The following is a 282,317-nucleotide window of genomic DNA, read 5'->3' on the forward strand; positions in this document are numbered from 1 at the left end:
CAAATGTTGTTGTGTAAAATAAAAGTGAGTAGTCCCTTGGTACCTTCGCCCATGGGTAAAGGTTTTAAATATCTGACTGACTAGAGTACATGGCAAAATACGATTTTTTTTTTGATTTCCATCTTTGGATATTTTGGTTTTGATCGTGGGTAGAGGGAGAAATAAAGTAATGATTGGAGAGATTGATAATGAGTAGAGAGAGATAGAGAGAGAAATAAAAGTAATAATTTGAGAAATTGGGTAATGATTGAAGAAATAGGATAATGAGGCCCCGTTCCAGAAACCTTCTTAAAAAATACACAGCTTATTTCACATTTTCAAACTCAAAAATAATATAAATGAAAAATAATTTTTAAAATTTTTTTGCACCGTATTAAACAAGATCCATATTGGTAGGAAAATTATTTACGTAAACGCATTATTTTTGAGCTTGAAATTGCTTTTTTAAAAAATAAATACTTATTTTACGTTCCGGAACGGAGCCTGAAAGTAATAATCGGAGACGGGCCCGATGCCCTGCATTTATGTATGGTCTGCTTTGACAGTATGTGCTTTGGAGCCTCTTAGTGGATGTGTTCCGGTGTCTAGGTTTGGTAGTTTCGGTTCATTTCTGTATTTATTGATGAAATCATTATAGACTTCGGGCTTTTACCTTCGGATATTGTAAAATGAATTGATTGACTTATTAAAAAAGGAGAAAAAAATAGAATAATAATTAAAAAATAAAAACAAAACAAAATTAAACTTGAAAACGAACAAAGCATGTGGGCTTTGTTCGGTTCACCGTTTAGTTTTTGTTTTTGTTTTGTTTTCAATCATGACCCTATTTTCTTCTCCAATCGTTACCCTATTTTTTTAATTATTACTTTCTCATCTCTCTTTATCGCTCTTCAATCATTACCCATATCTTCAATCATTAGTCTATTTTTCTCTCCATCCATTACCAAAACTAAACTAAACTAAATTAAATTTCCAACCAAACCTTACAATTTTGCAAACGGTTCGACTCATTTGAAGTAGAAAATATAAAGGCAAGAAAAGCGGAGTAGGAAACCATTAACTGAGGGAGAAAGAAAAACTATAGGAAAGGAAGCACGTGGATTCGTCGGATCTTTACAAACAGGAAAACAATCAGTATAATATGAATGAATAAAGGAAAGAGAATCAACAATGCTACAATTATATACGAATACTTGCACATACTTACAAAGGAAGTGAGCCTTCCCACCCACACGCTGGACACACCCCAGTGCGTTCCCCCCTTTTATTTGGAACAGAAAGTCTACACACACATACAATTTGTGCATAGATTGTGCCCAGATTTTATTGTGGGGCCCATCACGGGTCCCACACAAATCATCTGAGCCGTTCATTAAATGTAAAACATTTTTTCAAGGGTTCCCGTAAAAAATAATCTCAATCCGAGACTTATAGGTGCTCGATCAAATCATATAACTTTTTATTATCCGAAAATCTGAATGAAAAGTTAGATGGTTGGATGAAGCACCTATAAGTATTGGATTGAGCTTATTTTTTACGGAAACTCTTGAAAAAATGTTTTACATTTAATGAACGACTCGGATGATTTGTATGGGACCCGTGGTGGGCCCCACAACGAAATCTATGCACAATCTGTGCACAGATTGCTGTGTGTGTAGCACAATTCTATTTGGAATCAAGATGAGAATCAATTCTTCCAATTTCAATTGTTCTTTTTTTTTTTGGTAAATTAGCTTGAAATTTTTAAAAAGTTAACCGAATATACAACCTACAAGGTACATTACCCACGAGGAAAAAAAAAAAAGAAGACAGAAAAAATTGCACAACCCTGCATGGAGAGTAAGGTAAAGTAAGCAAAATAACAAACTGCCATGTGTTTTGTTATATTACCCCGTTACACTATCCATTTGTGAGAAAAGATAGTACAATGGGTATGAAACGAAGTGATAGGAGTAGTAATTATAACAAAAAAACTAAGAGCAGAGACAATTCGCAAGGACAACCCGCAGGAATAAACGCGTTTGGCCCCATTTGGATTCCGAAAAAATCTAAAAAAATATCCATAAATTTTTGAATATTATTTTATGGGCCCTGTAAAAAATTAGCTCCAGTAGATATCGGGAAGTATTTAACCTTGTATACTCCCCACCTTTTGTCCCCAAGTAGCATTTTTTTTATTTTATACGGGGCCAATTAGCAAAAGCTGCAAACTTCAGCAATTTACCTCTTACTACTTTCTATGGGTATCTTTACAGTGATGGTTAATGCCTCTTTCCATTTTCCATTTTTTCCTTCTTTATGTGTTGTGAGGAAGTAGAATCTTCCAATACGAATTTCACATCGCTCTATTTAATTCTACCATGTTAATTATGAAGGCAATAAAAGAAGAATGATGCTATGGTGTCCCCGATCATTTTGGGGACATCATAATTTTTGGCATTCATCTGGGTCTTTTTTCAACTGAAAATTGACAAATCTAAGGTTTATTAGTATTCTAGAAGCACATATCAAATTGTAAGACCTACGCAACACAACCAATTTCAATGAACTGGTCACATGTTTGACTATAACTTTTGGTCCACAAAGGAGAGGGAGGGAGGGAGAGAGAGAGAGAGTCTTCAATACTCCATGCCAAAAGCTGATGCATTTATCTCCCTTTCTTCTCACATGATTCCTGCTGTAAGAAGCAACAGAAGGTCTCGTTTTGATCTGTGGTTGTGAACTCCTTGCCGTGATTCATGGCCTAATATATATTCACAGATTTCTGGCTTTTCATTTCACTCCAGATCAAATCCTCTTATTGAAGCCACTGCCAATTTTTTGATCAATTTCCATGGCTTATGGCAATTCAAGATCCGTAAGGTATGACCCTCTGGTTCCTTTACAAGAAAAATATTTGGTAACTTAGCTTATATTGATTGTTTTCTATCAGTTTATAGTTTGATGTAGGAATTTACTGGAATTTTTTTTGCAGATTTCAAGATGATCTTGAACTAGAAGAGTTGCCAATGGTCAATGGGGAGGGTGTGATTAAGGTGAAGTACAAGATTGATGGAACAGAAATATCAAAGCCTAGTAGTTCAATAAGGGCCAATAAGGAGAGTGTTGGGACGGGAAGATCACTGAAGTCAAAAGTACTATCCAGGGTCTTCTCTGAGGACTACGAAAGAGTGAAGAAAAAGATACTGGATCCTCGCGGGCAAACGATTCACAGATGGAACAAGATTTTCTTAGTAGCTTGTTTAGTCTCGTTATTCGTAGACCCTTTGTTCTTCTACTTGCCAGAGGTCCGAAGCAACGTGTGTATAGAGATTGGAATATCACTTGAAGCGGCCCTCACGATCATCAGATCCATCGCGGATGTGTTTTACGCGATTCAGATTTTCGTTAAGTTTCGGACCGCCTATGTTGCGCCTTCTTCTCGTGTATTTGGGAGAGGAGAGCTTGTTATTGACAGTTCCAAGATTGCCTCGAGGTACATAAGGAGAAGCTTTTGGATTGATTTTATTGCTGCCCTTCCCCTGCCTCAGGTCTGTCGGGCAAATCTTCTTAAATTCAGTGCTTATGTTACTATATTAGTAATTAGCAGCATACGATCCTTTTACTATTGCCAAACTTAGCCTTATGTCCCAATCATAGAATGCTGTTGCTATTAACCTACTAAGACCTCAAAATTTTTGGTGTCTTATGCACTTACAGTTTACTTAATTTATTAGGCTTTTATACTTTTGAGTAAGTTTTAGTTTCTGTAACATTTCATGTATTGTTGAATTCACTTTCAAGGGAATGATTCTGAAAGATTTCCCAAGTGTTTTCAGTTTCCGTGTCGTCTGAAACAAAGACACTGCAACTAAATTTTGATCCTAGACTGAGTGTTAAGGGCTCTGCTTGTTGGTGAAATTTTTTCAGGTATTTATTTGGATCATTATCCCCAATCTAGGGGGTTCAACAATGGCAAACACCAAGAATGTCCTTCGATTCTTTCTCATTTTCCAGTACATCCCGAGGCTTTTCCTGATATTTCCGCTCTCATCGCAAATCGTCAAATCCACTGGCGTTGTGACAGCAGCAGCATGGGCTGGTGCTGCTTATAACTTGATGCTGTACATGTTAGCAAGCCATGTAAGTGCAAAAAATCGTCACTGCCCTCAAGTTTTAAGCTCTTGTTCTGCTATAGGTCACTACAATTACAAGAGGGTGCCAATCTTGCCGCTCAGTTGCTAAATTTGTGGTGCCTTCTCTATTTTCTTCCCGCATTTAGTTAGATTCATTTCTCTGTTGTGAAGGCACGTTAAGCTTATTCTTGAGATTTCATATTTTAAATTACATTGATATCTCAACCCCGTCTTTTTGATCGGTTCCTACCAAACGGAGCACAAAGAAATAAAGAATAAAAGAAAAAGAACAATAGGGAAAAAAAAAAGGGGCTTCCTAAGTGATGCCTTGTCAAGCTGTTGGTGTTTGAAAATGGGCTTGAAGAGGGATGGGTAGATTGGATGAAAACTAAGCATTATATTCGTTTTGTTTTTGAAGAGCCAAAAAACTGAGAAACGAACACAAGGAACATGTTTTACAAGACTTAGAATTAATCAACTACACTTTGGTCTGCCCCTACCAACTAGCAATTTATCCGTAACAGAAGTTATCTTCAACTCCTAAAGTTCTCCTCTATTGTTTTGTAATTGCAGGTTTTAGGAGCTTGCTGGTATCTTTTGTCAATTGAGAGACAAGAAGCATGCTGGAGTCATGCCTGCAGTCTTGAGAACCAATCTTGTAAAGCTGACTTCTTTGACTGCCGCAGGGTCAACGATTCTGATAGAAAGAAGTGGTTCCAAGCAAGCAATATCACGAACATTTGTGATCCAAATACCGGCTCTTATCCTTTTGGTATATTCAGTGATGCAGTGACATCTCGTGTTACAGCTTCATCATTCATAAGCAAGTACTTCTACTGTCTGTGGTGGGGTCTGAAGAACTTGAGGTGAGGTGGTTCTTTGACACTCTGTTAACTTCCTGTTTGACTGACATAAATATTCGGCTATTTTGATGAGATACAAAATTGTCTTTTTTCTCATGGTATTTGTGAAAAGGAGTCTTCTCCTCTTTCATTTTGATGTATGCTTTTAGCTCCAGGTGAAGAAAAATTGAAATTTCAAATCTTAACCCTAATTTGCTGAACTCCAGATAGCTGTGGAGTTTCAGATTTTCTTTCTTTTATAGTATTTGTTTCCGAGACCAAACAGATTGTTACATTGTTGGATCAGTAGCTTACTACGTGGGAAGATAGAGGGGAATGTTTATGTCTCATTTCCTCAACCCGAAATGAAAACGAAAAATTCATTTCAAAGGAACATTACCCGTCAATTAATCTGAGCGTGATCATTTGTTTTTTTTCCAATACTTGCAGCTGTCTTGGACAAAATCTTTCCACAACCACTTATGTCGGAGAAATAAGCTTTGCAATCATCATAGCAATTCTGGGATTGGTTCTCTTTGCATTGCTCATTGGAAATATGCAAGTAAGTGCTTTATTACTGGTTGGTTAAGTAATCTATCAAACGCGCAAAGCAGAAGACCGAATGTTTAGGCAATCTGTCACTCACACAAAACCAGATGACCAGATATTTAAGCCTCTAAATGAGTTCTTGAAAAGAAACCATGAACTTCATTGCCTATCGAAATTTACCAAGCACAGTAGTACAAGTACTCCTTTACTACTAGCTAATCTTTAACCTCCTTCCAAGAACTTTAAGGCTGTGTTTGGAACATGAATTTGTGGATTTATGTTTGGAAGGGAAAGGGTAAAAGAGCAACATAGATTATTTTGTTTTAGGTCTCATTTTTCTTCCCTTGACAAATCCATAACCCAAACACAGCCTAAGGCCCAGTAGTGTGAGAATTGGTTTCAAGGACTCCCTGAAGGCATTAAGTTGTATCAGTTGAATAATGAATCTCCTGTTGATGCAAATGTTTGATACTTTTTTCCGCCTGCAGACATATCTCCAATCCACAACCATTCGGTTAGAGGAATGGAGGATCCAAAGAATGGATACAGAACAATGGATGCATCACAGGCAGCTTCCTCCAGAACTAAGGCAGTCCGTGAGGAAATATGATCAGTACAAGTGGGTGGCTACTCGTGGAGTTGACGAAGAAAATCTTCTCAAAGGCCTGCCTATGGATCTCCGGAGAGACATCAAGCACCACCTTTGCTATGATCTAGTTCGCCGAGTAAGTCACAAGATCACATCCTCTTATTCTTGTTCATGACCCTATGTTGATTGTCGGTTCCATAGAAAAAGAAAAATTAGGCAGTGCAGCCCACTAATAGAACACCCCTAGAAAACTAGGGTAACGTTATACAAAACAAAATTTATGTACACAATCTTTCGATGTTAGTTATTCGTGTTGTGACAAATTTGTGACGTAAAAATTGAAAATCTTCCTACAAAGAATTTTAGCACCTAATTTGGTTCCTCTCGAGTCTAAATCCAGGTTCTACCCCTCTCTTATCTTCTTTCTATTTGAACAAACAGGTACCCTTGTTTGATCAAATGGACGAACGGATGCTAGATGCCATATGTGAGAGGCTTAAACCTGCATTGTGCACCCAAGGCACGTCCCTAGTACGCGAGGGTGACCCCGTCAACGAAATGCTCTTCATTATCCGTGGCAACCTCGATTCCTACACCACCAACGGCGGGCGCACTGGTTTCTTCAACTCGTGCCGCATCGGCCCGGGTGACTTCTGCGGCGAGGAACTCCTTACGTGGGCCCTCGATCCGCGTCCTAGTGTCATCCTCCCGTCCTCCACCCGCACCGTGAGGGCCATTTCCGAAGTGGAGGCGTTTGCTCTCAGGGCAGAGGACTTGAAATTCGTGGCGTCACAGTTCAGGAGGCTCCACAGCAAACAACTCAGGCACAAATTTAGATTCTACTCTCACCAGTGGCGGACGTGGGCCGCGTGTTTTGTGCAAGCGGCATGGCGTAGGCATAAAAGGAGGAAACATGCGGCAGAGCTCAGTGCTAAGGAGTACCCTGCCGCTGATGAGTTCGAGCCGTTGGGTGGACCGTTTGGCGCAGACGTGGTACCACCCGGTTCAGGAATCGCAGTTTATACAGCCAGATTGGCGGCGAGCACTAGGAGGGGTGTTGAAAAGTTTTCTGGATCCCATTCCGGTGTGGTTACCTCATATCAGAAGCCGGCGGAACCTGATTTTTCCGTCGACGAGGAATGAATTGACTAGAAAGTGGTTGGATGAATGTTGAGGAGTTGTATGTACAATGTGTTTCTTACATATAAAAGGAGGATTGTCAAATGATTCATTTTTGTTGTGAATATACTGTTGGAAAAAATTCGGCAATAAAAGAAATTCCAGAGGACAATTTCATTGATAACGTTACAATTACGAAATGCATGAACGAAACAGATTACATAGAACAGAGGTACAATCAAATTTACAGTAGATGAACCGAGTTCTGTGTGATACCACGGTGTCATTAAGAAAGATTCGCTGCCTACCGAGTGTGTTATAGGTTGCACTAGCGTCTTCCTCTCAGGGTTGGCTCAGCTAAACCGCAAGCTGTCGGAGCACCGCCGTCGACCGCCTTGGCAAACTGACTAGCATCTGTCTCTCTCTCAAAGAACAATCTGCTGGATGAATGTAGCACTCGAATTTTTCTGATGCTCTCACCCAAAACGTGAGCCTTCTTTTATAGAGTGGTGGTGACAATTGTAACTCTATGAATTGCAGCCATCAAATGCTGAAATCAAATCTGCCATTTGAATGAGGGAGGTTACAAGAATGAATTCACAATCATGGTGGGGTTTTGGCTGTTACAGAATCCACACATCAATACGTCTATTGATTGTGGTGCGTCCAGAAACAATGAGCCCGGAACATACTCGATTGCCTCGGGAGACCCTCTAGTAGCCCCGATTTCATTCATCCGAAATTCTGTAAAATTTCCAACATATACCAGCATTGTTTTAGTATGTATATTATTGGGCACGACATAGAAGAATTTAATCACCAAAAATGTTAAAAGTATTTGTTACATGGCTTATGCCCCACATCTACAAGGATTGGATCTACGCTCTATTTTTATTCTCTAGGTATATCGATGTGTTGTATTAGGTGCATACGTGGGGTTGGATAATTGAGATGAGCATGAGCTGGCCTGAACACCCCGAGTTATAAAAAAGAAGAAGTTGCACGCCTACCAAAATAGGAGTCAGCATCTTAACATCCCCGAGAAACTAATGAACCTTAAACTAATGAACATTAAAATAATAAAAAGTTTAAAAAGTGATCATATTTTCTAGGAAATTGATTTTCGCGTTCCACTTTTATACACAAGCGCTTCAAAAAGTGAAGCGTCAAAATCAGCATCCTATTTTCTAATTAAAGTTGTACTCTAAATTTGATTCCTGGAATCCATTGTTTCTTGAGGTGATAACATCCATTTTTTCTTTCTTTTTTTTCTTTTCTTTTCTTTTTCCTCTTGTGTGTGTCCATGCCTTGTAGTATTATCTTTCTACTTGAGATGGGTATCTGTTTAGTGTAGGTTCATGGACTGCAAACAAGAAGCAAAACTTGAATCTTACTTCACCAAACAGTCTCTCTTGATACATGAAGTCGTCTAGTTTTATGTTTATAATACAATCAAGTGTTTACTGGTGCAGGTTGATGTGTAGTTTGGGGTCTAAACCTCTCTCTCTCTCTCTCTCTCTCTCTCTCAAGTTTTGTTTTTCTACCCGTCCAATATCTAAGGTTTTAACCAAATTTGCTGCTAATCTTCAATTTCGTCGTTAGAACAATAACTCAGATTGAAGAACACCAAAAAAATGAGTCTATTGAAATCCTTATTGACTTTTGGATTTGGAAAATCGCGATTCAACAGGTTTGTTGGTCTTTTGAATTTGCTCGCTTGATTATATTCAATACAAGACATGATGTTGAAATCAATGACTTTTTTTTTTCTCCTGAATTTCTTCACATTGATTTTCAGGATCCAAGATGATTCTGAACTTGAAGCCTCAAGTTCCCGAGGTCAAGATTATGGCGCGGCCAAATTCAGATCACAGGAAAATGCAGAGAAAATAAGAGGAAGAGGAGAAGGGTGCTTCAAAGCCGAACACATGGTCTTTGCAGAAGACTACCATCGGGTAAAAAAGACGATATTGGATCCTCGGGGACCGGTGGTGCGACACTGGAACGAGCTTTTCCTGGCAGTCGCCATGATCTCTCTGTTCATTGACCCTCTCTTCTTGTTCCTGCCTAAGATCAGCCCCAATGTGTGCATTGAAGATTTGAAGTCGCAATTCAAAGTTCTGATCACGTTTCTACGGTCATTGACAGATTTCTTCTATGTGATCAATATGTTGGTCCAGTTTAGAACAGCTTATGTCGCGCCTTCTTCTCGTGTGATTGGAAGGGGGGAGCTCGTTATAGATCCTTGGCAAATAGCTCATAGGTATCTCCGGCGGGGCTTTTGGTTTGATCTCTTGGCTTCACTTCCTTTTCCACAGGTATATCTGACTCTTTGTTTTGAGCCTGGCTAATTTTGTCACTTTTTTGGTTCTTTCCTTGCAATGGTAAATTGATTACAATTTTCATTACATGTGCAATATTCAGTTTTTCAAGAAGTATTTTGAACAACTTTGGTGAACTTGTGTATTGTTATTTTTCGAACTTCAGGTTATGAATTGGATGATCATACCTTATTCAGACGGTTCAGCGACTGTAAACTTTAAAATCGCCCTTAGGTTTATCCCCTTGTCGCAGTTCCTTCTGAGATTCTTTCTTCTATATCCACTCTCATCAAAGATTCTAAAGGACACCGGAAAAATGACCGAAACAGCTTGGGTCGGAGCTGCCTATAACATGTTGCTTTTCTACATCGCGAGCAATGTAAGTCTCTTTATCCACGCATCTACCTTTTCATAAAATCTACCCGCGCAAAATGGAATCATGCACAGAAAATACCCACAAGGCAAAACTGCACCAAATGTTTGATTAAAAACACAGTGCTTTTGTTTTCTTTTCTCATGTGCAAATCCAGGTTTCTGGTGCTTGTTGGTACCTTCTTACTATCGAACGACAAGAAGCGTGCTGGAGAAGCGTGTGTGAAAATTTAGAGAACCAAACTTGTGTCTACGGATTCTTTGATTGCAGCACAGTAAATGACACGGATAGGGTCAACTGGTTTTCAATAACTAATACTTCCACTCTATGCAATCCAACCAATTCATACTACGAATACGGGGTATACGGCCTTGGACTGCAGAATAACGCTCCATCCGAAGTGTTTGTCAAGAAGTACTTCTACTGCTTTTACTGGGCCTTGCAGAGCTTGACGTAATTTCTTTTCCCTTCAAGTTTGTTACTTTGTTATGGTTTCAACAACATAGCTAAATTCACGCGTTTCTGTTTCCTAACATCGCAAAGCTTGCTTTTGTTTTTTGTTCTTGGTGACATGTGCAGCTCTATAGGTAACAATCTGGCCACAACTGATTATCTTGGGGAAAATATTTTTGTCAATCTTGTTGCCATGTTTGGTCTGGTTCTCCTTTCGGCGCTTGTCGGAAATATGCAAGTTAGTACAATCGTAGACATTGTTGTCAATCCCGTTTGTTATTCATGTTGGCTCATTTTTTGATGTGCTTGGATCGTACGTGAAAGAATTTGTGAAGTTATTTTTTCCTGTCTCTTCCCTTAGCCTTTTGTTTTTTTGGCCGGCCGAAAAATCCATGCACAAACCGTGAGTAGGGCTGATAAACGAACGAACTACTTGAGTTTGAGTTCATCATAGGTTCGTTAAAATCTTGTTCAAGATGGTTTTCTTACATTGACAAACCAAGCTAATTGGCTTATTCAGCTTATGATGTGCAAAAAGTTTAAGCTACTCGTGATTAGCTCAATTGAAACTTGTTTGAGATTGTCTCGCCTGATAAATAAGCAGAATTTGAACATATTTTTAAAGTTCATTAAGATTTCACACCAAGCTTTAACAATCCCCTGTTGGGCTTGTTTATCAGCCCTGGTCCATGATCAAAAAGCACAACCATATGCAAAATGGAAAATAACTGAGTTTTGTGCTTCAAATGGCAGAGATACCTCCAATCTACGTCAGTCCGGTTAGAAGAGTGGAGGCAGAAGAGAACAGAAGCAGAACAGTGGATGCATCACAGGCAGATCCCAGCAGAACTAAGGCAGTCAGTGAGAAAATATGAGCAGTACAAGTGGGTGGCTACAAGGGGAGTTGAGGAAAAAACCATTATCAGTTCCCTCCCTAAGGATCTCCAAAGGAAAATCAATCACCACTTATGCTACAATCTAATTAAACAAGTACTGAACTTTCATCTCTCTGGTGTTTTGGCATCGTTTGGCTTCCTGTTTTCTGTTTTTGATCTCCATGGTGTTTTGGCATCGTTTCGCGTTCTGTTTTCTGTTTTGGAGAAGTGTTTTTGCAAAGGGTTTTTTGGGAGAATTCTACTCAACAAACCGACTTCTCATGAATCACCTAAAGAACTTTTTTATTTTTTGGACTTGTTTACACAGAGAAATTTAACCAATATGTGTTCCAGAATTTGTTTCTCAAAAACATGACAAAAAAGACGAAACAATACCAACCAGACTGTTACGCATAGAGAATTTTTCATGACATAACACTCATGCAAAATTTGTAATATCTTCTGGTTCTCATTCAACAGGTTCCCCTATTACGTCAAATGGATGACCACATGCTAGACGGAATATGCGAGAGGCTGAAGCCGGTACTCTTCACCGAGGGCATGTTTCTCGTTCGTGAGGGCGACCCTGTTAAAGAAATGCTCTTCATAATCCGAGGCCGCCTCGACTCCAACACCACAAACGGAGGCCGACAAGGGTTCTTCAACTCGTGCCTTTTAGGCCCCGGTAACTTCTGTGGCGAGGAACTGCTGACGTGGGCACTTGACAGCCCAACCGCGGTCCTACCATCGTCCACGCAGACTGTCAAGGCCATTTCGGAAGTCGAAGCCTTCGCCCTGATATCCGAGGACTTAAAATTCGTGGCGTTGCAATTCAGGTTGCGACATAGCAAACAACTGTTGCACAAGTTCCGGTTTTACTCACACCAGTGGAGGACTTGGGCAGCATGCTACATACAGGCTGCGTGGCGTAGGTACCGAATGCGCAAGGAATTGATCCGATGTAACAGCGGCGATATGGACATATTCGTGCCCCAACCGGGGGCTGGATTGGAAGTATATGCGGCTAGGCTTCTTACGAATATGCGGATGGGTGGAAGGAACAGGTTCGAGTCCAGTTCTGAGCATAATGGTGGGAATGAGAATTGAAAGAAAGGTAGTTTTCTCTGGGGGGTATAGCTCATGTTCTTTTGTATATAGGATACACAGACATTGTGTGCTTGTAAATCTTTTGATGAGGCTTCTACGTTGATCTATGAATGGCCAAAAAGGATTGTGTTTGTTCATGTTCATGTTCATGTGTGTGTTAAAAATCACAGTTTTGGGAACAAAATTACTTGCCAAAATGGCATTAGTATTATCACAAAGCTTCTCAATTTTGTACACTTCAAAAACCATCTTAATATGACACAGATAGCAACAATAAGCAGGGTTATGAAGTGGTTGAAATTCATTGAACCAAAGGTTTCAATTTCCATTTTTAAATGGAAGAACAAATGGACCTAACACAGAAGTCCATGACCCCTCCTTGGAACCTCCCTACCCCACATATATATCAACACAAACTTTCTGAGACAGAAGAATATGATTTAAGGATCTTTTGACACACAAAAGGTTCCAAATTTAAAAACTATTGTAATACTTAACCTTATCCTTGTGTGATCCTCATGTACCGCCAAATAGGACCCATCAGCAGTCTGAGTCATTCATTATACTGATCTAGATGCGTAAATCATCCATACAAAATATTACGAGGATTGAACAACAGTAAATGCTTCATCGGATGAGATTTGCTTTTAGAGCGACCGATGGTTCGTTGTTCATTTTGTTTTCGAAAAGATATGCTTAAACATGTATCAATCACAGATAAGCCTAATTTTCTACATGAATGCCCGGTACATATTTGATACCTACAATGTGAATGATTCAGAACGTCGAATGAGACATCCTATTTGATATCGAACCATGAAGAGTTCCATTTCAGTTAAAATTGTCCCACAAGACTATAGGAGGCGGGCTACATATGGTCAAGTGAGGTCACTTGACCTCACTAACTTCAACTTAACTAAATCAAAATTTATCTATATTTTATGAATTCGACCCCGTAATCCTAATGAAATTTCCTTGAGTATGAAGCAATCCCACCAAAATTATTAAGTTCCTCCTCCTTTTAACACTAGAATTAGTCTAACTATTAGTCAAAAAGCATATGAATAATATTGGCTGAATGCTAAAGAAGTTGGTATTTGCAATTCAAATTTGTAAACTCCTATGCAAGCAGCAACAAATACTTTCAATTATTGCTTTGCAAAATAAGATAAAAGTACTTTTCTACTGCTTCAGATTCCCGATTTTGCCCCCCAAACCAACAAATTGACTTCATTTCTTTAATAGGCTTAAAATCACTTCACTATTCGCTAATGACTTTCCTGCAAGTAAGAAAGCAACTTCCAAAAACTATATAATATATGGAATCCAAATCCAGACCGGCCAAACTCTAGCAACAGTTGACTTGTGAATTAAGGGGCTTAATCCCCCACGCCATCCGAGGATTAAATATTAATCAACCCACGATTAATTTTTTAACAATGAATTTTTAATGGGTTATCAAAGTTGCCAACTGGAAAGGAAAAGCCTCGGATTACTAGTAATCAACTAGTGCAATTTTATTTGTGTTCATAAAAAGAATATATATAATCAATCGACAGTTCATCATAATCCAATAATTAAACAATGACAATTAAAATAATGCCTGTATTTTTTTTGCAAATGAAGGGCCTTAATCCTTAGGATTTCTGAATTCAACGCTTATCATGTTCTGATGGAGTTTTGAGTTCTTCAAGCAACAGGTTGAATCTGCTGCGAAAAGGTCGTCGGCGAATCCTCGATGTCTTGGTGGAATTCAAGAGCCTTAAGGTCTGTCTTGTATCCCGAAGTTTTGTCAAATTTGTCATCCTATACATTTTTTGAAAAACAGAACTTGTTGGTGAATCGTATCGATAAACTGTTTCCGGGTAGTTTTTTGAAAACAAAACATCTTCAAGAAAAACATCAGAAAGCTGTTTTTTGAATTCCCATAAACTTCTTCTGCAGAAAATGGAGAGGATACGAAAATGTTGAGTTTTTTTTTTTTGCAATACCAAACAGTTCCAGGACTAAATTTGAAGTTTTTTTCGTTTCTGTATTGATCCCCCAGAGTCCAAGATGAGATTGAACTCGAAAGACGGGGAGAACCTGACCAAGCGAAAAAAGGGATCAAGCAAGAACCAAAGAATGCGAAAAAGAACTTACTTGAGAGGACCGGGAGCTGCTTCGAGACCAAATCACGGTCCAGAGTTTTTCCAGAGGACCACGAAAGAGCGAAAACATCGATATTAGATCCTCGCGGACCGGTTGCCGGAAAATGGAACATGATTTTCTTCACAGCCGGTCTAGTCTCTCTCTTCGTCGACCCTTTGTTCTTTTTCTTGCCAATCGCTCAACCCGACTTTTGCTTTGATACCGGCCGATCCCTACAGGTAGTACTGACGATTGCTAGAACGCTTTACGATGTCTTCTACGTCGTGCACATCTTTGTCCAGTTTCGGACAGCATACATAGCGCCATCCTCGCGTGTGTTTGGTAGAGGAGAGCTTGTCATAGATCCCTGGAAGATCGCGTACCGGTATCTTGTTAAGGGCTTCTGGGCTGATGTGATGGCTGCAGTTCCCCTTCCACAGGTATCGAAAACGAATGCAGTACTATTGTCAGCTCTACTCAATTTTCTCACGTTCGACTACCATATCCTACAAGATACTGACATTTTTTTCGATTTCAGATTCTAGTTTGGGCAATCCTACCGAATCTAAGCGATTTGGTGACTTCCCATACTCGTATAGTCCTCTGGTTCACCATCTTGTTGCAGTACTTTCTGAGAGTAGCTCTCATATATCCACTCTCCTCCCAAATCGTCAATTCCACCGGGGTCATGACTACCGAAAAAGCCTGGGTCGGGGCCGCCTACAACATGATGCTCTATGTATTGGCCAGCCATGTGAGTGACCAAATAAAACTATGCATACGCGTACTCATTGATTTTTCTACTTTCTTAAGGCAAAATTCCTCACGAATTTTGGGTTTTGGAAAAAGCTTTCAGGGGCGATTTACTATATGTTAACCGTGGAGCGACAAGAGTTGTGCTGGAGAAGCGTGTGCGCTCAAGAAGCGGGATGCGAGTATTCATACTTCAATTGCGGAATGGTTGGGGACCCCGGTAGGAGTGACTGGTTCCAGACAACGAATGTAACAAGCTTGTGTAATGCGGCCACGAGCAATACCTATTATCTGTGGGGTATTTATCAGATTTCGGTGCAAAACGCGGCAACCTCCTCATCTTTCTTGCACAAGTACTTCTTCTGCCTTTGGATCGGAATCCAGGCCCTATGGTAACGTAACAACTTCTCAATGCATAATCTCTGCACGATAGGGACATAATTTTCTTAATTCTAACCGGTTAGGCCTAAGCGTCATACTTTCTAGTGATGTATCTGGAAATGCATGATTTCACCCCAAAATGCTGAGGGTTTTTCTTAACGATTTTGCGCAGCTCCATTGGACAGACTTATACCTCAAGCATTTTCCTTGGAGAGAATATCTATTGCATTGCCAATTCAAGTATTGGGCTCATTCTTCTCGCTCTCCTAATCGGTAATATGCAAGTAAGTCCTATCCATCATTGCAGACTCTCTAAATAGAACAAACTCTGGATGTATTGCGTTTATTAACCTGGCAAAGGAATCTGTTTGGATGGTGAGAAACTTGAGACCGAATGAGAATGTGTTTCTGGCTTTAAACATTGCAACAGTTTATATTAGAACTGATTTCAGATAACATACGCGATTCAGAATCGCATTCTCAAAGTACGTTTAATCTGATCCTTATAATACCCCATGTGATCTCAGCATCGATATCAATCCAGAAAACATAGAACTGCGATCTGGAATGGAATTTCCAAGCTAGATTGTCGATAGGATTGCCTGATAAACTAGATTGTCGGGTATCTAATGATAAGATTAACATCTCCACTTGACAACGATCATCATTTTAAACTGGCGTGTGCTAACCGTGTTTTTTTTTTTTTCCTGGTGGGTACTCCAGAGATACCTTCAATCGATAACAGCGAGACTGGAAGAATGGAGGCAAAAGAAAACAGATACAGAGCAATGGATGCATCACAGGCAGCTACCCCATGAATTAAGGCAGGCTGTGAGGAAGTACGGAGAGTTCAAGTGGGTAGCTACGCAAGGAGTTGATGAAGAAGATCTTCTCAATACCCTTCCTGATGACCTCAGGCGAGAGATCAAACGCCACCTCTGCCTCAATCTTGTTCGACAAGTAAGTTGAGAATTGAGATGTATAGTAACGGAAACGCTTCAGACACAGATGTCCGAAGTCAAATTCAGACACATTATCTAGAATTGTCGGATGTGTGCGGATCTCACGTGCATCGTGTGGGATCTAAGTGCATCGGACGGCTCCAGACACATCTTTTATGTCCAAGTAAGTTGAGAATTGAGATATATCGTAATGGAAACACTTCGGACAAAGATGTCCGGAGTCAAATTCAAACACATTGTATATCCAGAACTGCCTGATGCGTGGAGGTTGTGTGGGATCTAAGTGCATCGAATAGCTCCAGACACATTTTCTGAGTCCAAGTAAGTTGAGAATTGAGATACTATATCGTAATGGAAACGCTTTGGATATGTCGTAATGGAAACGCTTTGGACACAGATGTCCGGAGTCAAATTCAGATACATAATATCCAGAACTGTCTGACGTGTAGGGGTGCATTGAATGGCTCCAGACACATCTGCGTCGGGTATTTTTTTTTTTTCAATCAGACATTCCCTTTACCATTTTGTTCACCTTTTTTTTTTCCTTCCCTTACCACAGAACCCCCTCCTGGACCAGATGGACGCCCGAATGCTGGACGCGATCTGCGAGCGCCTGAAGCCCGCCTTCTGCACCAAATCCACCTTCCTCCTCCTCGAAGGCGACCCCATCGACGAGATGTTCTTCATCATCCGCGGCCACCTTAACTCCACCACCACCAACGGCGGGATCACCGGCTTCTTTAACTCCTCCTCCGTCGGCCCCGGCGACTTCTGCGGCGAGGAGCTCCTCTCTTGGGCCCTCGACCACCGCCACACCGACGTCCTCCCCCTCTCCACCCGCACCGTCGAGGCGGTCTCCGAGGTCGAGGCCTTCAGCCTCACCGCCGAGGACCTCAACTTCGTCGCCTCCCAGTTCCGCCGCCTGCACAGCCGCGAGCTCATCCACAAGTTCAGGTTCTACTCTCACCAGTGGCGCACGTGGGCGGCGTGCTTCATTCAGGCGGCGTGGAGGCGGCACAAGAGGCGGCAGAGGGGGGTTGGGAGCAACGAAAACGGGGGGCCGGTTCGGGTGCGCCGGGCGGGTTGTAGTATTGCGGAGGAGATGAATTTGTTTGTGCCGAAGCCCGGGGCGGGTCTGGAAGTGTATGCGACGAGATTGATGAATAGTATAAGGAGGACCCGGTCAGATGCGGGTGGTGATGGCGGGTCTGGCCCAGTACCGGAAAGGCCCGATCGGTTCGTTACGGATGATGAGGAAATCATAGGAACGACGTCGGTTGAAGGCTTTCTTTTCGAGTGACATGGATAGTTTCAAGTTTCAACTAGTTAATATAACTGGAATGATCTTGCTTGTCGAAAAAAAAAAAGTTTCAGCGAGTTATTTTGGAACGAGTAAATGCTATTTGTAGAAAGTTTTGCACATAATATTTTGTTCGTGTTTATTTAAAACAAGTGAGACTCTCCTTGTTTCGTAAATTCGTGTATTTTGAACGGGTCCAAATACATTTGCATTCGAATTTCCGAACATAAGGTCTACACGTGCAGATTTTTTGATTGGAATTTTTAGAAATTAGTGTTCCTCAATTCCTTTTTGTTAATCATGTCTTCACAGATTTCTAAGCATGTCATTCTTGTTACAAACTACATCAATTAAGGCTGTGTTTTTATAAACTTAACTTAAATTTGAAAATTTTGTCTTTATTTGAATTTTTCTCGCATTTGTTAGTTTTATGCCAAACTTTTGTGGGTTATTAATTACAAAAGAAATTGGAAAAGTAAATTTTTTTTACTTTTACCCAAGTATTTTGAAAAATAACCATTTTTTAGCCAAAAAAATGACTTTTTTTTTGTTTGCTAAAAAGTGTTTATTTCTCAAAATACTTGGATAAAAGTAAAAAAAAAAAAAAAAAGTTTTTCGATTCCTCTCGTCGAGACAAATCAATAACCAACAAAAATTTGGCGCAAAACTAACAAATGCAAAAAAAACTCAAATAAGGACAAAATTCGTTTAAGTTAAGTTCATAAGAACGCGGCCTAAAATACCATTCAGCATAAATAACTTGACTATTGTCATTAGTCTGTAATCCATTTAGTGTAGTGGAAACGTGCCCTAAGGTTTTGTTTGTTTGAGCGTAAAATATTTTAAAAATTATTTTTTGGTAAAATATTTTATTTATTTTCGGGTGTTTGATTGTGTAAAAAATGAAAAAAACATTTTACATGAGAGAGAGAGACTGAGAGAGAGAGTAGGGGAGTGGAACGGACCGTCTGCGTCTGGTTTTACTGGTCTTACTATTGTTTGAAGTTTACCGCCAATAGCCGGTTGCTTCTTTTTTCTTTTTTTTTCCGTTTTGGTTTTCTTGCATTGGTTGGTTTATTTTTTAATTTTATTTTTTTAAATATCTCACTGTTCGGTTCGGTTAATTTATGGCTTTTAAAGAAAAATTCAATCATAATCCATATCTCACGGTTTTTTAATTTTCAAATATGTGTTTGGACCATTTTTTAATTAATTGGATGAAAATGACTTACCCTTAAATCTTTCATAAGTTATTTTTCGAAATGAACCTGTTGCCGTCTACTGCAATTCTCACTGCTCAGTTTCCTTAATCTTGAGTCCTGACCTACGTTCAATTCTAATATTTTCATATCTCTTGACTGTTTAAGCCCCCCTCTCTTTCTATACTATTTTGTCGATTTCTGAAAATATTTTTCAAATTCCATCCAAACACCGAAAAATAACAGTTTGAAATTTATTTTCTGAAAAACATTTTACATGGAAAACATTTTACATTGTAAAACATTTTAGATCGAACCAAACGAAGCGTAAGAGTAAAAAACCTGAAAATTAAAATAAACAAGTTGCATGATTTCTCAAGTTGAATAGTATGCATTATTACTGCTCCTAATAATCTAATGCATAAGTTAACTTTTTACCGCGTTCCTGAACGTGAAATAAATACTTATTTTTTAAGAATGTAATTTCAAGCTAAAAAATGATGAGTTTATTGAAATCTAAAAATATGCAATATGGATCTTGTTTGAAAGATCTCATGAGATCTTTAATACGGTGCAAAAAAAATTAAAAAATTATTTTATATTTATATTATTTTTTAGTTTAAAAATGAGAAATAAGTACTTACTTATTTTTTAAGAATATGTTCTGAAACAGACTTTATTCCAAAGACTTATTCCAATGACGCATCTTCGTGTCCAACCACTTCCATTTCTTGCAAACCACAAATTGATTATTCACAAACCATGTGAGGGTTCTCCTAGTTTTCATTTCCCAATCTCGCAAAGAATCATTTTGACCTCTGAGGGTATTTTTATTAGAGGCAGGATCCTCTGTGTAGAAAATTTCGTGCATCTGTATCGAGGGGTTTTTCGGCCGTTAAATTTAAAATATTAAAAGAAAATCACACAATATTAATTACTACGCTCGATACGGAGGCACAGAAGATTTTTGAGACAGAGGAGATCGGACCCCTTTTTATTGATTCAAATCCCTATGTAACTACGCTCATAAATATTACTCCTACAATATCTACCGATTCAAAAGAAAAAAAAGAAAAGTATTCCTCCACTTAAATTTCTCGGTTTTCCCTCACATTCAGATTTAAGTCTTTTTTTTTTTTTTTTTTGAAAATGTCAATTTCATTTCTTTCATAACAAGCCCGAAAGGCAATACAGATTCCATTAAAAATACAAGAATGAACCAAAACTACTAAGATTTCGACACAAGCACCCCCTGCAGAAGCAAGACCGACGAAACGTCTAGATTAGGAACCAATCTAGGTCCAGGTAGAAGAGAATCCCAAGGGACCCTAACTCAAACTCGAGAAAGCGCAAATGAAATCTGGACACAGAAAAACTCCTGGCGCTACAGAAACCCCAATAGCGCCGAAAGCTGCCGGCACAACCCAGACGCGTAAAGAGGCCCTAATCGCAGCTGAAGACTTCGGCCAAACACCCAAACCCTAACTAAGAGAGATTATTCACCCACCACAACACCCACCGAATCTAGAATCCAGACCGGTACAGACCGCACAGGGAAGACCCGCGGGTAGAAAAACCAGGCCAAAACAGCAGGCAAAGAGGAAACTAAAGGAAAAACCTAAAACCCATCCTCACCTTTATTAACTATCCAACGTCTGCCGCTTGCCGGACCATCATACACCGTCTCCTCAGCTCCGATCTGTACCGAAATTGCCGAACAACACGGACGGAACTCCGTCACTAGAGCCGGACCACCGGATAGGAAAACGGAAACACCAGAAGAACAGACGAGAGGGGAAGTGGAGAAGAAACGGTGGATAGAGATCTAGGAGGAGGGAGAATCGGGGGGGGGGGGGGGGGGGGGCGGAGGGTGAGGAAGGCGGCAGCTCCCCTCCCCCAAATCAGGCTCGAAATTGTTTTTCTAGAGAGAGAGAGCAGGTTAGAGAAACGAGGAATATTGGGTATGTGACATTTTTCAGATTTAAGTCCTTGAACGGACATCTACTGCATCATTTGATGGTGTTAGATCTTGGTTCGAACTGCTAGAGCAATATTGACACACTTAGTAAATACTAGTCTAAGGCCATCCACAGTGGTATAATCAAAAAAGGATAACCAAAAGTTGACACATCAGCTTTTGATTATTCACTTAAGAGGTTGTTAAGCTTAACAATGTTAAGCTTCACTATGGTCACTTCTAGTCCATAATCAAAATATGGGGTCCACTACAATTTCATTCTCTCTCCCTCCTGTTTTCCGTCATTCATTTCCCTCAATTTACGTTTTTTATAAGTTAAAATATATCGATTCCCTTTCTTAATTTTGAAAAAAAAATCGGCGACTTCCTTGCCTCCTATTATGATTTTTTCCTTCTTTTTTTTTTTCGGGAGTGGGTAGTAGAAACAGGAAAGAAGAGTGAAACACCTTAATCCGGCGACGATGGATTGAATTATAGATGATTGAGAGATATGAGTTTCACTTTTGGAGGAAAAGAAAGAGAAATAGTTTGTTGGTGAAGTGAAAAAAATATAGAGTAGCGAAAAAACTTGGCTACATAAAAATTTTATTCTTCAATTTTATTTTTTTAACCAAAAAAAAAAAAGAGTGGGCGAAGAAGGGAAGAAGAAAATACTAGTTGAAACACGTGTGTATACAAATTTTGGAACTAGTTAACTTATGTGGTGTATGATCCACAAATTTTGATTATTGAAAAAGGTTGTTAGTTTTGGTTATCCAAAGCCCAAAATTTAATTATTTCTAAGGATGTTGCTAAGTTTGAGTATACCATTGTGAGTAATCTTTTGCACAACATTGTTAACTTTAAAAACAATTGGCATTTGATTATACCACTGTGGATGGCCTAAGTAAGAGTGCATTTTCGCTAAACGAGATTGACTAAATAGACTAAAGATTATATTTTCACGGATTTTTTTCTTTCTTTCTACTTTTTGACTTATACAAGTGTTCAACCAAGTGTACTTCTTACCAAGGTGAAAGCCAGGTTTAGGTTCTTAGTTCTTACCCTAGTGCTATCGAGTTGAGCTTCTCGATCTCCAGTCCGGTATGTGGATTCAATAGTATGGTGAAGGAGGAGGAAGTAACAAGAAGCAGGGGTTTAAAACTACAATTTTCACTGAGTTAAGCTTAATTAATTAGTTGCGGGGGTGAAGGATACATATGAGAGAGAATGGCAGATCGATGAGAATAAGTGGAGGGATCTACACGGTGTAGTACTGCCAGCACAACGGGCGCGGGGGGGCGCCTTGCAGAACCGAACGGTTGCAGCTGATAGTGTACGTTGGAGCCTGGAGGGTTGCCATTCGGGCTTGAGGCCATTGCCTTGTCTTTAAGGCTGTGACGAAAATAAATGAATGATTCCATCTAAAAGTGAACCCGAGTTTCAAAAATGTCGAGTACACTTTTTACCCACCTAAGAAAAAACTTCATTCTCAAGAACCCTAGCTAAGCGAGAAAAGCTTGCATAAGCAATATCAATGTCGTCGTCCCCTCACCCTCACTGCTCACATCATTGTTATCGTGCGTGCTTTCAACCACCTCCTCTCCAAGCATAAATAGCTGCAAACATGTAACTATGAGCTGGATAATAGTTCAAAGATTCAGTTCCAACAATCACTCAGTTATTTCTCCCTAAAGAAACAAGGTTATCGGTTAGTACAATCTGTTTTTCACCTACGACATACAAGTCTCTTCACCTACCTCAAATTTGAAGAAAACAATGAAATGAATAGCGGTACCTCAATATATGCAAAACATAATCCAACTCGACCCGCAGCAACAACACCCAACGTTTGTATGGGGTCCAATTAGTCAGTTTACAAAGGGAACAAATATTTGAATCTCTCCATTTGAAACTACTATTATGTTGAATCATCATCTGCACAAAAATCAGGGTCTTCCGGCTTTGGCAACAGGCTGAGAGCACCAGCCCCTGGTTGAGGCACCAACATGTCCATTTGTAAGAAATGGCCACCCCCTTGAGCACTCAATAATTCAGCCAATTCCTTGCGCTTTTTGTGTCGCCGCCACGCCGCTTGTATGAAACATGCAGCCCACATGCGCCATTGGTGCGAATGGAACCGTAACTTGTGCCTGATGTTCACCAAGAATGTTCACTTACCATTCTCTTTGTAGTTAAAAGTAAAAATACAAGAAGAGAACTTATGTAATTTAGGAGATCGATGAGTGGCACGCAAGTCACAGACTTGACGTTGTATTCACATCCCTTCATGCAGTTTTGCCGGTCGGACCTAAAGTTTCTAATTGCAAATTTCTATTTAAAGAAGGAATGAAGTAATCAAATAAGTACTCCACACACTGATGGGAGAGTTAAAATCACCTGAGTTGTTTGCTATGTAGCTTGCGGAACTGTGATGCCACAAACTTCAAGTCATCGGCCCCGAGCGCAAATGCCTCAGCATCAGATGTGGCCTTCACGGTGCGTGTGGACGATGGGAGGGTGTCACTTGGACGCGGCTCGAGCGCCCATGTGAGTAGCTCCTCGCCGCAGAAGTCACCCGGTTGAATCTGGCAGGAATTGAAAAACCCAGTTCGGCCACCGTTAGTGGTGTATGAGTCAAGGTGGCCGCGAATTATGAAGAGCATCTCCTCCAGAGGGTCACCCTCGCGCACGATAAACATGCCAGCCGGCCAAAGTGTTGGCTTGAGCCTTTCACATATCGAGTCCAACAGACGATCATCCATCTCGACAAAAAAGGGTACCTGTTTTTTTGGTCCATGTAAAGTATCATTCAGTTGTTACAAACCAGTATTCATTGGGTGAGGAGAAGATCGGTGCAACCAATCTCTTATTGTTTGGGAGATCCATGTTACATAGACAGGCAGTTAGACGGACTCCGAGTCTACCGATTGATCATATTTCTTTGTTATGGGAGTGGTAGTTAATAGGATGTGTTGGACTTACTCGTCGAACAAGATTGAGGCATAACTGGCGCTTGATTTGTCTTCGGAGATGCTTGGGAAGCTCTTTGAGGAGAGATGCTTCGTCAACTCCTTGGGTAGCCACCCACTTGTACTGATCATATCTCCGGACGCCCTGTCTTAATTTTTTTGGTAGTTGCCTGTGATGCATCCATTGCTCTTTAGCTTTTTTCGTAACCCTCCACTCCTCTAACCGTGTTGACGATGATTGGAGGTATCTCTGCCAACAAATATAAGTGATTCATGTCGTTAAGGTCTCACGTGAGATGGTATCTGAATAGGGTCAACATAGCAATACTTTTACTACATATCAATTGTAATACACTGCCAACTTAGCAATACTGTTGCTACATAGCCGTTATGAAGCATAATAGTACGATGGAAAACAAGGAAATGTACACTGGTTGTGTGGTTATATATTTTTATCATTCATTGATATACTTTGTGAGCTATAAAATTTGGTTTTTATGGTGCTTATTTAATACTGGATAGTATAATTAAGTGAAAGAAGACATGCAGAACAAAATAACTCACAATCCAAAGGAGCTGTTACAATTTTGGAGTTGCGAGGATTTTCAGAACCAAATAACTTCCGTATCTCAGAAGTCCGTCAATTGCTGCAGTGAAGATTCGATAGTTTTTTTCCATCAATTTATCTGTTTTCCCTCAGTTTGGGGAGTGCTTCTCAGCATCATTCAAAAGATCAAGCGAAAAGAGAAAGAAATGCGAGTACTCATGGCAGGGCTGGATAACTCAGGGAAGATGAAAATCAACCAAGAGGGCACGAGTGTTATCTGTGCTACATTCGGATTCAACATCAAGACTATCGCTAACAAGAAGTATTAGCCTTAACATATGGGATGTCGGGGGCCGACAATCAGGTCTTACTGGAGAAACTACTTTAAGCAAACTGATGGTTTGGTATGGGCTGTTAAAAATTTCTGATCCAAGAAGGCCAGATGACTGCTATTTCACAATCTTTTGAAGGAAGAGAGGCTATCAGGAGCATCATTACTGATTCTAGTTAATAAACAAGACGTAAAAGGTGCTCTCTTTCGCTGGATGAAATAGCTAAGGTACTCAACCTGGAAGCCTTGGATGAAACCAGACACTGGGAAATTGTAGGCTCTAGCGCATATGTTGGGGGTGGCCTGCTTGAGGGGTTTGATTGGTTGGTTCAAGACATTGCCTCTCAAATCTATATGCTCGAGTGATTCATGTTGAGAGAGTTTTGGAAGCATGTTTATAGCAGGTAAATTTTATTTATACAAAATGTCGTGAAGTCACATCCATAATATATTGTGGGCTCAAGATATTATCACATGTAGGGGTAATAGTAGAATTCTTGAATCCATCGGGGGAATGGCTGATGGAAAAACAGCTCTGTCCCCGTGGATATATATGTCTAGATAATGTTCCATTTTTTCTGATTGTTCAGTTTTAAGCAAATGAAAGAACTAAACATGAGTCCAACGAGATGGTGATGTGAAATTAACGGACGCTGCTGCAGGTACAGCAGCGGCTGCTGTGCAGCCGCGCACAGACCAGTTTCGCGCCCGTCTCGGGTCCTGCAAAGATGATCGGAGCCGCTCAATTTGTTCAAAATGCTTCGTTTAGGGTCCCTGTAAAAAATCATCTCAATCCGATATCGGAAAGGGTGTTTACAAATCATCCAACTTTGCTTCAAAATTTAGGCTTCTTTGCGGGACCCGAGACGGGCACAAAACTGGTCTGTGCGCGGCTGCTGTGCAGCCGCTGCTGTACCTTTAGCATTTCTGATATGAATATACTTTGGACAAACATGTCTTCCTATATCTGTACAGTATACATGCACACACACTTTCATTCATTCAACTTCAAAAAGTTTGAAGTTACCTGCATATTTCCCACCAGCAATGCTAAGTTAAGCAGGCCGACCAACACAATGACAGTGGCAAAGATATTCTCTCCTACAAATATGCTTGTGACGAAATTCTGTCCTAAAGTGCTGCACAAAGGAACATTTGTGAATTCAATACATTTCAAAGTTCAGATTTAGAACACCCTCTTAAGATGCTGATACGGAACTCTTTGACTAATAAGAGTAGAAATTACAAAGTGGCAGACTGGACATGAACCAGGATAGGAAATAAGGTTGGCCTGACCCGTGCCTTCATTGGTTACGAGCTATATGTGCTCTCATTGGTCTGGACTGTGTTGCTCAAGCCTTTTGGGCCTTCCAAAAGCAGTTATAATAACCGTGTCCATTCACATTCGAGGTTAAAGGGTGTAGATTGTCAATAAAGCAAATAAGATTGGTATGATAGCTACACGATTTCAACATATTCACTTCATATTCTACCTTTAAAATCATTAACTTATTTCGTCTGTTTATTTATGGATAAATCATATGCTTACGAATTACGATCATGGATGATCTAAGGAAATAAGCCTAGAGGGTGAAAATTGATCATCAAAGTTGTCTCCAGAGAAGAAAAAGGTCAAATGACAACTTATAGTTGGAACGTGGACTGGAGACAATCTGCTCCCCTTTCTAAAGATTAGAAATACTGCATTTCATTTCTTTTACCTTACACTCTTCAGGCCGGACCAAAGAGAGTAGAAGTATCTTTGCAAGAACGTTCCTGTGGTCACACCACTCGCCAGTCCAGGACCGTATATGCCAAATGGGTAATTCCCACTTGGACTACAGAGATTTGAGATATTGCTCGACTGAATCCACTGATTCCTTATGGGGCTCCCTATTGAACTGCAATCAAAGAAACTTTCATTACACGTTGAATTATCTTGACTGCACACACTTCTCCAGCAAGCTGCTTTTCGTTGTACCGTTAAAAGGTACATACAACTTCCCATAACCTGTGTCAAAAGTAGCAAATATTTTTTGGTCAAGTTACGAACTATTACCCCGTCTGACATTATCATTTACTATTTTCTTTATGCTCCCCTAGCATATGGCTATACTTTCTTCGTGGAAGTGGTAGCATTTGAACAAAGAATCTTTGCGTGCTCTGATACCACATAAAAAGGAACATAAAATGGTAATGCAATGGTGTTTAAATTCTGATGAGGTTGGATTAGCTTTTCCTTGTGTTGTGTTTGGAGTGAGATGCTCTCACACACCAACAAAGTTTTTGGCCATCTGAGCTTCTCATTCCAAACCTAAACAAGGACTATTGAGCATATAATTTACAAATATCATCTGTGAAACATTCTGATTGAGTTTTCTGCACGGAAATTTTGCTTGTATGTTAGTCTGCTAGACATGCCTTACTTGTCATTGAAGTGGGGGTGATGACTTACATGGCTTGACAGCAAGTACAACGTCAGGTTATAAGCAGCTCCAATCCAAGATGCTTGAATGATGACCCCTGTGGCCTTGGCTATTTCCATGGTTAGAGGAGATGCTATGATGAGCCTCTGGAGGTATTGTATCATCATGAGGAACACAAGCGATATTCTCACGTCTGAAATCTTGGAAGCTCCCAGATGTGGTATGATGCCCATAATCAACACCTGAAAGGTATTGCTAAATCACTTACTTAGAAACACACACACACACACACACTTATGAACTTGAAAGTTCTAATATCAGCCCAATAAATGGGTTTTTTTCCTATGAGTTCATGGAGGATGTGCAATCAAGTGGTTCCGGGAAGGGCCCACAATGGGTCAACAAGAAAAGGGAGAAACCAGTTTTCAGAAGTAGTTAAACACATTATGGTAGAAGGAAGAGATAATGAAGAGTTGAATGCCTGTGGAATGGGTATGGCTGCCGCGATATCGAACCAGAAGCCCTTTGTGGTGATGTACCGCAGTGCAATCTTCCATGGATCCACAACAAGTTCTCCTGCTCCGAAAACACAAGACGACGGGGACACATAGGCAGTTCTAAAGCGGACCAAAACTTTTGCCACAAAAAACAGATCAGTCATCGATCTTATACTAGTCAGGAATCTTCCTAGGTTTACCGAATTTTCCAGGCACAGCCGATCAGCAGGTTGTACCATTGGCATGTACAAGAAAAGTGGGTCCACGAACATGGAAACCAAGCACGCTGCTAGGAAAATCCTGCTCCAGCAATTAACAAAGCGGCTGCGGGGATCGATTGGCATTTTCAGCTGCTTCACTTTTTTGAAGTCCTCCGCGAAAAACTTCGACAGGACTTCGGATTTCACGAGGATTCCGTTGCACCTGAATTGGATTGTGTCATCCTGCTTGGTCGGAGTTTCGGGTTCGGAAGCAGAGTAATGGAGTCTGGAAATACATGCGACCATGATATCGAAATTTTGAGCAAGGGAAGAAACAATGCAAGAAAAATGATACTAGTATTGTATTATTCTGCTAGAAAGGAATCAGAAGGGTTTGATTACCAATGAAAAGTTTAAATCTCTGTCATAGCATGTTAAAGAAATAGTTTTTACATTAAAAATTTCAGAAAAAAAAACAGTTCTCAAAAACAGTTTGCCAAACAGCGTTTGAGAGTTTTAAACTATTTTCTTTTTTCTCGGATGGAGGACAAACCTCTTGTAACTCTTCGCGGTCCGAAGAGCCATGGGGACGTAAGGAAGATTCCGGCAAAGAAGACGACTCCTTCAATGGGAGGAAGATTTCAATTGAAGTGCCTGGAGTTGAAAGGAAGAGAATTTAGAACATTTAGGAACAAATTGGAAGCCTCCTTCGTTATCATTGGAAGAAGACTCAAATCTTATTTTTATGCTCCTACATTTTATGTTGCTTCTGATGAGTTATCATTATTTTCCTAAGAATAAGAATAACCGCCTGTGTGAGACCTCAGTTCAGTCGGTTTAACTGCCGCCGGTCGCCTTTCCCTCCCATGCCCGGCCTTGGTACGGGTAGCAGCCACCACCAGAGATTGGTATTGTTGGGATCTACTCCTTTATACTTGATCCAGTACTTGTGTAAAAATGCAATCTCGATGGACAACCTGCAGAGACTGTACTGGTCAACTCCTAATGCGTTCGTTGGATCCAGATTTGTTCGGATCTATTCCCTCATACTCGATCCAAATGCGTCTCGATGGGCAACGATCACGATGTTATACATGATCTCACCGACTTATACGAAACCTGAAAATGCGTTAGACCCAGTATGTATTCTTTATCCGCCCTGGCAAGGGCTTCCCCTGGTACGCATTGTGTCTTAACAGCTATAGCATGTGAAAGGAAAACCTGTGAGGGGTTTGGTCAATTTTTATACTACCATTTGATGAGTCTGCTGGTGAAGAAGGATCCAGGGGTAGTGACCATCTGTGAATTGAAAAACGTTCTTTTTAAAATCAGAGCTTTGGTGAATTCTTAAACCAAACTCAAAGCAATTCTTTATGTAGTGCGAGACTGTGAGTTTTTTTAGGCTCCGTTTCAAAAAATTTCTTAAAAAATAAGCAATTTATTCCACATTTTTAAACTCAAAAATAATGTAAATAAAAAATATTTTTTAAATTTTTTTGCATCATATAAAAGATCTTGATAAGATTTTTCAAATAAGATCCATATTGCATATTTTTAAATTTCAATAAGCCCATAATTTTTAAGCTTGAAATTGCTTTCTTAAAAAATAAAGACTTTTTCTTCGTTCTGGTACGGAGCCAACTCAAAGGCCTAGCGAATTTTGTACAAGTTTATGTAGACTGCGGTTGCAACTTGCGTGGTTCCCTGGGCAGGAGGATTATGATCAAGACTCCAACAAGCCCATCCGAGTTCCGTATCGAGCTCGAGATATTTCGACCAAGAGAAGAAATTCTTTCACGGGGCATCCCGTAAATCGTAAAGAAGATTTACTGCGGCGCTAAATCGCCCGCGTCCATAAGGTTGTTTTCTTCTTCCTTTTCATTTTCGGAGTTATAAATGTAAACAATCTTTTCTTTATAAATGTAAGCAACATTTTCTTTGCATTCAAAGAAAAGGTTGTTTTCTTCTTCCTCTTCCTTCTTTTTACCTTTATAGGTTCATAAAATATAAAGGAAAAAAAACTGAAATAGTCCATATAGTTAAGTATTTGTGTTAATTTGGTCCATGTAATTTTAATTGGCTCGATTTACACATTCTGTACTTTTCATTTTGTTTCAATTTGGTCAAATTGCTAACTTCGGTTAGTCCGCCATTAGTCCTTTAAACAATAAAATCATATGGCCCTCTTTCTTGGGGTTAAAATAGACTCGTTCGGCTTTTTTTTTATTTATCTTTATTGAATTTTTTTTCGTATTTGTTAGTTTTTCGTCAATTTTTTTGGGGTTATTGCATCATTATGATGAGAGGAATCTAAAAAGTAAAAAATTATGATCGAAATCCAATTTTTTTTAATAAAGACGAAAAAATTGGCTTATTTTTGTCTTTATTCAAAAAAATTGGATTTCGATCGTAATTTTTTACTTTTTAGATTCCTCTTGTTATGACGATGCAATAATTTCCAAAAAAATGACGAAAAACTAACAAATACAAAAAAAAAATTTGAATAAGGACAAAAAAAAAGTCAGTTGGCTTATTTAGCTGAATAGGGTTACTCATTCTCCTCTTGCCCTAATATACATCTGAACCAAACACAGCTCATTCTTCTTCCATCCTCCATTGATAAGGAGGCACTTGTGAATAAATTTGGTTATAATTTTCTACAAAAAGTTGTCATCGAATTCAGCATTTTCATGATCAGCCATAAGGCATCATAACCACTGATATTGTCTACATGTTTAACTTGTGGACAAATACTGAAATGCCTTATTTTTCTGCATAGTACCGAAAATACATATAGAACCATGTCCAAAAATCACAATATGATATAGATCCAAAAGTCACAACATGATAAATAACCATGTCCAAAAGTCAGAATATTATATAAACTCAGTTTCAAATTTACCATGTCATAACCTAATACATAGACATAACAAACCACTCAACTAGGTTACAATAAACCTAACTTAACAACCCAAGTGGTTACAAAAAATAGTGCCCTGTCATTCCATTTATTTTCCTACACTTGGCCCATGCACTGATTCCTGACTAGGAATGTTGAAAAATAAACCTAAGCCAATTTTTTCGTCTTTATTCAAAAAAAATTGAATTTCTATAATAATTTTTTACTTTTTAGATTCTTCTCGTCATGACGATGCAATAACTCCCAAAAATTGACAAAAAACAAACAAATACGAAAAAAAATTGAATAAGGACAAAAAATAAGAAAGTTAGCTTATTTAGCTGAACGGGTCTGTTTTAACCCCAAAAAAGGGGGCCATATGATTTTGCTATAATGGCGGACTAATGGAAATTAGTAATTGGACCGAATTGAAACAAAATGAAAAGTACAAAGTGTAAATCGAGCCAATTATAACTACAAGGACCAAATTGACACGAACATTTAACTACAAGGACTATTACAATTTTTTTTCCAAATATAAATGTTTTGTTCGTTTTCCATTTTAACTTTGTTTTGGTTTTGTTTTCTAATCATTACCATATTTTTCTCTTCAATCTTTATCTTATTTCTCCAATTATTACTTTCATTTCTCTATATTTCTCTCTACTCGTTACCCATCTGTCCAATCATAAAATTATTTCTCTCTCCACCTACTATCAAAACTAAAATACCTAAAAATGAAAACCAAACAAAACTCGCACTAGGTCTCCTCTTATTAATGAAACACTGAAACCTTATGAAAGTGCCTAAAATCATAAATTTTGAAAGTACCTAACCCCTAGGGCACTCTATGAAAATACCTAAATCCTATGACACCTTATAAAAATGCCTAAACCTCTAGAGCACCTTATGAAAGTGCCTAAACCGTTAAAATCCTATAATAGAAAAGTGCACCCTAAAACTCCTATGAAAATGTCTAAAACTAAATCCCAAGCTCTATGAAAACGACTAAAACCTAAATCTTATGGTACCCTGAACCCTAGGGGTATCCTAAACCCTAAAACCCTAGGCTACCATAAAATTTTAGGGTACCCACCAAAATACCATAAAACCCTAGAATATCCTAAAATCTTAGGGTAACACTTCCATTAATGGTAAATATATTTTTGTAAAAGTGGACCTAGTGGTAATTAAGTATTTCGTCTTTTTTTTTTATTTATCAGAATTAAGTATTTCATCTTTCCTTAATGGAAATTAAGTTTCATTTTTTTGTACTTAGAGGTAAAAATCGAGTGCAATTTTGTTAACATTACCCTCCCACTTATTTGTTGAAATGGTGTAGATCCCACCCGTACAATACACTTTTTGGTAAGCATGACATCACTTTGTAGTTGAATCCACATCATTTCAACCAATAAGAAGGAGGATAAGAGTGAACAAAACTCAACTCGGTAAAAATCTCCTTAAATAACCGGGCGGCATTTGTCCTCAAAATGATTTTGGCACGGCTCCTTTTTCAGAATTTAAATACGTCGCCAGTGGACCTGCCTTGTTCTCTTCCATTCTCAAAAAGAATTTTTCAAAAAATTCCCCCTAGATTCCTCCTACTTCCAATATTTCTCTCTCTATCTCTCTCCATTTTTTACCCCTACTATTTTTCAAAAAAGATTTCAAAACACAATCAAACAGTCAGAAGTACAAGTATAGTGCTTACTACATTACAACTACTCTGAAATTCATATATACCTTTATACCGAGAAAATTTTAACCGTTCGATCGGACAAAAATTTTATAAAAAAAATTATCTCAAACAATCTAACGACCCAAAATACATGGGTATGTGGATACAGTAGTTTCTCGATTCAGAGGATTTCTTGTTACCATATATGATGGTCTCTCGTTGCGCCAAAAATAGCCTTCACCGGTGGTAATAAAAGCATCGATAAAGGGTGCTACTACCGTCGGTAATGATAAATCGGCGCAAAAGTTAATTATTGATAGTTGTTATTAACAGTGGGAGTAAAACCGCCAGTAAATGTAACTATTAACAACATTAACGAGAAACTGTTGATAAAAGTGACTGTTTAATACCGATAAACCAAAAAGAGCTTGTAATAATTGTGATTTATAACATAAATATTATTATTTTCTTAGGAAAACTTTTTTTTTTTTTGGTAGCTGCGTAGTTAAGTACTTGGTAGTATTCATAAGGTTGCAGGTTCAAATTTCAACACTTTTAAAAAAATATTAGGAAAAAACCTTTAGCAGCCGTTGTAAGACCACCATTAATAGTTTGAAACTTTTACCGGCGATCATTTACCGCCGTTTTAAGTTTTCCTTTAAATTGATAGAGACTAATTTTTCTTATTCACTTCCTTTTTTTATAGGGATGGCAATTTGAACAAAACCGATAACCGAAATTATCCCCGAACCATAACCGAAATTTTTCCTGTGGGTACAGGTATGGTTCGCACACAGGATAACTGAATGGGTTTCGGTTCGATTCTGGTTCAGCTGATACCCGAACCAATACCCGAACTGAACCAAACTAGTAAATTACAAAATTACCCCACCCCATATAAACACCCATACGTGACTTACTGAGTTAGGGTTTTCTGAGATTATGTTATACACGGACCCTCCGTGCAAACATACTTAAACGGCCAACCAATGAACAATGGACACATAAGCCAAATTGGCTCTCTCTCTCTCCCTCTCTCAACTGTCTCTCTCACCTCCAAACCCAGTTTGCCCTTGGTTCGGTTTGGTGGACTCCTATTGATGATTTTTTTTTATGATCTTGTGGGACCCATTTCGGATCTCAAAAAAATTATGCAAACAATAAGCTATTCTTAAATAAATTTTTATGAGTTCTTAAAAAATGTTAGCTCAATCCGATATTCGTAAGGGCTTTTTCAGCATTGAAACCTTTTGAAAATTTAAATTTTATTTTTATTTTTTCCTGGCCCATTATGAGTCCTACAAAGATGATCAAAATTGCAAGTTATTCTTAAAATACTTTTTATGGGTTTTTGAAAAAAAATTAGCTCAATCCGATATCGGTAAAAGTTGTTTCAGAGTTGATAGGTTGTTTTAGAATTTGTAAGGTAGACCCCATAATGGACTTCGAAAAATAAAAAATCAAATTTTCAGAAGGTTTCAAACAGGGCCCTTCACTCCTATTCATCATTTTTTTTTTATGATTTTGTGGCGCCCATTTCAGGTCTCCAAAAAATAATTCATACCGCAAGTTATTCTTCAAATATTTTTATGGGTTCCTGAAAAAATTAATTTAATCCGATATCTTATAATAAAATGGAAAAATGACGGCTCATGATATATTTTGATAATTAATACTCGCCAAGGATAAACTAAGAATATTTGTTAATACTGAAAATGTCTTTGGCGGATATTAATTATCAAAACACGTCATTGACCATCATTTTCCCTTATAAAATCTGTACGGCCCATATGAATGCTGAAAAAGCCCTTACGAACATCGGATTGAGCTAACATTTTTTAAGAACTCATAAAAAATTATTTAAGAATAATTTGTTGTTTGCATAATTTTTTTTTGAATCCGAAATGGGCCTTACAAGATCATAAAAAAAAAATCATCAATAGGAGTCCACCAAACCGGACAAGGGCAAATTGGGTTTGGGGGTGAGAGAGACAAGTTGCGAGAGAGCCAGTTTGGCTTCTGTGTCCATTGTTCATTCGTGGCCGTTTAAGTATGTTTGCGAGGGTTCGTGTATAACAATAATCTCTCCTATTTTCACTTCTCACTTCTCACTTCCCAGCGAGGGAGAGGCGGCGATTTTTAGATCTGAGGTCTCTCTCTCTCACAGTACTCTGGAGCTATTCATCCCATAAGTGGTAGCTATCTTCGATCCAGCAAGTGCCCTTCCAACATTCCAGAATCCATTCTCTCTCTCAGAAGGTGAACAGTAAGTCATTTACTGCCCAATCTCTAGCTCTCTCTTTCAATTTATTGAGTTTATATCTGTATAACTGTATTTAAAAAAAAAAGAAATACAAGAAAAAAAACCCACAATAATTGGTGGGTATTCCGGGGTTTCTTGAACCAGATCTAAACTGGGTTTCTTTCACCATGGTTAGGTTTATCCCCCCGAAAGCCCTCATGTTCTTTCTCGTAAAATTTCTTCAAACCAGATGATGTAGTTGTCCAAGAAACTGGTAAAATAGGCATCGTTGTGATGCTAAATCCGAGTTCTTAAATATGTTTGAGCAAGCTAGCCTTGAGCCTTGAGCTAGATCTAATATGGTTTTTTTTTTTTTTTCTGTCTTTCTAATATTGTTTTACTCTATGAATCTGGTTCTGTTACAGTTTTGGTCTTTGAGTAAACTAGGTCGAGATTGCCCTATTTTTTTTCTCCTCTAGTTTATCTGATTATCCAAGCCATATGCATAAAAATTAGAGGACATTTTGGACAGTAGAAGTCAACTAAGTGTTTTTCTTTATTTGCTCGACAATACAAAGCGTTGACAGTGTTGTATAAGGAGCATAGATAGATTGACCGACAGATAGATGCACATAATTAATTTGTTTTTATGTTGTATCATCTGTATGTTGAATCATCTGGTGTTTTCTTAGGATTAAATATGTCTGAATCACCTGTCGGTTCGGGTGCTCAGTCAACAAATCCAGTTGATGCTTCTGGTCCTTCTGGACCATCACAACCAACTGGTAGCTCCTTATAATCATCATCCCCTCTCAACAACCATACAAGTGAAAATGCGGGTGAAGAAGTCGAGGTTTTCATGTTCGCCTAATCGAGGCTTCAAGGATGAACAATATGATAATCAAACATGCAAACCATTCACATTGTTTATTGGTAAATGAGAGAGGGATACTGCCTTCACACGAAAATGACAATCTTGAGTTTGTCATTGTTTCCTGGTTAATCAAACTTGGGTTTATTTACATGCACAAACACAAAAGCTGCTACATACATATATTATATAACTTAACATCTTTTTGTGAACAACTTTGACGCTGGCACACATTTTGCTTCTTCCAAGAATACGCACGGATTTGTTACCAACAAAAAAGAATATGCGCGAATTTCAATTTCCTAGAACACAGCTTCTCTGAATGGCGAAGGGCATACAGGTAATTGAATATGGTAATTAGCAACATTTTGCAACCAAATTCCGAGTAAAACCCCTTTAAAGTCACTTCATGACGTAGGAGCTAAGCCTTGGTAGCCATGTGGATGGCGGATGACAAAGGGTTATCTTAATAAGTTCAAAGTATCTATATAGTTTCTACTCAAAGTGTCTGTCAAGTTTCTAGTCAATGACTTTTAGTTTTTGGTCTAAGTATTTATTGTGTCCACTGTTGGGAAACGATTTCCAGAACCCAGTAATGACGCATACAAATTAGACAACAAAAAAACCGCAAAACACTACAAGGCGGAATTAGGGTTTTACCACAACTCCCGCGTAACGAACGCTGGTTGAACTAGTTACAACACACCTTGCTGTATGCCACGAATACTGCTCGACCGCACCTTATGATCTTCTATCATATTCTCTGCACGTCTAGAACACGAACCGAGTGTGACTCCATCGTGATCTGTTTGCTCTCTCTAGGTCTCTCACTATTTCGTGAATAATAGAAAAATCAAGTAACTGTCCTAGAGAGCATAACTAGTATATATAGGGCTACGATAGGGACCTAAGGAGTAATAAGGTTGGGCTCCCAGTGTAAATAAGAAAACCTAATCCCACCAGGATTCTATTTTTTATTTCACTAATTATAATTCACCCCACTACAGAATTATAATTGCACTCCTTTCCTTATCTCAATTATATTACAAGCTCCATGATATTAAATACTTATTAATCTCCCCACGTAAGATTATAAGTACCCGTTGATTAAAATAAATTACTAACAATCTCCCACTTAATCAACATCTTACATGGAGACTATCCGCTTAACTTATTCGACATATTGGATACAAAATCCACCTGCAGGGTTTGACATATTCGAAACTTATAAGCTTATTCAAGGGGGTATCATCAATCCCTACTGAGACGTGGATTCCATCAATAATTAATAGTTGTCATATATATAATGTTGCAACCGAACTCACCGAGACTATTGACCATATAAAGATTCTCACTCTTTAATGAATCAAAGTCAATCACATTAAATATATACCTCTAATAATTATCTTTGGATTAAGAGTACAAGCATTCATAATAACCATGAGGTTCCAATTGTCTTATAAAGTTAGTACAAAGACAATTATCTCAATGCGGTCCCGTTCAATACACACAAAGTGTTCTAGCACAATGAGTTGGAACTAGACCGTTCCCTGTAGTCAAGACAGGCCTACTAAACATTGTACTACAGTCCTATCGATGGTGTGTCCAGTTCCATCTAAGACTGTGAACCATATCTTATATTTCACAAGAACCGATGATCTGATCTTCTGTGCGCATGCCGAACTCTACACACCAGATCATCTACTTTGTAAAATAAAAGATACACATGCACAACATAAAATAATATTAACTATCTAGTAAGTTGTGTCTTTGTTTTAATAGTGGTCTAGGTGTTTGGAAGGTCTTGTTGGAAATTGTTTAGACTTTATTAAATCTTGGAAGTGTAATCTTTGTAATGCCTATAAATAGCTAATCTAATGAAATGAGAAGAGAGTGTTTTTGAAAATATTGTGCAAGTGTGTCTTGCTTGGAGTTGAGGACGACTCCTACAATCAAGCGTGTGGCTTGGTCGCATGGAGTGGCATCTGCAATTAGTAGCGTTGAGTGGCATTCACTACCCCCGGTTGAGTGGCATCTCGAGATTATCCTAATCTCACGGGTTTTAGCCTGCATCACTTCAATCCTTGACTCATATCATATCGGGTTCTACCCAAATTTTTAACCACATCAAGGGAGACTCAAACTTTTTACTAATTTGAAGGCTTGTTTTGCTCTTCACAATTTACCATTGATAAAGCTTTTACCAAATTTGTGCTTCGATTTGAGTTTGTAGACAGATTCATACCAAATGAAACTCTTACTCAAATTTGAGTCAGGGCTGGAGATGCTCTAATAAAAAAAGCTCACGACCATGGCATCTACGCTTTTTCTTCTTCTGATCTCCTCAACAGAAGACCATGCATCTATGATCTATCACTAATAAATGGTTGTTTCATCGCGGTTTTCTCATCACTTGCACATACATCGCCTGTGCCAAATGCTAGTACCAACATAAGCATGCAGCTTACTCCTAATCAGATGGTCCAGAACACGATAAGTATCTCCAATTTTCGAGTGTTTCATGCTTTATATGACCTAGTAGTAACCTACTTTAGCTGAGTGTGGTCAACCGTCAACTATGAAGCACGGGTACTTCAGAAATGTCGCCGTACCCGTACCGGGTACGGGTACGGGTACGGCATGAGTACGGCAAAATTTGATCGGGTACTTTTGATAATTTTGGGTACGGCATGGGTACGGCAAGGGTACGGCATGGGTACGGCATGGGTACGTTTTAGCCCAAAATGATTTTTTTTCCAAAATTTCAGGGATTTTTTTGTAAATAATTATAAAATATGGGCTTATTGTGTAATTTTTTTGTCTTTTATATACACATACACGTTTACTGAGTCACTGAAAGAGGCAGCGGTCTAGGGCTCCAAATCGGAACAGAAGACGTAAGTTCTCTCTCTTTTATAGACACATACACGTTTACACTGAGTCAATGTTTGTAAGTACTGTTGGTATGTAAGGAACAAGGAACTCGTCTAGCTTTGATCTAGGCACGTTGAACTTGATGTATGAACTTCGAACTTTTATCTATCTTACATTTTGTTGGTAAAATGGGTTTATATTTCATTTAAAGCAATAAAAAATAGAAAAAAATTATATATCTATTTGCCGTACCCCCGCCGTACCCGTACCCTACTTTTTTGGGGTTTTGCCGTTTTCCGTACCCGTACCCGTACCCGTACCCGTACCGCGTACCGGTACCCGTGCTCCATAGACCGTCAATAATAGAACACAGTGGTTGATGTTGTCTGGTGTGGTTGTACTGGGAGCGATTTAGATAGGGCCGGGCCTGGGCAGAAGCCTAGAAAGCCACGGCTTCAAGCCACCAGAAAATGCTAAAAACTAGGGTTACTAAAATGTATAAAATGTCTACACAGGAGTTGAATCTTGAATGGATCCACTCTTGGCTTGTGGATCGGACATCCGTTGTTTTTAGTAGACCCCATACATTAATCTCAAATCTCCTGTTACAAAAAACAAAGGCAACAACAAATCGAGAGAGTGAGGGAGAGAGAGAGACCGTACTTGTTCAGTTTAAGATTTCGGGCTGATTCTCTGATTCTGATCGAACAGAAATTCAGGCGTAAAACCAAAAGTATGTCTTTCAACAATTACATTAACAGAGAGTGTCTTTTTCTCGTAGACGTGAACATGCTGTTCACGGAGATGTTCGCGTGTCCATATTTCAGTTTTGGACGATCCAGATTTTACTGAAATTTTTCCTAGAAAAAGTTAATCACAATCAATTATTACCGGTCATAATTGGTTTCAATTCGGATCGTCCAAAAACACTTTGGATGGTCGCGATTGAGCTCTGTAACTTCTTATTTACGGAACAGCCGTAAAGAAGATTTTCTCACATTAACAATCCTAGAACTTGATCCATGTCTCGAATTACTCCCCGTACTTGTACATTTTTTCGGTTTTAACTCTAATACCTCTATTTTTTTTTTTTTTTGTGACATTATTGTTGCTATGATTAAAGTAGTACCATCATATTTCTATGTCTTATTTTTTTACATCAAATTAAAATATTCAATGAGTACTTTAATGTGGTGTAAAAAAATTAAAAAATAAAAAATAAAAAAATATATATTTTGGATTTGAAAATGCAGGAATTTCAGTAAGACATTTAATAAGAGACGGAGGGAGTATAAATCAGAAACTGAATAAGAATCACATATTTCTCAACCGAATTCCATTTAGGTGCACAATTTGCTTAGAGGAATTGGCGGACCTTTCCCAAACCTAAATGGAATTCATTACCTTATCAGAGTGAAACTCGACTCGCCCTATATAACTCATTTTTTGAAACAAAAGAATGACAGAGTCAGAGACCATAAATAGCTACTTTGTTACTTTCTCGGTTGGACCGAGCGAGCTTCCGATCAACTGAGATTTTCGGCCGGTTCCCCTTTCCTTTGTAAGCAAGTTAAGGAGGACCACAGAGGAAAAGAGAGGAATTTCTAGTGCAAAGTGGATTCTCAGTTGCACCTGCTCCTGCTGACTCCAGCCTATTCGTGAAGTTCCAAGAAGGTAAACTCCACAGGTTGACATCCGATCCAACCTAGTAGTAAGCAATCCGCCAAAAGCAACCAAAAAATTCGCAGATTGGTCCGACTCGTAATTCACTTTTGACTCCGTGTTCGATAGCCTGACCGTAGTGATGTTAATTGTGGTTACATTCATAAGTAACTTGCCTGTTCACAGCTGTTGAGTTGAATCCCTTATGGCCAACCGTTGACTCCTGTTTACGTTTATCTTCCTTTTAGCTGGATCTAGATCAAGATCTCCATTACGTCGTACAGTATATCGATCCGAAGAACTTCAGAGTACTTTTGACGCAAATGAGAGCAGTAGTTACTCGACGCAAATAGGAGTACTCGACCTATGAGGGGAGACTTCATGCACATCAGATCTAGTCTGGCTTTTTTCGATTGTTCCTGATCCATCGAATAGAGTAGCAATTTCTTTCCCTTCCGCCTTCACTGAGACAAAAGAGTGAAGTCAAGGCTCCTTCCGTAGACTAAAGGGTTAGTACTCTCCTTTCCCTTCCTTACCTGACTGGGAGGTTGTTCCAAGGTTTCCTAAGGTTTAGGATCTCAATCGAACTGCCAGGGCGAATAGCAAACCCCCTGTTCAATCTAATTCAACAAGACGTGATAAGAAAGAAACCTCGTTTCCCTTGTCAACTTCGAACGAATGCTTAGTTAGCTGTGAATGAGAACTCATTTTCCCCCGACCTCGGTTCGGTTGGCTCTTTGAGATAAAAAAACAGGATGCTAGTTTGATGTTTGAGGCCTCGCTTCACTAACGGAAAAAACTCTTGCTAATAAGGCGTAAGAAGGCTTTCCGTTCATCGGTGCTTTTGGTTCTTCAATTAGATCCTGTTTTTGCCGGTGAGCGCTTCGGCTTGTCAGTCTGGTGTCCTTGGGATTCTTTTTGGCATAAAGCCTACCACCCTCACATGTAGGGGATTCGAGAACCCGGTATTCTTCCTCCTCATGGACAAAATCGGATGCTTAAGCCAATAAAATAAGGTTGCCGGTATCTCGACTTCTTTATAGTGCCAAGCCCTCTGTTAGAGCACATAAGGGCCCTTTTGTTTGCTTTTCCTGTTTGCTACCTAATAATTGAAAAAGTTCATGCCACGACGATCTATATGGAAGGGCAGTTTTCTTGATGCATTCCTGTTGAGTAAGCATACAGAATCCTCATATCAGATAAAGAGAGTACGACATTTCAGAGATAGCGATTCAGCCGCTCTACTCTATTTATGCATTTATGCCTGGACGCAGGAAGAATGAAACGGGAGATCAAAGACTGACCTTCGCCTGGCAAATAGAGAATAGGGCCCATGACATACACCTTTATTTTCCACAAAAATCTCTCCTTAAGCATTGAGGGGACAACTGATTCGTGGTCTAAGAGCTGTCCTTTAAGCCCCTATAAAGCTAGTTGCTGGCCAAAAGCTTCCAGCCTTTCCACTTTGTGTTTTTTTAATGATGGGAAAGAAGGCTCACCCTTATTTGGGTAAAATAGCCAAGGTAAGTGGGGAAGAGGGCAAAACATTCAACTAGTCCAGAAGAGGTTCGCCCCAGTCAACAAGAGCAATCTTTCTTTACTTTACGCAGAAAGCATGTTCACGCTAGCTCATAGGCAGCGTATAGGTCAATGAAAATGCTCAAATGGGGCGCTTTTAAGAATTCGTCGCTTTGGAGGTCGGTACAAGAACTTCCTAGCCTACCTTACCGGAATTTGAAGACTTCATTCAGTTAGCTCAATGTCGAGTGTTGTTGGCAATCTATTTTGTTGAGTTAAAGCATAGAAGCCAAATCCATTCTGGGACACCTTGAGTAATTCCACCCTTGGAACTCAGTCCTCGTCGAAGTCTATTCGAAAAGTGGAGAAAAGTAAGAAAACTTAAGTATTCAAGAAGTGACAGAAGGCGGAGTCTCTACCCTGGTAAGGACCAAGTGACTTCATTAGCGTGGAGCTAGGCATGGTAAGCATAAAGTAGTGGTAGCGGTGTGAGACAGATAACAGCACCTTTTTCCCCTCTTCCTTACCGAGAGGGCAATCTTCTCTTATGGTCTTCACCTACTATCCGAGCAGTTTACGCTTTAGTAGCTACCGTTTTACTGGCTTTAGTATTCACTGGCTTTCAAGGCTCAGCAGGCAGTTTTCAATCTAGGGTCTTAGACTCAGCTTGCGCATCAACCACTTGCGTCAGAAAGGTTTCTTTTTTGATTATTTTGCGCAAACAATAGTCTTGTGATTCTTATTTAGTTCTTGATTTATACTCCCTCCGTCTCATATTAAATGTCTGAAATCCCTGCATTTTTAAATCCAATATATATATATTTTTAATTTTTAATTTTTAAATTTTTTACACCATATTAGAGTACTCATTGAATATTTTAATTTGATGTAAAAAAATAAGACATAGAAATATGATGGTACTACTTCTTTAATCACAACAACAATAATGTTACAAAAAATAGAGGTATTAGAGTTAAAACCGAAAAAATGTACAAGTACGGGGAGTAATTCGAGACACGGATCAAGTTCTAGGGTTGTTAATGTGAGGAAATCTTCTTTACGGCTGTTCCGTAAATAAGAAGTTACAGAGCTCAATTGCGACTGTCCAAAGTATTTATTATGTGTCTTAACAAATCCGTGCGTATTCTTGCGAGAAGCAAAATGTGTGCCAGCGTCAAAGTTGTTCACAAAAAGATGTTAAGTTATATAATAGATGTATGTAGCAGTTTTTGTGTTTGTGCATGTAAATAAACCCAAGTTTGATTAACCAGGAAACAATGACATACTCAAGATTGTCATCTTCGTGAAGGCAGTATTCCTCTCTCGTTTACCAATAAACAATGTGAATGGTTTGCATGTTTGATTATCATATTGTTCATCCTTGAAGCCTCGTTCATGAAAACCTCGAGTATATATTACTCCCTCCGTCCCACTCTAAATGTCCTCAACGGGAATCCATGCATTTTCAAACTTTCAAACAAATCATATTGGTGATGTTATTGTTGCTGTGATTAAAAAAGTAGTACCACCATACTTCTATTTTTTTTTATTTTTCTACACCAAATTAAAGTACTCAATTAATCAATTTAATTTGGTGTAAAAGAATAAAAAAATAATTTATATATAAATATATATTTTTTGGGTTTGAAAATGCATGGATTTTAGTAGGAGACATTAATGTGGGATGGAGGAGGGAGTATGAAATCAGGAACTTAATAAGAATCGCATAAACAAAGGAAGTGAATAAGAAAAATTAGTCTCTATCAATTTTGAGGGAGAAGAAGATAGTGTTGTAACTTGTATGAAGTAAATTTTCCCTCTTGAACAATTTTCTGCTCTTTTTGGGTGGAAACAATGAAAGTGTAGAAACTTTCAACCACCGAAAAAAGAGTGTATCCTGTGCACAAAACTTTGCATATCTCAAGTCTAGGGAAGGGTTGATGTACGCTACCTTATCTGCGCAAGTAGAGAGATTGTTTTCGGGAATCAAACCTATAACCTTCGGGCCACAATGGACAGCTTTACTGCTCCGCAAGGTCCGCCTTTCAACTCACAAATAACTCCAAAAATAAATCCTTGCCATTTTGACCTTGAGCAGATGATTCAACATCTGCCAGTTCCAACCCTTAATATGCTGGGGTGAGGTGGTGGAAGAAGAGGAAGGGGCTTAGTTGCGTGAAGCATGAGAGGGTGTAGGTGTAGGAGTAGGTGCAGGAGAGCGAGGATATAGAAGGATCTAAAATTTGGAGCTTCTATAGAAGCGTGTGTGTTTGTGTGTGTTATTATAAATCGTTATTTCGTTGTTAGTTCTAGCATACATGTCAATTTTTTATTTGTGACAACTAGAAAATATTATTTTAGTGAATATAAGCAAATATTTTAAGTACTTGAGCAAATTTAAGTTAATATTTTTAAATATATTATCATTACTTATTTTCTATTGTTTGGTATCTTTTCTTTGGTTCTTTTGGAATTTATATGCTTGGGAGGTTCTACCCTGGTTGGGAGTGGGCTCTGTTCTCATTGGGAGCCAGGTTTCTTGGAGATTCTAACTTGGGAGTGAGGTCCCCTGGATATTTACAGCACAGATTGCAGCTTAAGTACTTTCTAGGAGCCCATTGAAGAGTCTAATAGCTGTGTCATTCTGTTGATGCGGAACCACCATTCATCAAGATCAATTAGAAGAGAACTATATAAGCACCACAGCCAATAAGATGGTAGTTTTTAGATTCTGGGACTTTCAGGCTATTGAGGGAAACAGTTGGGGAGTTGCTAAAGTGCAGCGATTAAAATTTAAAGTAACTTGTTTCCAAATTTATCCTGGAAGCCATAGATTTGTTAAATGAACCATGTATAAATCTAAATGTCCTTTGAATAATTTGTTAAAGTAGAAAACTTGTGCAATATCAGTTAGAGGAAGAAACCAAAATGGGTTCTCCCTTTGTATGTGAATTTGGATGCCATCTGTTTGCATATCCAACAAAAGCTGTGATGAGATATTTTCTTTGATATTTACAGAAATACATTTGGTGGGACAATGAATTTTCTGCTGCGGCCTGCTCAGACTGCTGCAGCAACAGCAGCAGAGCAGCCCTCTGTTTCCTCAAAGTACATGACTGATGCAAACTATGCTTCAAAGGATGGAATGACATTGGGTGGTCTTATGGCTGAAGATACATATCCACAGAATTCCAAAGGTGAAGATCAGGGGAAAGATCCTACTGATGGAATTTGGGGTGAAAATGGAAGCGTTATGGGAGCGAGTTCGAAGAGTGACACTCCCATTGTTGAGAATCACATTGACGTTGCTGAAGATGAAGGATGGATAACTGTTCCATACAGTACGTCCTCATCGTCTCTCTAAGTTATTTCTCTAAATTGTTTAAAAAGGTTCTAGCATATATAGATGTGTCTGCCTTTCAATCTATACTGCCTTGTAAAGCCAAGCTATAAGAAGGTACATATCTTTTCATTATGGCCATGCCTTTCTGTCCACAGCAAGTAGAATATGACTAATTTACGACTTTGTGTAGGGTCGCCATGTAATCCTGTGAATGAAATATCCTTAATAAGTGAGAGTAGGAAAGCACACAACCAGGTCTATTTCTCTACTAAGAACAACCACAAATCTCGAAAATTAAAAAGAAATAAGATATTGATGGATTTGCTTGTTATGCCTTTTTAGACACGTTAGGTCAAACCTTCATTACACGGTAAGAGTTCCATTTGTCTATTTTTCGTAGCCAAGGACACAACTACATTTCGTGCTTCTTGTTATGTACTTTCTACAAAGCATCAGATACTCTTCTACTGATCGAAATGGACAAAAGGGGCAAAGAACAAAAGAACTCCATGATCTATCCATTATTGTATCATTATCTCTATTGAATTGGGTATACATATCAAAGTTGTCAATCCCGTGCCAGCCAGTGTACCGTTTTCTCTACTAGAATGGTACGTATTCGTACCAGTCTGTGTCTCGGTACCGTTCCGGATTTACCGCAATTAATTAATATTAAATATATTCGATATATGTCTACCTAGTTGCAAAATTTTTCCCCAAAGTTGGAATCCTATTGTGATGATTTTAATCGTTTGGGGTAGGGAAAACAAGGCAAAATCACATATAAGCCCATAAATTTCTTTTAATTAGAAAACAACCCCCTTGGGTTCTAGAAACTCTGTCCACAGATCATCATCAGCAGGACGACCGCAGACGTCAAAAAAGACGAGCTTCCCATGGATAAAACTTCTGCTTTTCACCATCGAACGACTTCTTGTCCAGGTACTGCTACTACTTCTTCCATCATCATCAAGAAGAAGACGAAGCCAGAGAACGTCCCTGCCATCCCCATCCCCAATCTGATATAGAATAGAGTCCACGACAGCAAACGCAATCCATCAGCGGCTAGAGGAGGTGTGGGTCGTGATTGGACGGCGCAATCCATAGAACAGAGTCCTCGTCCTCATCGTCTTCAACTACTACTCTCTGAACTTCACCAAATTTCTCTGCCGTTTTCAAATTTCTGTGTCATTTTGTACCGGACGGAAAACCGGAGTATGCCTGGAACAGCCCGGTATTATCCGGTACAGCCGGTATCGCCCAGAACAGCCTAGTATTCCAAGCGGTATGGATCGCCTAGCTTTGTGTTCCGTTTAAGCTCCGGCTGGTACAGAATGGAATTGACAACTTTGATACATATCTTTATGCATGAAATGGAGGTCTTATGGATAGCTATATCGTAATATTGACCATCATATACTCCATATATTAGTAGTTGGGGGCTTGTCTATGGCCCCGTTTCCACTAACCAAAAAGTTGTAGACCACTACTTTTTGGTTTTGTCCTTATTCAAATTTTTTCCGCATTTGTTAGTTTTGCGTTGAACTTTTTATGTATTATTGGTTCGTCTCGACAAGAGGAATTAGAAAAGTAAAAAGTCTGTACTCTTACACAAGTATTTTTGGAAATATGGCTTTTCTTGGATATTTCAAAAAATACTTGTGTAAGAGTTACAATTTTTTACTTTTCTGATTCCTCTCATCGAGATGAACCAATAATACCCAAAACTAACAAATGCAAAAAAAAAAAAAAAATTGATAAAGCACAAAAGTCACAAAACCAAAAAGTTGTGGTCTACAACTTTTTGATTAGCAGAAACGGGGCCTAACTAGACATGCCACAAATTGTATAGAGTCCATGAAACATTGTTTAAAATCCATGACAAACTTTTGATTTATGAATTTCAAGAGATACCAATTTCCAGCATAAGAATAAATACAGTGGATCTTCTTTGAGTAGAACTCTTGTACCGTTAAGACCTTTTCTGGTATATGTTTTCATCGTAATTCATTTTGTATTAGTTATTGGAGTTCCTATAGCTGGTTTTTATTGTTTGATGAAATGCCCGAGACTTCAAATGACGTTTTGGCTACTACATGTCAAAGAAGTGCATGTCAAGTCCTAGAGATAAGTTTCTGCTGCTCTATGTCTTTTACATAATCTCTTGAGTTATATAAGAATAAGCTCCACTAAGGTGTTTAGGATTTATTTTATCTGGATTAAATTTAATGCCTGCTTGTATTTTTGTAGAAGAGCTTCCTGATAACTGGAGTGAAGCATCTGACATTCTTTCATTTCGCTTACTGGACCGCAGCTTTGTTTTTCCTGGTGGGCTTTCCTTCTTGAATTTGGAATTCCTTGCTTTTACTGCTGACATGTAACACGATTTCATATTGGAATATTTTTGTGTGTGTTGCTTGGAGTCTTGGACGGCTCTTTTATTTCAACTGAGATCTGAACTTTTTTCTTATTCTAGGTGAACAAGTCCATATCCTGGCGTGTTTGTCCGCATTTAAGCAGGATACAGAAATAATAACTCCATTTAAAGTTGCAGCAATGATGAGTAAAAATGGTGTTCGAAAAAACACTGAGAAACAAAATGGAAACAGTGAATACAAGACTCATACTATTTGTGAAAATGTGGATTTGAGTCCAGATAGTCATGACATAGTTCAGAATGGTGAAAACCTTTTAGAAGAGAAGATTGACGCACCGAAGGATATTTCTTCTGGTGAATCTCTTCTTAGAATGGAAGATCACAGAAGACAAACTCAGGCATTGTTGCAAAGATTTGAGAATTCCCACTTCTTTGTTCGGATTTCAGAGTCAGATGAGCCACTTTGGTCCAAGAGAAATTCTCCAGAAGAATCTCTTGAATCTTCTGAGATGATCGCTGATAAGGTCTCTGCAGATAGTACAGGAGCCAGGAAAACTACAAAAAGTCGGGGCTCCCAAAGTGTAGTTATTGATAGAGGAAATTTTGATGCTCGCGTATCTGGTGGATTGGCGAGAAATGCTGTCAAGTGTTGCTCCCTTTCAAATGGAGACATAATGGTATGTTTCAAAAAAATTCTATGTTGATTTTTCGTTTGCTGCCTCCATAAAGAGAAGAAGGATGCAAGCATCGATTTTCCTCCTTTTCTATTACCAATGTGAATCCCTGTGTTTGGTACTTAGCGTACTATTGTCTTTGTTTGTCTTTCTCATGTGATAGGGAGCTTATCTGGTCTTCAAAGTTTCAACCGGATTTGTTGGTACCTTACATAGTGGGAGAAACTTTCTATCAGATCTAGGAACAGAAAATGACTGTTTAATTTAGCAGTACAATGTCTGGCTATTACTTCATCCGTTTTAATGGAAATTGGTTCAAATAACTTTTATTTCATCATTGATGCTCAGTTCCTGATGAAGAACATTAGTCAATCTTGTGCCAAAGTAGAATATACATTCTGGTATCTTTGCTAAGAAATTAAAATAACATTTAGAAGAAAATATTGTCAAACGGAATACGAGCATTAACGTGTGGGAAACAGATGAAGCATGTAGTGGATGGTTTCCTTTCCATTTTGGTATTCGGGTGGCATTCCCTTAATTCCTTTCTTCAATCAAATGTTGTTATTTTCTATGAAAAGAATGGTTGCACTTTGGCTCTTCGTTCACTGAGCTCATGTTTCAGTAATAGGACAAAGGATGAAGATCCACTCTGGTTATTTTTGTGCATGGACACACTGGGAAATGTCCTAGTTTATTGTGGGGGACCAAAATGCTTCTTGGTAATTATGTGCCCATAATATTTCTTTTGGGCTTGGTTGAGATTTCTTGTTTGAATCAGAGTAGTTCTCTAAGGCAATGCCTATCATTTTGTTTATATGCTCAATGGTGATCGTATCGGATTAAAAAGTAATATAAGATGCAATGATTACTTCATTCAAACTGTCAAGGATTGCACAAGCAAAGGCATACAGGTTATCGTTGGCAAGTGGCAACAACCACCTTGCTCTTTGAAAGGTTGGTAGAATCTTGCGCGATTGGATTTTGATTGGAGAATTACACTAAAAGTTGATAGTTGACGATCTTTATACCTGAATAATTGTGGGTCCTAATATTACCTTTCAAACACTTGCTTATTGAGTTTTAAGCTATTCTAGTTGTTATTTCCTTTTCCCAGCATCTTGATGTAGATGGGATTGTTTTAGAAAAATTGTGTTTTAAGTACAGAAATAGTTTTCAATATTTTGATTTTCATTATTTAGTTAGGAATTAGGTACTGCAAAGTTCTAGTTCCTGATTTGGGTTAATTTGATTTTCTTTTTTCATATCTGCTTGTCAACAAGAATTAGTAGTTTCCAGAGTTCTCTAGAAGTCAGAACTAGGTCTTGGTCGTATCTTTTTGTTTTTGCTAATTTGTGAAATTCAGTTTCCTATCTTGTATTTTAGGTTTTATTGGCAAGTGTTTGTCTTTTGTTATTGTTTTCCTAGTGTGTTACGGATCTCGTAAGCACTGTAAGCCTTAGGACAACTTGGTTGAGTTTTAATAATAAGAAAAGCAACGAGCTTTATCTATATCGTGTGTTTGTTCCCGTGTTTCAATTGGCCTCCCTGCATCAATCATCCTTTTTGTCCCTTCTCTTTCATTTTCCTCTCCTCAAACCTTTACAGCTTAGAAGCAGACCTTATTCACTCATTCACAATGCTCAAAACCTCCCATCTTCCCTTTCCTAAAAGCCTAAAACTCTGTAATTTTGCTAAGTGCTAGCCCTCACCCACAAGAAACAATGACCCTAAAGACCAACAATGCTGTCCTACATCAAACCACCCTCTTTTTTTAGTCTTCTTTTGCAGCTTTGCTTCGTAGTCCTCTACAAATGCTTCCTCGACCAAGGCAGATCCCCATATGTTTTAGAGTCTTGATCCTAATTTGCATTGGCAATGTAGAATTATACAAGAGGTTAAACTTGTAGTAAGTTGAGAAAACATTTTTAAGCAACCTTCTCTTTATTACACGTGTTTACTGTTTACAATCCTGGTGTGTATTGACTTTTGTGTGTTGAATATATATCTTCCCGTTATGGCAGGATGATATTTTGCCAGAGGGTGTCTCATTCTCATTTTGTGTTCTTTTTTGGAGAAATGCAGGTGCTTTTACAGGTAAATGTTGGCGTTGATTTTGTAAGAGATCCTGTCCTGGAAATATTCCAGTTTGAGAAGTATCTGGCTAGAAGTTTGGCTAATGAGACCGAAAACAACTTACTACGTGCAAATCAGGATCCTTGCGGGGACCTGTTAAAATGGTTGCTCCCATTGGATAATTCTATTCCCCTTCCATCCCGGCCTTTATCTCCTCCTACATTGAGTTCCAATTCATCTATTCGTAGCACATCAACCAGGTCAAACTTTTCTGCTTCATCTGGTTCCCAACTCTTCTCTTTTAGTCATTTTAGAAGTTACTCCATGTCCTCGCTTCCTTCAAATACGGAATCATCTCCTTCTGTCACAACCCCCAGTTCAAGACCAAACACTGATTTGGAAGACTGGGACCAGTTCTCTTCTCAGAAGTCTGTGAAACCTGGGAGTAAAGAGCTTTTATCGTTCCGAGGTGTATCACTAGAGCCCGACAGATTTTCCGTTCGATGCGGATTGGAGGGCATTTACATACCAGGAAGAAGGTGGAGAAGGAAAATTGAAATCATTCAACCTATAGAAATCCATTCTTTTGCAGCTGATTGCAACACAGACGACCTTCTTTGTGTTCAGATAAAGGTGGGGTTTATATGGTATTTTTGTGATCAAGGTGTTTGAAGACGCATTTCTTAGTCTTGTGACACTATATTTACGACTTCTACTTATTTTGTAGAATGTTTCTCCTGCCCATGCACCAGATATTGTGATATATTTGGATACCATAACAGTTGTTTTTGAGGAGGTATCCAAAGGTGGACCACACATTTCGTTACCAATTGCATGTATTGAAGCTGGGAATGGCCACAGCTTGCCAAATCTTGCCCTCAGGTTGTTTTCTGTCTATGGAATCTTTATTTATGATGATTGATTGTTTGAGGACGAGTTGTTACCCCGGATATTCACAACCTGAAAGGTAATATTTGTTATGTGTACATCTTTTGAGCAATGAATAGAATGTTTATTGTCACAATATTACTCTAGGCATTTTGAACTGAGTTTGGTAAAATTGTTTTCAAAGTTGATCAATGACAGATACATGTAAACAGAGACATAATTAGTCAGTTATATGCTTTTTAATGGGATCATTTGTCCTCTATTGCGATAGTAAAATTGGTTGTATTCTGGGATATGTTTGTGTTCTTTGAAATAGCTTCATGCACATCAGGACCGAAGTCACCGAACTTAGCCTTTTTTCTTGAAATTTGCATGCTCTGAGATGATTTTATTTAAAAATTAAAATTTCTAACAGTTGCAGCTAGCAGATCTAAAACACATTTGTTGTAAAGTAATGCAAACTTATAAAAAATGTTTTGAAAACTAGTCAAGATATGATATATCAATCTTATTATTGTAACAGCTGAAATGTTTCAATATCCAAGTTAATATAAATGACCAGTGAAGACTATTGTTGTCAAAGTATTCTGGTGGTGGTGGTGTTATTAGTTGTGATGAAAGATGTGCCATAGTTAGTAGGGTCAACTTTCGTTACAACAGGTCTACCTGTACTAAATGCAATACTTATCAAAGTTACTAGATTTGACAGGGTTAATGGGTCACCTTAAAATCTTCTTCAAGGTCATTGCTACAATAAAGACTGTTATCCTTATTCTTTAACACCTCAGTTGGATTGGATCCAAAAGTTTAATTTGTTTGTTATAGAAGGACAGAGTTTGAGAAGGCCAAATTTGGTCTTGGAAAGGCCTTGCTCATTTTCTAAAAGTGGATAATGGGGCTTGTTTTGTTAGAATCTGTTTTTATTTGATCTGGTATAGGACCAGATGGGTTTATGGACTTTTAAGGGTTCGTCTAAGTAATCATGGGGTTTCTTTAAGAAAAAGCAGGTTCATCCGAAGGTATTCTGAAGTCTAACTTCTTTCGTCAATCATATTTTGGCTGTTTGGGAATAAGTTTTACCTGTCACGAAACTTGATGTAGTAAATATCTATTGAAGTTTCTTTGCTACAGAGAGACAGTAAAATTGTAAATTCTTACTTTACTTATCTTATAATTATTCTCTTTGCTTTGTTGTTTTCCTCTGGGTTTGGTGAAGAGTCCATTTCACGGATTCGACCCTATATATCCCCAAAATGGCAAATTTCTGACCAAAATTGGATTCAGCAATGTTTGGTCTTCATTTTTTCCCCTTGGTACGTTGATACTATTGTCAATTTCAATCATTGTATGTAGTTATATCTGTCCAGAGTACAGATCCCTGTGGTGGCACAAAATCCATCCATCCGTATAATTGTAACAGCAAGCAGAGAAGAGAAGGCTGCTGGGGGTTTATTAACTTTAGTTTGCATTTTACCCTTACAATTAACACATCGTCTTTGAGGGAGGCTTGGCCCCATTTTCTTATTTATACATGGCCATACAACATATTGTTAAAAAGGACACATAAACATTCCTTTCCTTCTTGCTCAAACCAAATAGGTGGAAAGATAGGTTTTTGTCCCCCTTGTTTTTCCCATCCCCATCCTAGCTTGTTCTTCCTTCAAATTTTCCATCCCTGCTACCAAAATAAGCATGAAATTGGAGACAACTTTTACTTATGACTATTTAGTACATAGGTATACTGTATATGTGTGTGTGTGTGTCTGTACATGTACAACCGAGTGATATATGTATCTGCTAGCTGGAAGTTTGGCTTTTTAAGTTAAAAGAGAGGCTCATGTTATTGGGTCCTCAGTTGCTGCTTGTGCTCAATAGTTTATGTTTTATGCAGGAGAGGTGAAGAACACTCTTTTATTCTCAAACCAGCAACATCAATGTGGAAGACTACCAAGGCTCATGTAGAAAGAAATCAGTCATCACATTCACAGATTGGATCAAATTTGAGTCTGCCCGTCACCCATTTGGAAGGAAAACAGAATGCTTCAACTGCTGATCAGTATGCGGTTCTAGTATCGTGTCGGTGCAACTATACTGGTATTTATATTGGCTTTTTGTTGCTCTGTTCTTAGGAATAAAAAATCCGCTGGAGTTAATTGATCTTACTGTAACTGGATGTTTCGTCTGTTTCGTGCATCATGTGTAGAATCAAAATTGTTCTTCAAGCAGCCAACTAGTTGGCGACCACGCATCTCAAGGGATCTTATGATCTCTGTTGCGTCTGAAATGTCAAGACAAAATCCAAGTCCCAATGAAAGAGTCCCTCAGCTTCCCGTTCAGGTTTCTAGTGAGTTTTTGAAGAGTTGTTTTGACTAGCACTTCGGGAAATGTTTCTCCCTAACTTTGTTCAATTTTTCAGGTCTTAACTCTTCAGGCTTCCAACTTAACATCTGAGGATCTAACATTAACAGTGCGTGCTCCGGCCTCGTTTACTTCACCTCCTTCAGTGGTGTCCTTGAATTCTTCTCCCTCAACACCAATGAGCCCATTTGTTGGTCATTCTGAGTTGGCAGGAAAAATGAATGGTGAAAGAGGAAGTTCAGCAACACAGAGGCTCAGCGCAACATCTGTTGCTTTGGAAAATCAGAGACAGAATGGAGACAGTGCCGTACCCATCTCTGATGTCCTTCCAAGTACTGATTTGGGTTGCACGCATTTATGGTTGCAGAGTAGAGTTCCACTTGGGTAAGGAATCACTCTACTCTTGTTCTTTTTCATTTTTGTTTGTATCTATGAGATAGACTGTTGATTAAGTTTATTGTGGTTGTACTAGATGTGTCCCTTCGCAGTCCACGGCAACGATCAAACTTGAGCTTCTCCCGTTGACTGATGGCATTATTACGCTTGATTCGTTACAGGTTGATGTTAAGGAGAAAGGTATTTTTCTGCTTTTGTCTTACACTTCGTCGTTCATGGTAAAAGTCCAGGCTTTTAACTTATTTTCTCAAACTCCAACCACATCCTTGTCTTATTGCACGTAGAGTACTAAACATTAGAAAGATTCAAAAAGAGATTAGCAATATTTCTAGTGTGCTTAATTTGTCAATACTTAAGATAAATCTGAGATATGTTAGCATGACTGCATACAGTTAGTACAGAGGGTTTCAGCTGCAATGTCCAAAGAAATTATGAGGGTGTGAAATGAATTTTCCAAAAGAATTTCCCTGAATGTGGGGAATGGTAGGAGACTAGACCTTTAATGTGGTCATAGACCTTAGGTAGTTATCTGGAACTTTTTCGGTTTTCTAGATCATAGTGCGACTTTAACCACCGGAGCAAATTTTACAAACAATTCTTTTCTGGCTTAACAGGGGTGACATATGTCCCTGAGCACTCGCTGAAGATAAATGCAACGTCCAGCATTGCCGCAGGGATTATGTAAGATGTGGTTGGTCCGGAGTTATCCTTTCCTGGACTTCTCTTCTATATATAGCAGGAAAAACATCCTTAAATTGCTGCTTGCACATTATTCCACCACAGAAATGCTACACTTTTTAGAAAGACAACCGAGGTATACATCTTTTGTTCCTCTTGAGAGCCCGGAAATCTAAGTGTGATTTTTTTAAAGTAGGAAGCCTTGTAGCTAGTTTTGCAACACGTGATCTGGAAATCTTATTTGTTGTATGTCCTTTGACCTGGAAAATCAATCGTGTACCTATTGTTCGATGAACTGTATCCAAATCGTGCTCTACCCTGGTCGGGATCATATCTGAATAAAAGAAGAGAATACATCAAAAGTCATTGAATCTTGCGAGATGGTCTTGCCATGATTAAGTGTGTTTCGAGTCCCAGTTTATTTGAGGTTATAGATATTCAGCAGACATATATGCATGCTTTTATCAGGCCAGTTTTCTGCAATCCATTATTTTTGTTTCCATTTTCTTGTTAGAGCATCCGCATCTGTATGGACCAAATCATTCTTCTTAGAAGTCGCTTTTTTATTTTAGCTAGCCACTCTTTAGAATACTCACTGTATTGGCCTCTCTATTATGCATCTATAGTCTTAATATATTACTCTATTTCTTTCTTCTTTTAATATTCTATTTAATTGTTATTTGTTTTATTATTTTGAAAAGTAGTGGTTTAGGGAGTTAGGGAGAGGACATGTAACAATTTAAGAGGATAGAGTGATCAGTGCATTCTCTCTTTTCAAGAGAATTTTAATGAAGGTAAATTGCTGGAATCCCTCAGGGAGGGTGACAATGGGCTGATTTTAGGATCCCCCCCCCCCCCCCCCCCCCTTCCATTTTTGTTTAAGGAAAAAAAAAAGGTTTGGGGAGTGAAATGTGAATGCTTTTAAAGGCCTGTATTTTTTTCTGCCAAATTTGATTTCTGTTTGTCTTAGATTCCTGGTTATTTTTTTCGATCGTGATCGATAACAATCGCATTGACACAAGAAACTGGTGTCTTTGTTAACGATGTCATCAGAATTCTTCTGACCTACTCAACATCATTTTTAAATTTTGAAATAGTTAGAAAAGATTGACCTTTCTCTGTTTTTTGGTTATCTTTATGTTTGTTGAATGGGAAGTACTTTTACTGGCGGTTATTTAAGGAGCTAAAGCCAACAATTCGGTGTAGTGGTTTTCATGAGGCTGATCTCGAGCCGCCATCCAAGCACAAATACCCCTGTTTAAGAGATTGTTTTTGGTGTAGAAAGTCTCGAATTCAAGATCTTTTGTTGCCTGAATTTCCTAAGAAATGAAGTCATGGGCACGTAGGTTCAGGGTTAGACCGACTACTCCAAGAGCACTCATCCATAAACCGGTTAATGGTACAAATGACATAAAGAAATGTAACCAAAGTTTATTGGAAAAAGCAACCCCAAAGATTTGCGACAAAAGTGGCTGGTGGTGGTTATTGAATAAGTTTCTCCGGCTTGAGATGGGTTAAAACCGTAGAATGCATTTGCACCATCACTATCTTTCTTTTTTTAATCCGCACCATCATCATTTTCAAATAAAGTATTTTTCACGGTAGCACCATGAATAGTGTATTGATCTGGTAGTTCGTAAAAGAAAAATCAGCAGAAAAGAGAGTGATTTTCAAAAAAAAGAAAGAGAAAGTGTGCACTCTCTCTCTCTCTCTCTCTCTCTCTCTCTCTCTCTCCTTGAGTGTACTTTCAATGAGAAATTATTAATTGCTCTTGGAGCGCCACGTGGTACTCCTCCAGGAGCACTGAATAATCATTCGGTTTTCAGCGGAGGTAGGGGAGGGGAACCCAAGGATTGAACGAGGGTGTTGAGTGTGGTGTGCTCTCTTTAACGACATCAATAGCACTCAGGCATTGTCCAGATTGTGCGAGTCCTCAGTCCAAGTCCAACTAAATGTTAATTGATCAATGCTTCAAGCACATCTTTAAAAGTTAAAAACACAACTTTAGACACAACCAGAACTATTTGATACACATGGATCCACATATATATAACGGTTCGAACATAATTGTGTTTGGAATTGTGCTTTAAAAGGTGTCGTCCTAGACTTTTTGATGTTAATTCTCGTTGAAAACATTTGAAGATTTCAGCTGACCAAATATTTGAAGGGGACAAAATGCGAGGTTTAAGGGAATATCAATATATTGTTTTCGAAAGAACTGGTATGTTCATTAGTTTCTTGAGTTCAAGTTAATGACAATAACTTTTTCTAGCAAGCTTCTTGAAAGCGTGATTTTTTTCCCTTAAATTTTGGGCATTTTGCGTCTCGATGGTTTAAGAATTTTAAGATACAGAGAAGAAATAAGATGAGAGAGAAGAGAGAGACGAAAGAGGTTAGATACAAGTAGTCGATGCAAACAGTTTATAGCAATTACAGTAACTGATTTTAAATCATAAAGTGTAAAAAGATCAAGGAAAGCAAACTTGAGGCCCGTGTTTCACATGGTGTCCTCGAGACAAATTTGCCGCCTCACCGGAGGTGCTGGAGGTTGTGTTGGCGTTCGTCTCCCGAAAATTTTTAGTCAAACTCAGTCGCAGAAGTATTGCCTGGACTGTCCGTCTACTAAAGTGTGTTTGTACTCCCTCTCACTAGAACAAAATAAATTTGTAGGAGTGGAAACTCTTTAGAAAGAAGAAGATTGTATTTGCTCGGTGTGTCGGAAACAAAAGACTTGAGTGCCTTTTTTATAGGCCAATGTGGGATAGACAAAGTCTGGCTTGAGGGACCAAATACAGATGAAGTGAAGGAATGCTTGGGCAATTGAGGCTATTATCGTGCACGGGAGTCTCAATTCAATCCAAGTATGGTACACCCCATTTTCAATAACAAGCTTTAGGCCCACCAAGCCTAAGCCCAACCAAAGCCCAAGTTTGTTTTTTTTCAGAGATTTTGGACCCAAAGCCCAAATCAGTTCCATCCCATCCCATCCCATCCCAGACCAGACACTTGGACCAGAGGCTGCAGGCCCACGAATCCTGAGTCCTGGCTCTAGCCTCTTCTAAGTGTTCAATGACGGCGAGCATGCGCACGTCCTCTATTAAATAAACCAGAAATGCTAAGGGTACAGCAGACCCCGTACAGCAGCCGCGCACAGATTCGTTTTGACCCCGTCTCGGGTCTCACAAAGATGATTAGAGCCGCTCATTTTGTTCAATATATATTGTTTAGGGTCCCTGTAAAATTTCATCTCAATTTGATATCGGTAAGAGCGTTTACGAATCATACAACTTTGCTTTAGAATTTGGCCTAAATTTCTGCAGCAAAATTGGATGATACGTAAATACCCTTACCGGTATTGGATTGAGATGAGTTTTTACAGAGACGCTAAACAATATATTAAGAACAAAATGAGCGGCTCCGATCATCTTTGTGAGATCCGAAATGAGCTCAAAATAGATCTGTACACAACTGTTGTACGTGAGTTGCTGTACCTGTAGCACAACTGTAAATAAACTTGGCTTTTGCAATTCCCAAATGAGACAATTGGCATTCATCCTTAAAATGGTTTTCGTTTATATTCAGGCTCAAAAAATATTCAAACAATTCTTCTATTTTCTAACAGTCGACTGTTACTTCTTTTTTTCAGGAACGGTGCTACCCGCCCTTCCCATAGCTCCGCCCCCGGTAAGGGCCCCTATTGAGACTTTAATTTCTTCAAAAAAAGGACCAAAAATCCTCCCTCTTGCAAACAAAAAAATTCAGTCTTTTGGTTCCTTTCCTTCTAGTCAACTTGTCAAAGTGGCAAAATCCCACACATTGATGCATGCGAGTGTACATGCGAGTCTAACTTTACCGGCTATTCCATTACTTTGTCCATAAAGCTTTCCGAGAATAATTTTTTTACACCGCCAGTGTAAATATTTGTTTCCTCCAAATCAATTATATTACGTCGCGTTGCAAAACAGTGGTCCCAATCAATAAAATATGGCGACGTAGCGCAATATAATTAATATGGAGGAAACAAACGTTTACACCGGCGGTGTAAAGAATTTAATCTCAATCTTCCCTGGAATGTGATTCGTGGACTATATTGCAAGGCTTTAAAAATAGCTTTAGCTTGATTTGCTGAGGAAGAAAAGAGCACTCTCACCTGGGTTATTTGTTTTATTAGCAATATTATGAGTATGACCTATTTCTTCTCTCTCTCCTGAACAAATTTATTTTTGATATTTATTTCTATATGCTGGGTTTTCTTGAGCTGAAAGGATTGGTTCTTGGGATTTGGGTTTGACAAATTTTGGTTCTAAAGCAATACTACTATTCCTGTAATTCTGTTAATTAGGATGGACTTTGAGTTTTCTGTAAGACAGAAATTAAATAGGACTCGGAATTCCCAAGATATTCATATTCTGGATGCTTTATTATTATTATTATTATTATGATGATATGAGATCAGTTTTTTTTTTTTTTTTGATATATGAGATCAGTTGACTATTCCTCTAACGCTGTTGCTTTTCGAACATTTTTTTATTTTATTTTATGAATTCTCCATTGATGGTAGAGCCAGAAAATTAACCTGACTGCCAAAAGAAGAGAGAGTAGGAAGTACATATATATTTAAAGAAAATATTTCAGAAAAACAAGATATGTACCCCAGGAAATGATTTTGGCGCTCCAAATATTGATAACCACAATTCAATATTTGTCTTTTAAAACAATTATTAAAGTGTGATTATCAAAAAGTGGAGTGTCAAAATCAATTATCTATACTTTTAGGGGACAAAATGCAATGTTTAAGGGAATATTAAATTATATTGTTCCCGAAGATTTTGTTTCAGAGGGGTCAGATGGAAAACAATACTACAGTACTAATTTGAGAGGGAGAAGACTATGCTACACACCACAAAAAAATTTGGTTACCAAAAAAGTACGTTACTCAAACCCAAAAAAATGCATAAATAATTTGGGGTGCATGGTACACTTCTATTCGTAGCTTCGCCAAAAAAAAAAACACGTAAATGATACCATAAAAATACGTAACATTCTGTGGTGCACCTCGCTTTCTCCATTTGGTAAACTTTCAGGGTATGTCCATTATTTTTTGAGTTCAAGTTAATGAAAATGACTTTTCTTGGCAAGCTTCTTGCTACACTAACAAGTTTCTCTATCCTTCAGCCTAGAGAGTTGGGGAGAGAAAAGACAGAGGAATTGGACGGCAGATTGGGAATAACTTTAAATGAAATCATGGAATCAAAAAGTCAAGGAACAAACCTTTAAAACACAACCGTGTCCGCAACAGTTACATGTAAGTGGATTCATGTGCGTCTAACGGTTCTGAACACGGTTGTGTCCGGAGTTGTGGTTTAAAGGCTTGTTTATAGCATTGCTCGTATATATGGAATAATTACAGACTACAGAGAGAATTCAGCATAAAGAAGTGTCAGAAAACAGACGAGTATCCCACTTTCAAGGCAACAAAGCCGGCTTCCAATCGGTAACGTGAGTGAAGAATTCAGCCTACGAAAAGTGGGGGAACACTTTACGTACGTAGCCAATATGTCTTGTAATTATACGGACGCTAACCCCATGTGCCCTTTGCCGCATTTCCCATGGGGTCCTTCAACATTACGATGATCATTATTTTGCTTGTATAATCGAATTCTACACTCAGGTTCAATGTATGTATGTATATATACTTGACAACTTGACCCAGTTGCTCTTAAAACTAAACTTGAACAGAACCAACCATTTTCATTCTTCAAGGTGGTTTTACATTGCCTTGATGATGGCACCTGAATCTTTGTCTAGTTGATTTGGGTATTGGGTATAGGTGAGCGTTGCAAAGCCCCTGAGTACTGTACCGGCTATAGTGCAGCCGCTGAGATACCGGGTACCATTTCGAATTTATCCCTATTAGTGTTATTTTTTCACATCAAAAATTTTAGAATAACATACACATCTATTTTTGAAAAATACATTTAGAATTAGGGAAATGTCTAAAATCACAAAACTATTTACACCAACAAATGCACAAACATTTACATGAGTGTGTGGGCTCCAGCCTCCACACACTAGTGGTGCAGTGTGTGGAGCCCACACTCATGTGGTGATGTGTTTGTGGAGCCAATGCACTTATGTGAGTGTGTTGTGTATTTGTTTGTGTAAAGTGGTTGTAGTTGTAAAATGATTGGTAAAAATAGTCCAGTACCATCCGGTATAGACCAATACCAAGTGGTACCTAAGTAGTCCAGAAGTGTTTGGTATTGCCTGATATCGGCCCATATCCATCGGTATTTGAGCTGAAAGCCGGAACGAAATTGGAGGTGTAGGATGTTGGATTTGGTCACTACTGGTATGTACCGACTGGTACGGGACGGGATTCAAAACCTTGGAGTGTTGACCTGCAGCTCTTTAGATTTGTCGGGACATTATTCACTAGTCTCGAAACATGACGCTAATATGGTGCTCCCAAACTAGTAAGATCAATAGATATGAGATCGTTGGTCCTGACCTCTGGAGCACCATGCCCCGGTGGTGCTCCCGAGATTACTGGATAATTTTCCAGATTTGTCATGCATGCTTGTAGTTTTTTTTATTGTTGGAACTGGTTGTGGGACTAATTCTGACTGAGAAAACTTTTGTGTTGTTATTCCAATTAATTCTTCAGGGTGGTTTTACATTGCCTTGCTGCAGTACTTGAATCATTGCCTAGCTAGCTGATTTGGGTTGTGTGGGTATTGCCGTATTGGTAAGTGTTGAGCCAACCGTCCTACCCACGTTTTAAGTTTTTATTGCAAGTTTACTAGTTTTTCTCTAAAAATTTTATAAGTTCGCTCGCACCCGACATCGTTTTGAACAACTGAACAGCCCAATCAAGAGTTTGGGCAAAAATAGTGTTATTTTTAGTAATACCGATGGCTTTTTGTACATAGTTTGCCAAACGAGCCGAACTGAGCGTTAAGCGAGCTGCTTGATTCGTTTACGGCCCTAGTCTTGGTGGTGCTCCGAGACTACTGATAATTACCCGGATTTATCATGCATGCTTGTTGGAACTGGTTTTGGGACTAATTCTGACTGACAGCTTGTGTGTTATTACTACCATAAAATTCTTGGTTTTACATTGCTTTGCTGGTACTTGAGTCATTGCCTAGCAGGTTGGCGTTGGATCTCCCAATCTTCATGTAGATTGTTATACTCTAGGCCAACTAGGCTACTACTGATTATCATGACTCCAAACTTTGGAGTTTTTGAACTGGTTTTGGACTAATTCTGACTTCAATTCTTGTGTGTTCTTTCAGGTAAAAAGTACCCACAGCTTGCATTCCTGAAATGGGTCTATCTCGGAATCGGAGCGGGGAAGATTACCTGGAAGGAATGCTCAGTGATCTTGTTGTGGCAAAGGGCAAGCCTAAACCGCAGAAGAAGTCACCGACTCGCTTCGTAACCCTCCTGACTTGTCTCCAGTTCGCCTTTGCAGTTTACGCGACACTCCTCCTCTATTCCATGAGCCCAACGATAGATATCCGAACAAAGCCAGACTTTTCGTGGGCTCAAAGAATCGCGCAGCAAGTGAAACAGTTGATGGTTGTCCCTCCAAACGGAGACAGCCCGTACCAAGAATCTGGAATTTCAGCAGTATCTCATTTCACTACGGCTGATGTTTGTGAGAGTGAGAAAATAGATTTCGAGCAGAAGAAGTCTGACGATGCAAAGATGATCAAGTTGAAGACGGAGCTTTATCAGGAGGTGCTGGACTTCCAGTCCAAGTCATTCGGTACCGAAACGCTTCCTCAGCTCATGGCAATGAAATCCCGGTGGGACCTCAAAAATGGACTAAACAATCCGAACGCCCTTCCGAAAGTCACAGTGATCCTGAACCATTTCAAGAGGAAAACACTTTGTGCACAGCTTGAGTCTTTGCTCAATCAGACCCTTCCTTTCCATCACGTTTGGGTGATAGCATTCGGTAGCCCGAACGAGCTCTCGCTTAAGCGAATAGTAGACAGCTATAACGACACAAGAATCAGTTTCATCAGCTCAACCTATGATTTCAAGTACTATGGAAGGTTCCAAATGGCTTTACAAACGGAGGCCGATCTCGTTTACGTCCTCGATGATGACATGATTCCCGGCAGGAAAATGTTGCAGATTTTGTCGCACGTTGCCGGGACAGAAAAGTACAAGAACTCTGTTCTGGGAAGCATAGGGAGGATTTTGCCTTTTAGGCAGAAGGATTTAACTTTCCCTAGCTACCGGAAGTTCGGGTCGAAAGAAGCAGGTCTTTATCTGCCTGATCCTGCTTATGATATACTGGTGAATAAGATTGTGCAGGTGGATTTTCTTTCGAGCTCGTGGTTTTTGTCTGCGGAGCTTGTCAAGACGCTTTTCATTGAGACGCCGTTCACCTTCATGACCGGCGAAGATCTGCACCTAAGGTACGTCCCTCAAAATCGAAATTCTCTTTGATTTTCGATCGGTTTTTCAATCATGGGTATGAGTTGCATTTGAACTAAGATTGTGCAGTTGCATTTGCTTTACAAAACGGTTTCCATCATAGCTTTCATTCTGATTTTTAGCTTCTTGAATCTACAGTTACCAACTCCAAAAGTACAGAAATGCAGGCTCATTCGTGCTGCCAGTGGACCCAAATGACAAAGAAACATGGGGCGACAGCGAGCACAGACTCGCCTACGTATCCGAAACCACCGTGATCTTCAAAGGCATAGTCCAAGTCCGCGACGACCAGTGGTGGAAAGCCCTCTCTACTGGCTACATCACCCAGTGGGCCGCGATGAACCCTCAAAAGATCGACGCGTTCTTCTACGCCCACTCTCTCGAAGAAGTCAAAGCTCTTGCACCTCTCCTCAACAAGTTCCGGTCCACCTTCGGGAAGAAGGCCTACATCGCCGTCTCAGGGGGCAGTTTCTGCCCTTGTGAGGACGCTGCCGTTGCCCTCAACTGGCCTAAGTCGGTGTGCACGGAGAGGAGGTTCAAGATATTTGACTTGGCAGTGGGGGCGGGTTCGTCCGGAGTTTCGGACTCTGAAGTGCCTGTGGTGCAAGGAGTGTACTCCAGCATGAAAGGGTTGATCAAGATGCATGACCCGAGCGTTCTGATTGCGGTGTCGGATACCGATCCCCATGTGTTGAAAGCTCTGAGGATGGCCTCGGAGACCACGGGAAACGGTTCGACGCTTGTCCTTCTTCCGAGGCCTTCTGTGGAAAAGGTTCTCTGGATGGCTGATCTAAGATCTACAGCACTACCATGTAAGCATGATCATTGATCCCTCAATGTTTTTGAATTTTTTCCAACTCTTTTTTGAGCCCTCCCACAGTTTTGCTCTCTCAAGGCGATTGTAAACTCAAAAAGCAATGATTTTTTTGGACGCAGACTGGAATAAAATGCGGATTTCCATCAACATCATCACCCAAACCCGCGTCAAGTCGTTACTAAGGCTTCTCAAATCTCTAACTGACGCTTATTACGTGGGCGATGAAGTCCCCATCACTTTCAACATGGACAGCAGAGTAGACGAGGACACCATAAAAGCTGTGAACTCGTTCACTTGGCCCCACGGCCCGAAAATCCTCAAGAGAAGAATCATCCAGGGAGGACTAATCCGAGCTGTTAGCGAGAGCTGGTACCCCTCCTCGGATGACGACTACGGCCTGCTACTGGAAGACGACATCGAGGTCTCTCCTTACTACTACTTATGGGTCAAGTACGCCCTCTTGGCATACCACTACGACCCACAAGTCTCTCTCCCCGAGCTCTCTTCGATCTCTCTCTACACGCCTCGTTTGGTAGAAGTGGTGAAAGAGAGACCCAAGTGGAATGCGACAGAGTTCTTCAAGAAAACCCCAAACACACCTTACCTCCACCAGCTACCCTGCAGTTGGGGGGCGGTCTTCTTCCCGAAACACTGGAAAGAGTTCTATGTGTACATGAACATGAGGTTCACTGAGAATGCCAAGGAAAACCCGGTTCAGATCCCGAAGTCGAGAACCAATGGGTGGCAAGCTTCTTGGAAGAAGTTTCTGATTGACATGATGTATCTGAGAGGGTACGTTAGCCTGTACCCGAATTTTCCCAAGCAGGCGAGCTTTTCGACCAATCATATGGAGCCGGGGGCTCATATCGCTGCCAAGGACAATGTCTTGAAGCATGACAAGAGTGATTTTGAGGTGCCACTGTTGAAGGAAGACTTCAGGAATTTCTTGCCCGGTGGAAAGTTGCCGTCGGCCTCGAAATTGCCGTCGTTGAACCTTTTTAACAGGCCGGTTTCGTTGAAGGGACTCAAGGCTGCCGGAGCGAAGTTGAGGCAGGATGTGCTTGAGTGTGAAGCAACGGAGACGGTGATGGTTGATCATAATACGGGGTTGCCTTCGCGTTGCGCGGGATTCTGAGGACTTTTTAGAGAATTGTTTTTAAAAATGGTTTTTTTTTATTGGTCAAAATTAAAAAGCAGATCTCAACTATTGATTGCCGAAATGGACGATCGAGATTGTGCGGAGTCACCGTCGTCAATAAGTTTCTCTCTTTTTTTGTTTAAGTATTTTGTGTTGGTGTAAAATTTGAATTTCACTTAATTTGGGTGGGAAATGGAAGCCAAAACTGGCACTCCTAATTGCCCACCAAAAGATCTCTTTTAATTGTCCCCTTGTTGCAATGTGTTCATGAGTAATGGTAAAAAAAGGCTGAAGTTCTCTTTTAATTGTCCTTTCCGTTCTATTTTATTTGTCCATTTTCATAAAGGGAGATGCTAGGGGCACATCAATTTGTCACACCTCAACCACATATTTCTCACATACACGTGGGTTCCTAACATTTATTATGGAATTCTCACACATGCACGTGAGGGGTGTGGTCGAAGTGTGACACATTGATGTGTTCCTAGCATTTCCCTTTCGTAAATCATGTCTTCCTTTAAACGCCTATATATCTCAATCTATAGTGTTTCTCATAATTGGAAAACTTTGTATTATAGATCTAATCAAGAACTATCAAACAAAACCCATATTGCATATTTTTGGAGATTCATATGTTTTTTTGATAATCAATTTTGGAGATTCATATTGGAAGAATAAACGATTGAAAATTGATACAAGCATCAAAAAAGAACAAATAAAATGGGATGGAGAAAGTAAAAATATTTTACATTTTGGTCCTGATTTGTGGACCTATTAAGTATTACCCGTTCAAATTTTCCCAAACGTGAAAGTTCTTTTTGGGACTGTGTTGACTATTTTTCTCCTTATATTTGTGAGAATTTGCAGTTTTAAAGTGTGAGAATATCACAAAAAATGTGATAATTTTACAAATCCAACTTTTTGTCCTTTGAGCCATGTATTACTCCCTCCGTCCCCTTATTATAGTCCAGTATTTTATTTTGAACTGTCCCTTAATAAGTGTTCATTAGGTAAAGTTAGTGGGTAAAAGTTGGTACATTATCTATTTTGTCCCTGAAAGAAGATTCTATTTTGAAAAGTTAGTGAGTAAAAAGTGTAATGATGATAGGTAAGTAGAGGAAGTTGAAGAAAAAGTTGATGTGAAAGGTATAATGATGATGTTTTTTTAATAAGTTGGAGTTATGAAATATGACATTTAAAAAAGGACAGAGGGAGTAATTGTTTTGCTTCATACTTGTGTGAGAATTTTACTTTGAAAGTTTAAAATGCGTAATATTTTTAATAGTAATAATGTGAGAATTTTGATCATTATAAAAAAAAATTACGTACGTTTATTTGGGTTAGACACCCTGGACTTGCAGGGTTTTTTTAACATTGGAGTAGTCTCTCAAAGATTTAACAGGAAAAGCGAACTATTAAAAATGAGTAGGGCCGTAAATGAACCGAGTAGCTTGCAAGCTCGACTCGGCTCGTTTAGTAAATGAGCCGAACTTGAGTTTTTGATTCATTTAGTCGTGTGGAGCTTGGTTTGTTAAGGAAGGCTTGGCTCGATTGAAGAGACTCATTTAATAAATGACTAAGCTCAACTAGTTAAGGACTCGAGTTGTTAAGGCTCGAATCGGAATTGAGTTCAAATTTTTGGCTCATTTAGCAAACAAGCTCGACAATGCTCTGCTCGGTGCCCAAAAAATGAGAAATTAATAAGAATTTTAGGCAAAATACAGAGTGCAATTTTGTTCACTCTCTTTAAAAGATGGTGAACAATACCCTCTTTTTTATTGGCTGAAATGATGTGGATCCCACCACAACATAGTAAGCATGACATCACTTTGTAGTAGGATCCACGTCATTTCAATCAATAGGAAGGAAGGTAATGTTCACCCTCTTAAGTGGAGGGTGAACAAACTCTTTCTCCAAATCCTTTTTTTGAATTTTCCTGGCTTCCAAACGGGGAGGCCGGCACCCTTTTTTTTTATGGGTACACTAGAAATGAAGGCCGGCAATTTCGTCACCTGACATTAAACATGACTTTCCGAGTAATTATTCAGTGGTCCCGAAACACAGACACGTGTATGTTCATTGGGCAAATTATAGTTACCTCCCTCTAACTATGCCTTGCGTACACTTACCCCCTTATAACTTTTTTTTTGGCACTTAACCCTCTCAAACTAACAGAAATTCAAACGATCATAATTTCAAACGGTCATAACTTTTTCGTCCAAAGTCGAAAATATGCAAATTATATATCGATTTCGAGATCTTGAAGTCAGCTTTCTAATGACATCAAAATCACATTACGATTCAAAGCACACAGAAAGTTATGATCAAAAGAGTAAGGGCTGGTAGACAGAAAGACCGTTTTGATCATAACTTTCTGTGTGCTTTGAATCGTGATGTGATTTTGGTGTCATTAGAAAGCTGACTTCAAGACCTCGAAATCGATATATAATTTGCATATTTTCGATTTTGGATGAAGAAGTTATGACCGTTTGAAGTTATGGCCGTTTGAATTTCCGTTAGTTTGAGGGGGTTAAGTGCCAAAAAAAAAGTTAGAAGGGGGTAAGTGTACGCGAGGCATAGTTAGAGGGGGGTAACTATAATTTGCCCTTGTTCGTTTTGGTATATAAATTTTGAATTTTGGATAATGAGTGGATAGAAAAAAATGAGAGTAACGATTGAAAGAAAATTTATTAAAAATCATGAGCAAAGAGATAATTCAAAATTTCAAATACCAAAACGAACAAGTTCAGTGTTCCTGATTGTTCTGGGACCACATTTATATGAGATTCGTTAACTTAGGTTCCGTTTTCTTTAAAAATTTGTTCCATAATTTAATGGCTTTTGTGAAATTATTTATACTAAACTAAAACATTCAACATAGTTTCTTCCAAACACTCGATACATTTTCCGCAACTTTTAATTCAGTGAAAACAACTTAAATACAACTAGCAACCATAAACCCTGTTCCAGAAACCTTCTTAAAAAATAAGTAACATATTTCACATTTTCAAACTCAAAAATAATGTAAATAAAAAATAAATTTTCATTTTTTTTGCATCGTATAAAAGATCTTATCGAGATCTTTTAAATAAGATCCATATTACATATTTTTAGATTTCAATAAATTTATAATTTTTGTGCTTGAAATTACCTTCTTAAAAAATAAGGACTTATTTTCGTTTGCGGAATGGGCTCTTAAGTTCTCCATGGACTCCTCTTAAGTTCTCCATGGACTCCGAGAAAGTATGTGGCATTGAAGTATCCGGAGCACATGTGTGCCGGGAGCACTGAATAATTAGACCGACCTTCCGGTTTCTGCGCGCACAAAATTCGACTTTTTTTTTTCTGTCTGCTCAGCAACAAAATTCGACTTTGTCACCATCTCCGGGGAAGGGGATCTCTCTCTCTCTCTCTCTCTCTCTCTCTCTCTCTCTCTCTCTCTCTAGCGCGCTTGTAATTGAATCTGTAAGTATCTGACCCTTTTCTGGTGGTTGGTCTCGACGTTTCTATTTCTTGTCGTATTCTTCATGACTTGTGATTCATATCCATAATGTCGTTAATTTTCTTTGACTTAAGTTCTCCGACTGCCGTCCGTATAGTTTAGATCTACGTTACAGTAGAACTAGTCTCGATCGAACGAATCATCGCCGTGTGATTTTCGGAACCAATTTAAATGCTACGCGTTCGTGTCAACCATCATCACTGCAGTTCCTCGACGACCCCAAGCTACAAGTCTCTGGGTCTATTCTTCGAACTCATTTTTACGATGCAGATCAGGGTACTCAAGTTTTTTAGCTTTTGGTTTACTGAGCAAGAAGTGGAGATAGCGTAGTTCCGTACGAATTTTGTTCCAAATGGCGGCATAATATGATTGGGTTTCTAGTTGACAAAGAAGAGAAAACTTATCGTGTGTTTTCTAGGGTTTGAGTTCTTGTCTTGCTTTCCAGCTGTGGTTGTTGGGTTTGTGGAGCCTGATTAGTACCAGAACCCTCACCACGGGTTCGTTTACTCTCGGTACTAATGATATTACGGTAATTCATTGCTGTAAACTCTAGTTGCGCAATTGTGATGCTCGCTACCCTAGGAGATGAGGTTGTAATCTTCTTCATTCGATAATATAGTGAAAATTGGTGTGAGCTGTGCAGGTAGCCAAAATTGGTGAACCACGTATATTTTTGTGCCATGCTTTGTCGTTGTGATTGATTTTTTTCTTCGAGCTATTGTGTGTTTGTGTTTGGTACTTTGGTTCATCGCCTAACAGTGGTTAGATAAGCTGTGCGCAAAGCACATCCAATTAATTTTGGTTTACGGGTTTCTTGATGATTAATCTAGCAATGCACAGTTAATGGGTGCTGATGGACATGTTTAGCAGGAATTATTATCGGCTAAATTGCAGTTGCGTTCTCACAAAGTGTTTGCGGTATATGCTTCAAAAGTTGCTCAAGGATTTGGTTTTTGCGAATTGCATGAACAGTCAAATTTATTGACTTTACCAAGATGGGGACACCTCATCGCAGGTTGTTACTTACATTCTCCCATAGTTACCTAGTTGACAGTTTAGTCCACTAGTGCATTCTTAAAATTTGTTGTTCAATTTGCAGTGGAGCATCTAAAAAATCATCTGGCAGCGGCGGCAGCAGCGGCAGACTTATAATTACCACTGTAATGGGAATGGTCTTTGGATATTTTATTGGAGTTTCTTTTCCCTCAGTTTCTCTTACTAAGGTATGTTGACTCATCCTGTTGTTAACTTCTTGTTGCATGAGACACCTGTCATCCATTTGATTCCTTGGGAAAAATCTTGCAGATGAACTTACCTTCAAGCGTTATATCATCTCTTGATGTGACATGGAACAACGAACATCGCAGATTTATTAGAAACCGCATGCCTGAAACTCGTGTTTCAACCGATACCGCACCACCTAAGGTACCTTTTTTTGGTGATATATTTCTTGCATCTTTCCTTGCATTGCACGTGTCACTCTGGAGTCAACTGCTTCTAAAGGACCAGTGATTCATTAAAATTGTTACTGCCATTAGTTTTTGTTCTTCTAACAGGTAATGAGGTCATTTGACAAGAAAAATGTAAACCATGATTTACTGAGACCTTCGTAAATTGATCACAAAGACCCACTGTTTAATAGAAGAGATTTTCGTATTTAAATTTGTGTCTCGGGTCTCAACTATATTTACCTGCTAGAAGTACATAATGATGTCACATAAATGCTTTTGAGATACGTCCTTGATGATTTTATTAAGTTGCAGGATTCTTGCTCCCGATCTCTTCTCAGTTGATGGAAGAGTACAATTTTTCTCCAGTAAATCTCTAATTGGGCTATAACTTGTTTGTGGTTGGTTTTCCTTCCAGATATATGTTCCAACAAATCCTCGTGGTGCAGAATCATTACCTCCAGGAGTTATAGTCTCAGAGTCCGATTATTATTTGCGAAGGTTATGGGGTGAACCCAATGAGGTATTTAGTTTTCAAAAAATAACTGTGTTGTGGTGCTGGAGCTTACAATTATTTACTAATTTCAGATGGCCAGTTTCAATCTTTGTAGGGGCTTTAGTTTCCAATTAACTTTTTCTATCGGCTATGACATGTGATTTCAAAAGTCCTAGTTGAATAGACATTGCTGTTTAGCCCTAAATACACTCCCATACCTACCATGGCATATTTTTCTAAGTAGTTCTTTCCGACAGTTTTCCCATTGTTTAACTGTTATTGTCAAAGGCTTAAATGTCTCGAGTTCCTTGTCATTGTTAGTATCTGTGCTGTACTTTTCAGATTATGATATTATCATGTGCCATGCCTGGATTTGTTAAGATTGGTAATATAACAACCCACCCTTCACTGGCCCAATAACTTGTTTGAGCCTAGCAACATGGCCCAAAATGCTTAAGCCCAAGTTATTTGGTAGTAAGGGGTGGTCCCTTATATCTCATTGAAACTTCTTCTAAGCCAACAATGTGGGAGAAACATTGGGTTATTACAATATCCCCCACTTTAGTATGCATCGTCCTTGTTGCTACATATGGCCCAGCAACCTTTCCAATAACCAACTCCCACCATGTAGACCGGGGTTGTGCTATGATACCATTTGTAACAACCCACCCTTTACTGACCCAATAACTTGTTGGAGCCTAACAACATGGCCCAAAATGTGTAAGCCCAAGTTATTTGGTAGTAAGGGGTGATCCCTTATATCTCATTAAAACTTCTTCTAAGTCACCAACATGGGACAGACATTAGGGTATTACAGATAAGTGGGGGGTTGGCTGCTTGTGGATTGGTTGGTCGGGGGGGTTTAGCTGTTGTGTTGGACACAAACACTTTTCGTCGGAGCTTGTCTTAATACTCGTATTTTTTAGATCCCAGCATGCCTTGGACTCTAGGGGACACATCTGGCTTACTACGATGTTGCATCGATTTGTTACGTGCATTAGCTCCTTTTGTAACTCCAGTGATCTTATGACAGAATGTTCTGAAAAACTTTCAGGATTTGAAAAAGAAGCCGAAGTACTTGGTAACATTCACGGTTGGTCTCGAACAGTGGAACTATATTGATGCAGCAGTTAAAAAGGTTAAACAAACAGATTATTCATACACATACATTTTGATGATGATACAGTAGTAAATAGTGTTATAATTGATCTTATTCGTTTTTTGTAGTTTTCTGAGGATTTCCAAATTATGCTTTTTCATTATGATGGCCGGACAACTGAATGGGACCAATTTGATTGGTCAAAGAGGGTGGTTCATGTCAGTGTAAGAAAACAAACAAAGTGGTAAGATCATTTGGCTTTTACAAAATTTTAGCATTTCTAACATGATACGGACAAATGATGCCCTTCTGCTAGGAAAGAAAACAGAAAGAAAGACAGAAAAGACAGTCAATTAATATTGGATCCTTCTGTATATTTGAATGCCTTCCAGTTGTGATCCTACTGTGAAAGTTTTGTAGCCTCTTTATATGTCTATTCTTTCTTTTTTGCAGGTGGTATGCAAAGAGGTTTTTGCATCCTGATATTGTAGCAGCATATGAATACATTTTCATTTGGGATGAAGATCTTGGAGTTGAACACTTCAATGGTGATAAGTAAGTTTTCCTCCTTTCATTCTTGCTTTTTTTGGCATTCAAGCAATCATGTTGGTTAGTCAAATCAAACTTACATGTTCCTTTGTGCTATCTTCCAGGTATATTGAACTAGTTAAGAAACATGGTTTGGAGATTTCTCAACCAGGTCTTGAGCCCAATAAGGGACTAACATGGCAGATGACCAAGAGGAGGGGTGACAAAGAAGTTCACAAGTAAGCCTTACCCCCCTCCCTCACACACACAAGAAAGAAAGGAAAAGAGAAAAGGAAGAAAGAAAAACATGTAATATCGGGACATTTGAGGCTACATACCTACCTGCACTTTTCTGGATGCAAACTTTGGTAGTGGCTGAATACATCGGACGGGTCTTGTAGGAGACATGAACCTTTCAAGCATGTCTGATAAGTCTATTTTTAAGTATAATTGCACCTAAAATTTCTTGGAGTATTACTGTTCTGGTAATTCAATTTCTTATGAATGAGTAAATTGCCCATTGTGTAACTGTGCTTACCATTTTGAATATTTTACCACACCTAACATGCCCTCAAAGCCCATTTAACTGGCGGCATTCCTTATGGATGTTGCTGGAACATTTGTTTTAGGCCACTTGCTGTACATAATTGGGTAAGTTTGCATGTCTGGATTGGTGAATAGGAATACAGAAGAGAAGCCAGGCTGGTGCAGTGACCCAAATTTGCCTCCATGTGCTGCGTAAGCTCTCTCTATCAGTTCACAATTCACATACTTGTCTCAGTTCGCCAAGGTTTATGTACTCCTGTCTCCCTGGGAAAATGCATTTATCTAATTTACTCATCTGAATTGTGATGTTATCCAACTCATTTATCGAATGTACTCATTCGAGAGTGCAAAGGTATCTTTCTCGTTGCTTATATTATAACAATCTTCTTTATGATCTATTGGTTGAAAGGAAATCACGCCTCGATTTAAAAATATTTCGATAGTGTTGAGCTATGTGATCTATTTAGCCCATTGGCCCCATCCCTATTGTACTGGATTGTAGATTATTTGGTTATCTACATTCTATTGTTTTCTTCTGCATGTCAAAACAATCTAACTCCAAGAAACATGGGGGTTTGTTTACTTCAATAAATATGAGACTTGAGGCAGCAATTTTACTTTCCATACAAAAGGAAAGCATGCAAATATTAAAAGTCACGTAGATCTGAAGGAACACCAATCAATAATCTAGGTGATGCATCTAATGCATGGATTTCTGGTCAAGAATTTAGTTTCAGTAATTGATTTCTATTATTTGCATCTATTCAGTTTTGTAGAGATTATGGCCCCTGTATTTTCTCGGGAAGCTTGGCGCTGCGTTTGGCATATGATTCAGGTGTTGTTTTATTCTTGTTTTTCGGTATTTGATATGTGTTTTACGTGTCTATGTTTGATACATCATCTCTGGCTGCTTCAGTGCTTCCTGTTTTCTGCTGTTGAAACTAAACATCTCCTATCTGTTGTTTTTAGATTTAGCTATCACTAACCTTTCTATTTGGTATAATATGGTTGTAGAATGATTTGGTGCATGGATGGGGATTGGATTTCGCCCTTAGGAGATGCGTAGAGGTAGTTGTTTCCCTTTCCCCACTTTTCATAGCTGATAATTGCAAATATTTCGGTACATTGTTAGAAGCTCGCATATGCACGTGCACGTCGTGCAGTGTCTTTTTTGGTGGGTCTTTGTATTAACATTCAAAAGATATGCGCTTCCACATGGAAAAAGATATCCGCTATTGCATACTTGGCCAAAGATAATAAGAAGAAATTGTGTCCTGAAAACGCTCGTCTGTCTTGTAATTGGGGTTTATCAAAAAAGAAAGGGAGGGGGTTTGCAAATATTATCGAGCAGAACTAGTTTATTTGGACCATTAGGGTTCACTCTACTTTAGAGCTGCAGCTGGGTAACTACTTCTGTTTTGACTCTGCAGCCTGCACATGAGAAAATCGGCGTTGTTGATTCACAGTGGGTAGTTCACCAAGTAATTCCGACGCTTGGGAACCAGGTAAGTTGTCATTAGATCGACTTTGTTCGACTCTCTCTCTCTCTCTCTCTCTCTCTCTCTCTCTCTCAGGTTCATATGTAGTAATTGGGTATTTATGGCCTAGCTGTGCGCCTTTAGGCTTTACAGGGGTCCTCGCGCACACGTGTAAAGCCTAAACGCCGTTTACTAAGATAGTAATAATAGAAGGTGAAGGGAAAGAGCTTGACCCTTGCTAGGAATTGTAGATTAGATTAGGTGATCATTCGTTATAAAGTAAGATTACAATTCCATTCTTCTTAATAGAACTTCTCAGTACTCCCCTCATCCAGTTGCATAAGATCCAACATGCCTAGCTTTTTAAAAATTAACGAAGCTCCCTACTCTCTCTTTCCCAAACTGATAGTGAATTATCACTAACCTTCTTCAGAATTGACATACTCCGTGAGTCTGTGGTTGTTTGTTCAGCTCATGGTTGTTAAAAGCCTATGATAAAAGCCTACGATACAGGATATGTATCCTACGATTCGTATCGTCTACTTTCAAAAACTTTACATATCCCACCCCGTATCCTTTAAAAATCCTAAGATACGAATGCGTATCCTACAATACATTCGCATATCTCAAATCAGTACGTATCCTACGATTACATATTGAACAAAAATTACTTATCAAAAAAAAGAAAAGAAACCTTAACGAACAAAAACGACTCACGATACGTATCCTGATTTGAAAACACACTTCACTTGTTAAATGATGCATCTCCAAGAAAATATTGCGGGATACTAGCAACAAACATTGCAGCCTGATTTTCATAAAACGTCTGCTAAAAAGTTTAACACTCCTTGTGTTTTCTAGTCCTTTCAAATCTCTGTTACTCCTACCAGAGAAGAGATTCGAAAAAACAGTTTTATTTCTCATGCTGCATGAACTGTAGCTCTCTACTTAGTGTCTGCACTTAATCAAGCTAAAACATTTTGCTTTTTACTCTTTCAACTTCACACCAATTCTAGTGACCCCACATCAAAAGCAGAATTGGCAAATACTAACCGGAAGTCCACAGCTTCAACTGTCTCGAAAGTGCTGCTAGATTAGAGAGCACATCCTTGGTGGGGATTGCAGTCAATCTGGAAGTGTTCAGTTTAGCTATTAAAAGCACATATTTTAGGGGTCTTATCTAGGAAAACCATTTCACTTGTCTGCCATCACTGTGCGTCTTGGCTTTCATGCATGAGGGATTCTTGGGGGTGTACTTCTTTCCCATAAGAGATGGTTGCCCCAAACTCCATTTGTATGTTATTTGTAAGCCTAGATGAAACAGGAATTACTCTATTGAGCAGTATGAGCAGAGGGAAGTAAACAAATCATAGCATCACATGAAGTTGTGCATGCTTTGATCTTGTCCCTAACGTTCTATTTGGTTAGTTACTTAGTATTGTTGGTTTTTTAGTTCTAAGAACTTGTAATGTGGAGGGCTGATATGAAGATAATAAGTTCAGGCTTACATAAAAGTGTTTACGGACATGACCTGCATAGTCGGACATAGTTATTTGGTTAGAGAGGTTATGGGTGTCTCCTGGAAGCTTAAGATTTTAATATTGTTTGCAGAAATGAAATCTCACTCCAACTTGAAAGTTTTAACTGAGAGCCATCATAATTATATGTTTACTTCTAATGAAAGACTCTTACATTGGTAAATGGAGCGTAGACCTTGTTTAATGAACGAAGATAGAGCCATCAATTCAGAAGCACTGCATCCCAAGTGCTTGGGGCCAGGTCAGTCCATACGGGATTTCGCTCTATCTTTAATTGGGCCTCGATAGTGGACGGTGGGATTGGTCCTAGGATTAGTCAAGGCACGCAAGCTGGCCCCAACACCAGAGTTATCAGCGTGTGTGGGAAATAGACATGACATCTTTCTATTTGTAATGTAATTCTTTTGGCTTTATAACCAGTAGTCGTCTGATTGTCACTTTTTAGGTTAATGGCCTGAGGTTTTTGGTACTAATGGGTACCCTCTGATTGGTTGTTATTTTGTAATGTAAAGCTTCTTTCTTTACTCTATTGAGCATTTTCACTCAGAGTAGATGAGATTTTACTCTTTCTTTTTCACTTTGCGTTATTTAACTTTTTGCCGTGCCAAATTTATTGCTCGTGATTAATTTGTTTAACTCCTATGTTCTCAACATCAAAAAGTTATAACTATCGTTCTGCTTGATCTGATTTTTTCTCTTTTAAATTCAGGGTGATGGTATATCTCCATGGAAAGGGGTATGTATATGTCATATGTGCACTAGTTATCATTTACTCGTGCTTGTTTGCATCAATTTACAGCTCTTCTTCTCTTTTCCCCTCTTTCTTCGTTGAAATCCACCCTATTTGATTCTTCTCCTTTAAGACAGAACTTTCGGGGGCAAAAGTATTTCTAATTATTAATGCGTAAAATCTTTGCAAATTATATTATGAAGAACATTCTCACACTAAAGTTTAATCTAATTAGGATGCCCTTGCACTCACAGGTGAGAGATCGGTGCAGAAGCGAGTGGGCTGAGTTCCAGGATCGCCTTGCTGAGGCTGACAAGAAGTACCTTGCCCGTACCAGAACTGGTTAATGTTCATCAGTTTTCAAAAACTCCAAGCTTCCTATGTTGTACATTGCTTTGTTTCTCTCTTTTTTCCTTTTCTCACTCTTCCATTCCTTTCATTGTTGGTGTTCCAAAGCCCATTTATTCTTTTATGCGAAGTTTTTGCTTCTGATAGGGTGTTGTAGCTGCATTTCCTCTCCTCTAGTCATCATACATATCCAAACAGAAACGATAAAATTTGGGCGTTTTTGTGCAGAAATTGGTTAAGCTTTGGTTCACTGCTGTAAACAATGAAACACTTTGTAGCTTCCTTATCGCGTTTTTCTTTGAGCAATGGTGGTCCTGTTCCTTCTGGTTTATTATGGTTTTCGATTCGCTTAATTCAGATTGTGCGCGTGGATTCACGTCTCCATCGTACTTTTCCTTTTTGAATCAATGGAAGCTGTGGAGGATGAATTATGCAAGACCTATGTATGAGGATGAAATTTCTTTCTTTTTTTGGATGAAAACAATGGAAGTTTTTGACTAATTTTTCTACGCAATCCGGATTCAAAGCTGGTTTTACATTTTTGGAACAAATTCGTTTTTGTATGGTTTATTATGGGCTCATGAACTGTGGCTCTATTGTCTCTGTCTATACATATAGATGGACAGAGAAGTGACAAAAATTATACAGTGCACATTTCTGCCATTAATAGTACAACTTTATTGGTTCATTATTGTCGTACGGATACAACATTATGTGGAACCCACCGAGATAAGTGAGGTTTCGGAGCATACGCGTGGAATAGCATTCATTCCCTCTGATACCTGGAATAGCATAATTCATCAATCAGTCACTTTTCTGTCCAAACCAAACAAAACATGCAGACAAGTTTGTGTCAACGGTTGGAAAAATTATTCAATGCCCGTGGGATATTGTCACGTGTCATCCTAGGCTTTTTTTCAACCACACATTTGTGTAGGATTCGAGACCAAATATGAGGATCCCACAATAATGTGCAGTGGGAAGAGGCTTGTGGCATCGCAATGTGACCTCCACGTGGTGCCCTGGCGGTGCCCCAAGCGCACTGAATAATCTTTCCAAGGGTAGAGGTTAAAGGGTCCACATATTGGATTCTTGGTCCACGAATGTATCAAACATACTAGTAATTTTTTATGACATGATTAAAAGCTTGAACGAGTTCTAAAAATAATAATTTAAATGATTGAAGTGGGCTCACAATAGCCTGATTTTCACTCGTCAGTATGTAAATTGGCCATATCTGTTCGTGGAAGAAGGTGGGAAGTAGCCATGTCATAATAAGGATATAGGTAAAGGCTGGAACATTTTGGAGAAAATTCTGTAGTTATGGTTTATATGGCTAGTTTTTTTTTTTTTTTTTGGCCATTTGTTAATCTTACTCTTATCCTCAGGGAATTGGGAGGGGGATGAGTGCTTATGGAAATCGAACGCTGCTCATGTGCACGGGAGTATAAAAGAGGCACAAACTGTACTCCACTCCACTTGCTTGCTAGTTGTTGTTTAGTTGGCTTTTTGTTCTTGTTTTCTGCATAATTTTCAGGGGTATGCCTCTTTGTGTCCTTGTATTCTTGACTCTCATTGGTAACAAAAGTATTCTTTACCAAAAATAAAGTGGGCTTACAAATGAATGCAGGCGCATTCTGATAAAGGAAGAAGACACTGTAAAGCCGCTTTTGTCTCGAAAAAATTCCTCCCTTTTACGATAGCTATCTTATATGCAGCCATGGGGTTATCTCTACACACGGGAAAAAGGAAAAAAAGTTACCTTCCTCCTAAGGAACCGTTTTGTTTCCTTCCTCCTAAGGAACCGTTTTGTTTATATTGCTTACGTTTCTACTCCCGGTGTCCCATTTTGTTTGTTTTTTTTTTTTTTTTTGGAAATTGTGTTGTTGGAGATTAAAAGTAAAACATTGAAGAATGCATGATCTTTTGAAAACGAGTTTCTAAAAAAGTGGAGTACGAATATTGAGTGCATATTTATTTATTTTTTGGGAAAAAAATGGTTCAAAAATCGTTTCCCTTTTTGCTAATTTATTGCTGTTGGAAGGAAATAACCACGCAAAACCAAACTGGGAACAAAGGGAATTGATGGTGTACCAACCAACCTTTCCTCCCGCCCAAAAAATCCAGTGAACGGGGGACCACCATAGCTTCCCAATTACTACATCTCCTCAGCCACTGAACCCTACGGCGGTCTTATTTATTGGATGACCTCCCATCAACTTGTGTTTTGAGCTCCACCTTGCAATAAAATTTTTGGTTGCAAATCAGGTACCACGTGGTATCCGTGCAGCACGAGCCGTCAAAATAATGGAACTGAAAACTCAGAAATAAAAAACTCATTTCCTTTTTTTAAAATCCATTTGGTACCTTTCAATCCGAGCCATCGGTTGCATGATTGGACGACTCGGATATGCTGCATGAGTACCATGTTAGCGGTACCCTATTTGCAACAAAATAAAATCTCCCACCTTACACTCACAACGAAGATTGAGGGCCCTTTGACTTTAACTTTTTTGTGAACGTTTTGGAACGGTTTTTTTTGGTTGATTTTTTTTACTCGTAATTTTTACTGAATTCATGCCTAACTTTTACATAATATCCTTTGTTTTCCATGAAGGAATTGAAAACATTCAAAAATATAGACTAAAGTTGAAAAAAGTCTATATAAAACAACGAAAACTATCGAAAAAAAGCAGTTTTTGCCATATTAAACAGTCTTTTTCACTATTTTTACTTGCGTTCGACACGCATGTTCACGAGCGATATCAATAGTGAAAACATCTTTCGAAAATCTCTCGAACTACAAAAAATTGTGAGAGCAAAAATTGAAAAAGATACTTTATTGGTTTATTAGAAAAAAAATATATTTGTAGAGTATATTTGCATCATTAGTGTAGAACCACGTGATCTAAAAACACAAATTTGGAGGGGTTGTTGTGATGGGGAACGGGATCTACACTCTTAAAAATAGGGCTAAACACCCTAATGTTACGGGAGGAGTATTGTTTATGTTTATGAAGCACAAACTATTTTTTTCATGGTGGGAGGTAAAAGAGCAATGCTAGTTATACAATTTAAGAAGGAACTATTCTTTGTTAATCGCGTTTTGCTCGTTCGATACGCAGAAGCAGAAAAAAAAAATCAATGATAACTTTTTTTTCTGTTGTACTGTACATAATGGAACGTGTGACTCTTGAAATTTACTTATTTTTCTCGCAAAATAATTAAGAAAATTCCACAAACAATAATAACAAGATACAGAATCAAGAAAAAGAAGAGACATGTTTCAAGGAGTATTTGTTATGTTATTAATTGAACTCAGTTTCTTTTTCAAGCAAAATAAAAAATATATTTTATATCCTCAATGACTTGTAGATTAACGAATATAAATAGATGAAAAAATAAGAAAATTTCATGTAGGAGAGAGAGAGTTATGAAGAGAGTTTCGATTTATTCGAGATAAGTACGATCTTATAGTTTATAGTATGGATTTAATGCACTTAAGTGGACCGACGGCTCCAAACACAAATCTTTCAAAAGTTGTGTTCTTTAGAAGCTAAACTCCCAAGTGATTGGTACGTAAGACTCGGCTTTGGTTTGATTTTTTACTAGAACCTAATCTCTTCTTATAAATGGTATGCATATGTATACAATCTCTCCACGCGAGAAGAAAACGCTCAGCCAAGTCAAGTGAAACCATTCCGGGAATAGATTCCGGCGATAGTCTCTCTCTCTCTCTCTCAGTGTGTGTGTGCGTGTGCAAACTGCAAATTCTTCTCGGAACGACAAGGAATTGAAAAGGGCGTCAGGATTTGGCCAGTTGGGGTGAGTCCGCTCACATCAATGCTTTACGTGCCTTCTGATTAATTTGTGGGTTATAGTGTTTGATTTTATTTTTCTTGGTACCTTGCCCACCTCTTCAGATCTATCGATCAATTGGGATTTTTCCTTTTCGGTAATAGTAATTGTGTTATTCGGTAAATTTCTATTTTTTCTCAGCAACCAAATCTTATCTTCTTCGGGGTTTTTTCGATTCTTTGCTTTCCATTTTACATATAGTGGATGGATGAGAGGAAATAGTTATATCAGGAAAAAAATTGACTGCTTTACGAAGTTTTGTACAGCAGGGAACCTATTCCAATTGCTATTTCTGACCAAACAATGCCGGTGCAATCCCCATATCTTGATGAGTTAGAAATAGCAATCCAGAGTCTAATTTTCTTTTGCTTTATGGCGAATTCAGAGTCCTTTATTGACTGATTCTCATACAGTTATTAAGATTTGAGAGAGAGAGAGAGAGAGAGAGAGAGAGAGAGAGAGAGAGAGAGAGAGAGAGAGAGAGAGAGAGAGAGAGAGAGAGAGAATCTTGTATTAAAAAAAAAAATTGTATGCGTAATAATCCGGTCAAGTAGAAAACACCCTTTGATCACAACAATGATAGGATTCGTATCACCTTAAACACTGCGATATCACGGGTAGTAATCCCGTGTCATAATTAGACAACATTTGCCTTTTCATCTCATGGATAATTTCCCCATTTCAATTTATTATCACCTTAACCACTGCCATATCGTCGATGTTATATTACATTACATATTCCGATTGCTTCATGAAGTCTGCGTGTTTCCTTGTTGTATAATATCAATTGCTTTGTTTTGGTTGCCTTTTTTATTCTCTTTTGCAGATAGTCGGTATGTCTGGCTATGGCATTTTGGATGGAACTAACAATGCGGTTTCTAGTGACCTTTTCATGAGAAACGTGGATTATTTTGACTTCCCCATGGAAAGTTTGGAAGGGGATGACCTCAATGGAGGGTACTGGGATGCGAAACTCCAAAGCCTTGCGCCAATTCTTTCAGAAGTTTTGGCGGGTTCGCCCTTGCCTTCTGGTGGTTATACCGGCAGTGCCGCATCGGTCATGGCGCCTAGTCTCTCTGGTCCTGTGAGTTCATTGTTTCATGCTCCCTTGAAATGTATAGGAGTACCTATTTCTTTCAAAGCGTATGTTAGAGATACTCCTACTGGTATGCGCGGAAGGAGTATTGGACTGGATGCTACTATTTGATGCATGAGTACTGTTGTTGCTGTGGAACTTTTTCATTAGATGGGTTTGGCCCATATTCCCTTGTTCCTATGTATGGAAGTAAAGTAATGGTTTTATGGGGGATGAGTACTGCTGGAAGTAAAGTATTTGATGAATGAGTACTGTTGTTGCTGTGGAACATTATATTAGAGGTGTGATTCCGCGAGGTCTGAAGTTCAAGTCTTATTGTGCACTCTCTTTTTAAGTCTTTTTTTTTGTGAATGCTGGAAGTAAAGTATTTGATGAATGAGTACTGTTGTTGCTGTGGAACATTATATTAGAGGAGTGATTCCGCGAGGTCTGAAGTTCAAGTCTTATTGTGCACTCTCTTTTTAAGTCTTTTTTTTTGTGAATGCAGTTGGGTCATGTTCTAATTCAAACTTTCTTCGTCTAGAGCTACTTATTACTAGAAATTCTGGACGTTGTTTAGAATATTGGTATGGACTGAATTGTTGAAGTGCTAAATACATGGTTGTAAAGTGACCTGGAAACATGACGTGGAGCAGTAGAGCACATTTCTCAACGCTCATATAGAAGTTTTTGTTTTTCCTTATTTGTTGTCAGAAACAGTGGCCTTAGTTTTCCCCTCTTACTCGCTAAGGTTAGTAATTCAAGAAATATCTTGAATGGAAGTTGAGCTACCAAATCAATCAAGGCTCTTTCGTAGTTGTCAAATGCGCACCTGGACTGAGCCTAGGCAAATCAGTCAAGGCGCCTTCAATGAAGCACAGCCAAGGCGAGAAAGGTGTGCCTCTTTCAATTCTAATCACAGCCATAGGATCAAAGCTAGGTTTAACGTATTACTTTCACTCCTTCAGCCTTGACTTTAGTCGATCGTAAATCTCTCCTCTCTCTACCACCGAAAACGAAAAATAGCACATGTATCATCTCGATCATCGGTTGATCTTTTCTCTCCTCTCTCTGCTCCCCTCTCTTGATCGTCCGTCGATATTGCACATATAGTTGACATCTATGTAGCACAAATATAGGTGCGGACATTGACACGAACACAGGATTTATCAAAAAATGGGGGCATGGATCGCGGCAGGGGACACGACAACAATAAATAAATTAATAAATAATATTTATTTTATACTAGTGGAAATATAGTTAGATGTATAGCTTGAAGCTTTAATATATACAAGTAAACATCATCAACCTATAGTATTTGAAATAATACACATTTAAATCCCCCCCCCCCCCCCCCCCCCCCCCCAAAAAAAAAAAAAAAGTAAATAAATAAAATAATTAATAAATTAATTAAATTAAATTAAAAATTATAAAATTATAAAATGTAGGACCGAAACACACACACACACACACACACGATATGCAAGTATCAAAACAGTAAAGAAATCAACACACAGAATATACGTGGTTCTCCAAACCCAGGTACGTCCATGGGAGCGAGAAGTGGCTGCTATTCTTATTATCACAGTATGAAACAAGGTTTACAACATAGAATATTAAATATTTATACTTGCTCTATTCTAACCCTAATCCGGTATTTGGCTTGCATCCCAGAAACACCCCTATACCGCACCGTGGGCGGTGTAGCCACCCGCACCCCCTAACCCTTCCTGCTGGACCTGCGATGGGCCAGTTGCCCTCACTCCGCTCCGCTCGTTGCGCTTCGATCCGCTCCGTTTGGGCAACTGGCTTATTTCTAGAACTCTGTAGTATTTCTCCATACTTAACATATGAGCCACAGTTCTAACAAAAATTTTGCACTTCTACCTCTGTTGATAGTGTTAAAATCCACCTTTAGGTGATGTTTGTATGCCTCTAGTTTGATACTAGAGAGGAACTTCTTGTAACCCCATTGTTTTTAGTAGATGATTGGATGTTGGACAAGTCTTTTGACCCGTGGACGCACATGTCGAACATTGTTCAGATGGTTGCACATTGTTTACTTGAAATTGCAGCCCTAGTTGTTTGCTTGTTGGTTGTTGCGGTTGGCAATAGTTAGCCTATTCTCTATCTACACAATGAGGAAAAATAGTCCAGTTTTTTCCCATCAACATGATTTTTTGTATGTGCAAATACAAAGTGGCTGTTGAATGGTTTTCTTATTGCATTGATTTACGTCACTGTCTATTCAGATCCATATTTCCTTTATTGTTGACTTCAGCATACTGCACACGCTTGACTAGAAGAACTAGTTAAACTACAGTTGAGTGAGGAATCATTGCAAATATGTTGAGACTTTCTCTGCCTCTGATCTGATCTTTTTGTTTGCTTTTTTATCTTGTCCTCAGAGCCAGGAACCTGTGCTAAAATGTGTCCCAAACTCTGATGAAGAAGCCGCTAGAGCAGGCATTTCCCATCAGAATAATTATTCTGATGGCCCAGTTTCTGTCCATGGAAGCCTAAGCTCGTGCTCAAGTGAAAAGAGGTTGCCCACGAGCTCTGAACTTTTCTCTTGCTCCAAGCGTTCACGGTTTTCAACCATCTATACACACCGTTCTGCTGCCCCCAAAGAATTGTCCCTATCTAGTGGATTTTCTGAATCTAATCCCCCGAAGATCAGGACAAACCCCGTCAGAAAACTGAAGAAGAAAAAGAAACTTGCACCGGTATCAGGTGCCACTAAGATAAAGCAAAGATCCGTTGGTAGTAAAAGATGCTTGCATTGTGAGGTGAGAGAAACACCACAATGGAGGGATGGACCAATGGGGCGAAAGTCACTTTGCAATGCATGTGGGGTCCGATACAGTTCAGGCCGTCTCTTTTTAGAATACCGTCCGGCTGCAAGTCCCACATTCGTTCCATCTTTGCACTCAAACTTCCACAAGGAGGTTATTGAGATGAGAGAGAAAGTCCAAGACTTTGTACCAATTCCTTCGGAAGCTTTGGTGGGTTCGTCCTTGGCTTCTGGTGGCAATGCTGCAGCGGTTGTGGTGAGAAGTTCTCTGATCCTGAATTCGTTGTTTTCATCCTCTTTTACTTTACGATATTTTCCCCTATATGGGGTTACACAGCCTTATTAGGGAGTAAGGAAGAAAGTAAACCTTGGAGTGGGAATCTTCCTTGCAGCTCTTACAAGAAGCAATGGGAAGACTGTTTACTTGGAAAAGATAAAATACAATACTTATAGCACTTTCGGCATACTGCATTTGGTTAGCATTATTTCCTTTGGATTCATTTGTGTTACTTATGTACCATACTGCATACATGTGATTAGAGGAACAACTCTCAGTTAAGATGGATTATTAGGCATAAATAAAATCGGATTTCTCTGCTTCTCTTCTCTGATCTTTTCGTTTGACCGTTCATCGATCTTGTCTTCAGGGTGAGGAATCTTCTGAGGTAAAACCAAAGCCAAAGGCTGTCAAAGCCGTCTCCAGGTCAAGCAGTTCCCCTCACAGCAATTACTCTATTGGTGTAGATTCCGGAGTCCTCCAAACACCCAGCCCAGTTTCAGCCCATCAAAGCAGTAGCAGCTCATGCTCAAGTGAGATGCCCATGTCCTCAACCTCCAGAATGGTCACTCGCTCTATGCGTTCACGGCTTTCAACCACCAACCCACACTGTTTTGAAGAATTGTCCCGATCGAAAGGATTTTCTGAATCTAATCTCACGAATACCGACAAAAACCCCGTCAAAAGAAAACTAAAGTTGCCCTTAAAACTACCACAGAAGTCAGGCGTCGCTAAAACTACAAAATGCTCACATTGCGAGACAAGGAAGACCCCACAATGGAGGTACGGACCAATGGGTAAAAATACACTTTGCAATGCATGTGGGGTTCGATACTTGCAAGGCCGTCTCGTTCCAGAATACCGACCGGCAGATAGTCCCTCATTTGTTCCATCTTTGCACTCAAGCTCACACAAGGTGGTCGTTGAGATGAGGAAAAGAACTATTCAGGAAGAGGCTGAGACAGAACTTCCTACGTCGCCACTGCCAGAATCAGGAGCTAGTGAGCAGCACTACGTTGCCACCAACCCACACCGTTTTGAAGAATTGTCCAGATCGAAAGGATTTTCTGAATCTAATCTCACGAATAAACGGGGAAAACGGAAATCAGAGGATGGCTTAGATGCTTTTGAGTTGGGAACCTCTAAGACCCCTGTCGCATTAATGGGAGCAGCAGAAGTAGAGATTGAACCCGTACCACAGAAAAAGCCATTTTTTCTGATTACACCTACATTCCACACTGGCTTCTCATTCTCCATTATCCATCTTCTTTCAGCAGTACGTACGGCAATGATAACTCTGCTTCCAGAAGATTCGTTGGATGCTGGCAAGCATCTTGATGAGAATGATGGAGGGGAGAGAGTCGGGGAGGACCAACATGGAAACCAGGAAGCGACAAATGGGCTTCATTCTCAGGTGAACTTGGAAATCAACAAATCGGAGAATTTTGTGCAACTTAATGTCCCTTCTCTCACTGTTCAGGAAATTGTCAATCGTGTGAGATCAAACCCTGGAGATCCATTTATTCTTGAAACTCAAGAACCACTTCTGGATTTAGTCAGAGGAGTTCTGAAAATATTTTCTTCCAAATCAGCACCTTTGGGAGCAAAAGGATGGAAACCACTTGTCTTCTATGAAAAATCCACCAAAAGCTGGTCCTGGATTGGTCCAGCTTCACATAGTTCATCAGATGATGAAGTCGTTGAGGAGGTGACATCTCCTGAATCTTGGGGTCTTCCTCACAAGATGCTTGTCAAATTGGTTGACGCATTCGCTAATTGGCTCAAAAGTGGACAAGAGACCCTTCAACAAATAGGAAGTCTTCCTTGCCCACCCTTGTCGCTGATGCAGTTTAATTTGGACGAGAAACAACGGTTCAGGGACCTAAGAGCTCAGAAGAGTCTCACCACTATCATTCCGAGCTCTGAAGAAGTAAGAGGGTATTTCCGTGAAGAAGAAGTTCTCAGGTACTCAATTCCTGACAGGGCATTCTCTTATACAACTATTGATGGTAGAAAATCTATTGTTGCTCCCTTGAGAAGGTGTGGTGGTAAGCCAACATCTAAAGCCCGCAACCATTTTTTGCTGAAACGCGATCGGCCACCTCATGTAACCATTCGTTGTCTTGTGAGAGATGCGGCTGCAAGATTGCCTGGAAGTATTGGTACCAGAGCAGATGTTTGTACTTTGCTTAGGGACTCGCAGTATATAGTGGAAGAAGTCTCTGATGCACAAGTCAATCAAGTTGTTAGTAAAGCCTTGGACCGTTTGCATTACGAATGTGATCCATGTGTACAGTTTGACGGGGCAAGGAAATTATGGGTTTATTTACACCGGGAAAGAGAAGAAGAAGATTTTGCGGACGATGGGACTTCATCTACAAAGAAATGGAAGAGGCCAAAGAAAGAAGCCACCGAGCCATTAGAGCAGGGACCTGTGACTGTGGCATATCATGGGTCTGGGGAACAACCTGGGGTTGAGTTGAGCTTTGATCTCGATGCTGAGCCATCATGCGGGGATGAGAATAAGAGAATGGAGTTGACAGATTATGACGGCAAGCATATTACAGAGGACTATGTCTAAACCAGCAATGGATCTGAACAAAGGGACCATGCATCAGGGTCGTCCAATGGATTGGGAGTCTCTTCGGTTGAATTCTATGCGAGAGAACAGATTGCTTTGTCAAGAAAATTCCACCAACGAAGATTTTGATGATGTGATGTTTGGTATAGAACCCGCCGGAGCTTTTAAGCACAAGCTTGTCGTGAGGCTCCAGGTAGTTTTTAGTATTTCCTCGACTTTTGTCGACTGCCTTTGTAGTCTTCTGTTTATTAGTACTTGGAACGAGTATTAATTGTTTGAATATTGTGGAGTTTCCTATGTGGTAATTTCATGACCTGTGAAGAATATGTTTTCGAAACAGGAGGTTACAGAATGACTGGATTGTGGCTAAAGGAGACATATCCGGGCTTCTGGCTCTTAGCTTTAAAAATGCATCTTGTCATGTACTATTTGTTGCATTACTGGTTCAGATTTGTTTAGCTTTCATTTTGGTGGTTTGTAAACCACTTAATTATTCAGGAAGTGAACATGTTCGTGATTGCAATATGCATACGCAAGTGATTAAAAAATAGCCCGAATTATGGCTTCTGAACATGATTTTTTGTCTCTAATGCTATTTGGCTTTGATTTGGGAGCATGATTCTGTAGTAAAACAGTTAGGGGAGTCACTATTTCAATGGTATTTTGAAAGCATCACTTTGTGTATATTGCCAAATATTAGATCTGTCTATAATTTTCCTCCGCCCATACGCTAATAATTGGGGATTGCATGGGTTTTTTCTGTTGTTATAATCTCATGAATATTGATGAAAACCCCGTCAAAATAAAACTGAAGTTACACTTAAAACTGCCGCAGAAGTCAGGCGCCGCTCAAAATACAAAAAATGCTCACACTTGCAATCCTAAATTTTGAAAAGGATTAGAAAAATTAATCAAGCACTTACTGATATTCGATTGAATTATTTTTTATATAGTATCTCAAAAAATTATTCAAAATAAAATAACATTTTGAACTATCTGTGTGAGGATGACGGTTCACTAGTATCAGGGCCAATCCATTGGTACTCATAGTCGGACTCTTAAATACCGTATGTTGGTTGGATGGTGACAAATACTCTCTCCTAAATACACATAATGGGCACAATCAATTTTCATAGAAAAATTAGTAGAAATAGATCATTGAAATCTAGTCCGGATTAAAGATGTTTGTTACCGGATTTATTCAATCCCGTCTGGCGGTACCCTCAAGCCCATTTTCCATCTTCACATTTTGATGATCTTAGACAAAATGTATGAATTCTACCTCAATGTGTATCTAGAAGTTTGGAATATCCGTTTGGGAAAAAAAAAAATTTAAATGCGAAAAAAACCCTAAAAATGAAAGCCAAAAAAAAAAAAAATGTGAATTTTTTTTTGAATTAAAAAAGAAAAAGAAAGAAAGAAAGAAAGAAGAAGAAGCCAACCAAAAGCACCTCCTATTGTTATTTTAAAGAATCTCTCAGTTTCCTCAATTTCCTTGCTCCAACACTACGCAGATCTGAACAACCACCCATATTAGGGTTTCCATATCTACTCGTTCGTCAGTTGTCGAATTCCACAATCCAATTGTACAGATCAATCCAACCACATATGCGGATGCACGCGACGATGTCTGTATTTGTATAAACTCAATTGGAGTCAGGTGGTGGTGGAGGAGGAGGTGGTGGTGGTGAAGAGATGAACGTGAGCCGTCCGTCGGTGCACCCGGTGGAAGCGCCGCCGCCTGCGACGGAGGCCGAGAATGTGGTCCGGAGAGTGAGGATGGAGGACATCCAAGGCATGCCTGGAACAATCGGCGGCCTCGTACTGCGTGCTTGTCAGTTCCTATTCGCAGTCGTGTCCCTCTGTGTTATGGCCACCACCAACGACTTCCCTTCCGTGTCTGCCTTCTGGTATTCGCTGCGTCCGTATCTCTTTCTACTTATCTACGGAAATTTACTCTTTTGTTTCCTTTTATCTCGATCCTGTGCCCTAATTTTATATATAGCCGCATCGGATTCTAATATTAGATTTGATTTGCAAGGGTTGGTGGGTTAAAACTTAAAAGTTAAAATCTAATGGTAAATCAAAATTTCGTGACAACTCTTTGGACTGAGTCCGTATAACTGGAAAACTGGGCGAAGAGGAGTTTCACAGCAAAAAGTCTGAAGTGAAATTCCTTTGATGAATTTTTATGTAGGAGTGAAAGTGATTTGGGTGACAAGGGGATAACATCCAACCAGATTTTCAAATATTGCCAGATATTTGAAATGTTGTCGTCAGTGGCCCTAATCTGACTATGTGCATATGTTGCCAAATATTGGGTCTCCCTCCAGTCCTCCCCTGCCCGCACATCCATCATTGGGGACTACATGGGTATTGTTATTGTTGTTGGTATGATCAGTGTCCCTAATATATTTTGACAGCAATTAGCACAAAAAAAGAGTTTTGCGTGGGGTTTTGAGAGTGAGCTGTTTCTACAGATACAATAGAGAAATTTGTTTTGTCAAGAAATAGATGCATAAGATTCAAGCAATAATATCGATCGGTAATTGGTTCGTAATTGCAATTTGGAGAAAACAGCAGTTGTCAGGGTGAGAGATATATAGCTTTCTCCTTGAGGTTGGAACATATTAAAGGGTATTTCAAAAACCACTGATGCAACTGTGCAAGTCTATATGAAGGGCCGCAATCAAAACCAGTGATTAAAAAGTGTGAGGCGAACTTGAGGCGACAAAGCCCAAAAAAGACGAGGCGATGAGGTGCAAGTCGAGGCGAGCGCCTCATTGAAGCAAGGCGAGCATTTAAAATGAAAGAAAGATATACTACATAAATTAAATGACCAATATTCACTCCTTAACATCATTATATTGCATAAAAACCAACAATCCAACATATGAAATACTAGTAAAAAAATACAAAATACACTCATTCATAAAATATATATTGTGTGTGTGTGTGTTTGTGTGCCCACTGCCCACCAACAGTATGTATGTATATGTGTGTGTGTGTGTGTATATGTATATAGTCATTTTCAAATAAGGAGGTCCTTATTTTAGTTAAAATAAGGACCTTTCCATTCCTCCCACTTCCCGTTCGAATTTCGATGATCTGAGCCGCTCAATGTGTTCAGAACGTGATTTTTAGAGGACTCGCGAGGAATCAGCAAAAAAAATGACCGGGAAGGGCTTCATCCGAGCTGTTTTTATTTGAACCGTTCGATAAAAAACAAACAAAAACTGTTCGGATGAAGCTTTTCCGGTCATTTTTTTTGGCTGATTTCTCACGGGTACCCTTAACTTAATAAAATAAGGACCTCCCTTTCCCGATAGAATTTCGATGATCCAAGCCGCTCAATGTGTTTAGAATGTGATTTTAAGGGTACCCGCGAGAAATCAGCCAAAAAAAATGACCGGAAAGGCTTCATCCGAGCAGTTTTTGTTTGTTTTTTATCGAACGGTTCAAATAAAAACAGCCCGGATGAAGCCCTACTCGGTCATTTTTTTTGCTGATTCCTCGCGAGTACTCTTAAAATCATGTTCTGAACACATTGAGCGGCTCGGATCATCGTAATTCGAACGAAAAACGGAAGAAATAGAGAGGTCCTTATTTTACATCTTCATTTGAAAATGACTATATATATATCGTGTGTGTGTGTGTACTGTGTGCTATGTCGGCCAGTAGACTAGTACCAGACGAAGAGAAGAAAAGAAGAGGGGAGAGAGAGAGAGAGGGGTTTGATCCCAGATACATATTGTGTCGACAGAACCAGAGGGAAAGAAGAGAAGAAAAGAGGAAGAGAGAGAGATGTTCGATCGCAGAGGGGTGAGAGAGAGGGGTTCGATCGTATCTGATAGGAGCAAGAAGTGGATCATCAAAAAGAGAAGAAACAAGCTCTGAAGTCGAACGATTGTTCGATCAATCGACTTAAAAGTAAGCATTTATTTTAATTTTGCCCTAACAAGGCGAGGCGAGATTTTTTGGTGCCTCACGCCTAGTCGAGCCGAATCACGACTAGTCGTTCGCCTCTTTAAACCTCGCCTCGCCTCACACCTCTGAGGTGATACAGGCTCGCCTCATGCTGATCGCCTAGGCGCGATTTTTTAAACATTGATCAAAACCTTATCAATCTGTTTAACTCAAGCACGGTTACACCGTATATTGGTTACCTTTTGTGCATGCTGTGTTTAGCTCTGATTTTAGATTTTTGTCTCGGACTCATTAATGCTTACTAAGGTTAAGAAATATGTTTTAACCCTGGTACTTAAAAGCTCTTTTGATATGTTCTATGCCAGCTACCTTGTTGCTGCTGCTGGCTTGCAGAGCATGTGGAGCCTTGCACTTGCCATAGTTGACGTATATGCTCTTCTCGTGGGCCGTTGCCTGCAGAATCATCGTATTGTTAGTTTCTTTGCCATTGGTGATGGGGTAAGATAACTTCTGGCTACTAGTAATAAACTGCATGATCACAACGATATGCATGTTTTCTTATCCCTTTGAATCTAGAAAATCCAGTAACAAGATTGCCTTCTGTACTGTTTGTGTCATTAGGTGAATATTTTTGTGGAAGTGATCACTGAGTTACCACACTGGCACCTTAGCTATTGAGCCATGCTGCTTTTAGTCTTGATGGGCAAGATAATGGCTCATTGAAATTTGTGGAATATGTTTGTTGGGTTAATCATCTTGGTTGCCGGTAGTCAGGGCTGCAAATGAGCCAAGTTGAGCCAAGCTTCACATTGCTCAAGCTCGGCTCGCCTTATACTGGGCTCGAGCTCGGCTCGCTAAGTTTTGTGGAAGCTTGAGCTCGGCAATCCAATGGACTGAGAATCCTCAGCCAAGAACTTTGACGGGAGGGAGCCTGGGTTATTTTTTATAGAGCATACATGACTGTGAACTCTCTTGAATCCCTGATGTGGGACTGAAGGAAGCAAACAATGTATTTTCTATTTTTCCTTGAGGCGTGACTCGTGAGACTAGTCCCACATCAACAAAATTTGTCAAGAAGCATGAATTCCTCCCTATAAAGCTCAGCCGTGGACCCAACACCCCTTCTATAATATATGCTTATACATATAGGCTCGAGCCAAGCATTCTACAACTCGGGCTCGGCTCGTTAACAAAACGAGCCAAATGTTATGGCTCAAGCTCGTTCATTAGTGTAGCGAACCGAGCTTGAACGAGCTCTTGTCGAGTCGAGCCACAAGCCACTGCTCATGAGCGGCTCAGCTTATTTGCAGCCCTAGCGGTAGTAGTGATCAGTTTTTCATTATTTGTTTCTACAAGCTATGTAGTTGTTCATAGTTTGCTTCTGTTTCTTCAAGCTATGTAGTCTTCATTATTTTTCCACTAGTGAAGCTGGTTCCAGAACCTTGTAATAAAAGCGGGTTCTAGAGAGTACACGCCAAACTTGAACTACTGTAGAACTGTGAACTCCTGACAAACCGCGAGAATATAGAACTCCAATTCATCTTTTTGGCTAGCTTTGGGGTTACTAAGATGCATTCTGTTTTTCCTTTATTTTCTTAACAAGGTCGATACACGTCTATCTGTGATGACTGAAGAATGGTTTTTTTCCTTTTGGTTTAATAGAGTTGTATAACTTGAAACAGGCTTGGTGTTTTTTTGCTCAGTTTTGACTTTACATTGGTAACAATAGGTTTATCATTTGTTTGTGATTTTTTCGGCAGATTTGGTCTTTGATGCTTAAGATTTAGACATTGACCTAGTTTGCCAGTCCTGAGATGCCCTCAAATGATAATCATACATAGTTTTGAAAAGTTTGTTTCATGTAATTTTAAAATTTCCAGCGTGAATATGTAGCTGTTGTATATCAATGATCTTGTGGAATTATCTATACTGGCATGTATCTCCTACACCATAGCTTATTGTCTCTCTTTGCTGCAGATTACATCTACTCTTACATTTGCAGCAGCTTGTGCATCTGCGGGCATCACTGTCCTTATCGGCAATGATCTTGGCATCTGTAATGAGAATCACTGCTTACAGTTTGAGACTTCTACAGCAATGGCTTTCCTTAGCTGGTTCACTGCACTCCCTTCTTTTCTCTTAAACTTCTGGTCACTAGCATCTCGATGAATGGCAACTCAGTTAGCAATTCCATTTCATTTGTGATACTCGTGGTTTGACCTTGTTTGCGTGTTTTTGTATGCTTCCCAAATTGGAACTCAGTTGCTGTATCCAATTCGTGCATATATATTTTTGGCGAATCAGGCAAAAGATATTCCTCAAGTATTAGAATTGTGAATTAAAGAGTCCATTAGACTTCATGTTGTCATATGCTCAGATTTCATTTCGCAGTCATTTTTGTAAATTGACAAAGCTATGAACAGTTATATTCGTACTAGCGGTTGGATGTGTGGATTCTCACTTACCCGTCTGCGGGTCAACTAGCAACCCACACTCTCTGGTTAAATAAACACATGAGAAGTTTATTTTTTGCCATTATCTTGCTAATCATCACCCTGGAAGTATCTCAATTCAACAGTGGAAGCTGCATATTTTCTGGGGGACACGACACTGAACATGAAAGCTGGTAATACAAATAGAGGCCCACTGCTAATCAGGTCCCATCCAATGTAATAAACACACAGACACACACACACACACACAGAATCTCAGCTATGTGAATCCAGAGCATCTCTCCTCTCTGCCCTCTTTGTGCAGAATGGGTAGAGGATGTAGTCCCCAGCAAGTGTGGATGTAGTTGATTTCCAGTTGTCCCGAGGGAATGGTTCCTTTTGGATTGGATAGTCCGCCAATCGTATAGAAAACGTATGAAAGATAAATATTTCATCCTTTTTTCACTCTATAGGCAAATGCAGAAAAATGGCAATAAGCAGTGTTCTCGAAAGAACCCTTTAATCCCAATTCTACTAAGTACTTCTTTGGCAAAGAAAATGCAATCTGGTTTGAGAAGTATTCCCCAGGTCCTCATAACGTTAATGTTGTATACAGAAATTTTGGCTATCTACTTGGGTGTTAGATGGTCAGTGCTAATAACTTTAACGCTTCCTACATCTATTCCACCACAGTTTCTTTTTGCTTGGCGAAAGTCAACATTGTTAGTTAAAGTTAGCGAAGTTTGAATTCCTATCGAGTACGTGGTACTTTGTGAGTTTTTGCTACAGTTGCCCAACCTTTCGTTGGGGCTCTCCCAGTTATCCATATATAACGGAGATTCCTAGTAATACAATGCAACAGGTGGATATCCTAGCTAAACAAGCCCTGGCTGCTTTTATTTAGTGCCCGGTGGCATGAGTTTCTAAGCCATTTTATGACAGCCCTCATGGAGAGGATGAGATTTTACCACATTGCACATAGTTTCCATATTGATGCAGACCTCATAGCCAATCAGTAATTGGACCAGTTTGAGCGAGGGAAATAATGGAGGCGCGGCCTAACATTTTTAGATGCTCATACTTTTTATTAGCACAAAAAATCTAAAGTTTGGTTCTAGCCTTCTAGGTAATAGGTCATTAATTATTATGTCTTGGAAAGATTAGTAGTCTCTAGTATAGTACAAATATGTTTGCAAGCCTTGTGCAAAAGGAGTTGATGAAATAATATTAAGTTTGAAGGGAGTTTCATTTTATCTTTCAAATTCTTTGGTATGCTACGGAATCAACTAAGTGATTGATAATTTCTGTTTGACCAAAAAAAAAACAAAACTAAGTGATTGATGCCTTTATCCTTGGACTATTCTCAGAATCAACGGGTCACGTGTTCATGTGAGAATCAACGGATCTTGAACTCGTGCCAATTTTATGTTTATGTAAGCTTGCACTGCATCACATATCCGAGTTTCAGTTTTCTTAAGCATCCACAATGTAATAATCAAAAGTGAATAATCAAAACTTATCACATTAGATTTTAATTATCCATTTAGAAGTTGTTAAAGTTAGTAATGTCAAGTCCCACATTGTATATTTTTTGCCCATAATCAAAATGAGTTGGCAAAAAATCAAATCTAACAGTTAATTTTTTCTTCTTCTCAATCTAATAGTCTACATTGAATGACATTCTAGTAAAATAAGTGAAAGTGGAGAGCATTATTAAAATCTATAAAGGGATCAATATTGTTAAATGCATAACCACTTGTCAAAGTAGAGAGTGAGTTTCACCTACCAATAAAACATTTGCTTCATGGAGAGTGGGTATCACTTCCCCATGATAGTTGTACTTAATTGAGAAGATGTGGGGTCCAATAAATTCGAAAAGGTTGCTTGTTTTGATTATCCAAATGCCCAAATTAGATGAGTTGCTAAGAGCATCCACAATATAATAATCAAAATTGGATAACCAAAAGTTGTCATATCATCTTTTGATTATCTATTTAGAGGTTGTTAAAGTTAATAATGTCAAGTTCCACATTATTTACTTTTTGCACATAATCAAAATGGGTTGGCAAAAATTTAAATCAATGGTTAGTTTTTTCTTCTCAATCTAATGGTCTACATTGAATGGCATTCTAGTAAAATAAGTGAAAGTGGAGAGCATTTGTTAAGATTTATAAAGTGATCAATATTGTTAAGTGCACAACCACTTGTCAAAGTGAAGAATGAGTTTCACCTACCAATAAAATATTTGCTTTATGGAGAATGAGTTTTACTCTCCCATATTGAATGTGCTTGATTGAGAGATGTGTGGTCCAATAAATTTAAATTTAGTTATTGGCAAAAGATTGCTAGTTTTGATTATCCAAAAGCCAAAATTTAATGAGTTACTGAGAGATTACTAAGTTTGATTATAATGTGAGCATTTTTTTAAGCACGCATTGCTAACTTTAGCAACCTTTTGGTTTTGATTATTACATTGTAGATGCTCTAAGAGCATCAGCAGTGAAATAAGCAAATGTGAATAATCAAAACATACCACATCAGATTTTGATTATTCATTTAAAGGTTGCTAAAGTTAGTAATGTCAAATCTCACATTGGTTATTTTTTGCCCATAATCAAAACCAATGGGCCCTCCAAACTTTTTTCCTTCATTTCACACATATTTTTTGAAAAAACGATTTTATAAGGGGAAAAAACAGTTTATGTTAAAAACAGTTAAAAAAAAAGTTTTTCGAAACAAAAAACAGTTTTGTCAAAAAACACATTTTGTTCATTTAAAAACTGTAAATACAATTTTGAGAAATTTTAAAAGAATTATATTTACTCAAATAGTTTTGAAATTTTAAAAACTATAAATACAGTTTTTTAAAAACAGATTTTGTATAAAAAAAATAGTTTTCTATAAAAGAGTTTTGAAATTTCAAAAACAGATTTTTGAAAAACACACTTTAAAATTACAGTTTTTTAAAATTATTTTTTGAAAACATTGTTGAGAGAGAGAGAGAGAATGGAAGAGAGAAGGTTTTTGTGTAATGTTGATGTACTTGATTGAGAGATAAAATTTGGTTATTGACAAAATATTGCTAGCTTTGATTATTGAAGAGCCAAAATTTGATGAGTTGTTAAGATGTTGCTAGGTTTGGTTATTCCAATATGAGCACTTTTTTAATCTAACATTGCTAACTTTAACAATTTTTTATTTTGCTTATTCCACTGTGGATGCTCTAAGAGGTTGCTAAGTTTAATTATTGGACTGGAGGAGCATGTTGTGCAGCCTCGTGCTGCATAGTGTGCTGTGCACGGCAAATTGCTGTCGCTCCGATCTCGCTTTGATGATCGAAATCATTCACTTCGTAGAGCTCGTCGTGTAGAAAAAGTTTTCAAAAATCAGCTCGATCGGATATCATTAAGTGTCTCATCCGAACATTATTATCTTGAAATTATTAAATGTAGCAAAAAGAACAGTAGATTTTATCTAGTGTTTTGGATCCATTCATTTTAAGATAATAATGTTCGGATGAGGCACTTAATGACATCCGATCGAGCTGATTTTTATTACACTTATTCTATACGACGAGTTCTACAAAATGATCAATTCCGATCATCGGAGCGGTGGTAATTTGCCGTGCACAGCACCTCCTCCGGTCCTTGATTATTACAATGTGAACACTTTTTTTAGCACACATTGCTAACTTTAGCAACCTTTTAGTTTTGATTATTACATTGTAAATACTCTTACCGAATTTTTGTTTCATGAGTCCTGTATTATTATTATAAACTTTTACTACTGAATTTATTGCCTTAAAGCAAACAAACAAAAAACTAAACCTCAGTGACAAAACGTACATTGACAAACCAACACATGAGAGATTGAATTCATTAAATTAACGTAATCCAAACCTCAAGCTGGGATTAAATACTACTACAAAACTTAATCTTTTTCCTCTTCCCCTTTCTCCATTTGCAACTTTTCTATTCTCCTTTCTACTCCGATTTCCCCACATCACTGGAGGGAAGAGGAGGGAGATGGACGAATAAATAACAAGATTCACACAAATGACCAGTTAACGAAAGAGACGTCGAGGCAATGCACAGTACTCTCTTCAGCAGCGAGGACTTTCCAAGCGATGGCTTGTTCATACGAAGAGGAGGAAGCTGGACGAATTAATAACAAGATTCACACAAATGACCAGTTAACGAAAGAGAAGGCGAGGCAATGCACAGTACTCTCTTCAGCAGCGAGGACTTTCCAAGCGATGGCTTGTTCATACGAAACATGGCGGCCCATTGTCGACATGCAGATTCCGGCTGGCATGCAAGCAAAACCCTGCAAGTAGCATATACAAAACATTGAGATACACTATTAGAATGTTTCTTCCCCACACCACTTCAAATGTACAATTGATCATGAAAAAAGCAAGAGTCTTAAGAGGGTGGCTGATAAATGTATGAGGTAACTCGAAGCCCCCGAAACTCCCATTCCCCTCTCGCTTCTATTTCTTTATGTGACAAGCATGAGGATACAAAGGTCTTTTAACTTCAAGACCTCCATTATGATCTTTCACCTCAACCGTAATGATTTATTATTACTTTTTTGCCAAGAAGGACAGCCCCGTAAAAGAAAAGCAAGGAAATCTACATATAGGAAGTACCTGCTGCATTATCTTTGAAAACTCAGAAAATAACACCTTCCGTCCAGATTCATCAAATATTTTATCCAAAGTGATATCTTGTAAAGCCACAAGAGTTGTTTCCAACATGTCAAGCCCTGCTTGATTTGCAAATACGAAGACTGGATGCGCCTGCACCAATAGAAAAGGTTAATGATTACCTCAAGAAAAGGAACTTGATTTACCTCAGACTGACGAATCACAATATAGTTTTCCGAAATCGACAATAAAACCACAAAATAGGCATGTAAAAAAGGATAGTCTTGACCCACTACCTTCAAGGAGCAGCACAATATCGCATCCGGATGATGCCATAGACTTTTCAACACTGAGTCAGCGCCCTCAGAATCAGACCTCGTCAATTCTGTGCCTAAGTGGTAACTGGGGAGAAAAAGAACCAAATAGAAAAACTCAGAAACGGGTAACAATTTAGAACCTATTTCAGAAACAAAAGAGGACAGCAACTTGTGTGCTCCACCAAACTGATACTCCTAAAATTGTGGTTGTACTTTGAAATAACATGTTGATTTCTCTCTTCCTGAATGGAGTTATTTTAAGCACAGATTCAAAAAGCATGACTGAACCCAAATTAACTACACTGCAACATGTTGAACATGAAAAAAACAAAAGCACATCTTACCTATAGCTCTGGCAGATCCAATGAGCCAGAGTTAGGGCTTCTGGAGAGCCAGGAGATAGCTTTGGCCCCACAGTTGGGCTCAATCCTGATGGAGAAATGGCCATTGCAACTCTCTGCACAGAGGAAATCACGCTCCGGACATATTGGCGAGCCATTGCAGCTATACTATCCTGTAGACTAGTCTCAAATGGGAACTGAAATGCAATAGTCAACACCGATCGGGCGTTAGAATTTGACGATGCATCCCCAGAAGCAAGATTTGTTGCTGGGCCCACTTCAAGACTGGATGTCAGATCCAGAGTCCGATGGGCAGTCAAAGTGTCCTGCGCATCACCCTGAACATTGAAAACATTACTACTCCAGCAGGAACAAGAATATTTATCACAATTCTATATTGGTCGAAAGCTGCAATTAATTTTATTTACAATGGTAATAAGATGCACTCAAAATTTTATTTTTCAACCCAGGATTCGAACACATTCCAGGCCCTTCACCCACGCTATTTCACTATTTGCAATTTTAATGTAGAGCCATGAGTAGACCAATATCTCAAGTACTTGCAGCCAGAACCAGACTAGGAGTAGCATACAACACAATTAGATAAGTATTTTTTAATTCTAAAGAGTTAAGACAGCATCCAATCCCTGAGAGCAATATAAGTCAGATGAGTCCATGTGATTGGGCAGAACCGGGTTTCAGTTACTGGTTGATTCAAGTTCTGTCTACTTCTTTTTTGATGTTCCAAAAAAAGATAGAACTTGAGTCAACAAGTAACTGAAAACTTAATGGTCTAAATTGATTTTGTCAGATGTTTGAAGTTTCAAACAAAAGATCAAACATCAATCTGAGAAATCAGTTCAAAATTCAAATTGTACTTTGAAACATAAAATCTGTGATTGATAGAGCATGCTAATAAAGATCTTTACTAACATAATATACAGAGGTCCAACTGGAATACATTTAACTCAACTGATTTTGGATCCAATGGGATAACCCGGAAACCAGAGGGCAGCAGTGGGGCATCATCGGGAAACATTTCATCAATTGGAGCAAAAACAAGTTCAGAGCAGGTTCCCACAGCATTCTCATCAATTCCGCTACATATCTGCAACCAAAGCAACTCTATGCTGAATATTTTCTACCTTTTCAAAGTGATTCTCTTAAAATGGTTAGAATGGTTTCGATCATCCAATGAAAACTCAAACGTCCGAGATCATTGTACAAAAAAAAAAAAAGTTCCCCAGCCACGCCTGTTCATTGTTTACTATTGTCTCATTGATAAGTATTTAATGCCTTGCCTTTACTTGTACCTTGAATTCTCCATCTTATACATAACTTCACTTTTAGCTTCGAATTATAAGGCATGTGCTGTACCATTTCTTTATCTCAAGATTGCTACTAGATTTTGAACATTATAAAAGACATGATTAAGAATGTTACTGATGCATGTCAGATCTCATTACCGTTGCCAGAAACAGTATGAAATTGTGTCAGATTTTGAGTGCCAGATTGAGATTGACATGGATGGACCCCTTAAGAAGCTTATTTTAAGTGCCAGATTTTGGGAGGAGACAAATTGGGTTTGTCAACAGTAGCACATGGTGATTGGTTTCCATTGGGGTTGGGTTACAATGGATGCGCCTTTAGACCACGGGTACTTAACTATTACAACGATATTCGAAGCACCAAATATCCAACCTTTCACTCATGTCATCAGAACTCATTTTGTTTTGGCTAATCAACCAAGATACTGAAGAACGAACCTGGAGAAGGTGAATGTCCCTCGACACAAATGCATCTTCTTGAGCAAGAGAATGGCCTTCAAGTCGTATTACTTCAAGCATCTGGGATGTAAGAAAAATGTCCCTCAAACCAAATATTGGGAAACTTACAAAATAAAATGAGATCAAGCAAAAAGAAAAGTCATATTCTGGTTCGCATTCTTCACTAAGACAATGTGTAACATGATGAGTAGAAGAATATGACCCCACTACAATTGGGAACATACCTCCTCATGTTCGATGGTGTGACCAAGTGGCATGATGATTTGGCTCCCAGTAAACCTTGTAGGCCTCATCCCTGGATATGCAAATGAGCTAGCTTTCAGAGCAGCAGCAGAATAAGCATCAACATTGAAGTCTGCCCATTCAGAGCGATGCTCCCTCAGAAATCGAACCAGCACTGCTGGCGGAACATTCTGGCAGAATAAAGAGAACACACATGTTCTTAATATTTAAGCAGCCATACATTGAGATGTACATGCTGCATGTATTCAAAACCATGCTAAAAAATTTGTAGGGCAAGATTATAATCAGCGGAAAATAACCAAGTTAAAAAACTATAACACACCAAAATGTAAAATAGAATCAACTTGAACATAACAGAAAGGCTCCAGCAATCATAATTGAAGGCTTTGAAGCAGCAAACAAACTTACAAACAAAAGGAGCACAAAGGTAGCAATGTTCGCAAATTCACCTCTATCAAATGATTCCATAAGAAAATTTTAAAACGCACATTAGATCCCAATAAAAATTAAAGTTCCAAATTTGGATTTCCACTGCATTACCATATGATGACATGCACACATGATCTACTGGTTTAGAAGCAAAATGCCTAAATTGGTGAGGGACTACCAATCAATGGACGAATGGAAGAAATAAAATTTCTCATATTCTCGGGAGTAGAAACTAAAATATTACTCCTAAAATCAAGGCCACTAAACAGGCCAGTAGTACAAACAGCAGCATGAACTCATGCAAATAGAGGACGCAACAGTAGGCATATGATGATAGTTTCAGAACTCACTTGGAGTAGCATGGAAGCCTTTGCACAGAGAATACCTCCGAGTAATGAAAGGGAATTAGAATGAGTAGAAGTAGCACACAAACTTTTGGTTGAATTAACAGAAACTATGACATCTTCAGCACCATCACAGCTCATTATTGACCAGCCATCATCATTGAATCCATTGACAGCATCATTAAAGCCTCTGAATGAGAGGGAGAGGTGAAAAACAAAATGCATAAAGAGAGAGAGAGAGAGAGAGAGAGAGAGAGAGAGAGAAATGTGCATATAATTGTGGAGCACAAGCATAAGTATCCAAAGTCAATAAACTGCAGATCATACACATGATGAAGAAGACAGAATCTGTAAACAGAAAGCTACCTGCTTAATCTTTGGCTAAAAGTACGCAGAACAGCTGGCTGTCTTCCCAAGCCGTACACCACCTCGCCACTTGTCTCCTGAGCTATTTGCCTGATATAGCGCAATGCCTTCAAAGAAAAATGCTTAAATTACTTCCACATAAACTTTCACTCACGCAAAAAACTTGAATTCAAGTTATCTACTGATTTCTTAACTATGCACTGGATCAGTATATTGATGAAACTTTGACAGAAGCGCATGAGAAAATAGGTCCTTGTGCCAGCAGCCATTTTCTGGCAAATACAACGAGGATCTATGTTTCTTTTGGTAAATAATGAGGATCTAATTTAACAGAGTGTAAGAACTACCTCATCCATTAGTCTCTTGAAAGGGAAACTTAAACCATATGAGCAGAACTCATTCTCCCAAGAAATTAATGCATGAAAATAATTTCAACACCACGATATTGTTCTGGAGGTAAGTTATTACCAAAGAAACTATGAATTTCCTTTTTCCATTGGACAAATGAGGGCTTTCGCGGTGAATGGGTTAGGATATGCTTAGAAGACAAAGCGTCTGAGAAATCTGTACTTACCGCGATAGTCAATTTCTGTGCAACAACTTTTGATGATTCATAAAGTGGTCTCAGAACCTCTGGCACGCTCCAAGCCTAATAGACCAGAATAAGTACAATGTCGCTAAGTAAACCAAGAATGAACAACCAAGTCACAAAGGACAAACCTCGAGGTTCAGATGATCAACTATGTGGATAATGGACCCTCCACCCTCACATGGCCGAATCAAATAACCACTTGGAAGCATTTCACCTCTCACAAACTGAGAAGCAGCAGCCACATTTGGACCAGCACCAGAACCCGACAGTGATCTCTCACAAACCTTGAGATATTGATGACAAAAGTAACAAAGATCAAATATATAGAAGTTCCCTCCACATATAAATAAAGTAAAACATACAGAATTACCCCCAAAAAAAAATTTAATTACCCCAAAAAAAGTAAAACATTCAATCATATACATATTAAAAAATAGTTCATCTCAGTGATCATCTCAGTAGCAATATCCCAAATCCATCACTAGATTAAAATTCAAATATTATTTTGAAACTAGCTGACTTCATTGATCCTGCGATGAATTAACAGTTTCAGCATGATGAAAGGACAATTCTTCTCACTCTTCGGGGTCTGGCCAGAGACAGGTTGATGGAATCTATAAAAGAAAGTTCATGCCCTTCATGCAGGAAGTTACACTCAACTAAATGACCCCATGGCCCCCAACCAATCCACCCAATCAAATATTTCAACAGTAAGTCTAGCCAGCAACATTCATCACACGACATAAATGTAGAGGACTACTAAAATTCAAGGATATGCTTACCACAAGACTGCCATTGTCCAAACTTGTCGTGTATCTAATAGTCCAGAAATCTCGTGCAGGAGCCAATGTAGTAGGAGCATATATCTGAAAGCAATCAGAGTTCAGAAAACTAGGTGACGAAGTAGAAAGCTTCATAAAAGGCACTCGGAGAAGCTCCAATCATTGTAATTCACCTGTGTGTATATGAGTTCAATTGTTCCTCCGTTTCCAGCAGGGAACATAGTGAAAACCTCGAGGCTCCGACAGTCTCGGAACCAAGAAGGACGATCTTTAAGGATCTCAGCGATCTGTCCAAAATATGCAAAACGAAAATTGATTGGGAACGGCATGCTTCCAGGAGCACTATATTGCAAATTACCAACTGACACAACCATAGGGATTCACCAAGCTTACCTTTGTAGGTTCTAAACTTACTAGACCACAGGCTCGAGCTGCCACTCCACTACAACTATGTGAAATGGCAAAGATCCCAACCGAATCCGGACCAGGCTGAAAATAGATTAGAATTTAAGGTTCAGAAAAATTTAGCTTCACAGAGCAAGAAATTATCGTTTATTATACAAAGTAAGTGAACTACCGAAAATTTGCAAAAAATGACAACTCAATACGAGAAAATTCGTACCTTCATCCCAGGCATTTGGACCCAATCGACAGCAGTTCCCGTAGCCTTGGAAAGGAACTCTGCCAATGTCTCCTCTGCAATTGAGAGGAGTCTGCAAAAGCATAAAAATGTCAATCATAAACAATGACACACTGTAATACTATACAAAATATGCAGAGAGAGAGAGAGAGAGAGAGAGAGAGGTTTATATAGGAGATTACCCAGCCGGGTTATTAGCATCTCTCAGAGAATGCTGAGGAGTGGTTACCACAGACTCACAACTTGCATCAGTCGTAGCTGCTGATGCCTGCAGAACATCATTCAAGTAAGAAATATGCCAAATGAACTGGAATTTGAATTCTATTTACATGACAGTTGGCTATTAACATGGAAGCTACCCATTCTTTGAATTCACTGCACATCTGAGCACCATTGCACAGATTCAAATTGATCAAATCAAAGGCATTCAATTTGAACAGAGAGCAGATATAATAGGCATCTGAGGTGTTTAGAAGCATGACTGGAAAAAAGATTTTGAAAGAAACATAACATACAGTCCAAGTCCGCCAACTGGTCGCAATTCTTAGTTGTTCAAAAGTACTGGGTTTCCAAAAAATAGGACATCATCATTCCATAAATACACTAACCAGCCCTTCAATTATTTTGAAAATCGCATGCTTTCCAAGACACTTAGAATACCGTTAAGACAGAAAACAGGAAATGGGATTCCAAAAATATTAAGCAAAAGCAACCATAGGCAAAAGGCGATCTTAACGTACATTCTGTAGTTGTTGCCGCATATAACCATTCTCGCATACCAACTGGGACACCTGTTTCTGCAACCTATCATTCTCCTCCATCAACAACTTATTCATAGCTGTCAGCTTCCTGTTCACAGTCTGCAGACGGGAAGCCTCTTTTCGCTGCTTCTCTCGACATCTACATACACGAAAAATTGAACAAAACAAATGTAACTAGTCGCACAACAAATTAAGTCGAGGCTCCATTGAACAGACTTGGATTTCGGGAGCTTCATCCTGATAGATTCGAAATGGTGATTTTGGGGTGCTTTGAAATCCTTCTTATTGCAGATTGTACTTATAAAAGGATCCCAACATCAAATGCATCTCTTTTACCTCTAATCCATCCTCCTTTCTAGTTTCAGAAATCAACTGTAATTCAACCTCTTATTTTATTTTTTGAAATTTAAATTTCCGGGGAAAAAACTGACCTCTGAACCTCACAATACGGATTAACTTTCCACTAGACAAAATTGGTATGAAAACTAACATATTAACATATCCAATGTTTTTTTTTCCCCATTACCTGCGATTCTGAAACCAAACTTTGATCTGCTTGGCTTCAATGTTGGACAAAATAGGACACTCCCGTATCAACTGCTGCCGGCGCAAAGAGCTCGGCTTAGGACACTCTGCGTAGACCCGCTCGAGCGCCTCCACCTGCTCGGCGGTGTACCGGACGTATTTCCCGGCGTCCAGATGCTTGCTGATGCTCCCCCCGCTGCTGCTCCCGCTGTGCTGCTGCCGCGCCACTACCATCGCCATTTTCCACCACTCCCCAAAGACAACTACTACGGTTTATTCCCCTCGTGATATCAGAAGATGAAACGGACGGCCCAGATTCAGCCTGCACCAGAAGATTACCCTCCCGGGGGTTTTTGCTTTTTTCCGAGGGTTTTACGCACCAACTCCTCCTGATTTTGAAGGTAACAGCCAAATTTGCTCAACGAAAAGTTATCCAATAAATTCACAAAACAGTTCTGTATTTAGTGACGCTGGAAAATACTACTGCTTAGAGAAGCTCCATTCTTCAACTCAGTTTCCCAAAGGTCGAAACTTTAATTAGTTCTTATTGAACTATTTCAATTCCAACCTTCCAAGAACCAAGAAATCTATGTCTTAAACTACCTTTTCGCCCGAGCACGCTGAAACTTCACCACGAAATCCGACGGAACAAACTCCACGTTGCATTTCACGCGTTGTATCTCGCTCGAATTATAAAGAAAAATTACAATTTCAGCTAAAAATCAGTGGAAGTTTGACCAGGAACATCGTCGAAGCGTGCGATTCAAACGGGCAATTTCGTATCTGTGTAGAACATAGTAGAGGGAAGAAGAGTAAGAGATCACAGAAGTGAGAGCTCGAAAGAGGTTTATAGAAACAGAGGAATCGAGTCGAAGCCTCTCTTTCTCTCTCTCTAACTGTTTAGAGAAGTGTGACAGAGGGAAGGAGAAGGGAAGTAACCCTAGACATGTCTGGGGGAGACGACAAAGGAAGAGAAAAAGGAGTGGGAGGAGAGAGAGAGAGAGAGAGAGAGAGAGAGGTGTCTCTGAAAGAAAAAGACCAGGGGTTTGGTGTGGTGCGGGGGGAAGAAAAATGAAGAGAGAGAGAGAGAGAGAGAGAGAGAGATGTTTCCTTTGAACAATTTGGCTCGCAAATCGAAAATGTCAGTTAAATGGAGCTGCTGTGTGCTGTCAGCTGTGTTAAATCACGATGACCCCCTTGGTTTTTCAGGTAATTACTCTAGTGTCCCTCCAACTAACGGCAGAGCAAAACGGTTGGGTAACTTACCTTTTTTACCCTAGAAGAGGGAGAGGAAATTAATTAAGAGGCAAAATTTTCTGATTCTTTGATTTTCTTCTCCCTTCCTCCACACACCAAATTATGAAAAAGACAATTTCGGATTTCTTCCTGTCATTCACAAAATTTAAAAAGGTTGTTAGGTATATTTTGTAGTAAATGGAGGACTCGTTTCTCATTATCTCATTATAAAGATTTTTGTTCGGGAATATCTATCATTGGTAGCTAATTACAAACACAACAAGAATTTCAATTGCAAGCCTATTTTACCCATTATTTTCTTTGCTTAACCAAATAAAACATGAACAATTAATAATCCTTTTTTGTTCACTTTTCATATTTTTTATTTTTGTGTTATTATGTAGTTAGATGCTCAAATTAATCAAGGATATATAAGCGATCGTCGTGTTTTCTGAACAAATAACCGACTATGCATGGTCGGGTGGATATAGGCGATAGTGTAATTGTAATTTACTCTTTATTTTTGTTTTTGATTCTCTCCAAAGCTAGGTTCAAGAATGTAGTGCTTAAACTTCGGGAGCAAACTATTCAGGATGAGTAAATTTGCTGCACATATGAGTGGCGTGCTTAAAGAGAAAACAACCGCCCAACTTTTAGTATAAAGTTAGAGAAATGTTCCAATAGATTGCTTATAGATTTACCACCGTAACGATTTATATTATTGAATTTCCTTTTTTGGAAGAGTAAGAAACTCAATATATAGACAAACAATTATAGAGAATAGACAACGCAAAAATAAAGTTACACTGAAATAGGAAAAATCTAACACACGAGACTCTCTTTCTGAATGTGCAGCCCTAGCCCTATCTCTTCGTTTTTTCTTCAGCAACAGGGGGCAGCCTCGACCACCACCACCACCTCTACCTCCCCACCCCCCTCTTCTCATCGGCCACCTCGCAATCTCGTTCGTTCAAAGCCCTCGAGCCTCCATTCGTCGTAGTGATGGAAGATCTAATCTACCTTCCTGGGCTTCAATACAAACCTCAAGAGCATCAGACTTGCTGAGATCGTGAAGTTTTAGGGTATTTAAGCGCTTCCTCCAGCGAATAAGTGGCCAAATTCAAGCCGGCGGCTCCAGTGACAGAAAGTTTTCTTTTTTCTTTTCTAATTTCAGGTATAATTTTCTTATTTACCTCCTTCAGTGGAGTTTTCTGTTCCCTGTGTGAACCTTTCCCTACTTTCTGTGGGTATTGCTTCACTGTATTTGATGAAATCCTACCCAATTCATATGAATAATCCGAAAGTTGACGATCATTCTTTCCAACGGAGGACTCTGGATTTCGAGTCTTTGTAGCCATTTGGGCATTTTACGATGAAAAAAAGAAAGAAAGATGCAACAATGATTGTATTTTTTGTGAAGTTGAGGGACAATGCAGTGACATTTTGTTGTGGCAGTGGGACCAATCCTTATTTTGTTTTTTTGTTCGGCCAGAGGGACCAATCCCTGTGGAAGACTTATACGAGCAGTACAAATGGGTGTTGAAGGCGGTTTCTTAATTCCAGACCAACATTATACGAAAAGTGAACTGCGCATGAAAGTGGATGACCTCTTATTCTTTGCTATACTGCTAGCGACTAGTGAGGAGGAGGAGAGAGTGTGTCTTTTTCGCATTTCATCCGGCGCGCACTATCGGCGCACTTTAGACCGGTCGGTGATATATATATATATATACACACATACTATTACTTTCACCATACTTGATCTTACTTTCGAGGATTCGATTACACTTGTATACCCCCAAGGGTGAAGGGTCAGTCTGGGTTTGTTCCCTGCACACTTGATCAGTCTTTGATATTAGGGTCGGGTCGCAGGAAATTAATTTTTTCGTAAGGCTCCAAGTCTCAACATGCATGGATGGCTGCGTTTGAGCGAATCGGGAAAGACGATTCATCGAGGTGCGCATGAGGTGGCCAAGACACCCTGCCGTAAAAAAAAAAAAAAAAAACCCCTTATATGTATGATGGAGCTTGGATTGTGGAAAGAGATTGGACAATTGAATCTAAGTTTTTTTGTAGGCATTTTTCTGTTCCGTTTAATGAGGAAATCGTATTTATAAAGTCATCAAGAACACGAACCCTGTCAAAAAATGATAAAAAATGATGTCGATGGAGTATCGATATTTAACTTAGATTAATTTTGAATAGAATGTATACTGAAAATAACCGGTTGACACGTTGATTGAGAACTCATTTATCGCAGCATAAAGGCTTTTTTTTTTTGGTAGCGGTCAGGGATGTCCGAGCTAGCTTACGTGCACGTTGACTAATTTCTTTCACAGTTTGATCAAAGGTAAGCCATCAACGCCGAGAATAAGAAATTTTCAAAAAATTACTTTCTTGCGGCTTGATTCCAAGAGTCGAATCAAATTTTTTTGATCCACAAAAAAATAATATTAACATTGACAAATGATACATCGAGCACCCAATAAAAGATTGGACGGCATAAAAATATTGCATCATATGTTTGATTGTTATCCGATCCTTGTAGTTCTTATCTCGGGTTCTCTCCATTCCTTGAACCATCCAAATCGAAGTCCGCATGAGCTTACTTTGATGGTCAGAATGGTTTACATTTTAGAACTTATTGACAACCCACGTAAACCACGCATGTGGGAAAAAGGGTCACTGCATTTCTATGTATATTTCTTTGTCTAATTAATTCAATTCCTCAATACTCCAAGGAAATATATCATTTAATTGTTATTAGATTATAAAAGTAGGAATGTAGTATATTTATTATATTATATATATGGAATTGCATTTTCATCTGCTTTTGGCATGCGTGAAAAGAAGCCTCACGTGCTCCCCACCACAGACACATGTACACTGCATGTGCATGCAATTCTTTATGCATATAGTTAGGCACCAAATTGAAAATTATTGTTATTAAACCTGATTAAAAACTAATTAATGAAGCAACTCCATTTGTTTGTCAATTATTTTACTATAATGAACAAAAATTCTCATATTTTTTTTCCCTTTGGAAAGGCTATATTGCATCCCAAGCAACGAAGCAAAAGGGAAGGTCTAAAAAATGAGTTTTTCTTTGTGTGTGTCAGGTTAAAATTAATCTTTTTGATTCAATGATTGTGTTATTTTACTAGAAGAAAAATATTTTATTGTTGGAGATTTATATTTTTTATTAACATTTAAAAGGTGCACTTAATATATTGACTCCATCCAGATAGGATGGATTGTGAATGAACAGAGTAATAATTAAATCATTAACGGCTTGAATTTGCCTAATTTGAGGTTGTTCAATTGTGGGCTTGAACAAGATTTAAGCTCGATTATTATATGAGCCGAGCTCATCCTTTACTGATCGAGCTCGTGACTGTTGTATAAATGTTTGGCACTATGTAAAACATGAGTTTGTATAAATGCATAATGCACACGATCATGTCACAACTTTATAGTTCATAATCGTTATTCATATTTTACAAATTAATGAACGTACGGTCATATTCAAATTATACATATATAGAAAACATGTAATCATCATCCACGATTAATTATCTTAGATATTCCCCCGTCATTTCTCACTTGCCACCCATATTCTTGACAATTAAGAGCAGCATAGAAATAAAACAAAAAAATTGCAGGTAACTACCATCTATCTAATTAATATCACATATGATTTGCCACTAATATCGTCAAAAGCATCGTACAAGACATTGCTTTTATTGTAGTTACGTTTATTCATCGACATTGTCGTTGGCCGCTTTAACCATCCAAACACCAAACCGGACCAATTGCTCAAGAAAACTGAACAAAACCAGTTTTTCCGGCCGATCTTTTCGGGGGTTTTTTTTTTTTCCTTCCACTGCTAGCCCTAATCTTAATTCATTTGTTCACCATTTACTAATTGGAAAGCTATATGGACAATATATATATATATATATATATATATATATATATAGTATAAAGTAAGTATGATTAAGACGTACGATTTCCTTAGATTTTTCTTAAATTCTACTCCACCAGCTAAGCATAGGGTTTTCCAATCACACCCCCTCCTAATATGATGACTTTTTAGGTTGTCTCCCTTCCGACATGCCAATAACAAGATGCCACATGAAAAAGAAATTTACTTGGGGAGGAATATTGCAAAGTACTGCTACAGTGGCTGACTTTTTTTCACGATTTCTCTTTTTTGCTGGGATGGCTTTTTTCACACTTGACAAAAAAAAAAAGGGCCTTCATGCTTCATGATCGATGTAGGGTTGTGTCGGTTTAACTGTGTCTAAATCAGGCTGAACCCCCCTCACTCTCTGTGTGTCGGAGCTGGCCCTGACGCATAAAGCGAAAATTTAAAATGAGACATTTTAATTTGTTAGACTATTATAAGGGATAAAAAAAGTAAGAGAAGCTCCTGAAATTCAAAAATATTTGGAGGTCTAAAGCACACAAACTTTAGCTTAGGGCTAGTCTGCTCTCTCTCTCTCGACACCATGCATCAATACTATATGCGGAATTGGGGGAAGGTGTTGTGCAATGATGTGCTGCGCACCTTCGAGCCATCGGATCGTGCATCCGACTGCTCAGATCTCATCTCGGCAATCAACGATCGAGAGCTGTTCATTGCCGATATGAGATCTGAGTCGTCAGATGCACGATCCGACGGCTCGAGCTGTTCATTGCCAAGATAAGATCTGAGGTGCGTAACACGATGTTGTGCATCTCATAGCACAATACCAACCAACGGTTGTGTAGCTGCAATACCAATCGCGATGAGGTTATGAATTTAAATTCTATGGAGATGGAGTTGTCACCCCTGTTAATATAGTTTGAAATTGGATTGTGTCACCCTTGTTGATGCAAATCACTGACAATTTTGTTGATGTCTCATTCTTTCAAAGATAATAATGAAGCAGGTTTATTATTACTACTAGTTTTTAAGTACATGCAAGAAACCTACACTAGGATCTAATCCTAAGGTGAGAATTAAACTCAAGATTTCGTCTGGCCAGGTGAATATATAGAACATCTTAGGTTCCGTTTCAGAAACCTTCTTAAATAATAAGTTTTTATTTTGGAACTTCTCAAAGAAAAATAAGAAGGGTTGTTCCACAAAACTCAAATAATTAAACAGTTTATTTCACATTTTCAAACTCAAAAATAATGTAAATGAAAAATAATTTTTCAATTTTTTTTTGCATCATATTAAAGATTTCAATGAGATCTATCAAACAAGATCCATATTGATAGGAAATTTATTTGCGTGAGCACATAATTTTTGAACTTAAAATTGTTTTCTTAAAAAATAAGTATTTATTCACTCTTTTGTAGAACATGTCTTATTATTAGACCAAAAATAAGTTCTTAAACCCGTTTTGAAACGGGGCCTTACCACTTGAACTACTCTTCATTCTCCATATTTTTAATTTTATTGTAAGGGATGAGAAGGGCCTGATATATCTTAGAATTTGCTCAAAACACACTCCACGTGTTCAAAAACTGGCATAGCACATACAGAGATTGAATATGAGTCATGTACCTCATTATGCGCTCCAAAATATAGTACAATCAATGATATATGATGAGCAATAACAAAGTCAAACATGGTAGATTTGGTTTTTTCCCCTTCTTCTTTCAAAGTTTTTTTTAGATGGAGATTAGAGAGGATTGACATCCTTCCACTTTGTCCCTCTCTCTCCCTCTCTCTCTCTCTCTCTCTTGTTTTCTTGCTTTTTTCTGTTGATGTTCCTGATGGGTGGAGGGTTCCTATCTCCTTTTGCCATGAGCCATTGCTTTTCTCATAGGAAAGGAATAAAATCCCAGTGCTTCCTCAACCCTTTGGGCCCCATTACAGTCCAATCGAGTCCCCACCCCTTTGTGGGCCCACCTTGTCTGGGCTGCTCCATACATCCCCACTTCCTCTCTTCCTAAAAGGATTGGGGGCCGTTTGATGAACATGAACGATAAGATGCGTTGTCCTCTCTCTTTTTTTCGTTTGTTTCTTGGGTTAGCTTACGCAAGCCTCAAATTGATCTTTAAAGTAGCCTCTCAAATTGTTTGAAATGCTTACGCGTGAAGGGTTAGAGTGAGATGATTTGCTGACAAAAAGAGTTGAACCCGAGACCTTATGAGAAACCCGACGCCTAAATTCACTCCCGTCTTTTTCATTCCAATCTCATTCGACGTCGGTTTATGCTGAACAAAATTTTTAAAGCTAAGTTTTTTAATCTAAATTTTGATATTTCAACCAAAGTTAAGCTAAGCCCGATAAATAAACCAAGTTCCATCACTTTTTCAAATTTGCTAAGATTTTCACCAAATTTAAAATCACCACTTTCCCACTGGCTCATGTTGTTTACAGCCTTACAAAAGATATGTTTGCGTAAATCAAATAACATCCTGATATGGACGTTGCTTTGATGGGTTGGTGTCGTTGAAGTGGATGCCAGACCCCACCACCACCTCGGCCCATTTCCATCACTGGTTTATTCAGTGCTCTTAGAGCACCACCGAGACACCGTGACATAATGCTCTAGGGATTTTTATCACCGCACATTTACTTGGGTACACGTACTTAGTAATGTAACTCGCATGAATGTGTGATTATCCCGTGCTACGCAGTGCTACTCTAGAAGCCTAGTTGCACCACCTTGTATTCACGTGGGGTACGTACGATCAGTTATGAATCCCGCATGAATGCGTGATGGACCGATGGTGGAAGTTCTTTGGTGCCCCAACAGCACTTAATAATATTTCTATTTTCACAAGGAAGTGACAGTACTGTCCTTTCTCTCTCCCTTCCTCTCTCTCTCTCTCCTCCACCTTTGCTTGTTTAGCACACTTATTTTGTCCTTCAAAATTTTCACATCATTTCACCACCCTTCCTATTTCCATGCCCCTGTTCTTTTCACCATAAAGCTTTTAACCCACAATTGGATAAAGATGCCAGTGGCATGTCTGTGGTGGTTAGGATTGTTGTTGAAGCAAAACTAGTATAAAAAAAAAAAAAACTAGTGGGGGGTCAACCTTATTGGGGGGAAAAAGCCTAAAATGATAGGCCCCATGTTATTAATGGTGCCTCTTCATTTCTAAAGATATACTAACAACCTGATGTAAACCAATTGTCTGATCATAAAGATAAGAATTATTAGCAATTTTCTGGTAGGTTAGCTCATGCATGGGATATGGTTTAAATGACAATAAATGTGGATAACCAATTACACATTTTCAGCATTCTATAGGGCTCAATGATGGGGTGGCCTATCATGTTTTTGTTCTTATATTTATAGAAAGGAAATTAAGAATTGATTCAAGAAATTAATGCATTAACGTTACGGGCATTGCTCGGGGGTGTAAATTTGTAGAGATCTCAGCTCGTTAATTTACTAAACGAGCCTACAACTCGACCTCGAGTCCTTAACAAACGAAGCAAACCCGATTCGCTTAATAAATGAGCGAAGCCTATACAAACAATCTAAGCTTTTTTGAGTAGAGCCGAGCTTTAGAGTCTGGAGCTCAGCTCGACAGCTCAGTTCATTGGCAGCCCTAGCCATGACATCCACTTACTCGCAGTTACAGAGGACCAAATCAGCATGTTTATATAGTGATTGTCTCCAATAAAAGCGGTTATCACGGCCCTTATCATGGAATGATCAGCTTAGAATCCTCTGTGTGTTGATGATACCCATGGCCTTTCCACACAAGGCATTAACATGCACAGTCATATACTCCATCCGTCTCAAATTCTTGATCCTCTTTTATTTTTTGGAAGTCTCGAAAAATTGGCTATATCTCTTAATCTATAATATTTTTATATCAAATATGGATCTTGTTTGATAAATCTCAATGAGCTCTTTTATACAAAGTTTTTAAAATCACCTAAAATATTATAGATCGTAAGATATAATCAATTGAAAAATGACACGCATTCCCAAAGAGGACCAACAAATTTGGACGGAGGAAGTACTGAGTTTCAGTGTGGTGACTGTGGTCTTTTAGTGTAATCTTGTCGTTCGATTGTCTATGCATTAGAACAACGAGAGACGAACACCTGAAAGTTGAAAACAAAAAAACCTTTTGACCCACAAAATAGTTGCAGTGGTGCTTCATAAGAATCATCACTGAATTATTTTGTTCACAAACTTCAGTTGGACGCTTCTTGTAGTGGCCTGGCCTGCATTGGTTATTCGGTTTGTTTTTTTCTATCAAAAAGGAACATAATTTTTTTTATACGCCAGAGTATTTTTAGCCACCCTACACTGTCTTCCCTTGTCTTGTAATAAAAAGAAAAAAGAAAAACAGGAGGAACGGTAAAAGAGATAAATCCACACTCTTGATCAGCAACAAGAGCTTCCCTCGCGCGCCATGCAGCCTGTCCGAACATTGGTTTGCTTCTCTGTAACCATGGCTAATTGTCGCCACCATCTGGAAGCGTGACAAAAAGTACCTGCAATCACAAATTAGGTTACCCAATGGGTGCCAAAAATTTGCTTCTATATCCTCAAGAAGTTCGATAATTGGACTGGCGTCCGCTTCCACTTTGACGCATAAGGTCTATGCATGAGTAATGTAAACCGTCTCCCAACACCCATAATTCTGCTGCTGAGACCGAGCGTCTCAGCAATGCCCGATTTTACGATGAAAACCTGCCATGCATCTACCATATATTGTGGGCATCTTGTCATTCATACCATTGACTAAGAGTTAGAAAAAAACCGTATCTCAAGCCTATGGACCATTGCTTCCCCAATGTGGGTCTTTCTTTAATGCAAACAGTTGAACTCTTTGCCTGTTTGGTGTAAAATTCTTGGGCATATTATGACTAGGGGCGGACCTAAGGAGGGGGAGAAGGCACACGCCACCCCCGTTTCCAAAATACCAAAGAAAAATCCCTTTTATATCGTAATTCTTGCATTTGCATACCTTTAAGAGGGTTGAAGCAAAACTTTATTTCTTTGTCCAAAAAAGCCCTCGATTATATGACTTTACACTTGATTTTTTCTCTTTATATTTTTTTGCACTACATGAAACTAGATTTTCATTAAATGGTGCCACTCCCGCACTTACGTATCCGAATCCTGGCTCCGGCACTGACATTAATATGATGTTGGGTACACCTCCTTGAAGTTACAGATATTGTATAGTACTCCGTAATTAGGATGTAGACCATATACCCTTTTTCCCTATGGAAGAGTTGTTCCACACAAATTTACTGAAGTTTGTTAAGGCGTACCCTGATCTGGTTTTGAAATCTAAGGCATTCAATGATATACACGGTACAGAAAAGAAAAGAAGACGATCTTTATTCACGCAGTCCTTGAAAGTTGACCATTGGAAGGACTTGAATTTTTTTTTGGTCCGATGGTCAGGAGTGTCTGACGAGCTTACATGCACCTCACAAATTCCCTCTCCGGTGTTGTCAAAGACAGGTCATCTACACCGGAACTAGATAATTTACAAGAAATTACTTTCCTGCTGCATGTCTAACTCCAAAAAATCGGCTCCATCGGAATGAATGAATCTGAAAATCTAAGTTCATCCTAACAAATATAAATCGATCCAAAATCTGAAAATCGAAGTTAATTCATCCGAACAAAGGATATTGATCCATGGAGAATAAGAATTATTATTGGGGACAGGACCTCTAAAAGGGATCCATTTTGAGCTGCGTTTACTTATGGACCTTGTCGAGTAAATTATTTCTACAAAAGATTTAAGTCCTATCTTGGTCTCTTGAAAAATGAACTACAAGTACGATTTTGCGAATAAACTTCCGTGATACAACTTCAAACGATCATAGGATTGCCAATGCCTGATTGAAATGACGGTTCACATGAATGCTTTAGTACTCGTCATGCTCTACAACCTGAACAACTTGGATTACGGGTTTTCCCTGCTTCCTTGGTCTATTGACAAAAAAGAACACGACATGCGTAATCCATCTTTACATTCCCATTCGAGTTTTGAGTTCATCTTTTTTACCAGAGCGCTGCTATATATATGAATGGCGTGAAATAAACAAGGGGCAAGTGATGATGAACAAAAAAGGAGTCAAAAAAGGACCCATTAAATAAGATATAAAAACAAACACAAAATTAATACAAAATCATAGTATAATATTGCTCCCACAGATTCAAATCCTTTTTCATGCCATCATTAGATTTTGAGCTGTTCCAATAGCTCGTACACTTGATCTGGTGATTCACGTCGTGGAGCAGGGGCCACAACTGCCGGTGGTCCATCTTTTCGTACGGGTTGCTCTCCCTTTCGAGCGGGTGGCTCTTCCTTTTGAACCGGCACAGCCTGCTTAATACAGACAGGAGGCGCAATTTGCACAGGTTGGTGCTTCACCACTTGTGAAGGACGCATAGAGGGTGGTGGAAGTGGTGGAGCAGAGAAAACAGGCACTGCGGTTCTCACTGTAACTGGTGGAGCAATCCCCCGGTACGGTGTACTGCAATGCCGAATAGGGATGTAAGGAGATACCCCTGCTGCCGGAAACCTTTGAGGAGGCTGTGGCGATCCTGTGGAGGCGTCGTTTGTTGTCGCGGATGAGGGTCTGTATTGAGGGACCCTCTTTTGGCAGATAAAGGGGAGGATTCTAGATGTGGGAACTGGGCGAGGCTGTGGACTCGATGGTCTCGGTCTTGGGTTCTGCAATAGGAATTTCTTTTCAAAAGTGACAGGAGCACTGGAATCGGACATTCCCATCTTTTCTTTACGCCGGTAATTCAATAATGCTCGTGCAATTTTAATTTGTTCTAGCTCATCATTGTTCTCTGTTTCACTTGATGAAGTTGCATCTTGTTGTGCCACTGGCCACAGAGACAAAAAGAAAAAGAGGGAAACAATGGGGAGAGTCAGATGCATAATTAAAGTAACACTGATAACCTGGAATTTGTGAAGCTTGATATAAATGCATCACTAAGGATAAACAAAAAATAATGTTGATAGCATCCAAAGTCAATATGGATGATCAAGATGGGTGGGATCTTGATTAACTTATTACCGCCACCCATTTTCCCCAGGGACTATAACTTTCTCCGGAGCAAATTCATGCAAATAGCATCTTCCGTAAATTGAGATTGCTACAAGAGAAGAACGATGACAAATGGGTTGAACGGGATGATGTTCAAGCCCTGTTATAAAGGGAGGAACAGAAGCAACCATGTCTTGCAACAAAGTTGACTACAAAGGAAGTCCTACAATGAAAATGATGATATGGTGCTCCAAGCCAATTCCAATTGAAAATATAGAACTACAAGGAAAGTGGGTACAGTCCACTCTAAGTTCTTCTGTTGTTAACCCAGTTAGCACGACTCTACGAGGCTTTGAATGTGAATCAGCACAGAACTCAAACATGCACAGGATCGAGTACCTAGTTAAAACTTGGAAATATCTAATTCAAAATCCATATCAACTTGTGTTTGCACTTTTCAAGTCCCATATTTTGTGTCCTTAATGACAAGTTGGAGAAAAATTTAAATACATTCCTTATCCGTGCTTTTACTTTTGAAGTGAAGTGAAGGGATTCCCATGTTCAAACAAAAGGACAAATTTGGGCAACTTATACTTCCGAAAGTGTAATAATGGTGTCTTCCTAAATAGTTAGATTCCCTCAAATGCGACTAAAATTGAGGGATGGAGTATGATGGACTATGGAGACAGATGGACACGGGTGCAGAAGTTCTTGTATACTGCTTCAGGTAGTGCACAATCCAAGCTCATTGGTCAAGTAATCAGACAAATGATCACAGGATGCAAACTAAAAGAATATGGTTTGTACAAACTACCAAACAAATGGGAGATGGGAACTCACATTGTTTAAGAGATGTCCATGCTGCCATGGCTGCATTTTTCTCAGCTTGTTTTTTGTTCTTGGCATGTTCCCCAGTAAAAATTATTCCTGCCAGTTCTACCATTCCAGTGAAGATGGGTTGGTGTCCAAGCCCTGACCTGAAAGTAGTGTACTGGGGCAATGGGGCTCCGACTCTCTGTGCAATCTCCTGTAAGAGGTTCTTGTAAACACCTGTCTCATCCTATAGCCATAGCAAAGGCCAATCAACACCAGAGCAAAAGTTCTATACCTAAGAAATTACAAAACGAACGTGACTTGCCAAAACGAGGGGAAAATATAGTAACAAGGAAAAAAATGTAGCGTTCCAGTATGACCTACTTGAAAAGTGCTGAGGGTAAGTTACAAGGACATACTTCAGAAATAGACACCAAAGGTCACATCAGAAACAGAAACCAAAAATATTCTGGTTTAGCAGTTCATATAATCTTTGCTTTCTCAATTGAGAGGAACCGGATAAACATCGGATATCACTGCTGTTAAATCCCTACATTATGTAAACATACTGCTTTTACCCGGGCAGCCTAGAAGGAGAACTTGACTCATGCATAGTGCTGGTCCTGGTAGACACCTTACATGATACCCCACTCTCCCCAAACACACAAAGACAGTGATAAAATAAAACAAACACTGATAACACAAACACTCCTAAACAGATACAATAATCACGCATCAAAGAAATCCAATACTTTAAGCCTGGCACCCCTAGAAATCTGCACGGCGAGTGAACAATGCAGAGACTGGAAACGTAATCGTGGGCCAAAAAAAAAAAAATTGTTTCGAGGACATACAATAGAAACCTCGATTGCATAATGCATGATTATTGTAATCGGCAATTAATCATCTCATAGAATATTTAAGCAAAACATAATTTAATGGCTATGTGCCAATTAAATTATGTTTTGCATAATGCAGAGTTAATGTGCTTATATTTGCTTCTTAATCCAGGATAGTTTTGGGACATCTCAAATCAGTTGTATAGCCCACCATTACTTGGCCTAATTTTTCCTTGTTCACACGGTCTTTTGACAATTGCCATTTGAGTACAAAACTACTGTCCACTTCAGATGGCTATCAAACTACAGTACATGATGTTACTGCTTCCACTTCTGGGGTGCCATCATAAATAGTAAAAAAAAAAATCATACTACAGGTTTCAAATCAATAAAACTAAAATTTTGCTGGTTGAATGAAAATGGAAATTTTCCATGGCCCATGAGCACCGAACCGGGCCAACCGGCACATAACAATTGTGGTGCCTTTAGGCACACCAATCACATCAGTTAGACCATACCATTGCAGGTGGACCATATCACATGCAAGCTGCGGCAAGACATTTAAGTCTATTAAATATGGGGAGATCGACATAAGCAGTAACCCATGTGCAATTGAATACATGGCATTGCGAAATCGATACGAATGATATGATTATTGGTGGCAACGCCCAAGTACTTGGCCCAAACTCTTCTATACGTGCAAAAATGAGGCAGGTAAAGTCAACAATATCAGTCTTTATCATATGGGATGGATAAATATTTAAGCAAAACAGAATTTAATGGCATAGAATACAAAGCCATTACCCAAGTTGGCGTCACCATTATACTTACATAGGAAAATATAAACAAACCAAACTCATCTCGACGTGGGAGACCTGCCTTTGACCGGACCGGAGAAGAGATTAGTCGAGGTGCGAGTAAGTTGGTCAGGACACCCCTGACCGTCAAACCAAAAGAACAAAAAACAAAAACAAACCAAGCTACCATTCGTATAAGCTGGGGGCATGAAACAAACAAAGTTTAACAAATATTAAAGCTCATTAAATTGTTGATCTTGACTTTATAAGTTAGTTGAGATTGTCAAAAAAACCAAGCTACTCCCACTCTACTAGTGGAACAGTGGTCCTGGTTTCTCATTTAACACAAGGAAGAAGAATAGGTTCAAGATAGTGAAAACAAAGCATTTGAAAAGCACATTAAATTATGAATTTACGACTCACACACCCCTTATTTAAGGAATTAATTTTGGTGACGAGACTAGATGGGTCTTGACTCTTAACTACAGCCCCTTCCGAGAAACTTCCAATCCGCCTGTCTGTGGAGATTAGAACTTCCTTTCGTCAAAATCCCACAGCTTCGATACAAAGGCTGTGGTTGGGCTGTCTATTTTAGTTAGCTTTTTTTTGTAGCAAAAACTAAACCATATGCCATATAAAACAACTTGAAGTAGTTTCTTTCCGCTAGGGCCGTTGAGTGGAACGCGAGCAGCTCCATACTCGGTTTGGTAAGGCTCGTTCGAGCTCGGCTCAGTTAATAAATGAGCTCAACTCAAAATTTAAGGCTCGTTCCGTAAACGAACTGAATTCGAGTTAGCTGAAGCTCAATGCAGCTCGAGAACACCAAAGTATGTTTAAAAATTATGTATTAGTAGTAACATACGTTGTAAGTTACACTATTTCATTAAGTTGTCCTTGAGTTAGTTCAAACTCTAGCTCAACTTACAGCTTGATTGTTTGAGCTCGATAACGAGCCAAGCTCGCACACTTTTTTGAGCTCGATTTGCCAATATTTGAACGTGACGAGCTCGCACACTTCAAAGCTGTGCTCGGTTGCAGCCCTGCTTTCAGCCCCAACAGAAAATCAAAAGACATTCTGAACACAGCCTTAGGAAACAGATCAAGGGCACTCCCGTCATTTCCTCCCCAATTACACTCCAAATTCATCTTCTGATTATCTTAAATTCAGTTCACCTCTAAGCTAGTGGGACCAGGTCTGTCCAGTTTTCATTGGGTCCAGTTTGGTCCAGTTTTCCTTCATTGTGTTGAGCTCGTCGAGTACGGGACTCCCGTCATTTCCTCTCCAATTACACTCCAAATTCATATTCTGATTATCTTAAATTCAGTTCACCCTCAAAACTAGTGGGACCAGATTTGTCCAGTTTTCATTGGGTCCAGTTTGGTCCAGTTTTCCTTCATTGTGTTGAGCTCATAAAAATTAGCTTGATACAATACCAACAGAAAACAAATTTGTACAAGAAAAATGGAATGACAAAAAATAATTTCAAACTTCATTGCCCATTTTTGTAATTGTACATATCTGTTTTGTTCATGAACCTATTGATGTTTGATCACACTAATTTTTTACATGAACAACATACTATACGAGCTCATGAAATGAACGTTTTCGATCATTGTTGTGGACCACTCCCCAAAACTGGACCACACTGGACCCAATAAAACTGGACAGGACCTGGTCCCAACAATAAACTCCGGTTTAGGCATCCGCACGGACAGTAATCAAACACGGTTAGCGCGCACGATAGCCGCCGGCCTTGCTCGAAAAACGCAATCCAACGACTTAAAACTGTAAAATTTGCAAAGTAAAAAACAGAGGTCGAAGCGGTTAGGGATTTTTTGACTTACGAGGATTCTGGCGGCGAGGGAGTGAGAGGGGCGGCGGTTGGAGAGGGAGTTGAGTGCGACCTCGGCGGCGGCGTGCTCGGCCTGGCGGAGGGTGGAGCAGTAGTTGGGGCTCTCGAAGGTGTCGCCGTTGAAGTTGACGATTGACTTGAAGCGCGGCGCGTGGTCGGGGCCTTCTCGTATGCAGGTGTAGGAAGGGAGGTTGAAGCAGCTCCTCTGCGCCAGCTCTTGTAGCTGGTTCTTGTACATCTCCGCCTGATTTCTCGACTCTCTCTCTCTCTCTCTCTCTCTCTCTGTGCCGATTCTGCTATCAAAAGTGGAAACTTTCCGATGAATTTTGACTATTGAAATAATGAGGAAGTAATTTGGACTTTTGATCGAAGTCTGAAAAGGGTATACGCCGGAGTAAAGTAAAGGGGTCGGCCGTCAAGGTTTGTAGGACTTTTTTGTTGGAAAGAGAGAGAGAGAGAGAGAGAATGGGTGGACTGGTGTGGTGGTGGAAGGAAGGAAGAAAGTTGGGGAGGAGAATTTGGAGTGTTATGATTTGGTTGGAAACTTTTTGTTGCTTTTTAGGGGGTGAAAGAGAAAGAAATCAACTGAACGTTACTCCATTAGCCGCTGCATGGACTCGTAAAATAGGCGAGTGCTGCTACAGGGACCGACGGATCCGACATCAAAATCGTACCAACAGTCGTGGTGCAAGGATGAGATCAAGGGTTTAGTGGCGGTGACCGTCATGACAAGAATTTTAGAAAATGTAACTATTAAATGTAAAAAAAAAATTAAGCTCAACTTACATAGTCTCGCCACTACTAGATTTTTTTAGTATACATTTCGCCACTACTAAGACAAAATTATGGTACCGTCCTTGCCGTGGTGGGCCGTCTCCAACCACCGGACGGTCGATCCGAGTTATCCAAAACTTAAAAAAAAAAAACTAAGTGGGTCTATGCAAGAATCAACTGCATCCGACCGACGTGCGTAGGTACTCAATCTAAATATCTCATTTTTTCATATATACATGTATACACGAAAAATAGGGTGTTTGGATCAAGCACCATACATATATCGGATGCCATTGATTCCCGCGTGCTCCCCCTTGGTTTTTTTTTAGAATTTTTGGACGGCTTGAATCGACTGTCTGGTAGCTGGAGACGACACGGCCTGACTGTAGGTACAATTTCGGTGCCGGACCCGTCTATCCCTATAGGTTTTCTGAAAATAGGCCGGACCTTTAAATGTGTATAAAATAGAGTTTATACACAATAGGAATCTATATATACTACCATATTATTATTAATGCTAAGGTACATTCTGCGACACTTTATTAATCCCACCAAATCAACAATGCTACGTTCGCAGCACGTCACGGACCCCAAAAAATACAAAATATTTTATCCAGTTTCGTCCCTACGAATTTAGAAAATATATTTATCTATATCCGTTGTAACTGATTTTTTACAAGATCGCATAAATTTTTTTTCTAAAATTTATGAATACACACACACACACACACATATATATATATATTGTATTTTTTGGAATTCAGAATGGGCTCCATGTAATGTGCAGTGGACTTAAATTTAGTGCCACCAAATTATCAACCCACCAAATTCGGATTGGTTGAAAATACTAAACCCTTAACTCATACAATTCGACCAATGTACACGCCTACTATCACATAGTACCATTTCAAAAGGCACACAGGTCTTTGTAGAGGTGGTGCTTTTTAGCTTCGGACCCGGGGGGGCGCAGCAGCCCCTGCCCACTACAAAACGGTAACGTTTTGTTGAGGAAAAAAAATCTTATTCACCTATTTGCAATCCTATAAAACAGAAACGTGATTATGAGAGCTATAAAGACAAAATTTGATTATGTCTCTTTAGAATAATATGATCAGAATAATAAGATCTTCACACCCGTTTAAACGAATTAAAAATTGAAGCACTTAATTTTTTAACCATATTTTTTAATATAAAAACGGTCTCTTAAAAAATTAAGTGCTCAAATTTTTACTCCGTTTGAATCGGTGTAAAGATCTTGTTATTTTGATCATATTATTTTAAATGGTCATAATTAATTTTTGTCTATAGGGCTCTCATAATCACATTTCTGCTCCACAAGGTCCTAAATAAAGAGCATATATTTAATATAAGAGCCTTATAGACAAAAATTAATTATGACCATTTAAAATAATATGATCAAAATAACAAGATCTTTGCACCGATTCAAACGGAGTGAAAGTTTGAGTACTTAATTTTTTAAGACTGTTTATATATTAAAAAATATGGTTAAAAAATTAAATGCTTCAATTTTTAATCCATTTAAACGGGTGTGAAAATCTTATTATTTTGATCATATTATTTTAAAGAGACATAATCAAATTTTGTCTTTAGAGCTCTCATAATCACGTTTCTGTTTCATAGGATTGCAAATAGATGGCAAAGATTTTTTTTCCTCAACAAAACGGTAACGTTTTGTTAGTGGGTAGGGGCTGCTGCGCCCAGGTGGGCAGCAGAGCCCCCGGGTCCTTTAGCTTCGGATTATATATTTTAGATTGACAAGTTTTGGGGTGCAAAAATCATTTTTCTCTCCTTATTTACTCTATAATAGAAAAGGAAAAAAATTGATTGGCAAATGGCACCTTAAACCAAAAAGATTTAATTTATTTGGGAAAATAACACTCTTGTAAAGAAACTAAAAACAACAGTAGTCAGAAAATATTTGTTTCGGTTTTCATCCTGAAAAAAAAAAAAAAAAACAAAAAGACGGTGAAATTTACAAATCAGGTTGCCAAAACGGGGCCTTACTATCGGGGCCTGACGTAGTCCATTTTTCGGCCCACTCAGTAAAGCCCAATTCTTTTGGTTTCCCATGAACAAGCCTTTGAGGATCTGGGGCCCCGGTGGTGAGTAGCAAAGCACACCATAGGTTTCTTTAGAAGAGTTACGTAGAGATTTAGTGATAGGTCCACTATAGACATTTCATAAATCTACTTAATAGTTTTGTAAAGCTACAAGTTCATACAACCTAAGCCTTAGGGTACCCTACGAAAGTGTCTAAAATCCTAAATCCTATGAAAGTGCCTAAACCACTAAAATCCTATAATAGAAAAGTGCACTCTAAAACTCTATAAAAATGCTTAAACCCTTGTGTATCATACCCTATAATAAAAAAAGTGTACCCTAAAATCTTATGAAAGTGCATAAACTCTAGAGTACCCTAAAATGAACTTAAGACCTTACAAAATTAATTGATAGACTTGTAGGCTTATGAAGTTCACATAATGGACCTAAGACTAATTTTCTATTCTTTTAAATACGGCCCGTTGGTTGCTGAGATAGACAACTGCGATTACTCACTACATTACACCATGTGTAGTGAGTTTGAGCCCCCGCTTCCCGTATTCAAATGGGACGTTTCACCTAAAAAATCTCCCAATGACAAAAAAAAAAAACCGAAGCTTAACGCGAATTATAACCTATAATCCCACCAAAGTTTGACCCTCCCAGGTCGTCGATGTCTACGTTTGAGTCACCGTCGGCAATGTTTGGTGGCACGGCACAATACGACATAGTCTTAGTGAACACGGGGCACAGGCACGAAAGTGAGCGAGCATGGCACGGAAGTTGACCTAACACCGCATGACATAGTCTTAGCTTGGCGCGGCACGACACAATACGGTCTTAGTGGGACGGGGCACGGGTACAGCACGGAAGTTGGCTTAGCATGACACGGTCTTAGCGGGGCGCGGCATGGGCACGACACAGTTAGTGGGACGAAACGACACGACACAGTTCTAGCCGGGCACAAAAGAAAACGGCACGAGGCACTAAAAAACATAAAAACAAAATTATTAAATAAATTGTCTCGCTATGTTATGACTTATAATGTCATTAATTAAGGTAAAAAATAATGTTAATTCTATTAAATAAATTGACTTTCTATGTCATGACTCATAATGTCGTTAATTAAGGTAAAAACATTGACTCGCTATGTGTGGCTAAATGGGCCAAATGGCTACCATATGGAAAAAATAGTAAACAAGGCATTTTAGCTTCGTAATTTAACTAAAATAAGCTTTTACATCCGTGACTCGGAGAAGACTCGGGAAAACATTTGTAGACAACGGAAATGGAATGATCAAAAGACATCAAAATGATGACAAGAAAATCGTTGTCTCACCATTACAAACACTTCTTGTCACTTTGGGAGTTCGTAGGATTACTTTGTAGTAGTAATTACTTCCGATCAAAAAAAATTTGCCTACTTTAATTAATTGACCACATTCTAATTAACCCCCATCTAAATTAATTTTCTTTTAACACTATCATATAAAATAATATGTTGTATTTTTAAAAAGAATGATTTTAAAAAATGGCATGGGTACGAGAATGTGCTTTTTGGGAAGATTTTTTTTCGGACGAAGGACGGAAATCGGTTGGCGATGTGACGGCACGGGCACGACACGATTTAAAAGGCACGACACAATTAAGTAAACGGACCGGCATGACACAACACGATTTAAAAAAGGCACGGTATGACACGATACAATAAAGTAAACGGGTCAGCACGACACGCTTAAATAACGACATAGCACGGTGCGACACGATTAAGTAAACGGGCACGGCACGGGACGATACAAAACACTGTTGGCACGAAGCTAAATGGCACGACACGACACATTTGACATCTTTAATTTTAAGTTTTACCAGTTACCACCAGGCCAACCCCTTGAAAAATTAAAAAAAGGAGCAAAGTCCACTTTAACCCCTTATAGTTTGGGCCATGTGCGGATACACCCCTTATGATTCAAAAGTGTGCACATAATACCCTATGATTTGTGAAATGTGCAGACACCCCCCCCCCCCCCCCGGTCATGTTTTCCATTCATACTAACATATATAGCATTAAGAGTCCAATATGCCCTCATATTCTCTCTTGATTCTTCTTCTTCTTTCTTGAATCCAACCAATCCATCTCATGTACAAAAAATTAGATTTGAACCATTGATATTATAGAGTTTAACGAGTATTACATCCATACTAAAATTCAGATCGATCAAAAAATGAAAACCTCATGGTCAAATCAAATTTATTGAGAAGCAAATTTTCAAATTTAAATTTATCATTCATTTTAACAAGAATTAGATCACTGAGTTATTAATGTCTGATCACTCTGTTCTATGATTAGTATATTATGAACGGCTCAGATTAGATTTTTGTGGCAAAAGATATTTTCCTCTTATTTTTTTATAAAAAAAATTCAAAATTATGTTAATATGGATGAAAAACATAACGGCGTGGGATGTGTCTGCACATTTCACAAACCACATGGTGTTTTGCGCACACTTTTGAACTATAATGGATGTATCAACATATGACCCAAATCATAGGGGGTCAAAGTGAACTTTGTCCTAAAAAAAAGAGCACTCAAATATTTTCGTAAAAAAAGAAAGATGATCTTATATGCATCAATTCACTCAAACCTATACCATTTTCCGGATCAATTTACGCGTCTTCGATTAATCTTCAAATTAATCTCACACTCAAGTGATAGAACTGTGGTGCTACTGGTACAGATTTTAGTACAAATATAAAATAGGTACCAATATGTACAAACCTCTTTTTGGTCCCATTTTGAATTTCAAAAACGATCGAAATCGCTCATTTTGTTTAAAATACTTTGTTTACGGCTCTTACGAAAAATAATATCAATCCGATATTGGTTAAGGCGTCAAAACGTCCAACTTTGTCCCAGAATTCAAGGACAAAATTGGACGTTTTGTAGACACCTTAACCGATACTGGATTAAGCTTATTTTTTGCAAGGACCATAAGCAAAATATTTTTAACAAAATGAACAGCTCCGATCATTTGTTTAGATCTAAAATGAGCCCAAAAAATTTGTACCCACTGGTACAAACATAAAATCTGTACCATTAGACTTTGTGTTATAGTTATCTACACAAGTAATTTAGAGTATGCATCAATTCTATGCCGTGTGCGGGCAAGTCAAATTTTCATCCATTTCTTATGGACAAATGTTAACCTCTTGTCGCCATCAATGGTACCCAAGTTTCTTTCTTTTGAAAAGTACTACAAAACTTGAATTATTGAACCCTTTAGCTTGGACTAGAAAACCTTCAATCAGTCCATCAATGGAAGACCGAATGTGAAAACAATAGTCTATTACCACTATGGATCTACTTTCAAATCTACCATTAGCAATTGCCTTGCTTTTAGCCTCACTCTGGCTGTACAATCTATGGAGATCCAGAACCCAAAGACACAAAATCAAGTCCAAGTCACCCCCTGAACCACCGGGGGCATGGCCAATCATAGGCCACCTCCGTCTACTCCGCGGCCGGGCTCCCCTGGCTCGAACCCTGGGAGCCATGGCCGACAAATACGGTCCGGTCTTCTTGTTCCGGCTCGGAGTCCACCCTGTACTCGTGGTGAGCAATTGGGAGTCTTTTAAAGAGTGTTTCACCACCAATGACATAACCTTGGCCTCACGCCCACAAAGCGAAGCATGTAAGCAGATATGTACTTCCAAAGTAACTTCTTTTTTTTCTTTTCTTTTTTTAAATTTTTATAGGAGTACTTGTAATAAAAATCATACATCCTTTAAAATCATCGTTTCCTCTCGAATTTTAAAATCCTATGTCTGCTCCTGTATAATGCAGCCAAGTACCTCGGCTACAACATGGCCGGATTCGGCTTCGCACCATACGGCCCGTACTGGCGAGGCATGCGTAAGCTAGTAGCGGTCGAACTACTCTCGGCCCATCGTCTCGAGCTATTTAAACACGTCCGAGTCTCCGAAATCGATTCCAGCATCAAACAGTTGTACAGCCTCAGCAAAACTAATCGGCCAGACGAGGAGGCCTTGGCGATAATCCCATGGCTCGAGCAACTAACACTGAACATAATCACGAGGATGGTTTCGGGCAGGAGGTACTTCGATCGAACGGGCGCGCAGGATCCGGGGGCGGGGAACTTCAGGAGGGTCATAAAGGAGTTCATGTATCTGAGCGGGGTATTCGTGTTGGCGGACGTGATTCCGTTTCCGCCGCTGGCGTGGGTGGATTTGGGGGGAAAATTGAGGAATGTGAAGAGGGTTATGAGGGAATTGGATGGTATTGTTCAGAGTTGGATTGAAGAACATGTTGGTGAGAGGAGGGGAGGAGAGAGAGAGGAGGACGAGGAGGACTTCATTGATGTGATGTTGTCTGGGATTGATGAGGGAGGGAGTTGTGGGCACACAAGGGAAACCATCATCAAGGGAACAATACTGGTATGTCAGTTTAGATCTTTAAACTTTGAAAGCATGGTATGTTTTTTCGTAACCGGTGTCAGGCTAGTTTGTCGCACATCGAATAAATTCGGGAATTCGAAGTTAATGGTTGGGCAAACTTTCAATAGTCCTGAGATTGGAATGCTTGGTTTTCGTAAGGTTTGATCTTGCAACCTCTTGAGGGAGCAAGCCGTTCAGATTTTGTATTTGTTTACCTTTTGTCTTATAATAGATAGGTCTATGATTGCAAATTTTAGCATCAAAAAGTGAAGGAAAAACTGTTCAATGCATCAGGAGCATTGCACCCACCACTCAAGACTCTCGTCTATTTCACGAGGGTAAGATCATACACAATGAACCCAAAGCGGTTTGGTTAAGTGGGCACGAGAAAGTAACTAAAGGGCTTGTCCCCCAAATGGTCACGAGTTCGAATCCCACGAAATCCAAATATCCCAAACCTTCGGCCCCGCCATTAACTTCAAGATCCCAAATGAGTCAAGGTGCGCGTAAGCTGGTCCAGACAAATGGTTATACAAAAGATGAACACATCATGCATAGTCAGCAGTCAAAAGCATCATTTAGGGTTATGACAAAAGAGTCTCATAGCAGTTGGGACCTCCATCTTGATTTTATTTTGCCATTCCACAAAGGAAATATTTCCACTGGTTCACAGTGACATTCTTAGGCATGCTCCTATCAATTGTTGACAATTGAGGCACACGGCCCACCCACTACTTTGTTTGGGCTCAAAATGATTAGACCAAGCGTTCCCCATATTGATTATTCGGAACCAGAAATTAATTAAGCTAACCATGGTTAGGTGGGATTTATTCGACTTAAACCAAAGTTTAACTGAAAATAGAAGAACATAAACTCTTGTGTTTACGTTGGAGAGATTATTACTTGAGTTTTCTGGTTAACAATGACATAATTGGATATGCACTAACCCATAAGTTTAAGCCATATTAAGATCTGGCCATACCCAGGTTTTGCTTTCAGCTGGAACAGCTCGCAAAAGATTTGAGGGTTTCTTCACATTAGAATCCATAAACTCGTGATAATAACCTTGCACTTTCCCGTTGAGTAGCATAGTTTTGTTCTTTTAGGCCCCTGAGTAGTCCTGGTATTAATTTCAGATCATTTCATTGGGTCGTTTGTTAGGATCAAATTCAATCAACATACAAATTGTTTTATCTACTCACCGGAACTCATTTTAGCTGACCCCAATTAATTGAAATTTAAGGCTCGGTTTGGTTTGGTTACTGAAACTCGTTTTCAAATTGGGCGATCATCCATTCATTAGATTCTTGAAGTTTTCTAACACTTATCTCCCTGCAGAATCTCATCTTAGCTGGCTCCGATACCACATCAATCAACTTGACATGGGTCCTCTCCAACCTCCTCAACAACCGACCCGCGCTGACCCGTGCACAGGAAGAAATCGACACCCAAATCGGTAAAACCCGATGGGTTGAAGAAAGCGACGTAAAAAGCCTAGTCTATCTCCAAGCAATCGTCAAAGAAACGCTTCGCCTCTACCCGCCGGGCCCGCTCTCTGTCCCACACCAAGCCACGGAAGATTGCGAAATAGGCGGGTACAACATCCCGAAGGGCACTCGTGTGTTCCCCAACCTGTGGAAGCTCCACCGAGACCCGCGTGTTTGGCCAGACCCGGAAGAGTTTTTGCCGGAGCGGTGGTTGGCGGGCAACCATGCAGCGGGGCTGGACGTTTCCGGGAAGAACTTTGAGTTCGGCCCGTTTGGGTCTGGGCGGCGGTCTTGCCCTGGGGCTACGTTTGCGATGCAGGTGACGCAGTTGACGCTGGCGAGGTTGATCCAAGGTTTTGAGCTCGCAACACCGGGAAACAAGGCGGTGGACATGAGTGAAGGATTGGGGATTACCTTGCCAAAGGTAAGGCCGCTGGAAGTAGTGATCACCCCTCGGCTTTCTTCGGATCTCTACGAAGGCTAGTTCGCAATTTTTAAGTGAGGCATATGTATAAGCTAATGTGCAACTATTTCTTATCTTGCCTAGGAGCATCCGCATCAGGATTGCTACTCCACCCTTTAAACGATAATAACGAGCAAAACACCATAAATAATGCTGCATCAGACTCAGCTCTTGGCTCTTTATTATGAAGAATCCGTAACTTTGCTACAGTCACTAGTTTAATTAAACTAGCCACTGTTCACTCACTTCTCCTTATTTTATTGGGGAAATTATACTTTGCCCCCTTAAACTATCACCCGGCCACACTTTGCCCCCTCCAACTACTCAATCGAACACTTAACCCCCTTAAACTATTATTTCGCTGCCACCATAACCCTTCCGTTTGTTGTCTGTTAGGGTTTTGGATGGAAAAAAATTTCAGGCCATTTTTTTTGAAGCCCAAGGACAAAATTACCCTCCCTCCCTTTCTAGCATACCCAATCATCTCAAAGTTGAAATTTTCAGACTTTACACAAGCCATCTCTCTCTCTCTCTCTCTCTCTCTCTCTCTCTAGACTTTACACAAACCCATCTATCTCTCTCTCTCCATTGATCAGTTCATTTTCTTCTTCCCTCAGTGGAATACAATTCCAATCCATACCAATCGGGTGAGTAAACATTGTCTAAAAATCCAATCAGAATAGCAAACCCATGTAATTCCCAATAGCAACTAACGAAAATTACAAAGAAAGAAAACGAAACCTGTGTAGAATTCAGTCTCACAATTCATAAGATTTGACTTTTTTTTTTTAAAAAAAAAACATAAACCAAAAGATAATACTCCTACGGAAAAAGAGATACACAAAAGAAATACACATCCACAAAAAGAAATAGAGAGTACCCAAATTAATTTGCCGAGAACAATCGCTATGCACCTGTACATAAGTTTCTCAAAAAATTTGCAACCTTGTGTGTCAAAAAATGCCAACATTTTGCATATCATATCATAATCTGTTACATAAGTGTTCTTAAAGGATCAAGACACACCAGAAATAAGTTGGCAGCAAACAAACTTAGATAGCCATAAAGTGGTCCATAAACTTAGATTGCCATGAAGTGGTCCATAAACTTAGATAGCCATAAACTGGTCCACAAACTTAGATAGCAATTAACTAGCCAAAGTACTTAATTAGAAGCAAAACCAACAGGTGCATATTCCAAAAGTAATACCAAACAAAAACTACCAGCTCCATGAACTTTTCGACTGACTTCTAAAAGGCTGCATATCCATCAAGTGCCATTCCTGAGTTGTGTGCAGATGTGGAGACCTGAGAACCTTGTGTTGGTGCCATGTTTGATAAGCTTTGTGAGTGGCTAATTTGGACAATAGCACCACCTCTTGAGCTTCCCACTCCGGCTGAAAAATACACATCTTTAGCACCACCTTTTGAGGAAGTGGTAAGTAAACAATTAATTAAAACTCATAAGTCAAGGGATATCCAGTATACAAATTAAAAAAATATAACTTTAGCATGCAATTTTTCAATATACAAGTACCAAGTAAAGTAATTAAAACTCAAAACAAAACACTACTTTACTATTCTCAACCACTTTTTTGACAAACAACGCAAAGTGTCAAAAGCCCCACCTCACCCACAGACCATTGATTACTCCACCTTCCACCAACAAAGCATTCAATAGTCAAACAATTCTAACAACTCACTTTACAGCTTTCAACAGTACAAAGGAATTGCAGAGAAAACAAAAAAATAGTTCAAAGGAATCATACCTCCAAGATCAGATGCCCTTGACCACCGTAAATGATGATCGGATTCTACTGTGAAAAAGGTACTGGGATTTTTTCCATAGGCAGTCGAAATTAGGGTTACAGCTCAATGAATGGAGTGTATATATATATATATATGCGGGTAAAAAAATGGAGGGAAAACTCCCGCTAATTTTAGGGGAAAGGTTTTAGGGTTGGGAAAAACGTATTCTGGGTTGGGGAAATCGTGCAGAAGTATCGTGTATGTAGATACCTGTATTCTGTAAGGGTATTTACGTAACTTTGCTCAAAACGTTAACAGAGTTAAAGGGGTGGCAGCGAAATAATAGTTTAAGGGGGTTAAGTGTTCGATTGAGTAGTTGGAGGGGGCAAAGTGTGGCCGGGTGATAGTTTAAGGGGGCAAAGTATAATTTCCCCTATTTTATTCTCTCTCTCTCTCTCCTCTTTTGGGAAGGATATGAATATTTAATGGGGTGGGTTTGAATATTTAATTGAGTAGAGAGTGAGAGTAAAGAGCCTGATTTTACATAATTATGTAAAAGTAACAAGCTAAAGTAAAAAATGGATTTTGAGGATTAATTTGGCGAGGCTGATGCGGAAAGGTAAGAAATAGTTGTCACTAGCTAAACTCGAGTGGTTTTTTAGCTTCAAATTGTTGTCGAGATATTATGATCGGAATTCCTGACTTGTCTTTTGGAGTACTAGCTAGACAAAGGCATCGATCACGTGTTGTGCTCTGGATACCCAGAAACATACACCACACGCACACACCAAACACACACACACAAAAAAAAAAACATATTTTGCGTGGTTTGCCAAATCGAATACTTCACGGGCAGCAAATTTCAGAATTGAAGAAAATTTTACGAAGGATTCCGCTCTCTGAAGCCCCAAACAGGAAACCATCCAATATCTCTGCTTCACATTTTTCGGCTACATTTGCCCCAATCAAACTACGCATATTTATAGGGAAGAGGAGTGCCCCAGCCATCATAAAAATTCGGTGTGTTCTCGTGGTTTGATTTTCTGGCTTTTATATTTGGTAAAGACCACCAACAATTAGGTATGCCTATACACATGTAGAAGTACTACTTCGTTCGTTAACTAGCCTCTATCATTGCGTTATTTTGGTTCTCTTTCTGGCACATATTCATACCTTTAATTAGCTGATCCATATGTACGATAATTTTGCGTGTGGTTCAAATGTTTCAAGGGATCAATCGAATCTCCTATATAAAAATCCTACCTTGTGGCGCGTGCTTCTCATTTGACAATTTCCATAGCCGCTTCTCTGAAAACACTAGAGTATTTCTCTTCGGACAGTGTTATCTTCGGTGTTCTCTTTTCTCATCTACCGAGAGAAGTGAGTATTTTTCTCTTTGCTCATTCAAGCTTGATTTTTCCTAGGCATTGTACTTTCCAAGTCTCTGCAAATGGTGAAGGAGACCATGCGTGTGGAGCCTAGGATTGAGGTTGCGCCATCGCCTCTTCTCACCCCTCGGAAGCCATCTAGTTCTCCTAATAATTAAGCTTGAAACTATAAGGGAAGAGCGACCTGAAGGATACGACAATAGCGATGATTCTTAATGCTGGTGTCTTTCCTAGCTTTCCCCTGCATCTTTTGTTTGGAAATTTTTCATCATCAATCATCTTCCTAAGACCTCTCGAAAACTTGGTCTACCGCGTTAAGTACAGGAACTGTTTTGTTCAGAGTAATAGGTAGGTTTATTTGTGCTTGTGGTTTATGATTTTGATATGCAAATATGATTATAGATCCTAAAGCTTCGTATCACGTCTCATTAAATTTGGTGCCTTCAGATCACAAGATTCAGGTAAGAATTTAAAAGGTTAAAAATTACTCTGCAATACACCTCCCTTTGCTAGAAAATTTATGACTCGTTTACAACTTCTTGTGACTCGGATGTGCATATAACATGTGAAGCCCTAGAAGCCCATTATATTCTTAAGACATGGACTTTGTGAGAATTGTAAATGGGTCAGAGAGATAGAGAGAGAGAGAGAGAGGGAGGGGTCAGTGTTTTCTCATGAAGCAAGTAAACAAGTCTGAGGAAAAAAAAACAAACTAAGCTGGTTAAGACTTAAGACTTAAGGGTTTGTTGTCTGTTAAGTTTTCATGTGCGAATCTTCATGTGCAAAACTTATCAGATGTTATCGACTCTTTTGGGGTCAATCTGTATAGAACTTTGCTCTGGCTTTAATTGGGGGCCCCGCAAATTGGACGGTGAGATTGATCCCTTAAAATTAGTCGAGATGCACGTAAACTAGCCCGGACACTTATTTAAAAAAAAAAAAAAAACCTAGTCGTGAGAAGAAGGAAAGGGTGCATTGATTTCAGCTTCAGCATGCACCTTTTGCAATCATGTCTGAGTGCTGAAATCCTCAATAAGCATTGTATAATTATGTAATGCTTCTGAACTTTGCCGACCCAATAGGAGCTTGCCACGTCAACCTTTATAAGCATTTGTATAATAATTATGCAATGTTTGTGGACTTTGCTGACCCTTTAAGCTAAGCTACCCACCCTTCTTCAACCTTTTTCCTTCCCCAGTGAAAAGGAAAGGAAAATATGATGTCAAATGGGACAGCTAAAGGCTACATGTATCCATCAGTAGGAAAGAACACATGTAAACAATTTGATCATGGTTTTCCAAAAAAATGTCCATATTGTTCGTAAGGACATTTCTGTCTTTTGCTCTCTGTATCTCGACTGCCATGAACATAAAGAATTGAGTCGTATCGTGACAATATTGTCATCACCCTAATTGAAAACGATTGATGTTTAGGCATGAAATCATAGCAACTTTTAAATTAGCTAATGCTACGATGACCACATTTAGGTACTATATATCAAAAGTGACAAATTACATGACAACAATTTACATATCTAAAGGGGAAGAGCGTCGACGTGATTAGGGCCATGTAAGACTCTACACTAAATTCTTAGCAAACTACAGTATGGGCATGTTTGATTGCTTGAACAAATAATTAGTGAGTATATAACCCCACAAGATGAGTAATCTTACAAGGCTAAAAGCATGTAACTTACAATAAAATTACTACTGATACAAGATGGCACAACAAATGTGTACCTAATATAAAACTACATTCCGCTATCTCTTTTTTATAACTCAAGTGTTCGAGTCAGTTTACGCACGCCTCAACGAATCTTGGGAGCACAATCTCACCGCCAACTTGCGGGGAGCCCAATTCTGCTTCTTCTTCTTTTTAATAACATAAGTGTTCGGGACAGCTTACGCGTAGTACCTCAACTAATTTTGAGAGCAAAATTTCACCGCCCTCCTGCGGGGAGCCAATTCCGCTAACATATATGCATGTGAAAACTTATTACCAGTACATGCATCAAGTGTGGAGCTATTCAATGAATGAAAATAGGCATTCTATTCCAGTCCCCACCCTTTTCAATTTCACGAGCACTTTGAGTAAAGAGAACAACATGATATTGCGAAACCCGAGGCCGCCAACTTAGTGCTACGTACTTATGCAACTTACGCAAAGGCAATAATGAAATTACCATTTCCGCTCCAATTGAGAGCTATTTTCCTCATGATTCAAGCTCATTGTGAAAACTAAAATGCTCAAGGTGAAAGTGAAAAAAATGAGCCAATCAAAAAGAGACATTCAACCAAAAGACCAGTAAAAGAACAGAGGAAAATATTTTTTGTTGCTAGGTTTTTGGCCCTTGACCTTTGGTGGATGATTTCCTATCATTTTTTGTCTTTTTACAACCAGATGTCCGGGTCGCCTCAACTAATTCCGGAGCCTTGAAATAAGCGATATGGCAAATCTTCCAGTGTCCCCAATGTGCGACCTCACGGAGGACAAACACTTATTAGTTTTCTCATGCCCACTCAACCCACCTATCATTTTTCTTTTCTCAAGTTGTTAAAAATCCCTCCAGAAATCCTTGATCCAAATTAGGCCTTGTGTGACACTGTGAGGGCATTTCTGGGAGACCTTTAACTTCAATTAAGTAAAAGGTCATAATACCAACCACTCATCATTCTGTTCCTTCTTGAAAACATTCCACTCCAAGCAACCACCACTACTTCAGGGCCCTATAAAAACCACTCCAAAAGCATCCAAAACAGAGCAACACTACCAATACTTTTCACCTCAAGTCCTAAAAGGGGCCACTCTACCAAATTTATCACTCCTACAGTCCTATGGCTTCAGTATTGATCTTCACTCTTCTTTCTTTCCTCACCATTACCAGAGCTCAAGACAGAGCTCCCCACGGGCTTGCTTATGAGAACCCAATGGCTTTCTCGCCGTCGGCAGTCGACTTTTTCCACCCGGACTCCAAGCACCCCGGCACCCAAGACCCGTGTGCCGAATCAAACTGCTCCCCACTGCCTCTAGCAGCCACGGTAGCATCAAGTGTGACGCGCGAGAGCAAACCACGGTCAGAGGAGCGTGGCGGGACCCGGTTGGGAGCTGGTGGAGCAGCCGGCATTGTGTTCGGTTTCGTGTGTGCTGCGGTTTTGGCAATCGGCGTTTACTACGTAGTGGTCACGCGTCGAGCCAACTTGACTCGAACTAGTTCTATTCAACCTGATGCTTGATACAGAAGCATATATGCTGACCATGAGTATTCTGAAGCGTCAGAGCTAGGTTTGAGCCATATGTAGGCACCAATGGATTTTTCTCCGTTTTTCGTCTCTGATTTTGGATATGTACTGTACGGTGTACCAATTGGTCCTTTTTAGTGCTTACAGTTAAATGGATTACTAGTACGCTTAAATTCCAGCTTCTACAGCACTGTACCGATTCATTGAAGCAAAAAAAATATTTTCCAAAGCAACAAGATGGATCGATCGAGTCACAGACTCACAGGAAACAATCTCCTATAAGCGGAAACGGTGCACAAAGAACAACCTTTCGACTATGGATTCGGCTCATTCCAGACGCAATAACAAAACCCAAAATATTGCCACTAAATGGTCTGAAAAGTACTCTACTGATATAGTGATATACTTGTAACTTGTAAGTCATAACTAACTGGAGCTTTATATGTGGACATAGCTGGTCAAACCCTCAACTTTCTCCAGCTTCACGATCAGGTCACATTTGACAACCAACCGGCCTAAATCCACATGCTTAGGCTAACTGGTTGAAACCAGGTCCGCTGACAGAGTACCCGGTCTACGTCCTGATAACAGAAGTAGATCGATTCAACATGGATGTAACAGCAAATGGAACTGGTTTCTATGGATTCATGACAAACTAGTCCACTCAAGTGGAGTAGCCCTGGTGCTTACATTCATGGATGTGGATGATTATAGACATGCATGATTGTCATTGGTCAACCAAATAAAACACAGTCGCGGTCTCGAGGAAAATGCAACTATGGATAACTGAATTGGAACTTAAGTTACCATGAGAACAAAATAATCAAGCCTTTGGGGAAGAGAGTTAAAAGTTTCCTTTCACAATGCATTAGAAATACAAGAATTGTATCATGGACCTTCACTCCAATCGTTTAAAAGAACCACCAACCTTATTTCAATGCAAGACATTGCACTCTCAACACATAAAAATGGAAATCAACACATACATGTTTCAGAGTTTTATTACACAACATTTCTACCACCGACGAGAACTGAGAGACTCAATTACAGGCCCCAATGTTTGATCCACAGCTTTGTTCCACAAGTGTCCAAAGTCCAAATGGGATCTCTTTTCAAAAATGGGCTCTCTCACCTGAAAGAAGTTTAAAGCATAAGCTTTGATGATGATGATGAAGAATGCAGAAAAGAACGTGGTTTTGTGTCTGAATGGAAATGGCACAGAATAGTGAATTTTCTAGTTCCAGTATTTCACATTCTCAAGAAACCATGCAACTTCCAACATCTATGAGTACACCGAATGCAAATATTTCTCATTTGCATGGCAATGTCAAATTGAAAAGAAGAAAAATGAAAAGGAAAAAAAAAAAAGCAAAGAAAATCCAAAAAAAGGGAGAAGATACAAAAAAATGCAGGCACTATGAACAAGACAACCCAAAGTCACACGGAGTCTAACAAAGCCAATGTCTATCTCATCTATGGCACGTTCGGATATTATGTTCAAAGGATGATCAATTGTATCACGTTACACGTATAAGGCCTTCCTCTAGTAGAAACTGCAAGTCGTGCAGTCATTAACGTAGCATATACAGTGGGCAAAGATTTTCTTCCCAAGAAAAGTTTATGGGTGTGGTTACAAGCAAGTATATAGCATACACGGGCAATGTCGCATCAATCCCTTTTCTTCAGTTTTTTTTCTCGCGGGTAGATGCGCAACATTACCTTAGAGCATCGAAGGAATTCCAAGAATATGACATTCTGAAAACAAACAGACCGATGCTTCGAAGACTTGGTCACATGTTCAGGTAAAACGGAACTACAGCATTCTTGTCTCTTGTCTTTTTATATGCACTTAAAACGGAATTAAAGCATTCTTATCTCCTTTATCGTTGCATATGCACTTAAAAGAATACGTAGAATATGAAGCAAAAAGGTGATGTAAATCTACGGAGAAACCCAAACACTTCGCTGGGAACTTGAGGCATAAAAATAGCAAGGGAAAACAGAACGAATATTCATAAATTACACCTGAAAGCAAAAGCATTGCATGCATCCACTAGATGTTCATGTTCTCATAGATGTTCATGTTCTCATACAGTTATAACTTATACCTTCAACAGGATGCTAGCAAACAAATCAGACCACTGAACAAAAACTATGCATATCAATGCCACCTTAGAAATATTGAAAACCCAAACCAAGCATAGAAATCAAACAGCTGATCCTAAAACAACCTGATCACATACTAACTGAAAAGAAAATGCAAGCTCCCTATTTAAGCATAATGGAGTAGAATTTAGTTGTCCACAGGGAAAATGAATACCACATTCCATCCATAATTAACAAGCTAAGAAGCATGGACACGTCTTCAAGCCTTTCGTATCCGTGTCAGGCACGTATCGGATACAGACACGTTCCTGACGCGTGAAATTATGTGTCCAAATATTTAATTATTTTTTGAGTCGGACACGTTTTGGGTGGTTGTGTAATTTTTAAAACTTGAAATGGAGTTACAATGTACTATTTGACATATGAACCAAATTTAAAGCCATAACTTAACAATGAAAACACAATCCGCTATTCTCATATTTTCATTGGAATTTTCATCTTTAATTTGGAAAAAATAATATTGTTATATAATATTGAATTTCTATATATAAAAAATATTTATTTTTTTATGTACTTAACGTATCCTCCAACGTGTCCGTGCCCTTGTTTTTGGAAAAATCACGTGTCTGCGTATCCGTATCGTGTCCGTGTCCCATATCTGTATCCGTGCTTCTTAGTTAAGAAGCAACACTATAAATGGAATTGCATCATGATATAAGAGCAATGCTAGTAGCATCTTGAAGTTATTAATAGCTCCCGTGTCAACAACAATTTGCATCCTAGTAGGATCTAGTTAAGACGACTTAAGACGTAAGACAATTAATAAATAGTGTAAGGATTCGGTTTATCGGGATCTTGACCATGGGTCGGTTCCAGTTCCTTCCTCCGCTGCTCCGCGCGCCCGCCGCCGGACCTACAACAAGTCACTAGCGTTGTGGAGGCCTAGTTCCCTCCGATGATCAAGTTTAATGTAGGGAGAAGTGTATAGGTCTAGGGTTAGGGTTAGGGTAGAATGACATACCTTTTTAGGTTAGAGACACTCTGTATTTATAGACCTTACTTTGCTTGGCCTCCAAGCTAGCGCGTGGAGGGTACGCTCGGGTAACCGCCTCGGGTGATGTCATATGTGATGAATGAGATAAGACGGTTACGGAGCATATGGTCAGATCAGCCCCCAATGACTATCCTCCTAGCGTAACCGTCTGGGGCCCTCCTAGCGTAACCATCTTTCTTCAAGAGGCCTCGGGGAGTCGGGGTCGAGCATGCTCCGCGGCCCTAGGTAACGACAGACCCCAGGTGGACGCCTTCTACCGAGCGATATCCCGAGGGGACACGATGGGGTCCCAGGACCATACGCTGAATGAGGGGTGGGGGTCTCCTTGGTCTCGCTCGGTGCACTGTGGCTCGGTGAGCGGTCCGAGGGGATCCCGAGGAGTCTCTGGGCCATATGCCCAGCACGGAGTCAGGGATCCTCTTGGTCATGCTCTGTGCGTTTATGGCTCGGTGAGTGATCCAAGCCCCATTTTCGGGGCCACTACAAATAGTAACCAAAACGGAAACAGTACTTATAGGGTGCTAGGTTTCAAAACAAGAGTTTCTCACAGGAGACAATGTTGTGTACGTCAAAATTGCGATTTCATGATAAGTTATAAAGATTGACGCGCCATTTTCCCACCAATTCAAGAATTTTCAAGAGGAAATTACATAAAAGAAAAGAGGATCTGTGATTTCTTCTATGATGTATTTTATACCTATTATTTGTCAATATGACAAACACAACTTTAAACACTGGAGAACAAGAAAGAAAAATGGAAAAAAGTGACTTTGTGAAGACGAAGATATCAAGGTCCAAGTCTCAACCCAATACCCAGTGTACAGTGGACACTATCCTCGACTCCTCGTGGTGTTTATGTATTTATACAGCAAATTGAGATTCTATATAGAATAATTAGAAAACCGACTTGGTAGAATTCTGATGGTTAAGATTTTCATTTCTAACGAACCAATACAGCTAGGTTACTTAAAAAAATGCACGCGTATGACACACTCTAAACAGTTCTACGAGAATTTAAAACAAGTTCTCGCTCCCGCTCTGCGAGCCGGTGACTCAATATTGGACCATGTACTTAAAATGCTGTTGAGAGGAACGAACTAACGTTGAACTTGTAATGTCGAATCCTACACTCAACCAATATCAGAAATGGGAAATCCTAGTACTTGACCAGTACCTGAATCCACAACGCCATCGTTCTCTCTTCCTTTCTCACTAATAAAATTTTTTCTTGTACTTTATGGCTGTACTTAGGCTTGTTATGAGAATGTGCAAATCAACACAGCCGGATAATGAGAGAGGGTCATGGCTGCCATGTCATTTTAATTCGTTAGGTCCCATTTAGTAATTGTCTGAGTCGAGGTGAATAGAACAATAGCTGATGGAAAAATATAGCTTGATATTTGGGAAGGATGGCAAAGGATGCAGGGTCGAACAAAAAACACAACAGGGGTCAATAGGCTATAACTTTTGGAAACAATGAATGGCTGGATTATCAAATTTCCCCTCAAAGGGATAAGAAATCAACTAATGTACCGGCTGCAGCACCATCAGATAAGATTAGGGACTTCTGTTGATTTGAGTCTTATATCCTCAAATTCTAATGCGCAGGTTTGAGTTAAACCCTGCAAAACGTATACTTTAGGTTTCATACCATTTTCAGCAACAGGTTCAATCGCAACCAGGAGTCTGTAAAATACGACGCCAAATTAAGACCTAAATGGACGCACTAACGCTACAAAAAACAAAAACATCATTTAGCACACACGGTAACGTGGATTCTAGGGTTTCAAAAAGCAGAATGAATGTAATTGCGGTATGATGCAAAGATAGCTGCAAAAATTTTACCTGAGACTGAGATTGGTTGTCTGAGATTGATTTGTAGATGTTTCTGCGTTGCTCGAAAACAGCGGCGGACGTGAACAGGGTACCCAGGGCGGCGCCGAGCAGGCGCTCCTGCGGGACATCGATTCGCGTTAATTGCGGAGAGAGAGAGAGAGAGAGAGAGAGAGAGAGAGATTAGTTGGCTGACCTGAGCTAGGATGCTGATCATGGCTTCTCTTCGTTTGTTTCCGTCAATCCTCTGCGATGAAGCTCAGTTTCGTTTTTGAGACTTCGGGTGGTTATATTTAATTTTTCCGTTTTGTTAACTTTGCGTAAAATTTTTATTATTTATTTAGCTTTTGTTTATAAAAAAAAATTATGAGTTTCGATTAAAATTTTATACATTTTAGATTCTTTTCGAACGTATCAATAAATCACAAAAAATTTACACAAAACTAACAAATTTGAATGAAGATAAAAAAATAAATAAATTCACCCTTGATTTTTTAATCCAAAATAACCCTCATTGAGGCACGTTCAGAAGCACTACATGGTAGTGAAAATTTGTCGGGGGAGCCCGAGTACTACCCGTTCACCACGAGTTTGCTCTCATACATTAGCTCAAGTTCAATTTTTAGTGTCGGGCTGAAAATAAAATTGTGAATTTTCTAATCCTGACAAGAATAGTCTGTGTTTGATCGACTAGTCAAAAAACGTATAAGTTAACTCAAATATTCTGACCGTCCAAAATATTTTTTTGGGGTGGATCCGTTTAATTATTCGGAATCATTAGACAGGGTTTTAGGGTCAATAGCAAATGAAAAAGTCCTGACACACAAATGCATAACCACTCACATGGACGTGAGGAGATGAGTGCAAATGACTCAAGCCGATTTGAGCTGAATTTAGCGTGTTCATGTAAAAAAAAAAAAAGAAGGTTTGATTCGTTTAGAATTCAGTGAGTTTGACTTCAGATCGAGTCCAAATATTTAAGCTCGTGTTCGGGTTCCAATAGCATTTGATTAATTAAGTTCAATTCAAGTACTAAACGAGCCGAGTCAATACATATGAGATGTGTAATTTTAAACGCGTCAAGATACAATTAACACGAGTTCAGCTTCTTCTTCTTTTTTTTGATCCGCCGAGTTTGGCTTGTTTATTAATGAAAAATTATATTCCAACTCGGCACAATTACGAAACAAACCACCAAGTCATGTGAGCCTTGAGGGCGCATTTACTAAACAAATCAAGCCGATCAGAGCTCGAGTTACTCCCAATTTTTTTTTTGATCAAAAAAGTTACTCCCAAATAGTTTGGTTTGTTTGCAATACTACATGGAGCCCATACACAAAGGGAGAGAGTGTTTTTTAAAAAACAATCGGATCCATGGAAAGTTTCCAAAAAATACTCAGAAATGAGAAATGAATGGTTTAGATTCATTCCAAGACAGAGAAATGGATGGTTCATTCCTGGACATTTTTTTGAAAACTTGTATTATAATTTTTTAATTACAAGTCAAGAAAATTGAGTGCATTCATAAAAATAAAAATAAAAATAAAAAAAGCGCGGGGAAATCATTACCTTTTTCTTCTTCAAAGGTAAAGAATTTTTTTTATTTAATCTATAAAAATACATATATTTGAATTATATCACAGAAGTACACAATCATCCTAAGCGCAATTGATAGCTCAATTTTGCTTTTGATAAAAATTAACCCTTCATCTTCTCTATAAAAATGTAGAAGGTGACCAATTGAGTTAATTAGAAAGGTAAAGAATTAAAAAGAAAAGAAAAGAAAAAAAAAAACAAGATCATTTTCAGGAAAATGTCCGAAAATGATATAACATAAGTCAAAAAAAAATTCTTCCAAAAGAAATAGGAAATTTTAAATTTGTCCAATTTTTTAAGAAATATATTAGGAAATAAAATAACCGCAATTCAGATTTAGGTGACATAATTTTCCGATATGACCTTCCATTCCTGTTCTAATCTTCATTCTCATCCTTGTTCTTTTTGAAATTTTAAAATTCTTAAGCATGGTTTTCAATAATTTTTTTCTCTCTATCTTTTTCTGATCCGTTCACTCTCTTCGTTGCTCTAAAAAACCTCCATCTAAATCCAAATCGAACTGGACCGGCTCACGAACAAGTTTTTTTTTTTTTTTTTAACAAATCTGGTGTTCCGACCAACCTACACATACACAAACAGGCATCGTGAAATGATCCAAGCAGTCTACACGCGCAAGGAAGGTCCCGTTCCGCTTCCTTCAAAAACCTTCTTTTTCAAAAAAAGGCAATTTCAAACTCAAATATAACAAAAATGGAAAATAATTTTTCAATTTTTTTTGCACCGTTTAAAAGATCTCAATGAGATCTATCAAATAAGATCCATATTAATAGAAAAATTATTTGCGTAAATACATGATTTTTGACTTTGAAATTTGCCTTCTTTTTCAAAAACTTACTTTTTGAAAAAGTGGAACAACCTCTTAGAACAGTGTTTTGGCGCTTGTTTTATTTTCCATATGGACGGATGTTGAAAGGAAGGAGCTAGAAAATCAAGTGCAATCCCATGGACACTGCCGATTGTTTCGCTCCAGACTCCAGAGCAGATGAACCTTTCTGGGTCCTACTTTGTGACTTTCATTAATGCCACCGTACGCTCCCCCCTCCGTTTCTCTCCTCCGAAAGTCTTTTGTTTCTTCTTCAACAATCCCATCCATCCAAGAAAGTGCACTCTACCACCTGCAAAAGTCTCTAGTCTTTCCTTCATTCACTCTCTCTCTCTCTCTCTCTCTCTCCTGATGGGGGTATTTTTTGTTTTGCGTTGGTCTACTTCTTCGGTCAAAAGGGCGGTCCTTTTTCTTGGAATTATATGCAGGAAAATACAGGCTCGTAACGTGAAGTGATTCCAATGATAGTAGCTGATCATCTTTTATGGAGTACTAGTAGTTTGTCGTGTTTCCTTATCTCAAACCATTCCCTTTGTTCGAACACGAGATTGGAGCATCTCCGGCGCTTACCTTTTACTAATTGATTCGGTACCTAATTACTTGCTCTAATTCTCGACTCAAACTCATGCTACATTGAGTTTTACTCAAAAATTTTACCAAATTGAGGGAGACTCAAACTTTTAGTACTAAATGTTTTTGCGGTTTGTTTTGCTTTTCACAATTTACAGCTATGGCATTAGCGAAACTTCTTCTCAAATTTGTGCTTATATTTGGGTTTGTCCATTGGAATTCCCTTTCTGTGAATGTAAGTAAGTTTCTATTGGCAGGAGATCACATGACTGTTGCATAACATGCTTAAGATGTGGTAAAAGAAATCAATTCATATTAATTTAGTGTAATTGCTTGTGAGGTCGTATCCATTTAACATTTTAGTTCATCAAACCAAACATTATCCCACTGTTTTTTTGAATTTTGTTCTTTGAATCCATTGTATTTTGAAAAGGGTAGGAAGGGGTAAAGGAGCGAACCCCTAGGACATGACCATAGGATTCCTTACCCTCTGTGATACGGTCCGCTGAGAGGTGCTCTTGCGAGACAGACACTGAACCGGAGGGAGACAACCCGACACCACAGGCCCGCTAGGGCACGAGGTGCGCATGGGTTCCCTCTTACATGGCATCTGGTTCTTGAATCACACACTGTATTTACAGAATTGATACGCTGTGATTACAACATTCAGTTTCTTCTCGTTCTTAAATCGAACTCCACATTTCATTCCCTGGGAAGGAAAATTAGTGAAGAAAATAGGGGTTGTGTTGGTAAATTTGGTGCAGTTGGGAAAATTAAGTGAAGAAAATATGGGTTGTGAGGGTAAAAGACTTTCTGACAAGATTCTTTTCCCTTGGCTATTAGCCTGCAGTGTACAGATCTTGGATTTCAAGAGGACCCATATGGGCCATATCCGATTTTGGGCTGTTCAAAGCCACTGTTCCATTTGTTCTGTATCTTCTGTTTTAGCTTTCTGAGATTCCTGGGGAGCCTTTTCGGCAGTTGTAAATTGAAATTTATGTGACAGGTTGGAATTTGGTGGGTTCTTAGATATATTTCTGTCCATTTCAATAAAGATAAAGTCCCTGTGTTCAGGCCTTTTCCTTTTCATGCCTTAGCTGGAATTCTCATCAGAGGTCCAAGAAAACCATTCAATGTATCAACAACTACTTTGCCCATTTTCTCAAACCAAGTTGGCATCATTATTATCTACTAGAAAACCCATCTGGCCTTAGCTTTCCGCAGGTTATGCTTCCACAGTTTCTACTTAGTTTGAGTCATCTAATTTATGGAGGTTCATTGACTTCAGGGCTTTATTTTCAAACGATTTCAGGGGGGCTATATCTGGACTCTAAAATATGTGTAGCTAAATGGTGGGTTGGGTACTCAAAAGTGTAATGCTTGTCCACAATGCAATTGTTCTGGTGGCAACATCTGGCCCTTCTTGTTCTGTTTCATTTTTTGGAACCCTTTAGATTGAACCACAAACTACAAGGTTAGATTTCCTCCTCGTTCTCTGGATGTTTCATTGTTGAATATTTATATGGTAAGTAAATTGATGAAACCTTTGTTTTAACTATGTTTGGATCACGGAGTTGTGGAGCGATCATCAAGGAAAGGCAAATGATTACGAAACCGAAGGATTACAATAAAGTGACTTATTATCTTCAGCTTTTGATTCATGTCGTTGATTTTGTTTCTGTTTCTGTAGCTGAAGCTTTATTTGGTTTCAAGAGCACAGTCGGCAATTCTCGACATTTGGCTGGGAGAATCAGGAGATATCCTTGTGGGGGAGAACGGGAATGCATTTACCATCAGAAACTGGAAGACCGGGGAGTAACTGTTCCTTGGTAAGATTTCTTTTTTTTAACACAATTATCGGGACAGGTTAGAGGAATTCCTTTACGTACCCTTCAGCTTTCTCACCATTCTTTAGTTGAATAATAGGCTAAATTATCTTTGTTTCTCTTACATTACCATATATGTTGCATTAAGTCTGAAATCTGAATACTTAGGTGCAATTATAATAACACTAATGAGTAATAACTAATGCACTGGATACAATCAGAATTCTGCAGTCAAAATTGCTTGATACTGAAAAACTTATACAGACTACAGGAAATTATGATGGGGTAGATAACTGTTTCCATCTTCTTTATTCTGCTCTCACAATCATGACTACAAAATGGTTTTTCTTTCCGCCCTTGTTGCACTTTGTATCAGGTTTCCTAGATTCTATCCACTTTCTCCACAGATCAGAAAATCAACAATCGCAGAAACAGTTGGTGGGGATAACAGTGTTCCAACATTCACGCCTTTGCCAGAAGCTCAAGTTAAGAAACCAAGTAAACGGAAAGTAGCTGCAATTATAGGTGGTATTGGTGCGGCTTTGCTTGTGGTAGTCACTGGAGTTACTGTCTGCTTCTGTTTGATGCGTCTAAAAAGACTAATAAGGAGGGCATCTGATACAGCTTCTTCTGTGCCATCGCCTCGTGGTAACTCAACTAAGCAATCTTCTTACTATCCTACTTGGAAATTGACAGCATTTACATTACCTTTCCTTGTGCATATGAAAGTGAAATATTTGTGCTGTCATCTAATAATTCCAATTTGGACAAACCTTTTAATCAGTGGCCACCTCAGTAGACATGCAATGAGCTTAGGGTTGGGTTGATTGAAAGAGGAAGTGGTAGAAAAGGACGTGGGAATAGATTTTCTCACTCTTGTTTGATGAGGATGAAATTGTTGACAGAAAGTTCAGAAATTTTATTTTAAAGTTTCAGTGCCAAAGTCACTTGTTTTTGGTTGTGTACTCAGTGTTTGTCTGAGATGTAGAAAAAGAAGAATTAGTTCAGAACTCAAATAGTAAGTAACGACATTCCGTTGGAACTTTTGAATCTTCTCCTGTATTTTTTTGCAAGAAGAAAGACAATCAAATCTTTTTTTTTTTTACGGAAAGAAAAAAAGACAATCAAATCTACATTGTACTTTCTTGCACCTTCCACCACCCTCTTGCTAAATAAAGACGTGAAAAGTGCGTGCTTTTTTGGGTTCCTCTTCACTTTAAAGCAGTTCAGCTAATCCCAACTGACCCTTTGGGAAGGCTAAGAAACCAAACAATTTAGGATATCAAACATGACTAGTCCGTGCTGAAGTTATGTTCGTGGACCACATATTTGAGATCACAGGTACATTATATGTTTCTGAAAATCGCCCTCAGTTGCAAAATAGGGTCCTCTGTTGAATTAGGTCTTAATGGTTTGGCTACTATTTTAGTTTCTGTTTCTGGCTTTGCCTAATTATTTTGTTTTAGTTCTGCGGGCAAGGGAAGATATTTCCCCTGGTTCTGGTGCTGTTTCTCCCTATGATACATTCAATCTATGGCAATTATCAATTCTGGAGCTTGAGCAGGCTACGGGCAACTTCAACCAAATTAATCTTGTAGGAGAAGGTTCATTTGGCTTAGTATACAAAGGGTTACTAGGTGATGGATCTATTGTGGCTATCAAGAGATGCCTGCACTGCCCGGTTCAGTATTTTGTGAATGAGGTAAAACTGATTGCCCCCGGCAGACTTTCTTTTTTGTCATACTTCCCAATTGTGAGTGGTTACTTCCTTTGTTTTTACTACCCATTTATGTACTATTTAATGTGATTAAATGCCTTCTCTATAGGACGGAAGTTATAGGTTTTCAATTCCTATGTGTTCCAATTTTCCACTTTTTGTAAGAACATTTTGCAGCAAAACTAACTTAGCCCTACACATTCAGGTAACGCGCATAGCTAGTGTTCACCATCGGCATCTTGTCAAGCTTATTGGGTATTGCAAAGAGAACTATCAGCAGTTTCTTGTCTATGATTATCTTCCTAATGGAAATGTTGGGAATCATTTATACGGTGCTCTCTCTTTCTCACTGTGTTCGTTTATGTAAAGAAGTTCTCTATCTTCATACATTTGTTTTCTCTAGACAGTGAAGGTTTGCCTATTGGAAAGCTAGACATGAGGCAAAGGCTGATAATTGCTTTAGGCGCGGCAAAAGGTAGATGCAATGTTTCCCTCAATTCCACTGACTGCAATGGACATGAGATTATGAGAATATTTGATCCAACAAATTTACATCTTCAATCAGGACTTGAGCATCTTCACTCTTTGGTGCCCCCTATCCTACACATGCACTTCAGGACAAGAAACGTCCTTGTGGATGAAAGTTTTACTGCCAAAGTTTCTGATTTTGGACTCTCAAATTTGCCGATGGAGGGTTACTATGCTGAATCATCCTCAGCGGTTGACTGCTTTCGTGATCCTGAGTATGTAATCTCCATTTTGACTCTTTTTTGTCAATCCTGTTTGAAAAAGAATACATTTTTCTTTGCAGATGAGGCATCTGTGTTAGTTCTTAAAGCTTTCTAAGTTCAATGGTTGAATTTTTTTGGGGCCAAATTGCTTACCATCTTCCTATTTTTGGCATATTACTGAGTATAGTGAACATAGTTAAAGCTTGAGAGTTGTGACTCTTTTCCTAATTTCTGAAGTGAACCTATTCCTCAAGGTTGAGATCGTCGCACGACTTTTCAGAGAGAAGCGACGTGTACAGTTTTGGCATCTTTTTGCTGGAGTTGATCAGTGGACGTGAAGCACTTGGCAGGAATCATTCAGACGTGCAAGAAAATCTAGTGTCGCAGGTAAATGTCCCCGTAATTCTCATTGTTTCTAGTTCCTGGCAAATTTTGTTTTTAGTTTTAGCTCAACTCTTCTTCAACTATGTACTATGCTTGTACATCACCAGATTGTTTCTTTTTGGTTTAGCTACTATTACAAGAAGTTTTTTAAGTCTACCTAAAAACGCGATCCACAGCGCAAGGCTCTCGCTAAAGCAAATTCTGTTGGGCAAGATGTATTAGTCTCCCAACCATTTAGGGTGGCTAACAAATATACTAATTTTCCAAAATCCGAGTCATTTCAGCATTGATTTATTTAGTTTTCCTCTTTGTATTCATTCCCCTTTTCAACCGAATTATCCCCTCTAAAACAACTAATCATAGCTTTAATTTTGGGAAACCAATTCAACAAGGTGATCATGAGGAATGCTATGGCTAGTTGGTAGTTATTTCGCCAAATTCTAACGCATTGTTTTAACCATGCAGGCCAAGGGCACTCGTGATATCGACAATTTCGTTGACAAGACGGTAAAGGACCACACACTGCACGCGGTTCAACAAATGATGGAACTAGCATTGCTTTGTCTAGATACTGGTACAAGAAGACCGGTGATGAGGAGAGTCGTCGAAGAGCTAGAGCGAATTCGAGCAACGGAAATAGGTCATTTGCATTCTGGTGGTCTAGGTGAAGAGATTGGCATGGTTACTCTAGGTAGTGATCTTTTCAAATAAGCCTCACCACCATGGTCTTCTACCATTCTTTTTCATTGGGATTCATAATTAGTAATTACAGAATATACAAAAGAACCCCTATTGTCAAGTAGTTTTTCTCATCAGGCAATATGTGAAGGTTCAGAGCTGCATTTGGAACTAGACCATCATTTCCAACACCACACCCACCCCCCCCAAATATCTCCATGTTTTGTTTTATCACCTCCCAAGTGCTCTTTGGGGTCAATTCATCTAGAGTTTTGCTCTGATTTTAATTGGGAGTCTCCAGGTGAGCTGTGGAATTGGTTGCCTATAGGCATAAGTTGGCCCAAAAACCTAAGTGGCTGAGTTATCAAAAGAAAATGTCTCCATTTGAGATGGTGAGTTCTTCTGTTCTTTGGTTTCCTGAATCCTGCTAAGGACGGAATTACGAAGTGAGCTTTAATGTTACAATTTGTAGAATTAAAAAGGGAAATTGCAGAAAGAAAATTGAAGGAAATTGCAACAGAATTGGAAAGGAGAGAAAACAGGGATCCGGGATGGTGCAAAGCAGCTTCCCGCAGAGCGCCACTGCAGTTGTTCAAAGTGTTTTTAACAGTCATGATTAAAAACGAACTCTTTCAGAAAAAAGTTAATTCTTTCGTAACTCTTCTCTAAAAAAGTTTGTTTTCGATCCGGACCATCGAGTATCGAGATGGATGTGCTCTGCAGGGAGCATCTAGATCCCAAAAGTACAAATCACAACTGGACATCAGAATTACAGGACAGAGTATCCACAACCGAAATCATTTGGCAGCCATGATGCAGGTGGAGATCTAACAAAAAAATAAAAATCATTTCTCTTCAAGAAATACTAGAGCATTTAGCTTTTACAATATTTTGTTAGAAAGTCTTGCAATTTTAAGAAGGAAAATTCTAAAATCAGCCTAATGAGCTAACGATAATAGGTGTGTAAATGTGTATTAAAGGATTAAAAAATGCACAGAAATAAGTATTTTTCTTGTCTTTTAGTGTGTTTATTGTCAGCCTATTAGGCTGACAATAGCAAGACCGTTTTAAGAATAACTCTAGAATATCTTAGTTTCCTAATTTAATTTATTTTGCTTCCTCCCAATATTTTCTTTGTCAAGAAGAATGGCAGTTTCTTATTTTGTTTTTTCCTTTTCCTCCCTCTTACTATTTTACAAATCATATTTAAATTTTTAGACTCTTCTCCTCGCCGAGATGGACAAATGATTCAAAAAATATACTCAGGTAATCAAAAATCAGAAAAGACGAGCAAAAGTAACCAAAATATAGCTAGATTTATTACGTCACTTTTCAAAAAATTAATGATCCTCGTCTTTAAAACCCCACGCTCCAAGACACGGTCCACACTCCAGATCTCACGGCCGGTTTGAACTCGCCGCATAATGACGAGTCGACTCATCCTCGCACTCGCCCTCTCAATTTCAGCTCTCCTCCTCTTCACCACTCTCTCTCCCTCTCTCTCCAAACACACCACCTCCGCCGCCGCCGACGACGACGACGAGTTCCTCACCTTCCTCGAGTCCGATCAAGACGACGCCGCACTACCCCACTCAGATCCCCAATTCTCAGACGAAGAGAACGACATCGACGACGATGATGACATCGAGAACTACGACGACTTCGAAGTTCCCTCAGGGCTGGACCACGACCACGACGAGGAGGAGTACTCGCGGTCGCCGGAGATCGACGAGAAGGACGTCGTCGTTTTGGGGGAGAGGAACTTCAGCGAGTTCGTGGAGGGGAATAGGTTCGTGATGGTGGAGTTTTATGCGCCGTGGTGCGGACATTGCCAGGCCCTTGCGCCGGAGTACGCGGCGGCGGCGACGGAGCTGAAGGGAGAGGCGGTGGCGCTGGCGAAGGTGGACGCGACGGAGGAGAGTGAGCTGGCGGAGGAGTACGAAGTCCAGGGGTTTCCTACCGTGTATTTCTTCGTCGATGGTGAACACAAGCCCTACACTGGCCAAAGGACCAAGTCAGTCGCTCCGTCATCTCTCTCTCTTTCTCTCTCTCTCTCTCTCTCTCTCTCTCTAGCTGAATTTATTAGCTTTATTTGGTTGAATTGGAAAACTGAGAAAAAAACATGCCTTTTACAGGAAATTTGAGTTTGTGTAGTTTTTTTTAGTTACTCGGAGAAGCTGAATTGCATTATCATTCTTTCCTTTTTCTTTACCGGCAAATCTTAGATTGGAACATAGCGTCAACGTAACACTCCCTTAGAAGAAAACCAGTCATGTTGAAATTGTCGCCGGCTTTGCTTTACATTTTTATTTATTTCTTTATTTTTGCCATGTCCGTGTCCCCATTTTTTAAGAAATCGTATGTTCCGTGTCCGTGCTACATAGGATTCAAGGGACAACCAAAAGAACAGAGGGAGTGATTGTTTTGTGGTTATTCTTCTTGTTATTATTGTTACTGTGGTTGATTTGTGGGGTTATGCATCCCTCCAGAGACTGATAATTTAAGTACTTCTCTATGCAGAGAAGCTATAGTAACTTGGATAAAGAAGAAAATCGGACCTGGTGTCTCCAACATAACAACAGCAGATGAGGCCGGGCGTGTATTGACTTCTGAGAATAAAGCTGTTTTGGGATTCCTTGAATCTTTGGCGGTACGCACTTCCTACAGCTATTTTCTCTGGTTATTAGCATAGAAATTTGCTGTTTTTGTTGCTTATTTCGGGGAGGTGAGGTGGATAGCAAAACAATGTCTGAACTGTACTTCCTTCATTCTACAGGGTGAACTCCAAAAGCCCTCATGTATACTATTGAAGTGAAAAAAGAGTTTCATGTCTATTTTTTGTTTCCTTTTCCTTTCAAATGCTTGGAAATTACTCCATACGACTTTAGAAAATTCAAATGACATAACATTGGCATGCTATAGTGTTGTTTTCATCTGGCAAAGAGCTAACTTTACATGTTGGGCAAATTATAGTTACCCCCCTCTAACTATGCCTCATGTACACTTACCCCTCTTTAACTTTTTTTTTTGGCACTTAACCCCCTCAAACTAACGGAAATTCAAACGATCATAACTTCAAACGGTCATAACTTTTTCGTCCAAAGTCGAAAATATGCAAATTATATATCAATTTCGAGATCTTAAAGTCAGCTTTCTAATGACACCAAAATCACATTACGATTCAAAGTACACAGAAAGTTATAATCAAAAGAGTAAGGGCTGGTAGACAGAAATACCGTTTTGATCATAACTTTCTGTGTGCTTTGAATCGTGATGTGATTTTGGTGTCATTAGAAAACTGACTTCAAGACCTCGAAATCGATATATAATTTGCATATTTTCGATTTTGGATTAAGAAATTATGACCGTTTGAATTTTCGTTAGTTTGAGGGGGTTAAGTGCCAAAAAAAAAAAGTTAAAGGGGGGTAAGTGTACGCGAGGCATAGTTAGAGGGGGGTAATTATAATTTGCCCTTACATTTTGCCTAGGAAGCACCTACACTCCTATAGGCCGGTCCGCCGGTGTCCCCATGTCCGACACTAGGACATCGAGACACACAGGGGACATGGCAAAACTAGTTAATATTTTTAGGGGGACACATATAGGGACGGCAGGGGTTAAATATGCAATTTTTAAAAGTATTTTCGGGGGGCAAATGTGTATATGGATGCCTCATGCTTTTACATATAACTATGTTTCCACTGGTATTACTTATTTTTGCCATGTCTCCTGTCGTATCCGTGTCCCCAATTTTTAGAATTCCTCTGTCTGTATCCGTGTCGGTGTCCGTGCTACAAAGCATTTTGCCCTCATGGGGACCTGTAATTGCTAAACCCATTTGGAATTTTTGGAAGCTTCGTGCTTGCATAGGAATTGTTCATCTTATGGAATGTTTCTTTTTTCGCTACATCTGATGTCATGGTATGGGAACTGGACAATTTATATTTTCCAGGATCAATTCCTCAACTGAACTTAGATTCCTATAAGTTAATGATTAGGTACCAGAAGTTCTTTTATGTAGTTCCTTCTCAACTGATTCTCTCTCCTCATCTAAAAATTACTACTCCTTTTTCTTTGGTTGATGTTATAGGGTCCTGAGAGTGAGGAGCTTGCTGCTGCTTCCAAACTAGAGGATGGTGTCAACTTTTACCAAACTACGACTCCTGAGATTGCAAAGCTCTTCCACTTGGATCCTGATGCTAAACGCCCGGCTTTGATCATGGTAAAGAGGGAGGATGAGAAACTTAGCCATTTTGGTATGTTTCACTTTTTGTCACTTTGGTTTGCTGTTCTAAAATGAAAACTGTAGGGAATCAATTTTTCACTTCCACGTTTGCACTTATTTTGCAGATGGTCAGTTTGTGAAGTCCGCAATAGCTGAATTTGTGTCTTCCAACAAGCTTCCATTGGTGACCACTTTTACCAGAGAAAGTGCCTCTGTGATTTTTGAAAGTCCTATTAAAAAACAGGTAATGTGGAACGGTGTCTTCGAATATGAGATTACCCGAGCTTTAGCAATGTCTTCATTGGAAGATGTTAGGGAAATGAACTTTTTCCTGAAACAACCTACAAACTCACTCACAATCCTTGGTAGGCTCCACACCAAGTGATGGTGGGGGCCATCCAGGTTTATGTGTGTGTTGATAGTTTGTTGCAGCAAGTGTTTGGTGGCCCTCACATTGGTATTCTTGGTTGGGTATTCATGTATCTGATATTTCAAATTGCAGATATTGCTCTTTGCCACTTCAAATGATTCAGAGAAGGTTGTTTCTACATTTCAAGAAGCTGCAAAAAACTTTAAGGGCAAGGTAATTTAAGATTGCTTCACAGAGAAACATTCTGGCTAGTTGGACATGTGTTGTTTGCAAAGAAAGAAAAGGAACAATATGAAATCTAATCTAGCTTTTTCCATTTGGTCATCCATTGGAGTATCTTAAAAAGGTATATGACTCTTTGACGACTTCCTGTCCAAGAGATGAGTTTTTATTTGTTTAAGCGTTTTAGAAAATTGTTTATATCATTGCGACTTGAGTTATCATGTTAGGCCCACTTGCTCAATTTCCAAAACCTCTGGTCTGGTGAACCTTAAGGATGTAGGTGTCATTCGTGCCTCAGCTTTCTGTGTGACCTTAATATACGACCTCACATACCTTTCGTTAAGTATTAACTTAAGCTTGGGCTCGCCGTCTTGACATTTTGCAATTGTGATAAATTGTAAAGCAGTCAACCTCACATATCTTTCGTTAAGTATTAACTTAAGCTTGGGCTCGATGTCTGACATTTTGCAATTGTGATAAATTGTAAAGCGGTCAGCTTACAACTCAGTACTAAATTGCGAAATTGAATAAAAAACTTACAATCCTTTCGTTACAACACAAAATCATTGCCGAAGATAATGCCAATTGCATATAGATATGCAACTCAACCAAACCCACCAAAAAATACAAAAAGCTCGCAATAGGGAAACAAATGGGTCTACGAGAATATTGTAAGGAATCAGAGTCCGTTAAAGGAGAAATTTTTGATTGCAAATAGGGTACCACATGGCATGCATACGTGGTACCCCATGGCCAATAAGAAAGTGACAGCAAACTCTCAAGTCAGAAGATTGCCACATTGGCCAAGGGAAGCTAACGGAAAGGTTATCTTCATTAACGTTTGTTGCTTTGGGTCACATGTTTAGTTTCATATTCTCTCTTCATTCTTCCATTTCTCTCTCTGTCTCTCTCTCTGAAAAATCAAAATTCACACCTATAGTTCAATTAAAATTTTTGAATCTAAATTTTTTGGATTTCAAAAACAAATACTCCCCCATCATATTTTCACTCTCCCCATTGACATCCAACACCACTAGTTATTCTCCTAATTTCAATCATTGCCATCCTCAGGAGTATTTCAAGAAACACCTCTCTCTCTCTCTCTCTCTCTCTCTCTCTCTCTCTCTCTCTCTCTCATAAGTTGTTCTTTTTCTTCCATTTTCCATAGTGGGAAGGGTTGGAAGATGAAGACTCTTAGGCATTGGATCAGAATCGATTGACTGCTACTAAGAAACTTTCCTCTCGTCTTCCACCACTCTATCTTTCTCTGTGAAATTTACCTCTTCCGCAAGGGCCTTCTTTGGCCATGTCTACAGTCAAAATGCCACCGCTGAAACCCATTGGAGCAAACAACACAAAGGCAGTCTTTATCGGACTTTGATTCCTTACAATATTCTTGCAGATCCATCTGTTTCGCTATTGTGAGCTTTTGTGGGTTTGGTTGAATTACATATTTATATTCAATTGGCATTATCTTTGGCAATGATTTTGTGTTGTAACGAAAGGGTTGTAAGTTTTTCATTCAATTGGCAATTTAGTACTAAGTTGTAAGCTTGAACTTGGGACAAATTCTGGGTTGTAAGTTGTAACCATGAAAATCGTGCTCGAGTATATTAGTAGAAGCCAAAGAACCTAATGAATTAATAATCATAAAGTAGGAGTCAGTAGGACTAGGTGGTTCTCACTCTTGTTTTTTGTCATGGAGACGCTGGAGGGAAATAAAAAGTTGGATCATAACTAGTTGGAAAGATAAACTGGGTTTGTTCAGGGGAGAGAGAGTAATGTAGAAGGAATCTTCTAGATACATCGTGATTCGTGGGGGGAGGGAGAGAGAATTGACAGAAGTTTCATCTCCTTTAAGTCTTCATGCGTCATCAATTGAGGTGGAGCGTTCCCGACAATGTTTGATTTTGTAAGCAGTGACAACTTTCTTATTGGCCATGGGATACCACATATGCATGCCACGTGGTACCCTATTTGCAACCAAAATTTCTCAAAACATATTGGTATTTGGGACCAATCTACCCTAGAAAAGTCAATTCTGGTTCGAATAGGATACTGACAGTGCTTCTTTGTGTGAATGGGAAAAGAACCAGCAAGTACAATATCGATCCTTTATTTTTTCATTGTTACAGTGAGCAAGTCAGAAAATATGTCAAGTTTAGATGAGCTGGCCACCTGTTGTAGTTGATTGAATGTGATCCACAGGTTGAAGTTCTAGCGGTCTTCAAGCTCTTTCCATTTTCAACCTTGGTTACTTGCTTTCAACGGCCTTTAGTATTGCTAATTTTAGAGCATATATAAACTTATATTTCTGTTATCACTTAATTAGTGACGTGCTGGTGACCACATGCCCCATCCTGAGTTCTAGAAACCAAATGCATAAATGGTTTAGTAGATATTGTATTTATACACTTCTTTTCCCGTTTAATTTCAGCTTATCTTTGTGTACGTGGAAATGGACAATGAAGATGTGGGCAGACCTGTGGCTGATTATTTCGGTGTCACTGGGGATTCCCCAAAAGTAATAAAGCGTTTTTCCAGCCTTCACCACTTCTCGTGTATGCCTATCCTTTTTCATACAAATGGTAACTTGATATTGGTTGTACTTACTTTTGGTTGGCAATGTTTTCGTTCCAGATTATTGGATATTCAGGGAATGATGATTCTAAGAAGTACATACTTGATGGGGAGGTGACTCTAGATAATATTAAGGTTTAACCTCTTGTTTCATCTGTTTGGTTCCCATTTCTACCTCTGCATAATATCAGTTGATTTAAACTGAACCTTTGTGTTATATGCCATGTCCCTCGTCCACAGGCGTTTGGGCAGGATTTCTTTCAAGACAAGCTTAAGCCTTTTTATAAGTCCGATCCAGTTCCCGAGACTGTGAGTGTTTGATTTTAGTATTCTCGCTGATTGTTTTTGTAGTCTGACAAGTCCAATAACTTCCTCTTAATTGCTGTGGCACAGAATGATGGGGATGTGAAAATAGTGGTTGGGAATAACTTTGATGAAATTGTTTTGGATGAATCAAAAGATGTTCTTCTCGAGGTATCATTTTTAATTTTTTATCATCGTGGAAGTATCCTACAAATTGTGCTCTTTGATTTTATATTTATTTGCTGGTATTCTAATTTGCTGATGCAAGTTTTTTTTCCAGATCTACGCACCATGGTGTGGGCATTGCCAAGCTTTGGAGCCAACTTACAACAAGCTTGCCAAACATTTGCGCAGCATTGAATCTCTTATAATTGCCAAAATGGATGGTACCACAAACGAACACCCGAGGGCAAAGGTAATATCAGACTAGATTCTTTTTAACATTAGTATTTGTGGGGATACATTTGGAGGCATCCTTTGGGAGAGCAAAAGTTATCCAGTGGGTCAGGAATTCTGGCATGCCTGTATGCCCATCTTGCAGTTACTTTTTCACTTCATCCCCTTTTTTTCTCCGAAAAATGTTCGCATCCCTCTTTGATTGGTCGAGGCACATGGTCACATTTTGTTACTGGGACACCATATAGCTTCTCAAACTGATATATTTTCTGTTGTTTGCAGGCTGATGGGTTCCCCACGCTTCTCTTCTTCCCAGCAGGAAACAAAAGCTCTGATCCAGTGAGTTGCTTCCAAAATCTAATTATGTGTTTCTGTTCTGTCATATATTTTTAGCTTTTCCAGCTTAAGTTATAGTATTTTATAGATTACTGAAGAGATCTGTTGTTTTCGGGATCTCACAGATAACTGTCGATGCTGATCGTACCGTAGTTGCATTCTACATATTCCTAAAGAAGCATGCATCGGTCCCTTTTAAGCTCGAAAAACCCGTTTCAACCCCAAAACCAGAGAGCTCTGATGCCAAAGAAAGCAGCGAGGGCGGCGCCAACGATGTGAAGGATGAATTATGAGTATTATAGCAGTATCATCAATGTATATGTAGCCGCATTTGGCCTAAAAGATCACATCGGCAGGACTAGTTATACGATCAAGTTAGAGAGTATGATTGATAAGCGTCTTTAACTTTGTTTGCTAACTTTGTGAAGGGTTTTCTAGCTTTCGAGTTTTGACTATAATCATGAATTAAAAATAATAAAAAAGAGAGTTTTGATTATAACAAGTCCCCCTCAAGTATCCCATATTCCCATTTCGTATGTTTTGTGCCCTGAGAGTAGTGTTAGGGACCTAAGCTACATAGATGGCATGCGTGAGCGTGTGGAAGCACGATCGCAAGCGTAAAATTTGTGAGCGCGAGTGCAGTGTGAAGATTGAAATGTGAGAGGAGGGCATGTCAAAAGATTATGCGACTAAGTACCAAACATATTTCATTTTGTTGGTAAAATTTGTTTTGCATACGCGTCTCTAATAGTTGGGTTGGCTAACTAATATTTATTTCTACAAGGAATCAGTAATAGTTAGCTTAACAGTTGTGTAATTATATTTTACTCTGTGTTCCGCTCATTAGGCCTCTGTTGGCCTTTGCTTGTTGTCGGCGTTCCTAGGCCTCCTTTTGGCCTTTCATCTTCTGGCGATTGCATAGGTGTTGTGTATTTTGTATTTTGTAGACCAGTACGTTGTGTTATGCTCCTTAGGTCCTAGTTTTGGTTTTCGCTCGGCACAATTGTACTCCCTCCTTACTAAATATTAATGCATTTCTAACGTGTTCCTAAAAAAAATTGTATTTTATTCTATAATTCAATAGTTATGAAGAGAAAATTGATATTCTATAATGAAGTGCTACAATACACATATTTATTTGGAGTACAAGCGTTGTATCCGTTAGATGGTATGGGACATAAAACAATTAGTAGGCTTCACACTTTCTAGTGGGATTTGACAAGTAGTAGGCTCCACACTTTCTAGTGGGAACCACGCATATGCGTAGTGAAGAGATGAATTGGGTCACCACGTGAAAATGCTCCTGGGACATAAGTTGAATAATTTTCCTCAATTCCCTAAAATCAATCAATCTCTCTCTCTCTCTCTCTCTCTCTCTCTCTCTCTCTCTCTCTCTCTCTCTCTCTCTCTCTCATTTAACTGTAAGAAATTAAAACAATAAAAAAATTTAAGAAATTAGGAATGGGTTGTTTGAAGGCGAGCACACAATAACATTTGCTTCTTATATTAATGGATGGATATGAACTTCTTGATTCATAAAATTTTGAATAATCATTCTTAACATCAATGTCAAGTTCATAAAATGTCACAACATAAATCTAAAATATTATGAATTCAAGGGGTGCATATCGTAAAAAGTCAAGCACAAGTTTGTCATTCTTCTAACATGTGACAAATGAAACTATTAACGAAAGTAACTTTATTTACCACTTTGCTTATACCTTCTTTAAGTTCTGCCACTTAAAAAAAGAAGTGGTTATATGGCAAGAATTGAGAGTTGTTCTCTTGAACATCTTTGGTGAAACTATTAGCTCACCATTTCTGATTCAGAATTGGAGAATTTCTGGAACTGGGAGCTATGTGCCAAAGGAAAATAATTGGGGGGAGAGATCGATCGATATGGGGAACATGTCAAATTGTAATGTCTTAGTAAAGGAAAATAATTGGGGGGAGAGATCGATCGATATGAGGAACATGTCAAATTGTAATGTCTTAGCAGTTAGTACCAACTTACCTAATATAATTCCTTTCGTTTACTTCCAAATTAAAACTAAGAGTAGAAAGTATGAAAATGCTCGTGAACAGCGAGTTTATAGCCTCTTGAATTAGTCAAGGTGCATGTAAGTTAGTCCAGAAACTTTTACAAAAAAAAAAAAAAAAATTATTTAGTGATCCTGGCGTCTGTTGGGTGACAACCACATGAGCCCCCACTAATTTTTTCTTGAGAAGCACCCAATAATTTGTTCAGAGGAAGGGCCGAGGGGGTGCATGAAATGAGGCACTAGAAGAGGAAAAGAGGATTTGCATGGGAGAGATTTTAGATTCCAGATTTTACTACAGATTTTAGATTTCAGATTTTGCGATAGCTGTTGAATATAGATTTTAGATTTTTTACTTCAGATTTTGCTGCATATTTCAGATTCCAAATTTTAGTAGAAGTTAAGAAACATGTTTGTTACAATTGTGAGATTATGAGAATTTCATTATTTTTTTTCTAAAATTTGTTGCAAAATCTTAAAGCTACTCAAACCTAGTTTTGGAATTTTGAGAATTTCATTCCCCTTTTAGTTTTTAAGAATATGTAGAATTTGAGAATCTCTTATCTAGAATTTTTTGACAAACACTCCAAACTAATTTTGAAAAGCTAGAATCTCAAAATCTGCAAAAATAATTTCTCGCAATCACCCACAAATATATATATATATATATATATATATATATATATATATATATATATATATATCTCGGATCCGTAAATCATGTAAGTGGATGGTTTCATACTAGCCGGGATCTCCTCCTCTTTAGCTTCTAAAGGGATTGGACCATCCTATTGGGTGTATTATGGGTCTTTTTAGTTTGAGATTTCACTTTACTGATTGAAAACCCTTAACAAAAATTATGTTCCACACATAAATTTTTTACAGTAGATGATATAATATCCAAAATGCAATTTTTGTATGGTTTTTTTTTTTTTTTGAAAGGTAATTTTTGTGTGGTGAGTATAATGCATTAATTTGTGGGAATGAAATTCTTAAAGTACATTCAATTTGGAAAAGAACGACAGGGATGGAAACTCGTAATTACTCCTGATTTTGCAATAACAGAATTGATAGGAGAGAGAGAGAGAGAGAGAGAGAGAGAGAGAGAGAGAGAGAGAGAGAGAGAGAGAGAGAGAGAGAGAGAGAGAGAGAGAGAGAGAGACTCCTGATTTTGCAATAACAGAATTGATAGGAGAGAGAGAGAGAGAGAACAAAATCTGTCTTTTTGCCACATTGCTTCCGCCGTCGTTAAAGACACGAAACTTCCTTTTAATTCCTTACCTTTCCTTCCCTTCGTTTTCACTCCCCCTTTCCTTTCCTTTCCTTTCCATTCCATGTCTCAATCCCCACAACATGCAATACTACGAATGTGGCATTATTAATACCTCTTTCCTTTCTTTACTCCAATCTCAATCTCCAATGGCTCTTTCCTCTCTAAAACTAATTCATTTATTTATAATAATAACTTCAATCATAATAATATAACTCCTTCCTCTTTCCCTATTACTACTATAATAAGTTCACATAACTTAAAAAAGGGAAATAAAAAAAACATTCAACAAATTAAGTAACAAACCAAGTTAACCAGCCCTAGCTTATCAAAAAAGAAAAGAAAAGAAAAGAAGAAGTTAACCGACCATATTCATGCAAAGTCATGCATGATTGTAGATTTTAAAAGGAAGGGGAGAGAGAGAGAGAGAGAGAGAGAGAGAGAGAGAGAGAGAGAGAGAGAGAGAGAGAGAGATTGATTTGGTAAAGAAAGGGGTGATTATGTTTTCCTTTTTTGCATTTGTCCGACCTAATGGCTATATCCTAAGCAAAAAAATATGATCGGATTAAAGATAGTACTTTATTTTATGCATAGACATTAGACATTGTCAAAAAATTAAATATGATCCGACGACGACTAAAAAAGTACTCCCTCCGTCCCTTTTTAAGTGTCCTGCTTCGTAACTCCAACTTATTAAAAAGACATAATCATTACACCTTTCACATCAATTTTTTCCTTCACTTTCCCTACTTACCCATCATCATTACACTTTTACTCACTAACTTTTCAAAATAAAATCTACTTTTAGGGACAAAATAGACAATACACCAACTTTTACCCCCCCAACTTTACAAAATGGACACTTATTAAGAGACAGCCCAAAATGGTATACTGGACACAAAAAAAGGGACGGAAGGAGTACTTAATTTTGTGCATAAATATTGTCAAAAAATTAGTCTCTTTTATAACAATATAGATTATTTATCCTACAGTGTATCACGCTGTAATATTCCCCACATACCTAAAAGATGTAATCTCAATCTAGGAATAAATTCTTTACACCGTCAATCTAGGAATAAATTCTTTATACCGTCGGTATAAATATTTGTTTTCTTCAAATCAATTATATTGCGTCATGTTGCCATGTTTTATTGACTGGAACCAACGTAGCGCAATATAATTGATTTGGATGAAACAAATGTTTACACCGGTCTAAAGAACATTTGTTTTCTCCAAATCAATTATATTGCGCCACGTTACCGTATTTTATTGATTGAGACCACTGTTTTGCAACGTAGCGCAATTTAATTGATTTGGATGAAATAAATGTTTACACTCGTCTAAAGAATTTAATCTCAATCTCATAGTATGTACGACGAAGAAAACTTTCCAACTTTTCCTGAGAATTTTTTTTTTTTAAATCTTCAAAATTCAGAATGAGATTTCTCTATTTATTTCAGAATCCCGAAGCCTATCTTCCCGTCCAAGCACCACCCTTCTCTCTCCTAAAGCCTTGCTTCCCAAACCAACCGCCGCCGATCAAGTCCCACGCGCCGCCTCCTCGCCTCCGTCCACTCACATTCTTTCTCACTCCTCCCGAGATTCTCTCTCTCCCCTCCCCACACTTTTTTTCTCACTCACTCCCCCAGATCCACATTCCCTCTCTCTCACTCCAACCTTTTCTTTTCAACTCTACATCTCTTCTTTCTACTCCACAACGCACTTCGTCAACGCTACATTAATCGACCGTCACCGTATTAAACCACACTAGATCTGCGAGTTTTTCAAAAATCATTCTCGTGTTCAGCTCTCAATCTTTGCAATGGCGAGAATCCTCCACAACCTGTTCACAATCGTTCTCTTATCGCTTCTCTCTGTACGACTATCCCTATCCTCGGATCCACCGCTAACCGCTCCGTCGCCGGCGCCGGCGCCGGAACACGGCGCCGACTCGCTCTCTGCGCCGGAGTACAATTCTCCTCCAGCGCCTCCGCCCGATGATCTTGAAGAATTCCCGGCGGATTCACCGTCGACGGGGTCGCCTTCTCCGTCTCCGTCTTCGTCTCCCTCTCCGTCTCCGTCTCCGCTGGCCGAGTCGCCGTCGCCGGTGTACAAGGGGGAGATGAGTGCGGATGCGGAGGCGGAGGCGGAGGAGGAGGGGGAGAAGGGGGAGGGATCAGGCGGAACGAAGGGCGGAAAGAAGGCGGGGATAGTGTTCGGAGTGGTGGCGGCGGCATGTGTCGTCGGATTCGGAGGGGTGGTGTATAAGAAGCGGCAGCAGAATATCAGGCGGGCTCAGTACGGGTACGCGGCGCGGAGTGATTTTCTCTAGATATAGATACGTTTTATCATATCTCCATCTCACGAGAATGCTACGAAATACGAACACGATTTTGCAATATAGACTCGAGGCATAACTATATTCAGAATCGTTGAATAGATACGCGATCAAATATACCGAACGGTCATGGACGCAATTGTGTCTGGAGTTTATTTCAAAATTGTGTTTTTAGATTATCATTTTTACGAGTTAAATGTGGACTATTCTCTACTACTATATTGATCTATTGTATTTGGTCCGTTGATTTTTTGGATTCTTTATGGGTAATAATAAATTTCGATGATTTTGTTATTTAATTGTTCTGTGTGTGTTCTTCATTCTCTTCTTTAAGTGATTTCTTGATTATAATTCAGTTCATTCATTTCAGGTGATACAAATTCAGAGGAAAAGTTTTTTTTTTTTTTACTACAAGTGAAGTTCATTTACCTAAGCTGCATTCTCCTAAACTTTTTTGTCTAAGACCTTTTTGGTATTTTTTTACTTTTTGTAATTTTTTTATCGAATTTTTCGTTGTAATTTTTAAAATTAATTATTCGTCTCGACAAAAAGAATCTTAAAAATATACATAAAAATGTGAACCAATGTTGAAATTTTTTTTATATAGGACAAACACTTTAGACAAAAAAAAAAAAAGAAGAAAAAAGACAGCTATTTTATATTTTTCCATCGTTAGTGAACTTTTTGTTTTTTGTTTTTTTTTTGTCATAAGTTTTTTACTTTTTAGATTCCTTTTTTAGAGATTGATAATTAATTCAATAGATATGACGCAAATTTAACAAAAAATTTTAAAAAAAACCGAACAAAACACACAAAAAAATTTTAAAAAAAAGGTTGACATTTAACTAACGGAGTCGGTTGCAAAAGTCAAAATGACGAAGCCTGATCCGAAGAGCAAAAGTGAAAAAGGGTATGTTAACGTGTACTTTCTATTCGTTATTGAAGTATCAAAAGGTGTGGAATCTTTTCTTTATTTTGATTAGAAAAGCTTAAAAGGTGTGGAATCTGGATACTACTCCTATCTTTTACTCGCGCAGAAGCATCATTACCTAATGATGATTGTTAAGTGCCGATTTTTAATTCCGGGCCCAATGATGATTGTTAATTCCTGGACTCCTAGGATTTTTTAAGCTAAGTTCCGCTACGGAATTTTTGGGCTTAGCTACTAGTATTTTATTTTGTGTGAGATTACGAAACACAAAGAGCTTATTTGTTTTGGGGGCTTTAAAGTCTTTGCGTACGATCTTTAATACATTTTTTCTATCTCTCTCTCTCTCCACTCAAACCTTCTTCAAAATTTAAAACAAACAAGCCCAAAGTAGAGTGTCACTAGCTAACAATGGAGTGCCAAAATCGCATTCCTTTTTTGTTTTGTTCTTATTGAGTTTTTTTTCGCCTTTGTTTTGCAACAAATTTTTTACCCTTGTTGATTGATCTCGACGAGCCAAAGTTTTAAATAATGATATTAGGACAGGTAACGGCAACGGTCAATGTAAATGGTAACGGTCTGAGGTGTAATGGTATCGGGAGTATTGAACAATAAATAATGGAAATTGGTTGATGCAGTTGTGAATTTTAAAAACCCATTGATGAGTAAAATAAATTAAGTACACAAATCACCTGCACAACCATGAATCGGTCTGTGAATCGAAAATGAACTGTTATGTAAAGCGAACCGGTCAATATGCATGCGATTTTTCCTCCTAGCATACCTGGATGTAATGGTATCGAAGGGCCAAAAACCGTTACATAACCTGTTGGATGATTTTTAAATCCTTGTTCAAAGCATCTCCGACCAAACTGCATATCTCCATTTTTTCTTAGCATCATATCTCCATATCTCTATATTTTGGAGATATGAAGATTAAACAAACTCCAACCAATCTCCATTTTATACTCTATGTATGGCACCGGCCTTTTTTGCACTAAATTTTTGAAATTAACAAAAATAATTTTTGACATAATACCACCCTTTGGAAAAATTGTTGTTACACCATATCAAATACTCCATAATTAGCTACACATTTATCACAATTCACAATCCAATCAATAGCAAGGGACCCTTGGCACATCTCAAACAACAATAATATCGAGTTTGCTTTGGTTCACCACTATAACTATTCACCTCTTTCGGTCAGATCCATATGTTTGGAAAAAAATTTAACTGTATTGCAAATATCTAATTACTACTACTTCATTTGTTTTCACAGTTCATGTTGATCATCAGATCCATATGTCAGGTTACTTTTTCCAATGATGAATTAAGTTGCCCATTGGTTGGATCTGGTGCATGGTTGCCCCAAAATAGTGTAATTCGTCATCTCACATAATGCGTATTATAACGATGCGTCATATTCTTTTAAAGAAGTTTTGCTTGTCAGTATTGTTATATATAATAATCAGATTAGCACCCTAAATAAGGAGTTATAATCTTGATCTCCCCCTAATGCAGTTGGGCCAAAGACCTCTTGGCTGCTATTGAATGCCCTAGAATTTCTCCATGTATTAGAAGAATAAATATTTTTTTGGATGGTCATGCATGTGACCATCTAGTCTAACCCATATATAGAGCCGCCAGTGAATGATTGTTCGTAATCATGTACAGTGTGTTTTTAGGTCTTAGGTGAATGTGAATGTGAATGTGAATGTGCGTGCAAGAGTGTGTGGCATTAGCATTATGTAAGTTTTCTTTATCCGTAACATTTAAGTGGCACACATACATGCACACGCCCTCATATTCATCTAGCTAGGAGCCAACACGCACTGCACCGGATATCAAAATATTCATATAAAATACGTATGTAAATATTCGCAACATAAATTATGTGTGGTTTTAGATTGTTTGATCTAACTTACTGATATATAATGTCATGTTCACTTCTCCAAACACACCCCTGTCTCTTTACATGGAATTCAATAAGAGTGAGAAAAAAAAAATTTATAGGTAAGTTTGAGGCCAGAAAAGAAAATCGTATAGGTTTAATGAAAAATAAAAAAAAGTAAAAATTACTTGTATAAGTATTTTGCTCTTACAAAAATCGGGGAGATAATCAGCATGCTCGTTTTCCTGGTTCTGAATTTAATTCCTAAAATTTCTGTCTTTCCACTTTCAATTGTGTTCTTACAAGAATGTTATGCTGTGTGCTTACATTGCAAGTGGTTTATTGTTTGTTATTAGGCTGCAAATGAACCAGATGTGAACAGTTTGGAGCTCGGTTCGATTGAAACTCGTTCAAGTTTGTTTCGCTTTGCAAATAAAAGAGCTTGAGCAGGCTCGCGAGCTCAGCAATTGAAATTCATATCGAACTTTTAGCCACACTCTTCCCTCCTGAGGCCAAAAACACAAGTTGTCACGTGAAGGCTTAAGTAAGGCAACTGGTAGCAATTTGTAACCAATTTTCATAGCTATTGCACCTCCAACCCAGGTGTTAAGTTTGGACATGCCGAGAATTATAAAAACGAACTCGCAATGTATGGATTGTAAGTAACTAATTCTCCCATGTTATGTTCGTAGTTGGCACTTAAAAATTGAAGTTCGACTGGGGATCGATGCTCTTTTCTGATTGTTCAAGTAAACAGGAACTAATTGCAAATTTCATTTGCTTTATTTAACACATGTTGTATGCTACACAAACAACATACATTTTTTATATCTATTACAATTGTGTTGCAGCAGCCCTGTTGGAGGCAAAATCTTTCACATAATACTGCAGTGTTCACATTATGTGTTGCTCTCAGCTCTACAGGACCCTCAAACTACATCTTTTACCCTCGTGTACAACAATCGTGCCTTTCCTGTTAACGGCTTTAGTTGCCTGTATCTTGTTCTTCTGCGGGAGGGTCCACCCAACGGCCATGATCTTTAATAAGCTGGATCAAGGCATCAGTGGCACGCTCCATCTCAATTGCACGCTTTACCACTGTCTGTAAATACAACCATCAAGCCCTCTAAGTACTTGTACGACAGTGTAGAAAAATAACACTCAAACATGTCCTTAGTATAGAAAAAACAAAATTTAGGTGAAATGACAACCATGAAAATTTGTTAATTAGTAAGGTTTTAAGATGGAAGCATTGATTTGGAAGAGGAAATAATATCAACATATTAGCAAACAGCCAACGCTCATGCTTTTGGGGAACTAAAACATGTGGTTAAGGGTCACAGATGGAAAAACATACATATTTCGGAAAGTGTCCTATCACCTTTCATCATGTCAATTTGATGCAAGCCCTCAAGGTAGGAATAAAATTTGGTTATTATCTAAGAAAGTACATTGAGGTTAATAGTCTGATAGATCCTAGTTAACACTTCCGCTTATGGATTTGCAATCCAGCGAAGACTGGAGAACTAGTTTGGGCATTCTACCCGAAGGAGCCACAAGTTCTAATGTCATTATGTTTAGGTCTTACCTTCTTAAGAAAGTGGGCACGCATGATGCACATTTAGTCAATTGCATAACTGTTTTATCCAACTCGTTCTTATCTAATGGTTATTGATGAAGCTTCTTAATGCAAGATTCCACTTGACAATTATGTTTGTGCTTTTGTGTGTGTATACAAGCATGTGCACCTGTGTGTCTTCCCAAATTTACCACGCTTCACTCCAGATTCTCTTTCTTCTTCTTTGTTATTCACACGTGAACTCTAGATTTTAGCTGACCCCAGCATGCTCAGCATCTGGATTTCTAAGGATCTTGAAATACCCAATGAAATATACCATTTAAATACTTTTACATTCCGAAGAATTAAACCAAATATGATACCTTCCCAACATAAAGGTCAATCTTTCCTGGAGCACCACCAACGTATCCAAAATCTGCATCAGCCATCTCCCCAGGTCCATTTACTATGCAACCCATGATGGCAATCTGCAATAGGATGAGAAAGAGCAGGAAAAAAAAAAAAAACAGATCATATAAACGAGAATTAATCGATGTCATCTAATCACTGAGTGCAAAAGGGAGTTGGTAATTACAGAAACACCAGGCAAATGTGATGTTTTCTCTCTAATTTCTGCGCTTATCTCTTGAAGGTCAAAAAGCGTCCTACCGCAGGATGGGCACGAGACATATTCCTGAATATAAGTAAATTGTGCATGGACTACTCAATTATTACTGTCAAGTCAATAAGATTTGTTGCAATACTTCTAAACAAAAATCCCATACCGTCTTTGTATTCCGCATTCTGCAACCCTGTAGCAAATTAAAGGACGTATTTCTAAGAAAATCAAAGTCCTGATCTGGGGCTTCTAATAAAATGCCATCTCCAAGACCATCTACTAAAAGGGCTCCCGCATTGCTGCCAGCACCAATGACTAAATCATCCCTGCAAATAACAGAACTACTTAGCTAAAGATGCTTAAAGCTTCATCTGTTTATTTAACAAGGACGGATAGTAACCTGTGAGTGCTGTTGGGGAACTGTATATGGTGAATTACAGGGAAGTCCAGAGCATTCTCTGAAAGAAACTCAAATAACCTGCAGTAAGTGAACATTTAAACCATCAGGATGTTGAGAAAATCGAATTAACGTATTCATTTATATAGAGAGCACAAAAATTGTGTTGGGTACTCAAATTTTAGAAGTCAAGCACGCTGAAGAGTGAAAAACTGTAAGCTTACATACTACTTTTGCATAAATTTAGTCTTGTCAATGCGCTGCCTAAGTGAATGCTTAGCAAGAGCACAGCGATCCAAGGGGAAACACAATAAGACAATTTCCTTCCTGGTTGAAGCTAAAATAATGGGAACAAAGAAATATTTTAAGATATTCTGCAAAGAAATATTCTCAACTGGAAGGTCTAAGGTAGAGAAACTGAAAGACAGCTTAAAACTTGAAACCGATCTCTCTCAATTTCTCTTTCTATCAATCTGTCTCTAAGTATATCTATTTATGGAAGCATGAAGATATGAGCACAGTGAACGAACACTTATAGACTTGTGTATCCAATATCCAAATCTTTGAAGCAGCCTCAACAAATGGTCGCTAATTTGTTCACTCACTTAAGGAAGGAACTCACAGCTTGTGCAAGAATGTAAAATCAATACCTTCTGGCTGCATGTACTCTGCTGATTTTGTCCTCTGTATATGGTAGATCATGGAAAAGCATTGTGGCATCGACATTTTTAAGGATTTCCAGATCTTCATAATGTTCATCTCCACGAACAGACACAGCCAAGCGTGTGCCTGAGAGGTGGTTTTCTTAACATAGTAAGAGCAATGGTAACCAAACCACGTGAATGCACTATGCCTAGGTCAGAAAGCTAAGAAAACTTTTAGTACAACCGGTACCTTCTGGCAAAAGCTTGTAAACACCACTTGATAATTCGTTTAGATTTACCAAGACCATGGCATTGGGTAATGGCTTTGTTAGTTGCTCTGACAAAGGAGTTATAACTCCCATACTAATGTCTGTCAACCTCTTGAGTGCCAGCCGCTGAACATGATACAAAAAATAATGTCAAGTCAATTCCACACCTTGAAATTGAATTAGATAACAAAGCGATGAATGGTTTCAAGTACAAAGCAGAGCTTAAAAACAGGAACTTTTCTTTTTCCCTTTCTCATTGAAATAATAGCAAAAGTGAGTAGGTGTCTTACAGCATCACCGTCATCTGCTGGGGGAAGCTCTCTCAATAAGATCGAGTCCACAGTTGCCAGATCCTAAATCAATGTAAACATTTTTCTTAAGATTGTGATGCATATCTTGCATCATTAAAATGCATGAAAGTTTCAACGTTATTTGGAAAAATAAGAACAAACCTTGAATGGCATGCCAACAACAAGCTTAGCTGCTAGCGATTTGTAAAGGAGTTCTGGTGTCTGGCAAGGCAAAAGAGGATAAAAGCTATCAAGATGCAATTCAAAACAAATAAACTGATTACCGGTAGCTGCTGAAACATACACCAAGTGTCTAGTGCTAAGAGAAACATATTAACGGAAAATAATATACATAGGGAGACTACAAGAGAAGAAAAGGATTTGTGCCAGTTGATTCTCTCTTTGCGCCTTTCAAGAAACAAAACTAGGGTAGGGAAGAAGCTATTGGAAGGGAAAAAATTGGTGCCCATTATCTCTTTGGTTTGCAAAGAGGCCACAGCTTTATTTCTCACATAACTAAGCTGGAATAAAACATTAAGAGTTATCCCTACCACCTTTAACCCCAGGTGTTACAATAACGTAATGGAGCCACTACAACTTTCTGTGCCTCTACAGCAAATTCCTCAACTAAAAGTCATACATCAAACTAAAGGTTTAGGTGCTTAGTGAGCTTGAAGAACAAGATCTAATGCAAAATGGCAGTGATCAATAAAATGGGTAAGCAAATATCAATAATGACCTTCAACTGATCCAGTGAAACAGACATGAGAACAGAGCCATCACGGTGCAGCACACCTCTATAATCCACCTCTTCACCCTGTTCGTAAATTAAGCAATCTGAAAAGTTAACGAGAATGCCCAGCCCTTCGCCCCTACCAAATCCCTGAAAGTTGAAATCTGACCTCTTTTTGGATTGGCAATTGACCAGTTCTGCGTTGGAAATCAAAGTAATGCCTGTGCTTCTCTTCAAATGGAGCCTGATAAAAAGTGCCCAGACAAGCTAATTCAAAAGGTTCTTCAAGGTTAACATCAAATCAAGTAAGCTCATTAACGGAATTAATAGAATCTGAAACCTACCACCCCCCGCTGAAGTTCAGTTGCTCTCATGCCAAGGTTAGCCAGCCTTCGACAGGGATCTATTTCCTCTTCAGGAGGTTCCGTAAGGGAGACCCTGATTGTATCACCCAAACCATCCTGAAAGAATGAAGTTCTTTAGATCCCCTAAGGTCAAAATAGTATATCAAATAAATTTCCTTAGATTCACTATTATCATGATCACCCTACGGCACTATGTATTTGTCCCTTAATCAAATGACTATAGTGATGTAGTCTGGTAAGAAAAAAATGAAGTAAACATTTGCGAACCAGTCTTCGTGTTTTCACCTAAATTTTTACAGTACTCATGAGTAATGCCGAAATTTTTTACTGCAAATGTCTAATTTCAGAAAGGAAAAAATCATCTAGATGGATGTGAAATTTATAACACCACCATAGCAAGTTCCAATTGAACATTTTCTGATGACAATGATTATACCTGAAAAGGGACTTGTCCAAGTTACGAAATTATGAAGCTACCTGAAGAAGGGTTCCAATGCCAATTGCAGATTTCATTCGTCCATCCTCACCTTCACCAGCTTCAGTTACTCCCAGATGTAATGGATAATCCCATCCTTGAACATTCATTTCAGCAACAAGCAAGCGGTACGCCTGGACCATGACAACTGGATTGCTTGCTTTCATAGAAAAGAGGAAATTATGGTAGTCCAACTTCCGGCAAATTCTTGCAAATTCAAAGGCAGACTCCACCTGTTTTACAATTGCGATTGATATACCACATCCAAGTTAGAAAACAATGCAGAATAGACGAAGCTCAGAAGCTTGTAGCAGTATGATTGAATAATCACGCACCATGCCCCTAGGAGAATCCCCATAGTAGCTCATTATACGATCTGAAAGGCTCCCATGATTGGTTCCAATGCGCATTGCTCTGCCGTATTTCTTGCATTTCTCAACCAATGGAGAAAATACCTGATCCATATAAAAAGAGTACTTGTGAGATTTCCAAAGATGATAGGAAACTGTCTTTGAAATGTTTTTTAGTGCAATGTCTATGTTAACGAAAAGTAAACTTTTATTCGAATGTCAAGACAGATTAGCAGACAAATGCATTAATGAAGGAGTACTAGCAAGAATAATAAGTTCTATTAGAACCTTGTTGATATATATAGGCATAAAACTTAAGTACACTAGTCCGGCATTGCTAGTAGCCTAGTGGAACAATGCAACCTTGTTATCTAATAATCACAGGGACTTTTATATTCCTTTTCGGACAATGTTGACATAGGATTGTAAGTTGGCTGGACCTGCTCAATATGCTCAAGTTCCTTTTGGTAGTCATCGTCTGTATACTCCAGTGTTTCAAACTGAGCTCGCCTATCAGCTGCAAGTAATCATCAATTTAAATGCAGTCCATGTCATGCAAAATAATATGAGAACACTTGAATGAGTAGTGAAATCGGTACCAAAGTTTCCAGGATTAACACGAATTTTGTCAAAGCATTCAGCAACTCGCATTGCAACAGAGGGGGCAAAGTGAATGTCTGCCACCAGTGGTATTGTATAACTGCCCCAAAATGGAAATTAGTAAGATAAGATGCACCAAGTATAGTTTTAATACTCAACTTCCCCAAATGCCAATAATACTTAGACCTACTTCTTTTGAACAAGGGTGTTTTTAATTTCATAACATGCATCTGCTTCTCTCTTCCCTTGCACCGTTATCCGGACAAGATCTGCTCCCATGTCAGCTATTCTCATCACCTAGCAAAGAAAACAGGTAGCATCATGCAGAATAAGTATCATATGTTACATAAAATAATCCTTGATATTAAAATATCAACTCTCCTTTCAACTTCAATGTTTTAATTGTAGATAGTTCGTAACATTCATGGATATATACTTAAGTAAATATTTGAAGAACACATAAATGAATTAGATCTCTTAACTCAAAGTCCTACAATCATAAAAACGTAACATGGAATTAATCTAGATGATGTTGTAGTAAACCGATACTGAGGCTATGCGTAGGAGACGATAGTGGGTCAGTATAGATTGGTTTAACCACAGATGTTAAGGCTACAAATTAACCAGTAAACCACAGATCTGGCAGCTTGTTCCCCAATCAAATGTGCAATGGTACCAGGTCTGGTCATACACGATGAACACTCATAAGAACCATCATGAGGGAGTGAGTCGAGTGACATTGTCCACATAGTTATGCTAGGGAATGAGGGTGAGCAAGATTAACATGGGTTCAGATAGGAGCACAGCAGCTTAGATTAATATTTCCTTTCATTTGGCTTTCTCCGACAAGCTAAATATATCACTGAGCAGAAGAACCAAGTAAAAGAACCTGTTCAACTGTTGCACCAACATCCTTAGTGTCGGTTGTCGTCATCGTTTGAACTCTTATAGGATGCTCGCTTCCAATAGCCACATTCCCAACCATAACAGTGCGGGTCTTCCTCCTGACAGTTTTATGAATGGATTCGCAATACTTCTGCCTAGGAACTACATACAAGAAACGGTTCATCACGTATTCAAAACTGGCATGAAACAGTTTGCTATTTAGTATCTTAATCCTCTATTTTAATGGTGAGAAAATTATCACAATCCCATATGATATATCACACAGAATTGGGTGCGGATGCAAGTGTATAGCTAGATATCTAACGCATCAAACTATAAATTCTAAGGTTTCCCGACTAGAAAGAGGATCCAAAATAATTTACGGTCCACATGCATAAGTGCATACATTGTCTAATTGGAAATACAAAATTACTTCATATACATATAGCATACAAGTTAGTACCCATGACTCCCATATATATGTATACACAGTCGAGTACATATTCAGTCATAAATCATGATACACGAAACCAATGACATTTATTTACTATAATGTTTACTCATTGGCAGTGCTAACAATTAGATACATGCAGTTCAAAAAAAACCCAAACCAAACCAAATAGATACAATGATAATTCAAGATTCTGGTACTAACAACTTACCTACAAAAATTATTCAGTTCTCAAAAGAACAAGAGAAAGAACTCAGAAGTATCCATTTCAAACAGACATACCAGATTGATATCCCATACCCATACCCATGTTGTGGCAGGTCAACATCTGTACTTCAACAAAACTGAGGAGTCATGCACATAATTTACATAATTTCCGTAATTTGGAATCTAAGAAGCTATTAGTTTTCCTTAATTGAGGCTTATGAAAAACATTTTGTCTTAGCTAGTTTTGTTCTTCCGGAATTTAAAAGACTCAACTTTCATTTCAATTTGTTTCTTCCACTTTCTTAGCAAAGAGAACAAGGCTAAAACAAAGGGAAAAGCTAAAACTTTTCAGGATTCTCAAACTTCAAATGCCTGGATGTAGAGCAAAAAAATACTTGGACGACTATCAAAGAATCACATAAATCAAATTTTTTATACCTAATAAAGGGCTCCCCTCTGAAGCAGCCTGAAGTTCGGCAACATCAGAGCCAGAACTTGAGTTTCTGATCACTAAGACCTTGGATCTGCCAAACTTAACCCTCTGTAAGTTTGAAACCTTCACAAAATCCATACTTTTCCCGAATCCTAATCCATGCTCTCTGCTTTTCAGCTCCATGAACGACGCTGGAACAGTTCCAGTTGCCATTATCAAAATTACCAGGTCCCAACCTTCACAACCCCAAGCCACAATAAGAGAATTTTCAATCAATCCAACACCAAAAAAAAAAAAAAAATTTCGGGCTAATCATTCAATACGGTCAATTCACCTAACCTCCGGCTATTCTTTTGTTCTTGGAAATCAGACTAACAAATCACCAAAGCTACTCTTATAATTTCATTCTTGAAAACCAGACACAAAAAGATACGAAGTAGAAAGGGTTAGTTTCGCGAAATTTTCTAACCCTTTCTGTCTAAGAAGTCAAGCAGTATGAAATTTTCTGGTCAAATTCAAGTAACTCCCGCTAAAAGTAATAAAGGGTCTTCTTTTTCTTTGTATTTTGTGAAGGAAAAAATGCTCATTTAGTACTTTTATCATTTTTGACACTTATGGAAAACTAGGCCTAATCGATCCAAACCGGCGATTTGAAACAAAGTTCAATTTATACATCAGTGAGTATCGTTCAGTCACTAATTCGATCAGAACACTCCAGTTTAACTGAGAACTCAATTTATACGTCAAATAGTATCATTCAACCAATTATTTCATGAGTTCAGTTAAAAAAAAAAAAACAATAATTTGATTAGAGCACTCCAATTGTACTAAAAATTCAATCTTTTTACACTCCTACATCGATTAGTAACATTCAATCAATAATTCGTTCAGAACACTCCAATTGAACCAAACACAAGCAACTGAATTGCAGCAATTGTACTTACTGTTAGCTCAAACTAGAATAGGCCTTCTGTGAAGCTGAAGTATACGATCCACTAGATGAGAGAGAGAGAGAGAGAGAGAGAGAGAGAGAGAGAGAGAGGGAGTTTGTGTAGGGAACGGAATCAGAAAAAATTTGGTGAATTGGAATTGAGTATTTATGGATGAAATTAGCGAGAGAGGAACATCAAAGCCTGGGGAGTATCTTCCGTCTATGGCCATACAAATGCTCTTTAGTGGGTTGAATTATTTCTAATATTTGTAACTATGCCCTTACATTTTTGCGTTTTGGCACATTTAGACATGGTTATAATGTCTTTCCCAACATTAGGAGTTTCACTTGGTGGTCAACAAAATCGTTAACAGCCCTTTGGATGGTGAGATAAGAAATACAAGCCCTTTCTCATCCAATTTCACAAAAAATATAATGAGATTTGATGAAAAAGGAAAAGATTCAATAAAAAAAAAATTCTCAATCCAAATGAGTAATATGGCGCCTTTCTTTCTTTTCATATGAAATTTCTCCATTCAAAAGGGCTATAAATTAGAGTACAGTATTGTGGGCTTTGTAAGTGAGTTTACAATACTTATTATCCAAAGAAAATGGGAATTTTTTTAGAAAAGTTTAAAGCCAGAGGAAAAGCTAAAAAAAAGTTACTCCCTCCGTCCATGTTTGTTGGTCCACTTTCACTATTCTACACACCTTAAAAAATTGTACATATCTTTCAATACGATTCTCGAAAAATATGTAATATGGATTTTATTTGATAAATCTTAATTAGCTCTATTATATGAAAATTTTAAAATCTTGAAATCCATTATAAATTGAAAGATAAATAATTTAAATCATGACACGAATTCCGAAAATAGACCAAAAAACACAGACCAAGAGAGTATTTATGTAGAAATGAAGTGAATCCTCACATGTCACCATAAGAACAGACAAACATAAAATCCTAAAAAAATAATAGTCTCTCGTCATGGGCAATCTTTCACCGTACAATTAACGAAATTTCTTCTTCAATGTACCTTTCTTGTGACAAATGTTTAGGTTAAATAAGTGGTCAAACATTTACAACTAAAGTGCTCACTAGAATCATGTTCAAATCTACAAAATCCTCCCCTCTATCTAAGATGCATATGAGATAGTATCCTGCAGTATTTGAAAAGATTATTATTTTTGTTTAAAAAAAAAAACTTCGTGCAACTAACCGTTCCGCTTTCTTTTTAAACCTTCTTTTTCAAAAAAAAAGTAATTTCAAACTCAAATATAACGAAAATGAAAAATAATATTTTAATTTTTTATTTGCACCATTTAAAAGATCTCAATGAGATCTATCAAACAAGATCCATATTGGTAGAAAAATTATTTGCGTAAACATATAATTTTTGAGCTTGAAGTAACCTTCATTTTCTAAAAGTTCTTTTTTTAAGAAACTGGAACGGCCAGGTAACTAGAGCTAAGACAAAAATGGGGAAACTATAGAACCAGTGGTGTGATTGACATCAAATAAAACGAAGGAATAATTTGTAAAAAGAATTAGTTAATGGACTCTTTTGTGTTTATTCCATAACCAGTACTACTATTAATAATGGGATTACCTACCGAGTAGGCCCTCAGCCCAAACACTCCGCATGTTACACGCGCTTATGCCACGTGGCTGCAGAGAACAGAGTACTGTAATTATTAGTGCGTGGATTTCACGCGCGACAAAACGACGGTTTGTAATAAGCCTACTGACCATGGATATAGGCGGAGTATTTTAAGCAAAATCGTTTAAATTAGCCCGCACGAGACCCACGGACGCCGTGCTGCTCCGCCAATCAGCCACTGCCACCGCAATCTTCGCGAGTTAACCGTTTTTGACCCCTTCGTGTCTCATTTAAAATACAGTATATATGTAGAATGGATTTTGCAACAGAGTAATGTTTTAGAGGATAATACTTAGGTCATTCATAGTGATATAATTAAAAGTTAATTATTTTTAAAGTTAATATTATTTGTACAAAAAATAGCTCACAATGGTATAATTAAACTTAGCAACATCCTTAGAAATAATCAAATTTTAGGCTTTGGATAACCAAAACTAGCAACATTTTTTAATAATCAAAATTTGTCAACCCCACATCCCATAAGTTAATTAGTTCCAAAATTTATATACACGCATGTTTCACTTGGTATTTTCTTATTCCCTTCTTCGCCAACTCTATATCTTCTCCACTTTACCCATAAAGGAGTATTTCTCTTTATTTCCCTCCAAAAGTGAAGTTCATATCTCTCGATCATCTACCATTCAAACCATTGTCGCCAGATTAAGGTATTTCACTCTTCTTTTTCGTTTCTATTTTTTTCCCTCCAAAAAAATTCTTAATAGGAAGGAAGGAAGTCACCGATTTTTCTCCAAAATTAAGGGAGGGAATAGATATATTTTTGCCCAAAAAAACGTAAATGAAGAGAAGTGAATGGTGGGAAATAGAGAGGGAGAGAGAAAATTAAATTGTTGTAGACCCCTTATTTTGGTTATAGACTATAAGCAACCATTGTGAACCTCAACATTGGTAAGCTTAGCAACCTCTTAAATGAATAATCAAAAGCTGATGTGTCAACTTTTGGTTATCCACTATTGATTATACCACTGTGGATGGCCTTAGGCCCCGTTCTAGAAGTCTTCTTAAAAAATAAGCAGTTTATTTCACATTTTCAAATTCAAAAATAATGTAAATAAAAAATAATTTTTAATTTTTTTGCACCGTATTAAAGATCTTGATGAGATCTGTTAAACAAGATCCATATTGGTAAGAAAATTATTTGCGTAAACACATTATTTTTGAGCTTGAAATTACCTTCTTAAAAAATAAGTACTTATTTTACGTTCCGGAACGGAGCTTTAGAATAGAATAGATCATGAATTGGTTTTTACTTACCTTCTTGTCCTTGTTTATTATTATGAGAGTTTTATAATTGGAGGAATAATTATTTAAGCTTGGAAAAATTATTAATAATAAATACTCCTTCCGTTCCAAATTGCTGATCCCTCTTTTTATTTTGAAATGTCCCAAATTATTAATTAGATTTTAAGAAAATTCTTGTTTTTGCCCTTTCTCTTTCTCTACCATTTCTTAAAACCAATTGTACTGTTGTCCTGTAATTGTACTGTAAAGAAAGGGCAATATAGAAAGAAAAGCCAAGTATAAAGCAATTGTATTGTTATACTGTGCTTAATTAATCCCAAAAGGGACAAGCAATTTGCCAATTTGGGACAGAGTGAGTCTAAATAACTTTATACTGGAATAAAAATTGCTGATAAATAAAAATTATTAATAAATAACTTTATTAATAAGTAGTACTAAATAACTTTAATATATAGTACTAAATATTTTTTGAAAAAAGAAAGGGGTAGTTTCATCTTTTTATCCCTACCATAATTTGATAAGCCAAAATGGATAATGGAAAAGCTCGTTCTCATATTGTGTCTTTAAATTGTAGTTTTCATGGAGTAATAGATTGTGGGAGAATCAATTCTCTCATAATGGAGCTCCCAAACGAAAATTGCGTCAGAATGGATAATCACAATCCATAATCTACCACCCAAGCACTTGACTAAAATTCAAGAAAACAAAGCAAAATACAAAAGGGAAAAACACAAAATCATTAAGTACATCAGACCTCATTCGAATCGTAAATGCTTTAACCAAACATCGATTATGTGATCACCTTATATATATAATCCAATGCGTCCTATAAGAATTTGTTGGGACAAAAACCTGAATAATATCGTTACCTAAGAAAACCCTATAAATCTTTGTGTGGATGGGGCATGGAAAGAAGGCCTTCCCCGGAGCGGTCTAGGTTTCTATAACAGTTTTTCTAATGGCTCTAACTCTCGGTTTTATTCGGCCTTATGCTACAACTCTAGTCCTTTGCAAACTGAGCTCGTAGAAATTCTCCTCAATTGGTCATGATATCATAATTACATTGTTGCATATATTTTTAACTGGCTGTTTAAATGTTGTAATGCAAATAGGAGGGCGGACTGAGTGCCATTGCACTAATAATAGTTTTTTGTTGCACAAGTTTGGTCAGGGAATTCGAAGCTACTCCTCTTTTTTGTAGGATTACCAAAGTTGAGCGCAAGGACGTCAACAACCAGGCCCATTGTGACGACTTTTGTTCACCTAACAGCTACAGGAGTTTTGCCTTTTTGTAATAGAGCTGGTGCTACATTTCTACCATCGTTGTAGATTTAATTAGGTCAGTGGCAGCTCCAGAAATTTGTGATAGGGTGTTCAGAAATTACATTAACTCTACTAGCTGATATATTAACCAATAATATATGTACACAATCTCATATACAAGGATGGGGCTAGGGGGGTCTAGTGGCGGCAACCGCCACGACAAGAATTTTAAAAAATACAATTATTATATGTAAAAAAAATTTATGCCCAACTTATATAGTCTCACCACCACTATATTTTTGAAATATACATTTCGCCACTGTTAGGGTAAAATCCTGGTTCCGTCCTTGCTCATATAGTTGTATAAATAGTACCGTCAAAAAACATCTTCTATTCTAAAAAAATTAACAACAGGGCGAAATGAGAACTTAAAAATATATAATATTTTTTTAATGGAAATTTAGTTTTTATGAAAGTTGTATTTCGTAGTAGATACTGTTTCGAGATTGGAGGGGTAGAAATTATACAGTTGTCCTAAATGAGTTTTCGTATTTTGTGTCAACATTTAACCAGCCCATTAATCTACTAAAACCCTTGTGAGTACGTTGGGGTTGACCTTCTCGAAAATATGTTATTTAGGATGACATGATGAGATTTTCTATCCTAGTCTTAAATTCGAAGGAATACTATTCAAGTTAACGGGATTTACAATAGAGTTGAATTTTTTTTAAAGCTTTGTCTGTAATTTTATAAGCTAACTAGATCCCAAAATAAATAGTTATTGCCATGAATGCGAAATTAACACATTTAGATCATCGACAATAAAGATGGAGAGAAAACATAGAGTATAATACTTACACCAATAGATTCTACTTTTCACCTTCTTTTTACAAGCTTTTTATTATGATTATGAGCTTTATTGATGTAATGTGTTAGGTATTCAGATATGAATTACCTGAATATTTTTTTTATCGGAGAATTACCTGAATTAATGGGCTATAAATTGGGTTGTGATGGAGTGTTCAATTAGTTTTGGGTTAGATGTTCAATTCTTTTTGGGTTAGGTGTTTAAGACTTTTAGAATTGGGTGTTCATTGATATTTACATTGGGTGTTCAAAGAAAGGCTAGTCCATAATTTTTACATGTATTCTAAGCAAAAAAAGTTTGTTCGGGTATTCAGTTGACCATGGAACGTCCCATGTGGAGCCGCCAATGATTATGGTTGTCCTTTCTTGTAAACTGTTGAAATATCTATAAAATTTTTGCACTTTCAACACACACAAAAACCCTATGAACGTATCCTCAGATAGGCACCCTACCAAATTGGTATGGAGTTTTGCAATTATCACGTTGTTCTGGCTAACATTTAAACAATGTTTTATGTGTTGTTTTTCCTCGCGGTGTGTCACCCAATTGAAGGAGTTTTCAAGTCAAATTTTGATGCCGCTTTTTCCGGTGGAAAGATGGACATCGTTGTTGTGGCTAGAGATCATACCAGCGCAATAGTTTGGGCAAAGACCCTTGTGGGTAAATTAATCTTCCTCCTCTCTCGTTGTTGAAGCTGAAGCAACCAAAATGTCCTGCTTCTGGGTTGATAAAGAGTCTTGGGATGTTTTCATTATGGAAGGGATGCTCTAACCCTCATCAAGTCTATTCGGAATGAAGCTCAGTTGCCGCATTGGTCCACCATGACTTATTTTCAGGATATAAAAAATATTCTCGCTAGCCATCCTCGGTGGTCCTTTGCTTTTGTCCCGCTACAAGCTAATGGGGTTGCTCATGAAATGGCTGCTTGGGCGCTCAAGAATGATTTCTCTGGCACCTTGGAATCTGACCAACTCCCATTCTCGGTTCGTAGTGAAGTTGAGATAGTGTCTGCTGAAAATATTTAGCCTTCTTCCTTGTTTTTGTTTCTTTTTATGTCTGTTGTCTTTCTTTTACTTTCCTCTTGTATCAGCTTAGAAAAAAAAAAACTTAAGCTCCATCTAGGGCCTCTTTATCCAAAGTTTTTTCAAAGTTTTAATCATCCTTTTATATGAATTTTTTTAACTTTATCTTTTTATACTTTTTTAATTCTTTTCATCGAGACGAAAAATATGATGTTAAACTTTGACCCAAACCTTCTAATACTATTAAGAAGAAAACAACAGGAAAAAAAAACACATATTGGAAAGTCCAAGAAAAGTTTGGCCAAAGGGGTAATCGTTCAAAAGTAGAAAAATTTTCTGTTTTGGGTGTTGTATTACTATTTGCCAAATCCCTTTTGGAATCTTTTATTTTTTCATATTTCTAATTTCTTTTTTTTTTTTTTTTTGCGCTAAAGTTTACCCGTACGAAAAAAACGTTTGCCAAAAGTTTTTATGGTAGCTGACTTTCAAACTTCTAGGGAACAAGAAATACTGGTTTTACCTGCGTAGACGCCATAGAGGGCAATTGCACAAGAGCAACGTGAAATCGTACCAACAATGCTAGACAGATACTGGTAAAAAAAAATAAAAAATAAACAAACAATGCTAAACAGATGCGTTAATGAATTTCCGAATCCTTGGGAGCATGCTGATTCTAGAAATTTCGCTTTCACATTGTTTTGCTCAATTTCCTCGTTGAACATGTGAGGATTCATAATTCACCAACTTCAATAATGTCATACATCTTATATAGGAGTATGACATGGTGAATCAAACAGTCCCATGTGATGTGACGTAAAACAAGACTCGCCACTGACTTAGTTAGATGATCTAGTCCTTCCGTTTTGTAAGTTTTGATGCGTTTATCATCCATGCAACCCATAAGGTTGACTGAACATCGATAAGAACTTCATCCAATCATACATTACGGGCCATAGAGCATGATGTTCACATTTGATGACACACATTGAGACCCTACAAAATGAGGATTGAAACTGTGCTGAGTCTCATTTTACATCACATGGGAGGATCCACACATGTCACATGCATGAGAGAATCCGGATTCGTATTTCACCTTCAAAATGCAAAGAAACAGTTTCAATATTTCACCGTCAAAATCCCCCGGAATCATTTCATTCTCCTTTCCACATAAAACCAACCAGCCCAATCCCTTGTGATACTCACCCGACCAAAACATACTACCATTCATGCACAAAATGCACTCAAATGTTCATACTACAATCTCTCAAACGGCATCTAAACAAATCATGCTACTACTACTCAACAAGGTAACATCCAGAATTCAAAGCCCCAAGGCCAAACCTCGATTACTTTTTCAATTGAATCTCCAACTGCCATTTCAACGCCACTGTTGTCAGTTAAATACAAGCGCAAGCCACTCTTTCCAAGATGAACCAAGCACTTACGTTACAGTTGATCATGTGATGTATCTATCCTGCTGCTCTTGAAGAAGTCTTGCTGAAGACTTGGCATCCAGATAAAGAGTACCCACTTCCTCAAGATCCGCCTGCAGATTGTACAAACAGAAACACTTGTAAGAGAACCCAACATCCTCATAACCAATCTAACGTGCATACACAGTTAAAGTTCACAAGTACCTTGCAAATACCGTCTCTACCATTCATTTTAGCAACAATACTAGCGGGTGATAAAAGCTGAACCGCATGCCTGTGAAAACAGCAAGGTTGGATCTAAGTATCCTTGAACTGGAGAGTACTAGACCAAAATAAAGAAAAAACTCAAACATAAAGAGAACCTCAGGGATGCTTGTTGTCCAATCTCTCCAAGATAAGCCAAACTTTCTTCGTCCACAACCAGTTCCTCCACTTGTGCACGAATGGCCAAAATCTGGCCAACCATCAAGGAAAAGTAGCACATTTATCAAGGGGAATGTCTTAGGTAGTATGGGCATTGAAATGGGGTATAGTTACAACAGAAAAATTACAGTAAAATAAGGCCTTAACCTGTATCATTTCAGCTGGACCATAAGTTTCTGTCCGAATAATTACCAGCCGGTCTAGCAAGTCAACCGGTATGCCATGAGGACTAGTCATATCTGTTCCTCTGTAAAAACAATGATGTACAGAAATAAAGTATTTAAGGCACAGGAGCACCACATCTAGTGGAAGGCAATGCCTGGGCAGCATGTCGTACCTCTTAAAAAGACAACATCTCAAGAATCAAAAGTCACAGATAGATCCAAAAGTTACACAACTCAAGAACTTCATCAGCAGAATGATTACAATTCACACACATTTGCGGAAATTCACAGGCTTGCACAAGTAGAGATTCATACCTAACATTACAAATTCCTCTATTTGTGGCGAAGATGACTATCGGTGATAGAGAGCTTTCCAAAGCACGATTCAAGTACGAAAAGCACTCCATATCCAGCATATGTACCTGTGAATGGTGTTGAGAAAATCAAATAGGTATGGGCGTATACCAACAATGTGTACATACAAGATATGAAAAGGACTAAGTTCTTTAATGAGAAACAGAACCTCATCAATAAATAAGACACCAGGGACAAGCTCTGCCACCCCTTCATCGATATAACGGTTCACAACCTAATCAACAAAACTTTCCAGGTAAATATAACAGTTGTCAACCTGTAATCAACAAAACTCTTCAAGTGGATTTTATTAGGATTCAAAATTTATATCCATTGTTCTGATCATAGATATGTCATATGAGAAATAGGAGAAAAGTTAATACCTTGTTAATTTCTTGTCGTAGCTTGTCAGTAATTTCCGTTTTCCTGGGCTTCATCATCTGACCCATTAAGGATAATATATCCTGTCCACCTTGAGGCCGTGCATTTGCAGCATCCAGATCGTGGAGCGTAACATCCTGATAAGCAAATAGAAAAGACATTATAGACAATGGAAGCCATTAGTCATGCCAAATATTCCCACCACAAAATCTCTATGTTCTTACGGGGACGAAACTTATCAAGAGAGATACATCATAGTAAAATAAAATCCATCTGTCAGAAACTCAGATCAATCAGACACAACAATACTGGTAAACTGCTCCGATTGGAAGTTTCAAGCAACTTGGCAAAAAAATTACCCCATTAATCATTTTGGCATCTTGAACCAGAAGCCAAGACTATGGCCCCTAAATCCATGCTAATTGACCCATAAAACTAAAAGGCACCATGTGCAGCATTGATGTGCCTTATACTCCACATACTTAAACAGTAAATACATAAATTCAAAACTTAAGCTAAACATTGCTTTATTGCTTTCAATTGCATAACTACAAGACTCCCCATGCACCCCAAAGAGCCCAAACCCATTCACAAACAAAGTTCTCAGGGATTAACTCAGTGCGTATGCATCTCTACCCCTCATCAGTAAAGAAATATGGTTTACAAAACTGATGTCGTTCTTAGGTAGGATAAGTACTTCAGAGATTAGCACAATATTGCTTCCATTGTTGCGTCATTTGTTAGCTTGCAAAACAAATTAAGTAATTGCTAGAGAAACAACGATGCCAGTATAAAACTCAAAACAATTAAACATAAGATGTATCAATACAATGTTAGGGGATGTATCAATACAATGTTAGGGGACAGTAACCATCATCAGCGTAATGACATTGCATATGAAGTTTTCAAGAGTTCATCACAACGCACCTGAACGATCTCTTTCTTTTTGTGAACCTCTCCTTTAGGAAGTGGGACATACTCTTCTGCCTCAAGATCAAACTCTGTGGCAAAAGCATCACTCCTACCAACCCTTTTAACTGCACCACTATTGGCTTCAATGTATATAACGTCCCCAACAGCTACCTGTAAGGGCAACCAGAAGGAAACAGCTACCTGTAAGTTGTATCTTAATTTTTTTCAAAAAAAGAAAAAGGTTGATCAAGTAGCAATCAATTATATCATTCCATGGATGGAATAGAAGTGATTAAACTTAACCCTTTATCCTCAAGGGCTCAAACACAATGCACGTAGCAACAATAATTCCATCTTCACATACATAAGGATTTGCTCTTCAAGGCCAAAGACAGAAAAACAAACATATCCCAACAGTCTAACCTTTTCCTTAACCAATGCATCATATATAGTAGGATCCAACTTCAGTTGCTTGGTTCCCCTGACAGTTTTTAACCCAATAATTACATGGCTTATGCTTTTACCATATCCACCTGTCACGCTCTCTGTTTCTTCTGGGGATAGCTCAGTTACCTATTCAGGAAGTGAAACCAACATTATTTTGACATTGGAATGCAAAGTTGTCGCAAGCTACCTCAATAAAATAAACACTGACGAAAAATAGAGATGGGGTAACTTGCCTCTCCTTCGTAAACTTCCTTATTTTCCTTGATGCGTAGACCAATTGCGCGTCGGAAATGTTCCATTAAAACCTCAGTTTTTTTTACTTCAGAGGAATACACTTCTGACCCAACCATTGGGCAGAAAGGGACCTGCAAGTCATAATGAACGGGGAAAAACATAAGCGCTGAATGACTGCTTATGAGTTATGAGGAAAAAGATAGACATCCATTCAAGATATCATTTCCCTTGGAATGCTCATTCCAGCATTTGCTCCGGGTAAAAATTACAAAATTGAGATGACGTAGAGAACATCCTTCACCAATTTAGGTGAATGAAAATTCCGTGAGGAGACCAAGCATGACCATTCTGCTCATTCCAAATCAGTTCAGCACACCAAACACTACCTTAGTGAGTTAAGAATATCAACTTAGGAAAGAATAGAAAACCATCAACAACAGCAACAACAATATGAGTAATGTGAGAATGCCTAACAAGTACCTTGCTACCAAGCTCCTGGGCTATGCCAAGAGCAAGGGCCGTCTTCCCGGTGCCAGGAGGCCCGGCAAGTAGAAGTGCCCTTCCGGCCATCTTCTTTTGGCGTATCATATCAACCACAAGCCCTGAAGCTTCTCTAGCTGCAGCCTGACCCACAAAGCCAGCAGCCAAACGTATCGCCTTTCCATTCGCCTAGTTCAAAATAATTAAAAGAATCCATCAGAAACATAATTATTAGCCTCTCTACATAAAACAGCAAGAAAATCATGTCCGGCCAATGGCTGGTCAAAAGGGTTCCCGAAAAAGACAAGACTGTTCGACTAACGGAGACATAAGACCGTAAAGCCCTAAAGTCAGGATTACATGCCAACCAAACAAGGTAACCCTAAAACCCTAAACCCTGGATAAAAAATCAAATTTGAAGGCGGCAAAGGAGATGAAAGGCCAGAGATTCTAAAACAAAAGGTAAACGGAGCAGGGAATACTAAAAGATCGAATTTTTATTGCGTTTGGACTGTTTTCTGTGTGTGTGTTGTACAAAGGACGACGAAGAAGAAGAGTGGTGTAGATATACCTCAAGACCGAGGCCTTTGATGTGAGTGTGAGTAGCTATCCTCTGCTTCTTTGTTTGCGATTGTACCTCTTCTATCTTCATCCTTCTGGGTTTTCTCTCTCTCTGGGGTTAAAAAGACTTCACAGTAGCTGCGCTCTCTCTCTCTCTCTCTCTCTCTCTCTCTCTGGGGTTTAAAAAGACTTCGCAGTAGCTGCGCAGAACGGGACGGCGGGTTGTGCTCACTTCTCGCTGCAAGCTGCAACACCGAAAACACCGTCGTTTTGGGGCAACCGAAGAGTGTTTAATTCCACTTGGTCGTAGACTCGTGTAGGATACAATGGTTGTGTGAGCCACACTTTGGAGTCTCACGCAAAAGATCTGAACTGTTTAATAATTGTAAAATAATTAATAGAGTGGTCTTGAAAAAATCAACCCAATTGGATATTTGTAAGTAATTGCTCTAATTTGTTCAAATTTTCATTTAGAATTTAGGACCTTAAACTCCGAAAGAATCTTGAATAAAAATGGAGAGGGATTCCACTCTCTCCTTTTTGTTAATGTTACTTCTCTTTGTGTCTTTATTAGATGATGATTTATTTTGTGAGAGAATGAGAGTGACGTTTCTCTTTGTGTCTTTATTAGATGATTTATTTTGTGAGAGAATGGGAGTGACGTTAACAAAAAGGGGGGTGGCAAAATTATTTCCCATAAAAATTAGACAATTATGGGCTCCGTATTTCCTTGATCTGAACCTTAGATGTCGTAGGGCTTGTTGAGAAGAGTATATATTAAAAAAATGACCTTAATCTAGATATCGATAGGTACCCAAAGGCAAAGATTATTTAAAAATACAAACTGTTTTGATACCTATCGATATCTAATCAAAATAATTACTTTAAATATATTATTTTCAATAAGCCTTACGACATCTACTGTTCAGATCAAGGAAATGTAGAACACTGTCTAACTTTTCTTCAAGATTCTTTCAAATTTTAAGGTTCTAAATTCTGAATGAAAAATTGAACAAATTAGAACAATTAATATCCGATTTGGAAGCAAATTAAGGATTCTGCTTGGCGATTGATTTTAGCAGATAGGTTTTGATCTTCAGTCATCCTCGTCCTCAGGATCCAACACAATCTTCTACGGAGTACATGCTTAGGTTGGGCTCGTGAGTGATTTAAGAAAAGCTTATTGTTCTATTATTCGATGTTCTCTCTCTCTCTCTCTCTCTCTCTCTCTCTCTCTCTCTCTCTCTCTCTCTCTTTTTGTGTGTGGCATGAGAAAGAATTTCTAGGGTAGATGGAAAAAAAGCCTAGAACCAAAAATATATGAAAATAAACAAGATAAATACCAACAAGCAAATCTATACAAAATGAGGCTTAGCAAAAAAAAAAAAAAAAAAACTCTATACAAAATGAGTGTCTTGAAAGCTTTATCATCAACAAGTGTCAATTGAAAAAATGATATGTTGTTACCGAAATATTTGGATGTTGGTGGTGATTTCATTTCATACAGGATAGTACTCCACCAGAAAGTACCTAGTTTGCTCTGGTTCATCTTTGCTAATTACATAATGAGAGAAAACTAGTACTTTCCCAACAAGAATAAATTCCATAGCAAAACAGCTTAACAAGTTCAGAAAAGGAATTTCAATAATCCCACAAGAAGTCAAAGTTGTGTCCGTCATTCTTTTTTTTTTTTGGTAACTCAGCTTGAAATAAAAAGAGGACTAACCAAATGTACAGTTTACAAGGGACATACACCAGGGGCCAGGAGGAAAAGGAAAAAACATACAATTAGAGCCATGCCAAGTGGCTACATAGGAAGAGACGTAACTAAATCCAAATGTTTCCAACCTATCTAGCGAGGGAGTGAGAAAACACCGGAGCAAAACATGACAGTGGTACGTGATACGAGTGCCTAACTACGATGGGATAGGTACTACATTGAGTTGCTTCATGCAATGAGCTGGAGCCAACTTCCATGAGATTTGTAAACACCGGATTAGTACACATTCCATATGGCCAACCTGTGAATGGTTGAGTAGACATTTTGAACAGCTTGTATCATCAAACTAATTCACAGAAATGAGATCCTCAACTACCACCCTAGTGTGACTCCAAACAAAACGGGCACAGAGAGAAAATACCAGCAAGGAAGCATTCCAAAGGACAACCCCCCTTTGGCTAGGTAAAAGAGAGAAAATACCAGCACACAAACTGCTCATTCCAAGGACATCCTCCATAGGATAGGCTGAAAATAAATTAAAACAACAGTAAGAAGCAACAAAACAAAACAAGTCCAGCACACAACACCAACACGCTGGAGTAACGCACCAACCGAACAAAAGGCGAACAAAGACAAACACCTGATGGATGCACCCTAAATTACATGTGAAAGGCAAAGAGAGAAAAAAAACCATGCCTATTTGTTGTCTCACCTCCTCGTATCACCATTGAGATCTGACCTCCCTCTCGTCTTTTTTGAAAGGCAATGGTCTATAAGGTTCCACCCTCTCCCTCCACTGCTCCTCACATAATTCCCCCCTCTAATTATTACCTCCACTCCAAAGAAGGTAAAGAAGGCTGGCACACAACTCACGGTGACTCACAGGTAGCAGAGTTACTCACCAATTTACTGGGGCAGCAGAGATGCCATAAGAATAGAGATAATACTCATGATAAAAAAGAAGTAATCCAAGACAAATCAATATCCACCCAGAGCCACAACTCACAAGATTCTTTCCATCATCTTTGATGAGCGAAAGTGTAACAAGACTCATCAAAATAAACACTAACAGTTTGTGAAGCTCAATTGAAAGGACCATGAAAATAGATTCACCAAGAGAAAAAAGGGGTTTTGGATTCACCAAAAGCAGCCACCATTGAGTCCAAAAAGAATTAGTTCTACAATTTCCAGGATCCAACAAACTTCAAGCACCTAAGCATTGCTCAAGACGAGTCCTTGGATAGTATACAAAAATCTGACTGCCCCTCAGGGTATAAGTCGCATGTTGTCTTTGCTATGAAGTCATTCCAACATTTTCGAGTAGAGAGTGCCTCTCAAGAATTGCAATGGTCTCTTCCTTTGCACTGCATAAAAAATAAAATAACAATTCATCACACTAGTTTCACCCTTATTTCTCTCCGAACACATAAACAAGAGGAACTTACCCAGGAGATATGGACATAACAAGTGATTTAAGTACTTGAATCTAACAAGACTCGAAGAGATTGAAGCTCAAGTAGAATTAAATTTTGATGGTTCTAAGAAAGCGACTTAAAACTCAAATCCTTTCCTGCTGAAGTTAAGATCTCAAATAAAGCAATGAATGGTGGCATAAACCCTGCCAGTTCCACTCTGATCTAGAATTGACCTGTATGTTTTTATCGTAGGTTACTAGTGGGAAGTTCATAATGCGGCATGCCCATTTCGTTACTTTAGCACAACCAATTACCGTAATAAGATGAATAGGCCCCCATTCACTAACAAATAAAATACAAACTTAGGACCGTTAAATGAGGATCCACAATACTCCCCTGAAGTTTCTTCTTTCTCTTCCTTTTTTTTTGCTTTTCTATTTGTCTTGCTAGTATTATATAGCCCTCTAAAACCAAAAGGATCATGAAAAGTACAACACTAAATATCCAGGAGACAGGTAACCCGAATCCAATCTTCTTGCATTTGTTCTCTGTATATCCATTATGCACCAAACTAGAAAGGTGTGTATTCCAAAATTAGAAAGACGCATATTAAAGGAATGATATTCATACTTTGCTTTTAGCTTCTAACACTCTCCTTTGTTGCTTCAGCCTCTCTCAAGGGGAGTGGGAGAGAACTAAAATTGAACAGTCAATAACACTTTTCTAAAATAGATACAATCCTTATCGCCAGAGCTATTAATGAAAAGGCTATCAAACTCTTTACCTCCCCTCTCTAAGAATCTTGTACTTTCCCGGCTCGATAAGTTCCACCACTGTTGATCCTGCACGCCCTGATGGAAGTACACCACCATCATAAACATGTGCACAGTGTTCCCAGAGGTTTTCAAAATCTTTAATGCATACACTACTGGGCTTCCCACTTAAGTTTGCACTGGTAAGGGCCAGAGCACTTCCAGAAGCACGTGCAATGGTCCTTATAAAGTTACAATCAGGTACTCGAACTCCAATACTATCCAATCCAGGGTTTAAAGACTTCTCTAGCATACTTGCCTCCCCTGCAAAACATCCACTTATTTTCTTGAAAATCAACAAGCTTTGTAAATCAGGACAGCTGAACCAGTCGTCAACCGAATCTAGAGATCAATGTTGAAAGTCGATAGCATAACTTACTGCACTTACTTTTATACAAAGAGTAGAAAGGAGAGGTTTAGCTTTCCTCCATAATTACCATAATACCATTTCAGGATTTCAGCCAATGAACAAAAGATAAGATACTGTCTAGTACTCTAGCTTGCAGGTCTAGTTCATCATCTAAACTAGTAAACAGATACGTTCTCATTTACATGTTAGACACATTGGTTGATTACAAACCTCGCCTAAGCACCACAGTTACTGGTCCGGGAAGAAGACAGTGAAGCAATCCGTGAGGCAAATGATCCGTTATAGCAAACCGATTTATGTCTGATACCTCCCCAACACAAATTGCGAGAGGACTTGTATGTTTACGCCCTTTGATCTCGTAAATCCTACTAACTGCTTCCATCGAGCTGCAACATTTTCCACACTTATATGAATGAGCTACCAGTGGATTGAAGTGAAGAAGTACGGATCAAGAATGGAAGATAGCATAAGCACTCCATGACTAACTGACTAAAAGAGGGTTAAATATTCAAGGAATGCGATATACACACCACATTTGCACAGATCCAACCACAACCCCCCTCACATACATGTGGGCCCTACATATGATACATGGGGTGTGTACCAATCATTTCCGTAAATATAACATAGAATGCAACAATCAACCTTTGATTCAGAAAAGGGCAATTAGCAGGTGGCATAGTTTGTTATTGGAGAGTATATTTCTTCTTCATCCCTAATATTGAGGACTAAAGACACCAGTAAACAGGATGGTCTCCCTTCAAATTAGCCATAAGTTGAAAGATAAGGCTTTACATGAAGAGAAGGTTAACAAACAGCTCAGAGTTGATAGGAGAAGCACAGGAAATAGAAAAAAAGTTATTCACAGATCTGATAATGATCATGTGTTTCTTGGAACTAATATAACATGGGTTTCTAGTTACATAAATAACCATTAGCAAGAATACGACAATCTGCAATCCAGCGATGGCTTTGGTGACCGGTGAAGATAATACCACAAGAAAAACATCAGGGAACGGGATGTCTGATGAGTTAGACAAGGCAAACTATTCCATGTTAATGGCAGGCGAAAAATCTCAGGAGATGGATTCTCTGTGCTCAAGGCCCAAGAAGCAAGGGAATAAAAAATATAAGCAACTGAATCTACACGCCGGTCCTTGAAATCCTCAAAAGGTCTATGATTTCTCCCTCCCTTCCAATGCACCCTAAATCCAAGGTACTTCGAGAAGGCTAAGTTGTAACAAGCAATATTAACAAATCAACCCTACCAACCTATCTCCAAGCAATAAACTTCTAAAGAACGTCTCAAATTTCTAGCTCCACCCTCATGCTATCAATTTACCTCCTATCATCTCTCCTCTAGGACGGTCTTAGTAGGAAGAACGAACTTCACTGTACACCCTTTGGTATAAAAAAAATTGCTTCAAGAAGTTGTTTGCAGTTCCTGTTATGTTAAAGAAGTGGTATTGAAATTAATCAAAGGAGTGCCGCCCAAGTACCCGTAACCGTCACATGCTCGCGTGGAATCCATACATGAAGTCAAGCATTTGGGGCGGCACAAAGGAGGAAGGCAAATATTTCAAGGCAAACCATCTAGACAAAAAAAGAAAGTATTTGCCCAAACGCAGGACTCTTATTCCCAAAAGCTCCGAAGGCGTAACTTGATAGGCTTCGCATTTTTGTCTTCCTCACCTCATAGTGATGATAGGATTGGTCTATCACCCTTACTCAGACCAGTTACTCAAGTCAACCTTTTTCTAAAGAGTACCAGCTCACCAACTATTCCTTTGCCAAACAACTTAATATTTTGCATAGTAAGAACATTATATGTAGCAGTAGCACAAAAGCATGTCACTATTTAAGAATCTGAAAGTTGTATATAACTTTCTTTTCGTACCAATTCTGACGACTTTTTATACGCACTTGAGAAAACATAGATCACCACAAATACTATCGAGATGTAGGGAGAATTTGAAGAATGAAGAGTTGTGGGGGAATACCAAGCATCACAAGCGAAGCCGTATAGTGTGTCCGTGGGAACTGCAATGACCTTCCCAGCTTTCACAGCTCCAACTGCCTCTTCCGAATTAGGTTCCGTAGCGGGCCGAATCACGCCCGAATTAGTAGTACTAGTTTCCGAGCATACAACGCATTTCTCCAAACTCCCAGTCGTCATCTTCGGAAATCCCACTCCAAATCTCCTACTCCGTTGCCGCAAGTGTGCAAACCCAAACTTCAGCGCAACTAAACACAACGCAGAGCATGAGAGAGAGGGGGAAGGGATTGTAGAGAGAGAGAGCGAGACTGACGATTACGTAGAAAGAGAACCTGGGGAGGAAGGTGGAGTGGCGTTGAAGAGAGGGAATCTCCCCGCGATTCTGGTCATTACTTCGATCTCTGCTCTCTCGCTGTGGGCTTTCCCAGTGTGTGTATAAGACGGACGAGAAGCGAGCGGGCCGGGCCGGGTCCAAATTCGGTTTACCGGCCCAAGCCTAAGGTAGCCCGCTAAGCGTTCCCCTCAAATTCTCCTATCCTTTACTCACAATTCTCTCTGTGCTTTAGCTCTTGGTGGGGTATTATTTTGGGGAATTTAAAGGGCAACCTCAAAAAGTAGGTTCGGACTTAATTTAGTTTTGACAAAAATATTTCTTCTTTATTTAAGTTCTTTTTCTAGACTTATCATGTATTTTTACTATTTTGCTCATTCTTTATAACTTTTTGTGTACATGTCCATTTTTAGTAAAATTTATATTTTTAGAATCAATTCCTGACCCATATTATTTAAGACAAAAATACCATTGGCTATGTGAATTGGCTATGAGAACTGTCAATTTTCATAGTCAGTTAACAAAAGATTTCGGACAAAAATATCCCCACAAGTTTACATAGCTCGAGTTAACATATTATTTGGACAAAAATACCCCTATGGCTATGAAAACTGTGGTTATGAGAGCTATATTTTTAGAATCAATTCTTGAATTATATTATTTCAAACAAAAATACCCTTGGTTATGTGAACTGGCTATGAGAACTGCCAAGTCTCATAGTCAGTTCTATGAGAACTGCTCAGTTCTCATAGAGAATTGAGTTATGTGAACTGTCAATTCTCATAGTCAGCTCTACGAGAACTGTCAATTTTCATAGTCAATTCTATGAGAATTGGCTATGAGAAGTAATTGTTCTTATAGAGAACTAGCTTTGTGAACTGGTTATAAGAATTGGACTATGTGAACTGAAAAATACACGGTTCACATAGTCTTACCATACACTAAAATACACAGTTCTCATAAAAAATATATGATTTTCATATAAAATACACGGTTCTAATAGACAGTTCTCATGGACAATATACAGTTCTCATAAAAAAATATGCAATTCTCATAGAAAAATACACAGTTCTCATAGAAAATACACACACGAACAAAAATTGAACCAAAAAATAAGGTAATCAAAATCAAATATAGTTATAAATGTTCTCACCGACATGTCTTAAAAAGTAAGCAAAGTAAAAAATTAATAATTCACATAGGAAATAAATTGATTTAGAATTGAATTTTTAACTGTCAAGTCTCATAGTCAATTCTATGAGAATTGGTGAGAACTGGTTATGTGAACTGAGTTATGAGAACTGGTTATGTGAACTGGCAGTTCTCATAGTAACTGTCAATTCTCATAGTCAGTTCTATGAGAACTACCAGTTTTCATAGTCAATTCTATGAGAATTAGCTATGAAAATTGACTGTTCTCATAAAAAATTAGCTTTGTGAATTAGTTATGAGAACTGAACTATGTAAACTGAAAAAATACACAATTCGTATAATCTGACCACATACTTAAATACACAGTTCTCATAAAAAATATATAGTTCTCATAGAAAATATATGGTTCTAATAGACAGATCTTATAGACAATATACAGTTCTCATAGAAAAATATGCATTTCTCATAAACAGTTCTCATAAAAAATATACACACGAACAAAAATTATAAATTATGTATTTTACTTCAATTGAAGTAATAATGTTGTGCCGCAACCATAATTATCATTATCGTTTCCATTGTCATTGACTCACCAGATTGAACTCATCTTACACACCAGATCACGAACCAAACTCCACTAATATATTTTATATGCTCCATAAAATTTGCAGAACAGCTCGGAATAAAAACAAAGATTTCTTCGAACGAAATCATTAGAATTAGATATTTTTTCTTTCATCTAGTTGTGATCGAGAAATGCATGGGAGCTCTGATTCCTCAGCGCCAAATAGAGGGAGAAGAGAGAGAGAGCGCGCCCACATTGGTTTTCCTTCTTTTTTTCTTCTTCTTTTTCTTTGCTTTTTGTATTCTGATTCCTCAGTCGCCATCCAAATATCCGGAAACGAAGTCATTAAAACTTCGTCTAAGTTGCCGATGAAGTCAAAATCACCGTAACAAACCAAGGCAAAGAGATTTCGATGGCCGGCGAGTGCAGAAAAGGTTCAGAATAGTAGTTATGGAGCAGATCCAGAGGTTACAGAGCAAATCTAGAGGTTTCACAGTGGCCTTAGGGTCGTCGGTTGTCGATAACCAGTTTTCGGTGGTATTCGGAGGTTGCTGGACACTCGTCGGAGGTCCGACGAGAGTTAACTCTAGGTAAGAGGTGGTTGACAAGAAAGAGAGGTGCCAGAGTGAGATCAGAGAGAGGCGTGGAGTGGAGTGAGATGAATTTGGTTGTAGTCTACTTGCAGAGAGAGGAAGCTCAGGAAGGGATAAGAGAACGGGGTAAAAAAGCCATTATACAACATATCCGAGCCTATTTAAATTTGTAAAATATTTCAAGATTGAGTCCAAACCGAACCTAAAAAACGGGATCGGCCCCTAATTTACTATATTATTTTTAGAAAATTAGAGGCCGCCCCGTTTTTTAGCCTCGGTTTGAAACCAACTATGAAATATTTTTCCGAACCTGTATAGGCTCAGGTATGTTGATTCATGATTTTTGTGCCCCTCACCCTCACACTCTCACTTTCTCTCTCAAACTACACCCACCAATTCTCAACGAAGCCTCCAATGGCGAGGTCAACGATGACGAACTGGACAAGGATGACGAAGAAGACTGCCACCACCGTCGCCTTCGTCGTTGCGCCACCACCACCGCTCTCTCTAATGATGACTATTTCTCCTTCTTCGCTCTAGGCGAGATCATGATCGCCAACCGAACAAGAGGACATCGTGAAGTTAAACTCCTCTTCTTGATCAAACCAAACAGAAAAATTAAGGAACAAATTTTTGCAACAAATCGTCCAACGGCAACGGTAAAATTTGAAACCTCCCCTCCCTTATCAAGGACGTCGACTCCGACGAGGTCCCCTTAGAACAAACGATCCTTTCTTCAACAAATCCTCTGTCCTCTGTCGGCTAAAGATCTCTAGGACCCTGAACTCCGTTGTCGGCGTCTAGCTCTCACATCTCCCGTAGGAGATGTTGTTGGTGATGGGGACTCTGACGCTGTCTTCGCTATTGGGAAATGCGGGAAACTTGTGATTTGTGTAGGAATTATTAGGTGTTACGAGATCATACAAGGGACGGATCCATGTGATACTCCATATTCTAAATTAAGGTGATTTTTTTACTTTTTGTTTTAGACCCCAAATTATAGCATGTGAATTATTTTGTGAGGGTATGTGAAATTGTGTATTTATTGTTTATGTGAATTGCATATTGAATTATGTGAATTGTGTGTGTTAGGGCTATGTGTATTTGTACAATGGGCTATGAGAACTGCATGTGTGAATTGTTTATTTTAGTATGTTGTGAGTCTATATGAATTGTACGGTGGGTTATGAAAACTGCATATGCGAACTGTTTATTTTAATGTGTGGTGAGATTATGTGAACTGTGCAATGGGCTATGAGAACTGTATATGGGAACTGTTTATTTTAGTATGTGGTGAAGTTATGTGAACTGTGTTGTGAGCTATGAGAACTCTATATGCGAACTGTTTATTTTAGTGTATGGTAAGACGAGTCCGGTTCCCCTAAGGGATCCCGCACGGGCTTACCGTGCGGGACTCCCCTTTTCCGATCAAATTGCGACGACCCGAGCCGCTCAAAGTGATTAGAACGTGATTTTAAGGGTACCCGCGAGAAATCAGCAAAAAAAATGATCGGGAAGGGCTTGATCTGAACAGTTTTTTATTAATTGATTCAGTAAAAAACTGCTCGGATCAAGCCCTTCCTGATCATTTTTTTTGATTATTTCTAGCGGGTACCCTTAAAATCAAGTTCTAAACACATTGAGCGGCTCGGATTGTCGCAATTCGATCGGAAAAGGGGAGTCCCGCACGGTAAGCCCGTGCGGGATCCCTCATTGGATATAAAGTGTGGGAGTTATGAGAACTGCATATGCGAATTGTGTATTTTAGTGTGTCGTGAGGTTATGTAAACTATGTGATGGGTTATGAGAACTGCATATGCGAATTATTTATTTTAGTTTGTCGTGAGATTATATGAACTTTGCGATAGGCTATGAGAACTGCATATGGGAACTGTTTATTTTAATGTGTCGTGAAGCTATGTGAACTGCGCGGTGGGCTATGAGAACTCCATATGCGAACTGTTTATTTTAGTGTGTGGTAAGATTATGTGAACTGTGCTGTGGGCTATGAAAACTACATGTGCGAATTATTTATTTTAGTATGTCGTAAGGCTATGTGAGCTGTACGGTGGGTTATAAGAACTGTATATGTGAACTGTTTATCTTGGTGTATAGTGTAAAGCTATGTGAACTGTGAGGTGAGTTATGAGAATTGCATGTGTGAATTGTTTATTTTAGTGTGTCGTAAGGTTATGCGAACTGTGTGGTAGGTTATATGAATTGCATATGCGAACTATTCTCAGAGCCACTCTCATAGAGTTAATTATCATAAAAATAATTCTCATAGAAACAGTTCTTATAGGGACATTTCTCATATAGACAATTTTCATAGAAACAGTTCTTGTAGCAAAGGATATTTTTTTAATCTTACATAATTTATAATTCAATATATATTTTGTTTAGTAGATATCATCGAGTAGGTTCTAAGAATGTAATTTTTTTTAAGAAAAATGAATATCTACAACAAAAGATATGACTTTTTGAAATTTAAACAATATTTGAATAGTGCACCAATGCTCATGGAGCATTAGATAATTTTTCTATACTAGATGCTCTTTAGTTCCTTGCGCTGATGCTCGTCAAGAAGGAAGGGGCATGATTGAAATAAAAAATGCAAATAATTGTGCAGGACTAAATTAGGTCCGAACCTAATTTCTAAGGCCGGCCTAAAAAATTTTCTATTATTTTTTAGAACACTTTTATCTCACTAGGAGGTCAAGAAATCGAATCCTTCCTCCAGCGCGTGAGTGCTCTTTCCCTTATGGACTTTTCATTTATTTCTTAAAAAATAAAACACAGGAGTATTGTCTAAACACATTTTTGCTCACACTCATGTATTATGTGACTCAAACTAGATCTTGTGACTCATGGGCTCAACACTTTGGAGCCGAAAGTAACAAATTGTCTACAAGCATGCATGCTTTGCACAAATACGTCAAAAAAGAAAACAAATGCAGTGGCGTCACACACATTGAAGGTGTTGTGTTTTTTTAGGACTGACATGTATCCGAGTTTATCTATCTATACTATATTATACTACCTCCATTCTATAATGACAGTCTCACTTTCTTTCTCTTACCTCTTTTCAAATTAAAAAATTTAACTACTTCCGTGCATAATTTTTCAAATTTTTTCTCACCATATTAAAGATCTCGATTAGTACTTTAATTTGGTGAGAAAAAATTCAAAATATTATACACGGAAAATAGTTGATTTGAAAAATAGCAAGACTTTTCATGGTGGACTCTCAGGCCCCGTTTGATAATCATATTAGCAATTAAGATTGAATTACCAATCTCATGGGACTACTAATATTGTGTTTGATAATCCAAAATGAGTTGAAATTATTAGTCCTTAGAATTAGCAAGGTGGGTATTATGGGGTATTGAGAAGAGCTTCTTCCACTTGGTATTAACAATCTAATGCCCTCATTGCCAATACACAAATACAAAAATAGCCTTCATTAATCTCATCTCCTTACCAATCCTATCCAATGTGAAGGGCAAAAACGAAAATGTATACTATCAATCAAATCCTATCTCATGTGAAACAAACATGATATTAATAATCCTATCATATAATCTCATTTCAAACAAACATAGTCATCACCAATCTCATCTTCTTATCAATCCCTTCTCATTACCAATTTCAATCCTAATACTATTTCTTTACAAATCTCAATCATCTATTACTGCTATCAAACGGAGCCTCAATATGGAGCGGAGAGAGTAAACAAATGATTAGAGGCCAATACCCAGAATTTTTGAGTTTTTTAATTAAAAAATTTTTGCGAGAGAGAGGGAAACATGGAGGGAGAGAGAATAGAAAAAACGTGGGGGAGAGGGGAGAGAGAGAATATAGGGAGGGGTCTGAATGAAATGTCAGTACTCTTTAGTCTTTCAAGGCATATATCGATGTTTTTTTTTGAATTTCAAGTTCAGTACGCGTTAAATAAGAAATGATACAGAGTAAATTGAAATGTCAGTAGTACTTTAGTCTTTCAAGACATATACCGATGTTTTTAATCTTAAATTATCAGAAATGGTACAGGTACAGCAGCTGTTGTACAGTAGTCTCGCACAGACCCTTTTTGCTTCCATTTCGGATCCTGCAAAGATGATCGAATCTGCTTATTTTGTTCAAAATACTTCATTTGGGGTCCCTGTAAAAAATCACCTCAATCCGATATCGGAAAGGATGTTTATGAATCATCCAATTTTACTTCAAAATTTGGCTAAAGGAGTTTGTGCGAGACTGCTATACAACAGCTGCGGTACCTGTAGCAGCGTTTTAAAATTATATACTAGTATCTTCCACTCATATCAATTAGAGTTGTATCCGTATGCACGAGACAATAAAAAATTCAAATTGAAGTTTTTTTTTAATCAATTAGCACTGTGTTCGTTTGATACCCAAAAACAAAACAAAAAAAATGCAAATATTTTTCATTCAATACGCAAAAACAGAATAAAAAAATGCAAATATTTTTCGTCCAGTGTATCAAACCGGCACACCTTCAATCTGGAAAAAATGCGGGTGCGTAAAAATTTGTAGAGTTAAAAACGGGTTCAACCGAGCCAACCAGCACAATTATGAACCCTTGGTTCTGAGAATTTTTTTGGTGCTGGGCCGGCTGACGTGGTGCCGAGCACCCATATTCGGACTATTTAAAAGGATGAGTGTTAGGGACAAAAAAAATTGGCAAAGAAAATACCTTTAAAGTGTACATGAACGGCTCAGATTCACTGTGCAGTGCATCTGAGTCGTTCATGTACACTTTAAGAGTATTTTCTTTGTCCATTTTCTTTGCACCTAACATTTCTCATTTAAAAGTGCGTTGGATAGTTCAGATTGAAAAACTTTTCTTCTCTCACCCTACCACTCTTTCTCCTCTTTTTCTTTCCAAATCTGAACCGTCCAAAATTGAAATGGACGGCCCGGATTCACCGAGCTACGTGGCACCCGCTTTGGCACTGAAAAATTTGTCGTTCGTACTGCCACTTCCTACCCTGTCAATCACACGCATCCGGCACCGACGCAGACAGCAAAAACCTTTTCAGTCCCCACTCGCCATCACTCTGCTCAGTTCACACTCATCCTCATAACTTCACTTCACCCACCGCTCATCCGCATCCAAACCCTAAAAATCCCAATACGAAAACCCACACGCGCATTCACACTTACAGATCTTGTAGAATCTCCAGTTTCAAAGCTTAAACGGAGAATGTAGAGTTCGGTTTGGAGGTTTACACCGGGGGTTCGGAGATGGGCCAGAACTGGTTCGAGCCGATGCGGAGGAGAGCTCCGAGGAGGGTCTGGTTGGGGTTTCAAAAATCAATGGGAGTCCTCGTGGGTGGAAACCACACCTCATCCAGGTTTTGTACTCGCTAATCTTGTTTCCCTCTTAGAATTGTGTTGTTTTTCTCTTCAAATTCCCACTTATTGTTACTAGTAAATCGTTCCCTAGATTTGCGGTAATCGAACGGCGTAGAATTCCGTAGAAAGTAGGCGGGGGGGAAATATGGATTTCAAGGTGCTGAAATGGCAGATCCTGCGTGGGTCATTAGCCAGGCGCTTGTTTCTCAAAGCCCTGTTGTTTGCGCTGGCTATGGCTACCGTTATGTTCTTCCAAATTGTCCATGATGTTGGGACACTGGAGCCGCTCGCAATGGGTTTGCACGACTGCCAACTGAGTATTGGCTCAAACCCGTATGGCAATTTCACTGGGTTTATGAATCCCGTGTCCAAATTTGGAAATCCCTTTTCTCGGTCGTTGTTTTCGACCCCTTGCAACAATGACACTTGGGATCTAACAATTGGCGTTGTGAAAGAGCTTATGGAGAAGAAATTGTTGGATTTTGGAGCAAAAGCTCTTTGTGTTGGGGAGGGATCAGCCTCTTCTGTCTTGGCGTTAAGAGAATTGGGGTTCAATCATGCCTTTGGCGTTGATCGACACCCGTTTTTCTCTATTTTGAAGAGGCGGTTCGTGTACGAGCTCGATTTCAAGGATAATTCTTTCGATTTCGTGTTCTCTAGGGCTCTTGATAGGGTTTCCGTCCCTGCTCTTCTCGTGCTTGAGATCGAGCGCGTTTTGCGACCCGGTGGGACCGGTGCCATGCTTGTGGGTGCTAGTAATTTCTACTCTGCTGGTTTGATAAGGTCCGCGACCCCAGTTTCATCGTTCCTTAGAAGCTCCAATATTGTTCACGTATGCGGTATAAGCACTTTTACTTTGGTCATTTTCAAGAAAAGATTCGATAAAGTTGTTTTCTTTGAGCATTACCGGCTTCCCAGTGAGTGCCAGTCAGTTACGAACAATAAGCCCTTTATAAAGCACATGGAACCTCTTGTAGACGAAAATTTGGAACCCATTGCAACAAACTTTTCTTATTTACCTGAGTTCATGAATATTACGTCAAGGAAGAGGATGATCTACATCAATATTGGTGCGGGGGAATTTTTGAATTCTACCCTTTCTGACATGTTCAAGCCCTTTTACCCTGTTGAACCTCAAGCTTTCAACGTTTACGTTGTTGATCATGATGCTACTGCCCTATCATCTTATGTCAAAAACCCTGGTGTCAACTTTGTGTATCATCCAGGCCTTGCAGGAGACAAGGCCATTATTACCAGTATCAGTTCTGATGAGTATTTCAGTGCGCCAGTTGATGAAGAAGAATTTGATTTTATCAGCTGGTTTGAAAGAACAGTCGAAAATGGAGACTTTGTCGTCCTTATGATGAATGCTCAACCAGTGGAGTTAAAAATTCTATTTGAGCTATTTGAAAGAGGAGCAATTTGCCGCGTTGATGAACTCTTCCTTCGCTGCTCACAAGGTGCGGATTGTGCAAATGCTGTGTGTGGAGACTGCATGAGTCTTTTCAGGGGCCTAAGAAACAGTGGTGTCTTCGTCCATCGCTGGTTGGGGAACTAATCCGATCCCTGTCACCCCGTGATAAGATTGGTGAACTTTGTTTTGTGTTTTCGGAAGATTATCTTCTATGGGTGAATAAATGAGGTAGTGTGGATTGGCATACGATCTGGATGTGCCTCTGTTGAACTGCATTTGGTTCTTTCATGTTTGGAGTCTTTGGACCTGTGTGTTTTAAGTTCCTCAACTAGGCTATGGAGGAAACTTCTACTATGTTTTATCATTATGTTATGCAATAAGTACTTATTTGGTGTGCTTGCTTATGATATGCTTCTTTCATTGCTTGTATGCTTGGTGAAAAATCAGCGCCTTGTTAATGATTCATCACCTTTTACGCTTCAATACCAACCAAATATTGAAGTGGTATAACTTGTTTCGAAATTCAGCTCATGTCAACCTGTGTTGCTTCGCATCTATGTTTAGACTGTGAACTTCGTGCCGTTGAAGACATCAATATGGCACGAGAAGAATTTTGTTCACCCTCCTTTGTTCTGTGTGATAAGACTTAAAAGTTGGTAACTGATGAATGCATTGGTATGCCATAATCTCGAGATTAGTCTGATTCAAATTCGAGTTCCAGAGGATTTCCTGTATTTTCTCCGGAGTCTGGTGCTACCCGGTTCAGGACTACGTTCGACCTTGCCATGTTAAATCCGGGGCCTAAGAACCCATCTGCAAGACTCGTGTACCCGATGAGACAGGAATCCAACAAGAGATTTTTGGCTTCACTTCTTTTTAATTCTTTCAAAAAGGGAAATGATTTTGCCACTTCTTTTCTTATTAACATCACTCCCCTGCAAGTGTATTTCACCAGAAATACACTTGCAGGGGAGTGACGTTAACAAAGAAGGGAGTGGCAAAATCGAGCCGTTAAAAACTAAGAGGGTTTTCTGTAGTTACCCATTTTAATACCCCGTATATGGGCCATATCTTTCAACTGGCAGCATGAAAGGATTTCCTCACTTGTTTGTCCTGCCTCCATTGCTTACAAAAATAACACGGGAAATCCACATTTCCTGTCTTCCAACATCCAAAATTCCAAGTTTTTTTTTTTGGACAAGGCTTGCCAAGAAACAAGGTGCAGCTGCGGTTTTCCGGCCACTTCCTAACCTAATTCAATGATTGGTTCCGTCCCTATTGTAGATCTCGTCAAAATGCAGAAGTTTTGGTTTACAATCATTGTAATTATACACCAATTAGTATGTGAATGGAACAAAAAAAAAAAACAAATCGAAACTGAATTTTGGTGGTTTTGATCCATTGCACATTGAACATCATTTTGCGTTGTTTTTTTTACTCCGTTCACGTAGGGGTGCTTGGCAGGGGTGCCGAGCACATCTCGGCCGTCCAAAATTGTTTTGGACAGCCCGGATGTAAAGGTACCGAATGCATTTAAAAAAAAAGAAAAGGAAAAGGAAAAGATGTTTCGATCCGGGCCATCGATTTTGAGATGAATTGCCAGATTGACCGTTCGGCACCCGCTAGGTAGAGGTGCCGCTAGGCAGGGTCTCCTGGTTTTGTCTTCAATTAACATAATTTTAAGCAACACTAGTGCATTTCGACTAGATCTACAAAATAGACGAAACCGATTGTTAAACTAGACGAAACTGCGTGCAGTTCTCGGCAAATTAGAAACTGCTGAGAGCCCATTTCCCTTTTTATACTTACCACTTTGTTTTGCTCTCTGTTTGGTACCACATTTTCATTTTTCCATGTCCTTTGTTGTAACGAACGCTATGAATGCAAGCTAAGAACGAGAAATTGAAAACTAAACAAGAAATCACAAAGACACAAGATATACGTGGTTCCCCAAGTTGGGTACGTCCACGGGCGAGGAGAGAGAGGATTCACTAACCAACGTGAAGAAGAGATACTAAGAGCCGGCTATAATCCGTAACTCTAGAAAGGCCACAATATGAAAGCCCAAAAGATACTTTAGAAGTTTCCCAAAAGCCCTATTTATAATAGGCTACAAAAACAGGAACAACATAATTAACCAATGTGGGACTAAGAATACAAGGCATTTCTAACAATTCTCCATCTTGACTTGAATTCCACTGAACCAAATCACCAAATATAGCTATCCCCTTCTAACTTCTCACTCGCCAAATGCCCCCGAGGGGCGATCAACTGCAAATACCAAGCAAGCCCAAGCAATGCTTGAACTTGGCAACCGGAACCGGTTTAGTCAACATATCTGCTGGGTTATCTGCCGTATCCACTTTCTTCACCTCAACTTGCTTCTGTGAGATGATATCCCGAACGAAATGATACCTGACATCGATATGCTTGGTCTTCTCATGATACATCAGATTTTTAGTCAAATGTATAGCACTCTGCGAATCACAGAATACTGAACTCACATCCTGTGCAAAACCAAGCTCACAAAGCAAACCTCTCATCCATAATGCCTCCTTCACAGCTTCAGCAATAGCCATATACTCCTCTTCTATTGTAGACAGCGCGACTGTAGCCTGTAAAGTAGCTTTCCAACTAATGGCACTTCCGGACAGAGTAAAAACATAACCTGTCAGAGACCTCCTCTTATCGTGGTCACCGGCAAAATCCGAATCAACATAACCAACAGCATGATTACCAGAATTGGCAACCCCAAACAATAGACCAACACCTGCAGTTCCGCACAAATACCGTAGTATCCATTTCACAGCCTCCCAATGTGCCTTTCCTGGACGCCCCATATAATGACTAACGACACTAACTGCATGTGAAATATCAGGACGAGTACATACCATAGCGTACATAAGGCTCCCAACTGCGCACGAATATGGAACCTGAGACATATACTTCTCCTCATCCTCCGACTGTGGTGACAATTCAGCTGAAAGTCGAAAGTGTGCTGCCAAAGGGGTACTTACTGGCTTCGAGTTCTGCATGGCAAAGCGCTCAAGCACTTTAAGAACATAAGACTTCTGATTCAAAAATAATTAGCCAGCTACTCGATCTCTACAAATCTCCATACCCAAAATACGTTTTGCCGCACCCAAATCTTTCATCTCAAATTCACCACCTAACTGTTGTTTCAACCTGTTGATTTCTGACACACTCTTGGTAGCAATAAGCATATCATCAACATACAACAGTAGATAAACAAATGAACCATCTGGAAGTTTTCGAAAATATACACAACTGTCATACTCACTTCTTGAATATGACTGGCTTATCATAAAAGTATCAAACCGCTTATACCACTGCCTAGGGGATTGTTTGAGGCCATACAAAGACTTACGAAGTAAACAAACGTGATCCTCCTTACCAGAAATAACAAATCCCTCAGGCTGACGCATATAAATCTGTTCCTCAAGCTCGCCATGCAAAAACGCAGTTTTGACATCAAGTTGCTCTAACTCAAGATCATAACATGCAACAATAGCAAGTAAAGTGCGAATGGAACTATGTTTTACAACTGGTGAAAATACCTCATTGTAGTCAACACCCTCCTTCTGGCTGTATCCTTTCACCACTAGCCGAGCTTTGAATCGAGCATCTTCTACCTCTGGAATACCTGGTTTGCGCTTGAAGACCCACTTGCATCCAACAATCCTCTTCCCTTTCAACGGTTCTACTAACTCCCATGTCTGATTCTTCTGAAGAGACTCAATCTCCTCATTCATAGCAACAAACTACTGTGCAGACTCAGCACTCAAAACAGCTTCCGTATAGCTTGAAGGCTCCTCATACTCAACTGTTTCAGCAACTGATAAAGCATAGGCCACCATCTCAGAATAAGCCGAATACCTTTCAGGAGGCCGAATCTCCCTCCTTGGCCTATCTTTAGCAATAGTGCGTGGTTGGTCAACTAACGCATCAACCTTTATGTCTGAACTCTTGAACTCTTCTTCAATTGGCTGTTCAATGTGCTTCTTTCCTGAGTCAGAAGATTCACTCAAAAACTCCACCTGCTTTCGAATACTCTGTTCTTGAACTGTATCATCAACCTGCTTAGACCCCTTAATCAGATAATTTTCATCAAAAGTCACATCCCTACTGACCAAAAACTTCAAATCATCAGAGCACCATAACCTGTACCCTTTGACACCTGCTGCATAACCCAAGAAAATACACTTCTTGGCCCGTGGCTCCAATTTACCTTCATTCACATGAGCGTAAGCTGGACACCCAAAAACACGCAACACAGAATAATCAGCCGGATGACCTGACCATACCTCAAACGGAGTCTTACACTCAATAGCAGTCGACGGAGACCTGTTCACCAAATAGCATGTTGTGGAAACGGCTTCAGCCCAAAATTCTTTGCCCAATTCGGAATTGGACAACATACAACGTGCCTTCTCCAAAAGAGTCCTGTTCATTCGTTCAGCCACACCATTCTGCTGAGGGGTTTTTCTCACTGTGTGATGCCTCACAATGCCCTCATCACTACAGAACCTATCAAACTTGCCAAGACAAAACTCCATACCATTGTCAGTTCTCAAACGTTTTATTTTCTTACCAGTCTGATTCTCAATCAAAGTTTTAAACTGTTTGAATGTATTAAAGGCGTCACTCATATGTTTCAACATATACACCCAAACTTTACGAGAGAAATCATCGATAATACTCATAAAATATCGAAAACCACCTTTAGAAGTTACCTCTGCGGGACCCCAAAGATCCGAGTGAAAATAATCCACCGTGCCTTTGGTGCGATGAACAACTGTACTGAATTTTACCCTGCATTGCTTGCCGTAGACACAATGCTCACAGAAATCCAGCTTCTCAGTTTTCTAGCCACATAGCAAACCCTGTTTGCTCAAAACTGTCATCCCCCTCTCGCTCATATGCCCAAGGCGCATATGCCACAAACGAGTCAAGTCTGAATCTGAAACTTTGGATGAAGCAACCGTTGATGCAGCACCTATAACTGTACTGCCCTGGAGTGTATAGAGGTTACCACGCTTCTGGCCCTTCATCAGTACTAATGCACCCCTTGAGACTTTCAAAACTCCACATTCACCGAGGAATTTGCAACCATGAGAATCAAGAGCACCTAGGGATATAAGATTTTTCTTCAAATCCGGAACATGTCGAACCTCAGATAAAGTCCTAACAATACCGTCACGCATCCTAAGCTGAATCGTTCCAGAACCAACAGTCTTAAAGGCTATGTTGTTGCCCATCAAAACTGTACCACCATTGACCGCCTCATAAGTAGAAAACCACTCTCTATGCGAACACATGTGGTATGAACATCCAGAATCTAGAACCCACTCGGTATTAGAGCGAGAATCGCCCTCTGTAACTGATAACACATTATCTGACTCATCTGAACTTTCAGCAATTCCAGCAATTACTTTACCCCCTTTCTGGTCTTCTTTTTCCTTCTCATTGAGTTTTAAACAGTCACTTTTTCAGTGCCCGGGTTTCTTGCAATAATTGCACTTTCCCTTCTTCTTACCTGATGATTTGGATCTTCCCCTATTACTCGACTCCACCCTTTCTGTTGTTCTTCCCCTAACAAACAAACCCTCCGCATGTGCGTCACCCTCACCTGATACTTTTTTCCTCAATTCTTTCGAATATAGGCTGGCCTTAACATCCTCCATGGATATCGTGTCTTTGCCATACAATAGGGTTGTAACAAAGTGCTCATACGAAAGTGGTAAAGAACATAGCAAAATTAGGGCTTGGTCCTCATCCTCAATTTTACTATCAATATTTTTCAGATCCATAATAATATGGTTGAACTCGTCTAAATGATCTTTAACAGGTATACCTTCTCGCATACGAAACGTATAAAGACAGTTGTTTGAGATATAACCTGTTGGTGAGTGACTTCGTCATATATATGCCTTCCAACTTCAGCCAAATTCCTGCTGCTGAAGTTTCTTCTTCCACCTCGCGAAGAACGTCATCTGCCAGACTCAACTGAATAGAACGCAGAGCTTTGGCATCCGTATCATCCCAATCTTCCACTTTGATTCCAGAACTAGTCTTGCCTAACAAAACCTTGTGCAATCTTTGTTGGGTTAACAGCGCCTTCATCTTTACTCTCCAAAGACTGAAACTGCTGCTTTGCCCATCAAACTTCGCAATCTCGAATTTAGCCGCCATAGCCACAATCGGAAACGAAACCCTAGTTTTTGCAACCTAAGGCTCTGATACCAGTTTGTTGTAACGAACGCTATGAATGCAAGCTAAAAACGAGAAATTGAAAACTAAACAAGAAATCACAAAGACACAAGATATACGTGGTTCCCCAAGTTGGGTACGTCCACGGGCGAGGAGAGAGAGGATTCACTAACCAATGTGAAGAAGAGATACAAAGAGCCGGCTATAATCCGTAACTCTAGAAAGGCCACAATATAAAAGCCCAAAAGATACTTTAGAAGTTCCCCAAAAGCCCTACTTATAATAAGCTACAAAAACAGAAACAACATAATTAACCAATGTGGGACTAAGAATACAAGGCATTCCTAACATCCTTCGTAAATACCCAATCCATATATTGTGACAATCTTACTGTCGGTAACAGAAACTGTAAATGGAAGACTGGAATCGGTAGGCTACCAAAAAGAAACTGGCACTAAAGGTGAAGCAGATACTACTAGGGGTGTGCACGGGTCGGACGGGTCGGGTTCGGCCCCTAACCCGAACCTGACTGGTCGGTTATCGAATTTTTGGGCCCCAAACCCGAACCGAAGGAGGGGGAATAACCGTCATTTTTTTGGTCGGGTCGGGTTCGACCAAAACCGAGGTAATCTATATGAATTGGTCGTCTTTTGGTTGGGTTTGGTCGGGTCGGGTAAGAAAAAACGGCACCCCGAGCCCCGAACTAAAAAACTGATTTTTTTAAAAAAAAATAGACCCGTACCCGACCGAACCACATGTTCGGCCCTGCCTGAAACCCTTCGGGTCGGTCAGGGCTCGGATTTTTTGTACACCCCTAAATACTAGTACCATCTTAGGCCATGCACCAAAACTTGTCCCTTCAGAACCAAGAACCAAGAACCAAACGGAAGCGGGGGGGCCGTAGTGAGCAAACGCACTACAAGGCCCCTCCTGGTCCTGAAGTATAGCTCTCAACTTCCACATTTTGCCCTTTCTACCTGATTAACAGGGTGAAGGGTTGGTTACAGCAAGTCTACTATTACCATTTGGTCTGTCAAAGCTATAGCTAGACAATTTTTTTTGACCAAAATGAAGTCCGCCTATTGCATTTGTTAATGCCAACTAATGACGATGTCATTTTTTTATGCCAAATTTGGCAACAAAGATAGCTTTTGTCTTTTCTCCCATTGGTCTTGATTTGAAATTGTATCAAAATGACCCCAAATCGGAGAAAAAACATTGCAAAATTTTTTTTTTAAAAACTTTTTTAAGCTCATGTAAGGGCTAGAGCTGCTTTAGGACATATGTAACTTTTGTCTTATAATGGGATCAGTTTGTTCGTTGAAAAAAAAAAAAACACTAACAAGCTAAAAGAATTTGACACATACGGGTGAACTTGTTCGTTCAAACGTTCCATGTTATTCAGTCATCTAGGAGCTACTCATGGTGGGACAACTTCGATAAAATGAAAGAGATCCAAAGTTTAATCTACTTTCTTTCTTTTTTTAATAATCCAGGGCGCTCGGACCAGTTTATGCATACGACTGATTCTCGGAGAACTAATACCACTATTCACTAACGAGTGGCTAATCAAAACCAGAGCAAAATAGAATCTACTTAGGCATCACTTTCACAAAAGCGAAAAAAAAAAAAAAAAAAAAAACCCCCTCCGACAGCACAATGTGCACCACACAGCATTTCTGATAATTGAAGCTTTAGACACAATTGTAATGGGACATTGTGTGAGGGGTTATGAATAAACGTGGAGGTCTGGAAGGCATATAATAATAGTTATAGGAACATGACTTGTACTTGATCAAAAGTGGCCTTTACTTGTTCTGGTAAGGGTGAGCTGGCTACAACGCAAAAGGATTTGCCATATAAAGAAGGGTTCTGGTAGATTGGGTTGTCAGTCCCATCCCCACATGACACCCACGCTTTGATACCTTCTTCTACATAAAGTCTACCACCAAATATACATCTATAAATATATATATATACACACACACACAAATATATGATTATTTCTCGAATATAGAAAAAGAATCCGAAGCATTTATCTAAGACAACCAATCACAGAAGATTTGATTGACTCTCACAAGGCTTGGGGCTTCCTTGGTGTGACATGGACATGACCACACGTCATGTGCTTGGCTATTCAGCTTCAATACCAGTGCCTTGCCTTGTCTAGCCCATTGGCATGCGGCGTCATGCCATGCCTTGCTTAGCCTGATGACACTTGAGCTCTCGATTGCAGCTCAACAAAATCATGTGTCACTGTGTGTGTGCAGTGACACGGCATGGCCGGTGGAAACTTTTTCAGACACCGGTGAGATTACTCGATCGGATTATATATCATTTCACTATTAGAACGGCCAATCAAACACGGCTATAATAATAGACTACAAATCACAGAGACACATCACTTGTGCTTGCCCCATGTGATATGTGGTGCAAATTCAAGTTGCCTAATTAGGTGTCCTTAACGTGGTTGATGCTTGGGGTTGGGAATTGGGAAGAGGGAAAGAAGGCAAGAATCTTCAACCCCCAAGGTGGGTACACCACACACAAATATTCTCTGCAGCATAACTTCTCCTAAAGTGTTTTTTTAGAACCGATTCTCAATAATTATGAACTCCCTACTTTCTCCCCAAGAATGGGCGTCAAAGTAAGTTTAAAAAACTACCCCCTGGGAACAAATTCACATCAAGCACCTCATGGTATAATCAGTTTGCTCATATTCGGAGCATAACTCCACATCGCATGAAAAGGCTGGGTGAAGTCCTTCAGAAATGAACACGGAAAATCGTTCACTGGTCCTGGACTGTCACGTCATCTTTGGTCTTGTCCACTCATGACCGGCCATCACGAATAAGGTGGGCGGCATGCTCAGGACCCACACTCCAAAGAAAATGAAAAGCACCTCAGGAGGTTGAAAAGTTGGGAGATCGGTTCCCACTTTTTCTTGTATGGAGCACTATCGATGGACATACTGGTCTGGGAACATGGAACGATTACCATGACAACAATTTACTAGAACTAAATGTACCAAATTCATATTTGCTTCGGTGAACGACATCCCTAAACAACAATTAGACAAGCACACACAGATCAATGAGCTTATCGAGAAAGTTTGGCTATCCCAGATTCCCTCCCACACCATTTTCACCTACTATTTTGTTTTTCATTGTATAAGACTGATAAACATACAAGAGGTATGCAGAAGCATAATACCTCAAAAATATGTGATAAACAAGTATAATCTTCCTGAAGCGAGCAAGGGTACTAGAACGAAAGCAAGTGTTACAACAGAATATCATGTCCTCATTACCAATCCAAATGCAACCTATACTTATATAACACTAGATTTATTACTAAGTTCCAATTGGCATGATAAAGCAATGCTTTCTAATTATTGTTGGTGCCGTCTGCCACGCTCTGTAGCTGTCTGTACTAAGAAACCTAAAATAATGAAAAATTGAATTAGTAACCTGGCCTTTTTTTCTTCCTTATATGATGGAGCTTCTAAATACTAACTCTTTCAAATGACTCCAACAGATAAAGAAAAAAAGAAAAAAAACTAACGGTAGGCACAGGAGGAAACAATTTATTTGATTACTGCATCCTTTCAACTACTCAGCCAGTATGGAAGTGTATCATTTGAAGGAGAACCAGCAAAATTATTTAGTGCTACTGTGCATTCATAATTGAACTGCTCAAAACTCTATGTAATACAGAGCCTTACTCTAGTCAACCAAGGGAAATCAAAATATTATTCCTAAGCAAAGAGGCTCAGTTTTAGCCTGAACGAGTCCCCAGCAGAGCAAATGGAGATGCACAGATCCCCTTTTAAACCATCAGAAAGCCAATTGAAGACAAAGCATAGCTCTCATCTCACGTAACCAGATCACTCAAGGCAATACTACCACATAAGCTATTGAATAACTTGAATTTGGTTCCTCATATTGCAGTAATTTCATGAACAACCTTAACTGGAGAAGGACTTTAAAAGGATGATCTTTAAAGGCACAAGAATGGCTTTTATGGGGCTTTTGTTATTGTGTAGGCTTTATCACTTCCCACACATGTTTGAAACTAGGATGTGCATAGTTTCGCGTGCTCCCAAGAATGCTAGGCAGATCAAAGGATCCTCTGTTAAACTTATTACTGTCTTTAATGGCATGTTACAAAAATATAAACCAAACTGAGCCTTATGTCCCAATCATTTGGGGTCGGCTGTGTTACAAAAATATAGAGAATATGAATTTAGTTGACTACCGAAATAAGAATCCCTTATGGACTTAGCAATATCTAGAGCATAAACAAGTGCAGGACAAGATAAAGCTGTAACAATTAAAACCATCCGAAGTCACAGAAGGGTTAGTTTCCATTTCCAAGCACCAGTAGGCAAATTAAGTCGCTAAGAAGTCATGGCATTTTTGTTCTGACATTCAGCAATGGATTCAGTGCTAATAACGAAAATACGATTGATGCAAAAAATATCATAGCATGAAGCACCATCAAATAACATTGAATCACCAAACAATACAGCTCTTGCAAATTATTGACTTGAAGCAGTTTGCCCCGAATCATACATAACTTGGTAAAAACAAAATGATAAAAACACCATAACTTCTAACCAGTAGCCTTGAAAGCAGACTGTATCGATCATAGAAGTGATGAACACCAATACATAAAAGTTAAACAGAATAAAAACAAGTTCCCATCTTGTGAGACGCTACCCCAGCAATAACTAAAGTTCAGGTCAATCAGATAAATGTGCAAGCACACAAAGTTCAGGTCAGATTAAGATACCTGATCCTTCAGGCGTGAGTCAATTTATTGAAAGGAAAATCCTCAACATCCCATGACAGCACAGTTGTACACAAACACCCCTACATGCTCCTTCGTACCAATCACCTTCCAGTCCAAAGTGCCATTCCGGACGCCTGAGTTAGGGGACCAAGAGTTCAGCACGATAGCTTCACCTTCAGGCCCCCTTTGTCCACCCACTACAAGAAGTTCCTTCCCGCATGCTTTAAAAGCCAGCCCCCACCCATTGGAAGAATCAGCCCTAACTGGAAGCCTCCCCAACACATCCCATGAGTTTTTCTCCTTGTTGTACTTCTTCACCATGTTTGTCAAGTACTCAACTGCATATAGCTGGTTATCAACAACCGCCACAAGGGGAGGTGCTTGAGCAGCCCTACTGACATTTGGAAACATACCCTCTATTTTCCTCCACTTCCTTGACTTCAGATCGTACTCCTCTCCGCAAGTCAACGATTCAGTCGGACTTGTCATTCCACCAATCACGTAGAATTTTCCATCCATGAAAAAGCCAGAGCACAATCTACGTTGGGAGTGCATGTTTGGTAACATTTCCCATTTCCCGGTTTTGGAATCATATAGCTCGGCTGATTTCAAAATATTCCCATTCCTGTCGCTCCCTCCCGCAATAATAGCAACTGAACCTAGACTTCCCGATCCAAACAAACATCGAGGGCGATTCATTCCTTCGCACTTCACCCACTTCTGACATATCAAACTGAACTTCCAAATGGCAAAATCTAATAACTCGCGGCCAAAAACCAACAATTCACTACTGACAGCCAACGACTCCTTATCTGCATGGTTGAAACACTCATCACATGGAATTTTAGGTAATCTCATCCATTTATTCCTCCTAGTGTCAAATGCTTCCCATCCCCTCGGGTCACAAACCATGTACACCCAATGCTCCACAACCCCCAACTGCTTCCGCAAATCATACAAATATCCACTTTTCATTAGCGAATTAAACCTCGTATTCAAGCAAGACAAGGAAGCATAATCAGATCTGGAAGCCCAAGCAAGACAAGTTAAAGCAACATCATCATTCAGCCCATGTAGTAGAAGACAATCACTTAATCCAACCTTTCGGCGACCTCTCCTTTCTAACCCCATCTCCAACAAACCACTTTCTTCTTCTTCCTTTTCTTCCTCCACCACATAAATCTTCGACATATTGGTATCTATTGCTATTAAAAACCAAACCCTCAGTATACCAACTATAACCTATGCAAATTTCCCCACAGTTAGCAAAAGCAGTATTCAGATATATCGATTCGATTGCCGGTCATTTTCCCGGTAACCGGAAAACAAGTTTCGATCTTTCCTCTTTCTATCAACTCTACCCATCAAATCAAATCATCCCTATAATTCCTCATAATACAAAAGTCCCGTGATTGAAAACAACCAATCCAACCAATTACATGGCACGCAGCTTTAAAGACATATATTACCAAAGAAAAAGATATTTTCTTTGAATTAGGGCAATCAATTTGGTCATATTTCCGAGCGACTTTTCTCGAGAAGTCTGAACAGATCTTTTCACATGATGCGTGAGAAGAAAATCGAACGGAAAGCGGCAAATAATGGATCGAGAAAGAGTTGGACCAACCAATTCGGAGTCGAATCGGACGGCGGAGAGCTGTTTGGATCCCGGTCGGATAAGGCGGCGGGAGACCTAGGTGGCCGGGAAAAGCATCGCCGGAGAATCTAGGGAATTTGATCGGTTGTCGACGGCGGCGGTGACGGGAAGTGAGGGTCGACGAACATGGCGCCGCCGGGGTCCAGTGTGGATGAGAGAGAAAAACAGCTTAGAGAGAGAGAGAGAGAGAGAGAGATGTCAAGATATGGTTCGTTTCTTAAAACAGAAGAGAAACTGAACTGATGGAGAAAGCATGGCATTTCCAAAAGTAAAAATAGAAGAAAGCATAACTAATTTAATAATTTCCCGGGAATTTTATTTTTTGGGAGGAAAATTACCAAGAATATTTGTTTATTAGTTATTCTGAGATGGGACTTGGGAGAAAAAGGTGGTAGTAGTGTTGGATTGCATTATTAGAATTTTTTTTTTTTTGTGTAAATAGGGTATAGTCCACGTGGTACCCGAGCGCATATCCGAGACGGTTAAGATTTAGAAGCCGAGAAAGAGGAGAGTGAGTGGTCGGCTTATTTTGGCCGTCCAATTGTCTGATTCTTTTAAAGGATAATTTGAGGTTGAATTGTTTTCTCAGAAATAATATTTGGAAACATTTATGACTTCCCGGATTTGGCTCAAAAAACGTGTTGGGTAGGGCAAGAGAAAATGAGGTTTTGATTGTGATAAACATATTAGAAACACGTTTAGTTTAGTTAGAACAAGTCCACCGGTCATCTCTACATGCATAGCCAAAGAAAACTTGTTTAGAAACTAACGGCACGTTTGTTAGCGGGATATGTTTTGGAAAGAAAACGAAGAGCATAATAAGACAGGGTAATGAGGTGGATATGGTTGGAGGGAAAGATTACATTAGGAAGGGTAATTAAAAATTGAACATGGGTGGAATTGGAGAATGGTGTTGTGCAGTGATGTGCGCAGTACTGTGCTGCGCACCTCCGAGCAGTCGGATCGTGCATTCGACGGCTCGGATCTCGTATCGGCAATAAACGACTCTCGATCGTTTGTTGTCGAGATAAGATCCGAACCGTCAGATGCACAACCGACGACTTCGAGGTGCGCAGCACAGTGCTATGCACCTCACTGCACAGCCCAACCCGAAATCCACAGGGTGTGTGTCTAAAATTAGTCCCTCCTCAACAGGATATGGGTATCCCAGGAAAATCATATCTGGGAACAACAAGAACCAAACAAACGATGGGTTTGGTTCACCCGGATTTTTATATCCGGCCAAATCCTATATTCTCTTATCCTTCAAACAAACAGGTTGTAAATTATATATATCGGCGGTGTGAATATTTGTTTCCTCCAAATCAATTACAGTACGTCACGTCGTCAAAACGGTGGTTCCAATTAATAGAACATGACATCGTGACACAATGTAATTCATTTGAAGAGAAAACACATATTTGAACCGCTGATATAAATAATTTAAACTCTAATAAAAACGTACTATTACTCGTAAATAAAGCAACCGACCTTTCTTTCAAAGCATCTGGTAGCTAGCCGTGATCCATCTCTTCCTCTGATTTGACACCATGATAAACTGTAATGTCTTCCTCCATTAGCCATGAATTTGATTGGTGTTCTTTTGAGCTTTGGGACCTTTGTAAATTGTAGTAAAAACTTAGATCTAATCCAAATATTGAGAAGATGGGATTACTTAAGGTAAAACATGAGAGCTATAAAACATCACCAATTAATCTCAGTTGTAAAGGCTTCACGTATTACCCCTTTTCCATTTTCATCAAATGAATACACCATGATGTTAACGAATTTACATGGAATATCTAATGGGATTAGAGCCAGTTTGTTATCCGGACTAAATGGTTGGATAGACTATTTGCTCGAACTAGCTAATTCGAGAGTAGTTAATTCGGTGTTTGGTAGGCACACACATTCAGAGTCATGGGGACTATTTAATCAAAAATGCTACTTGCACAACCGTTGTGTTGGTTGTGTGCGTAATTCTAACTGTCCAGATGTATTTGGATTGTCTAGATTTTAAACAAACTCTTCCAAGAAAAAGTCTAACTTTTATGGGAAAGAGTTTGAGTGAATCCTGGCCATATATTATAGCAATGGACGGCTAGAGATTGATTATATATTGTGTTTTACACAACCGTTGTGTGTGCCCGATGACTAAATAGTCCCCTGCTTTGGAACTATTTATGGTCATCCCAACCATGTTCATTAACTTGTCACCTTTTTCTTCATGCTACCGAATTTTATATACCCATAAAACTATCAACCAAACTAAGCAGTAGTATAAAATAAGGGAGTAGATATTCAAATTTTTTTAATTTTATTTTATCCACAAGCTCTTTTTTTATTTTTTAGTATGTATGTATTTTTTTGTTTTTTTTGGCTAAAAAACAAAAAAAAGGGACGTGAATATCAATTTTCTAAAATAATCTCTCACCCTTAATTAACATTCCCTTCGATTCCCATAAGCACTCATCCCCCTCCCTAAATCCCCTAAAAAAAAGTAGATTAGGATTAATGAATGCCGAAAAAAAAAACCTATCCTCTTTCTTATCCGCCTTTCCCATTTAATCCCTCAAAAGTAGGGCTGTAAATGAACCGAGCCATTCGCGAATTGTTCGAGGCTCGGTTTGGTAAGAGCTCGTATGAGTTCGATTCGTCTGCTAAACGAACTGAACCTGAACCTCAATTCTAGGCTCGTTCCGTAAATGAGCCGAACCTGAGCCTAACGGTATTCGGCTCGGTTAGGTTCGCGAACCTATACTTAAATTTAATTAATAATTCAATAGGGGTCTATTTGTAAATGTAAAAAATTTTAAGGTTGTATATATAATTCAATACTTATTTTTCTCCCAAATTCTATATGATCAATAAGAGAGTTTGGGTTCGCTTTTGAGTTTAATGAGCTGAGCCGAATCAAACCTGAGTCTTAACGAGCTCAATTCGAGCTTAGATTCGGCTCGGCTCGATTCATTTGAGTTTAACAAGCCAAACTCGAGCCAAGATGTTCAAGGTCGAATCGAACTCGAGCCGAATCCGAGCCGAACTCAAGCCAGACTAGTATCTTAACGAACCCAACCGAGCCGAACTCGAGCCTTGAAAAATTTTAACGAGCCGAATTCGAGCCAAGTTGTTCAGGCTCGAATCGAACTCGAGCCGAACCCGAACCGAACTCATACCTTAACGAACTCGAGCCGAACTTAATAGGGTTCGGCTCGATTCGATTCGTTCACAGCCCTACTCAAAAGTTCGTCTCAATGACAAGTGTCCTTGGGAGTTTTAGGTGACTAGTGGTTTTTAAATCACTTCAACTGGTCGCCATTTTTTCTTAGGTGGGTCAACATAGTCTTTAACTTTTACAGTACTTAATTAAAAGTAAAGGTTAATTAATATAATGCTAATGGTTTTATCAAAATCACGTGGTTGACTGATCTATATATGGAACAGGTCAAAGTCAACATCCAAAGGTCCCACAATAGATGAAGAATTTTTCCCACCTTGACGTACATAGTTTTTAATTAATTATCAAAAGAGTGGTCCAAGAGAGTACAAGTAATTCTTCACTAGTTCCAAAGAGTCACTCTCATTGAACCAGCAAAATGCACTCTAAAGACTTCGAGATCATTGATTTTATCAGTATAGTTCCCTTCTCCTAAGGACCAACTTAACTTAATAAAATAAGAACTTTTCTTTTCCGATAGAATTTCGATAATCCAAGCCACTCAATGTGTTCAGAACGTGATTTTAAGGATATCCGCGAGAAATCAGCAAAAAAAAATGACTGAAAAGGGCTTCATCCGAGCAGTTTTTGTTTGTTTTTTATCAAACGGTTCAAATAAAAACTGCTCGGATGAAGCCCTTTCCGGTCATTTTTTTTGCTAATTCCTTGCGTTGGTACTCTTAAAATCACGTTCTGAACACATTGAGCGGCTCGGATCATCAAAATTCGAATGAAAAATGGGAGAAATAGAGAGGTCCTTATTTTAACTAAAATAAGGACCACCTCATTTGAAAACGACTGTTTATCAGTATTCCAAGTATTCCATTATCTTATCTTTCTTTCTTTTTTCAGAAAAAATTACAACTTTCGCCTTCCCTCGTATGAATGATAGTTTTGTAATTTCGTATGAGAAAGAACAAAAAACGATGGTGATTTTTTATTTTATTTTTTGTGGAAGAACAAAAAGAAATATATAAATAATGCAAATAGATTACAGGCAAAGACAACCTGAGGCATACCCAAGGGAACTAGACTTGAACCAACCAAAAAACGAACCCCATAGACCTGAGCATGGTGAATTCGAATATTTTAAGATGGTGCTAAAAATCACACCTGTAATTATCAGATAATCGGTATATATTTCCTTCTTTTCACAATATAGAGTGGTCCCTATTGCATTGTGAGAGGAGGGCCGGATATATCATATATACCGGTGACATGAAATATTCCCCCTTTTTAATATATATATACATATACACATGCAGAGTGATCCCCACTGCATTATGAGATGAGGGGATATATACCCGTTACATGAAATATAATAATACCTCCTTTTTAATATATATTTCATCTGTCTCTAAGTGTCTATTACGGTTCAGCGTGTCATTTTCAATAATTTATATCTCTTAATATATAGATTACAATATATTTTATGTTTTTAAAATCATTGTATTATAAAAATAATTGAGATCTATCAAATAAAATTCATATTGCATATTTTTTGTAATATATATTAAGAGATATAAATAATTAAAAATGTCACGAAGAATCACAGTGGACACTTAAATTGTGACGCATAGACTAGTATGTATATAAGTGAATAATTCCTGCTACTTCAGGTGGATTGTCAAAGTTGTACAGTTAGTTGAGAGTAAAGTCTGTTTGCAAAAGTCACCAGAGACACAGCAAGTACCCTGAGGCCTGCATAGTGTGGTACTGTACTTTTCGAGCATCCAATAACTAACCCATAAAGCAGCTCTGTACTTGCTTGGCTGCCATTTGCAGTAATTTTTAGTCCCCCAAAAAGCTTTTTGAAACATCTTACTACATCCATTGATATCGAAAAAACTATAAGCTCATGTACGAACTATCCGAACTCTTTAATAGTTAAAAAAAATAAAAATGAATAGGCCTGTAAAAAATTAGTTCAATTCAGTATGTGTAATTTTTCGATCCAATATTTCTATTTTTCATCCAATGAAAAGATTGGCTCGAGCACCTACACATATCGGATTAAGTTGATTTTTCTAAGCCCACTCAGGCTTTTTTTCCTTAAAATTATTGAATGACTTGAATCATCCGTGCGGAACCCGGAGTAGGCCTGTATTCCGTCAGTACATACAATCGGTTTCTCCCGATCGATGTCCGTAGCAATTTCCCGTTGATATACGCAGCAGCAAGTACTCGAAAAAAGTTTTACAAATTCCCAATCCAAACACAGCCTTTTTCAAGTTCTGTGAGAAACCCTGGAGGACTTCAATTTTCCAAAGTGAAAAAAAAAAAAAAGTGGTGTCATGGAGGCAGTTCTATACCCATAAAATGTCAGAAAATCCAAGTGGGTTGGATTAAGATTTCACAAATCTGACAGAACCCCTGAGAGGCCTCATGGGTGCCACAAGGGAGGGCCTTAATAGTCCCCCCTTCCCCTGCTGCCACTGCCAAATACCCAGCCAGCAGTATAAGATGGGCAAGCAAATGCCCTTTCAATCTTTTAAGGCCATGTTTGGTAACCGGTTATACCTGAACCTTATCATCTCTTCTTTCCATTTCTCCACTCCACTCCATCTGATATTTTTTTCAAAAAGGAATAAAGGCACCAAACATGCCATAACGTCACCAACACCCTCTCTGTTTAAACTGATGTGCTATAAAGTAAGTATTCTTGAACTTGTGTCCACGCATAGATTTCTCTACTCCTATATCAAACCAACTTAAAAACATTCCTTCCGATCAAAAAACCAAAAAAACCTACATACTTCTAACCTCCTTCCACAACAGTAGTAGTGTAAAAGACGAAACAACTAAATATAAAACAAAAAATATGGTCTATGGAGTATAAATATTGCCACTTACTACTAGGAGTATTTCCTAGAAGAAGACGAGATTGTGTACATATGCACAATCGTACTTAATTCTATAATCACAACTGAAAAATGATTGATAACTTCAAAATTTAGGGGGGTTTTCTCATGCATACATAGAAACTTTATCACCTTTTTTTTTTTCACTCAAAAGACTTGCAAGGGCCGATCTTATAAAACTTTTCCAAATTAACCTGAAAATATAATATAGTTAGTGGGATAATTGGGAGGTGTGCTAGGACCCGGGGCCCCGCTTGCACCCCCCTCCAGGGCCGGCTTTGATTTGAGATTCTTAGGGCCTAAGATGAACTTATGAGGGAAAAAATAATATTCATATGGGTAAGAAAAAAAGAAGCCCCTAAGACTTGTACCATGTAACTCTTGGAGAGAGGAACTAAGCTTTTCCACTAGGCTTGCTAGCTTTTTTGTTATGTAAGTGGTAGATTAAATATATATTACATATCTGGCTATACATATCTAGCGCCCTAATTTTGATCCAAAATTCGGAGGCTTAAGTCTGCCGCCTTGCTTGTCTCAGCTCAGAGCCAGCCCTACCCCCCTCGGTCCCCTGTGCACAACGATAGACAAATCTAACAGCTGTCTGCAGATTCTAGCAGTATACCTAACCATTTGCCAGATGATAGAATGTAAAGTTACAAATTTACAATGGGAATAAAGTTACAATGGGAGTTGAGCACCTCTCCCCATCCATGAGGACTCGAATTCAGGACTTCTCCCTTAAAAGGGAGAGCAAGGAACCAACTACCCTAGCTATGGTGTTCTTACCAAAAAGGATAGAACTGGCTAAATCGTGAGCTGTGATTAGCTGACAGATATTTCACTATTTCAGCGAACGATCAAGGGAATCTTCAGCAAATGAAAGGGATCGAGAAGGACATTGGAGTTCCCATAAATTCTCATGTTGTTTTACAAGCAAGGAAAAAAGTGCACTCTCAAGGTCAAATGAGTGAAAGAACAGGGCAAATTATACACTGCTCCGAATACACATCTCCAATACTCCTTCGTTTGGTGTCAACTACAAGTAAATCCATCCCCTCTCACATCACTTGTTTATGCAAACCTCCACTTAGTTGTATTTCTTTGCTATTACCTCCTATACTTGGTCGCTACATTGGATGGAGTTGAAAGAAAAAAGCGAGTTCTACTACTCACTATACAAACAAATTATGTTTAAACAGTGTGGTGAGTATGAGCCTGATTGATTGTCTAGGCTACTCCCTGTTGGATATTTCCGTCTGCAACTTTTTACGCTTACACCAGCATAAATACTGAGGCACAGGCCCTTCTCCCAAGACCCAGGCATGGTCCGCCACAGCCTCTAGTGTCATCCTATGTATTGGGTCTGCATTAACAGTTTCCATCAAGAAGGAAAAAGATTCTAAAGCAATGCATGGAACTTTAAGGAAAGAAAGAGAGACAAAAGGAAAATAGAAAAAAAATTTCCTCTCATGTTTGGTTCCAACTTTAAGGGGACAAGCAAAAAAAAATCTAGGTAAACTAAGTAGAAGTTTTTGGTTATTTTGCTTCGTAAAAAAAGGAAAACAGGTATAGGAGGGCCACTATTTCAGTGGTATTCTGAGAGCACTTTGTGCATGTTGCCAAAGGTTAGGTTTGACTCCAATCTTCCCCCGCCCATACCCCTAATGACTGGGGACTACATGGATTCTGTTGTTGTGTTTGCTTTGAAAAAAAAAAAGGAAACGACAAGTAAAATAAATTTTACTTGCTTGATATTAAAAAGAAGTTGAAACAAAGTAAGATGTTAACTAACAAAGAAGGAGATGAACAGGGGTTGAGAAAATTTTGACAAGCAAGCAGAAAAAATTGCCCCAGAATTTCCCTCGTAACCACTTTTCCTTCAAAATTCCTTCTTTCGACAGAGTTCCAAACACAACCAAAAACTACTATTCCTACATCAAAAGTGAACCTATGGGAAAAGGGTGAAAAAATGATCGAATACAACAGGTTGGACTTGAAGAGACTGACCTTTGCAGAGTAACCCCTCTAGTAAGTTCTTCAGCAAGGGGTTCATGTGATCAGGAAGTGATAATGGGTGGTTAGCAATCTGGGGAAAGAAAATTTTTATGCAATTGCACCCATGGAAAATCTAAAGTTAAAAGTGGGTAAGTGACCATAAAGATGCTGGAAATGAATAAATAAATAAATAACTATTTGTGGACATACAATCAATCCACAATACCTTGTCATATGTATCCTGCAGTGTGTCGCCAAGAAATGGGTATTTGCCAAAAACCATACAGTACAAAGTAACTCCCACTGCCCACGTGTCAGCAGCTTTGCCATGGTATGTTAGACCTGTAATCAGGAAAACAATCAACCAAAAAAAAAGAGGAAAACAATCGACAAGCTGGTTGGTAGATAAATCCCGTGCAGTGCCATTTTAATTTTACAAAAACAAAAGCATGTTTTCCCCAGGAATGGAGATCTCTAACCCAAACAGCACTCTGGTGCAGTAAAAACAGGAGTTCCAGGCGAGCGGCGTAGCTCATCGTTACCATCCTGCAAATAAACCGATCCGTAAAGATTGTAAGGCAGTTACAAATCATCATTGGGCTACACTTCCTAAGGGTTGCAGCAGGAAACTGAAGTGCTCGTAGAAATATAGGAATAAACAGCTTCCCAAGTAAATCAGGAATATAAGATCGCAATGAAATCATGGAATGCTCTGATCATAGAAATAGTAAATCTGTCCAAAGCCTGACGTGTCTCAGTTTATTTATTTTTTCCCAACTTTGCCATAAAGATAATTGCAATTACACCTTTGTGCACTCAAAACACTGACCAAAAAAAGGACTAAAACCTATAGCTACAAGCCACATAGCCCAGATGGCATGGGAGGTAGAAATGGAAATAGAGATGGAATCCATCTAATTAGACAGTAACTGGAACAGAATACAACAAGAATATATGAAATGAGAAGGTAATTGGGTCAGATGAGTGCATGGTTTTATTTCCTCCTTTCCAAGAAAGAAAATAATACACTATAGAGAAGAATATGGGCAAGTGAGGGGGCAATATAGGTGGCACAGAATACAACAGTTTTGTTTCAAGTATTCCCAGTATCATCACCTAACAGAACATATGTACATGTAATTGTTCTGATCAAATAATAGCTGAAGTAGATCAATACCTCAAAAAGCTGGCTGACACTGAAGTCCCCGATTTTCACCGTGCCAGCAGCAGTGACCAAAAGATTGTCGGGTTTAATGTCCCCATGTACGATATTCTGTTCGCACAAAAGATGTATATGTTTTCTGAGTCAATAATTGGCAACGACAGCCAAACTACATCTAAAATCCAGAATAAAGAGAGTTCACAAGATGTTATAGAAAAGTAACTATCTTTTTCTAGTTTTCAAGTCTTCATCTTGAAGTGTGATCCGATCTCATGCCAGCATGTCTCAATAGGGAACATGTAAAGCCCAAAAATATATAATACCTATGTTCACAAATCTCACCAAAGAAAGACTGTAAACAAAAACTGAAAATCCAACATGAAGATGCCACAGTAACTAATGGCATCTACCTAGCGACATCAAGCAAAGTAGCTTATACATTAAAATGTGAATGCACAGGCTAGTTAAGTCAATCAAGCCGCATCATCAAGCAAAGAAGCTTATACATTAAAATCTCAACGCACAGGCTAGTTAAGTCAATCAAGCCACATTACTGGACAGGCATTGCATACAGAGAGCAAAACATAAACACCCTTCATTTTAGTGTAAGTAGACTATCAACAGCCTAATGATTTCAAAAAGTATCTAAAAGTACCGCACAAAACAGAAACCAGGATATGGAAACTATCAAGCTGTCTTTAAAGTTCAAACCATCCTGAGAGCATATATTTCAAGAACCACACTTCTCATTCAAATAGGGAATCCATCAAGATTCAAGAGAGAAGACAAGTTGGAAGAACTAGGACACTAAAATGGAAAATCCACTGCTAGTAAGACTTGACGAAGAAGGCTAAAAAATAAATGCAATGACCACACCGAACGGCAAACAGAGCATTGATTTATATTTCATACAATTGTTCCACACTTGCAGATACTGAAACTCAATAAGAGCAGAAACTACTTTTTGCCTTTTGATAGGCCAACAGAAACAGCATAAATTTCAATAGCATTCACAAGCCAAAATCTTATGGATTTCTTTCAGATATCTGATTTGAAAATTATCAAGTCTCCACAATAACATCATAACAATTGATATCTTCACAAACAAGGATCAAATAACATCAATGCTAATTGCAATGACTAATCAAAGGAAACATTGTTCTCCAGGTATGCGTTCCTAAAACAAAATACCATGGTAACACAACAACTAGATATTAGCAATGAGTCAATGACTAAGACTCTGAGAGCATACGATCAAGCCAAAACCACAAAACGGGGATGGATACTTAAAATAATAACATTAAAAGACAAGTCAATCTCATACATGAGCATGGAGATACATCAACCCAGAAACTATATCCCGCAAGTACTTTTGTGCTTTGATTTCTCCTAAACCACCTATTGGCCCAGAACCCTCAAAGACCCATTTGCCTTCCACATATTCCAGAACTGAGCAAACAGAAGAAGTTATCATCATTGACGTCAACTTAAACATATCAGAAATTACAGCTACAGTACGAGATGAAGATCACATTCAGACAGAAAGTCAGGAGAGAGAGAATACCCATGTAGAAGTTATCAGTGGTAGGGTCATCAATCACCTCGATGAGATTAACAATATTGGGATGCTCCAGAATCTTCATTATTAGGACCTGCAAAGGAAAAGGTTATCAGCCAAGAAGTCAATACTTGAACAGGAAAGACCGCAAAAAAAGAAATGTGAGAAATAAAACTACAGAAATGATGAACTAAACAACCACAAAGGAGTAACCAAATCAGATCAATGTACTCATACTCCATATATAACACAACCCGAAGCAGCACCCTTAGACAAATAGATTTTTTTTATAAGCATGGGCTACATAATGCCCCATAACCTGTAACTGACAGAAAAAAGGAAGCAAGAGATCATGATAGCAACAAAAGGATGCTAAGCTCTCAATATCGCTTGTCCGTATCGCACAGATATTTTAGTCAATAAATAGTGCAATTTTTAGCTTCACTCGTCAAGATCACAAGAGTTATTGTTTGATCAAGATAAATGACTAAGGACATGAGTAAGATAAAAGATAAAAGACAAAAGACATGGGCAAATACCTCACGTAGCACGTCAGTCATAGCAGTTTCAGAAGGTGCTACTCGTAGTCTTGATAAATGAGTCTTGTGAAAGGCCTGCAAGTACAAATTAAGCAGATCAGCTATTAAAGACACAATATGGTACTTCCAGACGCTATGTTGTTATCAATAGGACAGATTCAGTTACTTAAAAACCATTTAGCACTAAATTTCAACTAAAAATGCAATGTGGTTCTGTCCTACCCCAAAGCAATTTATGTTCCCCTACTAATATTTGACTGATCTCCAACTAGACCCGAACACATAAATAAATATCATTAGCTCCAACTTTTCTGGGGTTGCTGAAATATCTAGAAACTAGCCTTCGCATGCTCAAATTACTCAATTCATTTTTTCATCGCAACTCAGGGGTCTTCCCTACTTAAATCTTCAGACAAAAGAAGCCTTCATGCCCATAAACTAGCCTACCCAAACTCCTTGTATCATCACAGCCATTCACAGCGTATTACCAATGAATAACATATTTATTGTCCTCAGGCAAGATGAAGCAGAAGTAATTGAAACAAGGAGCTACAAATTAATAACACAACTGTTGGGACCTTGAGTAACAAAAAAATAGTCCACATTTCACAATACACGATCCCTGCATAAAGAAAACACTACCTTAATTGCATAATGCTTCCCATTAACAGTGCTTCGGTAAAGAACCTGTTGCATTATCAAGGGCGTAAGACTAAAGAATAGCCTCCTGCAGCACATAAAAGGTTACTGAAATTAACTTACCACTTTTCCATAACTACCAGAGCCAATCTTGAATTCGCGGACATATTCATTTATCATTTTGTTCCCATTTTCATCCTGAAAGTGAACCAAAAAGTTTTTATAGTACTCATCAGTACAAAAGATCAACACTTCATATGATATTTATCATAAGGTGCACAATAAGTTTTCTTATCATGCAAACATTTGAGTGAAAATGTTAGCAAGGAAGATAGAAACAATAAAATCTAGTTGTATCTACGACCAAACAAGTATGCACACACAAAAGTAGGAGTTATCTTCAAATGGTCCGCCTCATGTTATACAGTTCATCGTTGTTGAAACGGTAGGCTAGAAGCATGCACATGAAATGAGGATGAAGAATTTAAATCCCCATAATGAGGTCGCATCCTCAGTAACATGGAGGGAAAGTTAATAATCAATAACTCTCAGCCAGATACATAGGACAGAGAAAATAGTAAATAAAGCTGACATAACTTCTCTAGTCCCTCAAAAGGCAACTTAGGAGTGCCATCAAAATGTAATCCCGGTGGATTGCAACAATTGGACCAAGAATAGATACAAATTTCTTCGGTGATACCATTATTAGGCATGCCCAAATGGCATGGTAAAAGAGGCAAACTATTTGATTTCCATCCCTAAATTTCATTTACATCATATCCAGATATAGTGAGTTGAGGTTTTAAATTCATGCAAGATATCCTGCAACCCTAAAATAGTAGAATCTCATGAACCACCTTTCAATATAACATGGGCTCTTCAATGCTCATACAGTCATGAAGGGTACCAAGAACAATCAAGCACATTCAAGGGGCAACAAACTGCTAGTGAGCAGTAAAACTTTTCACCAAAGCAACCATAACTAAACAAAATTCCGCCAAGTACCTCTGAGCGAATAAGCCTGTGGGTTTCCTTAACAGGAAATTCCCTACAGATTAATCCGCGTTGAGTTCTGTACGTGAGAATTCCTTCAGAGCACTTCGTAGGGCTCCGCAGCTCACCATTAACTCCATGTCCCGTATCACTTCCATCACCATTTTGTGAACTATCATCTTCATCTTCTAGCTCTTCATCCAGCAAACACTCCTGTGAAGCGTGATTTTCCATGCGTGCCTTAGGCTTTGCTAACATTTTGGGGGTTTTTGAATATGCAAGTCGGAAACAACCGCAGCAGCCCATTTGGGTCACACTCTCAAATGAATAGCGGTTACCAAACATAAGCTTAAGCCATCAAGTGAAAAATTGCAACTTCTGGCAACAAATAAACCACGTTGATCACAAAACCTGAAGAGAAACCATTTCTTACATTATTACGAATGCCAGAAAATAAATCGCATCCGTCACTGGGCAAGCACCATATGTACAATCTTTCACAGTACAGCTCATGCCATAATTTTGAAACGGACAAAATACATGTGAGTTTTCCAGCTAATTCCATATTAAAGTAGAAACAAGCTAACCTAGTTTACAAAGCTCTGTGGGCTCCGAGCCCCGACCGCCTGCGCTATTGCAATGGATGCCACTCAGATACATGAAAGAAATAGCTGATCAAATCGATGCTGCTGCAATTCAATGCCGACATTTTGATAATTCGAGTTTATAAACAACGAATGCAGGCCACTATTCACTCCTCAAACCACCAATGCCTTGACCTTTTCCACCATAACAGTAAAATATATTAATTAAAAAAAGAAAACGAGAAAGAAAGAGAAATTAGTATCAAGCAAACCAATAAGAGACGTAGCATCAAATTCAAGAAAGAGCGAATATCATCTGGAACTTTCAGACCACGTCACAGCACATCACGAGTGACAATTAAAATATCAAATCGAGCTCACCAATGAATGTTTAATCACTGGATGTTTTCCTTCACTTGATTTGAATGCGTTATTTGTTGCGAGCAATTTTTTTTTTTTTCAGTTGTATTAGATGCACACGGTAGTATTTACATGGTAGATTGTAATCTTTTTTATCAATGAAGTTGTTACTCTTCCTATAAAAAAAAAAAAAAAATCGAGCTCACCGAAATCTAATCATATCAAGGTATATAAGATGGAATAAAAAGCATCGTTTACCAAACCTGTTGTTTGATAGTGAAAGCAATTTGAAAACCCTAGCTCCAACGGATGGACCCCCTTTAAAAAAAAAAATCATCTTTTTTCCTCATGAAAAACCCAACTGCAAGTCTGCAAATGGAATAAACAAATGAAGGTACGAAAGCGTGAATTCGATTCAAGCCATGATGTTGGGAGGAAGAAGGTTGAGGAGAGAGAAAGAAAACCCTAGATTGATGGGGTTGTGAGGCGGAGATTTCGGTGGATTTGAAGGGTGGGATGAATGGGGTTTTTGAGAGACTTTTGGGAATTAAATACGGAGGGCTTGACTTCAAAGGTAATTCAATTTTGCTTGTATCTGAGATTTCTGTTTAGACTTGCCTTTTCACAGAGAGAGAGAGAGAGAGAGAGCCGCCTTGTGTGTGGGGGGGGGGGGGGGGGGTTATCATAAACAAATACAATGGCGGATATTTCACCACTCCCTTCCTACCGGGAATGGCAATGAGACGGGTGGGAGTCTAATTTAACGTCCTCCAAATCCGTCCCATTTTATATCTGAGATTTGGGGTTGAAAAATAATTGGGTCCTTATTCATTGTAATAATTTGTTTAATTTTGTTCTCTCTTCGAGTGTTTTGATACAAAAATAAGATATTAATAATTGATGAGAGTTTAAAAAAATAAAAACAAAGATAACAAAGACAGAAACAAATCTTTTATTAATTGGTATATTGTTTTTATTATATGAAAACAATAACAAATTTATTTACACACATATAAAAATATAAATACTTATAATCGGAGTCGGATCGGGTTACAATGGAGCGGGGGAAACAAATATCATTCCCGCCTCATTTACTTATTGGATCGGAGAATACCCACTCGGATTAGGGCGAGGAGGTTGGAGGCGGGGATGGATCGGAGATAATTGTCATATCTGTCCCCCACTACTCTCAATTTCACTATCCAAAAATGTTTTGGTCCGAATTTTAAAAGATAAGAGTCTTTTAAAATTGGACCATTGATTGCCGAGACGGACAGTAAAATTGAGCACTGCAATAGGGGAACGTGAAACAGAGCGGTAGGCGTCGAACAGTTGTATTCCCTTAAGCAATGCTGTACACAAATTTGTTCAAAATTGTCCCATTTATATGGTGGCAATTTATAGAAATGGTCCTCCTAATTTCACACGAGTCTCATTTTCGTCCTCCAAGTATCAATTGCAACTCTTTTAATCTTTAAGCTTGGTTTTCGTACCAAGTTGGTCCAATTGATAACATTTATCAGCCAAATTGGATTAAAAAAATCAAATTGAGGGTAGATGTCATTAATTGAACCAACTTGATACGAACTGCAACGTCCAAACTGCCATCAATTTGATTTTTTTTGTCCAGGCTGTCAAAAGTTATCAATTGGACTAATTTGATATGAAAACCAAACTTGAAGGTCAAAAGAGTAGTAACTGATACTTGAAGGACAAAAATGAAACTTGAAGAGAAACTAGGAGGACTATTTATATAAATTTCCCATTATATGGAGAGCAATTTTGTTCACTATTGTATACTCATTATGTTTCTCAATTTGCTGATCGAAACTGTATGCATGTGTCTCGTGATAGATATGAAACTCACATGTATTGAACACATCAATACACTTGTAATAAAAGAACCTAGCATGGTAAGCCAAGACATAGTGTGAAATTCCATTATTGCCCTTGTAAGGTTTGCTCTTGCATGTGTTGAGCTGAGGGTAGTTTAGGTATTGTATGTTAATCCTAGGTTCTCCGGAATTTACCTAATCAAATGGTACTTTGTTCCAGATTTTACTACTGCCTCTCCCGGAATTTTAGGGTGTAAAGCCGAAACTTAGGGACAAAGGCAAAGAAAGTCTTAAGTCATGAGTGTATTTTCCCTAATTTAGGGAGTGATTTAGGGAGAGCAGAGAGATTGCTTCCTCAAGCATAATTGGTCCATGATTTAAGCAGTTCAAAACAGGTAGAATCCAATCCCTCTCTCTCTCTCTCTCTCTCAAACAACTCGATCGTTCTTCCTTCGCAGGTCGCCCATTGCAAGTTGCCCATTTTGCTACTCCCGGCTAACCCATCAATCATCATCCACCGTCTCCTAACCGTGCGGACAACTTTCATCCACAGCCAAGTTACCTAAATTTTTGCGATACAGCCAAGGCAAAGCATGAGCCAGCCGCTTCTCAGGTTAGCTCTCACCATGTATTCCTTTGTATGTAGTAATTAATTTGTATTAAGTCAATTTTTTTGGCAGGATGTATTTTGTATAGGGTTTTCTCATGTTTGGTCGATATACCATTGTCATAATAGAGGCCTTTTTTCCCTTCTTTTGTTTCGATTTGTGTAATCTATAACTATTGGGTTTTCAGTTTGCAATTGTATTCTCAGGTATGATCTCGATCAGGTTTTGTTCCTCTTTCCGTTTTCCTATTTTTCCTGGTGCTTTTCATTTGTATATACTGTATTCATTTTATATGCGAAAAAGTTTTTGAAAAAAAACAGAAAGACAGTATGTCGTGATGAAAATACTGTATATGTGTTTGTGTGTGATGAGCTTGGTATGGAGTTTCAGATTTCTCATGATCCTCAAAAAGAATTGTGTCACAAAAATTTTCAAGAGAGTGTCATTCCTTATAATTAGGATTGGTGTTGTGAATGGTAGATAATGAACCCAATAAGTGAACAATTGGTTTTAGATTGGTCTTGGCCTTAGTAATTCTTAGGCATTGTCTTAATTTGAAGATAAGGATAAATGGAGGTTTGGCACAAAAATAAACTTCTTGTTTGGCTCCCATTTACATTGACATTTGGTTGGGGTCATTGAGGTCATTGATTTGTGGTAATGCCTTTGGTCTCATGACCTCACACACACTCTCTCTCTCTCTCTCCGAAATAGTTAAAATGTACATTGACAAGCCCAATCCAATAATTAAAGTCAACTTTTTTCATTTATAATTTAGCTGAAGTTGTTGCGAATCTAGAAAAGCTGTTGTGAATTTGGAGGATGCATTTTTAGGTAACCATTTTATGCTTCTTCAAATACTCAAATCTGATTTAATTTCATGTGGTAGGATTTGTTTGATCGGCTAGAGAAGGAGATGAAAACCTATAGTCATAGTTCGTGTAATTGCTTGAGGCGTGCATGCAGCTGAGAAGCTGGAACTGGAAAGGAAATATATAGCAGTCTTGCTGAGTCACATGAAACTTGTAATAAGAGTGGTACAAATGAATATGGTTTCGAGAAATGGTCAAGAAAGGAAAAAGGAAAACTATTTGGAAATGCAAGGATGGATTCTATGATACTTAAATATTGTTGGAAGTTCTATGGCTGAATCTTCGTTCAATATGGATTTGCATTTTGTTTTTTTATTACTACATTACCATTAATGTATGAAAATAACCATTCCTACACCAAGTACCAATTAAACCAATGAGCACGCAGAATCGTGCGAAGCATGAGTATTAGACTAGTATTTGTATTTGAATATGTACACGTATGTGTTTTGTCCATGATATTATTATTGTATTTCCCTTCCTTGTTCTTCCCATTGGAACAAATCTCACAGTCACAAGATTGGAGGAACCCAGCCAGTAATATTCTGGCAGTTTTTCAAGATTAAACAAAATTCCAGTCATATTTAGGCTGCGTTCTTATGAACTTAACTTAAATTTGAAAAATTTATCCTTATTTGAATTTTTTTGTATTTATTAGTTTTGCGCCAAATTTTTGTGAGTTATTGATTCGTCTTGACGAGAGGATCGAAATCGGAAAAATTTTCAGATTTAAGTTATGTTCATAAGAACGCATCCTTAATTTGGCGGCCGGCCCTATACGTCTCAACCCAGATTTTTGTTTTTGTTTTTGGTGGGTTTTGGATGATGAAATGAAGATTTTTTCATGATAAAAAAAAAAAATCAAATTTTGTTTTGGAACGAGTAACAAGTTCATATATGCTCATTCCGAATACATCCCGATAAGTTTTTTTTATTTTTAATTATTTAATATATTAGAAGTACATATCAAACCTTGACTCTTTGTCGATTGCAATCTTTAGGATATATTTTTCTTTCCTCGTTACATCACGAAAAAATTAATGTCAACTTTTGTTTATGGTATTTATTTTAGTATTTTTCACGTCTTTTTCGTATTATTGATATCGTTGCCGCCAAAAGTTTACTTTGATTTGTGGAGATTAGGGTGAGCGGCCGGAAAACTCAATACCAATTGGGTAGTCCCAATTTGTCAGTGACTCAGTGGCACTGATTGGTTGGCATATAAATTCCCCTAAGGGCCTGTTTGGATGAGGTATTGAAAATGGGTGTTTTGTTATATCCTTTTTAACAACTGGGACCCACACTTAATACCCCGTTTGGGATCCCAAAAGGGAGGGGTATTCTCTAATCTGGGGATTTCACTACACCAGCTAAAACCGGCTGAGGGGGTGTTAGCCATGGGCAACTCTCGACCAGTTCTTGTCGAATCCCCCCAAAATCCCCTCTTTTTCGGATGAATCTACCCCTCCTAATCCCCCTTTCCCACCCCAAGGTACTCCCATTTCCTGTCACAATTCTTCGCCGCACTTGTTCTTCGAAGAGACGAGGGTTTGTGGCGATTTTGGGGTTTTTTTCGATCTGAACGATTCTTCGCCGCACACAGTGAGGTATGGGTTTGATTTCTTTGTGATTTTTGTGTTCCTACTCTTCCCGCACTCTCTATTTCGATTCAGTCAGGTTTAGGTTCGATTTTGGGCGCTAGGTTTTCGACTGGTAATGGGATGCATTGGTTCTAGATTTTGTAGGTTGAAGGTTAGGTTTGATTTGGGTTTCGACTGGTGGGATGCATGTGTTTTGGATTTGTTTCAAATTTTGTCGATTGAAGATTATGAAACCCAAACCTCAGATCTTGATTTTTTGGTTACTTGTAAACAGAAAAAAAAAACACTACATTACCTCATTTTCAGATCATGAAAATGTCAGCAGTAGCATCCGACACTGTGCATAGGATTTTCTTCTGCTTTGTTTGTTCTTAGTTGACTCTCCATAAAATGAAATTTTGGAATCAAGAAGGCTCTGTTCATGCACGCACTGAGAAAACACTGCCCATCTACATAGCATTCCATAAAGAAATTGTGGTTATTTCCCTATGTTTCTGCCTCTTTGTTTATGAACATGAAAATTTGAAAACATTTATTGCAGGACGATTTTTGCTTAAAGGTCTGACATTTAGATGTTTTTTACATTTTACTATTTTCCTTGTGGTTGAAGTCAGAGCTTAGAATTGAATTTTTTGTCCGGTTCCAGTTTCTTTCTTATTTGACTCTCAGATTGTGGATGGACTGGCCTCCCTCATTAGCATTCCCAATAGATATTGCGATAAATTAGCCATGTTTCTCTCTTTGTTTATGTTTTGATGAATTTTTCGCGGTTCCAATTTCTTTCCATATCTTCTTTGACTCTGAGAGATTGTAAATAGCCTGCTTTGGTGGGGAGATTTTTCTCCTTGAGGGTGTGTATCGGTTTGTTTTTTTTTTTTTTTTTCTGTTGGGGAGATTCTGTGCAATGCACTATTCTGTGATATCTCTGCCCTTGTAGATTTTGAGTCCCCCTATACAGGAGAAAAGAAAGAAAGTTGATGTACGTCCAGTTGTTCCTAGAATTGTCTTGTTTATTATTTTTGTCAGAAATGATACCTACACAAATGAAAAATGCACAGATCTTGCACTGATTGAGATGTTGGGCCCACTACGGGTCCCACACAAACGATCTGATCCGTTCATTAAATTTAAAACATTTTTTCAAAGGCCCCCATGAAAAATCAGCTCAATCCGATGCCTATAAATACTTGATCCAATCATCTAACGTTTTGTTCAGTTTCAGATATGCACGAAAAGTAAGATGATTGGATCGAGTGCTTCTTGATATCGGATTGAGCTGATTTTTCGCGAGAGCCCCTGAAAAAATGTTTTAAATTTAATGAACGGATCGGATCGTTTGTGTGGGACCCGTAGTGGGCCCCACAACTTGATCAGTGCATGAGCATGACCTGTACGCTATTCATCTGTGTGAATAGCATCCCTCTATTTTTGTTGATGGGTGGATATTAACATATTCATTACTGGTAGATGCATTTTGGCTTCATGTACTTTCTCTTGTACAGGGGTTCGACCCCTCTTATAAGTCGGTGAATAAACAATCAGGGAGAAAACTTAATTTACCTATAAGTTTCCTCATTTTTTTGGTCCATTGTTGCATCAGCATTTTTACAATAGCAAGCAGTAACTTGTTTTAAGAAGTCATGTGACTTGAAGCGTGCATAACATAGTTGTCATGATGCTTTTGTGTTATTTTTGATTGAGGTATGTCCCCATAAATTATTTTTTCTGCCAAAATAAAAGGATAGGATTTGTGTGAAATTCGTTCCAATCTTCTGCAATAATTTCCACTCAAGCTAGTAAAAGAAAGCTTTGTTGAGCCAAATGAGAGTTGCGAGAAAGCCTTCATTTGCTCTTTCTGACACAAGTGTGGATTTGTTAGTAGGTAACTGTAGGAATGCATGCCATTAGCCAGAGAACTGTAGGAATGCATGCCATTAACTGTAGGAATCCTGCTGTTAACCCCATCCGATATGAGATGTTTATAGTTTTTAAGGCTGACCTTGTAACCTCATCGTGGGTAGTTCCCTAACTCTCCTAACTTTCGCTTTTCCTGGTGTAGTTTGTCTTTCTTTAACAGTAGGTTTAGATCAGGATGTTTTAGGATATGTGGCGTGACTATGTAGTCTTATGTTTTTCAAGGACTGTTCAATTTTTCTCCTATTTGAAGGTCCTAAACATTGTGGTACTTATCAAAGAAATGATACAAGTAATCTAGCTTTCATTCATCAATAAATATTGTGATTCTAGTATTCTATAAGTAATATATTACAAACCTTAAACCTTGTAAGTGTTTTTTTAGTATGGCAAGATTAAACAAAAAACAAAAAAAGGAGAAGAGAAGAGCAAGAGGGGTTCATGGCATTACATGCCATTATGAATGCTGTGATTGGTGTTTTTTGTCTGTACTTGTTCATCACGTCCACGTTTCGTCGTCCGGAGCCTCGTCCGGAATTGTCTCCGAATCCAAACTTTTACCAGTCACGCATAAACAATATCAATAGGCTTGTACGGGGTAATGACGTGGACTGCCACGAGCAATTGAGGGTGAATAGGTATACTTTTTTAAGACTTTGTTGTTTAGTCCGAGGTGTCTAGGGGCGTTGGATGGGACATACGTCCCAGTAAATTCCCCTGGCCGTTGATAGGCCAAGATATAGGTCGAGGAAGGGTGAAATTGCTACAAATGTCTTAGGTGTTTGTACTCGGGATCTAAAATTTGTTTACGTATTGTCTGGTTGGGAAGGATCGGCCACTGACTCTAGAATCCTTGGGAACGCTATGGAAAGACCCCACGGTCTCAGAGTCCCCCATGGTATGTTCCATATCCTAAGTTGATGCTTTGTTTGACTCCATTACAATTATCCACCCATCAATGTGTTGTCTTCCATTCGTTACAGGACAATATTACCTTGTTGATGCTTGCTATACCAATGGGAACGGTTTTCTAGCACCATACTGTGGCCAACGATACCACATTAATATTTGGAGGCAAGGTCATCTACCAACAAGCAAAGAGGAGTTCTTCAACATGAAACACTCCGCCGCTAGGAATTGCATTGAGAGAAGTTTTAGGGTTCTCAAGAAGCGGTTTGCAATTTTGAGATCTCCTTCCTTTTACCTAATAAGGACTCAATGTCGTATCGTGTCGGCATGTTGTCTTCTTCATAACCTAATTAAGAGAGAGATGCCCAACGATCCAATTGAACACGAGAACACAGCGTGGGAACGAGCACATATCAACAATGTCCCTGTTGATGATCACATTGGTGCCGTAGAGAGTTCCAATGAGTGGACCGCAGGGAGGGATGCTCTTGCGGCAGCCATGTATAACCAATGGTGGGAGACAAGTGGAGGGCATCCTTCCTTGATTGTATTTGATTTTGTTGTGTTTGACATTGTAATTGTACTGTTTGTAATTTATTCGTAACTTTTGTCGTTGAACAACTTGTAACGTACTATTGTTTTTCATGCTCTATTCATAACTTTTGTTTAAGGTCCTACTTTTACAATACTTGCACATATTTAAATGCATGTGCAGTAATGGCCACTAATGAAGTCGAAGTAGTGGACGTGGAAGGGCCATCCAAGCAAAAACGTAGGAGTTGGAGGAAAGTTGAGGAGGAAGCCATGAAAAGGCAAATCCATTTATTTGACAAGTACAAATTTATTCTTCGAACATATGCCTTCAACTTCGACCATCTAGTTTTCCCGACGACCTAAAATATGGCCTAATCGATTGAATTTGGGAATTTGCCTGTCCCGATAAAGTCTCACTTGTAGCCGATCCTACATAAAGTAAGGAAAAACATTAAAGAAAATTTAGTAAACAAGACTTCCTATAAAATTTAGTAAACAAGCCTTTACTTACTCGGATTAATTCCTTCCAAACTTCATATTCTGTCATAACTTTGTTTTCATTTGAATCCCACCCAAATCCAGGACGGTGAAGTATTTCGGTTACGTAGAAAAAATCCCGTTTCCAATACTTCATCTTCCCCAGGATATGATTTGGTTCGATACCTGCTTCAGGAAAAGAAGCTTGCATTTGATTTTGAAGATATTCCAAGTATGCGGGTTGGCACTCACTAGGCTTGCCATTCCACATTCTTTGATTTACAAGGGTCGTAAGCTTGGAAAGTAAAGTTTCTTCCTCCACCTCGGTCCAAATTCGCCGTGCCATCAATATGATTGACCAACGAAAGGAAAAACTTTTTTTCTCAATCAATATGAGATGTGAAATAAGACGAGAAATTGGAACAATTTATAAGGAAAAAATTTACCAACCTAATTAGTTAGGCACATTTTGACCAAAAAAATATGTTGGTCACATGGGATTTCACCTAACAAAATTGTTGGACTCCAACTACCAAACAATGTATTTTTCCAAAAAATAAAAAAACAAAAAAAAACCAAAATTTAAAAAAAAATGAATTTTATCAAATTATAACTGACTTTTTTATTTTCTAATATTATTAAATGTGTACATTTGTTAGACAAATTAAATACTACGGCTTAACGTGTGAAATATTAATTATATTTTAAATGATATATATAACAAAATACATAATTAAGTTTCGGACTGCACAAGGGCAAAATGGTCATTTGATAGCTTTTTACGTCATCCACCATTCCTTATACCCCCTATTAATCCTCTATCCAAACAAAGTATTACTTAATTCCTCTTTTCTAATACCTCATTCAAACAACATACTATTTAATATTACTTCTATAAACATCACATCAATGTGGGTCATCCCTTACTATCCAATACCCCCTACTATCCAATCCCCCCTTATTACATAACACCTCCAAATTTAATCCCGCATCCAAACGAGCCCTAAGGGGCATTGAGTTGCATTGGAGGTGTATAAGCATTTTTCGGGTTCGGAATATTGAAGTGAAATTTGGCCCAATTCGCCCCATTGCCAGTCCTATCCACCCTACACCATACGTTAGAGCCATTTGGTTGCAATTGCTTATTCGTTTTCTTTGTTGATTCACACACAAGATTGAAACGAATGAAATAGAAAAATAACTAATGGCAACCAAACGCATCCTTAGGGTTCCACCCGCTAATCAAAACCTTTGATTTTATCAGCTTTGTAAGTGGATAAAAATAACCACGTTAATCGAAAATACGTGATGATATGACTTACATGTTACTGTTCATTTTATATAATTATATTAACTGTTAAATTTGTTGAATACAAGTTTTTTTTTTTTTTTGTTGAACATGTCAATTCATTCAAGTTCGAAGGCGAAGACAAGGGCGAAACTGTTCACGGGCTACCATGGACTGTAGCCCATGTCACTACCACGAAAACCAAAAAAAAAAAAAAACTCTATATGAAAAATTGAATCTAAGTAATTTTAGCCCAGCCCACCATCCAAATGATTTCAGCTGGCAATACCTCGAATCGCGAGGCTTCCGTAAGTATTTCCTTATTATGCAGAGCACAGGTTGGTGTGCTTAAATTTGTACTGATTCAATTGATGCAGAGCACTGGCTAATTTGCTTATATTGGCTTAAAATGTTAGTTCTCACAATCTTACTCTTTTAGGTTTAAATATAATGGGACAAAAAAATGGAACATTTTTTGAGATCCGTTGATGTCAAAGAGTTTTTACAGGAGCTTTTTATTTATTTATTTATATTGTGCATTTTAAAGACACAACTGCATTAACTCTTAATAAATAGATATCTGATGTCCTCATTCGTTACAATTTGGACATTCGCAATATGAGAGGTCAAGGGCATGATGGTGCTATCAATATGCGTGATGCATGAATTGGATTCCAAGCCTTATTTCTTAGAAATTGACCGTATGTATATTATATAAACTATTTTGCCCACACCGATTTTTTTTTAGTAGCCCAGAGTAGAATCAAGTCCAGGTTCCGCCCTTGGGCGAAGATTACATCACAAAAATACAGGAGTGCATCAAACTACCTAATCCGGGACCCTAGGACACCCTGCAAACGCAAATCAGCATGAGGTGCCGATATGAGAATCCCGTCCGGGACAAAGCAGAGACATCTCAAACGAATTCCCAGTACAAACCATTACACAATAAAACAGATGTAATCGAAACAACGAACAAATACAAGCGTAGAGGAAGACTACTCCCATGGACAAACCACCGCGACCGGAGCGACCGCCCCGACAGGCCCAAGGCCGAGACCAGACCTCCCTTCACCCTCAATCTGTCGTTGACGGCCCAGAGTAAAGAGAAACGTGGGCGAGACCAACTAGAGCTGATACGAAGACCCTCAACAGAGACCCCACTGTTACCGCTGCCGAAAAACCGCCATAATACCACCGCAACAGCCGCCGACCACAGCCACCCTCAAAACTGGCCAACATCGAAACCTAATAAGCTTATTCTGCCCACCACCCAACCGCCGGACCTGGGGGAAACCCAGACCAGCACAGGCCGAATCTAGGAGGACCTAGATCGGAAGACCACTGGACTGACAACCGGAAAAAAACAAAAACAACAAAAGGAAAACCCCACCCCCAACCGCACACCTTATTACCTTGACGCTGGCCCCGAGCAGAACAGATCTGGAACCGCCGAGTGGGACATTGGACTGTGGAGCACCACCGGTTGCCGGACAGAGCTGCCAACAGGGGGAACCACGCCAGCCCAACACCACAAGCGCCCCAAAATGTGAGCACGGGAAGCCCAATGCCTGGTGACGATGAGGCGAGGAGGGGGATGGAGGATGAACGAAAAGGGGGGCAGAGGGAGAGAGAGGCGGAGGCCTCCTCCCCAAGCGGCGGCGGCGGCTAGGGTTTTTTTTTAGAGAGAGAGAGAGCAAAGAGCTCCGACGCGTTTTATTCGGTCGTCAATCACGAAGGTCCAAGTATTGTTGAAAGACATAACTATCAACGTTGGATGAATTTGACTTATTTCATGACTTAAAATCAATAAATACAATGAAAAAGTTGTCTCGGTGAGGTTAATGAGCCCGAAATGGGCCTCTCATCCCCCTACGGTAAGCCTGCCTTGCAAGTGATCCTATGACCTCCAGATCATGAGCTGGGTAACAATTTATCGGGGCCGAAGACTCCGAACTTGTACTACATTTCTGTTTCTGCATATGTTGGGAACTCCCCTATTTTATTGTTGCCTATGTGTTGGAAGATGTTAGACATCCTTTCAAGTAATTCAATACTCGTTTCCGAGTGTTTCGATTGGAAAAATCACCTGCAGATGCTTTACGTCAAATTATTTCAGACAACACTTGCATCCCTTATATTACCAAGCGGAGAAGATACGGCGATACCTTTTCTCTCTTATTACAAGGGAGCAGATAAAATCTAGCATCGAATTTCGCCAGTCATTTCATTTTCAGAAAATACTACTAACTAATTGGACTATTTATTCCCTTGGGGACGACGCTTTGCTTTCGACACCAGAGAGCCCAATGCTACGGTACTGTTCGATCTATTCATGTACAAGCAGCTTCTACTGCTAAACTCTTGGTCACTCCAATACACGGGTCGCCAAACGTATCGATCGAGACATCCACGCGGCAGCTCTTCGATCCAACACAGGCCTGCACAAAAAAGTTATGTGCTCGATCGTAAGTGCAAAATTTATCTACAAGACTACAAGCTATTTACATTGATCCGTTTATTTCAACTGAAAATATATGACCGCGGGGGCAACATTAGGCTGCGGGTGGTGGTTGCGGTAGGATGGTAGTTTGGCAGCGGTTGCAGTTGAATGGTAGTGATAGTGAGGGGTAGTGTTGATGATTCGAGAAAAACGTTTTTTCACCTTGAAAAAACTTTTTACCGGTGAGATCAACTCATTTCATGCTGATTGCACAAATGTTTTTCTTGATTTCCATTTCCCGTCACACCAAAAACTAGAGTAACAAAATACTTTCCAAAATATGTTTTTACGCCGAACCAACCTTCACCAGTGATAAAAAGAGAATCTTGACGACCAGTATAAAAAGACTATGTATTTGGAAATACAAACAACCTTCACTAGTAATATAAAAAGAAACGAGGAGTGTTATGGACAAAGAAAATAAGCAAAGAATTGATCCTTAAAGTGTACATGAACGGCTGTGAATCTGAGCCGTTCATGTACACTTTAAGGATCAATTCTTTGTCCATTTTCTTTGCACTTAGCATTTCTCCTAGTGGTATAAAGAGAATCTTGACGACTAATATGAGACTATGTATTTGAGAATGCAAATAACTTTAATTTTACCACCGATATAAGAGAATCTTGACAACCAATATGCCTATGTGTTTGGGAATGCAAACAACCTTTGGATAAAGCCAGCTTTTGGGTTTTTTTTGGCTTTATCTTAAATATTTTCAAAAATATTTAGGTAAAAGTCTTAATTTTTAACTTTTTTGATTCATCTCGACAAGATGAATCAAAAAATTAAAAAAGTGAGGCATAAAACTAACAAATACGAAAAAATTTGAATAAAGACAAAAAAAAGTGCAAAAAGTGCTGAGTGGAGCGCCACCTAAGGTGGAGTTCTACTAAGCAAAAAGTGAGTTTTGTCCTTATCAAAAAAATTCGACTTTTGAGGATTATTGATTTGTCTCGTTGAGACAAATCGGAGAATAATTATTTTTTACTTTTATCCTAATATTTTGGAAAATATTCACTTTTAAGTTAAAAAGTGCCATTAAAATTGAAATAAGGACAAAACCCAACAAATTTAAAACAAAAAAAGCTTTAGTGGAACTCCACTTTCTTTCAAAAAAAAAAAAAAAGAAATCCGCCTAATTTGGAATCCATGGATAGGAAATGAAAAGAAAGGAAAATAAAAGAGAAGGAAAATGAGAGAAAAAATGGGAGGAAAATTTTTCATTACACTTGAAATTCTTATTTTCTTCGCCCTTTCTCTTCCAACCAACCAATCAAAGAGAAATTTTTTTAATTTTCCTTTCCATGGTTCCAAACAGAGCCAAGTGTTGAATCAAATAGGAAATGATGCAGAAAGATAAACGAAACTCCATCAAGCGATTGTCCAAAAGAGAGATCACCTTCTGTACAATGGAAAGAGCCTGGGTGCTGCTGCAACTGCCATGGCTGAAACTTCCACAACTCCCGCTAGGCGTTCCGAAGCTTGCGAATTCTATCGAGGAAATGACCTGATCAGTTAAAGGACATTCCAGTGATAGTACAGGCCCTGGTCTGCTCCCTCTCTTCCGGCTTGATCTCCACGTTTCCACATGCTGGGGGTGAGATTCCGAGATGTGAGAGCACAAGCTTCCTATCTCTCTTGTGGCAAAAGACAGTTGCGTTGGATCCCCGCCCATTTCCTCGAACAAAACCAGGGTGTTCCCGCTCGGTTTCAGCCACGATCGAGGCACATGGTACCTGCCATGAGATCAGAAACAAGATCTTAGAGCAAATCCAATAACATGGTTGCTTTTTATCCAAGTTTTGGCTGGAATACTGAATTTCTGATTCTGCAGATATGCATCTTGAGCTGGCCTGCCCAACAATGCTCTCTGTTCTCTCTCAAATATATCAACCAACTGGAAGAACGTTCAGGATTCGTGATTGGGTGTCCGTAGTTGCTCCCTATCTTTGGAGAGCAACTATACTACTCTCAAAATAGACGACGTTTAGGGGAATGTGTTGGAGTCAAGTATTTAAGCGAAAAGTTGAATGCTTACAGTTGCTGAGAGGGTTTCCCACAATTCTTGAGGCATTTGTTTGAAGAATAAGAGCCTTTGTAATTGCAGGAGTCTGTGCAACCGCTAGATGGAGCGATATAAGTTGGCCAATAGCGCCCTATGCTCTGCCCATTCACAAACGCCTCGCCTTTTCCCATCCCCGTGAAGTCCAGGGCAACTGGGATGGTGCCGGAAGGGGCGTCAAAAGTTGTCTGAATCCACAAGTATTGTTAAACGTATTAGCATCTTAAGGATTGAGCCAAATTCCTAAACAATAATCTTGTCAAAAAGGCCGACAACCACATTTAGCTGTTGCGGGGTAATTTTCTTCACAAGTGTAGTAAGATTTAGTGAACCATGCTATAACATGCCTCCTCATGAAGTCTTGGGTCTTCCAAGGTTTCTCCTGGGGCCTTCGATCCCTTAATTTGCCTGATATGTGAGCGGAAAAGAAAGATGCGATGTTACCTTGTACCAAATCAAGGGTTGCTCCTTGGGTAAGGTAGCTCCTGATACCCAAGCTGAAGAACCTCCATTGGAGAGTCCTAACTCTTCACCTTTTAGTCCAGTCTGCACCAAAAGTGACAACAGTAAGTGTAAATCTGAATATTCCTTCGTTGATACTTCAGTAAATCAAACTTAGACTATATAATACGAGATTTATGTGCCAGTTCAATGCCCAGTTCTTATTGGATGAGAATCGTTCAAGCAAATAACTATAGCCGGAATTCTGAAATGAAAACGAACTTACATACCTGATATGTCCACTGCTGTGATGAGAGATCAACGGTAGATCCATTATTTACACCTACCAGCTTCACTGGACCAGTAATCCCTGCACCCTTTTCATCAAAGAATGCTCCATAGTTCTGGAACAGTGTTGTTATGGTTGCATTATATCACGGTCAGTAACATTTTGACCGTCTGAACTTGATAAAAGACAGATAACTCTGTGAATGCTAACTTAAAATTTAATCATGAAGGTCAAACCTGAAGTCCAACTGTCAAACTCAAGAGATCAATCTTATTCTTTCCGGGTATGAGAGTGATGGGAACGTCAATGGAAACCTTAGCATCGTTACTGTTTCCTTTCCCGCTCCCTACAATGAACCATATGACAGTTTCTCTTTCTTTAAGTTCAATTTCCTTAAATGACCAAGGCACTACGGAAAAAGCAACCAAGACTATAAGTCTATAAGGTTTTACCCAAACTTTTATCCATTTGGCAGCCTTACGAAATTATAGGCATATCAAATGGTCACAAGAAAGGGCATTCTTGATGAAGCAAAGGATAAAGTTTTGGACAACGCCAGGATACTTTAAGGCATTTTTTTAGATCAGGAATTTGCGGAGGGATTCACCAAGCGAAGGGATAACAATTCGGAAACCAAGAATAAATTTAGCTTCTTCCATTTCATTGTCTTCTTATCTTTTTCTTTTCTTCCATAGATCCCATCGCAAATTCATGATCCACACACAAGCGTGACTCAAAAGCACTGAAATCCCATTGTAACTATGGCACATGGTGATTAATCAACGGATTAGAAGGAAGAAAGAGCACATCGACCTCCAAAAGAGGTAAAAACAGTAAATAAACAAATATATGAAGAAAAAATCTCCAAGAAATACATCTTTTAGTTCACATCACCTGCAAGTTTCCCATTAATATAAGCATGAAGGGCATGGCCCAAAGATTCCACATGAAGAACTGTATGAGATCCATCTTTAAGAAAAGGCTCATCAACTTCAATGTTAGTGCTGCAAAAGTATCCAGGAAGGATTATTGAAAAAGCAAACATACCACAGCCACTGGCTTCAGCTCACAACTAAGACCATACTGTTACCTTAGCGAATACCATAGATAGTCACTTTCGTCAGCTGTAGTATTTATTTGCTCTAATAACCCCGGTTTCATGACTGCATTGCTACTCGAGATACCAACTGGTTCGTTAAACCAACTCCAGCCAGACATAAATCCTCCTGAAGCATCAACTGTATCGCTCGAAGATTGACGCACAAATTTTGGAATTGTAGTTGCAGAATTAATCTGTCACAAAAAAATATCAAAAGTGGCTTGCATTGATATTGGAATAAAGAGTTCTTCATATTTTTGGGCCCCACCTTCATGAGACACAATAACATCCAAATTGAGGTGATCTCAGATGAAATGGAGCAAAAATACTTAATTGGACTGCTTCAGAAGGTATTCCACTCGCAAAATGTAGTTGTAACAGAGTTCTTGCGCGGTAGGTATAAGCCCTAAATCAAAGAAGACGAGGCTAACCTTTGCGGTGTTGAGCACTACATTTTTGCAGTCAGGTAAGATGCTCACAGACCATGGGGGTAACTGATAAGAATTGCCATTGAAGTTCACAGTTGCATCTGATTGGGTACCAACATTGGCCAAAAAAGCAGCACACAAACCTGAACCTGTTTTATAAACACTTGCCTGAAATAGGACACAATGTTTTAAGACAAGCAATACTCCACGTCTCCACCATAGTAATTCATAAGCTATAGAGCAGGAATTGGAAAAAGAAAATTTGGTGACAAACCACAGACGCGTTGTGGTAAGTGAAGAAATAAATAGTCTAACTAATCTTAGAGAGGCTTAGCAAAGTATGAAAACAGTGCATTTAAGGTAAAAAAAAAAAATTCTGAGTCAAAATTGTGTAGTGTCTATTTGTAAGTTACTATGTGCTGTCAAATGGTGTCTGTGTGACAGGGTAAAAACCCTTGGAATAGACATCTCTCTTGTGGCAACAAAAGAAAATAAATAAAAGCAGCTGCCTGTATTACACTGTACCACAAATTCAAAAAAAAAAAACTACTTATAGGGCTCCATAGAGGAAGAAATTCAGATATGTTTGACGGGTGAAATGTCATGCATTGATTGATACCTTTCTTCCTTGGGCAAGTATTTTGAAAATAAAGTGTTAGCACCAAAAAGCCACGCTTCCTTTTGGTTGGCAATTCCATTTGACAAATCACACATTTATTTGTGTCCCATTATTTATCGAGTTGTAATTTCTTTTCATTTTTTCTAAGCATAGCAAGTCTGTATAGGATTAGAGTGGAAGGAATCATTATTTGTAATTGAGAGTGAAGTTCTTTTAGTTTTATTGGAGCGGATTGATCGGCCCATTAAACTGGCATCCATCGGGATCAACTGATCAAGTGTGGAAGCCGAATGGAATAAAAGCAGATGGAGTGACGGATCCATTGGTGTATCGATCGGAAGGCAATTAATATAAAAAAGGAGTTTTCTTATTTTCAGCTAGGGTATCAACAATACATGCAGCAGCAGCAAAAGAAAAAAAGGCGACGTGGGTTTTGGTTAAAAGTATGAAAGGGTATTCTTACCTTTGAAGCTTGAAGTTCTTATTCAATGATTGTAGCGGCAATCAAAACCGAGAAGCGTGTTTACGTTGAATCTTGGAGTACCCATGTTGGAACTTTGAAACATTAACTTAACTCCAAGAGGTTTTTATTACTTTGTCTTTAACATATTCAGAGTTGGTCTCCAGTGGATTTCTGGAAGGATAATTGGAAGGCTTGAGGATTCGAGGCGACGGCAGTCAAGCACTGGATACGGTGAACGAGGATTCGGCTATCGGTCTTGAGTCAATTGTGAGGATTCTCAATTGTGTAGTAAGTTCGATTGTAACCGTACAATGTTTTTCTATAGTGCTTGATTCCTTCCCATGGTTTTTTACCCATCTAGGGTTTTCCACGTATATCCGGTGTTCATCGTTATTTTTCAATTCCTATTTCTTTTGCTTTTAATTGGTTGGGTAGCAAAACAGGAATTTCACAAAGCATACAACAATCTCGAACTGTCTGTCTAAATATACAGATGCGCTTTCTTTCGTTTCATCTAGCATGTAAATCCTCGTTTCTGAAAGCATTAGATTGTTGGGAAAGCACAGCTAATCACAGGAAAAAATACCTCCAAATTTGAACCAAGAGAACTAATTGCTGGATCAGTGGCCACCATTGCCTGTTCACACAGCTTTATGGCTTTATGCACATCTTTGAGGTGGCCCCACTTAGGTTGTCTAGGAAATCCTGCAACATTTGGGACAAATTTTAAAAGCCTTATATAGATGGAAGTTAGGCTTCAACTATCAATAGCAAAAAGGTATTAGTTAGGTTGCATATTGGATACCACTGATGGCCATTACTTCCATTCGGCAGGCCGTTAAAAGTTCTACATAAGTGATGGAGGGATAAAATCGTACCATACTCATCAATTGGAGCGTCATAATCATAACTCGTAGCAATGAATGGCCCACCGGTAGTCCGGCCAAAGTTAGTCCCACCATGGTACTGGTAACGCAACCAAAACATAATTCATATATAATGTTGCTTTTCTGGTTGATTCAAGCCAGTGTGAAACATACACGAACTCGTAAATTATAATCACTGTCAAGAACAGAAAAATACCATGTAATAATTTTGGAAGGTTCCCCCGCGCTGGAAAAAACGTGCCACAGCAAAAGCAATGTCTTCCACAGGTCTGTAGGGCACAGCACCGCCGAATAAAAGAAACCTGAAGGTTCCAGATAGCTAGAGCGGGTGAAACCAGAAGCATCAAAAGGACAGAAAAATGAATTTGACATGATCGACTTCTAAGCCAAACAACTTAAGTACTACGAGGGACTAGGAATCCTTTCTCTTACCATCCGGTCCAATTCTCAGTCCACATTTTCGGTCTGTTTGCAGAAGCAGGGGTGAATTGGTCACAATAGAAACCATTGCAAGTGTTGATCTGTAAGCATTCGAATTAATAAATATACGTTAATCAAAACCGTATCCGGGTATATTGATGCTTGGATAGCTAAACAGATAAAATTTCGACAACTTTTTACAGATCAAAAGACGAAGAAGTTAGGTTTTGATGTTAACAGAAAAGAACATAAAAAAAAAAAAGTTTGAAGAAGGAAACTCACCATAGGATCAGGTGCATCCGCTTGATTGCACATCACCCAGGGCACTCCTGTATCCAAAGATGCAGCCATGCTTGCTGCCCAATTGATATATCTTTTGCCGGCAGATCCAAACGCCGAATCAATGTTCCCATATTCGTTTTCAATCTAATCATAAGATATTAAACACTCCTACCTATTAGAAATCCTCAATCATTGATTCACTAAGAGTCAAATGTTTATCAAATAAAGAAAAAAGACACAACCACCACTGACATAGACTGCTGCTTAAGCATGGCCAAGAAAGTGGAGTCATCAAGAAACTAACCTGAGATAGGATAATGGGTCCACCTTGGGATGCATAGAGCTTTTCTTGCTTCATCAAGTCTACGATCTTGGCTGTAAATCGCTGCATTTCCGCCTAAAAACAGAGAGTCGTATTCTAGCATTTAACAAAATATTATAAGCTGGCTCGAACAGCGAATTTTAACTGCAGGAAAGAGTAATACGTAGTAGGGATTACCTTAAATGGCTCATTATCAGTTCGGAACTTGATCCCAGGTATGAAATGCAACCAAAGAGGAAATCCCCTGTTCAAAAATTGGAAAAGAAAACGTGTCTATATTGTTAGTACATAAACTCTTCAATTAGAATGCAGGGTTTTTGTATGGTCTTCTTACCCATAGTTCCATTCAGCGCAGACATAAGGACCGATACGTAGATGAGCATATAAACCAGCGTCCCCGACCAATTTGATAAATTTAACTAAATCGTTTCTTCCTTCAAAATCATACTACAAAGTACAAAGAAAAATTACAATGTAAGTAAGTCCTTATTTGCTCACTTCGGACTTCAATTAAAGCGAAAACAGTACCCCTATGATAGAGTAGATTAAAATTATCGAATGGTGAAAAGACCGTAACAATACGATAAATTAGATAATTCAGATATCAGCGGAACCACTACTTGCTGTGTTTGGTTGCTGAGAAAATGCAAGAAAACCGTTTTTGAATATTGAACCGCCAGAGCACTCCCGTATGCGTTTTCCCCAAAAAGTTCTATTTTGGTGTTTTTGTCTTCATCGTATTTTTCAACTGTAACTTGTCTTTGCTTAGACAAGTTATTCTCCCCAAATGGTTTTTGTTTACATGATACTTTATGTTAAAGACGAGACTTTTCTGCCCGAAAAAAAAAAATCCACTGAACCAATAATTTAGCAAGAACAAGTGGTATTTTGCTACTCCCAAAAAGACAAAATACCAAAATAAACAAGTGATGCAGTACCTGGTTTCGAACTGGTTCGTGTAAGTCCCAGAAAACGTAGGTCTCGATCACATCCAATCCTCCGTCTTTAGATTTCTGGATAAGGTCTGCCCACATCTGCACCAATTATTGAAACAGAACACATATATCCAAGTTATAGAGAGAGAAAATTCAGAGAGAGAGAGAGAGAGAGATTCACGTCGGGAGTGCTACGGGGGTAGTGAATGGAGCCGGAGATGAGGACCCTGCGCCGGCCGTCGATCACCAGAGCTCGGTGATCGTGCGTGACATTGGCGCCAAGCGTCGCCCTTCGAAGAACTCCGACCGCCAAAAACGAGAGAAGCAGCAATTGCTCTGTCCATCTCATGGCCAACGAGAGAGCAGCTGTTTCCAAAACTTGTTTTCGCGAAATTAACAAACACTATCTTGGAGAAGAATTACTATACTAGTAGTTCGCTTTGCTTTGCTTTGGTTTATCCCTTTCCTTTCGCTTAACTACTTCGCAAAACAAGATTGGAAGAAAACGAATCAAAATCAAAAAATGTAGGAAATGGGGATAAGCTAGCTTATCCTGAGCCGGACACGACACGCTTTGTTTTTGCTTCACGAACGTGACATCGTCCTCGTCGTTATCTTCTCACTTCGACTCAGCACTGCTGCAGCAATAACTCTCTCTCTCTCATTCGACTCAGCACTGCTGCAGCAATAGCAATAACACACTCTCTCTCTCTCTCTCTCTCTCTCTTGAATCAGTGATGATGGTTTCATAGGCGTCGTACTATCTGGGTAGGCAATTTTCCCCTTCCCAGTTCCCACTAGGTGATTGCGATAGGGTGGAAACATGAGGACAAAAAAGTGTGCACCGACAGCGTTCAATCATGCATGCGGGCTGAATTTGATTGGACAAAAGGAACCAAGGCTGGCAAAAGAACATACTCCGTCCCAATTTGTTTATCCAATTGTCGAAATGCGTGTCTTTCAAAAATATATTTATATCTTACATTTTATAATATTTTTTATTATTTTAAAGATTTTGTATAATAAAATTAATTGAGATCTATCAAACAATATCCATATTACATATTAAAAACTTTACGAATTGAAAATTATAGCCAATTTTTTGAGAGGTCAAACGCTTTTAAAAAGTCAAAAATAGGACAAACAAACCGGGACGGAGGGAGTAGTACTAAAGGCCATGGAACTTAGGGCAGTTCCAGAAATCTTCTTATTTTACAAGTAATTATTTTGGAGCTTTGTTTCACAAAATTTAAATAAACAGTTTATTTTTATATTTTTAAATTCAAAAATAATGTAAACAAAAAATAATTTTTAAAATTTTTTTGCACCGTATTAAAGATCTCAATGAGATCTATCAAACAAGATCCATAGTGATAGGAAAATTATTTGCGTAAACACATGATTTTTGAGTTTGAAATTACTTTTTTTAAAAATAAGTATTTATTCACCATTGTGTGGAACACACCTTATTATTAGACAAAAAATAAGTTCTTATTCCGGTTCTGGAATGGGCCCATTGTTTGGTTGGGAGAGAAAAAGAGAAGAAAATAAAAATTTTAAGTTTAATAAATAATAAATTTTCTATTTTATTTTCCTCTCATTTTCTTTCCTTTTTCTTTTCATTTTCTTTCTTTTCTTTTTCATAAGTTCCAAACAGAGCATAAAGAGAGATGCATAGTAAGTACTCTGTACTCCCAACAGATTGAGAGCATCTGTTCCTTGTGAAAATTCAACTACATAATACATTAAAAAGTTGAAAAGTAGTCAAAATGTTGAAAAGAAAAACGTTAGAACATCCAGGGGAGTACCCTTGGTCCGGGGTTCGATTTTCATTAGGTTAGTACCTTGTTATTTAAGTGGAGGGTTTAAGTGGAGGCAGCGGCTGGTGTGTTGTAACTAGCTTTTTCCGATGTTTAGGTTGTGTAGAGTCCATTTAGTGGCCTGGATATAGCGATGTTCCTCAGTTACCAGAAAAAATAAAAACGTTAGATAATTCTAGTTATACTCTGTTTTTAGCAAATAAATTATGCGTGTATACATATATTCCAAAAACTAAATCTATTACATACTTTGAGAAAATATAAATTCCCTTGCAAGTTTTTTTTTTTTGTCTTTTGTTTCTACATAATTGACCAAATTCTTGATTTATTCATTTTTTTACAAAAAAAATATTGACCGAAGTTAAGAAAAGCTAACTAAATTAAGATGGAAAGAAGTTCAAAAAAAAAAGAAGATGAGAAAGACAGTTTTTTGTGTTTTGGCATCGTCTTACTTTTTTATAAACTTTAATTTGTATTTTATACTTTTCTGATTTCTCTCGTTGAGACTGATGATGTAATGTTAAAATTATGACGAAAAGCTTCAAAAAAAAGTGATTAAAAGTCAAATAATACCAAGTGTCCATGGTAAAAATTTATGTGGTTGAAAGTTCAAACACACTTTTGTGTCGACATTAGGATAGCACGATGACGACTTTGAAATTGATGAGGTCACACAAATGCTTATGTGATCAAAATCCCCTCTCATTTTTTTGTGTGCGCCAGTATTGTACTCCCTCCGTCCCATTTGTTCCGTCTGTTTGCTTTTTGGGACGTCTCAAAAAATTGTCTATATCTTACAATCTATAATATTTTATATATTCAATATGAATCTTATTTGATAGATATCAATTTATTTTATTAAACAAAATTTTCAAAATCATAAAAAATATTATAAATTGTGAGATATAGACAATTTTTTGAAATGTCCCAAAAAGAAAACATGCGGAACAAAATGGGACGGAGGAAGTATATATCAGCGGAAGTTAGCGGGATATTAGTATGTTAGTTCACAAAGGGTTAGAGTCACTGAACCCCAAACCGTTTCTCACGGGACTCGAACCATGCCTCCAACGAGGGAGGTGTACCAATTGAGCTAAGAGCTCATTGGTCCCCTCACATTGGGTACGGCTGTGAAGCATATTCTGTGGCACAATGAGAATTGGCCCATCAAGTATGAGGAAATCATCTTGTTCATGGACGGACATTAATGATTCATTGGATTCTTCACAATTACTATTTGCAAACCATAGTAGGTAGTAAATAAAGGGAAATGATTTTGCTACATTTTTTTTGATAATGTCACACATAAGTGTATTTTTGCACCAAAAAATATACTTGCAGGGTGTTGCATTATCAAAAAAGGGTGTGGCAAAATCACTACTCTAAATAAATAATAATAATGCAAAACCTCAAGGATCGGTCTGATGATGCAAGAGAAGGGACCTTGCTGTGGGGCACAACAAATTTTGTGTCCTTAATTCAGACCTTGTCCCAAACTTTAAAAAAAAAAAAATGTGTTCCAACCATTCACTTTGTTAAGCTCAACGCGTACACAGCTCTGGAAAAACTCAAATTAATCGGACATTGTTTGATTAGTGAACAAACTAAGTATGATGCTGTGTATTTTTTAAATCACATTTGTTCATTAATTTGAAGAAAACCGCATGTGGTTTCTTCACTAAGCAAATTAATGATTTCCGATTACCTTGTTTTTTAGGAGTCGTCAAATACGTTAGCTCTACAAAGTAAACTGTTCAGATCATATTTCTGAAGTCGATTGGTGCATGCCCCCCATGTCCCCTGATCATGCATGGATATGGCCTTGAACTTAGGGATCCCAGGTCACAGATTTAAAACCTCTAAACTTTATTTCAAGTTTCTTAATAAATTTTTGTTGCCTATCAAAAAAAAAAAAAAAAAACTATATCCCCCTTCTCTCCTCCAAAATTTTAACCTCCACTAAATGAGTCGTTAGGTACTATCAACTTTTTTGAGACTAAATCATACATGACTTCGCTCTCATTTTACTTTGCCCTGGCTTTACTTGGTAGACTGATTGAGGCAACTCTGAATGCTTATGCATTATCTCGTGAGCAACCTAATTTTGAAAAAGGTAAATGGATCATAGGTCCGAAATGGCCGATCAAAGTGGACAATGGGACGAACTACTTTATTAGTAGAATTGAAAACCCCAGGGATTTGATTAACTAGATATGAAAAAACAATGAAGGGCTTGCTCCTTAATATAGTAGTTCGCGAATTTGAATTCCCCGCGAAAGCTATACATCTTAAAATCTTGTGGGCCACTGGCAGGAACGGATTCAACAATTCTCTACAGTGGGAGTACCAATTTTTACTAACCTTAAACAAAAATTTACATGTATAGAACTCAATTAAAGTCAAAGCAAAGCTTTAGACTGGTCCTAAAGGAGTTGATAAAACCTAAGAGGTTTTGAACGTAAGAACTTAGAAAGAAGTAAATCCTAAGTCCTGACCACTGGTCAACCCCTTGGATCGTAAATTGATATATGTACATGTGTAGGTATATGTAAAAATATATGTGTATATATACATAGTCGAGAGTATGAGAGAGAGACCTCTTCACTTTTGACGGTAGACGGCGACGGAAGACAGCGAAGGCGAACAGCAATGGGCGAACGTTGACAAAGAACGACAAAGTCGAACGGTGAAGTTTGTTGCAGTAATAAGTCTTATTTTTAGGAGTGTTCGTGTATGGTTTTATATATATATATATATACATACATACACACATCTAAAAAAAAGCTAAAACTGGAATGGGGGCACGTGCCTCATAGTGGATCTATTCACTAGAGGATTGCCTTGTCGTTGAATTTAGAGATCCGGAATTAGTCAAATTGCATGTAAACTGATCCAAACATCCCTGTATAAAAAAAAAAACTACTTTAATAACCAATCCCATCTCTTAATTGCCATTGATTTTTTTTTTATTTTGGTCAAACGGTAGGAGAATATAAGTATAAGAGTTACATGAAACTTGAAACAACTCCAAAATCCCTACTATAAGCCAGTTGCCTACCCAACTACTAGCCCCGTTAGTGAAAGAAACAATTCCAAACAATTTCATAATTGCTGTAAGCTCAGCCCAACTACTAGCCTCATTACGGGGAGAAATAAGTCTCAACAAATACAAATAGAAGAACATTCACACGCAGGTGAAAACAATTCTAACTTCATAGATTGATTAAGATCACAATCGCATACAATCATCTCGTGAGCAACTCACGAGGAGATGAGAGAGACCGGAAAGGATAATTAAAGCTTGATTAAGTAAACAATCCACAAATTTTGTGTCTAGATCCAGAAATAAATACGCAACAGTATAACTCCGCAGACTCTAAGCTTAATCAGTTTTGAATGATTCTCAAACAATTTTTAAAGGACATGTAATTTGAATTTTGGAGGGGCATTATATATTTAAGAGTTGTTGAAATTTAGTCCTAATTGTGAGGTAGTTGCATCATTCAAAGTCACGACTCACTAGCTACCTCAAGGAACTTTTGCATGAGCCCTTTTGTCTTTAACCCTAACATTTCAATGAGTGAGTTGAAATTAGAGGAAAGTGTAAATCTTTATTATGAGTGCCAAATGACCTTTAGTCCCACTACCCAGTTGAGGGAAATTTATTCACGTCTCAGCCGTGAACCAATTCTTTACAGCAGTAATCAATTGCGACCGTCCAAAAGTGTTCTGGATGGTTCGGATGTTAGTAAAACTTTTCCGGAAAAGAGTTAATGAAATTTTTCCGGTGAAAAGATTCCGGAAAAGTTTCATTAACATCCGGACCGTCCAAAACTTGGACGGTCGCGATTGATTAACTTTTTTTTTTTTGGTACGTGCGATTGATTAACTTGATTGAGCTCGGCTCAATTACTTAAGGAGCCGAACCTTAACAAGCTGGGTTCATTTGCAGCCCTACAATTTCAGGTTCCTTTTATATTTTGCTAATTATGTGCACAAACAAGCCCTTCAAAATTAACAAGAAATCAGTTTACTACTAATTGAAAAATATCCCTGCTAGGGAGAGGCTCTCAACGCCTGCTCATCGACAATATCCCCCTCAGCTAGGGGTGTTCATGTCCAGTTTGATTCCATCCAGTTTTGTCCAATTTTCTTTTTCTTTTTTTGTGGGCTCATTTAGGGCGCACAACAATGATCGGAATTGTTCACCTTGTAGAGCTCGTCGAGTTCTTCAAGCATAAAAAAAATTCAAGTCCATTTGGATACCGATCGATAACTGATTGATACAAGTTTATAATGAAACAAATGTACAAGTTTATAATGAAACAAATGTATTGGGCACACTAAATTGGAACCATTTGTTTTAAGATAAATGTGTTTTGTCAGGTTATTGATTGGTATCCAATGAATTTGAATTTTTTCGTACCTGAAGAACTCGACGAGCTCTACAAGATGAACGGTTCTGATCATTGTTGTGCACCCTAGACGAGCCCACACCAAAAAAAAAAACAAAAAAACAAGACTGAAACCACAAACTGGACATAAACTGAGTCCCTAGCTGAGGGGAATAATGTCGATGAGCAGGCGTTGAGAGCCTCTCCCTAGACATAAACTGAGTCCCTAGCTGAGGGGAATAATGTCGATGAGCAGGCGTTGAGAGCCTCTCCCTAGAGCAGCCGCACCTCCTCCCTTTCTTCCCTCTACGCTGGTGGCTCCACCAACCCCCCCCCCCCCCCCCCCCCCCCCCCCCCCCCCCCCCCCCCATCTATCTTTATGAAAATAAGATCTCAAATGGGAAAATGACGGTCAATGACGTGTTTTGATAATTAATACCCGCTAAGAATATTTTCAGCATTAACAAATGTTCTCAACATGTCATTGGCGAGTATTAATTATTAAAACAAGACTTGAGCCGTCATTTTCTCATCTCAAATTCCCCACCATTTTTGGACTACGGGGATCTGGAGAACTAGATATAGGGTTTTGGTTCTTGGATCTGATCAGCCTTGGCGACAGATTCTTGGGCTTTTCAAAGACAAACGTTGAAGACGTCATTCCAGCGTTGAGTGCAACCCGAACAAACTCCAATTTGATGCAGATCATGATTTTTCTACCCACCGAGACATGTAGATTTGTGGGTTCCATCATTGAAGTTGATTTTTTAGTGACTTTTTCTTACTTGATGCAGATTTGTGAGTTCCACGGGTATTTCGTGTTCCTGGACCTATGAGCCTTTTTTATTTGTTGGGTTATAAATATATTTTCTATAATAATAAAAAAAGATTTGGGCCTATCAAAAATAAAATAAAAAAAGATTTGGGAGGGGGCAGTTTTCCCTGGAAATAATGGGCCATTATTTTGGGCCATTCAGTTGGGCTGAAGCGAAGGTGAGAATGGTTGAGAGATGACCTAAAATCCACAAATCAGAACCGGTAAGGAGGCCAAAATAACAACAAAAATCGAGGCCCAAGATGATATTTAAACGACCATAAACAAGTCAAACAGCCCCAAGGTTAGTCCGGTTGTTTGGTACTCCCTCCGTTCCAAATTGGATGTTAATTTTTGATATCTGTGTCAATTTCGATTCTTTATATCTTTTAATATGGATCTCAAAAAATATGCAATATGAATCTTTTTTGATAATTCTTGATTTGTTCTATTATACAAAATTTTCAAACTCATGAAAAACATTATAAGTTGAAAAATATAAGTGATGAAAAATAACACGAATTTTAAAAATTGTCATCATTTTTTAGACTGAGGAAGTATGATTCCTCCTTACATAAGAAAATAATTTCTCGTGAATCTCTTAACCCCGAAGTTGATGAATTGCTTTTAATTGGACTAGTGAGCAAAAATTGATCAATAATCTGACCCGACCCGGACACTATGAATCTATGATCGTCGGAAAAAAGAAACAAGTCAAACAACTGAAACGTGTTAAAAAAACCGGAGAGAGAGAGAGAGAGAGAGAGAGAGAGATGGCGAAGGGCAATGAAGTAGAAAACGGAAAGAGAAGAAGAGCAAAGGGATCGAAAATCGAAGGTAAGGGCCGGAGTCAGAGTAAAAATGGTAGTAATAACAAGAAGAAAAACAGCAAGAGTAGTAAATCGAAAACGGAAGGCAATGGCAACTACGTTGAAGAAGAACCAGAAGTTCTCGTAGCGCCGGATTCGGAAGACGACGACGGAGACGAAGAAGAAGACGTCGTTCGCGACGGCGACGAAGAAAAAGAGGAGGAGGAAGAAACGAAAAGAGCCGAAAATGGCGGTGGAAAAGAGAAAGAGGAAGCGACGAAGAAGATTAAGAAAAGGAAGGAGAATGGAAAGAGAAAGAAGAGCGAGGGCGATGATGATGATTCTTCTTCTACTTGCTTTCCGATGAATCGTATCAGTCGGATCATAAAGAGCGAGGACGCCGACATTCGTATCACTCAGGAGTCCGTCTTCCTCGTCAACAAAGCAACGGTATGATAAACAATCCTAATTTCATCAATTAGGGTTTTGGAATGGTACTGATGCCGTACGGTTGCAAACGATTTACTCACCGAACTGTTTGCGAGCAAGTGGAGCTCTCGAACATTGAGGTCGTGGGCTCGGCTTGTTATAAACTCGGCTCGTTGGCAAACGAGTTGAGCCTGAGCTCGAGTTTGAAGCTTGTTTAGTAAATGAGTCAAGCTCGAGTTAGGTTTAGCTCAACCATTTATAGAAACTTGGCTCGTTTAGTCGTTTGTAGAGGATCTGCTCGGTGTTAGAGGCTTGTGTAGTAAACCAACCGAGCTCAAACATCTTGGTACTAAACGAGCCGAGCTCGAGCTTGGTTGAAACCTCTGGTCGGCTCGGCTCGATTGCAGCCTTACTTGTATGGATGTTCACACACATTAGAGTACTTCATTTGCATGTGTGCACTCTACTTGTTATGCACGGTTTTTTTGTATGTGGTGATGTACTTGTTTTGGTGTTTATGTGAATTAGATGGTCGTATCAATGCTTTTTTGATCCTCTATGAGCATAAGACTTTGGGAAAATGTGATGCCATTGATGAAAACTATTGATACTCCTTGGGGGTAGTGAAATACAGAATCTTTAGTGTAGCTATTCGTCTCAGGACAAAAATTTGTTCAAGAGAAGCATACTAGCGACCTGCATTACAAATGTGGACTGCAAACGTGGCTATGTGTTCGTGGTTTCACTTTCATGCCGTACTCAGTAGTTCAGTCCACAGTCGTATAGATATGTAGAAGGATTTTCAATCCTAGCTGGAAAAGGAGGGATGCAATCCATTCCCCCCTACCGCATTCATATGGATATGTTAAGTACAGGAATTCCAATCCTAGCTGGAAAAGGAGGGATGAAATCCATTCTCTCCTACAGGTCCTACGGCATTGTCTGAGAGGAACATATCAAATTTCGGATTTCAGCCAAAACAAGTAGTTCTAGAAATCGAAAATATGGATGTGATTTTGGGTTCATCTGTTACAGTTGCAGTAGCATATCTATCTGACACACATCCTGACATGACTGGTGATGCCAACTGGAGGCTCGTGCTTAGATTCTGATTTAGAATCATGCTGAGCTTAACTAGCTGGTTCCACAATTCAAGTGGTTAATGCAAATGCTATTATCCATAAAAGATTTTGGGATTTCACAGCTTGCACTCTCAGAAAAAAGTTATTTTTAGGAGCTTATAGAGACTTTGAAGATGAAGTTCTTAGAAGTTAACAACTTTCGCTGATGAGTACTTATGTGAGACATTTACAAGGCATGCATGGAGAAATACCAATAACTCGTCTCTCATTTGTTCTTTATTTGCTTGGACTTGGAGGCATAATTTGCTTACCTAATGCTTGCTTTATTATGTGGAGGATTACCTAAGTATTTGATGATGAATGGTCTTGAGGGTGAGGAATGCAGATAAGATGCATCGGCAGGTTATATTTGGGCTAACACAAGTTTCATGGAAACTAGGATTAATTTTTGTAAATGATTGGTAAATTGATGTATTCACCATTTGGTTCCCTTCCCTGTATGGCCATCTCTATTGATTGTGATGCCATAACATTCTTACTACGCCTTTCCTTTTTATCTCTGGTTGCAGGAGAAGTTTCTTGAACTTTTCTGTAAGGAGGCACATGCCTGTGCTCTTCTGGATTCTAAGCATCAGGTTTGGTACAAGCACCTATGTAAGTGCTCTTTTTGGTACTCTATAACTTTATGGCCTGGCATGTGCATTTGCTTTGATTATTTCGTTATTATATAGAAATACTACTCAAAGGAAGGAGCTTTCACTGATTACTTTTTTATAAGCTCTGTTATAACTCTTTTTATCATGAGGCATGATGTGTGATGGGTTTAAGGAAAGGTTCCAGCTTCCAATCATGACAGTACTTATTATTTGTTGTGGTTCCTCCAGTGTTGTAAGTTATACAGTAACACACACAATTTCAAGGGTCATTATGAACCTATCAATAAAGCCTCTGAATGGAACTTTGTATTTCCTCACTGGAAATGGTATATTTATACAGTTCTTGGAAGTTGACCGGGTAATTCGTATGTAGTTAGATATTTTGACTTAATTTAATTAAATACCTTCATCCTAGAAAAGCTTCCCATGAGTTGATACTATTTTCTGTTTCCTTTATTTTGTTTTTGTTGAACTAATCTTGTAACATTCGAGTGAGTATAAAAATGGGCGTTGTTTAGGTTTTCGTTATCCAAGAAGTTATTCCAGTAACTATCCATAGTCAATGCTACATTTTGACTTGTTTGACCTTATAGTCATGTATGAGTTAAACTTCATGAGTGATTATCATGTGTAGTTGTAACTTCAAGAGTGAGTATCCTGTGTTCTTACCAGGTGACATAGTGCTTCGTGAGTTTAATCAAGGAAGTGAAGTTGAACCTCTTGCTAAATTTTATGGGTTTTATACTGGGTTGCGTCCCACATGAAATCATGGAAAGTTGGGGAATCTGTTAGTTTTGGCTCATAGTTCCTATTTTGATAATGTTTGTTTGATAATAATCGAGAGATCTTTCCTAGTGCCGACTTGGATCCTGGATTATTGGAAACCTCTAGGTGCATAAGAAAATTCATTTTCATTGCATTTGAACTTGACAACATATGAACCATGTACGAGTACATTTTTTTAATAGAAACCATGTTTCAAGCAGCATTCAGACTAACAAATCTTTGTCATTGCCACAAAGGTTTCGATTCAGTTGCTCATACTAGAATTTGATACATCTATTTCGAGTTGTGCTAAAAATGATTTTATTGGTTTTTCTAAGAATCTTTGTTTCTGTTGTTTCAGCCTCAGTTGTTAGTAAGCGAAAGAGATTCGATTTTCTATTAGGTAAGTTTACCCTTCCATTCAGTACTACCCATACATCCGAAGTTGCCCAACAATTGAAAGTAGCCATTATTTACTGCCTGTGCATTCAGATATTGTCCCTGAGAAAGTGAAAGCTGAGGATGCCCTGGCGGAGATGTCAGTAGCAGAGACATGACAAAGCCAGAGTGGATACTCTGCCAGTTCCTCACCTGAGCTAACATGGGGTTCACCATTCATCTGTAGGTTAGTTTTAGATTTTGCCAGCTCGAGGGAGTATCTTGGAACTCTTATGGGTTACGAAGGGCATTCGTTTTGATAGAGGAGCCTTATATCAGTATATAGTCCTCTTGAATGCTTGTTCTGCATAAGTTTGTGCTGTGTATCATTGAAGGGATGTTCTAACAGAAGTTTATACTAGGAATCAGAATTTTATACTATGAGTCAGAATTTCTGGGAAGTTGGAGTCTTCGACGATTACCACTATTTTCTCAGTCTCTAAATTTTGTCAGAAGAGGGGTTAATGGTTTGGTAATGATGTTGAGGCTGAACCAATTTCAAATGTCCTGATTGAATCTAAAGGGAAACAACTTCATCTACCCACTTTTGACGTAGTTAAACATTACCTGCCCAATGATTGGTTCTTTTATTGGAGCTCGTGTAGGCTCCACACGAGTGGAAGAACCAGTCTCAAGTATGCGCATCGTTCTCTCGCCTTTTTATGGTGGTTAAAAAGTTCGACCTCAATTAAAGGGGGAATTTAAATTTTTTTTTTTTTTTTCAATTTGCAAGCTAGGTAAGTGGTTGAGTGCTTTTTCTAAGTTCACTTAAATTTCAGAACTTCAGATACCTGTACATCAAATTGATTTGATTCCTTGTACTAAAAGGAATCAAAGAGGCTTTTCATCATTCCTTCGAAAATACTAAATCTGCAGTGCTTTACACAGAAATGTGCAATCTTGATAGGAGCTCAGAACGTGCATTTAAATCCACATGACAGTTAAGTAACAGGTTATTGCAAGCCTTTGATCGTTTTAGTTTTTGCCTTTCGTTCCATTATCCAAATCGCAAATTAACTTGCCTGGATAACAGTTTCAGAAGCTTACACTCCGGGAATTTTTTGAAAGGAGCTCAATTTTAATTATGATTCCAAATCCCCGTAAAAACATAAAAGATGTGTTTTCACTTTGGAGAACCATTTGAAAAACTGGAATTGAAAACCGCAACCAAAGAAATGACAAACGCAAAAGGACCCCTCAGCACTTTTGGCAATGCAAATTCAGGTTCATCGAGATATGAAACATGAAACTCATCCCCTCGTAATTTCAACATAACAAGGCAATGGTTAACATTTATCTGAGGTATCAGTCAGACATACCGCATCTGTATAGTCCCAAAACGAGACCAGACCATCTGTGTATTATAACACTTCCACGCGTGTTACCATATTTCTTGGTGATGATAAATTAAATGTCTCTCTTATACAATAGAAAACAGTTTTCTCCGACTAATATCCCTGCAGATGAGTAATCGGACTTCGTAAAAACCCCAGGTGAGAGTAAACTATTTGCAGCGACCTAATCAAGTGAAAAAAGAAAATAAATAGTTATATACCCCAAAACTGCAATTCATCTCTACAAGTCACCTTTGGAAGCACCTATCTAACGATTATTTGTAACTAGAAGCACCAAATCTGCTTGACGATAGCGTCTTTTCCTTCAAACTCGAACTGGTAAGGGGTTTTGAGTTGCTTGTCTGTTCCGAGTGCCCTGGTCTCAACCAAATCTTTACGTGCCCTTCCCGACATGCTGTGAGAACAGATTCCTCTGTAAAAATTAATCCAGATAGAGGTTCGGAGTGCACACGGTGTGCGACGAGCGGGGAGAGCTTTGGGACGTCTCTCATGCTTGGAGCAGGTTGGAGAGTACCAACTGTGACTGCACTGTCCCAGTGAGATGACTGGCTTCCGGCGCTGAATGTAGGGGACCCACCAGGTGGACACCGACGGAGTGGGACTACGATCTCCTCCATAGAAAAGTCCCACAGCATCAACTGTGTGTCCTGCTTTGAAATACATATTTACAAGGCATGAAAATAAGAATTGCATCTGACACGCAACAGAGATAGTAAGTGAACTAGACGGTAATGAAAGATCAGGATATATCATAGTGCACAAACCAACATTTGAGCCCGGTAATGAGACAAAATAAGTAATAAAAGAGGGAAGTGCTTGCACATCTATTACTCCTACATCAGATTGCAATTTGCAAATAAGCTGCAGGATCATTGATACTCTCAGGCTCCACAAGGATAGATGTGGATTTTGAATGGAGGGATTTTTTATGCGTAAAATATATGAAAATATAAGAGGTTCATCACTTAAGCTATAGGTGTCTTGTCACGCTCAGGTGGAAGATGGATGAGAGGGAGAAGAGATTTAATTTTTCGGGATAGGAAAATCACTCCCACTGTCAATTCCTTTCTCTTTTGAACTACACGTCTATACAAACGGAGCCTTGTAACTTTGAGCATTTTACCAATTCTATAGCTTGAAAAGTCTTAAGACTCGAGCATAGGTAATTTTGGATTTCATTCGCCAACCATCCAGCGGGGAACACAACTGGTTTCTCTTCATGTATGTGTGTTCAGGCGGCCCTAGTTCAAGACTAGAGTCTTGGGTTAAAGGACCAACTAAAGGGGGAGAGGAAAAATGGATTCAAACTCATATGTACTTAAAGCTCAAGGATTACTCGATTTGGGCTTCTTTAGGTGGATATTATGAACATTGGCCTTTACACACTCCCCAACCAAACAAAAACTGTAGGCAACAGACTCCCTTTTTTGTGCCATCTCTTAGATGGCATTTGTAATCTACGAGACATTCAGGAGCAGGTTAAGCTATCAATTTCCTTGAAAGTGACATCGGCGCTCCATTTCATACTTCAAGGAATTGCAGGGTGCAAAAAAGTTGGAAGCTTTAGAAACTAAATCCTTCAAACTTAAGTAAAGGCTCAAACCTCTGCCATTCCCACTGCGCTCTTGCCTCTACTCACTCAACCCAACATAGCACTGTCCCAACTACTTTGGCTCCTGCTAAAGAATGAAGATTTCGGATTCCATCATCAAGGCCCAAAATTCCATCGTCTCATGTTAATTTTGGCATTCCATGTCCCTTCATATTATCCTAAATATTGTCAGAATCATCCTTTTAAGTTAGTGCAGCTCACCCGTTTTCCTTGATGCGACTTTACCAATCTTATATAGATGTTGTCTGGACCACGACAATTTTCCAGCTCTGCCCACTCAGTATTATCAATTCAAAGATCACGCAGCCCATCCTGTGACGTGCTTGTGCTTTTTTGTTTTTTAAATACTCCAGTAGTTAATTTCTGTTTCCCCTTTCCTCTCACTTTTCTTTCTTTTCTTTTCTTTTTTTTTCCCATTTACACTGTGTGTGCTGTGCATGTGGTTGGCGTATGCCGGTTGTTCCAATAGCTGTCTATGGAATGTTGGACCTCTGTAACTGCGTTTTGGAGAAGACCATAGGAAAGTTAGTCTTGAACTTGTACTCAAAAGTCTCGAGCTAGGCTACAAAGATCGAGTCCTACTTTCTAGTAAAAAAAGAATCAATTTAATTGAATCAAACAAATAACTGCACATGTAGTGTGCATGTATAGTGGTGAATCAAGCAAAAAAGTGGATAAAGATAACATTCAGGTTTCCTCTATCTTTCCCCAGGGCATATGATATATTTAATATGGGATTGGTTTTTTTTATTACTTTGCCACCATCTGGATTTGTGCAGATCTCATTTCGCTAACGATTAAACAAATTGCTTACTAATCTAGGTGCCCAAATGAAGTCGTAATTGCAATCTGGCACTCGTCACTAAAAAATAACTATTGTATTGTTTGGACTTGTACACTGGTGTCATGCAAACTAAAATTTGGGCATAAAATATGAAATCAGACGATGCCTACGAATATTTAGTTGACTTGTGGTTTGTACATAAAAGTGTTATGGCAAGAAGATTTTCAAAAGGGAAACATATATGAAGTATAACAAGAAAGTATATTCCATGTCCCTTCGTATTATCCTAAATATTGTCAAGAAGATTACCCCACCTTAAGGCACTTCAACATTTCTAAGCCATGTGCAAATTAGTACTGATGGTTGGTGATGCTATACCAACCATTAAATTAACAACACAGACAAAGACCACAGCAGATACTGGTGGTACTTGTAAGCCATCTAAGGCATTGGTGGTGCTTATGCTGCCAATGTGTGCGCCTGGCATATGATGCAAACGTAATGCAAAATTCGAAAGGGAAGTCAATTAACCTGACCAACAGAACCGAAGCGATACATGCAATTTTCTCCAGTGTTTGCTGAAGTTGGTGGTGACCAATATGAGTCAAAAGCAACTCCACTGACCTGCAAGCCATGGGATACAAGGTTTAAGGAAGCTACTAAAGCTAATTAAGGCTGCTTTTCTTTTTTAAAACTTTTCCAATAAGAAATGACTAATTAAGGCTGAAAATATGACAAAAAACCCACCCACGAGTTGTGTCCCTCGCCCCATGCTACAACTTTCTTATCGTCCATACTCCAAACTTGAACTAGATCATCTTCACCACCAGTCAAGATATATTTTCCATCCCCACTTGAGAAAATATGCAGAAATCATATGTCATCAGATTCTAAAGGTACTAACGGCCCTCTTAAAGAAAACTTAGAAAAGAACAGAAACATTGTTATTTGAGGGAAACAAAATGGAGATAGCAATAAGAAAATCCTGACCAATCAACTACTTATGCAGGACAGAATAAATTTCTACCTCCAGGCACAACATAGAAGAGCGCCATAATAGCTTTTGCCACCACATATCAGTTGTTCACTTGAATAGTCAAAAACTCGTAAATAACCTACATCACGAAGTATTGTTAATAGCCCCAATATACACACGGGTCCTCAAATCATAAAGAATGCAGCTAGCAATAATACCATCTCTCCCAACAGTTGCCAAATATTTCCCATCAGCTGAGAAAGCAATATTATTAACAGAACCTTGGCAAATATGCCATCTTGCAACAGGATTACTCTGCCAAGAAACCACAGATCAACAAAAATGAGGTAGAAGCACTAGTGGCAGATGGTTTACTTCTTCAGAATCAATAACAAAAGCAATCACTCTTAGAAAAAGGTTCAAGTATTACAGGCCAAGCCAAACAGCACAACATGAAGACTGAACACCTAATATGCACCAACACGAAACAAACCCAAAACTCAAACGAAAACTCAGCTAAATTTATCTGCACCCATGTAAACATCAGTTTGGGGAATGGTCAGAATAATACAAAACTCACAATCTTCTGCAATAGCAATCCTGCTACACAATCTTTAGGTTGGTGGTTACTAGGATCTCGTTTGTTTTTGTTTTGTTCTGTCTCGGCTTTCCCTTTCTTTCTTGCGGGCGCTGATAAATAATTGTGGCAACTCTATCGATTAGCTTTAAACCCTTATTTTGGTTTACTGTTTACTACGAGTGGGGTCCAATTAAATGCACTGTTTCACACCTCTCTTCGTTACTATATAAGTAAAATGCTGCAAGCCCACTATTGGGGCACAATTCAAGCAGTAGATTTTATATTCATCATGCTTGTTGAATTCGCTATGATCATCGAGTGGAGGGATTCAAATGGCTGTAGATGTCCGATCAACTTGAAATTTGCAAATGTGGCAAGTTTTGAAGAGTGACCAGCAATATGTGAGCTAGGGAAAAAAACATTATTGGAGGTTATTTTTCAACAAAAGATTATTTAAGGAGGTGAGATTAAAGGCTATATTGCTGGGACTTCTGGAATTTAATTGGGGAATGAGAAGCTCATTATTGGGAATCAATTACGCGGTTTGGCTCGGTTTTCCGAGTTGACTGAGAAGGTTATTTTTTCCTCCTGGTAGAAACTGAATTTCGGTTTGGTGCCATTCCTTTGGCATATTTGACCATTCTTTTTGCAGTCTTTAATTTTTTTGTTGCTTTCGATTCAAATGTATCATCACCTAAGGTTTATCTACAACCTTAAATCATGCCTCTTAACGGATAGCTAATTCAGTTCACGAACAATACTTCTTGCTTGCAATCATTTTTTTCACCCATGAGATCATTTCTGCTTCACTCACATATTTGCTAAACGGCATCCATATCGCAGCATACACAACTGTTTAACTTCTGATCTTTCTTGTTTTAGCTCCAATGATTCAATTTCTTGTCAAGGAATTCTAGGACCAAACTTGATAGAGAGGAAAATCCAAGGACGGTGCGTAAAGGTATCTATCCAAATTACCATGATATCAGTGTTAATTACCTTACTGGACTTTGCATGTGCAACAGAAAATTGAGTCAGATCCTTTACGAGGGGGAAGGAAGCATCAACAGTACCATCCTTGCTCTGTCATAAAAAAAAGAAACTAGGGTAAATTCAGAACACGCATGAGAAATGAAGGATAAAAGCCAAAGCAGATGAAGGACAGGATCTTCCAACAAAGATTGAGGCTTGCCTTTTCGTAGACATAAACATTTCCATCAGCATGCGCAACAACAAAAGCACCATCACGCCCGGGTATCCATGCAACACTAGTACATCGACTGGCACAAACCAGTTGGATCCTCATTCAGACTAGGAACTTTTGATATCTTACAACAGCAATATCATGCCAAAGCAACATACTAGCAGCAAAGCCTTACAAGCTGAGAATCTTTTTTGACATTAATAAAACTAAGTTACAAGAAGAGGGGAGGGGGGACTCCGTCTTCCTAGTAGTCCGCTCAAGAGATGCTTTCATCAAATATTTCTCTCCAATCATAAAAACTCGAGAAATTACCGAAGCACAAGCAATCTAAGGCATGCAAAAGAATGCTCCAACTAAGTAAGGGAATCACCTATCTAAATCTTGAAGGTTTAACCTAAGGCTTCCTTTGCCAAAGTGGGAAGGAACAAACAAAGAAACAGAGGGAGATACTTGCTATATCTGCTCTGGATGCAACAACATTTAATGAAAACAACATTCTAGAACAAAAAATACAAACACAAAATTTCACCTTCTAGAATATCTTGCATTTAAGATTCGAAGTAAGATCTCTTGAAAAGGATACATATCCTTGCAGGGATATCAACGGTTTACAATATAAAATAACACCTCACATAATTTCCATTTAAGCAGCAACAAAGGCAGGCAAACTTAATTATGACATAGGAATCTGATCATAGTTATCATAAATTAAAAGTTTCTCATCTATAAATCATGCACAATACAGTTGTTAAGCCAAATTGTCATTAGGTTAGAGTGTATCTAGGGCCGTTTGCTGCAACTTCTGGATTTTTTGGCCTCGGAAGTTGTGTTAATTTTTTTCACAGCTTCTGCTTTACGGTCAACGGAGCACAAATTTAAGGAGCTGTTCTTCGAGAAGCCCCATTTTGATGCTTTTTGGCTCCTGCCTTCTGCTTTTCAACAATCACCATAACTATTCAGCTGCAACAAAATTCTCTCTTTCCTTGGTTCACGACCTTCCACTTTTGAGCTTTCAGTCATTGTCATTAGAGAAACCGAAGGGCTGTCAAATTAGGATTAGCTAGCTTCCATCTTAGGCTGGCATGCCAAGGGCCCAAAAGTTCTTCTGATATAGTCCTACTACTATCACTACAACCTTCGCGTGATCCGTGAAGCTGACCAAATTATTCTTCCGGTGCAGTTATAACATATACAGAGTAATACTCTTCATGTCTCATTTTGTTTGTCCATTTGTTAACCTTTACATGTCTCAAATTCATTGTCCGCCTTGAAAAGAGAAAAAACATAAAATTCCCTGGTATTCCTTTTTGCCCTTCTCTCTTGATTTAAGTGACGTGCCCAACTTTAATTGAAGGGCATTTTTTTAAAGGTTCATGCAAATCACAGAGATTAGGTTACCTCCATAGGGGACTTCTTATGGCTTACGCTCACTCTCCTTGACAAAATTAGAATTTGGCCTCTGTGCTACTCCAATCCCAATCATGATCTAGCCTCAATGCTAGTCCTATAGAAATTGTTGTTCCCGAAGCATTAGGCACCCCATTTGTCCAGAGACTTAAGTCATGTTGGATCCATCACTTTTCAACTGAGGCACCATGTAATTTGGATGATCTATTGTATGAAATGGTCCACTTCTTTCAATAAAGCCAACATGGAATCGAAATACCATATAATGAGGTGACATCTGTTTTGGACCCATCAAATATATTTGATTCATCTTTAAATCGAGGCAATATCTAACCAATGCATCTACAAAATTGGGGCGAGCTGTAAATCTTGGGTTCCTCTATAGAATCAAATCTTTTAGTATATAGTAGCCAGAGGCCCAGCAGCCTTACTACTAGGAACCACACCGATTGTGAGGAAGTAGTTCATTTATAGCCTCTATGCGCCTCTGTGCTTTCAGGGTTGTCTGCAAGTCTGGACTCTGATGAGTGGAGTGAAGAGGCTCTAACATTTCGTTACCAGTCAGTAGCCTTATCCCATGTAGCCAGTAGATACCGCACCTACTAGGAGCCAATATTAATTACTTGGGTATGTGTTGCTTCAAGTTCCTCACATGTAATACAATCTTATACTTCCTCTAAAACAAGTTCAGACCCTCAAAACACTTAAGCCCAGCCCTTATTTTAACCTCAAAACTGTTAAAAAATGGAAATTTGACAATTCCCCAGTATACTTTTGACTTGTTTTTTTTCCAAACCCCAAAAGTTTGGTATCTTCAAAGATACAAACCCCCTCATTCCAATCTTTAAAAAATATGCAGAGTAAATTAAGTCATCTAATAGCACAATAAATGTTTTCTAGAAAACAAAGAATTTTCTTTTCTATTTTCCCCTTCCAGAAAAAAAACTGCTGTGAACTGTATACCAAAGACGAAACAGAATTCACTATTCCCTGAAACATAAGATTCCAATAGTACTAGATCACTAAGATATGAGGTCAATCTTCAAAGTAGTATGAATTAGGAGAAAACAAAATAACCTCTTTGCTTATATTCTGTACTTAATATATTGGATATCCTCATGAGACATCTCTGTTAAACTCAACGGATTTTTAAATCCCGCAACATGTAACTGAGTCCATCAACTAAATTCACGAGGCTCCTCTCTCTTTATCTTACTTAGTACAACCTGGTTTTGGTAGCATATCATATAAAGAGAGCAACAAATCTTTGCGACTACACAAATGGGAAAATATCATACATAGAATAAAAGGACAAAAGAAAATACTGTCTCAATTCACATTGATTTGCCAAATGCAAAAGAAAAAAATAAACGGCAAAAGGTTAAACGGGTTATGAATGCGTGTTGTCATGCAGAAATCAAAATTGAAAGTTTAGAAAGAAAACCGATTTCAGAGTATGCCAGTTCCCCTTGATTGTAATACAACCGGAGGTAGGCTCAATTAAAACAAACAACAGGGTCTGAAAGTGAGAAGCTTTAAATGCATCAATAGTTCTTTTCTACCCAACAAAATCCGATCAATCAATAAGTTTAACTTCCAAAATACTAATACAATCAACCATGTAGAAGCATGTAACTATATACTACTCCGTATTCATTATCAGGTGCTTCAACATTATCTTTCATTGACTGCATATGCTTACATCTCCCTTAAACCTAGCTTCAAGCATGAAGCAACTGCCAAGGATGCTCATATAGGTTAAGAAAATGAAAGCTGTTTGGTAGGCAGCTCATATGTACTTTTTTTTTTTTTTTGAAAGGCAAATTAATTTTTATTAATCTCATATGTACCAATTGCTTCCCACATATAAACAGGGGATATCGTAAGTTGAAGCATAATATGATCCTGTCCAAGCATAATCAGAACAAGACCAACGGTCCTATTCTGAGAGAGACATAAACGATACTACTATAGTTTGAGCACTCAAATAAAGGATAGCAGAAGCAAAACAATACATTTAGCACTCAATCTCTTGCCTGTTATCAGTAGACCCTTCTTTGTTGTAATGTTGAGCACCAAGAAGTTTTTTCCCAACATCTTGTAATTGATGTCTGAGAGATACTGAGTAGACTACATGAACAAGACAACACGAACAAGACAACACAAAGTAAGTCAGACAGACACCTCCCAACAAAAAAGTTTACTTATTAATTGAGGGTAGAGTAAATCCTTACCGTCACCAGAGTTAAGTCCGATTAGCAAGTCATGCCCATCCTTGGATTCAGAATCAAAAGCATGACAAACAGGGTTCGAATTACTGAAGTGCATTGCTTTTATTGGATCCTACACACAAAAAGCATTCAAATCTCCTTACCATGAATTTCATTCCAAAATAACTAGGCAATCATAAAAACCAGTCTCAACGTGGAATTACCTTATCCTGAGAATTAAGGTCACTGACATACAAAGTATCGCCCACATTAAACAACAAAAACGTCCCTTTGCCATCGAAATTCGAATTGATCATCATAGGACTAGTAGTCCCATTCAAACCTCCCAACGGACTACTACTCCTACTAGCTCCACCATTGGTTTTACTCGTCCCGTTCCCTCCCACAAAGCTAAGCCCTCGGCTGCCGTTGGCACTGCCCAAAAACCTCGCCGCCACATACCTCACTCCCCCGCTCGCACTGTAGCTCGAGCCTGGCGGTGCCACCGCTCCCTGCGCCGACCTCTCCTTCAGCTGCGCTAGGGTTATCTATACAACACGGCCAAATGCCAATAACTCAATATCCAGCCCTAGATACCAACATACACATACATATGCAATTTAACATCCATATATCCTCCAATTATAAATAACAAAGTCATCCTTTCTCTAATACCTTTTCTCTAAAATAATTGGTGGTTAGGCCCTTTCCAGCCTAAATCAATACTTTTCCTCAAATTTGTCCAAAAAAAAATCCAACAGCTTCATATCGATATGAAGCTCTTGGATTGGATGGAGAGAGAGGAGAGAGAGAGAGACCTGAGTGACGGATTTGCCGAGGGCGTAGGGGAGGAGGCCGGAGGGATGAGTCTTCTCGGAGTGGAGCTTGTAGCGTCCCTCGGGGGTTTTGAAGTAGGTTTTAAGAGTGTTGGCGGCCGAAGACGGCGACATCGGGCCGTTGACGGCGGAGCTGTTGCTGCTCGTGCTGGTGGTGTGGCTGATCATCTCGACGACGGCGATGGTTGTGACGACGCTGATCGATCTCGTTAAGGCATAAGTTCATGGCAATTCGGCTTACTCTCTCTCTCTCCCTCTCTCTGACTCTGTGTGCGCGTAGATATCTCTTTCTCTATCGGTCTACAGTTTCTCTCTCTGGAAGCATAAAGCGTGGACTTCTTTTGTGTGGAGTGCTGGATCGATGGATGGACTTTGGTTGCACATTGAATTTTGAGGAGAGAGAGAGAGAGAGAGAGAGAGAGAGAGAGAGAGAGATATGAAAAGGACTAGGGGAGTTTGGGGAAAAACTGGAAACACCGTCGTGTGTTTCTGTTCTGTTGTGGGAGTAGTGATCTGGGGCGGTTGGGGGTTTTGTCGTTTCAATTTGACATGGGCCGTAGTTGTTGTGGTAGATTCGGTATGGGGCCCAATGGCCCAGTGAGATCCAAAGAATTGGCATGGGCCTCCCCAAGTAGGGCTCTGCCCTCAGCATCAATCGCATTAGCGAGTTCTCTCTCTAGCTCCCACTGGTGATGCAAAAACTACGTAGGAGAGGCGTTACGAATAACGGTTGTATTGAAAATTTTCTACCCACTAGAAACTCATCCGCCACTAGAAAGTTTTTAACCTCATCTGAAGGAAGGGATGACTTGAGGACATTGTCTTTTCCTCTTGCTCGCCTCCCATTCTTTTTTGTCCGCAACTTTGTTTCTTTCTCTGAGGGTATGTTAGACCGAGCCCCCCCTAGCTAATAAGGGGTTTGGCAGAAAAAGCTAATCTCCTTTTTGAGGGTTTTTGTAATGATTTTCAAAACCCCTCATGAGTCATAAGGCCCAAGAGTTCGAGAAAATTTTCAATTCCGGGTGGGCATGGCCACGTGATGCTCGTGCACACATCTCGACTGTTTAAATGTGTTTTGGACGGTCCAGATTTATTCGGGTTGGAGGGCGTGTTTTGGTAATTTTGCACTAAAATATTTTGGACGGCCCAGATTTATTCCGGTTGGAGGGCGTGTTTTGGTAATTTTGTACTAAAATATTACCCAAACAAATTTAGGCCATTCAAAACATGTTTGAATGGCCGAGATCCGTGCACAAGCACCACGTGGCCGTGCCCACCCGGCACTGAAAAATTTCTCCAAGTGTTTGACTTCAAGGCTAGAAAAAGTTAGGGTAGGTTTGGCTTGAGTAGATTAGTATGACTTTTTCTTTTTTTTTTGTCTCTATTCAATTTATTTTGTTTTTGCATTTGTTAGTTTGCGTTAAACTTATGTGACATATTGATTCGTCTCGACAAGAAAAATCGCAAAAGTACAAAATTTTGAACGAAACTCATAATTTTTTTTGACTTATTATTCGTTACAGGTTGTATAGTGTATTTCTCAATTGTGATGTTTTTGCATCGTTATTCGTTACAAGTTTCTAAAGAAAAATTCTTCTAATTAAATCTCAACACAAACTGAAACAGGCAGAACTGGTTGAGTCTCACGTCATACCCTCGTACAATTATGACGGTTTTGGTAATACGAATAATCTCATTTAAATATGTCAAATTTATGCTATCTTTTACAATCCAGCACAGCGAGATGCTTTTTCCTTTTTTCCAATCCTTTTCACTTCGTTATTACACAGCGAGACAATACCAGATAACACTCGGACAATGGAGCAGAATGAGAAGCTTTTGCAATCCTTTTACTTCAGTATACTGTATCAATGGTCAAACAAAGCAGGATTCTGTTAGACTACTTCCTTCAGGAATCAACACTAGCTATTAGTAAACCAGAAAATGGAAATATAGCATGAACTTGGCAAGGAAACGAATGTAACTTCTGCGTACGTTTGTCAGTATGAGTAAAAGAAACAATGATTGTGGAGATTGGTTGAACCATTGTAAAAGTTATATTGGGATTTGTCCCACATCGGTTAAATATCTCCTCCAAAACTAGTATATGAGCTTGGACAGCCTCTCCACTCTTTGCCAATTGGTTTGGAGTTGGATGCTTTAACATGGTATCAAAGCTAGAGTTTCGGAGGCTTTTCCCATTTGTTTGTGCCATAGTTGCACTTTATTTCATTGTGATTCGTGTGTTCCGAATCCTTTGTTGACCTCTCCACGTGCGAGTCAGGGGTCGCACGTGCGGGGGAGTATTGGGATTTGTCCCACATCGGTTAAATATCTCCTCCAAAACTAGTATATGAGCTTGGACAGCCTCTCCACTCTTTGCCAATTGGTTTGGAGTTGGATGCTTTAACAAAAGACACTCAACTTGATACACAAAAGGATATCCGAATGTGATTCTAAGCTAAATGTTAGACGAGATAGGAAGCTTACTTGTATAAATAGGATGCAATCCCCAGAATAACACACAACAGAATGACGTCGATAATGAAATTTCGGCTGGACCTTATCTGTGATAGAATTGAGAAAGTCGCATTATCGGCACCATGATATCGGATAGAAATAAACACAAGAAAGAAGCATGAAGTATGGAAACATTTTTATGTAGTATTAAATTAGGATCAATTACCCTATGAAGATTTTCCTTGAGTCTAACGTTAGTACTCTTAAGATCATCTGTTGCCCTATCCACCTGAGAAAACCACACAAAACCAGAGTAAATTCTAAACATAACCTTCCACCAGCATAGTTTGTTACCCTGATATAATGGAATGGGAGCTTAATAAAAAGTTCGAACCTTTGTATCAATTTCGTCAATCAATGGAACTTGCCTATCCACTTCCTGTAAGGCAAACCAACTATGAGTAATCTTTATTTGCTTTCAACAGCATCCACAAAGAGAAATGCAGAAAAACCAACCTCATTCATATCGAGTGCCAGATTCTTCAGAGTATCCAGACCTTCCGATATAATGCCTAGGCCTTGGTCCTGTCCAAAATCAATTCAATTGAGATGAGAATGGTTAGTTATGGGTAAAAGCTGAATAGTAATCTTATGCATGCGTGTTTAATCAGGTGCCACTTGCCTGTTTCATTTTTCGCATTTCATATTCTCCCCTGAATTGACTCGATTCTTCAGACTGTTGAAAAAAATCATCACCAAAGTGCCCATCTGGGGGATTGTTCGGAAACAAAACAAGTATAAGAATAAGGTTCTCCTAACATGCAAAAACTAAAAATCATGAGATAAGGCAATGAAAATCACCAGAGTCAAATTTGATATTTTTATGAGATGCTGAAGATGCCCAGCCTCCAGTTTGCTTAACCGCAGATGTGGTCCCGTCAGGGATGGATTGAATCCTCTCTGGCAGCACAAGAACCAGATCACTACGAGTGGCTAGTTCTTCTTTGGAAAGCCCTTTGACCTATGGTTATATCTCATTTTCAATACAATAGAGCATAGACTTTCCATCGTTATGATAGATAAACCAAAATTTAGAGTAGATGCAAACAAAATAATGCTTGAGAGCGATTAAAGCTGAATTCTACTCCTTCATATTTCCTTTACTGCGTTCTTTGTTACTTCAAGATAGTGTCCGGCCTCATGCCATTTTGTGTGCTACCCACTTTCCATAACTAGGTGATTTCCTCTTTGTCAACCAGTCAGATTCTTTTTATATGGTCATCAGTGCACAGTTTTCTAATGACCTGCAATGGAAAGACTCGGCAGCAAATCCCCAAGATCAAGATTGCTCCTGCTTAAAGCGTTCTCTTGTCGTAGACTCATGCTGCATTGCTCCAAGAGCTAGTCTTTCTCTGAACCTTGCCCCCAGGAAGTCACAGTTAACTCATTTGATAACAGAATGTCACTGGTCACATAACCACAGACATCAAAGATTGAGGCATATAGACTAGGGCTTGGTGCACTAGCAGGACTATCAAAGCTGATCTACTGCAGCCTCTGGCTGAACTCGATCAGCTTGAAAGACTAAAGGTCTTGGGTCTTGTAATTGATAGCAAATACCACAAAATATTATCACCACCACTCCAAAAACCTCGTAACCTTTTTCCCCACCAAGTCTCGTACCAAAAGCCAGGGTTTCTAAAAACCCCACGACACGAGAGATCTAGTACTTTTCTTATGACACACCCCTTGGTAAGTACGCAGTGTCGAACATCGTCTCACGTACAGATGCTTTTAAGGTATGTCACGAGTAGATTGCCGTATCCTTTTGATTCTATCATCATACAATTTTTTTGATGAGTCTGTTGTCGTAAGTGTTGATTGTTTATCTATTTTAAGATAAGATATGAAATGAAATAGACCCCGCTACGATACTATTTAGAAACTTTATATCCAATTCAAAATCTTAAACCATTAGACGGAGATGTCCTAATATTATACCAAGTGACCGCTCATTCCATACCCAACCTGTGGGAGTCATACAATCATACACAACAATTTGAAAAGTTCAAAACAAATTTTTCATAATTTGTCTTGTGTTTGGGGTTGTGTTGTACCATAGATATCCTGGCAATCGAAATCAGATTCATAACCCCCAGAGTTAAAAATTTCAAATTCAATTTCACCTTCTTCAGCGCCAATTTCTGCAACTTGGGAACTTCCTCCATCATCCGAGCCTTTGCCCGACGAATCTCCGCATTCATCGCAACAACACCAGCCCTACTCGTCTCCATTGCCGCCGCTTCCGATTTCTGCACACATTCCCAAAAATCAACACCAAAATCACAAAACCCAAAGACAATAGTCAATTAATACTCCATCCGTCTTATATTGCTTGTCCAATATTTTGTCTCGAGAAGTCCCAAAATGTTTATCCTTTTTAGAAGTCAAAGGAAAAAAAAAAGTGTAAATATCCCCTCATAAAAAAATTTAAAGTTATTTTAGATATAGTGAATAAGAGATAATCTCGAAAATCTAATCAAACTTTTTAGGTAGATGTGCACTAATTGCATATCTTCTCTTAAAAAAGTTACCATTCCGTTCGACCGAAAAAAAAAAAAATTTCTTAAAAAGTTTTGTCGTAAACAATATAGGACGGAAGGAGTATATGTATCACTGGTGATGGATTCGAACGCTGAGAGCGGCTTCGAATTCGGCTTCAACGGCGGCGTAGAGGCGAGCAAAGGCATCGTCGGAGGCGGCGTTGAGTTCTCGCTGTTTGTCGACGTCGTACTTGTCAAATTTCTTGCAGATGACGTCGACTCGGAACAGAATGTCGATCACGCTCATGTTTTTGTTGCTTTTGGTGTTTGGTTCTGGAGAGATGAGAGAGAGAATTTGGGGAAATAGAGATGATGAGAGGGAGGAGGTGAATGGGAGAGAGGATTTTCTCTCTCTGTTTCTGGCATCGTTCAGTTGCCTATTTCTGGCGAGAAGGAACCAGGCGTGGAGCGCAGAGAGCGGTTAAGAGAGAGAGAGAGAGAGAACAAAATTGGATGTTTGGGAGGAAAAAATGGAGGGAAAGGAGCCTTTATGGCATGTTTGATTTCTTGCTTATCCATGTCAAATTATTTCTTTCTTACCATGCGTTCTTGTAAATTTACAAATTTAAATTTATTATGATATTTTTTACTTGTCGTAACTCTTTGTTTAGCTTTTCGTTGTAATTTTTGGGGTTAGTGTTCATTTTGTTTGTTAATGTTCGTCTCAATAAGATGAATCGAAAAGGTATAAAAATATAAATCGATGTTCCAAAAAATTCAAATAAGATGACATTTAAGATAAATAATACAGTTGTTTGATATTTTTTTCGTCTATAGCGAACCTTTTTTTTTTTTTTTCTTTTTGTCATAATTTTGTATTTTTTGGACTTCTCTCGTCGAGACGGAAGATTAATCCAAAAAATATGACACGAATCTAACAAAAATTTAGAAAAAACGAATAAAACACACAAAACGAAGAAGAAAAATAAGTTTACAAGAATGGATATTTGTGAAACAAAATAAAACTTGACAACACTTTATTTAGGGGCAGTTTGGGTTTTTTGAACTTTTATTAGTTTGTAATTAATTTTATTTATTTTTAATCGGACAGATACAGGATACTTTAAAAAAACAGTTATGATAAGAAAATTTAAAAAATAATTAACACTATCCCTTTGAAGACCCCCAAATATTAATCCCTCACTCCAAAACTTTTTCCCTGAGTACACGTAATTTCTCTTCTTTACAATAATGACCTCGAGAAAAAGTGAGGAATGAAAAATATTAACGGGTGTGTTTCACTAATTAGAATAAAAACTTATTTTTTAAATTAAAGTTGATGAATCGTGGGAAAATGACATGTCTCGTACAACGAAAAATAAGTACTAAAAAAATAAAAACCTTAGCGGAACGGAGCCTAATACTTTGAACTTTCAATCTCAAATGCAAAACCTGACCAACTTTAACCACCCAACTGATTTAAATTCTGTCAAATTGTTCTCTTTCATCCTTGTCACTTTCCATGCTCATGCATTATGATTAAGAATGTGCAAATGAATCGGAGAAAGGCTTTTGAAGAGGTCCAGTTGCAGTCTAGTAAATCTGAGCTCAAAGATTCTTGAGAACGAAAGGGATTAGAAGGCGTGTCTTCAAAGACGCTTCCATGATTGAGTCAGTAGCAGTTGAAGGAATTACGATTCTTTCAGGAAGGAAGGAAGAAGTTACCTACGCTGCAATCTTCACTAGCGACACGTGCCTGCGTCCATTAGGGGGCCGGTCACCCCATGCTCCCCGACCGCCAGGCAGGGACAGAGGGAAAGAGGGGCACGTGCCCCGTTCAAAATTAAAATAATTTTGTTATATTTTTGTATATTTTGTATAATTATGAAATTAAGTGTTCTACTACACATAAATAAGTGCATATATCTTGAAAATATACATATAAAATTAGTTTTATGTTTCAATTTCATCATATGGTTCATTTTATACTTGTTGATTTTTGAACTATTTGTCAACTTTGATCAATTCTTTTTTAATTGTACTTATTTTTAACTGTCTAAGAGCAATATTTTAAAATAATATCATTAATAAAACTATATCGATCATTCTAAAACTTGTCAATGTTCATGTAAACCATACTCTCAAATTTTGTCAGAGATTTTGTGCTTATTTTTACATAATTTAAGTGAAATTATGTGTTATATATTTTTGAAGTTTGTATTGCATACCTTAATTATGTAACGATCTTATTGTGGTTAACTAAAAAATAAATTTTCGCCAATATGATTAACAAAGTGCTCCCACTAAACAACATTTCTGAATCCGTCCCTACCGCCAAGTGTATTCCCACGGTGTAGAAAAATCCGGGACTGGAGACTCTGCCAAGCAAGGGTGCTTGGCAAGGGTACCAAGCACATCTCAGCTGTCCAAAAGTGTTTTGGACAGTCCAGATGTAAAGGTACCGAACGGATTTTTAAAAAAAAGAAAGAAAAATGAAAAAGATGTTTCGATCCGGGCCATTGATTCCGAGGTGAACAGTCGGATTGACCGCTCGGCACCCGCTTGGTAGGAGTGCCGCTCGGCAGGGTCCCCGGGTCCGTAGAAATCCACGCCGACAGTTATTCATGGGCGTACAGAGATTCCTTTCCATTTTGGGATACTTGAGTCGGGTCATAGGTTCTGAGATTAAGTTCGGGTTATGGGTCCCTGAAGCGGTCCCACTCGGGTCGTGGACAAACATGAGGAGTGAAATCTGGGAGGGGGTCCAGCTCCCTGTTCCAGGTTCCCCATTCTGGGCATATCAGTCGTCAACTTGTCGTGTTGATAGAGGAACCCGCCAAGGCACCCAAAAACTTCTCTTCCAGGAGGAATGCTGCGCAGCTGAAGTTGTAGATTATTACCATTGGTAGGATGATACCAAGCGAAAATGAGAAGTTGTGATAGAAGCTCAATTACTTGTTTTTGCGATGGTTGGCCTCTGAACATGAATAGTAGGAAACTAGATGAATCTACAGCGAACTTTTACTTTCTGTTAGTTATCGTAAATTCGTAAAGAAATGAACAGATATGTAAGCAACTGGATTTCTCTTGAGGTCCGGCCGTCCAGACATCGCCTGTGCAACTTTGTTCGTAGTACTTTAAGTGTTCGTGCAATTGTGCGCGTAAAGTTCCTTAATTTGAATAATTGCCAAAAACCATATGTATCAATTAGATACCCTAGAAGGAATCTAAAGAAGTCTATTTCATCAGACTCACAGTCGTAAAAAAGATTCATAACCGTGTATTTTATTGTAAATCTTAACCGCACCATTGGGATACTGTACTCATAGTTCCCATTTGTTGAAGAAGAACAGTGACATAACCTTGACAATTTTCTCAGTCCTAAAGAGAGTAGAAGAACTAACATTGAACTGAAGGGCAAAACATAAGTACATTTCAGTAAAGAACCCACAACTAACCACACTATACTGAAGAAACCAGTCTTAAAAAACCAACACTGAACTTCTCCTCCATATCTCCATGCGGAGGAGGTATTTCATGTAACACTAATCTCACATTGCCAATGGACAAATCCCAAACAAATACTCC

The 282,317-nt window shown here is 38.7% G+C and overlaps 26 protein-coding genes, 1 long non-coding RNA gene and 1 pseudogene across 43 annotated transcripts; 16 read left to right on the top strand and 12 right to left on the bottom strand.

Moving 5' to 3' along the window:
* The first annotated feature begins 2,461 nt into the window (after positions 1–2,461).
* On the top strand, positions 2,462–18,018 carry LOC131331567 (uncharacterized). The gene is made up of 19 exons (XM_058365601.1): positions 2,462–2,862; positions 2,975–3,530; positions 3,910–4,122; positions 4,689–4,981; positions 5,408–5,519; positions 5,995–6,231; positions 6,537–7,237; positions 9,013–9,532; positions 9,702–9,914; positions 10,066–10,361; positions 10,488–10,632; positions 11,115–11,441; positions 11,717–12,300; positions 14,391–14,913; positions 15,012–15,227; positions 15,323–15,618; positions 15,780–15,891; positions 16,331–16,567; positions 17,129–18,018. Exons 1-19 carry the CDS (start codon positions 2,834–2,836, stop codon positions 17,867–17,869), a joined length of 6,351 nt encoding a protein of 2,116 aa, XP_058221584.1. The 5' UTR covers positions 2,462–2,833; the 3' UTR covers positions 17,870–18,018.
* LOC131330369 (protein CNGC15b-like) lies at positions 8,467–12,480 on the top strand. Its single transcript, XM_058364258.1, has 7 exons — positions 8,467–8,904; positions 9,013–9,532; positions 9,702–9,914; positions 10,066–10,361; positions 10,488–10,599; positions 11,115–11,351; positions 11,717–12,480. Exons 1-7 carry the CDS (start codon positions 8,849–8,851, stop codon positions 12,341–12,343), a joined length of 2,061 nt encoding a protein of 686 aa, XP_058220241.1. The 5' UTR covers positions 8,467–8,848; the 3' UTR covers positions 12,344–12,480.
* A 4,666-nt stretch (positions 18,019–22,684) lies between the features above and the next one.
* Positions 22,685–29,348, bottom strand: LOC131331109 (protein CNGC15b-like). 2 transcript variants are annotated; one of them, XM_058365295.1, is made up of 9 exons: positions 28,821–29,348; positions 28,552–28,652; positions 27,783–28,284; positions 27,331–27,543; positions 26,597–26,886; positions 25,903–26,014; positions 24,011–24,247; positions 23,426–23,808; positions 22,685–23,178 (listed from the first exon to the last, which is right to left on the bottom strand). In XM_058365295.1, exons 2-9 carry the CDS (start codon positions 28,581–28,583, stop codon positions 22,947–22,949), a joined length of 2,001 nt encoding a protein of 666 aa, XP_058221278.1. In that variant the 5' UTR covers positions 28,584–28,652; positions 28,821–29,348; the 3' UTR covers positions 22,685–22,946. The 2 variants fall into 2 exon arrangements, with proteins under 2 accessions (XP_058221278.1, XP_058221913.1); XM_058365930.1 differs by having other exon boundaries at positions 28,754–29,348.
* LOC131332454 (ADP-ribosylation factor-like protein 2) lies at positions 24,254–25,526 on the top strand (annotated as a pseudogene).
* Positions 29,349–34,571: 5,223 nt separating the features above from the next.
* On the top strand, positions 34,572–54,909 carry LOC131333189 (uncharacterized). Of its 2 annotated transcripts, none has more exons than XM_058368717.1 (11): positions 34,572–34,844; positions 44,764–45,086; positions 47,339–47,416; positions 47,565–48,142; positions 50,225–50,848; positions 50,943–51,097; positions 52,995–53,197; positions 53,307–53,440; positions 53,520–53,845; positions 53,934–54,037; positions 54,472–54,909. In XM_058368717.1, the coding sequence occupies exons 2-11, from the start codon at positions 44,783–44,785 to the stop codon at positions 54,540–54,542; spliced, it is 2,577 nt and encodes an 858-aa protein (XP_058224700.1). In that variant the 5' UTR covers positions 34,572–34,844; positions 44,764–44,782; the 3' UTR covers positions 54,543–54,909. The 2 variants fall into 2 exon arrangements, with proteins under 2 accessions (XP_058224700.1, XP_058223939.1); XM_058367956.1 differs by having other exon boundaries at positions 34,577–34,837.
* Positions 54,910–61,841: 6,932 nt separating this feature from the next.
* Positions 61,842–65,246, top strand: LOC131334427 (uncharacterized). Its single transcript, XM_058369823.1, has 3 exons — positions 61,842–62,970; positions 63,128–63,801; positions 63,926–65,246. The coding sequence occupies exons 1-3, from the start codon at positions 61,865–61,867 to the stop codon at positions 64,939–64,941; spliced, it is 2,796 nt and encodes a 931-aa protein (XP_058225806.1). The 5' UTR covers positions 61,842–61,864; the 3' UTR covers positions 64,942–65,246.
* Positions 65,247–68,279: 3,033 nt separating this feature from the next.
* Positions 68,280–76,988, top strand: LOC131335228 (uncharacterized). Of its 3 annotated transcripts, none has more exons than XM_058370863.1 (15): positions 68,280–68,409; positions 69,317–69,461; positions 69,546–69,669; positions 69,752–69,871; positions 70,313–70,417; positions 71,445–71,528; positions 71,618–71,733; positions 71,943–72,044; positions 72,143–72,256; positions 72,699–72,755; positions 73,332–73,398; positions 73,578–73,631; positions 73,994–74,068; positions 76,289–76,315; positions 76,564–76,988. In XM_058370863.1, exons 2-15 carry the CDS (start codon positions 69,442–69,444, stop codon positions 76,654–76,656), a joined length of 1,158 nt encoding a protein of 385 aa, XP_058226846.1. In that variant the 5' UTR covers positions 68,280–68,409; positions 69,317–69,441; the 3' UTR covers positions 76,657–76,988. The 3 variants fall into 3 exon arrangements, with proteins under 3 accessions (XP_058226846.1, XP_058227573.1, XP_058228316.1); XM_058371590.1 differs by having other exon boundaries at positions 68,297–68,409; positions 69,314–69,461; XM_058372333.1 differs by lacking the exon at positions 68,280–68,409 and adding an exon at positions 68,421–68,943.
* Positions 76,989–80,076: 3,088 nt separating this feature from the next.
* On the top strand, positions 80,077–87,579 carry LOC131298137 (uncharacterized). Its single transcript, XM_058323837.1, has 4 exons — positions 80,077–80,482; positions 81,342–81,599; positions 83,999–84,640; positions 85,032–87,579. The coding sequence occupies exons 2-4, from the start codon at positions 81,351–81,353 to the stop codon at positions 87,240–87,242; spliced, it is 3,102 nt and encodes a 1,033-aa protein (XP_058179820.1). The 5' UTR covers positions 80,077–80,482; positions 81,342–81,350; the 3' UTR covers positions 87,243–87,579.
* A 1,095-nt stretch (positions 87,580–88,674) lies between these two features.
* Positions 88,675–93,606, top strand: LOC131298903 (CASP-like protein 5A2). Its single transcript, XM_058324766.1, has 3 exons — positions 88,675–89,152; positions 91,535–91,667; positions 93,147–93,606. Exons 1-3 carry the CDS (start codon positions 88,938–88,940, stop codon positions 93,336–93,338), a joined length of 540 nt encoding a protein of 179 aa, XP_058180749.1. The 5' UTR covers positions 88,675–88,937; the 3' UTR covers positions 93,339–93,606.
* Positions 93,607–97,447: 3,841 nt separating this feature from the next.
* On the bottom strand, positions 97,448–106,499 carry LOC131299705 (homeobox-leucine zipper protein REVOLUTA). The gene is made up of 18 exons (XM_058325557.1): positions 105,378–106,499; positions 104,831–104,990; positions 104,273–104,358; positions 104,073–104,163; positions 103,844–103,939; positions 103,624–103,737; positions 103,451–103,534; positions 102,797–102,952; positions 102,651–102,725; positions 102,077–102,183; positions 101,717–101,900; positions 100,919–101,107; positions 100,674–100,754; positions 99,881–100,015; positions 98,911–99,245; positions 98,546–98,651; positions 98,253–98,402; positions 97,448–97,927 (listed from the first exon to the last, which is right to left on the bottom strand). The coding sequence occupies exons 1-18, from the start codon at positions 105,614–105,616 to the stop codon at positions 97,778–97,780; spliced, it is 2,538 nt and encodes an 845-aa protein (XP_058181540.1). The 5' UTR covers positions 105,617–106,499; the 3' UTR covers positions 97,448–97,777.
* A 10,166-nt stretch (positions 106,500–116,665) lies between these two features.
* LOC131300461 (double-stranded RNA-binding protein 2-like) lies at positions 116,666–122,499 on the bottom strand. Its single transcript, XM_058326685.1, has 3 exons — positions 121,903–122,499; positions 118,449–118,668; positions 116,666–117,444 (listed from the first exon to the last, which is right to left on the bottom strand). Exons 1-3 carry the CDS (start codon positions 122,146–122,148, stop codon positions 116,786–116,788), a joined length of 1,125 nt encoding a protein of 374 aa, XP_058182668.1. The 5' UTR covers positions 122,149–122,499; the 3' UTR covers positions 116,666–116,785.
* A 5,487-nt stretch (positions 122,500–127,986) lies between these two features.
* Positions 127,987–131,392, top strand: LOC131302683 (nicotine N-demethylase CYP82E4-like). The gene is made up of 3 exons (XM_058329726.1): positions 127,987–128,434; positions 128,587–129,197; positions 130,536–131,392. Exons 1-3 carry the CDS (start codon positions 128,098–128,100, stop codon positions 131,166–131,168), a joined length of 1,581 nt encoding a protein of 526 aa, XP_058185709.1. The 5' UTR covers positions 127,987–128,097; the 3' UTR covers positions 131,169–131,392.
* Positions 130,065–231,486, bottom strand: LOC131308343 (serine/threonine-protein kinase GRIK1-like). 5 transcript variants are annotated; one of them, XM_058337313.1, is made up of 13 exons: positions 231,030–231,486; positions 230,410–230,601; positions 229,835–230,233; positions 228,953–229,027; positions 228,833–228,877; positions 228,191–228,265; positions 227,658–227,745; positions 227,418–227,542; positions 226,109–226,204; positions 225,411–225,477; positions 225,158–225,273; positions 224,944–225,022; positions 224,108–224,299 (listed from the first exon to the last, which is right to left on the bottom strand). In XM_058337313.1, the coding sequence occupies exons 3-13, from the start codon at positions 230,165–230,167 to the stop codon at positions 224,169–224,171; spliced, it is 1,230 nt and encodes a 409-aa protein (XP_058193296.1). In that variant the 5' UTR covers positions 230,168–230,233; positions 230,410–230,601; positions 231,030–231,486; the 3' UTR covers positions 224,108–224,168. The 5 variants fall into 5 exon arrangements, with proteins under 5 accessions (XP_058194036.1, XP_058193296.1, XP_058191555.1 ...); XM_058335572.1 differs by having other exon boundaries at positions 224,944–225,064; XM_058336020.1 differs by having other exon boundaries at positions 224,944–225,064; positions 229,835–230,200; positions 231,030–231,422.
* LOC131315063 (uncharacterized) lies at positions 137,015–137,695 on the top strand. The gene has a single exon (XM_058344483.1). It carries the CDS (start codon positions 137,118–137,120, stop codon positions 137,514–137,516), a length of 399 nt encoding a protein of 132 aa, XP_058200466.1. The 5' UTR covers positions 137,015–137,117; the 3' UTR covers positions 137,517–137,695.
* LOC131315523 (uncharacterized) lies at positions 138,353–142,825 on the bottom strand. Its single transcript, XM_058344661.1, has 3 exons — positions 142,712–142,825; positions 142,528–142,635; positions 138,353–138,654 (listed from the first exon to the last, which is right to left on the bottom strand). The coding sequence occupies exons 1-3, from the start codon at positions 142,730–142,732 to the stop codon at positions 138,538–138,540; spliced, it is 246 nt and encodes an 81-aa protein (XP_058200644.1). The 5' UTR covers positions 142,733–142,825; the 3' UTR covers positions 138,353–138,537.
* LOC131303415 (probable serine/threonine-protein kinase PBL28) lies at positions 145,024–151,035 on the top strand. Of its 5 annotated transcripts, XM_058331313.1 has the most exons (11): positions 145,578–146,531; positions 146,623–146,749; positions 146,838–146,999; positions 147,216–147,354; positions 147,728–147,999; positions 148,818–149,053; positions 149,274–149,400; positions 149,472–149,543; positions 149,634–149,811; positions 150,054–150,186; positions 150,649–151,035. In XM_058331313.1, the coding sequence occupies exons 3-11, from the start codon at positions 146,915–146,917 to the stop codon at positions 150,892–150,894; spliced, it is 1,488 nt and encodes a 495-aa protein (XP_058187296.1). In that variant the 5' UTR covers positions 145,578–146,531; positions 146,623–146,749; positions 146,838–146,914; the 3' UTR covers positions 150,895–151,035. The 5 variants fall into 5 exon arrangements, with proteins under 5 accessions (XP_058188015.1, XP_058186609.1, XP_058188621.1 ...); XM_058332032.1 differs by lacking the exons at positions 145,578–146,531; positions 146,623–146,749 and adding an exon at positions 145,024–145,159; XM_058330626.1 differs by lacking the exons at positions 145,578–146,531; positions 146,623–146,749 and adding an exon at positions 145,233–145,543.
* On the top strand, positions 152,227–159,789 carry LOC131301937 (protein disulfide isomerase-like 1-4). Its single transcript, XM_058328763.1, has 12 exons — positions 152,227–152,875; positions 153,382–153,511; positions 154,952–155,117; positions 155,212–155,330; positions 155,589–155,669; positions 158,116–158,202; positions 158,319–158,393; positions 158,499–158,567; positions 158,652–158,732; positions 158,842–158,976; positions 159,240–159,296; positions 159,419–159,789. The coding sequence occupies exons 1-12, from the start codon at positions 152,286–152,288 to the stop codon at positions 159,584–159,586; spliced, it is 1,758 nt and encodes a 585-aa protein (XP_058184746.1). The 5' UTR covers positions 152,227–152,285; the 3' UTR covers positions 159,587–159,789.
* On the top strand, positions 163,981–165,239 carry LOC131314371 (uncharacterized). Its single transcript, XM_058343350.1, has one exon. The coding sequence runs from the start codon at positions 164,425–164,427 to the stop codon at positions 164,932–164,934; it is 510 nt and encodes a 169-aa protein (XP_058199333.1). The 5' UTR covers positions 163,981–164,424; the 3' UTR covers positions 164,935–165,239.
* LOC131301222 (4-hydroxy-3-methylbut-2-en-1-yl diphosphate synthase (ferredoxin), chloroplastic) lies at positions 168,513–177,207 on the bottom strand. Its single transcript, XM_058327764.1, has 20 exons — positions 176,983–177,207; positions 176,044–176,274; positions 174,952–175,109; positions 174,253–174,359; positions 174,062–174,162; positions 173,903–173,979; positions 173,448–173,567; positions 173,115–173,345; positions 172,617–172,733; positions 172,442–172,516; positions 172,279–172,356; positions 171,702–171,761; positions 171,540–171,602; positions 171,231–171,375; positions 170,987–171,125; positions 170,340–170,417; positions 170,106–170,265; positions 169,916–170,014; positions 169,704–169,808; positions 168,513–168,864 (listed from the first exon to the last, which is right to left on the bottom strand). Exons 2-20 carry the CDS (start codon positions 176,249–176,251, stop codon positions 168,748–168,750), a joined length of 2,238 nt encoding a protein of 745 aa, XP_058183747.1. The 5' UTR covers positions 176,252–176,274; positions 176,983–177,207; the 3' UTR covers positions 168,513–168,747.
* Positions 184,145–188,611, bottom strand: LOC131307580 (ruvB-like protein 1). The gene is made up of 13 exons (XM_058334539.1): positions 188,591–188,611; positions 188,443–188,533; positions 187,872–188,060; positions 187,391–187,522; positions 187,134–187,283; positions 186,726–186,881; positions 185,801–185,935; positions 185,587–185,652; positions 185,379–185,485; positions 185,047–185,146; positions 184,839–184,930; positions 184,681–184,750; positions 184,145–184,589 (listed from the first exon to the last, which is right to left on the bottom strand). Exons 2-13 carry the CDS (start codon positions 188,521–188,523, stop codon positions 184,500–184,502), a joined length of 1,368 nt encoding a protein of 455 aa, XP_058190522.1. The 5' UTR covers positions 188,524–188,533; positions 188,591–188,611; the 3' UTR covers positions 184,145–184,499.
* On the bottom strand, positions 191,077–195,227 carry LOC131312652 (uncharacterized). 3 transcript variants are annotated; one of them, XM_058340922.1, is made up of 5 exons: positions 195,078–195,227; positions 194,750–194,993; positions 192,960–193,135; positions 192,352–192,643; positions 191,077–191,516 (listed from the first exon to the last, which is right to left on the bottom strand). In XM_058340922.1, the coding sequence occupies exons 1-5, from the start codon at positions 195,133–195,135 to the stop codon at positions 191,447–191,449; spliced, it is 840 nt and encodes a 279-aa protein (XP_058196905.1). In that variant the 5' UTR covers positions 195,136–195,227; the 3' UTR covers positions 191,077–191,446. The 3 variants fall into 3 exon arrangements, with proteins under 3 accessions (XP_058196905.1, XP_058197641.1, XP_058198354.1); XM_058341658.1 differs by having other exon boundaries at positions 195,065–195,127; XM_058342371.1 differs by having other exon boundaries at positions 195,059–195,127.
* On the top strand, positions 202,469–204,580 carry LOC131306860 (uncharacterized). The gene is made up of 2 exons (XM_058333494.1): positions 202,469–202,761; positions 202,854–204,580. Exon 2 carries the CDS (start codon positions 202,908–202,910, stop codon positions 204,318–204,320), a length of 1,413 nt encoding a protein of 470 aa, XP_058189477.1. The 5' UTR covers positions 202,469–202,761; positions 202,854–202,907; the 3' UTR covers positions 204,321–204,580.
* On the bottom strand, positions 214,892–236,120 carry LOC131311363 (F-box/kelch-repeat protein At5g60570). 2 transcript variants are annotated; one of them, XM_058339870.1, is made up of 2 exons: positions 236,114–236,120; positions 214,892–216,383 (listed from the first exon to the last, which is right to left on the bottom strand). In XM_058339870.1, exon 2 carries the CDS (start codon positions 216,330–216,332, stop codon positions 215,244–215,246), a length of 1,089 nt encoding a protein of 362 aa, XP_058195853.1. In that variant the 5' UTR covers positions 216,333–216,383; positions 236,114–236,120; the 3' UTR covers positions 214,892–215,243. The 2 variants fall into 2 exon arrangements, with proteins under 2 accessions (XP_058195853.1, XP_058195123.1); XM_058339140.1 differs by lacking the exon at positions 236,114–236,120 and having other exon boundaries at positions 214,892–217,215.
* Positions 232,668–234,433, top strand: LOC131315661 (uncharacterized). 2 transcript variants are annotated; one of them, XR_009196870.1, is made up of 3 exons: positions 232,668–232,996; positions 233,060–233,431; positions 234,099–234,433. It is a non-coding gene; the product is annotated as an uncharacterized LOC131315661 (long non-coding RNA). The 2 variants fall into 2 exon arrangements; XR_009196861.1 differs by having other exon boundaries at positions 232,669–232,996; positions 233,060–233,415.
* A 6,797-nt stretch (positions 236,121–242,917) lies between the features above and the next one.
* Positions 242,918–252,324, bottom strand: LOC131315745 (beta-galactosidase 8-like). Its single transcript, XM_058344969.1, has 19 exons — positions 251,737–252,324; positions 251,559–251,654; positions 250,955–251,067; positions 250,798–250,864; positions 250,603–250,695; positions 250,299–250,442; positions 250,029–250,117; positions 249,793–249,898; positions 249,588–249,675; positions 249,296–249,414; positions 247,631–247,795; positions 247,191–247,393; positions 246,995–247,104; positions 246,337–246,446; positions 246,102–246,215; positions 245,815–245,916; positions 245,347–245,558; positions 244,708–245,044; positions 242,918–243,245 (listed from the first exon to the last, which is right to left on the bottom strand). Exons 1-19 carry the CDS (start codon positions 251,902–251,904, stop codon positions 243,138–243,140), a joined length of 2,544 nt encoding a protein of 847 aa, XP_058200952.1. The 5' UTR covers positions 251,905–252,324; the 3' UTR covers positions 242,918–243,137.
* A 6,969-nt stretch (positions 252,325–259,293) lies between these two features.
* Positions 259,294–263,163, top strand: LOC131315827 (DNA polymerase II subunit B3-1). The gene is made up of 4 exons (XM_058345063.1): positions 259,294–259,842; positions 261,473–261,557; positions 262,686–262,727; positions 262,817–263,163. The coding sequence occupies exons 1-4, from the start codon at positions 259,357–259,359 to the stop codon at positions 262,879–262,881; spliced, it is 678 nt and encodes a 225-aa protein (XP_058201046.1). The 5' UTR covers positions 259,294–259,356; the 3' UTR covers positions 262,882–263,163.
* An 836-nt stretch (positions 263,164–263,999) lies between these two features.
* Positions 264,000–274,222, bottom strand: LOC131315905 (uncharacterized). Its single transcript, XM_058345176.1, has 11 exons — positions 273,709–274,222; positions 273,115–273,438; positions 272,915–273,023; positions 272,717–272,810; positions 269,262–269,349; positions 269,069–269,152; positions 267,708–267,804; positions 267,541–267,628; positions 267,261–267,366; positions 267,045–267,137; positions 264,000–264,764 (listed from the first exon to the last, which is right to left on the bottom strand). Exons 1-11 carry the CDS (start codon positions 273,892–273,894, stop codon positions 264,372–264,374), a joined length of 1,662 nt encoding a protein of 553 aa, XP_058201159.1. The 5' UTR covers positions 273,895–274,222; the 3' UTR covers positions 264,000–264,371.
* Positions 274,223–275,364: 1,142 nt separating this feature from the next.
* LOC131315983 (syntaxin-71-like) lies at positions 275,365–279,163 on the bottom strand. The gene is made up of 9 exons (XM_058345280.1): positions 278,881–279,163; positions 278,373–278,498; positions 277,048–277,207; positions 276,869–276,954; positions 276,703–276,771; positions 276,581–276,625; positions 276,413–276,475; positions 276,217–276,293; positions 275,365–275,589 (listed from the first exon to the last, which is right to left on the bottom strand). The coding sequence occupies exons 1-9, from the start codon at positions 279,034–279,036 to the stop codon at positions 275,577–275,579; spliced, it is 795 nt and encodes a 264-aa protein (XP_058201263.1). The 5' UTR covers positions 279,037–279,163; the 3' UTR covers positions 275,365–275,576.
* Between the last annotated feature and the right edge of the window lie 3,154 nt (positions 279,164–282,317).

Source organism: Rhododendron vialii, chromosome 1a (genome assembly GCF_030253575.1).
Source record: "Rhododendron vialii isolate Sample 1 chromosome 1a, ASM3025357v1".
In the NCBI taxonomy this organism is placed as follows: Eukaryota; Viridiplantae; Streptophyta; class Magnoliopsida; order Ericales; family Ericaceae; genus Rhododendron; species Rhododendron vialii.

Excerpts from the sequence above, each read along its gene's own strand:
- LOC131302683 (XM_058329726.1), top strand. The coding sequence starts at position 128,098 with ATGGATCTACTTTCAAATCTACCATTAGCAATTGCCTTGCTTTTAGCC. Across the intron at positions 128,435-128,586 it reads ACGCCCACAAAGCGAAGCAT|CCAAGTACCTCGGCTACAAC; the intron begins GTAAGCAGATAT and ends TGTATAATGCAG. Across the intron at positions 129,198-130,535 it reads TCATCAAGGGAACAATACTG|AATCTCATCTTAGCTGGCTC; the intron begins GTATGTCAGTTT and ends ATCTCCCTGCAG.
- LOC131299705 (XM_058325557.1), bottom strand. The coding sequence starts at position 105,616 with ATGGCGATGGTAGTGGCGCGGCAGCAGCACAGCGGGAGCAGCAGCGGG. Across the intron at positions 102,726-102,796 it reads TTGATCATCTGAACCTCGAG|GCTTGGAGCGTGCCAGAGGT; the intron begins GTTTGTCCTTTG and ends CTGGTCTATTAG. Across the intron at positions 100,016-100,673 it reads GGGACATTCACCTTCTCCAG|ATATGTAGCGGAATTGATGA; the intron begins GTTCGTTCTTCA and ends CTTTGGTTGCAG.
- LOC131307580 (XM_058334539.1), bottom strand. The coding sequence starts at position 188,523 with ATGAAGATAGAAGAGGTACAATCGCAAACAAAGAAGCAGAGGATAGCT. Across the intron at positions 185,653-185,800 it reads TACGACAAGAAATTAACAAG|GTTGTGAACCGTTATATCGA; the intron begins GTATTAACTTTT and ends TTTGTTGATTAG. Across the intron at positions 184,931-185,046 it reads GTCCAGCTGAAATGATACAG|ATTTTGGCCATTCGTGCACA; the intron begins GTTAAGGCCTTA and ends ATGGTTGGCCAG.
- LOC131301222 (XM_058327764.1), bottom strand. The coding sequence starts at position 176,251 with ATGGCAACTGGAACTGTTCCAGCGTCGTTCATGGAGCTGAAAAGCAGA. Across the intron at positions 174,360-174,951 it reads TTGGTGCAACAGTTGAACAG|GTGATGAGAATAGCTGACAT; the intron begins GTTCTTTTACTT and ends TTTCTTTGCTAG. Across the intron at positions 172,734-173,114 it reads GCATTGGAACCCTTCTTCAG|GATGGTTTGGGTGATACAAT; the intron begins GTAGCTTCATAA and ends TCATTCTTTCAG.
- LOC131315827 (XM_058345063.1), top strand. The coding sequence starts at position 259,357 with ATGGCGAAGGGCAATGAAGTAGAAAACGGAAAGAGAAGAAGAGCAAAG. Across the intron at positions 259,843-261,472 it reads TCCTCGTCAACAAAGCAACG|GAGAAGTTTCTTGAACTTTT; the intron begins GTATGATAAACA and ends CTCTGGTTGCAG. Across the intron at positions 261,558-262,685 it reads GGTTTGGTACAAGCACCTAT|CCTCAGTTGTTAGTAAGCGA; the intron begins GTAAGTGCTCTT and ends CTGTTGTTTCAG.
- LOC131300461 (XM_058326685.1), bottom strand. The coding sequence starts at position 122,148 with ATGTACAAGAACCAGCTACAAGAGCTGGCGCAGAGGAGCTGCTTCAAC. Across the intron at positions 118,669-121,902 it reads CCCTCGCCGCCAGAATCCTC|GATGAGACAGGTGTTTACAA; the intron begins GTAAGTCAAAAA and ends CTATGGCTATAG. Across the intron at positions 117,445-118,448 it reads ATGGACATCTCTTAAACAAT|TGGCACAACAAGATGCAACT; the intron begins GTGAGTTCCCAT and ends CTCTGTGGCCAG.
- LOC131312652 (XM_058340922.1), bottom strand. The coding sequence starts at position 195,135 with ATGACCAGAATCGCGGGGAGATTCCCTCTCTTCAACGCCACTCCACCT. Across the intron at positions 192,644-192,959 it reads AACTGTGGTGCTTAGGCGAG|GGGAGGCAAGTATGCTAGAG; the intron begins GTTTGTAATCAA and ends GATGTTTTGCAG. Across the intron at positions 191,517-192,351 it reads AAGATTCTTAGAGAGGGGAG|TGCAAAGGAAGAGACCATTG; the intron begins GTAAAGAGTTTG and ends TTTTTTATGCAG.
- LOC131298137 (XM_058323837.1), top strand. The coding sequence starts at position 81,351 with ATGTCTGGCTATGGCATTTTGGATGGAACTAACAATGCGGTTTCTAGT. Across the intron at positions 81,600-83,998 it reads CGCCTAGTCTCTCTGGTCCT|AGCCAGGAACCTGTGCTAAA; the intron begins GTGAGTTCATTG and ends TCTTGTCCTCAG. Across the intron at positions 84,641-85,031 it reads GCAATGCTGCAGCGGTTGTG|GGTGAGGAATCTTCTGAGGT; the intron begins GTGAGAAGTTCT and ends TCTTGTCTTCAG.
- LOC131315983 (XM_058345280.1), bottom strand. The coding sequence starts at position 279,036 with ATGAGCGTGATCGACATTCTGTTCCGAGTCGACGTCATCTGCAAGAAA. Across the intron at positions 276,955-277,047 it reads AAATATCAAATTTGACTCTG|ATGGGCACTTTGGTGATGAT; the intron begins GTGATTTTCATT and ends ACAATCCCCCAG. Across the intron at positions 276,476-276,580 it reads TTGACGAAATTGATACAAAG|GTGGATAGGGCAACAGATGA; the intron begins GTTCGAACTTTT and ends TGGTTTTCTCAG.
- LOC131315063 (XM_058344483.1), top strand. The coding sequence starts at position 137,118 with ATGGCTTCAGTATTGATCTTCACTCTTCTTTCTTTCCTCACCATTACC.
- LOC131298903 (XM_058324766.1), top strand. The coding sequence starts at position 88,938 with ATGAACGTGAGCCGTCCGTCGGTGCACCCGGTGGAAGCGCCGCCGCCT. Across the intron at positions 89,153-91,534 it reads CCTTCCGTGTCTGCCTTCTG|CTACCTTGTTGCTGCTGCTG; the intron begins GTATTCGCTGCG and ends GTTCTATGCCAG. Across the intron at positions 91,668-93,146 it reads TCTTTGCCATTGGTGATGGG|ATTACATCTACTCTTACATT; the intron begins GTAAGATAACTT and ends TCTTTGCTGCAG.
- LOC131306860 (XM_058333494.1), top strand. The coding sequence starts at position 202,908 with ATGGATTTCAAGGTGCTGAAATGGCAGATCCTGCGTGGGTCATTAGCC.
- LOC131301937 (XM_058328763.1), top strand. The coding sequence starts at position 152,286 with ATGACGAGTCGACTCATCCTCGCACTCGCCCTCTCAATTTCAGCTCTC. Across the intron at positions 153,512-154,951 it reads GATTCCTTGAATCTTTGGCG|GGTCCTGAGAGTGAGGAGCT; the intron begins GTACGCACTTCC and ends TTGATGTTATAG. Across the intron at positions 159,297-159,418 it reads GAAACAAAAGCTCTGATCCA|ATAACTGTCGATGCTGATCG; the intron begins GTGAGTTGCTTC and ends GGGATCTCACAG.
- LOC131333189 (XM_058368717.1), top strand. The coding sequence starts at position 44,783 with ATGAATTTTCTGCTGCGGCCTGCTCAGACTGCTGCAGCAACAGCAGCA. Across the intron at positions 53,846-53,933 it reads CAGAGTAGAGTTCCACTTGG|ATGTGTCCCTTCGCAGTCCA; the intron begins GTAAGGAATCAC and ends TGGTTGTACTAG. Across the intron at positions 54,038-54,471 it reads GGTTGATGTTAAGGAGAAAG|GGGTGACATATGTCCCTGAG; the intron begins GTATTTTTCTGC and ends CTGGCTTAACAG.
- LOC131315905 (XM_058345176.1), bottom strand. The coding sequence starts at position 273,894 with ATGATCAGCCACACCACCAGCACGAGCAGCAACAGCTCCGCCGTCAAC. Across the intron at positions 273,439-273,708 it reads TCGGCAAATCCGTCACTCAG|ATAACCCTAGCGCAGCTGAA; the intron begins GTCTCTCTCTCT and ends CGTGTTGTATAG. Across the intron at positions 269,350-272,716 it reads GAAGGGTCTACTGATAACAG|TCGATGTACTAGTGTTGCAT; the intron begins GCAAGAGATTGA and ends GGTTTGTGCCAG.
- LOC131331567 (XM_058365601.1), top strand. The coding sequence starts at position 2,834 with ATGGCTTATGGCAATTCAAGATCCGTAAG. Across the intron at positions 3,531-3,909 it reads CTGCCCTTCCCCTGCCTCAG|GTATTTATTTGGATCATTAT; the intron begins GTCTGTCGGGCA and ends AAATTTTTTCAG. Across the intron at positions 9,533-9,701 it reads CTTCACTTCCTTTTCCACAG|GTTATGAATTGGATGATCAT; the intron begins GTATATCTGACT and ends TTCGAACTTCAG.
- LOC131331109 (XM_058365295.1), bottom strand. The coding sequence starts at position 28,583 with ATGGCTCTTCGGACCGCGAAGAGTTACAAGAG. Across the intron at positions 27,544-27,782 it reads CAGCCATACCCATTCCACAG|GTGTTGATTATGGGCATCAT; the intron begins GCATTCAACTCT and ends AATACCTTTCAG. Across the intron at positions 23,179-23,425 it reads CTACATAGCAAACAACTCAG|GCACAAGTTACGGTTCCATT; the intron begins GTGATTTTAACT and ends GGTGAACATCAG.
- LOC131308343 (XM_058335572.1), bottom strand. The coding sequence starts at position 230,167 with ATGTTTGGTAACCGCTATTCATTTGAGAGTGTGACCCAAATGGGCTGC. Across the intron at positions 226,205-227,417 it reads TGATGTATCTCCATGCTCAT|AATATCGTACATGGGGACAT; the intron begins GTATGAGATTGA and ends TTGTGCGAACAG. Across the intron at positions 225,478-226,108 it reads GTGTCAGCCAGCTTTTTGAG|GATGGTAACGATGAGCTACG; the intron begins GTATTGATCTAC and ends GTTTATTTGCAG.
- LOC131314371 (XM_058343350.1), top strand. The coding sequence starts at position 164,425 with ATGGCGAGAATCCTCCACAACCTGTTCACAATCGTTCTCTTATCGCTT.
- LOC131334427 (XM_058369823.1), top strand. The coding sequence starts at position 61,865 with ATGGGTCTATCTCGGAATCGGAGCGGGGAAGATTACCTGGAAGGAATG. Across the intron at positions 62,971-63,127 it reads GGCGAAGATCTGCACCTAAG|TTACCAACTCCAAAAGTACA; the intron begins GTACGTCCCTCA and ends TTGAATCTACAG. Across the intron at positions 63,802-63,925 it reads AAGATCTACAGCACTACCAT|ACTGGAATAAAATGCGGATT; the intron begins GTAAGCATGATC and ends TTTTGGACGCAG.
- LOC131315745 (XM_058344969.1), bottom strand. The coding sequence starts at position 251,904 with ATGAGATGGACAGAGCAATTGCTGCTTCTCTCGTTTTTGGCGGTCGGA. Across the intron at positions 251,068-251,558 it reads ACGAACCAGTTCGAAACCAG|TATGATTTTGAAGGAAGAAA; the intron begins GTACTGCATCAC and ends TGTACTTTGTAG. Across the intron at positions 245,917-246,101 it reads CACAGCAGTGGACATATCAG|ACTGGACTAAAAGGTGAAGA; the intron begins GTATGTAAGTTC and ends CTTTTGGTGCAG.
- LOC131315523 (XM_058344661.1), bottom strand. The coding sequence starts at position 142,732 with ATGATCAGCATCCTAGCTCAG. Across the intron at positions 142,636-142,711 it reads TGATCAGCATCCTAGCTCAG|GAGCGCCTGCTCGGCGCCGC; the intron begins GTCAGCCAACTA and ends GATGTCCCGCAG. Across the intron at positions 138,655-142,527 it reads ACAACCAATCTCAGTCTCAG|GTGAGAGAGCCCATTTTTGA; the intron begins GTAAAATTTTTG and ends AACTTCTTTCAG.
- LOC131330369 (XM_058364258.1), top strand. The coding sequence starts at position 8,849 with ATGAGTCTATTGAAATCCTTATTGACTTTTGGATTTGGAAAATCGCGA. Across the intron at positions 8,905-9,012 it reads GGAAAATCGCGATTCAACAG|GATCCAAGATGATTCTGAAC; the intron begins GTTTGTTGGTCT and ends ATTGATTTTCAG. Across the intron at positions 9,915-10,065 it reads TTTTCTACATCGCGAGCAAT|GTTTCTGGTGCTTGTTGGTA; the intron begins GTAAGTCTCTTT and ends GTGCAAATCCAG.
- LOC131303415 (XM_058332032.1), top strand. The coding sequence starts at position 146,915 with ATGCAATTGTTCTGGTGGCAACATCTGGCCCTTCTTGTTCTGTTTCAT. Across the intron at positions 149,812-150,053 it reads GACTGCTTTCGTGATCCTGA|GTTGAGATCGTCGCACGACT; the intron begins GTATGTAATCTC and ends CTATTCCTCAAG. Across the intron at positions 150,187-150,648 it reads AAGAAAATCTAGTGTCGCAG|GCCAAGGGCACTCGTGATAT; the intron begins GTAAATGTCCCC and ends TTAACCATGCAG.
- LOC131311363 (XM_058339140.1), bottom strand. The coding sequence starts at position 216,392 with ATGTCGAAGATTTATGTGGTGGAGGAAGAAAAGGAAGAAGAAGAAAGT.
- LOC131335228 (XM_058370863.1), top strand. The coding sequence starts at position 69,442 with ATGGGGACACCTCATCGCAG. Across the intron at positions 71,529-71,617 it reads TTGATGCAGCAGTTAAAAAG|TTTTCTGAGGATTTCCAAAT; the intron begins GTTAAACAAACA and ends CGTTTTTTGTAG. Across the intron at positions 76,316-76,563 it reads GTATATCTCCATGGAAAGGG|GTGAGAGATCGGTGCAGAAG; the intron begins GTATGTATATGT and ends TTGCACTCACAG.